Source organism: Podarcis pityusensis, assembly GCF_964106645.2.
Source record: "Podarcis pityusensis genome assembly, chromosome: 2".
In the NCBI taxonomy this organism is placed as follows: Eukaryota; Metazoa; Chordata; class Lepidosauria; order Squamata; family Lacertidae; genus Podarcis; species Podarcis pityusensis.
This window is the reverse complement of record NC_138029.1, coordinates 123,534,320-123,773,683: the sequence shown is the minus strand read 5'-3', so window position 1 is coordinate 123,773,683 and position 239,364 is coordinate 123,534,320. Positions and strand designations below refer to the sequence as shown.

Sequence of the window (239,364 nt, the reverse complement as noted above, 5' to 3'; positions counted from 1 at the left end):
TTTCATTAAATACTCAGGAACTCCCATAGTCAAAGCCAACAACAGGGACCTGTCCTACATCCTCCTTGTATCCCTCTTGCTCTCCTTTTTGTCCTCCTTGCTCTTCATTGGCCAGCCAAGAAAAGCCACCTGTCTTCTCCAACAAATGACATTTGTCCTCATCTTCTCAGTTGCTGTCTCTTCTTTGTTGGCCAAAACCATTACCGTTGTGCTGGCTTTCCTGGCCACAAAGCCAGGGAACAGGGTGAAGAAATGGCTGGGGAAGACTCTGGCCAACGCTGTTGTCCTTTCATGTTCCAGTGTCCAAGTTCTCATCTGCATCCCCTGGCTGGGGACCTGTCCCCCATTCCCAGACTCAGACATGCACTCCCAACCTGCAGAGATTATCCTGCAATGTAATGTAGGGTCTGCTGCCATGTTGTATGGTGCCCTGGGCTACATGGGCTTCCTGGCTGCCATCTGCTTCACAGTGGCTTTCCTGGCCAGGAAGCTGCCTGGGGCCTTCAATGAGGCCAAGCTGATCACCTTCAGCATGCTGGTCTTCTGCAGTGTTTGGGTGTCCTTTGTGCCCACCTACCTGAGCACCAAGGGGAAATACATGGTAGCTGTGCAGGTTTTCTCTATGTTGGCCTCCAGTGCTGGGCTTCTGGGCTGCATCTTCCTTCCCAAGTGCTACATTATATTACTCAGGCCTGATCTGAATACAAAGGAGCATCTGACAACAAAAAGTAAAGATGCCATCTGATTCTTTTTACATTCTTTTCCATTGTAGGGATCTGTGAACAGAAAGGCAATAACAAAATCCAGCCACTTGCTGTTCTAAAATGAAATATTCAAATGTCAAAAAACTTTGTCAGGAGAGGATATGAGGTGATGGGGAGAGATACAAATACTCTGAAATATAATATTCGACTGGCACAGGAGGCTTCAAGTGCATAAAAAAAGTCCATCAGGCAGCAGAGGTTCATCATATCAGGCCCCAAAATGTCCTGAAAAAATAGTTTGATTCTGGCTTATCTGGTGAACATAGAATCATAGAATTACGGAAGTGTAGAGTTGGAAGAGGGATCCCAAGGGGCATATATTTCAACCCTCTGCAATGCAGGAATCTCAACCAAGCATTCATGACAGATGGCCATCCCAACTCTGATTAAAAACCTCCAAGGAAGGAAAGTCCACAATCTCCCAAGGGGGACTATTCAAATGGCTCTTGTTGTCAGAAACTTTTTCCTGAAGTTTAGTCTCCTTTCTTTTAACTTGAAGCCATTGATTCAAGTCCTACCCTCTAGAGCATCAGAAAACAGATTGTGATGTTTTCTTCTAGCTCTGCAGCTGCTGCTCAAGCTCCACAATGATTCCATAGATGTATATTCCCTACATAATTATCATAATCATAGTGATTTATTCCTCAGCAAAACTCACAAATGTACCCACTTTTGACACGAAGAACAGATATTTCAGAAACAAAAGCTTGAAATGCCTGCTGCATTTTTAAAGACGTCTTATGCTATCGAGGGCCCTGACTTATCTTCCAGGCAGGCAGGGATTCCGCCAGTGTGAAAGTTCGTTTCTCCCTTTCCTCACATTTTCTCCAGGGCTTCGGTCTTGTTGGAGACTTTGGGCTTCATCTAATTCGCTTCTTGCTAAGTTGAGAGCAGTGACAACAGACGTAATGACAGGAGGCAGACCCAGAGTGAGGCTCTTATTGATGTTGTTGTTGCTGCTGCCGCTTCGCTGTGCAGCTTCTAGGATATGGAAAGCAAAATGCCCATTGAACTTGAGAAGGGATCATCCAGATGCAACGAATTATTACAAGCCAGGAGACCACCTCATAAGCGGGGTCATATCTACATTACAGACCGTTCATCCTGAACACGATTTCCTTATCCCCCCTTGCAATTACATTGTAAGGTAAGCTGTACTTTCCCCTTGCAATTTCAGCATAGCAGATAAGATTGTGATTAATGGGTAGGCATCTACATTGGACCTTGTTTAATAGTATTATGCTCAGCTGTGATTGCCCAGGCCTCTAATGCTTATATGCCAGGGACAAGTCCTGCTTTCTAGAGTTTGCCCACTGAAGACACAAAATGCATAGGCATTGCTTCCCTCCTTTCTTTTTTCCACTGGAAAAAAACCAAATTGATGGTGAATCATGAAGAGCCAGAGATCATCTGCGTCCCAACTTCTTGACTTGGGAAATGTGAAGATGGCCTGATCTGCACTCCTCTGAAAGGAGCAGGACTATAGCTATTAAACTGTCACAATGTATTTATAAAGTTAACATATAATCACGTTGAATTGAGTCTAGATATCAACTGGCAGCCAGTACAGTTCACCTGCCCTGGGACCTTAGGGTGAAAGTTTGGTACTAAATAGGATAGGAACAGCAATAACAATTAGATGCAGGAATTATATAACTTGTAAAGGTCTCTACTTTACATCTCCTCTACCTTTTTTAAAAATAAGGAAGCAAACTCTTATAACCTACCACTCCCCTTGAACTAGTGCCCTGTCCTTTTACAAACTTTTGCTCAGTATATTTGAGGGTGGTATTCACTCTCTGCTTCCAGCACTTAAGTGTTCAAATATGCTTCTATCTCTCCTTAACTGGCAAGCAGCCATTCACTTTCCAACAAACTCACAGATGGCTGATTATGTGATGTGGATGTTCTGTTTTGCTTCATTCTTGTGACTGCAATTTCTTCCAGGACTTAGAAAGCAGGGACTTGACACTTTTCACTGAACGGAGACTGACATTAGGCTTCATGTTTATTACAGAGAAAGAGGGACAAGAGCATACTGGAATCTCCTGTCCTTCATGATCGCCATCCATGAGATTAACCAGGACCCCAGGATCTTACCCAACATCACCCTGGGCTATGACATCCATGAGAATCATTTCAATGCAAGGATGACCTATGATGCCACGCTAGATCTGCTCTCTCCTGGAAGGGCCAATGTCCCAAACTACCACTGCGGAAAACAGAAGAAGCCCTTGGTTTTCATTGAAGGGGTCAACTCTGACACCTCACTCCAGATTTCAACTATGCTGGGAACCTACAAAATCCCCCAGGTATGAATACACTAGCATGGGCAACATGCAGAGAACAGCCATTTCTTTGAATAGGAAGCAAATTATGAAACTCACTCCCAGAGGAGGCAGTGAAGGTTCTAAGAGTGGATTAAACCAATTCATGAAGGCAAGGGCTATTGATGAATGCTAGGCATGATGACTGTGATCTACATCCCTAGTTGGAGGCACCAATGCTTCTGGGTGCTGAGTTGCTGGTTTCTTACAAGCATCTTGTTGGCCACTGTGAGAACACAATATCGGTCTAGATGGGCCACTGGCCTGATCCAGGAGCCTCTTCTTATGTTGAAGGATATGTACTGCTGGGTGAAGAATGCTTTCAAAAGAGAATCACCATCAGAGCCGACTAAGGGGGGAACATGCCTTTTGGAAAGAGAGATGCCTCTCAGAAGTTACAACAGGAAGCTCACAAGATGTGTACTGTGAGCTGCTAAGCACTTTATACTTACAAGGGGGAAACAGACTCTTTTTTTCAGTCGGCACTTTATAAGAGGACAAGGGTTCATGGTGAGTTCTGGCACCTCTTTTTCTAGGAAAATAGCAATTTACACAGGGCATGAATCATACTTTGGAGGGACAGAAATGCAGCCTCCAGAAGACATCTCTGGGATGGCTTCACAGAAGCCTATTTTGGTAACCTGCCAGGGGACTTTAAGATGGAGGAATAATAAATACTGGGCAGAAAAACAAATCTAAGGAACGAAACTCATGTGAAACTAACACTCAATTGAGCTAAAAATTGACCCCTTTCCCCGAACCAAATGTTAAAAGTAGAAAATGCAACACATCTTAACTCTACATAGCCTCAAACATCGGTGGGGGGGGGGCCATTCTGGGTTGAAATGATGTTGAAGACATGTTATATTGTTGCCTATAATGAATGAATTGATTTATTTCGGTCACTGACCAGAGTGTATTATTTCCTATAAGTGTCCTAAATCTCCTTTCCAGAGTAGCACCGGAGAATATTGCTCTCCCTGACCACAATTTCCAGTTGACCAATAAATCCGTCTATATCTTCCTTTTCTTCCTAGGTCAGTTATGCTTCTGTTCATCATGCGCTTGACAAAACACAATCTCATTTGTTCTACCGTTTGACCCCAGATGAAGCACCCCCAAGCTCAGGGATTGTCAGACTACTCCTGCATTTCAGGTGGACTTGGATCGGGCTCATAGCTGCTGACACTTACAATGGAAAAAGGTTTCTGAGCACCTTCGCACCTGTGCTTGCTAAGGGCGGTGTCTGTGTTGAATTCTCACAAACCATTTTACGAGGCTTCTTTTTTATAGCCAATGCATACAAAAAGCTCCGGCAGAAGATTTCACTTTCCATGGACAGGCGAATCAATGTGTTTCTTTACTATGGGGACTTTCAGTCCACCCTAGAAGCCGCACGTACGCTAGAAATAGTGGGTGAGACCCTGAAACCCTTTACTGGGAAAGTTTGGATCACAATAGCTTTCTCATATGTCAGCTGCGGCATGTCTCCGGAAATACTTGAGAACAAACACATTCATGGATATTTATCTTTATTTTTCCAGACCAAAAAAAGATCAAAACATGATGGTAATCTGCCAGTTTCTTTCCCCTATAGTAATTTCCATCCATGTTGGCCTGAAGGCTATAATTGCTTATATTCAAAGCATGTGTTATCTGTGAAAGGCCAGAGGCGATGCAGAGTGAAGGAGAACCTTTCAGGTTTCCCTCAAGAAGTCCTTGAAAGGAGCCTGTTTCAGGACACCTACAGCATTTACAACACTGTCCGAGCTCTGGCCCATGCCTTAAATGCTGCGTACTCCTCTAGACCCAAGAAGGTGGTGATGATGGGTCAGAACAGGTTGGAAGATGAAAAAGTCCAAGCATCACAGGTATTCATGTTTCTTCTCTAATGATCTGGATGGATATTGTTCCATTTTAAATAACGATTCGTTCAATGACAGATTTGTAGGTCCATTTCCTTTAATTAACAGAAATTAAGCAAGAATTAAGCTGGACCATAAAGAAGGCTGATCGCCGAAGAATGATGCTTTTGAATTATGGTGCTGGAGGAGACTCTTGAGAGTCCCATGGACTGCAAGAAGATCAAACCTATCCATTCTGAAGGAAATCAGCCCTGAGTGCTCACTGGAAGGACACATCGTGAAGCTGAGGCTCCAATACTTTGGCCACCTCATGAGAAGAGAAGACTCCCTGGAAGAGACCCTGATGTTGGGAAAGATGGAGGGCACAAGGAGAAGGGGACGACAGAGGACCAGATGGTTGGACAGTGTTCTTGAAGCTACAAACATGAGTCTGACCAAACTGCGGGAGGCAGTGGAAGACAGGAGGGCCTGGCGTGCTCTGGTCCATGGGGTTACGAAGAGTCCTAAATGACTAAATGACTAAACAACAACAAAGCAAGAATTAAAAAAGGAGATAAATAAGGTTATAAAATACTGTTGGTGAAAATTGATTCATATAGAACTGATAGACCCTTCTGTATCACATTCATTTTAAATCTCCATTCATATACTTTCCTAGGTATACCATCATAATTATTTTCATCAAAATAATCATCTCACTCTTTCCTAATTATCAAAGACAAACAAAGCATTCCAAAGTTAAAGCAAGATAGAATTCTACTGCATGTAAGAAGTTCAATGACTTTTATTTCCAAAGTTTCTCCACAAACCCTTTCCAAGGTCAAGAGGCTCCCTGGTCAAGGAGATGGTGTCCCTGTAGACAATAGCAACTCACCTGCCTTGACCCCCTAGTTTAGTCTTGGGCAGTATCAAAAATTCAGGTGGGCAGAGCTAGGTAAGTTCAGGCCACCCAGCTCCCTCACCCAAATCATAGAATCATGGAACTGGAGAGTTGGAAGGCAATCTACTGCATGCTACTCCATGCTACTGCAATGAATCTGCTCCATGCTACTGCAATGCAGGAATCTCAACTAAATCATCCTTTACAGATGTCCATCCAACCTCTCTTGGAAAACCTCCAATGAAGGAGTGTTCACAACCTACCGAGGGAGACTGTTCTGCAGATCCACCGTCAAGCGGCTATTAGGATCAAAAAACTCTTGGTAATGCAAGCCAAATCAGCCCACTCATGGGCAATCAAATCATGGAACAGCATGTTTTAAATATGGACTGATCTGACATTCAGTAGTAGCAGCACCAGACTAGAGGGCTCAGTAGATCTGCTACTAGTACCTCTGGTGGTGTGAGAGGGCTGGAACAAGGAACAGAAACCAAACACCTAGGTCTCCACCCCCGATGGTGGCCAGCCCACCCTCCACTCCAACCATGCTCTCCCCTACCCACCTAGCTACTTTCCCCCCACTGCCTCTCATTCAGAGAGGGAACTCCACCAAACCAAGTTCCCTTTCAACCAGCCTCTCACTCTGGTTAAGGGTCACCAGCCTGCCTCATGAAATGCCTGGTCTGCAAGTCTAAAGCCTGACTGGTAGCTGCCACAACTGCAGCCAGACCCACAGCTGCAGCCACCGCTTGGAGCAGGACTCTGAGAGGAGCTGCCATACCCTCTCCAACCCCAACTCACAGGATCTTGGATGGAACCTATTTCTTAGGCTACTCAGCTGAAGGAAGAGCTCATTTTGAAAGACCTCAAGTATATTGAGAACATTAAATAGAAAAATACTCCATGGCCACTAGGTGCCTAGATTATATGTGAACCAACTGGGCAGAAATAGCCAACTTTCTTAAATGCTGCCATATTCTCTGTCACTCCAGTTCCACCGTTTCCTGAGTGATTTTCAGTTCTACAATGCTTCTATGGGTGGAGTATATTTAGATGAGAATGGGGACCTGACAGCTGAATTTGACGTGGTGAACATTGTGATGCTTGCCAATGACTCCCTTCACGTAGGGAAAGTTGGGAGTATGGAGACACAGGGATCCGCAGACGTAAAAGTCACCATTGATCAGGATGCCATTGTGTGGCCCCTTTGGTTTAATAAGGTGGGTTAAATCATTCGGATACATTTGATTATGATCCAAAAAAGAAAAAGAAAACAGGATTTTCGATTGAAAGAGATTTCAGTTTTGTAGGAAGAGTCATCCCTACTTCAACTCCCATGAGCATATTTATGAAATTAATATTTTTTGCCTCAACTTGCATCTCTTCATACTTGTTTGCTTTGAATTACATTTCCCAATTTACTGCTCAGTCACTGAGGTTTGGAGAGGTTCTGCTGGAGGTCTTCACAATCTATTTTTGTTTAAAATTCCCTAAACAATTTAGTAAAGGTAAAGTTAAAGCCAGTTTAATCCAGTCGAATCCAACTATGGGGTGTGCCACTCATCTCTGCTTTCAAGCTGAGGGAGCCCGTATTTGTCTGTAGACAGCTTTTTTCGGGTCATGTGGCCAGCATGACTAAACTGCTTCTGGTGCAAGTGGACACTGTGACGAGTGCCAGAATGCATGGGAAAGCTGTTTACCTTCCTACACCTATTTATCTACTTGCACAAGTAAGCTTTAGACCTGCAAGGTTGGCAGGAGCTGGGACTATTGGCTCCACTATTATTGCATGGATAGAAAGACCGTTAACTCCTGACCATCTTTCTTTATGGGCAGACCGTTCCTCATTCCAGATGTGCTGAGAGCTGTCATATTGGGGATGTCAAGGTCATCCGGGAAGGAGAGCCACTTTGCTGCTATGATTGTGCTCCCTGTGTAAAAGGGACAGTCTCTACTGTGGAAGGCAAGTGAGAGAAGTACGGCTTTGAAGGAATAGGGAAACTTCAGTGTGTGTGTTTTAAAAATCTTTTTTTTTAATTTTCCAATAAAAACAGCCAATCAACATATCCGTATCATAATCCAATTAAAAACAAGAAACTAAAATAAAAAAGACCAAATTATAGTCCAAATTGTAATTATTAATTTTACCAGGTTCCCCATAGTCTGGACCTCTGAAGCATATCTCCAAATCTTCAGTCCTGCCTCTTCTCATTGTTTTCATATTTCTGCCTTCTGCTTTTAACACTTTAAAGTTCTCCGCCCCTGGCTATGCGATTCTCAGTCATGTCAAAAGTCATATGTCCTTTCAGTCATCAAATACAGCTTTATTTGTAAAAATATATTTTTTCCAACTGTCTATTTACCAGCGCAGCTTTTCCTGACTTCATTCCAATCTTCCAATCCGGGCTGTTGTCCAAGTTTATCATTTGAAGTTTAACGACGCAGCAACTCCCAAGTTGTTAAATCACTCCAATTCAGGCTGTTGTCCAAACCTTTCTTTTGAGATTTAGTGACGCAGTGTCTTCCACGTTGTTGAGTTGTTACTATAGATTGTTGGGGAGACTGTTTGCAATATTGCAATGTAAATGAATTGTGTTCCACAAATATAAGTCATTTGGTGATCGATCAGCCTTCTCAGAGACCACACAATCTCCCCCCTCTGGGCCCTAGAGGGAAGGGCTGCTAGACATCCATTCAGCCTTCTCTCTCTCATAGTGAAAAACTTCTGCAAACAGCTGCACTATATGTTATCCCAAATTGTTATTTCAAGATATTACAAAAAGTCAGCCAGCAAATATTTCCTACTCCCCTCGAAAAAGGGAGGAATTCTCATCTTTCCGTGCTGCATCATATTAACAAACGCCATCTTGTTTCTTCTTTTATGTTTATCAAGTCTTTCAAGTCTGAGTAAAGCTGTACATTTGAATACTTAATTATAAATAGAAGCCCATCTGTACTCTTTTTTAAAATAATAATAACAGGTTTCTTAATGAGGCTTGGCATAGAAAACCAAATGTAGATGTTAAGAAGAGAAAAAAGACATACCAAATACCTCCGTAATCCAAACACCATGATGAGAATCTCTTTGAAGCCCGAGCTTAAACACCAGGGACTGTACAGTTCTGCAGGTTTTTTCTTAATCTTCTTCGGTCCAGACTATGTCTGTTTATTGTCCAAATCCAATTATTTCATCAAACAGATATTTCTGGCTATGAGAGTGACATCGGAGAATGCCAGCCGTGTCGTGCTCCGGGACCCAGTGTCCTGTCACTTGCACCTTGATGCAAACTGACAATCTTGGACAATCTGTGGGTCTACGAGACAGTCCTCCCCCACCCTGGGGAGTCTGCCAGGGCTAATTACCCCCCTATCAGCCCTGAATTACCGGCATGGCTGGGATTCGATCGTATGGGAGTCAGCCATGGAAACAGGAAGCGAGGGACAACTTTTGTGATCCTGTCCAACACAATGCTATTTCTTCATTTTATCCCTGCCCCCCCCATAAAAAATGACCTCTACCCAAGGTTGGCATATCTGATGGGTAGGGTATAAATAAATCATCATCATCATCATCATGTGTAGTGATGACAGACTCCCTGTGGTTTGATTTTGAATTGGGTTTTCTCTTAGAATCGTTAGAAATAGGACATCTGGTTTCTCTGAAAGTTCTCTTCTGGTGACCCATGTGAGACCCATGCTTTCCTCCTAGGAAACAGTATGTGTTTTCGCCTGCTTGGTGCCCACCCCATTCCACCAGCCTTGCCAGCAGCTTTCCTGGAAAACTTCAGATGTGTCTGCTTCTGCTGATTGAAAGGCTGTAGTTCAGTAGCACAGGATTTGATTTGCATGCAAAAGATTGCCAATTCAAGTCATAGTAGCTGCGGGTCAGGGCTGGGAATGTCCCTTGCTTGAGACCCTGGGTACTGAAATCACTCATCTTACTTTCAGATGCAAACCATTGCACCAAATGTCTGGAAGATCAGTACTCAAACAAGGACCGAGATCAATGTGTTCCCAAGATTATCACTTTCTTGTCCTATGAAGACTATTTGGGGATTCTCTTGTCTTTCTTTACCTTGTTATTCTCCTTAATCACATGCTTGGTGTTAGGAATTTTCATTAAATATTCAGAAACTCCCATAGTCAAAGCCAACAACAGAGACCTGTCCTACATCCTCCTTGTATCCCTCTTGCTCTCCTTTTTGTCCTCCTTGCTCTTCATTGGCCAGCCAAGAAAAGCCACCTGTCTTCTCCAACAAATGACATTTGTCCTCATCTTCTCAGTTGTTGTCTCTTCTTTGTTGGCCAAAACAATTACTGTTGTGCTGGCTTTTCTGGCCACAAAGCCAGGGAACAGGGTGAAGAAATGGCTGGGGAAGAGTCTGGTCAACACTGTTGTCCTTTCATGTTCCAGTGTCCAAGTTGTCATCTGTATCACCTGGCTAGGGACCTCTCCCCCATTCCCAGACACTGATATGCACTCCCAACCTGCAGAGATTATCCTGCAATGTAATGTAGGGTCTTCTGCCATGTTTTATGGTGCCCTGGGCTACATGGGCTTCCTGGCTGCCCTCTGCTTCACGGTGGCTTTCCTAGCCAGGAAACTGCCTGGGGCCTTCAATGAAGCCAAGCTGATCACCTTCAGCATGCTGGTCTTCTGCAGTGTTTGGGTGTCCTTTGTGCCCACCTACCTGAGCACCAAGGGGAAATACATGGTAGCTGTGCAGATCTTCTCTATGTTGGCCTCCAGTGCTGGGCTTCTGGGCTGCATCTTCCTTCCCAAGTGCTACATTATTTTACTCAGGCCTGGTCTGAATACAAAGGAGCATCTGACGACAAAAAGCAAAGATGCCATCTGAATCTTTGTACATTCTTTTCCATTGTAGGGATCTGAGCAGAATGGCAATAATAAAATGCAGCTACTTGCAGGTATAAAATGAAATATTCAAATGTCAAAAAGCTGTGGAGTGATGATGCCCAACATATGAGTCAAGAGAGGATAGGAGGTGACGGGAGAGTTAGTTTAAATCAGTATTGATTTCAAAAGTTTAATACGTCCTGTACTGACCACCATAAGACACAGAAGTCAGTTTAGTGCTTAGAAGCTAACCTCCTCTTTCTCAAATGACATTTCATTTTGATAGTGCTATCACGGAACTCCAGCAGGGTTTGCTCGAACAACCACCATCACTTTCTTAACTATGGATCTTCCTCACTTCCCAAGGGCAAATGCAGGCAATTTTGCACAATTGGCAGGAAACCTGCACAGCTTAAGCCCCACCCAAGTGAATGAGCTGTTTTCTTAATAATTACTGATTCAGTGGAGCTAGAACAACAGAAATTCCTAATGGACTGGGCTGCTTGTAAGCAACCAGCTTTCAGGTGGAAGTGCTTATTTCTCAGGAACTCAAATCCAACAAGGTACTTCATAAATATTTATTCATCCAGTATAGCTAATGTAAATATGATTGCTTATATTGCACTAAAACTTAATATCCTAAAAGAGTAAAGAAATCAGGAGTTGAAAAACTACAGAGAAGTGTTCATTTTTTGACTAAACCCTTAAAAATGTGCCCCTTGGAGCTTATTCACAAATAATATCTGGCTCACAACTCCTTCCACAGTCCCATAATTTCAGGCCTTTCACCTGCGGAGCAGCAAAACATGTACAATGTACTAAAAGGTAAAAGGTGTTTTTTTAACACTATTGACTTTGTAGATTATATAAGGCAGTCTCCAAGGTAAGTCAACTCTATCCTTTGTTGTTGTTTAGTCGTTTAGTCGTGTCCGACTCTTCGTGACCCCATGGACCAGAGCAGGCCAGGCACTACTGTCTTCCACTGCCTCCCACAGTTTGGTCAAACTCATGTTAGTAGCTTCGAGAACACCGTCCCACCATCTCGTCCTCTGCCATCCCCTTCTCCTTGTGCCCTCCATCTTTCCCAACATCAGGGTCTTTTCCAGGGAGTCTTCTCTTCTCATGAGGTGGCCAAAGTATTGGAGCCTCAGCTTCAGGATCTGTCCTTCCAGTGAGCATTCAGGGCTAATTTCCTTAAGAATGGATGCGTTTGATCTTCTTGCAGTCCATGGGACTCTCAAGAGTCTCCTCCAGCACCATAATTCAAAAGCATCAATTCTTCGGCGATCAGCCTTCTTTATGGTCCAGCTTTCACTTCCATATTCTATCCTAAGACAAGTAAATAATAATCTCTTTCGGTACAAGCAGCTTTTCCACATTCACTACTTCCAAAGTTTGAGTAAGGAAGCCACTGATTAGGTTAAATTGGTTCCTTCACATCTTTCCAGCTTTCTTATTCACGTGAGCTTGAGCTCGAAGAATGTTAGAGGTTTCCTCCATAACTCTGACAAGCAAGTTGTCAATGTAGTCTTCCAGCTCGCACACCTGCTGATCTCGCTTTGCAATCACATCTTTCTGCTTCAAGACCAGCTGGATCAGCTCGCTGTGTGTCAGCTGACCATAAGCGCAGGCGGGATCTGAAGGATCATATTTCTTTAGGAAGGAAGAATGAACAGGTTAAAGTCATTTTGATATCAAGCACTGATGCAAGGATCAGAAGGAAGGTATAGAAACCTTTGGTTTCAGGGATTACTGGGGAATCCCAGGAATGATGTCAGAGCAAAGCATCTTAAAAGCTACTGAAGATTCACAAAAAACTAGAATTTCAGGATTTGCCAGTAAGTACTTTTATGGCATGCAGACAAATGTGCGTACAAGGTTTCTGTACACCTGCCTTCAACTATTTCTTCCCAGTAATAAACATGGAAAAGTGAAGATAATACCCTCCTCATAACATGCGAAAAGTACGAAATAAATACAAAGAAGCAGCAGTAGTGGTTGTTTCAGTTAAGTGATAATAATTCAGGTTTTGTACTCAAACACCAAACAGATCATTTGCAATATTAGTTGGAGGCACTAAATCACTAAACCTTGCTTATCTGAAAACAAAAATCCCTTTCAGGCCAAAGTCCTTTGGTGAAGATAGCAAGTTTTGAGCCTGGGGAATTCATACCCACTCACAGATCTAAACTTGTGTCAGTAAAAGGCGCAGAAAATTGCCCAGATGGGTAGGATAGCAGGGGCAGGGGGAATCGTACACCTAGAAAACGTGAACACATTTCTGTCTCCAAACGACTATACCCCTTTGCAGTTTGTCTAATCCCGCCAATAAATTTACAAGCTTCCTAACTCAAGGCACAGACGACCCAATTAGGTTTTAAAATATAGTATGTCTTAAATTACCTTTATATCGGCTTCATTTTGGTTATCCAAGATCTTTGATGTTATGCTCTGGTTTTTTGCAGATGATTTGCTTGTTGTAGTATGCATTGGTTTCACAGGATGAAGTCTGAAAGAAGCACACACAATTAGTTCAGGCAATCCTATAGTACTTTGTACCTGAACAATTTTGTGCAGTTCTCCTTTTGGTCTGAAGGGACGCGGGTGGCGCTGTGGGTTAAACCACAGAACCTAGGACTTGCCGATCAGAAGGTCGGCGGTTCGAATCCCCGCGACGGGGTGAGCTCCCGTTGCTCGGTCCCTGCTCCTGCCAACCTAGCAGTTTGAAAGCATACAGTGTAAGTAGATAAATAGGTACCGCTCCAGCGGGAAGGTAAACGGGGTTTCCGTGTGCTGTTCTGGTTTCGCCAGAAGCGGCTTAAGTCATGCTGGCCACATGACCTGGAAGCTGTACGCCGGCTCCCTTGGCCAATAAAGTGAGATGAGCGCAGCAACCCCTGAGTTGGCCACAACTGGACCTAACAGCCGGGGTCCCTTTACCTTTAGCTTTACTTTTGGTCTTGCATGAAGCACCGCATGCACACATGTTTCTGCTTTGGCTTCTAAAAAGAATAAAGTACATTTTCCGCTTCTATGTACCTCTATTAGTGCAAGTTTAGATTTTATATTTACTGTTAAAACAGAAGATTTATTCTGCCCTCCTCTCTACACTTCAAGACTGATTTAGAAGCTCTCAAATGAAAAGTTTTACTTACCTATCTATTTATATCCCTTCAAGGACCCTGAATACCCCCCCCCCCATTTTCCTCACTACCACCCTGTGAAGTAGGTTAGACATAGAGATAAGAGACTGGCCCATCACTGAGTGGAATCCTAGTCTGACACTCTTGATGGTTCAAAACATCTGTTCCTCCCCCCACCATAAAATAGGGTTGGTTGCTTGGACATTTGTGTAGTTACCCAGATGTTTAGCAAGTGTAAAAAATAGAGTTTTCAACAAAGTTTATTGCAAAAGTTTGCCTTGATTTCTTTTTTAGTTAAATTACACCCGTGGAACACTTCAGAAATCTAGGTAACACAAAACCTGTGCCGCAGTAAACTGCACTGCACTTATGATCACAACTAACACCGCTTTTTAAAAAAGTTACGCATTTATCCAACTGCTGCTTTCACTTATTTTGGCAGAACATGAAAAATATATTTAGTATTTTAACAGGACAGTGGGTTTAAAAAATAAAGTAAAATTAGAGGTAAAATATGAAGTGCTGGTTCCAGTTTATGATACCTTTATTGTCATGTCACAACAATGTGAAAATAGAGTCTGATTACTGCCTAAGCAAAACAAACCTTTGCTCAATTTTATTCCTTCATTGACATTGCTACAAGAAATAGATACAGATCAACAGGGAAAGATTTTCACCTGTCCATAGACACAAAATCCCTTACTGCATTAAAAAGGGGAGGGAAGAATCAAAGCCATGCACAGTATAGCACTTGAGTCTTTATCTTTAATCCCCCCACCCCCCGCAATTCCTCTCACCTGAGTTTAGCAGGATAAGTTCCGTCACTCTGCAGATTCTGATTGGGATGTGTTTCAGAGGGTGAAACCCAGCCCTGGAGCAGCTTCTTCTTGCCAGAGGGATCCACTTTGGTACCCAAGCCCTCTGCGGTAGCTTTTTTCGTAGGCTCTGCTCTATTACAGCCAGAAGCATCAGATTGGAAAGAACTAATAGAGTGAGAAGAACTGGGCAGAGGGGAAAGATGAACAGGCTTAACAGAGAACTCAGGACTATCACCCTGTCTATTTTCTTTTAAGCTGTCAGCATTCTTCTGCTCCAATCCCTTTACATCATGGCTTGCATTTTCAAGGGCTAGTGCTGAAGGTGCAACCAATGGTTTGTTTAGTTCAAATCCATCATCAGGAGCACTTGTTTTCATGAGAAGCGATACAGTCTGCCTCTCACCAGTCACCTTTTTTTTTTTTAATGATATTTATTAAAATTTCAAAAGAAAAAAATTACATTAATAAGAAAATTAACAATAAAAAGGAAAAATACAAAGTACAAAAAAGAGAAAACAGTTAAAAACAATTCCATCTTTTCCTCACTTCTCTTACATTTACTTGTTTCCCGGACCTCCTCATACCTCCCTCTTTTGTATTCCAATTCAATTTGTTAGTCCAGCAATTCCTTTCCCTCCTTTTTACTCCTGATCTTTAATCTTAATATATTATGACATTAAATTTTTACATATTAAAAACCAATTTTTCCATATTCTTTTATACCATTACAGCTAGAAACCACTTAACTTCAATCCGACATCATTCTAACATTCATTAATTTTACAATATTTCTGTAAGTAGTCTTTAAATTTCTTCCAATCTTCTTCCACCGACTCTTCTCCCTGGTCTCGGATTCTGCCAGTCATTTCCGCCAGTCACCAGTCACCTTTTTATTTGCTGTCAGCTCTCCCCCCTCAATGGAGGACCGTAACTCTGAGGAACCATCTCCACTCCTGCACAAATCTCCAGAAACCGCAATCTTTTCAGTACCCTGGGGATAATTACTCAACTGCTCATCATTCAATCCCACTTCTGGAATAACAGAAAGGGTGGTGGGTTTTACATTCAGATCTCCAGGGATCAAATTGCCAGGATCTATCTGATTAGTTAAACCTTCCTTTTGGGGCTTCTCTGAAGGCAAGACATGAACCTGCTTGGAATCATCAAGGTTTCCTGCTAAGGAGGAAGTAGAGAAAGATGCTGGAGGACTGTTAAAACTTTCAGAGTCCTCTCCCACTTTAGACACGGGAGGATTATCAATATCAAAAAGCTGAAAAGCAGAAGGATCCAACTCAAGAACAGAAGTTGCAGGAACAGGCAGGGGAGACTTAGCAGAGTTTGAAGAATCCTCTATCTGGGATTCTTGTTCCCTTTTAGGAGCAATTGGTTTATTTTCATTCCCAGAAGCAGAAGAAGTAGCTATAAAGCATTCAGTATCTTGCATGGATTTCTGTCCCCATTTTGTAGTGAACGGATTGTTGTCACTAGCAAACCTATCAGTGTCCCGAGGTTGCTCTTCTGGATCAAATTTAGAGATAAAAGGGCTGTTTTTATTAGAGTGATAGGAAGGAGAGAAAAGGGCAGCAGAAGGAGGTGCAGAAATAGCAGAAGTGGCTTTGGTTTCATTCTCTGAAGACACGCCCAGTCTGTAAAAAGGGACAAAATAAAACCTGCATGTCAGTTGCAGATGCAATGTAAGACAGGCAGAAACATTTTGAAGACAAGTTTAACAAGGTTGTTGCATGTTAAGTGAACAGGAAAGGTGTAGGGCTGTAGCAAATGTTACGGAAATTACAGGGGGGGCCCACATCTTTAAAGTTAAATATTACAAATATTATGCCTGAGTGTATCCTTTCAACTTGACAGCTCAGGGAAGTTACCTAGCTTTAAAAATAATATAAAATCATCTCCTTTCACAGTTTCCTCCATTCCAAAGCTATTTTCCCCTTGAAAAGGGACTGCAGGAAGTTCCCAGAGGTGACAATTGCTGGGCTCCTTGTTAGCCAAAGGAAGCCAAATCTCATCACCTGACTCGCCTCAGGCTCCAGACATGCAAAGGAACTTCTATTGTACTTTTGGGTGGTGGGTACTTAAGACATATTTGTCTATGCTAATCTTATACCTGAGTCTTGCCCTGCCATGTCTACTTATGCTAATCTTGTACCAAGGACTTGTCTGGACATGTTTGCCAAGGTTAACCTCTCCCCTTTTGTGACATGTCAGTGATGTAGCAATGATGCTGTACGAACTGTATTCTGGGATATGGTGGGAAAGTTTTAAAAGTCTTTGTCACCCCATCCTCGGGGTTCAAATTTGCTCTTTGAACCTATTGCGCAATAAACTTTGGTCTACAGCTATTTGCTCTGGTTGGCTGGACTCCTTCCTTTATTCCGCAGGGACCCGCAGGCTCTGCCCGACCAGCCGGGTGACTGAGCAGCCTCACACCTAGATTTTTCCATAACAGCAAACCACCCCCTTCATATTATAATTTACCTTTTAACAGCAGCAAATGCTTATAAAAGAAAACAACACGTTGTCTATCAGTAACATCTCTTTTCAATAGAACACCTTTTTAATCCCAATTACATTATAGTATTATCATATTATTAGTAGTACAGTGAAATATACAAAGCACCAAGCATACGGGAGTCAGGCAGGAAAAAGAGTGGGGCCTCTGTGACACACAGCTTCCATGCAAAAGCAACGTTTTATCCAAAGGTTGCATTCCACCAAGCCATAAAAATCGCATTTTAGATTGCGAACGTTTTTCGCCCCCCACAGCCAGAAAGATTCCTGCTCCAGTTTGTCTATCTCCTCTTTAAAATGCAGCAACTGGAACTGGACAAAGTACTGAACCCGGCTAATCCTACACTGACCACAACACTCTGGCGCATTTCCTCTCTCTCCTTCGAAGTTAAAGCATACCCTTATCCGCATTCCTTCAGAAGTCCTGCTATGACTCCCTAAATAAAGAAGGAGCGAAAATCAGATGCAACGGGTCATATTTAGGAGGCCTCTCTAGGCAGCGCCTGGCTCCAGCCCCCTCTCCCTCCCTCCCTCCCTCCGCGCACGTGCCCCACACCCCAGCAAGCAGACTGCCCCTGGCAGCGGGAGCTCCGCGGGAGGCCCCCGCTCGCTCGCCCTCCCCTCACCGTGTGCATGTAGGGACAAAAATTAACTAAGCAGCTCCATTAATCAGAGTGACTGACTCACCACCTATCTTGTGACACGGGTATGATGTTCAGGAACCACCATACCATGTTCTATAAAGAGATGCTTGCAAAGCCACAACTTTTTCTTCTGGATCTAGGTTTAAAGCCAGCATGTCTGAAACAACCTATAATTAGATTTTCACAGTTCTCTTCCACTCTCTCATGCCTAACTATGAGGACCATAAGTAGGCCAGACAAACATTCATTCAAGTCAAACGCCAACTCAAAGAGGTATTTGTTGCTCAGGCTGGCTGACTGCCTCCACCCAACCCTTCAAGAGTGGATACTACTTCTCACCCAGAGATACGCCAATCTTTACACCAAAAGTTGTCCTAAACAGCATGCAAACCACTGCAATGTGGCCACTTCCTATACCTCTTGTCAGAGTTGAAGGAAAATAATCAGACAACCTCGCCAACTGGTTACTAGTGGTCCCCACCAGTAACCAAAGTTATCCAGGCCACCCAAACCTGTCTTTAATTATTACCACAGTAGGGTGGAAGGAGCCATGCCTGAAGGATGCGGCAGATTCTTAGTGGGACAGGAGATCTGGGGGGGCGGGGGGCAGGAATTACATCTGGCAACCAAGGAATCCCTTTGCTTCAGACAGTACATAGGTAGACAAGTCTAAAAAGCCCAGGACACAAATTTTCACAATCCTCTAGTGGTTATGATGGCTCATTTACCAGAAGTAATGTATTTAGCATTAACTTTGGAAGTGTATACTCAGTTCTTACCAAACTAAGCCACCTAGAGCAAAATATGTATCAGAAGGCTATTGCTTGCAAGCCTGTGTGAATCACTTGCAGAGACTCTCCTCCTGAAGAGAGGGGAGTGGTTGTGGGCGGGAGCCCGAGCCCCCTGCTTCCCACTCACCTGGCTGGCGCCCACGCCCATCGGCAGGCACCCAACCAGGTGCCTCCGAGGGGCGTGTACAGCAGCCTTAATACTGCGGTGCCAGCCCCTCCTCAGCCTCACTCTTTGTCGACCCGTCGCGATTCACCCACCCTCCACTCCTTTTGAGCTCAGGGTCTTAGTTTTCCTTGGCCTTGCTATGGACCTTAGGTTGGTCGCCCTGGTTGTCCGGGGGGCCTGGTAGGAATTTTTCCATTTGGCATTAGGCTTTTTGGTATTTTCGCCTACCTCGTAGCAATCGTCACAACTTTCGTGGTACTGGTGGGTAGGTTAGGCATTGGAATAATGTGTCGTGGTGTCGAAGGGCTAGGTGTGGCCATCGCCTATGCCTTCAATTTTTGGGTATTCCGTTAAAGGAATCTGGCGGTCGTGTATTCTGTCCGATGCCTGCTTGGCGGGAGGCCATGGCACGACCCTCGGTGACATCAGGGGAGAGCCTATAGTTGGATTAGCATCAACAGGCTCCACCTACTGGTGAATAAACCCCCCTTGTTTCAGACTCACCCCTCTCTGAGGGGGTGGAGTCAGCTGACGTAATCCAATGCCTAAGCCAATACCTTTTCACCTGCTGTAATCAATAAAGTTGTGGCCTTTTCTTGCCCATTAACCTTATATCACGTGTCCTTGTGTATTCATTCCACTTTGGGGGGGATCGGGTCCTCGAACCACAACTTCGAGGTCATCGGCATGCTTGAGCCTTGCTAAACATCTCCTTTTCTTCTGGAGTCCTGATGTACTGCTCTATCTCACTGTCTAAAATGGGTTCATCCCCAGCGATAGCAGAATCTTCAAGGCTTAGCTCAGGAGTTCGTAGCCTCTTTGCGGGGTTCAAGACGCAGGGTGAGAGCAAAGGTTTCCGCTTGCTGAACTTCTGCTTCTCTCCTGAAAGGGAGGCCTCTTCTACTGTTGCAGCGCTCTCATCGATTAGCTGCAGTGGCGCAGCTGCTGAGTCTTCTAGGTCACGGTCTTCCGTAGTATCCACGATGCGGAAGGCAGGCTGTAGAAGCACACGGCGGTGCCGCAGAAGGTCACCGATGTACTTTGCCACGCTCCGACGGTCCACTTTCAGCACTCGCAACCAGCCCAGCTGAGAAGCCATTTGCAGGAGGATGTTATGCAGCTCCTTCAGTCTCTGGTGGGCTGGCCGGGGAGCATCCATACCAGCAAGCTTACAGAACTGAGAAAGGGTGCAAGTGAGGCGATCGACAGGCCGGAGAGACTGCCAAGCCAGGAAGGCTGCTGCTGTCACTATGGGGATGGGGTGCCGGCCGGTCACCAGCCACGTGTCGCTGGCAAGTTCCACCACCTGGATAGTCCTTGCCACCAGCTGCTCCTTTTCTTCCACAAACTTAGTCGGGACGCCGAGTGAATTCTGGAAAATCTGGAAAGATGAAACAAGCCATTTAGATAGACTGACTTGGGTTGGGAGATGTGGCAGGATGGAGAAGACAAATAGGTGGAAGAGGGACATGAGCTAAATAAAGCATTCTGTGAAAGGGCAAAGGGCAGAAGGCCCTGCATTTTCCAAGGACACCAAAAAGGCAAGCTGAGCAGCTTGAATCGAAAAGGCAAGCATCTTCCATTAACCAGCACTATATGGGCAGGGCTGAATTTACACTCTTCCTAACTTGTGCTCAACAGAATTCTGTTTGTTGGCTTCTTGCCCTTAATAATAATAGGAAGGATTTCCAAGCAATTATGGGATTGGTAGCAGGAGCAGAATTCACAATTCTGAGAATTATTTGTTTAAAAAAGGAAGTTTGCTGCCCCTGTGGCTAAAGAGAAAAGCCTGGAACTGCCTGAAGTGCCTCAGATGAAATCTCAGAAATCAGGGAGTTGGAGTATACATGCACATATGAAAATACCCATTTCTTCCATGATGGAAGCACACAGCACACACCGGGCTCCTACATCCAAGCACTGAGCACACCCATCCCTGCTGAACTTTAAGAAGCTTGCTGTTTCATCGGCCTTCCAATCAATATACCACACAGTCCGTATGATACTTGTAAATTCTGTCTCTGAATGATGGAAACTGTACACCAGCTTTGAGAAGTATTCTCAAGGAAAGGGCATAAGAACTTCAACATACCTGTTGAGGTGGGTTTTCACCATATCCATCAAGCTGAGAGTAGGCACATCCAGTGCCAGTTCCTTCAGGAAGCATAGATAGGTCTTTGCAAACAACTCCTTGTCTCCATAGAGTAGCAGGCAGACTGTGCCCATGGTCAGGGGCCAGTTGTGCTGGCGGCAGGTCACAAAGACGCAACAGCCCACAAGCTCCTCCTTCCTCCCCCCTGCTGACTAAACTGAAGCAGGGACGTTTGATTGCCTGCTGGTAATAGGACACGGCTGTATCTTCAAACAGAGAAGGAAGCCGCAGAACTTTGCAGAGTTCTCAAACACATTTGACTCATGTGGGGGGAAATATCACAGCAGTACTTAAGAAATGTTTCCACATACACATTTATCAGTGACAAATCTAACTGCAGGGTAGGTCTTTGCCTGAATGAAGCTGCCCATATACTAAGATAATCTGTGGAGGCTCTGTTTCACATGCTCCCACTTTCAGAGGTTAGATGGGTGGCAATCATGGGTAACATACCGTATTTTTCGCTCTATAAGACGCACCAGACCACAAGACGCATCTAGTTTTTGGAGGAGGAAAACAAGAAAAAAAATATTCTGAATCTCAGAAGCCAGAACAGCAAGAGGGATCGCTGCGCAGCGAAAGCAGTAATCCCTCTTGCTGTTCTGGCTTCTGGGATAGCTGCGCAGCCTGCATTCGCTCCATAAGACGCACACACATTTCCCCTTACTTTTTAGGACGGAAAAAGTGAGCCTTATAGAGCAAAAAATACGGTATTTTCAATTGTGGTGGTGTAACTGGAGTGTCCAAACCAAGCCTACTTTGGCTTTTTTTGGATATTACGGATAACGTTTTTTAAATGAAAGTCTTTGGGGGCTCTAATTGAGAATGGCTGTTAGTATTGCTGTTTCAACTTCATATTTGATTTTAATTTGGCTTTTAGTTATGTATTGATTTTTATTTTTTGCAGCTGTACACACAATTATAATGGCCATTTAATGATAATGGAAACAGACTGGTCCATGGTTAACCAGTCTGTCAATGATTCAGCTGAGATTTGATCAGGCAATCAAACTGAACTCTGGACTCTATGCACCTCTAAAACCCTAAAATGGGTTGTTTTGATGTTGGTCCCACAGCAAATGGGTAAGACTGTTTTAAAAATGCAAATTTCTCTTTGCTTTTAGAAAGTGAAACAATGCAGCTCTTGTGGATGACAGGCACATTAATTTCCACAAAGCATCAAAAGAGTAATGCGGAATACGTACCTCGCAGTACACAACGGCTCGTTTGCTCATTCTGACCAGTACTCCGTGAATATGTGACTTCTATGAGATAAAAACACAGACATCAGCCAAACTTTGGTCCAAGCTCTCAAACATGCACCCATTTTTAAACTGTTGAATGGTGTAGGGCCTGTCTATATTTGAGAACTGCTTGCAAGTCGTATCTCAAATCCCATGTATTTGTAAGATACAAAGAGTTTTCAGCTATTTTGCTATTCTTTGCCTCACCTTGTAAATGTTCTTCGTCAGCATATGTGGTTGTGAGAAGCCCTTCAGTCAGAATGAAGCCACAGTCTGCGCACACCAGCTGGTTCTGAGCATAATGAGAGTCCTCTACAATTTCCAAGGAGCCACAGTCTGGACACTTCTTTTGGCTCGACATCTTAGCAGCCTGAAAGCATAAATCAAGTCCACAGTTGGTCACTGATATTTTGGTATTATTTAATTACTTCCATGTATTACATTTACCATATATCCCACCTGTCCTTTGAAGAGCTCAAGGTGGTATAATGGTTCTCTCCCCACTCAATTTTTATTCTCACAACAATTCTGTGAAATTAGTTGGTTGTATTACTAGTACTGGGATGGCGCTGTGGGGTAAACCACATAGCCTAGGACTTGCCGATCAGAAGGTCGGCGGTTCAAATCCCCGCGCCGGGGTGAGCTCCCGTTGCTCAGTCCCTGCTCCTGCCCACCTAGCAGTTCGAAAGCACGTCAAAGTGCAAGTAGATAAATAGGTACCTCTCCGGCAGGAAGGTAAACGGCGTTTCTGTGCGCTGCTCTGGTTCGCCACATGACCCAGAAGCTGAACACCAGCTCCCTCGGCCAGTAAAGCGAGATGAGCACCGCAACCCCAGAGTCGGTCACGACTGGACCTAATGGCCAGGGGTCCCTTTACCTTTATTATTACTGCTACTACTACTATTATTAATTGAGTTTATATACCATCCTATACCCAGGGCTTTCAGGGCGGTTCAAAGAATAGTATCAACCTAACCAGTTGGAAATACCCACAGAATTGTTGATTTTTTTATCATTTACTAAGTATTAAAGTATATCAAATTCTATTCGAAAACCACAGTCACTGCCGGGATGTTAGAAGACATAATAGGACAAACAGTATGGAGAAGACAGAAAAACAAAGTCTTTTTATTTCCCTCAAAATCAAGGTGTCTCCTAGCTTGAAGGCCTACCATACTCTCACATTTGAAAAGTATCATCATAAAATCAGTCTGAGGATTCTACAATACAGAGTTACATTTCTGAAAAGAGCTACAAAGACTACCAGAGATTTGTCTTCAGTTCTGATATGCAGAATGCAGCTTTGATTAGGAGGGGAAGGAAACATTCTCAAAGTACTCAGCTCAAATTACATAGGGCCTGATCCTGTCTTGTCATTGGAAACTACTGTATTTAAAGACTATTGGTAGGGGTGGGGTGTCACAGCTTGTCCAAAATTGGAGGGAGCCAGGATGTGGGGCTTGCGGTTTTTCCTCTCGCATTTGAAGCATCCCCAGCATTTGCATTAGAGCGTGGTGGTAAGAAAACACCTAGCACCACTAACACTTTTCTGGTGGCCTGGCAAGACTTCCCCACAGCCATTCGCTAAACAAGTGCCTCGTAATCGTTCTCTTGCTTTATTATATAAGGGGCAGCACAAGATATAATGCATAAGGTCCTCTACCTTCAGGACATCCCCTAATGCAAATAAGTTCATTTATTGGTATGCCTCTGTGTCTCCCATTTCCATAAGCAGAGTTTATTGTATTTAATCGTAACTATGTAAAAGCTTTCCAAAGTTGTGCAAAAGTCAATTCATTAAAATAAGGTGTATGTTCATAGGCCTCTCTAAGTTTAAAATATAATGGGGCGCATGTAGATGTGTACATAGAGAATAGCTCGTTTTTAGTTGCCACTGCCCTTATGGTTCATTTAAAGATATTTTCCTGGGAATATAAGGGACAAACTCTAATGTTCATCTTTCACCTAATGAAATAAGCATCATGTGGTAGCAAGTTGTGGGGTGGGACAGTTTCTTTGGTTTGCAAAGAGGCCTATGAATTCAAAAGTGGTGGTAACGCCTATCCAAAAAGAATAGCTTGATCCCAGCTCATCAGACGGCCGTTCTCAAATAAAGGGTCACTTTTCAGGGTCACTTTCCCCCTCCCTGAACTTTGTCAGAAGATGCAGTGGCATCAGTGAGATCCTGCAAACATGTTTTCCTTCTGCACCTGTTCCTCCAGCCCCACCAAAAGAGTCCTTGACAGGGCAGAGGTGATGCTTCCCCTCGCAATTATCAGAATCACAGTGATTTATTCCTCTTTCCTCTGCAAATACCCAAAGGATCAACCAGCCAAACACCACCTTTGAGACCAATAACAGAAACCTCAGAGTGGAGAGCAGCATGAGGCAACTTCAAGCAACAAGTTTGTATTTAAGTCTCTCATGTGTCACTGGGGACTTTTGTGGCAGGCAGGGACTCTGCCAATGTGGAGGTCCCATATCGTCCCTCTGTTTTGAAATGTCACTGGGGTCTTGCTGGAGACTTTGGGCTTCTTCTCATTAGCTGCTTATGAAGTTAAGAGCAGTGACAATAGCGGCCACGACAGCCGTCAGACCCAGAGTGATGCTCTTTCTGCTGTTGCTGTTCCTTCAGCTGCTACCCAGTGCTGCCTCTGGGATGTTGAAGGCAGAATGCCCGTTGAACTTGAGGAGGGACTATCCAGATGCGCTGAACTATTACAAGCCAGGAGACCACATCATAAGTGGGCTCATATCTACAGTGCAATCTATGCTGTCAACGTACAATTTTAGCATGCCCCCACAAAATGTGGTTATACGGTAAGCACTTGAAAAGCAGTCAGAATAAGGCTGTTAAACTCAGCTATGATTTTATCCAATGCCCCATCATTCCACAAACATTTCCTTAACATGTTTGACTATTGCGTACTCCCTCTTTACAGTGCTCAGGTGCCCAAATGTATTGGCCATCTGTCATGGATGCTTTAGTTTAGATTTCTGCACTTTAGGGGGATGGAGTCCTTTCCATCTCTACAATTTGATGATTTTTGTCTGTCTCTGCTTCGGTGGCAAGCAGCTGTTTGCCTTGTATCAAGCACACTTATGGCAGATTATGTGATGGCGATTTGCTTCATGTTTAGATCTGTGCGAAAGCTGTGGTGTCATTCTTTGAGTAAAATCCAGAGGCTGAAGATTAAGAAAGCAGGGATTCAATATGATTTCAGTGAATGGAGAATGACATGAGAATAATACATTGTTTTATGGTAGGACTGATGTCTCCTACTGGTATCTCCTGTCCTTGCAGATTGCTATTCATGAGATAAATCAGGATCCTGGGATCTTGCCCAATGTCACCCTGGGCTACGACCTCTATGAGAACTATTTCAATTCAAGAATGACTTACGACACGATGATAGATCTGCTCTCTCCTGGCAGGGCAAATGTTCCAAACTACAATTGCGGAAGACAGAGCAAGCCCCTGGTTTTCATTGAAGGGCTTGATTCGGACACCTCTGCCCAAATTTCAAGTTCGCTGGGAATTTACAAAATCCCCCAGGTATGAAAACAACAGCATAGGCAGCCTGCAGGAAAGCACTGCTTTGTTGGAGAAAATGCCAGGAATTGTTCAGAGAAGTAAGGGCTGCCCTTTCCACCAGAGGAATCACACAGACCCTTGTTCCAGTTAATAGTAGGCATGTGGTTAGGGAAGCTCTCCCACCCTTAGTGGAGGGTTTGTCCAGCTGTGAGAAGAAAAGTCCCAGAAGGAGAGTTCACCAGAGCACCCAAGGGAAACAATCCTAGCGGTGCAGCAGCAACATTGCTAGCACATTTGCAAAGCTAAGCAGGGCTCGGTATGGTTTCAAATTGGATGGGAGACCATGGGTTGAGATTTCTGCATTGCATGAGGGTTGGACTAGATGACCCTTGGAGTCCCTAACAATTCTATGTTTCTATAAACAGAACACTCATGAGAACTACACTGCTTAGTAGCTTAGTGGGGAAGTACAAGGGGAAATGGGGCATGATAAAAAGACACCTTTTAGGGGTCTGCCTGGCACCAATAATTTTGGAGTAGATCTTCTGAGAAGAGTTCTTCAGATCCATTAAGGTTATATTTTTACTACCTTCTTCCAGCTGCATCTATTCCTTTCCTTTCCTTTCCTTTCCTTTCCTTTCCTTTCCTTTCCTTTCCTTTCCTTTCCTTTCCTTTCCTTTCCTTTCCTTTCCTTTTTCCTTTCCTTTCCTTTCCTTTTTCCTTTCCTTTCCTTCCTTTTCCTTTCCTTTTTCCTTCCTTTCCTTTCCGTTTTCCTTCTTTCCCTTTCCTTTTCCTTTCTTTCCTTTCCTTTCCTTTCCTTTCCTTTCCTTTCCTTTCCTCCTTTCCTTTCCTTTCCTTTCCTTTTTCCTTTCCTTTCCTTTCCTTTTCCTTTTTCCTTTCCTTTCCTTTCCTTCCTTTTTCTTTCCTTCCTTCCTTTTTCCTTTCCTTTCCTTTCTTTCCTTTCCTTTCCTTTCCTTTCCCTTTCTTTCTTTCCTTTCCTTCTCCTCTCCTCTCCTCTCCTCTCCTCCTCCTCTCCTCTCCTTTCCTCTCCTTCCTTCCTTCTTCCCTTCCTTCTTCCTTCCTTCCTTCCTTTTTGATTTGGCAGAAGTAGAGGGATGGCACATTTACACTTTCCCCTTGCAAAAATCCCCTATCAGTGTTTGCCATCCCTGCTTCAGAGCTGCTCCAAATACCCAGAAAAGTGTGGTGCTTTCTCTCCATTGCCAATGGAGCCCTTTTCCATTGTGAGTACCAATTGCTCTGTGAGATATCACCACAGTTCAAAATGGCATATATAAATGTAATGCACCAGGTAGTTTCTCCACAGTGCTCAGGTGAGAAGCAGAAAGTGAAATGAGTGCAGGCAGTAGGACCTTATGCTGAAGGCTGATAAATATAGGGCAGGAAAAGAAATCTATAGAACTGACCTCACACGGAAAATGTGAAATATCTATTAAAAAGCTGCTTAGGAGCACCCCGTGCACACAGAGAAATGAGCACGGGGTCACCCTTCCTGAGCAGAATTCCCAGTTAATTGATAATATCAGCGCTTGCCCTGAGAGCAACAGAAACCCTTCAGTCTCTCCTTTCCTTACCAGGTAAGTTACATTTCCGTAAACCATGCTCTTGGCAAAGCACAGTTCCCTTTCATCTACCGGATGATCCCAAATGAAGAACCCCCAAGCCAAGGGATTGTTCGTCTACTTCTGCATTTCAGGTGGACGTGGATCGGGCTCATTGCTCCTGACACGGACAATGGAGAAAGGTTTCTGAGCACCTTGACCCCCGTTCTCACTAGGAGCAGTGTCTGTGTTGCCTTCTCACAAAAAATCTCACGAGAGGATTTCATTGTGCCCGATTTACTTGACAAGATCCTGCACAAGATTTTGTTTTCCATGGACAGGAGAATCAATGTATTTCTGTACTATGGGGAGTCTCTGTCTTTGGTAGATGTATTAACAACAATTGACGTGGTGGGTGCAACCCTGACTCCAATTACAGGGAAAATTTGGATCACAATAGCTTTGTCATACTTCAACTCCAACCTATCTCCCACAATGCTTATGAACAAGCACATCTATGGTTATTTATCATTATTTATCCAGACCCCAAAAAAATCGAAGCATAACCTGCCAGTTATATATCATGGTAATATTGATATGAATACGATATGGGAAAATGGATATAATTGCTTATATTCAAAGCATGTGTTATCTGTGAAAGGCCAGAACCGATGCATTGCGAAGGAAAACCTGAAGAGCTACCCTCAAAATGTCCTGGAAAGAAGCCTTTTTCAAGACACTTACAGCATTTACAACACTGTCCGATCTCTGGCACGTGCCTTAAATGCTGCAGACTCATCCAGAGCCAAGTGGATGGTGATGGTGGGCAGAAAGAGATTGGAAGGTAAAAGAATCCAGTCATCACAGGTATTCCTTTTTAATCTAGTGATGTGGCTGTATATGGTTCCACTTGAACTGACAATCAGTTCCACTCTGCAACTGTTATTTTACTTATATAACAGGTCCAATCCTTGGGGTCTCCAAAAACAACGTTGTTGTTCAGCATCTTTATAATAAATAATAAATAATAAATTCTTATTTATACCAGTTCAGAAAACCAGGCTCAGGGCGGTTAACAACAAATTTAAAACACTTAATTGATGCAACAAAAAACAGCTTAAAATACAGTATAAAACATGAATAACAATAAATTCAGAATTCAAAAATCAATTTAGGGGGAAATCCATCCAATAATCATTAGATGATCACCAGGGCTAGCTGGCTAAATTAGTCCTATTTGGGCCAGCGGAGAGACCAGGGGAGAATTAGCAGTGGGATCCCAGAGCGGGTAATCTTCATAAAAAGGGGAAGGGGAGGGAAGGAAGGGGAATAAAAGATCAGGCTAAGTTCAAATTGAACTTTAGAAACGACTTGCATGAAGGAATTGAGGGGATGCTCATCAAATTTGCTGATGATACCAAACTGCGAGGGGTAGCTAATGCCACAGATGTCAGAATCAGAAATCAAAATGACCTTAACAGATTGTAGAACTGGGCCCAAGCTAACAAAATGAATTTCAATAGGGACAAATGTAAGGTTTTGCACTTAGGCACGAAGAACCAAATGAACAAATATAAGATTGGGGATACCGGGCTTACTAACAGTAGAGGAATGCTTGAAGAAACTGGGTATGTTTAGCCTGGAAAAGAGGAGACTGAGAGAAGATATGAGAGCCATCTTCAAATATCTTAAGGGCTGTCACATGGAAGAAGGAACAAGCTCGTTTTCTCCTGTTCTGAAGGGTAGGACTCAAACCAGAATTAGAACTTCCTAAACATTAGGAAGAACTTCCTGACAGTAAGAGCTGTTCGACAGTGGAATTTGCTGCCAAGGAGTGTGGTGGAGTCTCCTTCTTTGGAGGTCTTTAAGCAGAGGCTTGACAACCATATGTCAGGAGTGCTCTGATGGTGTTTCCTGCTTGGCAGGGGGTTGGACTCGATGGCCCTTGTGGTCTCTTCCAACTCTATGATTCTATGATTCTATGATTCAATGTCTACAAGTTTTAAGAAAAGAGGTTCCTTATGTATAAGGCAGCTTACTATCTTGGAGCCAGTCTCTGAGGTGCTTTCCGAATTAGAGGAGAACTGAGGCAACATTTTACCTATTCTGAGGTCACATTGACTCCTCTGACTCCTCCTCGGCTGCAACATGTGAGCTTCTACTGGTCCCTATTTATCATAGAAACATAGAATCATAGAATTGTAGTGCTAGAAGGGACCCCTGGGAGTCATCTTCCTACATTCCCCTGTAATGCAGGAATCTCAACTAAAGCATCTATGACAGATGGCTATCCAACCTCTGTTTAAAAACATCCAAGGAAGGAGTGTCCACCACCTTCCAAAGGAGTCTGTTCCACTAGGCTCCAAGGTTGCAGTTGGGGGAGTGGTGCAGGAAAAACAACTTACTCCTTACCTTAAAGAAAACAAAAGAGATTATTGTGGACTTTAGGAAATGTAAATTGAATATTCAGCCACTTATTATTGAGGGGAAGTGTGTGGAACAGGTCTCGGTGTTTCGATTTCTGGGAATGGAGCTGAGAGAGGACCTAGCCTGGGGAGAAAACAGCAAAGACCTGATGAAGAGAGCACAGCAGAGGTTATATTTTCTGAGAATCCTCTGGAAAAATAATCTCTCAAAGGACCTGTTGATGGCATTTTACCATTGTACTGTGGAGAGTGTATTAACTTATAGTCTCTGTGTGTGGTTTGGGAGCTGCATGGTCAGGGGAAAAACAATGCTGTCCAGGGTTGTAAAGACTATTGAGAGAATAATTGGGTGCACTCTTCCCACCTTGGATCAAATCTATGCTGTTGGGTGCCATAAGAAAGCTGAAGAGATAGCGCAGGATAGTGTGCACCCCGGAAATGATCTCTTTCAGCTTCTGCCTTCTGGAAGAAGGTACAGGGCTATAAAGACTAGGACTAGCCGCCTGAGAAACAGTTTTTATCCAAATGCGATTTTGGTTTTAAACGCAGTGTAAGGTAGTCTCTATGGGAGTGTATTGTATTCAATTATGGGGTATCAGAGTTTTTAGGGGCTAACCAGGCTGGGATAGTTGGGATAGCAGGCTTGTTGGTTTTTGAATGTTTGATGTAGATTTTTTCAATTCCGTTGTTCTGTATGGGACAATGACAATAAAGATTATTGTATTGTATCGTATCGTATCACTCCCCGTAAGGGACAGCTGCATATACCTGTATTTCAGAGGGCTGGTTCCAGATGATCTTCAGGGCCCTTCCAGCGCTATGATTCTATGACCCTAAGCCATGTGCAACAGCCATGAGTCTTAGAGCATGAGTCTATTTTAATCATTATTCTATCTATCCTACCTCTTTCTCTTTCTTTCTTTTTCTTTTTTTCCTCTCTCTCTCCTTTTTGTCTGGATCTGTGTTTTTAGCTACATTAACATTTTAGTTTGGATAAAGTGATATTTGATAATAATCTTTGTATCTCTCTTTAAAATTCTAATAAAGTTTATTCAAACAAAAAAGAAAGAAAAGAAAAAGAACCAACTTCAATAAATGCCAGGATTTTCTCTGTCCTTCTAGCTTCACCCTTTCCTGAGAAACGTCAGATTTTATAATGCTTCTGTGGACGGAGTTTATTTGGATGAGAACGGGCAACTGGCAGCTGACTTTGATATTGTGAACTTTGTGATTCTTCCCAATAACTCCCTTCATGAAGGGAAAGTTGGGTGTGTGGAGAAACAGGGATCCCAAGGCGTACAAGTCACCATCGACCAGGATGCCATTGTGTGGCCTCCTTGGTTTAAGAAGGTGGGTTGAGCCGTTCAATTAATGTTATTCTTTTGATCATATGTTGAGTTCTAACAGTTCTTCTGGTATTGTTGATTAGACCTCAAAAAAAGAGAGCTATCATTGCTTTGAAAATACTCAGGAAAGGTTCTTCCATATTCACTCATTCTCTAAAAAGCATGACAATTCCAAATCAGAGCTCCTCTGTTTTGAGCTACATGTTAAATCATGGGCAGGCAACCATTTTTTCTCCCAAGGGTCACATTCCCTCAGAGGGAAATGAAGGACAAATCTCTCAGGGAGCTGCAGGCAGGGCTGAGGGTGGAATCGGCATTGAAGGTGGGCAGAGCAAAAAATGAAAGAATTCTGGATCAACTAATCTGGAATAAAAATTGCCTGACTTCATTTTTTTACCATGGTTACATCAGAGTAGATTTCCCTATGCAGCTCTGCTCAGAAGTAAGCCCACTGGTTTTGATGGCAGCTCTGTACAGCATAGCTGTCAACTTTTCCCTGTTCTTGTGAGGAATCCTATTTGGAATAAGGGAATTTCCCTTAAAAGGGGGGGGGGGAGTTGACAGCTATGCTGTACAGTTACGAACTTAATTCGTTCCGGAAGTTCGTTCTTAACCTGAAACTGTTCTTAACTAGAGCCGTACTTTTGCTAATGGGGCCTCTAGCTGCAGCTGCGCCACCGGCACACGATTTCCGTTCTCATCCTGGGGTAAAGTTCTCAACTCGAAGTAACTCTTCCAGGTTGGCAGAGTTTGTAACCTGAAGCGTTTGTAACCTGATGCAGTTGTAAGTAGAGGTTCTACTGTATAGGGAAGTTTTTAATGTTTAGTGTTTTATTATGTTTTTACATATGCCGGAAGCTGCCTAGAGTGGCTGGGGCATCCCAGTCAGATGGGCAGGGTACAAATAATAAAATTATTCTTATTATTAAATAAGTATACAATAGACCAGTAAAGGTAATGCTCAAGAAGGAACCTGATCGTAAATTCTTTGACAGTTAATCTGCTTCAGTTTAGAACACAGGCTGGGTTTCTTTCCTGATTACAGGCTGGAGAGAAACAGGGTCTCACGGATACCCCTTTGAAGGTCACCCTTGAGCTTTGCAAAAGTGTGGTTTCCATATCAGCAACATGGATTTTTCAGATATCTTCTAATACCTTAAGTTTTACTTAAGGTTCCTAACAGACTTGAAGGAAATAACAACTACAGAGATGAGGCAGGAATCAAGTTAGATCCGCATTCATAGTGGATCCATGAGGTCAGGAGATTCAGAATACCATGGAGCAGGTTAGGTTGAGAACAGCAAACTGAATGAACCAGCCTCTTGCAGAGAAGTCATTAAACTGCATTTTTATACATATAATTAGCCAAAATCAAGGTCTAAAGTGCTTATGATATCACAGCCCTGATGAAAATACCTCCCATAATCCCCTTACTTTCCCTTCCTATTGCTTCCGGTGACTTTGCATAGATAGAAATAGCCCTCACTATTGATCCTTTGTCTATGAGTAGATGGCGCCTCATTCCAGATGTAGCAAGAACTGTCAGCCTGGGTATGTCAAGGTGATCCGGGAAGGAGAGCAGCTTTGCTGCTATGATTGCGCTCCCTGCAAGGAAGGGACAATCTCTACCCAAGAAGGTAAGTGTCTCCAGAGGAAAGGGCAGCCTTTAAGGAATGGGTAAATTATATTTAAATATTTTTGGCGAAATAGACCTTTCTGGAGTTGAAAGAAATGGCCTTATGTGTGGACTGGTGGGTGTTTAAGGATCCAGAAATCCATTTCATTTCCATTACCAATACCACAAGTGTTTTACATGTGATTGATTGCCATTTTGATGTATCCACTGTCAGGAGTTCAGCCTACACTCGAGTAGGACCCTGGCAGAGACACATGCCCGACTGGCATGTTCCCTCCCTCCTGGTCGATCATTCAGGAGCTTCATAAGCTTTCTTCTACCCGAACATCACAGCGACCGATGCCAACCGACACCGGCACACTTAGGGATCCGCAGAGTTTGCGCACCTTGCGTGACAGACCTCAGCAACTCAGCATTTTGGCTAATCTACTTTATTTACATATAAACACACATGGAGCACTGCAACATGGCTCCCTCTCTCTCTAGCATCAGACAGCAAAGAGAAAAAGAACAAAGGACAATAGTCCCACTTCACGGAACGCAGTAACACAAACATCCTGTCTCCGTCACTTCCCACTCTGTGTAGTGAAAACATATCACGTCATGTGAAAGACAACAATCCTATGACTGCAATCATGGAGCAGGAATTCTAACATCCACTAGCCCTTTGCAATTCAATTAGCATATCAATCTGCCTTACAGTGACTGGAACACTAGTCTATTTTTCAAATGTAGCTGGAATGTAAATTTTCACAACAAAACATGTATTTTGTGGAAAGTAACAGAGCAATTGTGCACATATGAATGATGCTGAAGTCATTGTTCTTCTTTTCAGATGCAAAACATTGCACCAAATGTCCAGAAGACCAGCATCCAAACAAGAATCAAGATAAATGTGTTCCCAAAATTATCAACTTCCTGGCCTATGAAAAACCCTTGGGAATAATCCTGACTTCCTCTGCCCTATTCTTGTGCTTAACCACCATCTTTGTATTAGGAGTTTTCATTAAATACAAGGAAACTCCCATAGTCAAAGCCAACAATCGGGACCTCTCCTACATCCTCCTTGTCTCTCTCCTTCTCTCCTATTTAACCTCCTTCCTCTTCATCGGCCGGCCAAGGAAAGAGACCTGCCTCTTTCAACAAATGGCCTTCAGCATCATCTTCTCTGTTGCCATCTCTTCTGTGCTGGCCAAAACCATCACTGTGGTGCTGGCCTTCCTGGCCACAAAGCCAGGGAACAGGGTGAGGAAATGGCTGGGGAAGAGTTTGGCCAACTCTATTGTCATTTCCTGTTCCAGTGTCCAAGTTCTCATCAGCACTATCTGGCTGGGGTTCTTTCCCCCATTCCCAGATTCTGACATGAACTCTCAGCCTGGAGAGATCACCTTGCAGTGCAATGTAGGGTCTGCTGCCATGTTTTATGGTGCCCTCTGCTACATGGGTTTCCTGGCTGCCATCTGCTTCACGGTGGCTTTCCTAGCCAGGAAACTTCCCGGAGCCTTCAATGAAGCCAAGCTGATCACCTTCAGCATGCTGGTCTTCTGCAACGTTTGGGTGTCCTTTGTTCCCACCTACCTGAGCACCAAGGGGAAGTACATGGTGGCTGTGCAGATCTTCTCTATGCTGGCCTCCAGTGCTGGGCTTCTGGGCTGCATCTTCATTCCTAAGTGCTACATTATTATACTCAGGCCTAACTTGAATATAAAGGAAAATCTGACAACAAAACTAAAGCTGGCATCTGATTCTTAGTAGATTTATTTCCCCATCTTACACACCTGTGTTCAGTAAAGAAGTAATAAAAAAAGCTATTTCACTTGTGAGTGGTCATTATGAACTGCTATTTTAAATATTTTCTCTTCCCATTACTAATGTCCCAAAGGCTATAGGTCATGGCCAATGAAGATGAGGTTATGGTGACCATGGAATGCCCACAGGTTCTATTGATTTAATATTTTGTAGGTATCAAATATGCAAAAAAACTGTGTGGTATGTTGCAGATCTCTCGCTTGCCTAAGCAGACATTCATAGTTGGCCTCTGATAAAGAAGTAAAATGTGAACGTAGAAACTATTTCACAAAATGCAATTCTTTCCAGAAATCAGGGCATGATGAGGATTGGTGTAAAGAGGGGTGGCCAACTCCCAGGAGACTGCAATCCAGTTACAGAATTAAAAACTGGCAGTGATCTACCCCCGTTTTTGGGGGGTTCAGGTCAAAGTTGTTGACCTTTTTTAGGGAGGAGGAAAGCCCTGTTTTTAAGGGTTTTGGGGGAGAAAGAGGAACAGCCCCTCACAAACAAATCACTGGCACTCCATCTTCTGTTCTGCATATCCATGGAGGGCGGGACAAGGGGGCAGATGGATTTGATTTTAGTGACACTAAGGAAAGGGACCCAGCGATCAAACGCAATCTACCAAAACCTCCCGGGGATCTACCAGTAGATCGCTATCGACCTGTTGGACATCCCTGGTGTTAAGGAAAAGAGTGTACTGTGTGCTACATGGCCGCTATTGGAAAACCAATGGTTTCTGTAAGATACATGTTTTATGACTTTGCATGTCAACAGTTGTGGCGTTCATACGGAGCCCCTGGCCATCTCACGGACCATTGACCCGTACACCACTAATCTGCTGCCACCAACAAGGTGCTCTCCGGTAAATCACTTAGTCACAGTTAGGTTCTTAAGTTAACAAAGAAGAAGCGAAGAAGAAGAGTTTGGATTTGATATCCCGCTTTATCACTACCCTAAGGAGTCTCAAAGCGGCTAACATTCTCCTTTCCCTTGTGTAGTTTATTGCAAACACAAATTTTGGGCCATTATAAAGAGATTTAGTGGTTCTTAGTTGATCGGTGATGTGGTAGTCTTATATTGTATTATTTATGCAAATTGATTTTCTCTGGAGTTAAAGATCTGACTGGGACAAAGCTTGTTATGCTGAGCTCGTATTTTGCACAATTTGTATACGGTGTTTGTTTGATAATGTGTGGTTTGCTATGCCTAATAAAGGATTGACTTTTTAAAGCAAACACAAATAAACTTTAACTGCATTCAAAACGTTGTTACCCTTTATATTCTTAGTCTTATTTTATCCTGTCTCTAACTCTTCTACCTCCCCTCACAAAAGAACCAACTGCACTAACTGTCTTTCTGTTTCTAACTGTCTGCCAACTGCTTTCCCAACTGCCTTTCCCAACCAACCAACTAACTCAACCTGGGGCTAAGCCCTTTTATAACCAGGTAGGCGCCGCCTCTGGCTTTTCTGTTGGTCTACCTATTAACCCTTTCTCTCCCCCTGTACAAACATTTCCAAAAGAACGGGCAAACGCTACAACAGTCAGTTGGCATTTAGATACCAAGTCATTGTTTTGGGGAAGCGTTTGCTGAGGCCCCCCAAAAAAAATTCAAGGAGGGGACCAGAACACCCTCAAAATCCACAGCGGATGTGTGCACATGCCATGAGACATGCTCACCTTAACTGAGCAGCCCATGTGGCATTCGGGTGACACGTCAGCAGGTTGGACGACATGTGCTCACAGCGAGACCAGATTGTGCAATGTAAGCTTGATCCTTGTGTATGTTGTGCGGCGACACCCCCGCTTAATTGTGGCGGCAAGGTGGCGCTCTTGAGACTGAGGGAGGCAGGCAGGTGGGAAGCCAGACGGGCGGCTGGGTGGGTGATGGGGAGAAAATATTGAGGGGACTGACCCCCCAGAAGAAACTTATTAGGGGCAAGGGACCATGGCCCCCCTACAGTTGGCACCTATGCTAAGTTCATCTGCTCTGCCTATATGGTCAAAGGCAGAGAGCAGGAGGCAAGGGTGGTCTTTGGCTCAGTCAGGTGTGGGAACAGAATACTCAACAATGGTGATGATGATAATAAATTTTATTTATTTATACCCCGCCCTCCCCGGCCAGAGCCGGGCTCAGGGCAGCTAACACCGGTAAAATTACAACAAAAACATAATGGGGGGGGGACAATTTAAAATACAGGTTAAAATCCAATTTAAAATGCAGCCTCGTTTTAAAAGTAGCCCATAGAGCAAGACCATAAAGGGGGGGGGAGGGCATAAGGGTCAGACTGAGTCCAAACCGAAGGCCAGGCAGAACAGCTCTGTCTCACAGGCCTTGCGGAAAGATGTCAAGTCCCGCAGGGCCCCAGTCTCTTGTGACAGAGTGTCCCACCAAGTCGGGGCCAGTACTGAAAAGGCCCTGGCCCTAGTTGAGACCAATCTAACCACCTTGCGACTTGGGACCTCCAAAATGTTGTCATTTGTGGACCTTAAGGTCCTCCGTGGGGCATACCAGGAGAGGCGGTCCCGTAGGTACGAGGGTCCTAGGTCAAAACCAGCACCTTAAACCTTAAGCTGCTGCTAGATCCAGCAGGCTCTTCTTGTGTTCTTACATCAGCCCGTATTCCCATCCCCATCAAATAACATACAAGATGGGTGACACCTGGCTTGAGAGCAGTACATGTGAAAAGGATCTAGGAGTCTTGGTTGACCACAAACTTGACATGAGCCAACAGTGTGATGCGGCAGCTAAAAAAGCCAATGCAATTCTGGGCTGCATCAATAGGAGTATAGCATCTAGATCAAGGGAAGTAATAGTGCCACTGTATTCTGCTCTGGTCAGACCTCACCTGGAGTACTGTGTCCAGTTCTGGGCACCACAGTTCAAGAAGGACACTGACAAACTGGAACGTGTCCAGAGGAGGGCAACCAAAATGGTCAAAGGCCTGGAAACGATGCCTTATGAGGAACGGCTAAGGGAGCTGGGCATGTTTAGCCTGGAGAAGAGGAGGTTAAGGGGTAATATGATAGCCATGTTCAAATATATAAAAGGATGTCATATAGAGGAGGGAGAAAGGTTGTTTTCTGCTGCTCCAGAGAAGCGGACACGGAGCAATGGATCCAAACTACAAGAAAGAAGATTCCACCTAAACATTAGGAAGAACTTCCTGACAGTAAGAGCTGTTTGACAGTGGAATTTGCTGCCAAGGAGTGTGGTGGAGTCTCCTTCTTTGGAGGTCTTTAAGCAGAGGCTTGACAACCATATGTCAGGAGTGCTCTGATGGTGTTTCCTGCTTGGCAGGGGGTTGGACTCGATGGCCCTTGTGGTCTCTTCCAACTCTATGATTCTATGATTCTATGAACATCTCACATCTCAGGTTACAGACGAAGCCGTCTCACCTCTGCAGCTACCCTATATTGCGATCTCAGCTGCAGATCTTGAGCCACCACTGCTTTCCTGAGGAGACGGATATTGTTCTTGGTGACTCAGTTTCGCATTTTAATGATGCTCAGCAGTAAATCAGCCCTGTTGTGTGATAGGTCACATATACACCCTGAATGAATAGATTGATCCTGGCATATCATACAATGAAGCTTTCTAATGTTTAATTTTTTATCAGGTTTTTGAATACAGCCGTACCTTGGATCTCAAACGCCTTGGCTCCCAAACAAACCGGCTCCCGAATGAGCGAAACCCGGAAGTGAGTGTTCCGGTTTTCGAACAATTTTCAGAAGCCGAACGTCCTGTGGGGAGGCGGATGCAGTGTGGGGACACACCCCCACCTCAGCATAACACACGCCACAGCATGTCTAACTGCCATGCTCACTCTCTGACCTTTGCTTCCCTCGCAGGAAGCTTTGCTTAAGTTCCACTTGGCTGGAGCATTACGAATGAAGCAGACTTTCGAGTATCAGGGGAACATTTGGGGGGAAACACCTGTCTGGCACGGGAATCGCTAACGCTAGAAATGTGCCTTGCTGGAAATACGTTAAGTTCAGGATGGTTTCGCTACTGTTTCCAATTGTTGACTTCTGCTAATAAAAGGAGCCACAGCAGAGCTAGCCGGCAGCTTGCTTGGAGCTTGCTAGCTTGCTTGATCCTGCACAACTCACATGCATCCAACTCCTGTGTCGTCCTCCATTATTTCTACAACATCCGATGGGGCTTCCGCAGCTTCTGGTTGGCTGTAGGAGTTTCCTGCAGCCAATCAGAAGCCGCGCTTTGGTTTATGAATGTTTTGGAAGTTGAACGGAATTCCGGAACGGATTCCGTTTGACTTCCAAGGTACGACTGTATTCTGGAAGCCGCCCAGAGTGGCTGGGGCAACCCAGTCAGATGGGTAGGGTACAAATAATAAAATCACCACCACAACCACCATTATTTTATGGTGGTTCTCCACTAAAGGTCAGACCAATCTCACCTTTCCCCTCCCTGACCCTTCTCAGAATCTTTGTTTCCACCAACATGTTTTCCTCCAACTTTGCAGCTGCTCCTAGAGCCACACAGAGAATCCGTGAAAGTACAGAGCTGTTAATTATAATTAAAGGTAAATAAATCACAGTTGTTTGTTACTCTTCTTCTGGTCAAAACTTCACTTGGAGACAAATAACAGTAATATCAAAAATGAGGCAGCGTGACGCAACTCCATTTCACATGCCTGAAATGCCAACTGCACATTGAGACCTTTGGATGTGATTTGGGGCAGGCAGGGACTCTGCCAGTGGGAAGGTTTCATTCCATTCCTTTCTTGTAATGTCACTGGGACATGGATAATAATTCATAGAAATAATGATGGAAGATGGATGATTTTAGAAGATTTCTTGGTTAAAGGTCCAGCCTGCCCCTCTGGGGGGCAGGATTCCTACCCCCCAAGCAGTTCCACAACTGAACCCACCCAGTAAGTCCAGGAGGCTGCAGAGGTGATGCATCCCATGCTAGTTATCAAAATTGTAGTGATTTATTTTCCATCACCTTGCCAATGCTCAAGGGCATTCCCAAAGATCACAATTTAGAGCAATAACAGAAACATCAGAATTGACAGCAAGGAGGTGAAACTTCTTGCAGCAACAACCCTGCGGCATAAATACCTCTTGCACCACCGAGAGCCTTGGGTGACAATTAGAAAGGGGTGGGGTGCAGGGGGCTGAGTCAGGTTGAGACATCCTATGTGGCGCTGTAGCCATGACTAGATTCCCTCTGTGATTCATTGCAGTCTCAGCCTTGCCTGAGGGTCTTGGCTGCTTTTCATGAGCATGGAGAGCAGCCCCAGAGGTGGCAGCTGTGGCAGGTATATCCAGATTGTGCTGATGGTGATACTCTTTTCCCGGACAACCTGTGAGATGCCGGTGGCAAAATGCCCCTTGAATTTCATAAACAACCAGACAGACCCCTTGAATTATTACAGAGCAGCAGACTACATCATTAGTGGGGTTGTATCTGCCACCAATGTCATTCTACTCCCGATCAAGTTTTCCAAGACTCCCTCTACGAGATATTACCCGTAAGTAATTAAGGGGCGTAAGTAATTGCAGGGACGCGGGTGGTGCTGTGGTCTAAACCACTGAACCTCTTAGGCTTGCTGATCAGAAGGTCTGCAGTTCGAATCCCTGTGATGGGGTGAGCTCCCGTTGCTCGGTCCCAGCTCCTGCCAACCTAGCAGTTCGAAAGCACGTCAAAGTGCAAGTAGATATATAGGTACCGCTCTGGCGGGAAGGTAAACGGCGTTTCCATGCGCTGCTCTGGCTCGCCAGAAGCGGCTTAGTCATGCTGGCCACATGACCCAGAAGCTGTCTGAGGACAAACGCCGGCTCCCTCGGCCTATAGAGCGAGATGAGCGTGCAAGCCCAGAGTCATCCGCGACTGGACCTAACGGTCAGGGGTCCCTTTACCTTTAATTACGAGGCAGTGGTGGATTTGTTGCAATTCCTGCTGATTCTGATTTCATATGTTCCAATTGTGCCCCAATCTCTCTCTTTTTCTAGTCCTAAAACTGAACAATATCCCCTCTTTTGGCAGAAAGTTGTTTATTATTATTATTATTATTATTATTATTATTAGGATTTATATACCACCCTACGCCTGCAGGTCTCAGGGCGGTTCACAGGTTAAAATCAGAATATACTAAAACCACAAAATACCTAAATTAAAATATCATCATCATCATCATTACTTTTACTTAAATTTGTATGCCCAGCCTTCACCTGAAGATTTCAGGATGGTTCACAGCTTTAAAAAACACAAAGCAAAAATTTAAAAATGTAAAAATTGTAAGCAAGGGGTTGGACTATATCATTTCCCAGAATGCCTTTATTACCTCACAAGACCCCCACATATGATAAAAGGTGCCTTCTTTTTCTTTACATTTCCAACAGATATTTGTACCTGTCTTACACAATTTTCCTAACCTACTGGGAGTCAAATATCATCTGTACATCATTTTCATATGGTTTTCTTTCAGTGTACAACATGCTGAGAATTTCAAATCAGTTTTCCATAACCTTTCCCAATCCGAAAGTTGGATATTGTGTCCCAAATCCCTTACTCAGTGTACCATTACAGATTTAACTTGTTCATCCTTTGTATGCCATTCCAAAAGCAATTCATACATTTTCAACAGTATTTCCCCCCCCCCAACAAATCTTTTTCAAATCTTGAGGTCTCATGACTGAAACCCCTCTTTTTATCTGTCTTGAAAATATCATTTAATTGATTAAATTGTCGCCAATCAGTTAATAAATCTCTTATCTCTTCAAAATCCTTCAAATTTTTTGGCAGTTTTTGAATTTGCTGGCATGCTCTGCATTTTGTATATATTTGTATTTTGATGTTTTGAATGTTGGCTGTAAGCAGCTTTGGGCACAGCTCATTGTGGGAAAATGACATATAAACATGGCATTTTTATCAGCCAGAACTTGCCGGAACTCAGTGGGTGCCATTGCCATTATAAGAGAATGAGGGAGGCGTTCATGGTGACTGATGACACCTCTTTTTCTAGAAAAATAGCAGTGCATAACTAAACTCAATCAAACTCATATGGCATACAATATATGTCGCTTCACTGACTGATGTTGTCATTGAATAATAATAATAATAATAATAATAATAATAATAATAATAAATATTATTTATACCCCTCCCATCTGGCTGGGTTTCCCATTAAAACTTTTGAAACCAATGAACTTTTGAAGTGCTTTCGCCTGTTGCACAGCTTAGCTGAGTATAGCAGAGTACTTGCAGCGTTTCTTAGGCAAGTCTTGAGATTTCCCAGGCAAGACGACGATAAGGAACAAAGTTGACGACTAGTAACTTGATTCTTGTCGTTTATTATATACATGTTATGTACTGAGTTGAATAGGATCCAAACTGTAGCAGTCTGATTGGTCCTAGAACAATAGGATCCAAAAGGCAGCAGTCTGATTGGTCCTAGAACAATAGGATTCAGAATGCAGCAGTCTGATTGGTCCTAGAACAATGCAGCAGTATGATTGGTTGGCAGGAACCACCCAATCCTGCTCCAGATAGAAGTGAATCCACAACCTGATTGGCTTACAGTAGAATTCCAGAATTAGCCAATCATGTGCAGCCCATTGTGTAAATAATGTATATAAAGCAGATACTGTGAGGGGACATTTATTCATTCCTCCTCACCACTATGAGCTGAATAAAGAGCATGAAATCACTTTGCGACTCTGAGTATATTTCAATACAGCAGCAAACATACAAGTCTATCTACAAGTTACTACTTACGACACAACTTCTTCACTCTCAGCAACTCCTCAACACTAACGAACTCAACGCTCACCAGCACTAACCACTCTAACAAGCAGTGTCATAGGTCATGCTGCCTATCTGAGGGACCTCAGCCAATCACAGAGCTGTTCCTGGGTCTCCTTATCTCTAGGCAGATTCCTTTCATGCTCTGTCTTCCCAGGCTGTGGAGACACTAATTGCGAACTTGCAGAGCTGCACATAAACCATGGATTCCAACATCCCCAGCCACTCTAGGCGGCTTCCAGCAAAATATTACAATACAATAATTAAATATTAAAATATTTAAAAGATTAAAAGATTCCCTAAATAGGGCTGCCTTCAGAAGTCTTCTAAAAGTCAGATAGTTGTTTATTTCCTTGACGTCTGATGGGAGGGTGTTCCACAGGGTGGGCGCCACCACCGAGAAGGCCCTCTGCCTGGTTCCCTGTAACTTGGCTTCTCGCAGTGAGGGAACTGCCAATTTATTATTTATACCCCGCCCATCTGACTGGGTCTCCCTAGCCACTCTGGGCAGCTTCCAACCAAATATCAAAAACAATACAAAGTCAGACATTAAAAAGTTCCCTAAAAGGGCCACCTTCAGGTGTCTTTTAAAAGTAAAATAGTTGTTTGTTGCTTTGACATCTGGTGGGAGGGCTTTCCACAGGGCAGGCGCTACTACCAAGAAGGCCCTCTGCCTGGTTCCCTGTAACCTCACTTCTCGCAGCGAGGGAACCCCCAGAAGGCCCTCGGAGCTGGATCTCAGTGTCCGCGCTGAACGATGGGGGTGGAGACGCTCCTTCAGGCATACTGGGCCAAGGCCATTTAGGGCTTTAAAGGTCAGCACCCACACTTTGAATTTTGCCCAGAAACGTACTGGGAACCAATGTAGGTCTTATGTGGTCTTGGCGGCCACTCCCAGTCACCAGTCTAGCTGCCGCATTCTGGATTAGTTGTAGTTGCCAGGTCACCTTCAAAGGTAGCTCCATGTAGAGTGCATTGCAGTAGTCCAAGTGGGAGATAACTAGAGCATGCACTACTCTGGCAAGACAGTCTTCAGGCAGGTAGGGTCTCAACCTGTGTGCCAGATCAGAATTGACCTGCGTCTCCATGGGTAACTGTGAGTCCAGAATGACTCCCAGGCTGCACATCTGGTCCTTCAGGGGCACCGTTATCCTGTTCAGGTCCAGGGAGTCCTCCATACCAGCCCACCTCCTGTCCCTCCAAAACAGGATTGTCAGGATTCAACCTCAACCCATTAGCCACCATCCATCCTCCAACAGCCTCCAGATACACAGGAAATTTACCGCCTTCACTGGTTCCGATTTAAAAGAGAGGTAGAGCTGTGTATCATCCGCACATTGGTGAACACTCAGCCCAACCCCCCTGATGATCTACATATTCTTCTTCATGCTCAGGCTATGAACTAAAACATTAAGTTTGCTGGAGAGCCAGGCTGCTGGTGACCTAGTTGCAGGAGTTTATTGGCCAGTGACATTCCCTGGATGTATGCAGATGTATCATTGTGACATCAGTGTATGATGTCACACACAGAATGAGCTTCAAACACCAGCAAAGTGAGAGACTGTTAACAGTCAGAGCCAGGCTTAATGTTGTGGGTATTCGCCTAGCTGGATGGTCGTTAAACGTGGGACACAAATTTTGTTGCAGGTTATCAAACGTGCAGTTCAGGCAGCTCCTGCCCTTCATATTTGCCACTCAGAGAGTCAGCAGGGATCCTGGGCTCTTGCTCAACGTCACTCTGGGCTACAACATCTACGAAAACTACTTTGATGCAAGGACGACTTATGATGCTACAATTGACCTTCTCTCTACTGGGCAAGCAAACATCCCAAACTACTGCTGCGGAAGGCGCAATAACCTCTTGGCTGTCCTCGAAGGGGCTGACTCTGAAATCTCTGGCCAGATTTCAAATATGTTGAGCATCTACAAAACCCCACAGGTAGGAAATGGGAAGTGTGGCTGGTACAGTGATACCTTGGTTCCTGAATGACTTAGTTGACGAACAAATCAGCTCCCAAACACAGCAAAACCGGAAGTAAGTGTTCCGGTTTGAGAACATTTTTCAGAAGCCGTACGTCCGTTTCGGCTGCTGCCATTGTTTCCAGGGCCAATCATCCAATCAGAACCTTGGTTTGCGAACATTTTGGAAGTCGAACGGACTTCCGGAATGGATTGAGCAGATCATGTACTGAAATCCTGTATTTCTTTGTATTTCTAAGGCTGCTTTTTTAAAAAGTATAACCACATGTGAAGCAGATAGGATTTTGATTGCAAAATCACACACACACAATAAATGACAACAGCCATTTCAATAGCTGGCTGTGATATTTCAGGTTTGCAAACACCTCGGCTTTATCCTGAGATTCAAAACCTTCCTTTTCTCCACAGGTCAGCTATGATTTTGTTTCTCCTGCTCTGAAAGACAAATCTCAGCTCCCTTTTGTCTACCGGATGGTCCCAAGCGCTGAGACCAAATACTTGGGCATTGCCAAACTCCTGCAGCATTTTGGATGGAGGTGGGTTGGCCTCGTCGTTCCAGAAAATGACAATGGAGAGAGGCTCACGAGGACTTTGACAGAAGTGCTGGCGAGGGAGGGGATCTGCGTTGCCTTCTCAGAAAAAATCCCAGCACTCGTTTTGTACAGAAACATTTCCCCCATGATTGCGTTCCTTGTGCAGAGGCAAGTCAACGTCGCCATTTTCTCTGGGGACTCTCAATCTGTTTTCGGTTTAGCTTACGTCATATTCCGGGCTGTGAGGAGCAAGCAGCCCACAGCAGGTAAAGTTTGGATCATGACGGCTTTGCAGGACATCAGCCTGAGTGCTCTTTACCGCATGTTTGAGATGCAAAACATCCACACTTCATTGGCCTTCCTAATGCAGTTCAAAAAGGGGACGAGGTATGAAAACGTCAAACCGCGGTTTGATAAGAAAGGGTTTCGTTGCTTTCATTTGAAGTATGCGTTGACGGCGAGAGGTCAAATGAGATGCGTCGAGAAGAAGGAGAGCATTTATCAGGAGGCTGATGGAGGCAGCTTGACCCTGGACAGCTACATGATTTACAGTTTGGTCCGGGCTCTGGTGCTTGCCTTAAGGGCTACATTTGCATCCAGATCCCGGCGGATGGTGAGGGGAGGTGGAAGCGACTTGGTCTTCCAAAGGGTACAGCCATGGCAGGTATTCTTTTCTCCTTCACTGCTAACATTATTGCCAGTTCTTTTAATGCCTTGAGTCTATGGGAGCCAATGTGGTGCAGTGGTTAAGAGCGGTAGTCTCGTAATCTGGTGAACCGGGTTCACATCTCCGCTCCTCCACATGCAGCTGCTGGGTGACCTTGGGCTAGTCACATTTCTCTGACGTCTCTCAGCCTCACTCACCTCACAGAGTGTTTGTTGTGGGGGAGGAAGGGAAAGGAGATTGTTAGCTGCTTTGAGACTCCTTAGGGTAGTGATAAAGCGGGATATCAAATCCAAACTCCTCCTCCTCCTCCTCCTCCTCCTCCTCCCCTCCTCCTCCTCCTCCTCCTCCTCCTCCCTCCTTCTTCTTCTTCTTCTTCTTCTTCCATTTGTGTTCCTCACAAGTTAGGTTGTCTGCCTTTCTTTAGCGACATTTAGCAGCCCTCTATAGGGAAGTTTTCAGTGTTTAATGTTTTATGTTTTTGCATATGCTGGAAACTGCACAGAGTGGCTGGGACAACTCAGACAGATGGGCAGGGTGCAGATAATAAAAATGTTGTTATTGTCAGTTTGCTTTTCTTAGCGCAGAAAGTACTGATCTGATGTGTAGTAATCTTTCCTATTCTAATTCATTCAAGAGGTTTCTGGAAGCTTCTGGAAGCTTCTCTGTACGAAAGAAGCTTCGTGGTTGTTTGGGTTATACCTTCAGAGAATCTGAGTACAGCTGGCTTGAACTGGTTTTCTTATCTCTTCCAGTTAAGGTCATATTGACTATAAATATGGGCCAGAAGGAGCCTGGGTCTTACTTTCCCTTTCTATCTCTCTTCCTCCTGGTGTGATGTTCTGTATATTGTATGCTTAGTTTATAAGTTTTTGTAAGTGCTTCAACTGGCTTTTTATGAACTGTGCCAGTCCTGAATGTACTTGATTTGTGACCATTATGCTCATTTGCCTTCAGTAGCAAGTAAAAGGTCTATTTTTTGGGAGTTCTGCTACGTGTTTAAGTTTTTTTTTCTTTCCCAGAAGAGGCTGGGCAACAGTTGTTGTTGTTGCTCATGAAACCTGATGAAAACATCATGAAAATTCTTCAGCAATTTAGTGTGAATTTCTTCTAATTAACACATTTTTTGTATGCGGTTTTGATTAATGTACACAAATCTGGAAGCAAGTGCTCCTAAAATAACATGTTGCGTGCTATTTTCATGGATATGGCACATTTCCCCCTAATATAAAAATGTTCATGAATGTTGTTTGGTTGGAGGAACTGTATTGCAAAATTGGGCTTAGTGCAGATTTGGAAGGCTGGCTCTGCTCCGGTTTTCTTATTGTTTTGGAACGTGCAAATTTGATAAATTCATCTTTGATCACAAACTGAAATTGAATTTCTCCTCCATCCCCAATATTTTTTTTTTTAAAAAAAATAATATTTATTAAAATTTTCAAAAATACAGAAAGTAAGAATTAAAATACATTCAGAACCTTATTTTCATACATCCACTTTCTGGGACTTCCCCCTTCCCCCACCCCTACCATATTCCTCTTTCATATTGTTGGCTCCACAAGCTCTCGGTTCTAATTAAAAACTTAATTTGTTTAGACCATTATTCGAATTTAAAATTTATACACTCCTCATCAATACCCTTAATAAAAGACCAAAAATTTCTCTCCCAGGGCCCACCCCATTTTCATTCCACAATTTCCCTTTTTTTTTAATAATAAAGACACCCCACACAATAGAAATATCAGAAATAAGAAATAAAAAGTATAATAGATGAAAAAGAGCCAGTTCAGAAAAAAAGAAGTTAACAAGCCTTTGGATTTTAGTTCTCCCCCCCTGTCCCCGGTTTAATTTCCCCCTGACCACCAAACCATGTTATCCGCCTGGAATTCTTAAAGTCCATAAATCACCTATTTCCCCCAACTCCTTGCTGGCTTTTTTTTTTTTTTTTCTTTTTATAATTATTTTTTAAAACACTTAACTTCAGATCTTTAATAAAGCTCCCCCCATTGTTCTTTCCAAATTGTAGTCCAGTTTCCTCTTGTTCCGCTGCTGAAACGTTCTAATTCAGAAGCTTAGTAACTCTGCAGGGATTATTGTTATTCAGGAACAAAAACTTGCGTTCAGTCCCTTCCTTTCTTCAATAGAAAATTCTATTGTCTCCTTTAGCTGAACACCCTGTAGACAAAATATTATTTCCGTTTTGCAGCTTTCCCAGAAGATAACCAGTCCTGTAAAATTCCAATGGTATTTTTCCACTTACGACCATCTTTGTAATGTCCCGAAACTCCTCTAGGGGGATTGTTGTAACTTTGTTTTCTCTAGTCCAAAAGTCCGATTGTTATCCATGTTTTCGCCATTTTGTATCCAAGTTTTAACAAGTTGTAGCAAATTGTAACAAATTTAGCCAGCAAAGTTCTCATAATAAAATCCTCTCTGCTTTCCGACTTTGACAGCTACTTTGACAGCTGTCAAAATCTCCGACTCTTTTCACCAGACTCTCTCTTCAATCACCCCGGTTCCCAGGGGGGGGGGGGTTGCGTTTCTTCTCCCTCAATTCTTCCTCCAGCACAGTTCTTATAGTTCCCCATCGTGGAATTCTTAGTTTTTATCAGCCATACAAATCTTTTTGGACCTTGGTTTCCCCGTCCTTGTTTTGGAAGGTTTACAGTAGGGGGGGGGACTGACTTCCTTTTTGGATCCCCCCCCGCTCGTGTCCAATTCGAAAAAAAAATTCTTTTTTTTTTCTCCTTTTAAACCCAGTTTCCAAATTACTCACGGGTTGTTGTTAAGAAGTCCGAATTTTCAATGGAAGAAGTCAGCGCTCTCCGCCGGATGGCATGCGGCTGCGCTCGGCAGGGATAGCAGAGGACTCAAAGCACCACGCTTCTCCCCGGCACCCGATCCGTAGCCTTTAAAAAGGCTCCTTCACGAGTCGGGAGGGCGCTAACGGTGCCAGCCGAGTCTCCATGTCCACGGCCCTCGTGGCCGTGGTTTTTAAGGGTCCCCGCATCGCCGGTGCGGTAGGACCCAGCCCCTGCCGAGCAGGCTCCCTCCGGAGCTCGGAGGGAGTCCGCCATTCGGCGATGGCGCCAACCCGGAAGTCCTGACTCCTCCATCCCCAATAGGCTGAGAGATAGTGAGGGTCCAAAGTTCTTCCAATGAGCATCATTTCCTCCTTAGCAGTGGTCACTGGCCCTCATAAGGCAGGAGGCAGAGGGGTAAATGGCAGGCAAAGTCAAATGAATGTTTTGTCCCCATCCTCTTCCTCGATGAGTTCTACGAATGCAACATTCCATAGAGGAGGAAGCTGAGAGGCAATGCCGGCCATCAGATTGGTTAAAAGTAAGAAGGCGGGAAAGATGGAGGGCACAAGGAGAAGGGGACGACAGAGGACGAGATGGTTGGACAGTGTTCTTGAAGCTACAAACATGAACCTGACCAAACTGGGAGGCAGTGGAAGACAGGAGTGCCTGGTGTGCTCTGGTCCATGGGGTCACGAAGAGTCGGACACGACTAAACGACTAAACAACAACAACAAGAAGGCGGGCAGGGAGCCTGGCTGAAGGTTGGTGGGCTGGAGCCCCATTTGCTCTAACTGACCAGCCCCCATTGCTGTCTGTGGCACTGCATTCCAAAGGCTGCCCCTTGGAAGCTTGGCTGGACCAAAGAGTTCTCGCCAGTTCATTCTGCCCTTCTCTGCATGATGGGAAGGGCCACGGGCCATGCTGGGAGAGTCAGGACAGACAAAAGAAAGCACTCCTTCATGCAACCAATAGTTTATCTATGGGACTCACTCCCACAGAAGGCAGTGATGGCCACCAATTGGAATGGCTTCAAAAGAAAAACAGACAAGTCCACAGAGAAGCCTATCAATGGCTACTAAGCCACGATGACCCTGTTCTGCTCCTAAATACCTGCTGCGGAGAGCATTGCAGGTGTGCTCCAGGCCTGTTTGTGAGGAAAATCAGAGCTTACAGGGTTAAACTGTTATGTACTGAAGTTCTCACCCCAGGCCAGCAGGGGGATACTGTAGATAGTTATGCAAATAAGCGATCGAAAGTGACGTTCAGTGATTGGATAGTTTTAGAAAGTTGTTACAATAACGTTGTACTGGAGCTCTATATAAGCAGGCTGACTGAACCCTTCAGTTCAGTTCTGTCCTGGCTTGTGAATAAACAAGAGCTGTTTGAAGAATCGCTGTGTTGTCTGATATGTTCGCCACGACTTAACATAAACAGCCCAGAGTAAGCGTCCTGCCCACTGGGGAGTGGTTTCCCTCATCTGGGAATCTGTTCTTTGTGTTCAGTCTCCTTTCGGTTTTGACTGAGATGGGAGACAAGATGCCGTCTCTGGAGTTTCTGATTTATTGCTGCTGTACATAATAAAGCTTCTTAGATTAGTGAAGAAGCTGCATACAGACTCTGTTTTCCTGCATGCTCAAACACAAAGCACATGGCGTGCCTACACTCTGCTACAGTCCGGAGAAGCTGAGCACTGGCAGTGGAAGCGTACCGGACCTCATTACTTCACAGTTTGTGGGTTTCCGACAGGCTTGGTTTGGCCAATGGGAGAACAGGATGCTGGGCTGTTCATATTCTAGGACAGTGTTTCCCAAACTTGGGTCTCCAGCTGTTGTTGGACTACAACACCCATCATCCCTAGCTAGCAGGACCAGTGGTCATGGATGATGGGCATTGTAGTCCAAAAACTGCTGGAGACCTAAGTTTGGGAAACGCTGTTCCAGAACATGCTTGCTTATCTATGCTCAGAAATTTTGGAGGTCCAACAAGGCAGGTTTGCAATATCCAACTTCCATTTCTAAATGCTGCTGTTTTCTTTGCCATAATAGCTTCACCCTTTCCTGAGAAACTTCCACTTTGACAATACTTCCGTAGACGGGCTGCACTTGGATGAGAACGGACACCTGGCAGCTGCCTTCGATGTTGTGAACGTGTTAGTGCTCCCCAATAAATCAATTGAGAAAGTGAAGGTTGGGAGTGCAGAGAGGCACAACCCCTCAACAATAACGTTTGCTATAGATCCAGATGCCATTGTGTGGCCTGGGTGGTGTAACCAGGTGAGACCTACTTAATTTTCTTTCTTTTTTTACTAGAAACTCAAAGCCAACAAGTGAAGGGGACAATGACAGACCCTCCAAGTGTCCCTATTTCCCAGGGACAGTCCTGGATTTACAGAAGCCATCCCGGTTTCTGATTTGATCTCGGAATGTCCCACTTTTCCTTAGGTAAAGGTAAAGGGACCCCTGACCATTAGGTCCAGTCGTGACCAACTCTGGGGTTGCAGCACTCATCTCGCTTTATTGGCCGAGGGAGCCGGCGTACAGCTTCCAGGTCATGTGGCCAGCATGACTAAGCTGCTTCTGGCGAACCAGAGCAGCGCTCGGAAACGCCGTTTACCTTCCCGCTGGAGCGGTACCTATTTATCTACTTGCAACTGACGTGCTTTCGAACTGCTATTTTGGCAGGAGCAAGGACCGAGCAACGGGAGCTCACTCCGTCGCAGGGATTCAAACCACCGACCTTCTGATCAACAAGTCCTAGGCTCTGTGGTTTAACCCATAGAGCCACCCACGTCCTTTCACTTTTCCTTAGGATGCCCCTATTTTCCTTAGGGAAATTTTGGAGGGTATGGAGTTATCCAACCCCAGAGCCAATGAGATAACTAGACAACCTTTAGAAGCCATCTGAAGGCAGCCCTATATAGGGAAGATCTTTAATGTTTGATGCTTTATTATGTCTTTATATATGTTGGGCAGCCCAGTCAGCTGGGTGGGGTATAAATAGTATTGTTAGTACTACCACCACCATTATTATCATCATCATGGAATAGAACATCCCTATTTTCATCAGAGAAATGTTGGAGGGTATGCAATGAACGTCCTTGCCTTGTGTTGTCCAATTTTATCTTTTTATAAGCTGCCTTCGAGTTCCTGTCGGGGCGAAAGGCAGGGTATAAACAAATATATAGTAGTACAGTAATGTTAGGATTCTTGCCACGTGTTGCAGTCATGGGATTGTTTTATCACATGACGGTGTATGTTTTCATTCCACATTGTGGGAAGTGACGGAGACAGGATGTTTATATTACTGTGTTCCGTGATGTGGGACTATTGTCCTTTGTCCTTTCGCTTTGTTGTCTGATGAGAAAGGGGAAGGAGCTAAGTCAGAATGCCCTGAGTGTATTATGTGTAAATAAAGTAGTTTAGCCAATATTGCTGTGCTGCTGAGTCTGTCACACGGACTGCTAACACTGCTGATCCTAAAGTGTGCTGATGCCTTTTGGTTGCTGTGATGTTCGGGCTGGAGAAAGCTTTTGAAGCTCCCGAACCACCGACCAGGAAGGAAAGAACACGCTAGCCGTGCATGTGTCTCTATCGGATTCCTACTCATGTGTAGGACATTCCTGACAAGTAATAGCAGTACAAACAGTACAAAGAGGCTCTCCTTTCAGCCTCTTGACTCATGTACAGAGAGATTGACTGGCCAACCTAGGCATTCCCATAGTCTTAGCTATACAGTGGTACCTTGGTTGTTGAACAGCTTGGCTCCCGAACAAGTCGGCTCCTGAACACCGCAAACCCAGAAGTGAGTGTTCTGGTTTGCGAACATTTTTCGGAAGCCAAACGTCTGGCACGGCTTCCACAGCTTCCGCTTTAGTGCAGGAAGCTCCTGCAGCCAATTGGAAGCCGCGCCTTGGTTTTCAAACCGTTCCAGGAGTCGAAGAGAGAATTCTTAATTTAGAATGGGGAACATTTCAGGACTATTTGAAGAACTATTGCAAACCACTTAAAACACTAGCAGGCTTGAATTAAAAACGAGCAGTGAAACAATTTGAGTATAAAGGATAAATAACAAATGTATTTAAATTGGATCTGCAGTGATAAGAGATATGACATAAGCAATCGCGGAAAGGGGGCGGAGGGGGTCAATATTAATATTTGGTGATTTAAATTGGATGTGTAAATTTGTACTGGTATAAGATTTTTAAATTATTTAAAATTTAAAATGATTTAAAATTTAAAATGATTTAAAATTTAAAATTATTTAAAATTTAAAATAATTTAAAATTTAAAATAATTTAAAATTTAAAATAATTTAAAATTTAAAATTTAAAATTGCCCAAGTTCTATTGTTATAAGAGAAAGATAAAAACTTTTCTCTGTTCGCTTTCTCCACCCACTTCCTTCCTTTTATGAACAGACCCCGCCTCATTCAAGGTGCAGCAAAAGCTGTCGCCAGGGATACACCAAGGTAATTCATGAAGGCCAACCCTTTTGCTGCTACAGTTGCTCACGGTGCATGAAAGGGACAATCTCTGCTCTGGAAGGTAAGAGGGGAGCCCCTGGAGAAGGCAAAGAGAAGGGATATATATGTCAGCACCAGCATTTCTGATTATGTACACACTGATGGTGTCGGGGTGCCTCCTTCTCCCCGTTGAAATGAGGTTGGACGGCTATCTGCCAGAGGTTCTTTAGCTGTGGTTCCTGCATTGCAGGGGTGTGACTCAATTGATACCTGGGTCCCTTCCAACTCTTCAGTTATATGAATCTATTATTCTAACTCCTACTGGACACTAAATGGCTCGTCACATCTTCTCACTCCTTCTCCTGTTGCATGTAGGACTTCTTAACATAACAGAATGTAATATAGAACAGAGATAATAGTGATATATGAATGATGCTGAACTCACTGTTTTTCTTTTCAGATGCAGACCACTGCACCAAATGTCCAGAAGATCAGCATCCAAACAAAGATCAAGATCAATGTGTCCCTAAGATTATCACCTTCCTGTCCTATGAAGAGTCTTTGGGGACCCTCCTGACCTCCTCCACCCTATTCTTGTCCTTAACCACAGGGATTGTGTTAGGAATCTTCATTAAATTCCTAGACACTCCCATAGTCAAAGCAAACAACCGGGACCTCACCTATATCCTTCTTGTCTCCCTCCTGTTTTCCTTTTTGTCCTCTTTCCTGTTCATTGGGCGGCCAAGGAAGATGACCTGCCTTCTCCGACAATCTGCCTTCAGTGTCATCTTCTCAGTTGCCGTCTCTTCCGTGTTGGCCAAAACCATCACAGTGGTCTTGGCTTTCCTAGCCACAATGCCAGGGAACAGGGTGAGGAGATGGCTGGGGAAGAGTTTGGCCAACTCCATTGTCATTTCCTGTTCCACTGTCCAAGTTCTCATCTGCACCATCTGGCTTGGAATGTTTCCACCATTCCCAGATTCCGACATGCACTCCCAGCCTGGAGAGATCACCCTGCAGTGCAATGAAGGGTCTGTTGCCATGTTTTATATTGCCCTTGGCTACATGGGCTTCCTGGCTGCCATCAGCTTCACAGTAGCTTTTTTTGCCAGGAAGCTGCCTGGGGCCTTCAATGAAGCCAAGCTGATCACCTTCAGCATGCTGGTCTTCTGCAGTGTTTGGGTGTCCTTTGTGCCCACCTACCTGAGCACCAAGGGGAAATACATGGTAGCCGTGCAGGTCTTCTCTATGTTGGCCTCCAGTGCTGGTCTCCTGGGCTGCATCTTCCTTCCCAAGTGCTACATTATTGTATTCAGACCTGAACTGAATACAAAAGAGCATTTAATGATGCAAACACCTGACAATAGGAACTAGAAGTGGAGACAAGTTCTGTCCCCACGGATATCTAGACCAGAACCATAGCTTCTGATAAGGCCCAAGACGTTATTCCTTTTGTGAAATTAACAAGGCTGTGGTCTAGGGTCTCCTCTGCAGTGGCTCCAGTGTTATGGAATTTCTTCTGCAAGGAGGTCCACTAGAACTCAATGTTCCAGTGAATCTTTTAAAACCTGCCTCACTCACACTGAAGCTCCTTCCACACTCCATGCATTTACATGGTTTCTCCCCTGTGTGGATCCTGCAATGACTATTTCATTCTGATGTGTCTAAATGTGTGTTTTTTAAAATATTTTTATTAAGAATTTAAACAAAACATACTATCTTAAAACATATCATCCTTGATTTCCCCCCACTTCCCCCTCCCCCCCATAAAATGACCCACCCTCCCCTCCCCCCCGACTTCCCTCAGCTCCAGTCTCTGATTTCTCTACAAATGCTGTTCTTTGCACGTTACAGAATTGTATGAATCCTTAATTTATCTGACAGGTTATTGTCAATAAAAAGTTTGTGAGTGTTTATTCAAAACCTGCCAAGGAGTCCGATTCACTTGTTGTTCCTTTAAGTACTTTGTAAAAGGTTCCCTTTCATCTTTAAAGTCACAGTTGTCCTTGTCCCGTAGTTTATGTGTCAATTTTGCCAATTCTGCGTAGTCCATCAGTTTCTCTTGCCATAGTTCTTTAGTCGGGGTTGTGTCTAAGTGTTTTAATATACAGTGGTACCTTGGGTTAAGTACTTAATTCATTCCGGAGGTCCGTTCTTAACCTGAAACTGTTCTTAACCTGAAGCACCACTTTAGCTAATGGGGCCTCCTGCTGCCGCCACATCGCCAGAGCACAATTTCTGTTCTCATCCTGAAGCAAAGTTCTTAACCTGAGGTACTATTTCTGGGTTAGCGGAGTCTGTAACCTGAAGCGTATGTCACCTGAAGCGTATGTAACCCGAGGTAGCACTATACACTGGCCTCATTTTTGTTCTGTTTCTGTCATCCGCACCCTGAGAAGTAGAGGATTTCTTCTTCCCATTCTTTGACTGTTTCCTCTCATGCCTGTCTGGTTTTCTTTAATTTCCAAACATCTTTCTTCCTGCTTCCTTCTTGCCTGTTTCTGACGACATCATCAGATGCTTCATATAATCCACATTGTTCTTCCCATCATCTCCAGGAGAAGAAAATCTATAATGCTCAGGTCCTGCTTGGGGGTTTCCTAGAGGACATCTGGTTGGCCACTGTGAGATCAGGATGCTGGACTATAAGGGCCATGGGCCTGATCCACCAGGACTCTTCTTATGTTCTTTCATCTGCTCCATCTGAAGCTACACACACACACAAACCGCATGCACCCTTCAGCAGCAACCTGCTTTATGAGTTTGCTGCTAAACTGGCTGCTCAACCCTAATGCTGTTTGATTTTGGCCAGTTGGAAAACTAAAATGCATCAGAGAATATAAAACACCAAAAATAAATGGTTGGATTCATACCACATCCCACCCCAGAAATGCCCACAGAGATAATGCTTGAGACATGACTGGAATCAAAAATATAGTTCTCTTTTATTTTATCCTGTAGAGGGAAATTGAAGCCATACAGAAGGATCTCAAAAGGAAAACAAAAAACAACAAAGGAGGTGCTAAGTTTGTAGCGATACCCTCTTCTTCCTTTTGATATTCCGGGTTTTGGCAGAGCAGGGCAGGCTGCAGTTCAGACCTTTGGGACTATCAAGGGGTGGAATAAGCACATTGGGCCACATACTTCCGCTTGTCCCATTTCTAGAAAAAATTTCCTTTACCCCACTACTTTCCCTTGGATAACCCTCTCTTGAGCGCTAAATCAGAGCAAACCTCAATATGGAGAAAACCCAATCAATGTTTGCTCCGACTCAGTGGTTAAAAAGTGGCTTCTTCCCAGGGGAAAGCAGAGATGTGGATGAGCCTTGCATTTGGAGAAATCCTTCTTCCCTCTTCACAGCCACTGCTCTGTCCCCCCTCCTTATCCGGTGGAAGGAAGATAATAATAATAATAATAATAATAATTTTTTATTTATACCCCGCCCTTCCTGGTTCAGAAAACTGGGCTCAGGGCAGCTAACAACAAATTTAAAACACTTAATTGATGCAACAAAAAACAGCATAAAATACAGTATAAAACGTAACAATAAATTCAGAATTAAAAAATCAATTTAGGGGGGAAATCCATCCAATAGACATTAGATGATCACCAGGGCTAGCTGGCTAAATTAGTCCTATTTGGATCAGCGAGGAGACCAGATGCCAGCAGAGTCCGCCTGGGAAGCGATGGGCTGCATTCTTCATCATGCATTCCCCTGTTTAGTTTCGGCTGCAGTGGAGGAAAGAGTATAAGAATCTCCTTTGGCCAAGCATTCACCCACAAGTGTCCCAATATGCTCTGGGGAAACAGAGGCAGGAGATCCAGATGGCAACCCCCCTCCAACCCCCCCATATGCCCAACTACTGCCATTTCATGCCCTTCCCCAAACCTGGCAGCCCAGGTGGGGCCCCTCAACCTGCCCAACAGGAGGCCTGGCCTCCATTCAAGTCGCTTTAATCCAGGACGCTAAATCAGTGGTTCCCAAAATGGGCAGTACCATGCCCTGGGGGGGCAGTGGGATGACTTGGGGTGGTGCTAAGAGGCAAGTGGGCAGCAAGGGGGGCGGTGCTGGAAGTGTAAATGACTATCAGGCTTTACAAATCTGGCAGCACTGCATCAAACTCATCCGTTTTGTTGAATCAATGAAAGAGTTGAATTGGGTTTTGAATAAACATGCAATTCATTGCCACTGTTTTGAATTTTATTGTGTTATTGCCTTCATTCGTGGGTCGTGAAAACTGCTGTTTTGAATAATGCTTTTTATAGGGTAGGGTAGGACATAGCTGTCAACCTTTCTTGCGGGGAATCCTATTCGGAATAAGGGAATTTTCCTTTTAAAAAGGGAAACATTGTCAACTATGAGGGGAGGATGATTTTTGGGGAACCAAGGGGGCAGAGGCCCTAAAAGGTTTGGAAACCACTCCCCTATATCATGTCCTGCCCCCGAAGAAAGCTGGATTATGGTCTGGGATGGCCTTTGGTAGTTTCGAGCCAGTTCAGATTTGCACAAGGCAATCTCTGTTCATACTCTACCTGTACTGCAGGGGGCGCTGTACTCTGCATCAGCACCATCATCTGGAAAGAGAGGGAAGCAACAGAGAAAGATAGTGAGGCCAGCCTCTGCGCCCCAGAGCTTTCTCCATCACCACTTTTAGACAAGTGGGTGGTTTTTAAGGGGTTGGTTGCAGAATGCTCATAAAAGCACCTATTGCATGACGGTTCTAAATTTTGCTTTGGGAGTTAACTAAGAAGTGGGATATGTGAACCTTAATGGTCTTCAATGTGGGGGGCCTTTCTCACCTGTTTCGTAGTAATCATAGACTCTTGCCACAGCCGGCTTTAAGTTCTGGACAGGCACGTCCTGCTCCACAGTGAAGGTGTAGCTCTGGGTCATGTTGGTCACCTGTGGACAAGCAGGTGGGATCATCACTTGAGATACAGGCTGAGACCCTCCTTGCCCACAGACTGACTCGCCAGAGTGGTGCATGCTCTGGTTATCTTCCACTTGGACTACTGCAATGCGCTCTATGTGGGGCTACCTTTTAGGTGATCCAGAAACTACAACTAATCCAGAACGTGGCAGCTAGACTGGTGACTGGGAGTGGCTGCAGAGACCATATAACACCAGTCCTGGAAGACCTTCCTTGGCTCCCAGTACGTTTCCGAGCACAATTCAAAGTGTTGGTGCTGACCTTTAAAGCTCTAAAGAGCCTCTGTCCAGTATACCTGAAGGAGCGTCTCCACCCCCATCGTTCAGCCTGGACACTGAGGTCCAGTTCCGAGGGCCTTCTGGCAGTTCCCTCACTCTGAAAAGTGAGGTTACAGGGAACAAGGCAGCCCTGTTTAGGGAAGTTTTTAATGTTTGATGTTTTATTGTGTTTTTAATATTCTATAATAATAATAATAATAATAATAATAATTTATACCCTGCACATCTGCCTGGGTGTCCCCAGCCACTCTGGGTAGCGTCCAACAAAATATTAAAATACTGTAATACATCAAACATTAAAAGCTTCCCTAAACAGGGCTGCCTTCAGGTTTCTTCTAAAAGTCTGGTAGCTGTTTTTCTCTTTGACATCTGGTGGGAGGGCGTTCCACAGGGCAGGTGCCACTACCGAGAAGGCCCTCTGCCTGGTTCCCTGTAACTTGGCTTCTTGCAGTGAGGGAACCGCCAGAAGGCCCTCGGTGCTGGACCTCAGAACGGTGGGGGTGGAGACGCTCCTTCAGGTATACTGGACCAAAGGAGAGATTCTCTTTTTTTAAAAAAAATAATATTTATTAAAATTTCACAAGAGGGGAAAAAAACCACATTAATGAAGAAAAAATTAACAATAGAAAGAAAAAATACAAAGGAAAAAAGGAAAAAACAATTAAAAACAATTTCATCTTTTCCTCACTTCTTTTACATTTACTTGTTTCTCGGACCTCCTCTTACCCCCCTCTTTTGTATTCTAATTAAATATGTTAATCCAACAATTCCTTTCCCTCCTTTTTAATCCTAATCTTTAATCTTGATATAATATAACTTAAAATTTTAGATTTTAAATAAAGGAAAGTGAAAAAAGATTGAGAATAAAACCAAAGTCTCAAGAGATTCTGAGAGAACTAAAGTTATATCAGGTGCAATATATGAAAATGATGAATCAGGAGATAGAATGGAAAATTAAACAAATGAGACAAAAGACATTTGAGTCGGCAAATAAATGTGGGAAAGTGTTGGCTTGGCAAATGAAAAAAAGACAAAAATTAAATACAGTTACAAATTTAGAAGTGGAAGGAAGGAATATACAGAACCCAGCTGAGATTAGGAATTGTTTCCAAAGGAGAGATTCTCCTGCCTCCTGTCTCTGCCCTCTTTTGTCAGGGACTGGACAGAAGAGGAGGGCTAGGGATCGCCTCCTCTTTCTCTTCTGCATCCATTGGAGGAGGGGGTGGGGGGATTGCCCCCCCTTTCTCCAGCAGTTTCAGGAGAAGAGAGAAACAGGATTGAATTGCAGCAGAACGCAGAGCTGCCAAGTTATGAGCTGTTAGGAGAAGGAGGGGGAGAACTGGCAACAGAGACAGAGCACAGAAGCACCACCATCCCCACGGACTCTCCGCTCACTTAGAATTCAAGAGCAAAGGGCTCAATGACATTTGTCTTCTGAGGCCCTCCATGTACTGTTGCTGGGGAAAGATGGGGAGGAGCTCAAAGTGAGCAACATCACTGTGGAGTTCAGGGCTGGGTTCTTTGTCTTGCAACACAATGACTGAATAAAACCATAAATACGAACTTTCTTGTTTCTTCCTTGATTCTCCCGGGGGAGGAGAGAATTGCCCAAGCCTGACATCGTTGCTCACCTTCTCCAGATACAGCAGGACATGACTGGTGCTCAATTCCGTGCGCTGGACCAGATTGTGGCTTTCCAGCTGGTGGGCGCAAAATGAAGATTGTTGTTGTTTCTTTATTTCATAAAATTCGTACACTTAATGACTGTAAAAAAGCAACCTCAAAGCAGTTCATGAAAAAGATAAAATCATAAATCTCTGAATAAGAAACATCAACAACAATAGTTTGAAACTTTCAAAAAGTTAATATAGCAGTAGACTGCTATAACAGATTAAAATAGATTAAAGCTAAAACAGATTAAAACTCGCATTAGCTTCCTAAGCACCTGGGTTGGCTTGTCAAAACAAGAATGTTTTTAACAGTTGCCTGGTGTCAAGAGGCAGGGAGTTCCACAGTGCAGGTGCTGCCACACTAGAAGATCGAGTTCTTACAAATGAAGAACGGGTATTATGCGGCAAATGTAACAATGCCAGTTCCACCAATCGAAGGGGTCGAGTGGGCATATATGGGGAAAGGCGATCTCTGAAGCCTCAGGGAGAGCAGCATAGTCTACCTTAAGGTGAGGGCAAGGAGAGACTTCTCTGTAGTCCTGGCAGAGGAGGTTGAGCTGTGTGGTGTCCTTGGCTTATATTCATTCATTCATTCGTTCGTTCGTTCGTTCGTTCGACTTATTAGTCACTTGTCACCAGAAGGTCTCCAAGTGACTTAACTAGTGGCTAGTGGACATTGCAAGCTAGTACAACATTCGCAGCCCCAAGATATGATTATTCCCGTTAGGTCAGCTGACTTTAAAACCAAGACGGGATTGGACAATCCCATGGCCAATTACTGTATCCATCAGCTGCGAAAGCTCACTGGTGCCTCTGTGAACAAAGGTTGCAGGCCTCAGAGTAGCAAAGTTTGGAGACAGACTAACAAACACAAGGAGAAGTCCCGCTTGTGAGACACCCAGAGGGATCCTCGTGGCTGTTTTTGGAGAGAAGATGCCTGGGGTAGGTAGGCAATATGGCAAAGGCAGCCATTTTCTTCTCAGGTCTCCTACAGCCAAGGAAGTAGGCTGCTGTTTGTGGCGGGGCCTTCACACACAAGAAGAAGAAGAAGAAGAGTTTGGATTTGATATCCCGCCTTTCACTCCCTTTAAGGAGTCTCAAAGCGGCTAACATTCTCCTTTCCCTTCCTCCCCCACAACAAACACTCTGTGAGGTGAGTGGGGCTGAGAGACTTCAAAGAAGTGTGACTGGCCCAAGGTCACCCAGCAGCTGCATGTGGAGGAGCGGAGACACGAACCCGGTTCCCCAGATTATGAGACTACCGCTCTTAACCACTACACCACACTGGCACACAAACGAAGCTCTTACCTGCTTTACGGATGGCTTCACTGGGACGAATCCTGAGAGCATCTTAACATCGACGATGGCCATGTTGGAGGCCAGTCGGTTGCCGGTGTAACTGAGAACCCAAAGAGAGAGGGGAAATAATCGCACCACTCTTCGCCCCTGACAGCCCACCCCGTAACCATCTATCCATCTTCTAATACAGCCTTTCTCAACCTGTGGGTCTCCAGATGTTGTTGAACTACAACTCCCATCACCCCTAGCTAGCAAGGCCAGAGCGCAGGGATGATGGGAGTTGTAGTCCAACAACATCTGGGGACCCACAGGTTGAGAACCTCTGTTCTAATACATCCTGATTGTGGAGTGGTCCAGATTCCCAAATAGCCTTGGCCAATGAAGGGGACTACCTGACATTGATGGCAACGTCAAATGTTTTGTGGGCTTTGGGTCCAGCGCAGGTCTCTGGAACTGTGCGCACCTCCAGCATGAATGGCGCCTCTTCCTGGTGTGGCTGCACGTTGTATTTCAAAGTGGTCTGGAAAAGAAACAGGACTCTAATAATAATTAGTACAGTGGTGCCCCACAAGACGAATGCCTCGCAAGACGAAAAACTCGCTAGACGAAAGGGTTTTGCGTTTTTTGAGTCGTTCCACAAGACGAATTTCCCTTTGGGCTTGCTTCGCAAGACGAAACGTCTTGCGAGTTCTTGCGAGTTTGTTTCCTTTTTCTTAAAGCCGCTAAGCCGTTAATAGCCGCTAAGCCGCTAATAGCCGCTAAGCCGCTAATAGCCGTGCTTCGCAAGACGAAGAAACCGCAAGACGAAGAGACTCGCGGAACAGATTAATTTCGTCTTGCGAGGCACCACTGTAATTTTATTATTTATACCCCAACCACCAGGCTGGGTTTCCCCATCCACTCTGGGTGGCTTCCAGCACACATAAAAACATAGTAAAACATCAAACATTAAAAAAATTCCCGATACAGGGCTGCCTTCAGATGTCTTCTAAAAGTTGTGTAGTTCTTTTATCTCCTTGACTTCTGATGGGCGGGTCTTTCTCTCTCTCTCTCTCTCTCTCTCTCTCTCTCTCTCTGCATCAGGCATGACCTAGGTTTCCAACAGTGACTTGGACACCAACTCAGAGGGTAAGAGGCCTCTGGAACCAGGAGGGCAGTAGCACAGCCAACCAAGGTGTCAGGTGTGCGTGCAAGAGCCAGGCCCTGTGACCAATAGGACTTTGCAGGACTTGTTCTGAAGAGGCAAGGTGCGGCCACACAGGTGAGGCCAATTGGTAACTCACAGCACCTGGTGGCAAGAGCTGGGAAGGGATATAAGGTCAACATTTCCCTTCGGCTCTTTGCCACAGTGACACGCTTCCTGCCTTGCTGTGTTTGGCTTTTTGCTTCCTGATCCTTGAACCTTGGCTTCTTGACTCCCTGCTTCTTGATCCTCGGACCCTTGACTTCATGACTCCTTGCTTCTTGACCCTCGGACCCTTGGCTTCTTGACTCCCAGCTCTCTGACCCTTGGACTCTTGGCTTCCTGACCCCCGTTCCTGCTCCCACCCGGTCATTTTGCCCCTGGTCCTGATGTCCCCTGCCAGGATTTCGATCACCTGTGAACCAGACTGTGGCACAAGGGGCTAATATGGATCTTGACATCACTGAGCCCATCAACCAATGCAGCCCCCTAGCCAATACCCCCAGATGGGCCAGAGTCCTCACACCTGAGGGCTGTATGAGAGTTAGCAGAGAGAGGACACAAGCCCCAGCTTCAGGCTGGAGGTCTGCCCCTTTAAGGGTAGAGGGTCTTAGAGACAATACAATGGTTCGGTTAGCATCTAGCCTTTGCTGGAACAACTTATCCCTTCATTGGCACATCTCTAGGATTCTGAATGACCTATTTCCATTCCCTGGCTTGCTAAGTTGCGATAAGCCCTTGCTTACTGGTCATAGAACCATAGTAGAGGTGGAAGGGATCCCAAGGATCATTTGTCCAACCCCATGAAATGCAGGAATCCTAGCTAAGGAATCCCTAATGGATGGCCATCCCAACTCCATTTAAAATCTCCAGTGAAGGACTGCCCACTACCCTCCAAACAGCTCTTACTGTCAGAAAGTTCTTCCCAATGGTTAGTTGGAATCTCTTTTATTGTATTTTGAACCCATTGGTCCTACCCACTGGAGCAGCAGAAAACAAGCTTGCTCCATCCTCCATGTGACAGCCCTTCAGTTTGTTTGAAGTTGACTATCATGTCACCCCTCAGTCTTCTCTTCTCCAGACCAAACATACCCAACTCCCTCAATTGTTCCTCATAAGGCTGGGTCTCCAGACCCTTGATCATCTTGGTTGCCCTCCTCTGCACACATTCCAGCTTTTCAATACCTTTCTTAAACTTTGGTGCCCATAATTGGACACAATACTCCAGGCAGTGGTACTATTACTTCTCTTGATCTGGACACAATACTTCCACTGATGCAGTCTAGAACTGCATTAGCTTCTTGGCTAACACAATGTTGACCCCTAGATCATTTCCAAACATACTGCTGCCAAGATCGGGGTCCCCCTACCCTTTTGTTCTTGCTACCTGCTCGGGGCAACTGCCCCAATTTGGTTTCTCCATACTCCACCAGAAGGAGCTGATCATTTCTAGGGCAGGGCAATGTCTTCCAAAGCAAAGCTGCCACCACCTTGTGCAACCTCAACAGTCTCGTGGGCCACCCGATCTTTGCGCCAGGCAGTGCTGGCCCAAGTAGTTGTGTTGCTGTGATCCAGAACACCACATGTCACACTTTCTCTTTCCCAGGCACCCATCCCGGGTGGGACACTCACTCACCTGGACGTGGACACAGCCTTCCCCCGTGGCCGTGCTGACGTAGTCCCCTGGCACTCTGGGCAGAGCCTGGCACTGGAGAAGCAGGCGGTTGGTGCTGTCCACATGGAACTGCCTCAGGACGCCCCCTGTGGAGCTCAGGGTCACTTCTGGGCCCGTGCTGCTCTTGGAGTAGGTAAGGGCACCGTAGAGGGAGAGGGCCTGGAGGGCAACCACAGTGTCCTGCAACACAGACCAAGGGGAAGGTGGGCATGGACCTTGTTGTAGAGAGGACAGTCCTCAGTTTGAAGTTGTCCCCTGGTTGAAGTCCAGTTATCATAGACTAGTAGAACTGCAGAGTTGGAAGGGTTCCCTAATTGTCATCCGTCTTGTCATGAATTCTATTCCTTTTGATCCAGAGCAGATTCCAATGTATAGTTAGCAACTTAAACACATTGCCACTTTTGCCATCTAGGCTGCGTCGCTGGGCAGGGCCCCGCCCAGGGGTAGCTCCACCGACCAATTAGTGTCAGCAGGAGGCGTGGCCATGGGAAATTTAAATCGTGGCATGGCCAGAGAACCCCCTCTCGCGACCTTCACACCAGCCATTTGGTATACACCTACCTTGTAGCAATCGTCACAACTTTGTGAGGTTAGGCGTTGAGTAAGCCTTTGTTTGGATGGAGGGAGGTTACTATCCACTAGGGAACTGCGGGTCACCGGGCCTTGGCACACAAGAGTTGCCCATCCGGACAGCATAGGCAGGCACAGAGGTCACAGTCCTCCTTGCTCTAGTCTTGCATTTCTATACATTACAGTAATCATTTCCACATTTCCATCTCTTTCTCTGCACAAGTCTGTTGTCCTCTTTTGTTGGGAATGCATTTCCACTTTGTGGAGTAATAATAATAATAATAATAATAATAATAATAATAATAATTTATTTATACCCCGCCCATCTGACTGGGTCTCCCCAGCCTTTCTGGGCGGCTTCCAACCAAATATCAAAAACAATACAGAGTCAGACATTAAAAACCTCCCTAAACAGGGCCGCCTTCGGGTGTCTTTTAAAAGTAAAATAGTTGTTTGTTGCTTTGACATCTGCTGGGAGGGCGTTCCACAGGGCAGGCGCCACTATCGAGAAGGCCCTCTGCCTGGTTCCCTGTAACCTCACTTCTCACAGCAAGGGAACTGCCAGAAGGCCTTCGGTGCTTGGACCTCAGTGTCCGGGCTGAACGATGGGGGTGGAGAGGCTCCTTCAGGTATACAGGACCGAGGCCATTTAGGACTTTAAAGGTCAGCACCAACACTTTGAATTGTGCTCGGAAACATACTGGGAGCCAATGAAGATCTTTCAGGACCGGTGTTATATGGTCTTGGCGGCCGCTCCCAGTCACCAGTCTAGCTGCCGCATTCTGGATTAATTGCAGTTTCCGAGTCACCTTCAAAGGTAGCCCCACATGGAGGATGTATAAGTGGCCCCAATGAGCAAGGGAGTTTACCCTAGGGATGTGGACATCATATAGAATTATAGAGTTGGAAGAGACCACAAGGGCCATCGAGTCCAACCCCCTGCCAAGCAGGAAACACCATCAGAGCACTCCTGACATATGGTTGTCAAGCCTCTGCTTAAAGACCTCCAAAGAAGGAGACTCCACCACACTCCTTGGCAGCAAATTCCACTGTCGAACAGCTCTTACTGTCAGGAAGTTCTTCCTAATGTTTAGGTGGAATCTTCTTTCTTGTAGTTTGGATCCATTGCTCCGTGTCCGCTTCTCTGGAGCAGCAGAAAACAACCTTTCTCCCTCCTCTATGTGACATCCTTTTATATATTTGAACATGGCTATCATATCACCCCTTAACCTCCTCTTCTCCAGGCTAAACATGCCCAGCTCCCTTAGCCGTTCCTCATATGGTATACCCCAGTCTGCCAGGGAAGAAGCTGACCGAGGGGGACATCAATGGTCACCTCAAAGTTATTGTGAGAATTTGGGTTCCTTGAGGTTTGCATTCTCAGCCAAGGCATCCAAACTTTGGCAACATCCTCAACGGGCCCTGGACTTTCCATTACCATACCCCAATTTCCTATGATTGAGAGATCTTTTTTTTTTATTGACTTAAAAAAAAAATTATACAGACAGCAAAACAAAGAAGTCTAAATTAACATTGCCTTCTACCGATAAGAAATAATAATAACTATTACAATAATGAAAAAACAAAAAGTACATTTACTTCCACTTTTAAACTTCTATTCTGGTTACAATATATTACTATTCTATAAGAATCTATTATATCCTTTGCTGTCCCATATATTATTTCATTTCCCAATTTCAACCTAACCCTCCCCTCCTCCCCACTGCTTCCCTTCACCTGTGTGAGATCTTCCCATCATAATATATTTTTTTCTAGTTGCTTTGATAAAATAGAGTAACTTGAAAACTGTTAAATTATAATTACTTCTTTTGTCCTTACTCGCTTAACAATTGCCTATTAAGAATCTCCCAGGACATTCTATACAAGATCTCAAAGTAGCTGTTTTACTACAAAGGAATTTCAGAAATAGACTGGAAAGAGAAGCTGCTGAATTACAACTCATTACCAAACTTAAAACAATGGAGAAACCTGGTCTGAATAGAGACATCGGATTCTTATCTCATTATACATGACTAAGCCATTTCTCACCTTCTCACCCCTTGCCTTTTCCTGTAAGACCTATTACAGTCGTTAAGAGTCGTCAACAGGCTCATCTCAGCTATCTGCCAATCTCCGATTCCCACCACCCTTCTAAGTAATACCCCTCCCCACCTTCTCAATATATAGAAGGATCTGGTAACTTCTGTTTCAGTGTATCTGAAGAAGTGTGCATGCACACGAAAGCTTATACCAAGAACTAACTTAGTTGGTCTTTAAGGTGCTACAGGAAGGAATTTTTTTATTTCGACTATGGCAGACCAACACGGCTACCCATCTGCCTATTAAGAGTTCTGCTTTAACACCATATTTCGTCGTGTGTTCTCCTATGCATTCCCATTCTGTATAGAATTTTTGATTGGAATTTTTTATTGGATTTCAAGGGCTTGCAGCAGCCCTGACAGCTTACTGTGCCTTCCCATCACTCCTTGCAGACTTTGGTCTGGATCCCTGGAAGGAGAGAATGGCAGGGAAGGAAGGAAGGAAGGAAGGAAGGAAGGAAGGAAGGAAGGAAGGAAGGAAGGAAGGAAGGAGGCTTACCTGAGTGGAGGAGAAGCCCCCAGTGGGGTTCTGTTGCCGGCTGAGCCACTTGACAACGCGGGTGGCTGTCCCCAGCTCTTGATGGGATGGCGCTGGCTGTTTGGTCAGGTAACTCAGGAGGACGTAGGCTGTCATCTCCACCTCCGCAGACGGAGCCCGGGGAGGACCAAAGAATGAAAGGTGCTTGTCCACCTCTTTCTTTCCAGGCCGCTGCCAGTGAAGGGAGCCATCCTCTTCAGGGAGGGAGGGAGTCGTTAATGTTTGGGTCGAGCAACAGGCACCACTAACAATGTCGGTGGAATGTGGGAAGAGGGCCAGCAAACTGTTTGGATCCTGAGAAGAAGGCGGATCTTTGGACTGGTGGTTTTGTCTGCATTGCCAACTATTCATTCCCACCAGGGAACGAGGAGCCAGATTTTCAAGGGGAGAATAATAATAATAATAATAATAATAATAATAATAATAATAATAATTTATTATTTATACCCCGCCCATCTGGCTGTTTCCCCAGCCACTCTGGGCAGCTCCCAATCGAGTGTTAAAAACAATACAGCATTAAATATTAAAAACTTCCCTAAACAGGGCTGCCTTCAGATGTCTTTTAAAGATAAGATAGCTGCTTATTTCCTTCACATCTGAAGGGAGGGCGTTCCACAGGGCGGGCGCCACCACTGAGAAGGCCCTCTGTCTGGTTCCCTGTAACCTCACTTCTCGCAATGAGGGAACCGCCAGAAGGCCCTCGGAGCTGAAGAAGAGTTGAGTACTACACCCTTCCCTTCCACCCAGAGATTCGTTCTCACCTTCTTGCACGGCTTCCTCGTGGAGTAACTGCAGCATTTTCTGCCTCTGCTCCTCCTTCCCTGCCAGGGCAAAGGAATAAGCCAGCAAGGCCAGGCTGTAAACGTGGATCTCTTTCGCCTGAGCCGCCGTCTCCAGGCAGAACAGGGCATTACGCACGGTGGGATGCTGTGGAGAGAAGGGAGGGCGGAGAGGCTTAGCCCAAGCCATTGTAGCTGTTTCAGAAGGCCTGGGGGCAACCCGTAGGTGGTGGCTGGAATAGCAGAGTCAGGCCCACCCGCTGCAGGAAGCTGGGCAGAGCAAAGACATAAGAACATCAGAAGAGCGCCTTAGATCACACAAAGGGCCCATCTAGTCTGGCACCCTGTTCTCACAACCAGGTGCCTCTGGAAAACCCCTTTCATTTTTATTCATTTATTAAATTTCTTTACCTTTTCTATGCTTTTCCAGCTGCACTGGCTCCCGGTGGAGTACAGGGTCAGATTTAAGGTGCTGGTTTTGACCTTTAAAGCCCTTCATGGCCTAGGACCCTCGTACCTACGGGACCGCCTCTCCCGTATGTCCCACGGAGGACCTTAAGGTCCATAAATAGCAACACCCTAGAGGTCCTGGGCCCTAAGAAAGTCAGATTAGCCTCAACCAGAGCCAGGGCCTTTTCAGCACTGGCTCCGGCCTGGTGGAACGCTCTGTCTCATGAGACCAGAGCCCTGCAGGATCTGATTTCTTTCCGCAGAGCCTGTAAGACAGAGTTGTTCCGCCTGGCCTTTGGCTTGGAATCAACTTCATCCCCTCCCTCTCTTTCTTTTTTCCTTTCTCCTTCTGTGATGGAACTCCTATTTGAGGACTTCCCTGGCTTTTTTCTGGCCCACATGGGACCAGTCTGGATAGTTGGCCTTGGTGAAGATGTGACATTTTCATCCCCCAAAAGTTTTTGATTTGAGTTTCCATTGAAAGGAGGCTGTATTTTAATGTTGTATTTTAATCTTGTTTTTAAGTTGTATTTCAATCAATTTGTTTTTATATCGGGTGTTAGCCGCCCTGATCCTGGTCTTGGCTGGGGAGGGTGGGGTATAAATAAAAATTATTATTATTATTATTATTATTATTATTATTACCACCTTTCATCCAAGGGATGTGTCCTGCATCTCCCCCACTGGAATGAAGAAAACCCATCTTAAGCAAATCAGGAAAATTCTCAGCTCTGCCAGGATAGTGAAACAAATTCCCGCCACAGAACGCATGAAGGCCACTTGCTAGACTTGAGTTAGAGAACATCTGTGGTTGACTACAGAGCCCGTCATTCCTGAGCATTAGCCATGTTGGCTGGGGCAGATGGAAGTTGTAGTCCGACAAGATCTGGAGGGTCCTGGGTTCTCCTGCCCTCTGCACAAGAAAGAAGGCTGGTTGCTTTGCTTGAGAAGGAAACATGCACCCCACTTGTTTGTTGATTTGGAATTTGCCGAGAGACATTCAGCTGTGATTGTGGGGGGCACCTCCTGCCTGCCCTGCATGACTGTTTGTTCTACAATGGGCTTCGGGAAGGAGAAGACAGATACTTACATCAAGAGGCAGATGGCTCTCCAGCAAAGCAGCAGTGATGTAGGCAGAGAGACTGATCTCATCATCCACCCCACCCTGTAGGAAAGAAAGTGGAAAAGGCAGCGCCATGGGGTATGTGAAGGTCCTTCTCCGTCTCCCAAGATCCACCTTCTTCAAAACCCACCCGATACTAGGATGTACTTCTTCTGGCTGTCCACCATACTTAGAGCTCCGGTCCACATGGGTCTCCTGTCATGGATGGTTTCCATGCAAATGGTCCCATTCCTACTCTCCACTCCAGTTCTGCACTGCTTCCCGCCCAGGTGCACTGGGTTCCACCCCACATTGGGGGTGCCTGTCATGTATGTATGATGTCACACATTGCCGGGCCTTCCAGAGAGTGTTATGGTCCTCCCACAGCTGTGATGAACCCCATTGGGCCTCGTCGAACCATGTGATGTCACATGTGCAATGCATTGGGTCACCCGGCCGGGCACCCACACTGTAATGTGCTCTACGTGGGGCTACCTTTAAAGCCCTAAATGGCCTTGGGCCAGTATACCTGAAGGAACATCTCCACCCCATCATCCAGCCCAGACACTGAAGTCCAGCGCAGAGGGTCTTCTGGCGGTTCCCTCACTGAAGGAAGTGCAGTTACAGGGAACCAGGCAGAGGGCCTTCTCAGTAGTGGCACCCACCCTGTGGAACGCCCTCCCATCAGATGTCAAGGAGATAAAGAACTATCCGACTTTTAGAAGACATCTGAAGGCAGCCCTGTTTAGGGAAGTTTTTAATGCTTGCTGTTTTGTTGTATTCTGTTGGGAGCCGCCCAGAGCGGCTGGGGAAACCCAACCAGATGGGCAGGGTATAAATAATATATTATTATTTTATTTTTATTATTATGGCACCCCAGAGATGGGATCTATGTTCCCACCTATCTTCTCTTCTCATGGTATCTTCCACACTACAACTTCCTCAGTCCAGAGGCCTCAGAAAGAGCTCAAGAGAACAGTGTAAGATAATCACACCATGACAATTTCCAACTTAATTCAGCCCAAAAGGCCAACACAAACCACACTGGTGAATTTTTGTTTCTGAGGTTGCCCCAGCATCTGGTTCTGACTGCATTCTCTCCCTCTCTCTGTACCTTCAGAGCGTTGTTCCACAGGGTCCCGATGCTTCTGAAGCAGCCATTCTCTCTCTGCCTAGCAGCCAGATACGCCTGAGCGTCTTGGATGTGTTTTTCTTCCACAAAGATGTAGGGTCTGGCTCGAGAAAAGGACTTGAGCGTAAATGCCGTCAGCCTGCAAGAAAGCCACCGAGCACAGCAGAGTCAGGCACCAGTGCCAATGCATTTGGGGAAATTTGAAAGGTAGAAGCCCAGAAATGTGCCCTTTGATAGGACCTCAGAATGAATAATATTGGATGCAACACCAGGAAAGCATTTTCACGTATGAGACAAAAAATCAACAGCTTAAGCTAAGGAATACAGAATTGTATTAAAATAGAATATATCCTGGGGTAGGGATTGTGGAAATTACAGGCTGGTTAGCTTAACATCTGTCCCAGGAAAGAATTGTCAAGGATAAAATTACCAAGCATATAGAAGAACAAGCCTTGCTGACGTAGAACCAGCATGGCTTCTGCAAGGACAAGTCCTGTCCCACAAACCTATAGAGCCCTATGAGAGTGTCAACAAGCATATAGATAAGGGTGAGGCAGCTGACATAGTGTATTTGGACTTTCAAGGCAATTCAACCAGGTAACCTCCCCCTGCTCAACATGTATGTATATGCCTTGCATAAATGAGGCCGCCTCTGTCAATCTCACCAGGTGTTCCCTGGGCTCCGGTTATCTTGTCCAAAGGTGCTATAGGAGCCATCAGAGTGCTTGTAGTTCAGTTGCCTCTGGTAGCCTGAAATGGAAGGAGAATCGGGGTGGGGTTTTTTGCCCTTTTTTAATCTTCTTGATAAAATTTGCAACTGACCCAAAACTCAACAGAGGCATCTTCTATGGAAAGAAGTGGTAAGAACTGTAATGCAACAAAAAAGTGCAAGGTTGAATATTTTCTTGAGACTTACAGTTCTGAAACCTGATAAACAAGGACTACTTTTCTATTTTGCACATATCATTGTGTGAATTATGTCTACTTCTGCAATAATAGGAGAGGAGTGTGCTACATTCAGTGTTTTCCTAAATGCTACCCAAAACTCATCAGATATGCCATTTTGTGTTGCGTTTGCAAAGTAAAGGAAGGATTGGACCCTGATTAAAAGCAAGACACGAGGCTTTGACCAGCAAGGCTATCGGAGAAAGTGCGTCAACCACACCCCTCACCAGGCCATTTTATTAGCAAAAGAATCTTTTACACAGTGCTCGTAAGAACCAATCATATTTCCTCTAAGCATTTCATCAAACCCCACGTGGGGAAAAAGTTACACTACAACACTAATTAATTTTGGGGTAAATATGTTGAGAACTACAAAGGGGTAGTAAATAAGTTGAGAACTACAAAGGGGTGCATCCGGCAACCCCAGAGCTGAGAAATAAACATGATAAGAAGGATGGCCAGAAAGACCAGATCACTACCACCTTCATGTGAGATCTGTTTCCTGGCTCCAAGATTAACATTTTAAGATTATATATTAGAAAACTACATCAAAGAACTTGCCCACTATCTTTATGGCCCAGGATGCCTGCCTGGCGGAGCAACTGCTGTGTACGCTGTGTACGTGACGTGAGGAGAGAGAAATGGGCAGTAGGGTCAAAAGGGCCAGAGATGCAGAGGTGTAGATTGATCAAAAATCATATCAAAATAGTTTAAACCCAGTCAACGCAATGCTTTCATTGCTGACACAGATGGCTTACTCTATATTTGTTATAATTCCTCATAGCAATCCCACCTGATCACTACATCTCTGGATATTTGCACTCCTACAATTTTGGGAAAAGGAAGTAGTAAGATCGCATATCATTTAACATTTATTTTTTATCCATTTTTTTAAAAAATTAAATCTGTATACCACCCTTCACCCAAAGATCCCAGGGCAGTTCACCGTAAAAAAACATACAAAATAAAGAAACAAAATACATGATAAAAACAAGAACAAAACCAATTCATAACCCCACTGATAAATGCTGCTATCCACTCACCCCACAGAGAGGCAGAAAGAAAGTGGGTACACAAACACACACCTAGTTCATTCAAGGGATCTGAGTAGAACCAGCAGAATTAATCCGAGCCTTGTAAAGCACATAGAGTTGAAGGAGGAAGTGAGAAAGAGCACCACTCTTCCAACTTCCTCCTTTGGCTCTATGTACTTTTCAGGGGGAGGGACGCGGGTGGCGCTGTGGGTTAAACCACAGAGCCTAGGACTTGCTGATCAGAAGGTTGGTGGTTCGAATCCCCGAGATGGGGTGAGCTCCCGTTGCTCAGTCCCTGCTCCTGCCAACCTAGCAGTCTGAAAGCACGTCAAAGTGCAAGTAGATAAATAGGTACCGCTCCAGCGGGAAGGTAAACGGCGTTTCCATGCGCTGCTCTGGTTCGCCAGAAGCGGCTTAGTCATGCTGGCCACATAACGTGGAAGCTGTACGCCGGCTCCCTCGGCCAATAAAGCGAGATGAGCGCCGCAACCCCAGAGTCGGCCACGACTGGATCTAACGGTCAGGGGTACCTTTACCTTTACCTTTACCTTTACCTTTACCTTTACCTTTACTTTTCAGGGGAGGAAAGGTTACTCAGCCACACAACCAAGGGGGATGGATGCTCAGAGGCTATGTGGGCATCAAGAGAAGACATGCCACCCTCAGTTTCTCAATAGTTTCAAAGTGTGTCCTGAACTCAAAGCCCCAGTGATTAAAATTGGTCCCTACTAGCAATCCAACAACTAGTGTGGTAGTTACCGTATTTTTTGCTCTATAAGACTCACTTTTTCCCTCCCAAAAAGTAAGGGGAAATGTGTGTGCGTCTTATGGAGCGAATGCAGGCTGCGCAGCTATCACAGAAGCCAGAACAGCAAGAGGGATCGCTGCTTTTGCTGAGCAGCGATCCCTCTTGGTGTTCTGGCTTCTGGGATTCAGAATATTTTTTTTCTTGTTTTCCTCCTCCAAAAACTAGGTGCGTCTTGTGGTCTGGTGCGTCTTATAGAGCGAAAAATATGGTAATTAATGTATTGATTTCAGTCCAGTAAAGCCGGCAGCCATGCTTATAAATATGTTCTGAGTGAATCCACATTGTTCCTCCCGCCCTGCAGGAAACAACAAATGTAGAATTCTCCCCGTACATCCTCTCCTCACAAGTTTTTCTCACCAGCCACTAAGTATCCCAGGGCCTTGGACTTCACCTCCTCAGTCAGCTGCTCAGTCTTATTCAGGTACTCCAGGATGTAGATGTTGGGGGCAAAGAGGGCCATGTTCTGCTCCCCACAGCCATAGGGCATCTGAAGAAGCTGGTGGAGGTTCTCTATAGCTGATCCGAGGTTGTCCCCTGGGATGTGGGAAGAGGAGGGGAGGGAAAAGATTGGTTGGAATATGAGGGGATGGTGCAGAGCCACCAAGTGAAACACATGACAAAAGAAAACATCAAAGCATTGCAAATTTCCATAAGGAATAATAATAATAATAATAATAATAATAATAGTAATTTATTTATACCCCGCCCATCTGGCTGGGTTTCCCCAGCCACTCTGGGCGGCTCCCAATTGAATGTTAAAAACAATACAGCATTAAATGTTAAAAACTTCCATAAACACAGATCAGGAAATCACAGATCAGGGAGTGGGAGGGGGAAATAGTTCAGGTGGAAATGTACGTAATGAAAATGCTGTGGAGGAGAGAATGGCCAGATGGAAGCAGATAAATATTAAGTGCTGATAAGATACAAATCTATGCAATGTGTATTAGCAACATAACACCTGCCTGCCTTGTATGTTTAATCTAACAAGTGCAAGTACAGCCGTACCTCAGAAGTCGAACAGAATCCATTCCGGAAGTCCGTTTGACTTCCCAAATGTTCGACTTCCAAAGCGCGGCTTCTGTTTAGCTGCAGTCAATCTGAAACCGCAGACGCCCCATTGGACATTCCGCTTCCAAAAGAACATTTGAAAACCGGACCACTTACTTCCGGTTTTCGATCATTTGGGAGCCAGAATGTTTGACTCCCAGGGCATTCGGGAGCCGAGGTACGACTGTACACTGATTAAAAGCTATTTGTTATTTAAACTTTAAAAAGAGAGTGTGTTTTGTGTAATTTTTATAGAACGGAAAAGGGAACTAGTTAAAGGGTTAAACAACCCGGTCTCCTCCCTTCACATAGTTCTGTAAATGGGAACTAGAGTCTAATTCCCACATATTATCAGTGCCAGATTACATGAGAAATGACTGGGCTCAGATGGAGGCATAATTAAGGAGGCAAGGAGAGGCCAGGCCAAGAAAGAATGTGCTAGAATAAGGGAAAAGACAAGAAGAAAATAAGCGCAAATATTTACAGCATGTAGCATTGAGTTCCAGAAAGATACATACTTTTCCAGCATACTCCATTTCATTACCCCTGCCACTTGATTTCCCTTCCCAAAAGTTTGCTAGCATCCCATGCCCATGGTGCATGCTCAGTCCTCATTGAGCTGTTCCATTCCACCCCAGCTCTAGCCCTTAGCTCTCCTTCCACAACTTTGTTTGCTACTTCTGCAAATCTTGGGTCTCCTCCAAGCCTGCTGACTGTTGGAGCCTCTGTACGACCCAGCTGTAAAGGCTACTCCTCCGGCTCTCCTCTGACGGTGATTAACGCAGGACAGAAAAGAATATGCATCTGCTCTCTGTGAGAGACAGAAAACAACAGGAACAAAGAAACAGGAAACCAGTAACTTCAACATCCGTCTCCCGTGAGACAGTCTGGAATGTCAACAGAGTCTTGTGACTCCAAGAACTACACAGTGGCATAACAGAAACCTAACACTGACATCTACCGTATTTTTCGCTCTATAAGACGCACCGGACCACAAGACGCACCTAGTTTTTGGAGGAGGAAAACAAGAAAAAAACTATTCTGAATCTCAGAAGCCAGAACAGCAAGAGGGATCGCTGCGCAGTGAAAGCAGCAATCCCGCTTGCTGTTCTGGCTTCTGGGATAGCTGCGCAGCCTGCATTCGCTCCATAAGACGCACACACATTTCCCCTTACTTTTTAGGAGGGAAAAAGTGAGTCTTATAGAGCAAAAAATACGGTATGTGGTCGGTGCTGTCTTGACTTCATAAGCAACTGCACTCAGCCCAGGACATTGGAACTGGAGAGAGCTATTCACATGTGGAAGGGTGAAGACTGGGCCAGTTGGTGTGGAATACAGAGCATTTACACAGGGTCTCCGTGAAGCCCGAGTCCCGGAAAGTTTTCATGACTTACCCAGCACACAGAAGGAGGCCCTGGCTGAGCCCTCCACCACGTTGCCTGGCAGCTTTAAAGAAACAGGTTGTGATGACTTTGGCTTCTCTGGAAGCAGAACAGAGGGAGTTTTGATCATTCCTGTTGCCTGATATTTCAGCCTCTCTTCCAGTTAGCGGGAACATTTGCAAGCCTACTCTTCGTTCCCTTCCAGGTTTGAGGAGCGATGGGCTGATAATTTATGGCCGGTTTCAAAGGAGTTTTGGAAGCAAGAAACAAGAAGACCCTCTCTTGGGCTCAAGGGAGAGGGATGCATTGTATTTGACTTGATATGCATAAATATTATTGCTTGTAATAGTTGCCATCCTGCAAGCAAAGAATCACTCTACATGACTCAGAAAAATAGCTAACAAAGGGTGTGTAATTACTACTATAAATAATAATAATAGTAATAATAATTGTCACTTTGCTTCACTCTGTGAGAAAAGCAACTAATTTGTTAACTTTTTTTTTAACCAATGAATGGAAATGGTTTATTGAATATTTACAGATAAATTATAAACAGATAAAAACATTGCCAGGATTATTGTAATAACCTGCAGTTTTATAAGAGTATATATTAAAAGAAGATGAATAAATGAGTAAATTAAGTGAATTTGGACATGCAGAAGTTATTAAAAACTAATTTAAGGAACTGCAGAAAGAGGGGGAAGGAAGTTGAGTTTTGAAATGTCAAAATGATTGTAAAATCAGTGAAATGTATAAACTGAAAAGTATAAATAAATAAATAAATAAATAAACAAGAGAAAAGCAACTGATGATGATGATGTCGATGATGATGTTTCTGTATGGTGCAGTTGTGCCCTTTCCAGTTATGTGAGATTCATGCAGAGAAATGGGTAGGGATACCTCCATTAGCCGTCACTTACCAACTGCACATAGCAGGTTGTTGAAGACCACGTCCCTCTCAACGCCTTCCGGCTTCATGAGAGGAGAGAAAAGAAAAGGAGAGGGGAGAATGAAATAAATTCTGCGTTCTAGCAGTGTGCAGAAAGAAATGCAGTCATACCTCGGGTTGAATGTGCTTCAAGTTGAGCTCTTTTGGGTTGTGATCCGCGGCAACCCAGAAGTAAACAAGCGCGTCACTTCCGGGTTTCACTGCTCGCGCATGCGCAGATGCTCAAAATGACGTCACGCGCATGCGCAGAAGCAGGAAAACATGACCCACGCACGTGCAGTCGCGTCTTATGTTCTATTAAGGATGCGAACAGGGCTCTGGAACTGATCCCATTCGCATCCCGAGGTACCACTGTAGTCTGGTTGGAAGGATAAAGAAAACTTAAGGTGTATTCCTCATGGCAAACAAAGCCATTCTAAATGTTATTTGGTTATTACAAACCCTAAGGTCCCTGTATATGAATTTTACATGCAGCCAAGATAGAGCCAATAAGTTAACACACTGGCACATGCTAGCTCACATTGACTGAAACTTGGAAAATAAGCAGGAAACAGACCCTGAAAGGAAAACGTTTGCTTTACTATTAAGAAATCAATATTTTAAACATCAAACAAAACAACTGTGAGCTTTTTTTTGAGGGAAGCTGACCAAAGTTATTGAGCTTTTTTGAGTTGCCTTATTTCAAGAGCCCAAGCCAAGTGTATAAAACGACCCCAAATTTTGGACTACATTTTTTTTAGCAAAATCACCGTCTTATACACAGGAGAATACAGTCATTGCTGAAAGAGAAGGAATCAGTAAGGAGGAAGTTCCGTTTCTCTCTTTATTCCCCAATGATTCAGGCAACTTATTGCAAACGTTGTTGCTTTGCCATGCCCTCCAGCATTCCTCCAGTGCCAATGGTGGGAGGAAGAAGCGGGACAATCCGGAATCGAATCAAAAACCAGGACGGCGTCTGTAAATCCGAGACTGTCCTTGGAAAATGGGGACACTTGGAGGGTCTGCTTTACTCCCCACAAAATCACACTTATGCAACCCCAAATCAAGATTAAAGCAGCCCTCGTACCCAGGGGCATAGGAAGAGGGGCAGGGCGGGCGGACTGCCCCGGGTGCCCTCACTGAGGGGGGTGGCATTCGGCGCGCCACCTGCCTGTGATTCCCAAGCCTACCCTCAGCCATCGGGGGGAGTTGCGCCGCTTTGTCGGTGGCGTTTCCCCCTTCCCCCTTCGTTTTGACAACTTGGGGGAGGCTTGGGAATCACGGGCAGGCGGCGCACCAAATGTCCACCATGGGCGGCTCGCTCTGCACCCGTGAGCGGATCACTTCGTCCCCAGCTGCAGGGCACACATGCTGCTCCGGGAACCCGAGCGGCGATCCTGTGCCTGGGAGGGCACCCTCCACGCCATGTCCCCCTCGGGAGCGTGCCCACCCTGGGCAATGCAGACATATGCTCTGCCGCCACTCGTACCTTGACCAAAAGGGATTTGATCACAGTGTCCTTCTGCCCTTTGTGGAGTGTCTCCACTATTTCGTTCCCACACAGCTGTTCAGAGTTCAGGGCTTCAGCGCTCGCTGTGAAGTTTATTTTTCCTAGAAGAGAAAAAAGGGCCGCCCTCATTCTATTTTGTTAATAGCATGGTTCACTTGCAATCCTTTCCATTCTTATTAGGTTATTTAAAGTTGGGAGAGAAATCAATGCATACCCAAAATGTAGGCAGTAGCCAAATTTGCCATGGACTCTAAAAATACAGCACAGTCATACCTCGAGTTGCGTTTGCTTCACGTCACGTTTCTTCTGGTTACGAACGCGGCAAACCCAGAAGTGTTTACTTCCAGGTTCACCACTTCGTACATGCGCAGGAGCGATCTGCACACTTCGCGCATGCGCACTCTATCGCATCACATGCACTGCTTACGGACTTTTCGCGGTGCAAATGGCACCCCGGAACGGATCACGTCTGCAAGTAGAGGTACCACTGTATTTGATCAAGTTGATGGATTATGCCGAAATGGCTAAAATGACTGAAAGAATCAGAAATCAGGAAGACCAAAAATTTAATAAGGAATGGGGAAAATTTATAGTTTATCTTAAAAACCGTTGTAAACAGTTAAAATCGTTAGTAGGATTGGAGTAACACTTGTAGTTTAATGGTGAATTTTGGACACAATGGAGATGTAAAAGATTTGGATTATCATAAAAGATGCAGGAGGAAATGATTAACAATAGGACCCACAAAGGGGAGGAGGGAAGTCCAGGAGTTCTTTGGAATCTTGTTTCTATGTTGTATGTATGTTGGATATCTGACTGTAAATTTTTAATCTGAAAAATTGTATTGTATTTTGTAAATTGTATATTGTATTTACATGCTGGAAGTGCGCGCACGACCACGCACGCACGCGCACGCACGCACACACACGCACACACAAACTTTCACTGCAATCTAAAGGTGGTAATTCTGTAGGAGGAATCAGGACTCCTTGCATTTATACGTATCCCTGATCTAAGGGTTTGGTAAAGGTAAAAGGTAAAGGACCCCTGGGTGGTTAACTCCAGTCAAAGGCGACTATGTGGTTACGGCGCTCATCTCGCTTTCAGACCGTGGTGGTTACCCAGTTCCTAGCATTGCTGCTTACCCAGAGATTTGGGAGTTACCGTCCAAGAGACCGTTTTCCTTTCGTTGGCACACAGGCAGTAAGATTCTTCCTCCTTCTCCACAGGGGAAGCCACAAACTCAGCAGAGGGAGCCAGCGAGATACTGACCTGTCCATGAACAGAAAGGCGTTAGCGGGGAGGGAACAAAAGTCTCTCGCCACTCAAGAGACTGGGGTGCCTGCAGCCATATGATTCCGTGCCTAGGCGATCCAAATTCTATGCCAAGGAAAAGAGGGCGAGGAGTTTTTGGGAATCGGGAGCCAAGCTAGGGCGTTCCTCACCCTGACGCAGCGCTGCATGTAAGTGAAGACAGTGGCCTTCAGGGTGAACGCTTCACCCCGCACCACAGAGTAGGGCAAGGTCATATCAAGGAAGAATGGCTGGAAGGCTTTGAGAGAGGCAGTCTGGGCCAGGCCAAAGCCCACATCCGGGGACAAGCAGAAAGCTCCTGCCTTCCACTCGGTGATGGTGTCCGGAATGGTCACGGGGATGTCAATCTCGCCTTGGGACTCGCCGCTGAGGGACAGAAAAGAACAGGAATCAAAGAATCATAGAGTTTGAAGGGGTCCCAAGGGTTTTATATATATGTATATGTATACGTATACATATCTTTTCAGATATACACATTCCATTGATTTTACAGTTATTTTGACATTTTAAAACTTGACTTCCTTCCCCCTCTTTCTGCGGTTCCTTAAGTTTGTTTTTAATATCTTCTGCATATCCAAATTAACTTAACATATTTATTTATCCTCTTTGAATATATACTCTTATGTAACTGCAGGTTATTACAATAATCCTGCCCGTCTTTTTATCTGTTTACAATTTGTCTGTAAATATTCAATAAACCATTTCCATTCTTTTATTAAAAGTTTGTTATCTTGATTTCTTATTCTTCTGGAAAGTTTTGCCATTTCTGCATATTCCATACGTTTTCATATCCATTCTTCCTTTGCTGGGACTTCTGCTTCTTTCCATTTGGTGGCAAGTAACATTCTTGCTGCTGTACATGAATAAATTTCTATACAATTTAAGTAGTTCTGTCCCTATAATTCCCAAGAGAAAGGCTTCTGGTGTTTTTTTTACAAACATTATTTTAAACATCCTTTTCATTTCATTGTATATCATTTCCCAGTAAGCCTTAACCTTACCACAAGGTAAGTAAGGTTACCACATGAGTTTGGATTTGATATCCCACTTTATCACTACCCTAAAGAGTCCCAAAGCAGCTAACATTCTCCTTTCTCTTCCTCCCCCACAACAAACACTCTGTGAGGTGAGTGGGGCTGAGAGACTTCAGAGAAGTGTGACTAGCTCAAGGTCACCCAGCAGCTGCATGTGGAGGAGCGGAGACGCGAACCCGGTTCACCAGATCACAAGTCTACCATTCTTAACCACTACATCACACTGGCACCACACATATGATAAAAATAACCTTCTTTCTCTTAACATTTCCAACATTTATTTGATTTAGTTTTGTACATTTTTGCCAATTTACTCGGTGTTTGATACCATCAATAGGACCCCAAGCCTCATCTAGTCCACTGAACAATTCCCAGCTAACAAATCGCTGACAGATGGCCATCCAAGCTCTGCTTAAAAGCCTCCAGGGAAGGAGAGTCCACCACCTTCTGAGGGAGTCCATACCAAACAGCTCTGACCACCATAATGTTTAGTCAGAATCTCCTTTAACTTGAATCCATTGATTTGGGCCCTGCCCTCTGGAGCAGCAGAAAACAAGTTTCATAGAATCATAGTTGGAAGGGACCCCAAGGGTCATCTAGTACAAGCCTGCTGAGAAATCCACTCCACCTTAAGGAACAGACATGTGGAATTGTTGCATGTCACATGTCTGTTTACATTCCAGCACAGTATGCTGGGAACTTCCGTTTGTGTATAGCTTTTGCTTTTTCCCGTTCTCTCTGAGACGGCATGAGAGACGACATGTTTCTTTGTCCTGATTTATGATTAATAAATCTGTAGTTTGTAGTATGACTTCACAAGCCTCAAGCCTATTCTGTGTGCGCAGTTCTATCTGCTGATAGCGTGCCCTGGTTCTGAAGCCCGGGTCGCTGATTTACATCAGAGCAGAGGTCGATGGAAGGAGTCGGCTGAGCTGGGGCTTGCCAGCTGGCCTCCCGATCCTGTTGACAAAGCCCCAGCAATGTTTGATCCATCTTCAATGTGACAGGCCTTTAGATTTCTGAAGATGGCCGTGCAGGGTGAAGAACATTTTCATAGCTCCCTCCTGCAAGCCGTATCTTCATTTCCCATCACCAGGGAAATCCTGTAAAATGCACATCACTTCCAAGTATTCGAGGTGCTATCAAGAGCCTTGTCCTTCATTAATTTGCCTAATTCTCCCTAGGGTTATGGCTCGTAATAGGGCAGAGATTTTGCGGGGTGGGGGCTGTGTGGCCTTCCCATTGTTGTTGGGCTCCAACTCCCATCAGCCCCGGGCTGGATGGCCTGTGAGCAGGTATGATGGAGGTTGTATGGCAGTAACACCTGGAGGGCCACAGGTTCTCAGCATTTCTTTCAAGGGATTTTCGCTACGGACTCCCCCAGCACCACCACTGCCCTATTGATTATAATGGTTTTAATTGACACCGAAATGGGAATGCTTATGTGTAATGGTGAAAGGGTTTAATGCTGGAAAATTCCACTGCCATACTCTAAGGGACTCTGAGCCTTAACTGAGTTGATAATGGAATGTTGTTTTTGTTGGGAAAAAGCACCAAGGCAAAAGCCAGCTCCAGATGGCTGGAATGCAAAACAGGATGTTATGTTTTGCAGATGTACTGTTGGAGAAAAGGTGGAGCCTATTCTCTGTACTGAGCACCGGATGTTAGCTCAGTGCGTCATCTGACCTGTGCTGGAAGTACAGGGGAGGAGTGTTGTGACTCTTCTAATGGAGACTGAAGGGTGCAGTCGCATTTCTATGTACTGCTGAGTGACAGGAATAAAACATGTAAAAAGGACTCCTGTCTGTCTCATTTCTCCTCCCTGGGAGAATGCAGGGAGGGAGAGAGAAGCAGAGAAGCAGAGGGTGTGTTTTCCTCACATCTAATGAGGGAAATCGCCGGTTTATGACCTAGCCTGCCGGGAGACGCAGCGGAGAGGTCATCAAGTATCTCACTCAGTTGCCCGGGGGAGGCCAGTTTACCTCTGACTGTGAGCTAAGATACTAACAGTTTTCTGCAATCTAACATATGAGTGTTTAACCTTAGATCACATGAGAGGTATTGAATTGAATTGCAACTTCGCCATCTTGGAAGGGTGATGGCTGGAGTCCTTTGTTCCTGGGCTCTGTGAGAGTGAGGATGTAGATGAAGCTTTCCAGATAAACAGCCCCAGGCAAGATGCAGGTTGTGGGGAGAGACAGACCTCTGTTTCTAGGTCTGTTGAAATTGTTTGACATTTTGTAAGATGCTGAGCCTATGCCTTGGACTGGCATGTGTCTTATGGAGTTGTTTGGATGCTTTTGTTTTGTTTTGAAGAAAGTTCTGTAAGCAAAGCTTTCGTTAAACTTATGGGCCTTGACAGTGCTTCATTTCCAAATTAGCCTGTTTTTATGCATCCACTCGCTTCAAACTGCATAATATTAATATCTGCAATATGCGCACCCCACAAAGTCTGAAAACCACTACTTACTTCACTATCCACGTGTTCCAGAGCCACGTCTCGGGAAAGTAGCTCCTGACAGTCTCCTGCTGTCTTTCTGTTCTTGCAGCTTCTCGTGCAGGAATGCCTGGAGCTCCTAGCCGTCTACTCAGATTTTGAACCTGTAGGTCAGCAGCTTGAAGGAAGACAGAGCATAGATGATAGCCATTGTTATTCGGACTCAATGAACAGAAAGCCCTCTTGATTTCAGTAGGTACACTCTGAGTGGGACTGTTGGATATTGCCCTGCATTATGTACTTTATTTCCACAGTGGTGACCAGAGGAGAAATGACCACTGGAAGGAGAGCAGAGATAAGTAACACCACAGTGCATCTGTAACAGCAAAACCGAGACCTTCCTCTGCTCCAGCTGCAATTAAACATGTCTCTCCCATACAGCCACAACAAGTCCTCTAACTCTCCAATGGTTTGACGTCACACTCCTACATTATCTCTTGAGGCAAACAGATGCCAACTAATTTATTTATTTAATTTCATTTTGTTTTTCGTTGTACTCTCTATCTCTCTCTCTTTGTGTATGTGCGTGTGTGTCATAAATTGTGTTTCATACACAGCTGTCTTGTGTGTATGTGTCTGTGTTTACAATCTAACCCCCAACCTGCATAGAAGCACCCAATTTCTATTTGGTTCCATTTAACTTTTAAGCCATTTCGCTTTTTAAAACAAAAGGTAGAATTCTGCAAATCACCATGTGTCCTCCAAGGCCTATACAGTGGTACCTCGGGTTAAGTACTTAATTCGTTCCGGAGGTCCGTTCTTAACCTGAAACTGTTCTTAACCTGAAGCACCACTATAGCTAATGGTGCCTCCTGCTGCCGCCGCGCTGCCAGAATCCGATTTCTGTTCTTATCCTGAAGCAAAGTTCTTAACATGAAGCACTATTTCTGGCTTAGTGGAGTGTGTAACCTGAAGCGTATGTAACCTGAGGTACCACTGTAACCATGTTCTATTGCTGCTGAGTGACTAATTAATCTATGCCATTTAAATAGCATGATATTTTACCATAATGATAACGGTGGCAAATTCATAAACGCCTATTAGAACAAAATACACGCTGAAGGACTTCCGGGGTGGCGCCACCGGCAATGGCGGACTCCCTCTGAACTGGAGGGACTTGCTCCGCGGTAAACAGGGTCTACTCCGCTACGGCGAAGCGGGGACCCCTTCAAAATCACAGGCGGATGAAGCCTGTGACCGTGGGACTCGGCGGGCACCTTTAGCGCCCCCCCAATCCGCTAAGGAACCCACTAACGGGCTCCGAAGTGAGGAGGGGGAAGCGGCGTGGTGCTGTGAGTCAATCGCTATTTCCGTGGAGCAAAGCTGCATAGCTGCTGCCGGAGAGCGCTGCCTTCTTTCCTGGGACAATTTGGACTTTAAAACAAACACCCGTGAGTACTTAGAATCTGAACAAATGGGATATTAAATAAAGATTTGTGAAAAGGACAGAATTGGACCTTAAAAAAATAATAATAATCTACTGAATTTGGTACGGAGCGGGAAGGGCTAAACAGGAAGTCACCCTTCCGTTCTTTTGTATATAGAACAAAGCAAAGGCAATTTACACTAGAGCTCAGAGAATCGTTTTTAAAAGAATGATTTCAACATTTTAAATTGGGAATATTTTTTTTTTGGACTATTTGAAGTAACTGCAAAAGGAAGTTATTTTCCTCCGACCTGATCCTGGAGCGGGGGTGTCAGGACTGACGTGAGTTTACCAAGATAATTGTTTTCTGACTGACAGCTAAAAGAAGAGAAATTAGGTGATTTTACTGTTCCCTTTCACACTCTAAAGGAATATATATGGGCAAAGTATCCTATGTATTTTGGGGGGGGGGGAGGGAAACTTTGTAGCAAAAACAAATATAAGTCTTCTCCCTAGGGGGAGCTTTTGAAACTGTAACTAACTCCAAGGAATTGACATCTGTTACAAAATAACCGTGGGAAAGTGTTTGATTGTGTAGAGCAATGTTTTCAGAAACTTTGGTGCGCGTTCTCTACAAAACAAATGCTCTACTGGAAGAATTACATGATAAGGTGAACTGGATGGTCATTTCGACTAGAAATCTTAAACAGGCAGTGGAATGTCTTGATCAGACTGTGGGAAAACATGTGGAGCCTACCCAGGATTCAAACCAGGAGTGTGTTTTGACAGAACAGGAGTTTGTGGCATTAAATCATCAGTGTGTTTTGACAGAACAGACCCAACAGGAGTATGATCCTTCGGATTGGACAAATGAACTTGGAAAAAGCCAGATTTGGAAAGGGAAAGTTCGGTGTGGCTTGGAAATGGGGGGCTGGATTGACCCCCCTATGCTGGGATGTCTGGACTTTTCAAATATGGTAATGGGCTGCGATATGATTGGGACTGTGGGGGCTCTCAACTTTGGAGGGCCCTTGAAACATGCTTTTAAATATTACATGGAATGCAGCGATGAATATGGAAAAGGGTCTGATCTGATGAGAAGGGTTAAAAACATTACTAAGCTGGAGTTACCACGAGCAAGAGACATTGTCAAGCTGGAGTTATCACGAGGAGACAAGGGAAATTACAAGCTGCGGAAGGGCCATGGAAGTGACTTGAGGGCCTTGGACATAAGGTTGCCGGGTTAATAAGGACTGACAAATCCTGGAACCAGGAGAAAGAGACATTGGATAAAGATTGGACTTGTTTATATCTTTCTTTTTCTTTTTTATTATTAGAATGTTTTACAAAGTTGATGAATGATAGAAAAATGTTGGAAGAAATTACCTGGCTTTAGTAAAGATGCATAAAGAATTATGAAAGAATATTATTAATATGATCACAAGAAGCTGGTAAGGTTAAGACTTAAGTTTTAAACTTTAAGGTTTACTTTATTATAGAAAGATAGGATTAAATTAGTCGAGGGTAAGGTAATGATAGAATTTTATGAAACATGGGGAAAGGATTTGCTGGGATAATTAATAACTAGAATACAAAGGAAGGGAGGAGGAGGAGGTCTAAGAAAGAAGGTAATGACAGTCAAGGGTCTGAAAATAATGAACTTGTTTTGTTTTTTCTTTATTTTTTTCCTGTATTTTTTATTTTTCTTTTTTTTTGTATTTTTATTTTTTGTATTTTTACTTTTTGTTCCTGTGTAATTTTGTATTCTTTGAAAATTTTAATAAATATCATTAAAAAAAAAAAATACACTCTGAATCTAGCTTTGGGCAAATACTGGTACACTGGAACCTCGGTTCCCGAACGCCTCTGTTCTTGTATGTTTTGGTTCCCGAATGCTAAAAGCCCAGAAGTAAATGCTTCCATTTTCAAATGTTTTTTGGAACTTGAACGTGTGACACAACTTCTGCGGAGTGCAAGAAGCTCTTGCAACCAATGGGAAGCCATGCCTTGGTTTTCGAACATTTCGCAAGCTTCCGGAACGGGCTTCCGGAATAGATTTCGTTCAGGAACCGAGGTTCCACTGTAAACTTTCTATTTACAGCATGCAAATGCCGGAAGGGATGAGGCAATTGAAACTCTTCCTGAAAACCCTTCTGCCAAGTATCTTAATATTTTTTTAAAAATATAGGGCCGTAGAACTAGGCACTCAGCAAAAGTTTTAGTCGTTGCCTCAAGGCCCTTAGGGACGTAGAGGGTAGCTGGATGTACATTTGCTGGTTTCCCACAAGCAACCCTTCAGCCAATGTGAGAACAGGATGCTAGAGAAGATTTACCATTGGCTCTTCTTAAGCTGTTATCGTTCCTCTTAAATTTGCAGAGCTTATAAATCTTGTGATTTTCAGGGCATTTTGAAGATGGAACGAAGGCTAACTGGAGGAAATCCCACCCCTACTCCCACAATTGCCACCAACATTGCCACCAGGTTCTTACTGGCATATACTGGTATCTCTTCTCTACAAAGGTTAGGCTTCTGTATCTTGGTCCTGGTAAAAACTTTCAAGCCAAAGTCCTGCAAAATGAGAAAACGAGCCAGTATGAACCCTTCTCTAGAGCGTTATGCCTTCCCAAACAGCATATATGTCTCTGTTCCCGAATACCTGACCAGGAGAGTCTCTACCTAGTCTGGATTAACCCTTCAGGAGCTGAACATCCTCCTCTGCCCACTGCCGGGTGGTCTGGAAGGATACAGGGGGATAGAGAAACATTTTTCTCCCTCTCTCATAGAATCAAAGAATTGCAGAGTTGCAAGGGTGTGCGGTTTGAATCCCTGCGACAGGGTGAGCTCCTGTTGCTCGGTCCCTGCTCCTGCCAGCCTAGCAGTTCGAAAGCACGTCAAAGTGCAAGTAGATAAATAGGTTCCGCTCCAGCAGGAAGGTAAACGGCGTTTCCGTGCGCTGCTTTGGTTCGCCAGAAGCGGCTTAGTCATACTGGCCACATGACCTGGAAGCTGTCTGCGGACAAATGCCAGCTCCCTTGGCCTAAAGAGCAAGATGAGCACTGCAACCCCAGTTGTCCATGGCTGGACCTAATGGTCAGGGGTCCCTTTACCTTTACCTAAGGGAACCCAAGGATAATCAAGTGGCCATCCAACCGCCTGCAACACAGGAATCTCAGCTAAAGCATCCAGGACAGGTGGCCACCCAAACTTTGCTTTAAAACCTCCAAGGAAGAAGAGTCCACCACCTCTCATGGGAGTCCGTTCCACTGCCAAACAACTCTTACTGTCAGAAAGTTCTTCCTAATGATTAGTCGGAATCTCCTTTCTTGTAACTTGAAGCCATTGTTCCAGTCCCTACGCTCCAGAGCAGGAGAAAACAAGCTTGTTCCCTCTTTCATGTGACAGCCCTTGAAATATTTGAAGGGCTCCTCAGCCTCTTTTCCAGGCTAAACATGCCCAGCTCCTTCAACCGTTCCTCATAAGGCTTGGCTTCCAGACCCTTGAAATATATTTTAAAAGTAAAATAAAAGGTCCAGTAGCACCTTAGAGACCAACTAAGTTTGTTCTTGGTATAAGCTTTCATGTGCATGCCCACTTCTTCAGATACACTGAAACAGAAGTCACCAGACCCTTATATATAGTGGGAGGGTGGGGAGGGGGTTTTCTCAGGAGGGTAGTAGGAGATGGGTGACTGACTCAATGGGTATGGTAAACCTGTTATGTGTGTGTATATATATTGACTGCTTTAGACCAACATGGCTACCTACCTGTTTCTAGACCCTTGATCATCTTGGTTGCCCTCCTCTGTACATGTTCCAGCTTGTTGACATCTTCTTAAATTGTGGTACTGGACACAGTACTCTCATGACATTAAAACTCAGGGGCATCCAGTGAAACTGAATGTTGAAAGATTCAGGGCGGATTCAAAAAGCAGTTATTCACATGGTGTCTAGTTCAACTGTAAGGATGCAGGTGGCGCTGTGGTCTAAACCACAGAGCCTCTTGGGCTTGCCGATCAGAAGGTCGGCGGTTTGAATCCCCGCGACGGGGTGAGCTCCCGTTGCTGTGTCCCAGCTCCTGCCCACCTAGCAGTTCGAAAGCATGCCAGTGCAAGCAGATAAATAGGTACCAGTCCGGTGGGAAGGAAAACGGCATTTCCATGTGATCTGGCCTCCATCTCATTGTGCCAGAAGTGGTTTAGTCCTGCTGGCCACATGACCTGGAAAGCTTTCTGTGGACAAACGCCGTCTCCCTCGGCCTGAAAGCGAGATGAGCGCCGCAACCCCATAATCACCTTTGACTGGACTTAACCATCCAGGGGTCCTTTACCTTTACCTTTTATCTAGTTCAACATTGAAACTTGCTTCCACAGGAGGGAGTGATGGCCACGAATGTGGATGGCTCAGAGGATCAGACAAATTAGGTGGAAAGGCTATCAGTGGCTACGAGCCATGATGGTGATGGTTTGCCTCCCCAGTTGGAGGCAGTGATGCTTCTGAATACCAGTCGCTGAAAACCACAGGAGGGGGAAAAGGGCTCTTGCGCTCGGATCCTGTTTGCAGGCTTCCCACAGGCATTTGGTTGAGCAATGTGAGAACACTGGACAGCAGGCTCTTCTTAAGGTTACATAATCTCTCTGCAGAGGACAATAGCTTTTGGTGGAAAACGAACTGCAGGGGAATGGAAACATTGCTGCGTGCGACGTATGCGGGGTGGAATGCAACACCGTGCTTCCTTACAGCCCTAGATTTTGGGTGGCTGAGCTGCCACTGTCACGCGGTGGGTCCCTACAATGTGCCCTCCTCTTCCTGGCAGACATTTCACTCCCCGACAAATCACAGAATCAAAGAATTGCAGAGTTGGAGTGGACCACAAGGATCACCTAGCCCAAACTCCTGCAATGAAGGACTCTCTCGCCCACATGGGGCTCATACCCATGACCCTGAGATTAAGGGTCTCATGCCAATGCAGCGGGTCCTTTGGCACTCACCTTGAGAATGTCATAGGCATCACCTTCACTCCGCTGAAAAGATTCATATCTGTAGCTGATGCCTTCCACAACAATATTTTTCCTAACCGTGCAGCGATCAGGGTACGGATTAAGCAGGTAGTGGTGCCTGTAGACGTAACCTCGGAGGTCCTTCACAGGGAGCAGATCATAAACCTGACCACAAAAGTAGCCACAATTAAGCATGTCCTAAAATGCCCCTGCTATTTTTTTTCTATATATTTTTACAAAGTAATAATCATAAATAAGTAAGAATAAAAATGTGCACCTCGCCACGGAGACCATTCCATTGTTACTATCCAACCACCCACAATTTCAACACCTCTTGCGATGGTTTGACCCCTTTCCGTTTTAACAGTACAAATTCTACAAACGCCTTCCATATCTCCTCTAAATCACCTCTCCTCTAAAATGTCCCTGCATGGCCACTGCAGAACAGCTCTGACCACCAGAAAGTTATTCCCAATATTTAGTTGGAATCTCTTTCCTTGTAATTTGAAGCCACTGACTCGGGTCCCACCCTCTGGCACAGCAGAAAACAAGCTTGCCCTGTCTTCAGCCTTGAAGGTAGCCATCAGATCACCTCTCAGCCTTCTCTTTCCCCAGGCTAAACATACTCAACTGTGCCTCACGAGACTTGGTTTCCAGGACACAGTTTGGACAGAAAGGAATGGGTCCATTCAACACTTTGCCAAACCGTTTCAAAAGTGGATACAGATGTTCTATGCATCCCCGGTCCTCAGTTTATCAGTCCGGCATATAACTGGAATGAAACTTAGTTTTTTTAAAATTGTTGTATGCACCCCAGTCTCTGAAAAACGAGAGACTCTAGAGGTTCTAGTGGTTATCCAGAGTCTGACTTCCTTGAGAAAGGAAGTGTTTTGGAGATATATGGCCTTGCCCCTGCGATTGAGGGAGCCAGGGCCATACAACGTCAGTGTTAAGATAGTCCGTTCCACCTTAAGAGGAACAGGCTGTTGTGTGTCACATGTCTGTTTACTTTCCAGCACAGCTTGCTGGGAACTTCCGTTTGTGTATAGCTTTTGCTTATGCTGTTTGCTTGGACACGAAGGGGAGCAGACATGTTTTTCCTTTTGTCCTGATGCTGAATAAAATGCCTGTAAATATGTTTTACACAGCCTCTAATCTGCCCTTCTGTTGCGAAGAGTTCTTATCTCTGCTGTGTTGCGTGCCCAGCTTCTGAAGCTTCTGAAGCTCTGGGTCGCAGATTCATGCTGCACCAAGGACCGGAGATCGCCCGGCTGCCGGCCAGTGGGCTGGAGCCAGCTGGGGGCCTGCCAATTGCCCCTGCTCCCTTGGATGCATCCCAACAGTCAGCACACCGGACATACATGCCACACGGCTCGTGTACATGACATCAGCACACCCCATGGCACGGAAGCGCAAAAGTGGCTCTAGGAATGTTACACTTGAAGACAGCTTCAAAAGCAGATTTGACTCACAGTCTTAGGGGACATCTCCGCTTCGGGCTTCAAGAGAAAGACACTCTTATCGACAGCATGGACAGCACAAAGGGAGCCTTTGGAGGCAGCAAGATGGAGGTGAGTTTTGCTGGTAGGGAGGCCTTCAGCATCAGAGAACCACAGATTCACCTGGAGGCATAAAGGGCATTTGAAAAAATTGTGAAAACAGGTTATTTATTGGGACGGAGTGATTTTTGAAGCTGTTGTTAAAGTTGCAAAACAACAAAGCACAGGACGGAGCAATGGATAATTTCTGAAACAACAAGGGGGTATCAACCAAGGCATGGTGGAGAACAGCAACAACTGGGAAAAGGCAGACATAACATTTTACAAGGACAGGAAGAAACACCACAAAATAATTGTCACACACAGGAAGAAAAAGGATATAGTTGGGGTGCCTCACTTGTAGATTTATAAATCATTTAATGTGTCACCACAAATGGAAGTTATTAATATTGCAGTTGATGGATAAGGGATTATTATTTTGACCAGAATGTAACTGAAATTAATAAGATTTTGGAACGCAGAAGTAAAGAAAATCATCAAACCATCAAATCTTGCATCCAGGGGGCCACCTAAATTATATAATTTGGTATATGAATGATTGGCTGGGGAAACCCAGCCACATGGGCAGGGTACAAATAATAAACTTATTATTATTATTATTATTATTATTGCTTTTAGAAATTGTATTGCAATTTGGTATTGTTATAATGAGGCTATTATTGGATTGTAATTGAAAAATTAATAAAAATTATTATAGAAAGAGCATTTGAAGAGTTCATTCTATTACATGACAGCACAGAGATAATCCCTTCTGGGATTTGTTTTCTCAGCTTGGGTTGCCCTCCTCAGCTGCCAACAAGTTAATATTCTGCTGGTCCAGCTGGAAAAAATGGTGCTCTATGGATTACCAAGTGAGAACTTTGGCAAAGGTTTATGCCGGAGAGGGAACAGAGAGCCTCATGGCCATGTCTGCCCTGGGCCTCAGAGAGTCCCCACAACCTTACCTTGTTTGTGAAGCAGTTCTCCACGGTGAAATCTGCTGAATGGGCCACTAGTTCTCTACTGGGCAAAATCGTGTAGAGAAGCAAACGGGCCAATGGAGCAGTGTCCATGTCAACAGAGAGGTCCAGAGAAAACACCCCTTTGGCTGGTAGATAACGAAATGTTAGTGTAAGTTTAAAAATAGACTTGAAATGATCCTTGCATAGTTTTGCCCCTAACAACAAATCTGCCCCTAGCAACAAGCTTTCTGCTAGCAACAGGTCTTCCCCAGCAACAGAGTTTCCTTAGCAACAGACTTCTTTATTAGACAGGCTCTGAAGGAGGAGGTGTGGTTGCTACTCTGCTCAGATGGCTGCAGAGCAGGGAGGAGGAATGATTCTCTGTACAATGCTACCTCAGGTTAAGTACTTAATTCATTCCGGAGGTCCGTACTTAACCTGAAACTGTTCTTAACCTGAAGACCACTTTAGCTAATGGGGCCTTCTGCTGCTGCCGCGCCGCCAGAGCACGATTTCTGTTCTCATCCTGAAGCAAAATTCTTAACCTGAAGCACTATTTCTGGGTTAGCGGAGTCTATAACCTGAAGCATATGTAACCTGAAGTGTATGTAACCCGAGGTACCACTGTACATAGTTTTACTTTATTTTCCTTAGGCCAGCAGTTGTATAAGTTGTAATGTTAATTCTTCCATCAATGCTTAAAGCAGAACTGGAATGTGTTTATTCCCACATGTGAGCTGAACTGAGGAAGTATATTCTGGGAGACTTTCTGAGTGACATTGCTGACTGAAAAGGGAACCCCAGATGATTGGCATAGCGCACTGACACAAAATTCCCAAGGAGGAAGAGAGGGAGGAAGAGAACGATTACAATTCATGAGTGTAAAATTATATTGTCTATGAGTATAAAATTGAGGAAACTCTGAAACATGTCATGCAAGAACCGCAAGGGCACATGGAAGCATATGTGGTGGCACTGTACTAAGGTGTGGGTTTACATCATGGGTAGGCAAACTAAGGCCCAGGGGCCGGATCCGGCCCAATCACCTTCTAAATCTGGCCCGTGGATGGTCCAGGAATCAGCGTGCTTTTACATGAGTAGAATGTGTCCTTTATAAAAGATTGGGACAGGAGTTTATCTCATCTGACAAAGTTAAAAAAAGAGGAGTTGTGATATATGCAAAGGAGAGACTATCACCGAAATTAATTTTTAAAGATGAACAAGGCAGATTTTTGGCAATTGAAATTCAAGTTCAAGGAGAGAAATTTTTGATCGTAGGAATTTATGCACCGAATGAGGGGAAATCTGAATTCTTTAAAAAGTTGCATGAGACTTTATTGGACTATTTGGATTACAATCTGATTCTGATGGGGGATATGAATGGAGCAGTATCTACAAACATGGACAAGGCACAAAGACAGGTAGTTACCAAGGATGGTAGACTACCGAAAACATTTTTTGAGATGACAGACAATATGGACTTAGTGGACATTTGGAGAGTAAAGAACCCCCTGGGAAGAGAGAGAACTTTCTTTTCTGAAGCCAAGATGACATGGACTAGAATTGATCAAATATGGGTAACTAGAGATAAAGATAAAGAAAGTGGAAATCTGCCCAAAAACCTGCTCCGACCATAACGCTGTAAGGATGGAGATGAAACAAATATCAACTGGCTCCTTCAGATGGAGGATGAATGACACCTTATTTAGAGATGAAGAAGTCTATAAAAAGGCCCAAAAAACTTTGAGAGATTATTTTGAAATAAATATGAACACCAATGTAGAAAAAAGAGTAATCTGGGACGCAAGTAAAGCTTTTATGAGAGGGTTTCTGATACAACAGAATGCAATAAAGAAGAGAAGTCAAAATGAGAAGAAAGATAAAATTTTGGAGAAAATAAAAGAAAGTGAGAAGAAACTGAGAGCAAAACCAAAGTCGCAGGAGATTTTGAGAGAAATAACATTATATCAAGTACAATATATGGAAATGATGAATCAGGAAATAGAATGGAAAATTAAACAAATGAGACAAAAAACATTTGAATCAGCTAATAAATGTGGGAAATTGCTGGCCTGGCAAATGAAAAAAAGACAAAAATTAAATACTATCACAAACTTAGAAGTGGAAGGAAAGAATATACATAACCCAATTGAGATTAGAAACTGTTTCCAGAGGTATTTTAAACAATTATACACACAAGGGCCACAGAAAGAAATGGACATAGACAAATTTTTGAAGACAAATGGACTACAAAAAATCTCCCAAGAAAGCAAATTAATGTTGAACTATAAAATATCTGAACAGGAAGTAGAAGGTGCCATTCAAAATATGCAGTTGGGCAAATCTCCAGGACCGGATGGGCTGACTTCTAGATATTATAGATCTTTGAAAGCGTGGCTATTACAACCTTTGAAGGAAGTCTGTAATGAAATATTGGAAGGGAAAAGGGCACCAGAGTCGTGGAAAGAGGCGTACATTACATTTATACCAAAAACAGAGACTGAAAAGACTCAGCTTTAGAACTACCGCCCTATATCGTTATTTAATGTGGATTACAAAATTTTTGCAGACATTTTGGCCAAGAGATTGAAAAAAGTATTGATGGAAGAGATCCATAAAGACCAAGCGGGCTTTCTCCCAGGAAGACACTTGTCTGATAATTTGAGAAATATAATTGATATTTTGGAAAAACTAGAAGTGAATATAAATACTAAAGCAGTTCTGATATTTGTGGACGCGGAGAAAGCCTTTGACAACATCTCTTGGAGCTTCATGAAGAAGAACCTACAGGGGATGGGGGTAGGCCAAGGTTCTGAAAATGGTATAGGTGCAATATACTCTGAACAAAAGGCTAAATTAATTGTAAATAATGTGGTGACGGAAGAATTTAAGATAGAAAAAGGGACACGACAGGGGTGCCCAATCTCCCCACTGCTTTTTATATCGGTCCTGGAGGTTCTGCTGAATATGATTAGAAGGGACCGGTTGGTTAAAGGTATACAGGTCGGAGCCAAACAGTACAAACTGAGAGCATTTGCAGATGACTTAGTATTGACGTTACAGGAGCCAGAATCTAGTACTAAAAGGGTTTTAGAACTAACTCAAGAATTTGGTCAACTGGCAGGATTTAAACTGAACAAGTTAAAAACTAAGGTTTTAGAGAAAAATTTAACACCGATTGAAAGAGAAAGGTTTCAGAATGAGACAGGATTGCTGTGGTAAAGAAAGTGAAATACCTGGGGATTAATATGACAGCCAAAAATGGGAACTTATTTAAAGATAATTATGAAAAATGTTGGACGGAAGTGAAAAAAGATTTAGAAATCTGGTCAAATTTGAAGCTTTCACTGTTGGGTCGTATTGCTGTGATAAAAATGAATGTATTGCCTAGAATGCTGTTTTTGTTTCAAACATTGCAAATTGTGGACAAGATGGACTGTTTCAAGAAGTGGCAGAGAGATATTTCTAGATTTGTCTGGCAGGGCAAGTAGCCCAGAATAAAATTTAAGATATTAACTGATGCAAAGGAAAGGGGTGGATTTGCCCTGCCAGACTTTAAACTTTACTATGAATCAGCAGCTTTTTGCTGGTTGAAAGAATGGCTACTTCTTGAAAACACAGACATTTTGGACTTAGAAGGTTTTAACAATGTATTTGGATGGCATGCATATCTGTGGTATGACAAGGTCAAAGCGCATAAAGCATTTAAAAACCATATTGTCAGGAAAGCACTGTTTAATGTTTGGATAAGATACAAGGATTTGTTGGAAAACAAAACCCCAAGGTGGCTGTCACCGATGGAAGCGAAAGCTCTGAAAAGGCTCAATATGGAGGCCAATTGGCCGAAATATTGGGAAATTTTGGAACAAGATGGAGATAGACTGAAACTGCAGAGTTTTGAGAAACTAAAAAATAAAGTGCGAGACTGGCTTCATTATTATCAGATAATGGAGGCATATAATTTGGACAAGAAAATTGGCTTCCAGGTGGAAAAATCAAAATTAGAAACAGAACTGTTAGAACCCAAAACTAAGAATTTGTCAAGAATGTATAACTTGCTGTTGAAATGGAATACTCAGGATGAAACGGTGAAATCTGCTATGATTAAATGGGCACAAGATGTTGGACATAATATTATGTTTGCTGACTGGGAACAGTTATGGACCACAGGTATGAAGTTTACGGCATGTAATGTCCTAAGAGAGAATATTATGAAAATGATATACAGGTGGTACATGACCCCAGTCAAGCTTGCAAAAATCTATCATTTGCCCGACAATAAATGCTGGAAATGTAAGGAAAATGAAGGTACTTTCTTTCACCTTTGGTGGACGTGCCCAAGGATTAAGGCTTTCTGGGAAATGATATATAATGAACTGAAAAAGGTATTTAAACATACCTTCTTGAAGAAACCAGAGGCCTTTCTCCTAGGCATAGTCGGCCAATTGGTGCCAAAGAAGGACAGAACTTTTTTTATGTATGCCACAACAGCAGCAAGAATACTCATTGCAAAGTATTGGAAGACACAAGATTTACCCACTGTGGAAGAATGGCAGATGAAGCTGATGGACTATATGGAACTGGCAGAAATGACTGGCAGAATCCAAGACCAGGGAGAAGAGTCGGTGGAAGAAGATTGGAAGAAATTCAAAGATTATCTACAGAAATATTGTAAAATTAATGAATGTTAGAATGATGTTGGATAGTAATTAAGTGGTTTCCAGCTGTAATGCTTTAAGGGAATATGAAAAAAGGGTTATAAATAGGTAAAAATTTAATATTATTACTTTTAAAGGATTTGCTGAACCAACAGATTGAAGTGGAATACAAAAAAGGGAGGTATGAGGAGGTCCGGGAAATAAGTCAAAAGAAAATAAGTAATGGAAAATCTGTGTGTTTTTAACTATTTTTATTTTGTATTTTTGTCTTTTTTTTCCATTTGTATTGTAATATTTTAAAAAATCTTAATAAATATCTTATAAAAAAAGGAAAAGAATGTGTCCTTTTATTTAAATTGCATCTCTGGGTTATTTGTGGGGCATAGGAATTCGTTCATTATTTTTTCCCAAAATATAGTCCGGCCCCCCACAAGATCTGAGGGACAGTGGACCGGCCCCCTGCTGAAAAGTTTTGCTGACCCCTGGTTTACGTAATCACCTGGGTTTATAAAAAATTGGAAAGGTCACCAAGAATGAAGGGAGGAAATGGGAATGGAGTGCCACTTACCGGTACCTTCTCTGTGCTCCACAGGCAGAACGTGGGTCCCTGATCGCACAATGACCCCCTTAGCCATCACCTGCATGGAAGGCGGAAAACGCCTGATAAAAGCATAAGAACACAACAGCCTGCTAGGTCCATCTGAACTAGGTCCATCTACTCTCACTGTGGCCACCCATTTGCCTATAAGCTGGAGGAGGATGGAGGAGGCAAAATATATGGTTACACTGATATGCCAGCAGTTCTTACACACAGGGAGTGTTCTGGCTTCCAGAAACAATCTCCCTCCTGGTAGTACAACATGAATTGCCATTACGCTTGAGCCTATCTTTGCAATTAGAAATCAAACATAGTTTGGCAGCTGAAAATGGATTTGAATGAGCACTATTCAAAGTCCTTTCCTTAAAAAAAACAAGAAACAGTCAGTTCACAAAGGCCTGTTAGAATAAAGCAGCTGGCAGACGGACGACAAGGGAGCCAGTCTAACTTCTCTATGAAGGGAGTAATAATAATAATAATAATAATAATAATAATAATAATAATTGTCAGGTGCAGGTGGTGGTTGCTCATGAGTAACCAGGCAGGACTCTGACCTGTCTTTTACAGGTTTTATTGTGCAAACTATTTACAGTGCAGAACCACAAAGTTCATGTCCGTCTTAGTCACTTGCAGAATCCGGGAGTGGCCCCTTCTGGCTTCTCCCCCAGCATAAGAACTTCGGCACCCCAAGCCTCCGCCTCCCCTCTTTGCGTTTCACCCCTCTGCGCAATCTGGGTGACGGAAGGGGCGTGCGTCTTTCCTGGCCAGCCTGGCTAGGTGAGGCGGTGGGGCTCTCAGCAGCATCCTCGAGCCCTTTCCTCACTTGGCTGGCCCCTTCCCCTTGTTCTCCACTGGAGGTGTGGCTTTTCCCACTGCTGAAGGAGGAACTGCTCCTCAGGAGTTTCTAAAGTTCTCTGTATCCCTGCGGCCTCCCGGCTTCCCTCCCCTGTTCCGATGGCAGTCCCCTGATAATAATAATAATAATAATAATAATAATAATAATAATAATATAATATTCATACCCTGCCCAACTGGCTGGGTTTCCCCAGCCACTCTGGGTGACTTCCAACAGAATATTAAAAATACGATAAAACATCAAACATTAAAAACGTCCCTAAATAGGGTTCCAAACGTTGGGAGCAGCCACTGAGAAGGCCCACTCCCAAGTCCCTACCAAAGAAAGGCCCCTCTGTCCAGGCTTACCAAATAGTAAAAGACCATCTCCTGCTCTTTTACGACAGCTGAATTCAGAATATAATGGACCCGGAGCGTCTGAGTCTGACCACAGCTTAAGGTCCCAGGAACACGCTCAATGTGGAGGTAGCTTTGGCTTGGTGAGTAGAAACGCCCCGCTGAATGAGATGCGCTCTGGTGTTGGGGACTGATCCAGCCTTGTTCACACGCAGAGTTCGATTTATAAGTTGCCTGGCAAACAGAAAGAAAGAGGAAAATGGCAGGTGCTCAGGGACTGGAGAAAATAAATCCTTGTTGTTCCTGTATTAGGGAATCATTGGTGCCTTGGGGACTATAAGATCAACTTTGTGATATTACACCAGCTCGAGACTCATCTCAGACCTATTTGCATGCCCAGAAACCAACACACACCTTTAGGAGAAAATAAGAGTCAGACCTATCAACCCAACAGCCATTTCTGCTATCACATACACAGTCCCAGCCCTTGGCGGGGGGTATTTTTCTAGTCCCAATACATTTCCTGGAGGCGTATTCAGGATTCAGAAATGGAAAAAGCAAGAATGAAATTAACGGGAAATGACAAACCCAGAAAAGGTGATGAAGGAGAAAGAGAAAAGAAAAAAGTAGGAGCCACAGGAAACTGAATCTCAAAGCATTTTTTTAAATTTCAACCAATCCAATTGATATTGGAGAGGTTGGGTGGCCACCTGTCATGGATGCTTTAGCTGAGATTCCTGAACTGCAGGGGGTTGGACTAGATGACCCCTGGGTCCCTTCCAACTTTAAGACTCTTACGATTCTATGATATTCCCGTGTTTTGTGCTTGCGAAGAATAAATCTGCCTTATTTAGTTCTCAATCCCCTTGAACACTCACCTGGATCCTGAGTTCAGGAGCTGTGAAGTTATCAGTGTCTATGGAAAAACGGGCTCGTCCCTGGTCATCAGTTACGTAGTTGGTGCGGGTTCCAGTTAGATGTACCCTAATCTGAATTGTTTCATTGGCAATTGGCACTTTGGCAGCATCCAAAAGCTTCACCTAGCAGGGCAAAAACAATACATATAGCAGTTTGGTCTGATGATGATGATGATGATGATTACAGTGGTACCTCTGGTCGCAACATGAGCAGAACGCAACCCACGTCTGCGCATGCATGGGTCGCGATTCACCACTTCTACGCATGCGTGTGATGTCATTTTGCGCGTCTGCGCATGTGCGAGCGGCGAAACCCAGAAGTAACCCTTTCCGGTACTTCCAGGTCGCCGTGGGGCATAACCTGAAAAGACATAACCTGAACTGACATAACCTGAACCGAATGTAAGAAGAGGTAATGTAAAGGTAAAGGGACCCCTGACCATTAGGTCCATTCGTGACCGACTCTGGGATTGCGGCGTTCGTCTTGCTTTATTGGCCGAGGGAGCCAGTGTACAACTTCCGTGTCATGTGGCCAGCATGACTAAGCCGCTTCTGGCGAACCAGAGCAGCACACGGAAATGCCATTTACCTTCCTGCTGGAGCGGAACCTATTTATCTACTTGCACTTTGATGTGCTTTCGAACTGCTAGGTGGGCAGGAGCAGGGACCGAGCAACGGGAGCTCACCCCGTCATGGGGATTTGAACCGCCAACCTTCTGATTGGCAAGTCCTAGGCTCTGTGGTTTAACCCACAGTGCCATCCGCGTCCCAAGAAGGGGTAAGACTGTATAAAATTTTATTTATACCCCGCCCTCCCTGGCCAGGGCCGGGCTCAGAGCGGCTAACACCAAATACAGTGGTGCCCCGCAAGACGAATGCCTCGCAAGACGAAAAACTCACTAGACAAAAGAGTTTTCCGTTTTTTGAGTCGTTCCGCAAGACAAATTTCCCTATGGGCTTGCTTCGCAAGACGAAACGTCTTGCAAGTTCTTGCGAGTTTGTTTCCTTTTTCTTAAAGCCGCTAAGCTGCTAATAGCCGTGCTTCGCAAGACGAAAAAACCGCAAGCCGAAGAGACTCGCGGAACGGATTAATTTCGTCTTGCGAGGCACCACTGTATGAATTACAATAAAACGTAACAGAAAAAAATACAACAACAAACAGTTAATTAAAATACGGCTTAAAATAGAGCTTAAAATGCAGCCTCATTTTAGCAGTAGCCCATATGAATTGGGAGGAAGATGAGTGGTGGAGCTAGCTGTTCCGGCGCCCGGAGTGGTGTGCACCTGGGGGTGGGGCTAGCCGCCCATGGGGGTGAGGTGAACGTCCCGGGGAGTGCGTGTCCCAGGGGTGTGCCGCCCGCGCTGAGCATCCCAGGGGGGTGGCACAGTGATGTCACACTCCCCCTCGGGAATGACACCCGGGGGGCCACACCCACCTTGCTCCGCCTCTGAGGGAGATGGCTGTCTGTAGGGGGAGTGCTATAAGTTCAGGTGGGTGAGGATGGAGATGAAGGTTGAGGACACACAAATTGCATCAGGATTCCAGAGGTGGCACCTCAGAGGTCAGGATGGGAGATGAGGGGTGGGGGCTGAATTGCTAACCACCCTGGCCCATCCTCCTGTTCCAGTGCATACGGGAAACATTTGTCTTTAAAACAAACATTCAGCTGTGGGGTCGTGCGCAGTGGGGATCTCTCAGCCTGCCTTACCTGCCCAGTAAAGGGGATCCCAGACTTGTAGTAAGAGTCCACATTCTCAAAGGTGATTGTGCTGAGAGTCGTAATGATCATGGTGGAAGCCGTGCCTGTCAATTCCACCCCTGCCAAATAGCCAAAAAGAGGTAGGTACATATAAGCACACATGGTGGGACTGCTCAGAGGTGGCTGAATTGTGGAATAAGGCATTTGCTGAGATCTCTTTGGTAAACAAACAAACAAACAAACAAACTGCTACTCTATCTTTCCACCTGGCAATTTTGAACCTATATGGAAACAGAATGGGATTTGAAAAGTAAATAACTTATTTCTCATCTCTTAAGAGCAGCTCAGGGCTGTGTTGCCAAATCCTAGAATATCCTTAATCTTAATATTTGGGATTTCTGGTATTTAAGGGTTTCACAAATTGCCCGTCTTGAAAAAGTACCCAAAGTGCAGAGCTTGAATGAATAATTTCTTTCCGAATTTCTTTTCAACGTGTGGCATGATTTTCTTATGCAAATATTCTTATACAAACATTGAGGCACATGGTCATTGCCGTTTGCATATGCAAATGCCTGGTCTATATGGAACCTTTATTCTCAATAAAGATGGAACTCACAGGTGGAGAATACTTTTATTTTTATAAATCTTTATTATTGTAAAGGGTATCCGTATAGGAGATAAAACTTTGTTGTCCTTTTTGGAGATGCGCTGTATCTTTGCACTTTCACCCTTCTAGGCTGTGACACTTCATGGTTTGCATTACCTGTTGGGATTTTGACTACATGCCATTCTGTGTGCCTTCCTAGAGAGGTGTATCAGTCTCCTTCATTAGTAACTTATAGTCAGTGCTTTTCTTCTTTAAAAAAATGTTTAGGGGTACTTTCATTTTGGCTGCTCCCCCTCGCCCCCTTCCTGCCCCCAACCCCTGCACGAGGGACTCGAGGCGGCAGCGGTGGCGCTGAGAGGACAGGAAGGCCCCCAGCAATGGCAGGGTTGCTTGAGCAAGGAGGGGTAAGCACTCCCCGGCTGGCGCTAGCCCGGCAAGAGGAGGAGGAGGAGGAGCAGTAGCGTCGCCTCCACCGCTGTGGTGGTCACGTGGGGTTGCTATAAGGAATTATGCAAAAATGAAGTAAGCCATTGTGTCAGCCATTGTTTTGACTGGGTTTGAGTCATTTGACATGATTTCTGATCAATCCAAGCCTCTACATCTCTGCCCCATTTTCTCTATGCCTGACAGTCACGTACACAGACTGGTTGCTTCACCAGGCATCCTGAGTACATAAAGATAGGAGGTAGCTTTGATGTTTGTTGTTGTTTAGTCGTTTAGTCGTGTCCGACTCTTCGTGACCCCCTGGACCAGAGCACGCCAGGCACTCCTGTCTTCCACTGCCTCCCGCAGTTTGGTCAAACTCATGCTGGTAGCTTCGAGAACACTATCCAACCATCTCGTCCTCTGTCGTCCCCTTCTCCTTGTGCCCTCCATCTTTCCCAACATCAGGGTCATTTCCAGGGAGTCTTCTCTTCTCCTGAGGTGCCCAAAGTCTTGGAGCCTCAGCTTCAGGATCTGTCCTTCCAGTGAGCACTCAGGACTGATTTCCTTCAGAACGGAGAGGTTTGATCTTCTTGCAGACCATGGGACTCTCAAGAGTCTCCTCCAGCACCATAATTCAAAAGCATCAATTCTTTGGCAATCAGCCTTCTTTATGGTCCATCACTACTGGGAAAACCATAGCTTTTACTATACGGACCTTTGTTGGCAACGTGATGTCTCTACTTTTTAAGATGCTGTCTAGGGTTGTCATTGCTTTTCTCCCAAGAAGCAAGCGTCTTTTAATTTCGTGGCTGCTGTCACCAGCTCTGATGTAGCTTTCGTTAATCTTAGGGCCAGGAAACAGAGTTCACATGCAAGTGATAAAAATGCCTGTCTTTCCTGTTTTCTGCCTGTTTATGACCTCTGGGTTTTGCTAAATGCATTCCTCCTTGGTTCCTGTTTTATTTAGCCTAAACATGTATGCATGCTCAAGTAGTTCTCTGTAGTTAAGAAGCTTCCTCTGACCTGTTTTTTTATGATTTAGTATTTTTATTTTCTTATTGTTATTATAAATTTTATTAGTATTTTCCACACAACAACACAAAACAGTATCAAAAAATAACAATACACAAAACACAAAAACTGACATTCAAAAAAAAAAATTCCATATCTTACAAGTTAATAATATAAACACTAAAAAGAAAAACAAACACTGACTTCCACCAATCCCACAGCACCTCCTTTACCTCTCATTGTGTCTTCCTGTTTTCCTTTTCAGCTTCCTCTGATCTGACTTTGTTCCCACGTGGGGATTTTTTGAAATGCTCAGAGGAAAGCTGATTGGTTCTTACAAACGCTGTGTTAAAGTTCTTTTGTTAATAAAAACGGCCTGGGCCAGGGAGTGGCTATCGCACTTGCTCCCAGAGTCTTGCTGTTCAAGTCTAGGATCTATTGAATTAATCAGGGTCCAGTTCTTCCTTTGCCTTCAGAACGCAACACACCACAGCCGCCCCAGACTCCCCTGCCTGGGCACCAGCAGGGAGAATGACAGAGCTCCAGTCCGAGCTACTACTGCTAAGACAGCTGGCATGTCGGTTGGTCCATCGGTCGGTCAGGGCAACACAAAATGTTTAGGGGTATGCGTCCCCCTGCATCCCCCCAGAAAAAAGCACTACTTATTAGAGACATTGCCAAACCAACCCTGTTTTTCCTAAGCATTTGATGGCTTAAAGACCTGCCCCTGAAATTGTTAGGTTTTCAGAGCGGGTGTGAAATATACTGGGAATCAAGACTGGATTTCATGCTCTTTATTCAGCTCATAGTGGTGAGGAGGAATGGGAGTTCCCCCAGAATGTCTGCTTTATATACATTGTTTACACAATGGGCCCCACGTGATTGGCTAATTCTGGGATTCACCTGTAGGCCAATCAGGTTGCGGATTCACTTCCACCTGGAGATGGATTGGATGGCTCCTGTGGACCAATCAGACTGCTGCATCCTGGACCCTATTGTTCTAGGACCAATCAGACTGCTGCATTGTGAATCCTATTGCTCTAGGGCCAATCAAACTGCTGCCTTTTGGATCCTATTCAACTCAGTACATAACAGGGTGATTGCTTTTAGGAGTTTTGAAACATTTCCAGAAGGTTTTTCTTACATGTTATAGCTGAATGGTTTTAAAACTAACATGCTGGGCTCCTTTGGAAGACTGGCGGGAGATAAATTTAATAAATAAAATGAAATACCTGTGCCTTCCTCTGTGATCTTGCCTTCCACCTTTAGGTTCATCTCATATCCCTCCCGCTTCAGATGAAAAATATTGGTTTTCACCACCTGAGAGAGGCAGCCGTGCCCATTTGCCTGAACCGGAAGACAGAGAGTTGTAGCAGCTACCAATGAGAATTGCTTCATTATATAAAACAAGGTGTTTGAGGTCAAGCCAGTCAGGTTCACACAATAGCCATTGATCTACGCACACTCATTCATTTATATCTGTCCGTTTATACAAGGCTGGCAATATTTCAAGAGGAAAAATCCGGACATTTGTTGAGCTTTCCTTGGGCAATCGCCAAAAAAGTTGACAATCACTCGCTCTCCCCCCAGTTATCCGCTATCACCAAGCAGCCCACAGCAGATCGAAAGCCAGAGCCAGAGATGCCGGTGCATGAATTAAAAAATAATAATAATAACCCCCACAAAACTAGGACATTTGCTTTAATTTTTTTAAAATCCCCCCCCCCAGATGGGCATGTAGGCCCCCCAGATACTTTCTGGACAAAGGGATCAAATGTTCTTCAGGTTTTTGAAGAGACTTCAGAGAGGGACAACAGGCACCAACAAAATGAGCAAATATATATTCCTGCAGCCATATCCACCATTTCAATCATTTTGGCTCATCTGAGGGGATGGCGTTTCCCTCTTCTCCTGCTGAATGCCATTCCGGGGTTTCTCCCAGAGCCTTGGGACTCCCCTTGAGTAAATCAGGATGAATGCCCAATTATAACAGGTCACCCGGGAAGGCCAACTCCCCAAAAGTATTTTAAACTTCATTTTCAGCGTCCGCTTTGGGTCTCACCTCTCCACTGAACTCTTCACATATTCCTTCCGACGCTTCTCTGTGACAGCCCCCTCCGGAACTGGAATAAACACGCCAGCCTCTGTGTTCATTATATTTCCGGCAAACACGGGCCTTCACCTGCCCAGCGACAGGCTTCCCGTACGTGTACCTGTAGTCAGGAAACAGCCACAGCATCACTTGAAAGATGACATCAATATACAGTGGTACCTTGGAAGTCAAACGGAATCTGTTCTGGAAGTCCATTTGACTTCCAAAATGTCTGGAAACCAAGGTTCTCTTATGGTGGCAATGGTGAGAGGTTCTGGAATGGAGTTCAAGGGAGTTCTGGGTGAAATAAGCCCAGCATAAGCGGCCCAGCATTGTGAGGAATTCAATACAACTATGGCAACCAAAAAAACGAAGATCATGGCCATTGGGCCCATCACCTCCTGGCAAATAGAAGGGGAAGAAATGGAGGCAGGGAGAGATTTTACTTTCTCGGGCTCTATGATCACTGCAGATGGTGACAGCAGTCACGAAATTAAAAGACGATTGCTCCTTGGGAGAAAGGCGATGGCAAACCTAGACAGCATCTTAAAAAGCAGAGACATCACCTTGCCAACAAAGGCCCGTATAGTTAAAGCCATGGTTTTCCCAGTAGTGATGTATGGAAGTGAGAGCTGGACCATAAAGAAGGCTTATCGCCGAAGAATTGATGCTTTTGAATTATGGTGCTGGAGGAGACTTCTGAGAGTCCCATGGACTGCAAGAAGATCAAACCTCTCCATTCTGAAGGAAATCAGCCCTGAGTGCTCACTGGAAGGACAGATCGTGAAGCTGAGGCTCCAATACTTTGGCCACCTCATGAGAAGACTCCCTGGAAAAGACCCTGATGTTGGGAAAGATGGAGGGCACAAGGAGAAGGGGACGACAGAGGACGAGATGGTTGGACAGTGTTCTCGAAGCTACAAACATGAGTCTGACCAAACTGCGGGAGGCAGTGGAAGACAGGAGTGCCTGGCGTGCTCTGGTCCATGGGGTCACGAAGAGTCGGACATGACTAAACAACTAAACAACAACAACAACATGGCAATCATTCCATCGGAGCTAGGGTGGTGCGGCCAAGGCTGGTGAAGGGGATTGGAGGAGAGGTTAGCTGGTGCTAGCAACATCACCCAAGTTCTCAATTCACGTGGTCCCACATCTCTGGGAGAGAAGCTCAGGCTGCTCTCACTTACAGGCCACAGACGGTCACTTCGAGTTCCTCAGCCACAAATGTTATCTCCTTGGGTGCCTTCACCAAAACTTTGAACTTGGGCAGCACTGTAAGAAGGAAAGGAACACGGGGATGAAAAACAACATAATCAGCCTGAGCACAGAAAGGAGGCAAATGCGTGCAGCGTTAACACCCCACAACAGATTTTTTTTCCCCATTAGGTTTCCAGGGAAGCCCCCAAACCAGAGGTGCCATCTTCTCAAGACAGGGGGGCCCGACGCGACATTCTGACATCAAGCGGGCGATCTCACAAGGAGCCAGGGGCAGAGCCAAACACCCTCTGAACACTGAGGGAGTTTGCCCCCCTCAGAAAACCCCACACATTTTTTGAGGGGGGGACGAAAGTGCCTCAGTCCCTAGGAGCTGGCGCATATGCCCCGAACTAAGTTTTGGATCCAGCACAGAGCAAGAGCTGTTCCTGTCTCCAGCCTCCAGGATCCGCCCTACTCACACAGCCAACTCTCCCATACCCAGCCACCCATGTGAACCAGGAAGTGACCTCTCCAGACAACGGAACAACTCTTCATGTTTTTGTGGCTGCGATCTCCTGGCTGTTAGGCAGTTGAATGTGCATGCATACTCCTTCCATTTCCCTCTGTGCGGCCCCGGGCACTGGCAACTCATGCTATGTCACTGTTTGTGGGGCATGGGGGGGCAGGGCGGAGGAAAGCCCTGATGCACTTGCTTCCAGTAGCAGGACCAGTTCGCTGAACCTGGCCATCGGGCCAGATATTTTGGGAAGCTATTCACTATGCATTTGCACGCCTCTCGAGTTATCTAAGAACCCAATTTTGCACAATCCTTTTGCAGGCTTCTGTCTATGTTTCAATCCAACTGGGCCCAATTTTAAATAAAGATGGCAGGCCAAATCTTTCCAAAGATTTCGTCCGCTGGTTTCGAAACTGCACTGATCTGTCAGTTTCTATCAGAATTCCTGAGCGGCGCTGCCAGTGTGCAAGAAAATACCCGCTTCCACATGCTGTCCTTGACACCACGTTCCCCAGACCAAGTGGTTCCTCTCCTTCCTTCCTCACCGTATTCCTTCACCTCAAAGAGACGTTCCACCTTGTTCCCAGAGGCTTTTTGCACCACCACTTTGTAGGTGCCTTGCGGGGGCTCAGAGGAAAGGGGGAAAGAGAGCTGGACCAAGCCCATTGTCTGCTCCACGTTGGTCCACTGCAGCAAGCGGTTCCTCTTGGGGTCCTGGGAGCCACAAGAGAAGAGGGGGTCACGGAAGAAGGCGCTTATCAGGGAATGGTCTGAAGCAGAGTATGGGGGGAGTGCATTCGCAGGCAGATCCGCTTTCCTCAGAAGAGGAGCTGGAGTGGGAAGATTCACGTGCCCCCCCCCCCCTTGTTTCCAGCGGGCTCAGAAGCAGGGAGAAGAAGAAGAAGAAGAAGAAGAAGAAGAAGAAGAAGAAGAAGAAGAAGAAGGATTTGATATCCCACTTTATCACTACCCTAAGGAGTCTCAAAGCAGCTGACATTCTCCTTTCCCTTCCTCCCCCACAACAAACACTCTGTGAGGTGAGTGGGGCTGAGAGACTTCAGAGAAGTGTGACTAATCCAAGGTCACCCAGCAGCTGCAGGTGGAGGAGCGGAGACACAAACCTGGTTCACCAGATTACGAGACTACCGCTCTTAACCACTACACCACACTGGCTCTCACTGGGAGAAATACAGAGCAGCTTTGGCAGGAGTTACCTAGCTACGAGATAACAGCCAGAGAAACAGAAGGGAGGGGACAGATAGCAGAGACGTCATTAGAGATTGTGGGGAACCCTCCCTCCCCACGAACTAGGAGATCCAAACGTATTTGAGAACAAAGGATGCAGAGAGGAGGATGAGGAACTTCCTGTTGGAGCCTATTTCGGGAGACAGAAGGGAGAAGATTTAGAGTAGCCAACTGCCCTTCTTGGGGAGGGATGTGGGTTTTTGCTTTCAACCTGATGCCTGAATAAAAAGGACTATAAAATATAAAGTGCTCATTAATTCTTATCTGTGAAGTTACCGAAGGGTGAGGCGGACTCTCCACGCATGACACCGCTCAGGTTGAAAGCAGGGACGAGGTCTAAGCTGCAGCTGGCCCAAAATGGGACCATGTTGAGCCATATCAGTGTTGATATTTTCACCCCTCCCACTGACAGAATCTCCTGATCTGATGTTTTGAGAAAGGAGGGGGCGGAAACTGCTCTTCTCCTCTTCCGCTCCTGACTGACTGCCTGACTCTGTGTGTGGAGAGAGTCTTATCTACGTAGTGACCAGATGGCTGAGTGGGAGCTGTAACACTCATGCAAGTCAGTAGTTCGTTAGTTTGTAGTAGCTATTAGAAATAAAGGGACGCAGGTGGCGCTGTGGGTTAACCCAGAGAGCCTAGGACTTGCCGATCAGAAGGTTGGCGGTTCAAATCCCCTCAACGGGGTGAGCTCCCGTTGCTCGGTCCCAGCTCCTGCCAACCTAGCAGTTCAAAAGCACGTCAAAGTGCAAGTAGATAAATAGGTACCCCTCCGGCGGGAAGGTAAACGGTGTTTCCGTGCGCTGCTCTGGTTCGCCAGAAGTGGCTTAGTCATGCTGGCCACATGACCCGGAAGCTGTACGCCAGCTCCCTCAGCCAATAAAGTGAGATGAGCGCCGCAACCCCAGAGTCGTCCGCGACTGGACCTAATGGTCAGGGGTCCCTTTACCTTTATTAGAAATAAAAGGAGTTATGCTTCACAGCTAGCTTCCGCGTTATTTATACTCTGCGTGAGTCTGGTCTCACAATGCACCGCTGGGACCTGTTTTCCAGGATTGGAAGGTCTCTGAAAGTGCTCCAGTACAGTTGGGCCAGAACCACTTATTGAGCCAAGTCGCTGACATCGGTTGAAAGGCGTACTGACAATCAGTGGTCAAGAAAACCTGTGGCTCCTGCAAAGGCTTCCTGGGCTATTGGTATCTGGATGGATGTTTAAACACTCTTAAGGGGGTGGGGGCATTGCTAACCAAGGATGGCAACAGACTGAGGTCTATTTGAGGAGCCATGAAAACTAATTAATTCCCCGGGAGAGGGGGAAATGGGCAGGAAAAGATACTCTTCTAATGTCTTCTAAGCAGTTTGCAAGTACAAAATCAATTTTAAAAGTATACAATCAATTCCAAAAGCCACACATAATTTAAAATACACGCTAAAGCAGTTCCATCAACAGCACTAACAATATCCATCAGGGTTACACCCCAGAGATTATAGTTCCATGTTTTAGTCTCATAAATCTGTTATGGGGTGTTAACGCATCTGCAGGAAACAGTAGCAGGAGACCCTTTCAGGTGGTTCGCAATCTAACGGAACCACCTTCACCATCAGAGCCTGGTAAGGACCCCAAGATCTCCTGCAATGATTTTGCAAAGTCGCTCAGATTCGGAAAGAGGTAGACTCCACCGTGGGAACAGGGCCTGGGCAGGAGAATGCTAGAGTCCTGTCTAGCCAAGATGCGTGGGTTCAGTTCCAATCTGTGACCTCCAAGGATGTCAACAGGCTGCTTGGATGAGTGAAATATTTAAAAAAACAATTGGTGATGATGATGTAGCACAGGAGAAGGTCCTAGCCATTTCCCTCATGGGCCAAATAGTCTTTTCAGCCACACTTTAGAAGAGTGACTAGTGGGGTGCCACAGGGTTCTGTCTTGGGCCCGGTCTTATTCAACATCTTTATCAACGACTTGGATGATGGACTCAAGGGCATCCTGATCAAATTTGCAGATGACACCAAACTGGGAGGGGTGGCTAACACCCCAGAGGACAGGATCACACTTCAAAATGACCTTGACAGATTAGAGAACTGGGCCAAAACAAACAAGATGAATTTTAACAGGGAGAAATGTAAAGTATTGCACTTGGGCAAAAAAAATGAGAGGCACAAATACAAGATGGGGGACACCTGGCTTGAGAGCAGTACATGTGAAAAGGATCTAGGAGTCTTGGTTGACCACAAACTTGACATGAGCCAACAGTGTGACGCAGCAGCTAAAAAAGCCAATGTAATTCTGGGCTGCATCAATAGGAGTATAGCATCTAGATCAAGGGAAGTAATAGTGCCACTGTATTCTGCTCTGGTCAGACCTCACCTGGAGTACTGTGTCCAGTTCTGGGCACCACAGTTCAAGAAGGACACTGACAAACTGGAACGTGTCCAGAGGAGGGCAACCAAAATGGTCAAAGGCCTGGAAACGATGCCTTATGAGGAACGGCTAAGGGAGCCTGGCATGTTTAGCCTGGAGAAGAGGAGGTTAAGGGGTGATTTGATAGCCATGTTCCAATATATAAAAGGATGTCACATAGAGGAGGGAGAAAGGTTGTTTTCTGCTGCTCCAGAGAAGCGGACACGGAGCAATGGATCCAAACTACAAGAAAGAAGATTCCACCTAAACATTAGGAAGAACTTCCTGACAGTAAGAGCTGTTCGACAGTGGAATTTGCTGCCAAGGAGTGTGGTGGAGTCTCCTTCTTTGGAGGTCTTTAAGCAGAGGCTTGACAACCATACGTCAGGAGTGCTCTGATGGTGTTTCCTGCTTGGCAGGGGGTTGGACTCGATGGCCCTTGTGGTCTCTTCCAACTCTATGATTCTATGATTCTATGATTCTAATGGTCCCTCCAAAACTGCTGCCTGGGTTTTTCTTTTGAAGAACCCCACAAAGGGGTTGCAGGAAGGGATGAACTTAGGCGCGTAACACTTGTTAAGGATGGCAAAATTAAAACCCTCAGGAGATCTGAGCGGCTTATGGGGAAGCTATGGAATGAAGCAGCCTCTGGATATTAGGAAAGGTGGTCTGAGTGGGGCAATGTAACAGCCACTCTGGTGTGATGATGAGAGGTGGTGGAGTAGAGGCGGGGAATTAGACACTTACCTGGATGTAAACCAATGGAAACTGTGGAGTAAAAAAAAGAGGGGGGGTCAGAGACAGCAGCGAATGGTGTTACCCCTTCCAGCACCACACAAACCTGCTCCCACCTAGATTTGTTTGTTTCCAATATCTCTAAGCTCCTTCACCATAATGGTCCCAGTTAATAATGCTGGATACCCAGCTGAAGTCTAATTTATGCACGAAGGGGTTAATGTCATAGAGTAAACTGTCCTGCCAGGCCTAGGTAAGTCACTCCACTTCACTTTGGGAGGAAGACTTTTTGTCCTCTTGTTTTCTTCATTCTACCATGTCAATCCCGGCCTGTAAAAAGGTCTGAGCTGGTTGCTCCAAGCTCACAGTGAATGACCTTTTTTAAAAAACAAAGCCATCCTTGTGTTCCTATATAAACATTTTAGGAATTTCATTTAGGAATTTTCATCACTTTGGAACTAGCCTGTAATAATAATAATAATTTTATTATTTGTACCCCGCCCATCTGACTGGGTTGCCCCAGGCACTCTGAGCGGCTTCCAACATATATAAAAACACAATAAAACATTGCACGTTAAAAGGTAAGTCCTACTGTCTATGTTTTCTGAAAGCTGTATGGAAAAACACATGAACCTGACCTTTGAAGAGTTTGTAAGTAAACCATTTTTAAAGTGTTGCCTTTTTCTACACTAGGAGAAGTGGAAAACTTTGGAAGGAACTTAGAAGGGCATATTTTAAAGCTCTAACAGCTTATATTTCCACGCCTTGAATTGTGTTGTGATTTTAAATCTCTGCAGGGGTTCCCTCATCTTGCTCCTAACCTGGATCTCTTGCTCCTAACCTGGATCTTTGCATAAAGGAATTCTCCTGTTTGTACTCATTCAAATAAAACAATTCATCAATAAAAATAGCATGGTGCTTACAAGAAACAAAGGCCACAGCTTAAAGCATATACATTCCAATCAGGTGGGCAAGTCCAGTAGAGAAGGTCTTGCTCTCCCCAACTGGGGCAGAGTAAAATGCCCCCCTGGGGTATGTTGTTGTTCTAGTCAAGCAATCTCTACCCTCCAGCCCTGATGCTGCCAGGCCTGGTTCTGGCAAGGACCCTACAGAAGGGGTGCGTGTGAGATGGGTGGAGAGGAGAGATGGAAATAAGCCCAAGCATCCTTGCATCACGAAAGTCCTTCCTCTGCAAACATGCCATGTTCCATAACAGCAGCCACTCCTCCTCGCAACCTTTGGATTCGGTTCTTGGAGATGTAATATACTTCTCCAAACCTTGAAGTTCCTCAGAAGCAGCTAGTCCCCACCCCCTCGTGCGCATGCATGTTGCTGTTTCGAGATTTATGAAGATCAGCACTTGCAGCCTGAACATCGGAAACAGAGAGGTGGATATGGGGGGGGGGTGCCATGTTTGTTTAACTAACTTAAGGGCAAAGTGTCCCATCATCCCTCTTTGTAGGCCCAAAAGTCTGCATGGATCGAAAGAGGTTTACCAAATGTTCCAGAGACCAGCATGGCGCACGTGATGACGAAACTCACCGTCTCGTTCAAGGGTCGGAAATCTTCGTCCACAGACATGATGCGGAACCGAACTATGAAAGGAAGAAGGAGGGGAAGGATTTACATGTGACTCTGCTACTCTGTGTGTCACAGGAGCAGAGCACATGGAGATGGTACTCAGTTCAAACCCCCTGAAACTCTCTGGTCAAAAGAGGAATGTTTGGCAGCTGATGCCCTGGCAACTGTGGGATGTATCATCGCTGAAGCAGTCAAACACAACATTTCCTGTTGTCTAGAGTAGACACACAGGGGAATGTTGCTTCAGACAGGGAGGACTTCCTGCCATACCTCCTCTGGAGCCTCCACCCCCTGTGTGTGAACAATTAGATGGGTGTGACCCTACCAGACCCTATAAAAGGGCCAGCCATGCAGCCATCTTTGGCTTTTTGGCTCTTTTGCCATCTTCCTCTCTGCTGGCTCTTAGCCAGCAGCACACGGCTCATCCTTACAAAGGATGGAAGCCACGAGGTAGAGAGTCTGAGGCCTAGCTCAGAGACTTCTTTTCTCTACAAATGTAACTGTAACCACAAGATAAAGCCTGCCTTCAGATTACTGCTGTGAACTGAATGTAAGTACAGTCATACCTCGGGCTGCAGACGCTTCAGGTTGCGCGTTTTCGGGTTTCGCACCATGCCGAACCCGGAAGTAGCGGAACGGGTTTCTTCCAGGTTTCAGTGCTCAAGCATGCACAGAAACACTAAATGGCACTTTGCGCATGTGCAGAAGTGCCAAATCATGACCCGCGCGTGCACAGCCTCGGTGCTGCGGCTTGCGAACGGGCCTCCCACACTGATCACGTTCGCAACCCGAGTGTCCACTGTAAACCTTACTCTTACTTTTAAAGAAGACTGCCGTGTTATTATTATTTTAAGAGGGGAAACTTACCAGGAGCAATTCAGACTGGATTGCTTAACTAACGAATCCATCAACTTGCTTCCAACAATCTGCAAGGGAATGTGCTTTGCTGCTTGCTCACTAGCGTGAGTCAGGACGGGTAATATTTAATCAATATATCCTCTCCTACTTTCTTCAACATTCCCACAGCAAGAAGGGTCCGCTTAATAAAAAGTATTTGGAAAAGGGAAGCGTGATCTGTAGGGGATTCTCCCACTGTCACTGCTGCGACTGCAGCCTCTCACTTACCTTCCTGTCCTGGCTTGTAGATGGGCTTGTCTGTCTGGACAAAGACCAAGCTCTCCGGGTTCCTGACCAGCACCTGTTTCTGTTCGTGGGCTATCAACAGCCCCACCTTCACCTTCACCGCCACCTCCACGGTGAGGGTGGCCTCAGAAGCATCGGGAGAGTTACTCAATCTGGGGACCTTGAAGAAGAGGGAGAAGGGGTAAGGCAACAGCATTAGAGAAGAAAAGTCACTCGATCCAGGGACAGTCCACATACATATTGGCCTATTCCGACCTCTTTTTACTGAATGGTGACACAGACCATTCAGAATGTACAAAGATTCTTCACAACTGTGAGCAGGGCAGTGGGGTAGGGCAGGGGTCAGCAACCTTTTTCAGCAGGGGGCCGGTCCACTGTCCCTCAGACCTTGTGGGGGGCCGGACTATATTTTGAAAAATAATAATGAACAAGTTCCTATGCCCCACAAATAACCCAGAGATGCATTTTAAACAAAAGCACACATTCTACTCATGTAAAAACATGCTGATTCCCAGACCGTCCATGGGCCGGATTTAGAAGGCGAATGGGCCAGATCCGGCCCCCGGGCCTTAGTTTGCCTACCCGTGGGTAACAGTAACATTGTTCACGCTCTTGCTCAGGCTGCACAGAAAAAGCATATTGGTTCCTGAAATTCATTCTGATTGTACAGATAAAATATAACGGATAGAATTCTACAGGATGTGTTGCTTGTGTGTGAAGTCAGCCACGATCCAAGGATCCCCATGTTGGTGCGTGAGCTCATGGGTTTTCTTTTCGTTCTGCAGCAGAGTTTCTTTTACAGAAAAACTTTCCTGCATCTTTTACTTAGTGGAATTCCCATTACAGGAATACAGGAATACAGTCATACCTCAGGTTAAAGACGCTTCGGGTTGCGCGATTTCAGGTTGTGCACTGCACCGAACCCAGAAGTATTGGTTACTTCCAGGTTTTGGGGCTTGCGCCTGCACAGAAGCACTAAATCGTGCTCTGCACATGCGCAGAAGCGCCAAATCGCGGGTTGCGAACGCTGCAGGTTGCAAACATGCTTCCCGCACGAATCACGTTCGCAACCCGAGCGTCCACCGTACACACCATTTGGTTCTGTTTCTCAGAGCCTTTATTATTTACAAAACTTCACACCGGTCAAAAACGAATAAAACAACATGATCCTTTTCTCTTTTACCCATCCGGCCAGAGACCTAATGCTGACCCATTAACATATCCATTTACACTGACCCAGACTTAGTTGATCACATGCCCTAATAAGGACACCTGTCGCTGGGGAAATTTTCTGTTGCCTAGCAACTTGTTCAAGACCATTTTCAAGTTTCCTCTAGGACATTCCAACACCCCAGGCAGGCACCTCCAGGCGATGGGGATGTCAGGCGCCATTGTGCCCCCCAGGCATCTTCATTTGGTCACGGGGGGCCAACAGCCAGGCTAACTTCCAACACCGGCCCAACTCCAATGGGAGTTGCAGTCCAAAGGCTGGTGGAAATCTGCTAAATTCCTATTCCCCACAAATAACCCAGAGATGCGTTTTAAATTAAAGGACACATTCTACTCATGTAAAAACCCTTAGATTCCTGGACCGTCTGCGGGCCGGATTTAGAAGGCGATTGGGCCAGATCCGGTCCCCGGGCCTTAGTTTGCCTACCCATGGCATAGATCAATGGGTTAGTGCATCCAGCTGTCAACCAGAAGGTTGGTTGTTCGAGCCCACCTTGGGGCGGCTGTGGGAGGAAGAAGAGGACTGCACCATCGATTTACAGCAGGGGGTTGAGGGAGGTCACAGTTCAGAGATAGATGAACGAGAGTTGGGAAGTATTAGAAGAAGGGGGAGAGGAGACAGAGGCAGAGGCAGAGCTGACACGTTGTCACTGGAGAGTATTTCTGACCCTCCCCCTTCTTCCAGAAAGCAGCATTCATTAAGAGCGCAGGAACGACAGAATCAGAGACATTTGGCCACATGCGGCCACCATAAAGGGAGGCGCTGTTGCTCAGAAGGAGGAGCCCAGTTGGAGCAACGCCATTGTCAGGGCTTGTTGCATTCTTTTGTCTCTCGCTATTATGAATGAATAAACTCATTTAGAAAGTCTATGCATTTGTTTTCTTTGGCAAGTCTTGTCCTACACTGCCTCTGGGCTGTTGTTTTTTTACAAATGTCAAATTTATTCATGTATGCCACAACAGCGGCAAGAGTCTTGATAGCACAAGGATGGAAGAATGAGGAAACCCCGACAAAGGAACAATGGCAAGAGAAATTGATGAACTATGCAGAACTGGCGAAGTTGATGTCCAAATTGCGAGACAAGGACAACTGTGACTTTAAAGAAGAATGGGAACTTTATGCAAAGTATTTAAAAAGACAACAAAACGAATTGGACTCCTTGGCAGGTTTTGAATAAACATACACAAATTTATTGATTGACAACATGGTAGATAGGTAATATAAGGACTGATATAATTTTATAATATGCAGAGAATAACATGTGCTGAGAAATCAGAGAGAGGAGCTGAGGGAAGTCTTGGGGGAGAGAGAGGGTTTGATGGGGAGTGGGGAAAAAGGGGGGAAATAATGAATATGATATGTTTTGATATATTGTTATGTTGAAATTGTTAATAATAATATATATATATATATATATATATATATATATATATATATATGACTCTGCCTTGTTTTCTCTGCTCTTGCTGCAGCTGCGGGAGGAATAGTTTTCCTGAAGCCTTGACACCCAGCTAGTTTGGGACTGAATTCAGGGAGGGACAGGTAATCCTTGGGTTGACCAAGAGCAGGGCAACCAGGTTGGAGGGGTTCGGATCAAAGGCCACAGGTGGGGATGGGCAGGTCCTCCTTAGGATGGAGTCCAAAATCCTGGAGAGCTGCTGCCGAGTCAGTTCCGAGCTGGACAGGCCAGTGTTCTGACTTGGGATAAGGCAGCTTCCTACGAGACCACAACCATCCTGCTTTTCCTTGGAAAAATGCCCAGACATCTTGATCAGTAACAGAAAACAAAATGGTTGCGCGTCGAGGTCCCCAAGCCACCCCTAAATAAATTCACACTTCACACCATAATTTTTGTTTAAGGTTTTTGGCATAATTTTAGCCACAACTTTCTTAAAATGCAAACAATGTGAGTGGTTGCTTAGGCATTGGTTACGACTACCTGTCCCTGCCCAGAGACAGAACTGACATCCGTGAGCCTGCGAAGTCAGTAAGGGAAAACATTTTATGGGGAGTAGACGGAGTTGGGTGCCAGACCCTCACCTCTCCCCAAATGCTCCCAGGGGCTCTTGCGTGGCCCTATCCCCCTTGACAGGGGTGCGGACAAAAGCATGGTGAGCCCCTGGATCCTTTAATGGAATACCCTTGCAGCAACAGGACTGGAGGGGCAGGCACAGCCAATCCATACCCCTTCACCAACCAACTTTTCCTAAAACCAATGCCTAACCGCAACCTTGCAAGTTGTGACAATTTGCTACGCAGTAGGCAAAAACCAAACGGCACCAGCCAATCAGCCAAATGGACAAAATTCCTACCAGACCCCTGCCCCAAAAGCAGACGACCCCATGACAGGCATAGCAAGGTCAAACGCAAAAAACACCCTAAAATTAAGGAGGGTGGGCAGATGATCCGATGCTCGCAGCGAAAGAGGAAGCAGTGAATATATTCAACCCAGGCTGTCACTCAAAGGCAACATCAAACTCTCCAAAGCAACCTGAGGAGTCCAATCACACTTTGGGCCGACCCAACCAACTTGCCCAGCAACAGGGGTGTCTGGTTAACCCCACCGCAACCCGTGCTCTCCATGAAAGAGAACATGCTTAAGTGAGAAAAACTCACCCGGAATGGGATGCACTGGAACAGATTTGTCTTGGACACCACATGGCTGGTGTGAGTCTCTGCTAGATTTTCCAGGGTGATGCTCACCGTCACTGACTCGTTCAGGTGCCTCACATGGACACAGATCTTCTCGGAGGTTTCTGCCTGGAGGACGAAGGGTACCAGCACCAAGTGATGCCTGGGGGGAAAGGGGAATGAGGACATAGAATCATAGAATCTTAGATATATTTTTAATCTTTGTTGGAAGCTGCCCAGAGTGGCTGGGGAAGCCCAGCCAGACGGGCGGGGTACAAATAATAAATTATTATTATAAATGGTTAATATTAGAGTTTGAAGGGACCCCGAGGGTCCTCTAGTCCAACCCCATGCATTATAGAATCTCATCTAAAGCCTCCATGACAGATGGCCATCCAATCTCTGCTTAAAAACCTCCAAGGAAGGACAGTTCCCCAGGGAGACCATTCCACTGCCCAACAGCTCTTGCTGTCAGAAAGTTCTTCCTAATGTTGAGTCGGAATCTCCTTCCTTGTAACTTGAAGCCATGGGTTCGAGTCCTACCCTCGAGAGCAGGAGAAAACAAGCCTGTTCCTTCTATCATGTAACAGCGCTAAAGATAGCTGAAGAGGGCTATGGCTCATTACAGGTGGCTACAACCCATGTTGTTTTGTTTAAGATGAGACTTTTATGTCCCTTCCAAAATAATAGAAATGCAATACTGCGCAGAGTAGCACCAAATACAGCAAGAGTATTATTAGCCCAGAAATGGAAGCAAGAAGAAATTCCGACGAAAGAAGAATGGCAGACGAAATTAATGGACTATGCAGAATTGGACAAAATGACAGGAAGAGTTTGAAACCTGCGGGACCAGAGATTTACAGAACATTGGAAGAAGTATATGAATTATTTGAAGAGCAACTGTAATCAACAAATTACGCTAGTAGGACTACAAGAAGTTTTGTAAGGAGAAATATACAAAGAGTTACAAAGTAGAAAAAGATAGAGATACTGGTTATAAGTTTGAAATGTAATAGGGAAAATAAGAAATGCACGCTAAGATTGGAAAATTTTCAGACAGGGCTGATGGAAGTCAAAAACATTGAATAAGATGTAAAAGTATGTTTAATTATTGTTGAAAATGGGATGTTAAAAAACTAATAAAAAGAGAGGGAGTAGTGCCAAATAGAAAAGAAATTTGGTCCCTTTCCAACTCTACAATTCCATGGTTCTAATTTATATAATTAAGCGAATTTTCTTTCGAGAAGTTTGTGGAAAGCACAGGGAGAGAAGGGGAAGGGGAAGATGTCCAGGCAAGCAGCTTACGGCATTGTGCTAGGTGCTGAGATGTCCCCCAGAAGAAGGAGCAGCAGGAAGAGAAAGGCGATGGGTCCTCCAAGGATCCGGCCCTTCCCCATCATTCAGCCGTGGGCAAGCGAGATGGTAGCGGCGGAGGCTGCTGCTGTTGTTGCTCCCACATCGACCTTCATACTGGCTCTCTTTGCAAGGCGGAGGAGATGAAAGAGGCCAGGGGGCTGGGACTGTGCTGGAGCAACGGGGAAGGGAAGCTGCAACACTCCACAGAAGGTGTCTTTGCCAAGCAAACAGAGTAAAGAGGTCACTGGCAGGGCCTCCTACGCAAGGCAATGGCCTGCATTTCAACCAGGGGCAGGGAAGCAATGCCAAGTGCCGGGAAGAAGATTCGTTTGGCCCCAGATTTATCTTTCTGCAGAGTCACGGAATTGTAGGGTTGGAAGAGACCGAAAGGCTCATCTGGTTCATTTATTACCACAGTGGAATCTCGGTTTTCAAGTGTCTTGGAAGCCGGACGTTTCGGAACCTGAACGCCGACAACCCGGAAGTAAATGCTTCTGTTTTCAAACGCGCCTCAGAAGTCAAACGGCTTCCAAGGCGAGTTTTTCAATTTTCTCAGTGAAAATTGCCAGCAGACCTTTGTGTCTTGGTTGTCGAACGTTTCGGAAGTCGAACGGTCTTCTAGAATGGATTATGTTTGACAACCAAGGTTCCACTGTATAATACTAATAATAATAATAATAATAATAATAATAATAATAATGAATTATTTATATCCCGTCCTCCTCAGCGGAAGCCGGGCTCATTATTGTTATTACCTTTTATTTTGACAAAGCAATAATAATAAATAAATAAAAATAAAAATGTGCACCCCACCACTGAGACCATTCCATTGTAACTATCCAACCTCCCAAAATTTCAGCACCTCTTTGCGATGGTTTGACCCCTTTCCATTTTAACAGTACAAATTCTACAAATACCTTCCTCAAAATAATTTATCCTGCATATTCCCCGTCTTACCTTAATAGCACATGTTAATTTCTCATGAATAGCCAAATCCCACACCTCTTTATACCATTCTTCCGTTTTATATTGACTTTCTGCTTCCTAGCTATAATAAGTCGTGCAGCTGTCAGTAAATTTGTGAGCAAGTCCTTCCTAGATTGCGAACCTTCCACTCCATGGTAAATTGATAATAATGCTACCTTTGGACTTTTGGTCAGCTTTAACCCAGTGCATCTAGCCCACTTTTATGTGTTTTATGAGAGCCAGTGTGGTGTAGTGGTTAAGAGCGGTAGTCTCGTAATCTGGGGAACTGGGTTCGCATCTCCGCTCCTCCACATGCAGCTGCTGGGTGACCTTGGGCCAGTCACACTTATAGAATCATAGAATCATAGAATCATAGAGTTGGAAGAAACCACAAGGGCCATCGAGTCCAACCCCCTGCCAAGCAGGAAACACCATCAGAGCACTCCTGACATATGGTTGTCAAGCCTCTGTTTAAAGACCTCCAAAGAAGGAGACTCCCCCACACTCCTTGGCAGCAAATTCTTTGAAGTCTCTCAGCCCCACTCACCTCACAGAGTGTTTGTTGTGGGGGAGGAAGGGAAAGGAGAATGTTAGCCGCTTTGAGACTCCTTAAAGGGAGTGAAAGGCGGGATATCAAATCCAAACTCTGTTTCAAGCGCTCTATTTCTCCAAATATCTGGCACAGTGGAACGAGGAAATTTATGCAGTACCAGACTCCCTCCATCATCAAACTCACCCTGAAATTGGGCTATTTGCAGTAAGGAACGTGGTGAGGAAATACACCGGGATATGTGGGGCAACCATTGCTTGACTCAACGCTGTATTGCCTTCTCACAAAGAAGTGAACGCTCAATAAACAGGTAGTACGGAAACAGCTCTCCTCTTAAGGTGTTCAGTGACTCTTTTGTAAGGGCCTTTTCACCCTCTTCCAGGATGGACAGGTGGGGCTGTTCACTGAAGCAAGGAAGCGGAAGCGTCAGAGTTTAGAAATATCTAAAAAAAATATATCTGCATGGTGCCTAGGGAACAACTTGCACCTTAATATCAGCAAGACAAAGGAGATGGTGTTGGACTTTTGGAGGAAGAGAGGAGAACTAGCCCCACTGTACATCGGGGAGGGCTGTGTGGAGAGAGTCTCTTCCTTTAAATTCCTAGGAGTTTACCTCAGTGAAGACCTTACTTGGAAAATAAATACAACCCAGGTGGTTAAGAAAGCCCAACAGAGACTCCATCTCCTCAGAGTATTGCGGAAGAAGGAGGTCAATCAACATCTGATGATCTCTTCTACAGGTCAACAATAGAAAGTGTCCTTTCATACTGCATCATGGTGTGGTACGCTGGTTTGACATCATCTGATAGGAAGTGCCTACAGAGAGTGGTGAATACAGCACAAGATATTATGGGCTGTCCCGTGAATCCGCTGGATGAAATAGCGGAAGAACGTTGCCTCAAGAGAGTTAGGAAAATTCTCAGGGATGATTCACACCCTGGCCGGCACTTTCTTGATCCCATGCCCTCAGGCAGAAGATATAGAAGCATGATTAGTTGCACCAACAGGGTAAAGAACAGCAGATGCCCCGCGCTCCTGAGCAGCTCTGGGGTAGCCCGTGAAGCCTCCGCAGGGCAGCGGGATGAAGGCTCCCCACTGCCCTGCGGAGGCTTTACGGTCTACCCCAGAATCCAGAACAGCTAGAGAGAGCGCTGCGCAGCGCTCCCTCTAGCTGTTCTGGATTCTGGGGTAGACCGCAAAGCCTCCGCAGGGCAGCGGGGAGACTTTTGCGGAAGGTGGAGGAAGGGACAGAGCGCGGCTTTCTCACTCCCCCCACCTCCTGCAAAAGCCCCCAAGAGTCGCACTCCCTTTAAAGAGCCGTGCGGAGTGTGTGTGTGTGTTAGTTTAAAGCAGAGTCCCGTGCCCAGCGGAAGGATGAGGAGTACGTGCTGCATACTCTATATTGCTTTATTTACAGTTCAAAGCTGGTATATTACAGAAAGACATCTTGCCTCTGCCGGAGCGGAAAATGCATCCTCTCTCCTCGACAGCTCGGAGAGAATCACACAGTGAAAAACAGGAAACCAGTGTACGTCACATCCAGTCTCCCTTTCCCGTGAGAAACTCCAACAGTACAGACTGTGGAATGTAAACACCTGTCTCGTGACAAGCCCTTTCGCTGCACAGTGAAGGAAAGCAGAAACCAACATCCTCCCCCTTTCTGTGAACATCACTGGGCAGCGTGTTCGTACAATATCAGTACAAACCCAACTTCTGCACATAGGTACAGTGTTGATCCCTTGATACAATCTTGGACAATACATCAGCAGGAATTTCATTACCTGGCATATAGGACACCGTTACGAGTCCCTTCTGAATACATTCCCTAGCATGCTGCAACTTTAATTGCAAGTGCTTCGTGCTTTGCTTACAACCTTCAGACTTCAGCAAAGCCAAACATGCTTTGTTGTCCTGGTAAACCTGGATTGGACATTTGACAGGAATTTTCATATCTTTGCACAATTGTACTAACCATTCACAATCCTTAAGTGAATAAGACAGTGCATTCAGTTCAGCTTCACAAGTACTTAAACTAACTGTTGTTTGCTTCTTGCATGACCAATCAAACAGACCTTGATTGTACATGTAGCAAACTCCAGACGTACTTTTCCTGTCTGTAGTGTCACTTCCAAAACTTGCATCTGCAAATATCTCAAGACCACCAGACTTCTGATTGTTAAATCTCAGTCTGTAATGCATAGTGCCTTTCAAATACCGCGCTATGCGTTTCAGAGCTTTCCAATCCTTGACACTAGGATTGTTGACTTGTCTGCTTAGCAAATTACAGCTAACAGCAATGTCTGGTCTTGAACATCTGGCAATGAAGTTTAGCTTGCCTAGCACACTTCTGTACAGTGTAGTGTCAGAAAATGCTTCTTCAGTGTCATCTACCTGATAACCTGTTGTCATCGGTGTGTCTATAGGGTTAGCATCCATCAGATTTAGTTTGCTTAACACATCAGCAATTTTCCATGACTGGTGTACTAGAATGTTACCATCTTGATCTCTCTCTATTTCCAGAGATAGGTAGTTGTTTACCTCACCAAGATCTTTCATGTCAAAGTGCTCTTTCAGTTGAGCTAGGGCGTTATTGTACATTGCGACATCTTTCCAAAAGAATAATAAATCATCAACATAAAACAAACAGTACAGTTTCTTTTGCCCCTCCTCTTTGACAAATACACATGGATCAGCTTTTCCTTGCTGAAAACCTAGAGAAAACAATACTTCAGTGAGTTTTGTGTGCCAACACCGTGCACTTTGTTTGAGACCATAAAGGGATTTCTTCAGAGCACAAACAAATCCCTGTTTTACCTGTACGCCATCAGGTGGAAGCATATAAAGTGATTCATCTAGAGATCCGTACAGAAAAGCTGTATTAATATCATGGTGACTAATGTGTAGATTTTCCTCTGCAGCTAGCTTGAGCATAAGCCTAATGCTTTCATATCTCACTGTGGGTGAATAGGTCTCGTGATAGTCTTCACCTGGTACCTGTGCAAAACCTCTGGCTACCAATCTGGCTTTGTGTCTGACTATCTTGCCATTTTGATCTGTCTTCGCTTTGAAGACCCATTTGCTTCCAAGCAGTTTCATTCCTGGAACTACTGGAACTAGCTCCCATGTTTTGTTCCTTTCTAAGGAATCAAGCTCAGCCTTCATGGCATTTAACCATGGCTCAGCTTCCTTTGAATCTAAACCCTGGATTTCTTGGAAACTTGAAGGTTCAAATACCTTCTTGGAGCTTTTAACAGCTGTTACTGCTATCGTAGCAAACTCATCAGCAAATCTCTTTGGAGGTCTGCCTTTTGTGGCTCTTTGTGACCTGCGAATTAGCCTTAAGTCTTCAACACTCTCCTCTTCCTTCTTAGGAGAAAAACGACCTACTGTGAACAATGGTTCCTCCAATTCTTGATCAGAGCTTTCAGAGGGTCGCATAGAGGCTTTCGCACTCTTGAAATCCTCTGAATCACCCGATTCAGTTTCAGATTCAGACTCAGAACCTTCATCAGTGGGTGTGGGTTGTTGTGGTTGCTTTTGACTATCCTCAGTCTCATCACCGTCATCAGGATAACATTGGAAAATTCCCACATTCTCCCCCCACTTTGTATTGTACTCAACACTTCTCGTGAGCTTAATTGTCTTAGAGTCAGTCATCATTATTCTGTAAGACCCTTTCTGATAACCTAGAAAGATACCATGCAATCCACGCTTGTCTAACTTGGAATTTTGTGGTGAGCGAACCCACATGTCAGAACCAAATATTTTCATGTGTTTGATGTATGGCTTCTTGCCAAACATCTTCTCATAGGGGGTACAACCAATCGCTGAAGATAACCTGCGATTGTAACTGTAAACAAAACACGAGAGAGATTCGGCCCAATAACTCTCTGGAAGATTGGCATCATGCAGCAAGGTTTTTAACCCTTGAAGCAATGTCTGATTTGCCCGTTCCGCAAGTCCATTCTGCCATGGCGAGCGAGGACTAGACAAATCGTGTTGAATTCCTTTCTCAGTCAGAAAAGCTTCAAACTGCTGAGAAGTGAATTCCCCCCCGCGATCACTGAAAAGAGTCTTTATCTTCTTACCGTGCACATTTTCCAACCAAGCACAGAATTCCTTGAACCTAGGAAAAGCCTCTGATTTCTGCTTGAGATTGTACACAAAAATATATCTGGAAAATGCATCAACGAGAACCATGAAGTACCTATTTCCACCCAAAGAGGGCGCTAGTGGTCCAACCAAATCTGCATGAACAACCTGGTATGGTTCCGTAGCTTGCCTACTAGACACCTTACCTTTCGCAGCCATTTTCACCTTGTTTGCTGCGCATGCTTTGCACTTCATGTGGTACCTGCAGGGTTTAATAGTCATACCTTCAACCAAGGCAGGCATTTTAGATACTGCCTCAAAATGCAAATGACCAAATTTTCGGTGAAAATCATGAATACATTCTGCATGCAAACTTTTGTTAGAACCTGCAATGCAACAAGTGTCATCCTGCACAACATCATCATAATACAAAACAAACAAACGATCAACATATTCAGCATGCAATACATAATCATTTTTCTTTGTGATGATGCACTTCCTGTTCTTGAAGGAAACGTCAATGTTCCGCTCATTCAGCTGTCCAACGCTGAGCAGATTATGTTTGGCGTCTGGCACGTAAAGCACATTCTGTATCGATAAGTCCAAACTGTGAAGAACAACAGTTCCGTAGCCTTTACTGGGAATAGTGTGGTCATCCGCCTGGTGAATCGCACCTTCCTGCGGTGTAAAAGACACAAACAGTCTCTTATCGTTGCACATGTGGTGGGTCGCCGCTGAATCAACAACGAAGAAAGATCTAGACGTCTTCTGGACCTCTGCAACCTTTGGAGTGAAGCGTGAAACCATAGCCTTGTGCTGCGATGTCCTAGACACCGGACCTTTGCCTTTGCCTCGGCCTTTTCCGCGCGATGAGCTATCGCTGCGCTGCTCTGTCTTGGCCCTGGGATATCTGCATTCCCTCTTCATATGGCCTAGACGTCCACACGAGTAGCATTTCACTGCCTTCAAAGCTTTGGCGCCATCTGGTGGTTCCACTGCACTATGGGATGACGTCTGTGAAGACTCCCCCTTGCCCATGCAGCTAGCACCCCGGCGATCTGCTTCATTTAATATCACGGCAGTAACAAAGTCCACTGTCAGCTGAGCGGTTGGTTGCACAGCAATCTGGGTTGCAACAGACTCCCAACCTGAACCCAAAGATTGTAGTATCATGAAAGAATACACAGCCTCTGGAAAGTTGAGTCCTCTCTGTTGCAGCTCATGTCTCAGATTTTGCATCTCCATCAGATGTAAACGCACATCTCCACCTTCAGCAAGAGCCATATTATGCAGCTTGTTAAAGTAAAACATAGTGGACCCAGCTTCTGTCCTTAAGTGAGCTTCTCTCAAAGCGTCCCAAATTTCTCTGGCTGAGGTCTTATCACGCAATAGACAGAGCTCTTCTGGGGATACTATCAATGTAAGAGTTCCCCTTGCTTTGGAATCCTTAGCTTCCCATGCATCTGTAACTGGAACTGGGGGGGTTTCTGTAATCACCTCAAACAAACCCTCTTTCCGCAGAATTGCCTCTGCATACAGAACCCAGTCGGCGTAATTTTTCTTGTTGAGCTTAGGAATCCCACAAGCATCCTGAAGGGCCATCATGACTCTGGCATTAGCCTTCAGCGTCATATATGCTGCTTTAAATCTTGCTGCGTCACTGCTGCAGCTGCCTTATTCCAAAAGCGCACTTAAAAGTTACTTTCGATTTCCCCAGCATAGTGACTTGTGCCTGGGAGCCTTTTGCCTATTCCCGGCAAAACCGGCTTTGAAAGTTCAAAGTCCAGCCATAAAGCCATAAAGCCATTAACTAGAAGCTGGCAGGCTGCCCGGAGCAGTAGCACATACCTCATCAATCACTTTTACGCGCAGAGCAGATTCCGTTCCGATCTGTCCCTCTGCATTCCGATCCTTTGCCGGCACTCCGATTCGACTTCTGGAGCCCATAACCACGTGTTAGTTTAAAGCAGAGTCCCGTGCCCAGCGGAAGGATGAGGAGTACGTGCTGCATACTCTATATTGCTTTATTTACAGTTCAAAGCTGGTATATTACAGAAAGACATCTTGCCTCTGCCGGAGCGGAAAATGCATCCTCTCTCCTCGACAGCTCGGAGAGAATCACACAGTGAAAAACAGGAAACCAGTGTACGTCACATCCAGTCTCCCTTTCCCGTGAGAAACTCCAACAGTACAGACTGTGGAATGTAAACACCTGTCTCGTGACAAGCCCTTTCGCTGCACAGTGAAGGAAAGCAGAAACCAACATCGTGGCCTTGGGGGCTTTTCCCCAAGGAGGGAGAAGGGCAGCTAGTCAGTGACGGGCTGCCCTTCTCCCTCCTCGAGAAAAGCCTGCAAGCGCCGCAAACACGCTCCATGCGGCTCGTGAAAGGGAGCGCTGAGCAGAGCCTGGGATGCATACAGGCTATGCTCAGCGCTGCCTTTAAATAATATTTTTTTCCTTGCATTCCCCCTCTTAAAACTAGGTGCCCCTTATGGTCAGGTTCGTCTTATGGAGCGAAAAATACGGTAATAAGTTGTTTATTTTAAAGTTATTGTGACTTTTTATATTGGATCAGATTGCTGCTATTAATGTTTGATGTTTTATCATTTTTATATGTGTTGGAAGCCGCCTAGATTGGCTGGAGCAAGCCAGCCAGATGTGCAGGGTATAAACAAACAAACAAACAAGCCATGGTGGCTCTGCTTTGCCTGCACGGTCATAAACGCTCCTGCATACCAGTTGCCGCGTGGGCCAGATCCAGCAAGGCTCTTCCTATGTATTTCCTTCTTTCACAATTCTCTTTTTTAAAATATTATTTTATTAATATTAAACAATACATATTCAAACATAGAAAAAAAACAATAGAGTTGACTTCCCCCATTCCCTTCCCTGTTTCCATTGTTTAGCATCATATCGCATGTCCATTTTAAATTATAAAATTATTAAAATTACTTATTGTCCAGTCATAATATCTCTACCAGTATTTTAAAAATCCTGCTAATGTATTAACCTGTGTACATTGCTTCTGTATATATGCAATAAAGTCCTTCCAATCTTCTTTAAATTCTCTGTCGTCTCTTCCTCTTAGTTTCATTGTCATTTTTGCCATTTCAGCATATTCCATTAATTTCACTTGCCAATCTTCTCTAGATGGGACACCTTTTTCTTTCCAATATTGTGCTAATAGTATTCATGCGGCTGTCGTTGCATACTTGAAAAAGTCTTTTTGCAGTCTTGGTATATCCACTACTGTAATACCTAGTAGGAAAGCTTCTGGTTTTTTAACAAAAGTGGTTTTAAACATCTTCTTCAATTCATTATAAATCATTTCCCAGTACTTCTTAACAATTTTGCAATCCCACCACATATGAGAAAATGTCACTTCTGCTGATTTACATTTCCAACACTTACTTTCTTTATTTTTATACATTTTTGCTAATTTTACTGGAGTTAGATATCTGTACATCATTTTCATATAATTTCCTTTAATCGCCATACATGCAGTGAATTTTATTTCAGTCTTCCACAATTTTTCCCAATCTTCCATCTGTATATTGTGTCCCACATCTTGTGTCCTTTGTTCACAATTCTCTCTTTTTTTAAATTAATATTTATTGCTTTTCCGATTTAAACACTACAAAAACAATACAATACAATACAATACAAAAACACTACGTAACATTGACACATTAAACCCATTAAACTAACAAAACAAAACAAAAACAGTTTAAAATAAATCAAACAATTTCAATATCTTATCATTCACTTATTTCCACGACCTCCTCACACCTCCCTTTTTGTATTCCACTTCTGTTAATTGTTTCAGCAATTCCTTTCCATCTTCCTCTGTTTTCTATCCTATAATTATCTTAACACATTCTAGCCTTATATTTCCTTTAATACTCTATTAATCTATTTATGCTTATTTCCTTATAACATTTCTACTAAAGCCATATAATTTCATTCCAACATTTTTCTAACATTCATTAATTTTACAGTATTTCTGTAAATAGTCTTTAAACTTTTTCCAGTCTTCTTCCACCAACTCTTCTCCCTGGTCTCGGATTCTGCCAGTCATTTCCGCCAGTTCCATATAGTCCATCAACTTCATCTGCCATTCTTCCCGGGTGGGTAAATCTTGTGTCTTCCAATACTTCGCGATGAGTATTCTTGCTGCTGTTGTTGCATACATTAAAAAAGTTCTATCCTTCTTTGGCACCAATTGGCCGACCATGCCCAGGAGAAAGGCCTCTGGTTTCTTCAGAAAGGTATATTTAAATAACTTTTTCATTTCATTATAAATCATCTCCCAGTATGTCTTAATCCTTGGGCATGTCCACCAAAGGTGAAAGAATGTACCTTCAGTCTCATTACATTTCCAACATTTATTGTCGGGCAAATGGTAAATTTTTGCAAGCTTGACTGGTGTCATGTACCACCTATAAATCATTTTCATTAAATTTTCTCTTAAGGCATTACATGCCGTGAATTTCACACCTGTGGTCCATAACTGTTCCCAGTCAGCCATCATTATATTATGTCCAACATCTTGTGCCCATTTAATCATAGCTGATTTCACCGTTTCATCCTCTTTGTTCACAATTCTCAATGATGCGTAGGTGGATTCCCACGAGGCAAGACACAGTGATAACAGCAAGAACCTTTATTGAACTACATAACTGGGAAACAGGGGCAAAGCAACTGCTTATACACAATCCTGGAAGCCTGGGCCACTCCCACTCCCAACGTGATTGGCTGTCTAAACTTCCAAGCTGCGAATCATGACTCAGAGTTCAAGGGCCAATGGCAGAGGCCCAAATCCTGAAATGTTCTGTGATTGGACATCATGTGTTGAATCAGAACACAGGAGCTCAGAATCCTTAGTCCAGACTTGAGCTCAGGCAAACACAGACCACTGAATACATAACGCTCAACACCTTCCCTCTCTTATCAAATAGAGAAAAGCCTGCAGAGATTGCCCGAGCTGCTGCGATTCCTACACTGCAGGGGGCTGGACTGGATGAACATTTAGGTCCCTTCCAGCTGGACAATTTTACGATTCCGCGGTGCCGTTTCTCAGTCAAGCAGGGCCTGCGCTTCACGCGAGGGCAGTGGCGATGGTCACAGAGGCTAGTGGGGAGCAATGCAGTGGCAAAAAGGGCTGAGTAATGTTTGCCAATGGAAGGAGGTATAATAATAATAATAATTTATTATTTATACACCGCCCATCTGGCTGGGTTTCTCCAGCGACTCTGGGTGGCTTCCAACGGAATATTAAAATACAATAACCTACTAAACATTAAAAGCTTCTCTAAACAGGGCTGCCTTCAGATGTCTTCTAAAAATCTGGTAGTTGTTTTTCTCTTTGACATCTGGTGGGAGGGTGTTCCACAGGGCAGGTGCCACTACCGAGAAGGCCCTCTGCCTGGTTCCCTGTAACTTGGCTTCTCGCAGTGAGGCAACCGCCAGAAGGCCCTCGGCGCTGGACCTCAGTGTCCGGGCAGAACGATGGGGGTGGAGACGCTCCTTCAGGTATACAGGACCGAGGCCGTTTAGGGCTTTAAAGGTCAGCACCAACACTTTGAATTGTGCTTGGAAACGTACTGGGAGCCAATGTAGGTCTTCCAGGACTGGTGTTATATGGTCTCGGCAGCCGCTCCCAGTTACCAGTCTAGCTGCCACATTCTGGATTAGTTGTAGTTTCCGGGTCACCTTCAAAGGTAGCCCCACATAGAGCGCATTGCAGTAGTCCAAGCGAGAGATAACTAGAGCATGCACCAGTCTGGGGAGACAGTCCGCGGCCAGGTAGGGTCTCAGCCTGCGTACCAGATGCAGCTGATACTGCAACAACATGTTAATGGATCATTAGTGCCTTGGCCCAAAGTTAGTAATTGCAAAAAGTCAAAAGGCAACCCCTCCCTTCTTTTTTGTTTTTGTTTCTGTGTAGATTCTGTTTGCTTCTTTCAACCGTGTTGGAAGAGATGGAACAATGAAACAAAAGGCAAGAAACGTACCATCTAGGTAAACTTTCTCCAGCGTCAACATCTCTAAACCCAGTTTGAAGTGGCATGCAGTGATGGAGCTTCCGGGGGGCGAAGGGCAGGCGGGGGCGGGCTCCCAGCGCGGGGGGGGGGGGCAGCCGCAATGGCACCCTACTGGGATCATGCTGCCGGGGGCGGTGCGCTCCCCCTGCACTCCTCTTCCTCCGCCAGTGGTGGCATGGATTTTTTTATTTCAAAAAATGTATAAAACGCCCACAGATAAACATGCCCTCTGTCCAACTTCCAGGGGCTGAGGAGCAGTTGGCAAGCCTCCCTTCAAAGATGAGACAGTTGGCATAGACCATGAGTAGGCAAACTAAGGCCTGGGGGCTGGATCTGGCCCAATCGCCTTCTAAATCCGGCCCACGGACGGTCCGGGAATCAGCGTGTTTATACATGAGTAGAATGTGTCCTTTTATTTAAAATGCACCTCTGGGTTATTTGTGGGGCCTGCCTGGTGTTTTTACAGGAGTCGAATGTGTGCTTTTATTTAAAATGCATCTCTGGGTTATTTGTGGGGCATAGGAATTTGTTCATTCCTCCCCTCAAATATAGTCTGGCCCCCCCAAAAGGTCTGAGGGACAGTGGACCAGCCACCTGCTGAAAAAGTGTGCTGACCCCTGGCACAGACCTACCTGCTTCCAGTAAAAAAGCAGCCAAATAAAAGAATTATTTGCGCAATTTTCTCTGGGAGGTAGCTCAGCCTTCACCCGTTGTCTGGAACAAAAGGGCAAGCAAATATGAATGGGGCACATTTTGATTCAGGTTCTCGTGAGGAAAGGGTGTAATCATTTACCCAGCCTGCCTTCCCTCTCTTTGCAAGGCCTTGCGGCTTTGTGTCTCAAACAAGTCACCGTGCTCAGTCACAGTGAAAATAGGGAAGTGGACTGTATATTATCCACCCTTCACCCTATGGGCATAGCTGGGGGGGGGGCAGCTGCTCCCCCCCAAAAAAAAATCAAGTCAATAAATAAAAATACTTAACTAAAAGTAGAAATAATCAGAATATTTGAAATTGAAATGTTCACTGAGATACCACGATCTCCCTCCCTGGCGAGAATTTCCCTAGAAAAAGGCAGTGCTTGCTTTTATTACACGTATAAAAGATGCCTGCTTCTTGGGAGAAAAGCAATGACAAACCTAGACAGCATCTAGGTTATAAAAAGTAGAGACATCACCTTGCCAACAAGGTCCGTATAGTTAAAGCTATGGTTTTCCCAGTAGTGATGTATGGAAGTGAGAGCTGGACCATAAAGAAGGCCGATCGCTGAAGAATTGATGCTTTTGAACTATGGTGCTGGAGGAGACTCTTGAGAGTCCCATGGACTGCAAGAAGATCAAACCGATCCATTCTGAAGGAAATCAGCCCTGAGTGCTCACTGGAAGGACAGATCGTGAAGCTGAGGCTCCAATACTTTGGCCACCTCATGAGAAGACTCCCTGGAAAAGACCCTGATGTTGGGAAAGATGGAGGGCACAAGGAGAAGGGGACGACAGAGGACGAGATGGTTGGACAGTGTCCTCGAAGCTACAAACATGAGTCTGACCAAACTGCGGGAGGCAGTGGAAGACAGGAGTGCCTGGCGTGCTCTGGTCCATGGGGTCAAGAAGAGTTGGACATGACTAAACAATTAAACAACAACAACAACATGGCAATCATTCCATCGGAGCTAGGGTGGTGCGGCCAAGGCTGGTGAAGGGGATTGGAGGAGAGGTTAGCTGGTGCTAGCAACATCACCCAAGTTCTCAATTCACGTAGTCCCACATCTCTGGGACAGAAGCTCAGGCTGCTCTCACTTACAGGCCACAGACGGTCACTTCGAGTTCCTCAGCCACAAATGTTATCTCCTTGGGTGCCTTCACCAAAACTTCGAACTTGGGCAGCACTGTAAGAAGGAAAGGAACACGGGGATGAAAAACAACATAATCAGCCTGAGCACAGAAAGGAGGCAAATGAGAGGAGAAGACTCCCTGGAAAAGACCCTGATGTTGGGAAAGATGGAGAAGGGGACGACAGAGGACGAGATGGTTGGATAGTGTTCTCGAAGCCACAAACATGAGTCTGACCAAACTGCGGGAGGCAGTGGAAGACAGGAGTGCCTGGCGTGCTCTGGTCCAGGGGGTCACGAAGAGTCGGACATGACTAAACAACTAAACAAATAATAATATAATTTATTATTTATACCCTGCCCATCTGGCTGAGTTTCCCCAGTCACTCTGGGCGGCTCCTAATCGAGTGTTAAAAACAATACAGCATTAAAGATTTAAAACTTCCCTAAACAGGGAATGCAAGTAGCATATCGTTTCATCCTTCGTTGAAATGTGTGGGGCGTTCTCTGCAGAACGCCAGAATTTAGGATACTACAGCAGTGGGTCTAATTGGCCATGTGCCAATTGTACTGCAGAGCAGTCATTCAGGACCTAGCAGAGTGTAAAGACCCGGCTAAGGTCAGCGATGACATGGGCTTTGCTTACTGAGCATGCACAGAAAAACTGCATTGGAAATTGAGAAGGAAGTGTTGAAAAAGTTTCTCTCTTTAAATTTAACTTCTTAGGTTAATGGATCATTAGTGCCTTGGCCCAAAGTTAGTAATTGCAAAAAGTCAAAAGGCAACCCCTCCCTTCTTTTTTGTTTTTGTTTCTGTGTAGATTCTGTTTGCTTCTTTCAACCGTGTTGGAAGAGATGGAACAATGAAACAAAAGGCAAGAAACGTACCATCTAGGTAAACTTTCTCCAGCGTCAACATCTCTAAACCCAGTTTGAAGTGGCATGCAGTGATGGAGCTTCCGGGGGGCGAAGGGCAGGCGGGGGCGGGCTCCCAGCGCGGGGGGGGGGGGGCAGCCGCAATGGCACCCTACTGGGATCATGCTGCCGGGGGCGGTGCGCTCCCCCTGCACTCCTCTTCCTCCGCCAGTGGTGGCATGGATTTTTTTATTTCAAAAAATGTATAAAACGCCCACAGATAAACATGCCCTCTGTCCAACTTCCAGGGGCTGAGGAGCAGTTGGCAAGCCTCCCTTCAAAGATGAGACAGTTGGCATAGACCATGAGTAGGCAAACTAAGGCCTGGGGGCTGGATCTGGCCCAATCGCCTTCTAAATCCGGCCCACGGACGGTCCGGGAATCAGCGTGTTTATACATGAGTAGAATGTGTCCTTTTATTTAAAATGCACCTCTGGGTTATTTGTGGGGCCTGCCTGGTGTTTTTACAGGAGTCGAATGTGTGCTTTTATTTAAAATGCATCTCTGGGTTATTTGTGGGGCATAGGAATTTGTTCATTCCTCCCCTCAAATATAGTCTGGCCCCCCCAAAAGGTCTGAGGGACAGTGGACCAGCCACCTGCTGAAAAAGTGTGCTGACCCCTGGCACAGACCTACCTGCTTCCAGTAAAAAAGCAGCCAAATAAAAGAATTATTTGCGCAATTTTCTCTGGGAGGTAGCTCAGCCTTCACCCGTTGTCTGGAACAAAAGGGCAAGCAAATATGAATGGGGCACATTTTGATTCAGGTTCTCGTGAGGAAAGGGTGTAATCATTTACCCAGCCTGCCTTCCCTCTCTTTGCAAGGCCTTGCGGCTTTGTGTCTCAAACAAGTCACCGTGCTCAGTCACAGTGAAAATAGGGAAGTGGACTGTATATTATCCACCCTTCACCCTATGGGCATAGCTGGGGGGGGGGCAGCTGCTCCCCCCCCAAAAAAAATCAAGTCAATAAATAAAAATACTTAACTAAAAGTAGAAATAATCAGAATATTTGAAATTGAAATGTTCACTGAGATACCACGATCTCCCTCCCTGGCGAGAATTTCCCTAGAAAAAGGCAGTGCTTGCTTTTATTACACGTATAAAAGATGCCTGCTTCTTGGGAGAAAAGCAATGACAAACCTAGACAGCATCTAGGTTATAAAAAGTAGAGACATCACCTTGCCAACAAGGTCCGTATAGTTAAAGCTATGGTTTTCCCAGTAGTGATGTATGGAAGTGAGAGCTGGACCATAAAGAAGGCCGATCGCTGAAGAATTGATGCTTTTGAACTATGGTGCTGGAGGAGACTCTTGAGAGTCCCATGGACTGCAAGAAGATCAAACCGATCCATTCTGAAGGAAATCAGCCCTGAGTGCTCACTGGAAGGACAGATCGTGAAGCTGAGGCTCCAATACTTTGGCCACCTCATGAGAAGACTCCCTGGAAAAGACCCTGATGTTGGGAAAGATGGAGGGCACAAGGAGAAGGGGACGACAGAGGACGAGATGGTTGGACAGTGTCCTCGAAGCTACAAACATGAGTCTGACCAAACTGCGGGAGGCAGTGGAAGACAGGAGTGCCTGGCGTGCTCTGGTCCATGGGGTCAAGAAGAGTTGGACATGACTAAACAATTAAACAACAACAACAACATGGCAATCATTCCATCGGAGCTAGGGTGGTGCGGCCAAGGCTGGTGAAGGGGATTGGAGGAGAGGTTAGCTGGTGCTAGCAACATCACCCAAGTTCTCAATTCACGTAGTCCCACATCTCTGGGACAGAAGCTCAGGCTGCTCTCACTTACAGGCCACAGACGGTCACTTCGAGTTCCTCAGCCACAAATGTTATCTCCTTGGGTGCCTTCACCAAAACTTCGAACTTGGGCAGCACTGTAAGAAGGAAAGGAACACGGGGATGAAAAACAACATAATCAGCCTGAGCACAGAAAGGAGGCAAATGAGAGGAGAAGACTCCCTGGAAAAGACCCTGATGTTGGGAAAGATGGAGAAGGGGACGACAGAGGACGAGATGGTTGGATAGTGTTCTCGAAGCCACAAACATGAGTCTGACCAAACTGCGGGAGGCAGTGGAAGACAGGAGTGCCTGGCGTGCTCTGGTCCAGGGGGTCACGAAGAGTCGGACATGACTAAACAACTAAACAAATAATAATATAATTTATTATTTATACCCTGCCCATCTGGCTGAGTTTCCCCAGTCACTCTGGGCGGCTCCTAATCGAGTGTTAAAAACAATACAGCATTAAAGATTTAAAACTTCCCTAAACAGGGAATGCAAGTAGCATATCGTTTCATCCTTCGTTGAAATGTGTGGGGCGTTCTCTGCAGAACGCCAGAATTTAGGATACTACAGCAGTGGGTCTAATTGGCCATGTGCCAATTGTACTGCAGAGCAGTCATTCAGGACCTAGCAGAGTGTAAAGACCCGGCTAAGGTCAGCGATGACATGGGCTTTGCTTACTGAGCATGCACAGAAAAACTGCATTGGAAATTGAGAAGGAAGTGTTGAAAAAGTTTCTCTCTTTAAATTTAACTTCTTAGGTTTCAAATGACTGAAAATTTTGACAGGGTTTTTTGTCTGAGCACTTGGGGTCAAAAGAAAGTACCGCATTTTTCCATGTATAAGACGCCCCCTATTTTGGGGGGACTCCAAATTAAGAAAGGATGCTGGTGGCGCTGTGGTCTAAACCACTGAGCCTCTTGGGCTTGCCGATCAGGAGGTCGGCGGTTCAAATCCCCGCGACGGGGTGAGCTCCCGTTGCTCGGTCCCTGCTCCTGCCAACCTAGCAGTTCGAAAGCACCCCAAAAAGTGCAAGTAGATAAATAGGTCCCGCTCCGGTGGGAAGGTAAATGGCGTTTCCATGTGCTGCTCTGGTTCGCCAGAAGAGGCTTAGTCCTGCTGGCCACATGACCCAGAAGCTGTACGCCGGCTCCCTCGGCCAATAAAGGGAGATGAGCGCCGCAACCCCAGAGTCGGTCATGACTGGACCTAATGGTCAGGTGTCCCTTTACCTTTATCTAAATTAAGAAAACACCCCTCAGCACTACCTGTTTATAAGACGAGCCTCAATTTCAAACCTATTTTTTTGGTTAAAAAACCTACTCTTATACACAGAAAAACACGGGAATTTAAAATAACTGTTGTTGAGAAAATAAATAACCCTGGCTGTGTCCATGCTTCACCCTAAGGTCCCAGGATGGGTTACAACATTGAAACACAATCTGAAAACAGTTTAAAACAACTTGCCATCGCAAACATAAGATGGGTCCTGGCTCTGTCAACTCTAGCAGATTCAGAATGAAATGTCACAACAACAGCTGTTCTAAATTACTTTCTTTTCACCCCATGCTCAGAAAAACTTGTCAAAAACTTTTTACAATTTCTACTTAAGTATTTTTATTTATTTACTTGGATTGGGGGGGGGAGAGAAGCTTCCCCCCTTGCTCGCCCCCCCCCAATGTCTGGATCAGAATAGAAAGTGAAGGGGGTCGATTCTCTCTACAAAGTTCAGTAACAGGCACTCAGCTAGAAAGAGGCAGTGTGGTGTAGTGGTTAGCCTGACGGTCTAAGACCTGGGAGACCAGGGTTCAAATCTCCACTCTGCCATGAAGTTCATTTGGTGATTCTGGGCCTGTCGCTATGGCTCTCTGCCTAATCCAGGGGTCAGCAAACTTTTTCAGCAGGGGGCCGGTCCACTGTCCCTCAGACCTTGTGGGGGGGCCAGACTATATTTTGGAGGGGGGAAATGAACGAATTCCTATGCCCCACAAATAACCCAGAGATGCATTTTAAATAAAAGGACACATTCTACTCATGTAAAAACACTTTGATTCCTGGACTGTCCGCAGGCCAGATTTAGAAGGCGATTGGGCCGGATCCAGCCCCCGGGCCTTAGTTTGCCTACCCATGGTAATCCACCTCGCAGTGTCGTTGTGGGGAATTGCACTTCTTAATACGCAACTTTTCCCTCAGGTCTAGCCCACACATTCGTGGACTGGAAAGTAGTCAATGTAGTAATAATAATAATAATAATAATAATTTATTTGTACCCCGCCCATCTGGCTGGGTTTCCCAGCCACTCTGGGCAGCTTCCACAGAGACCAAAAATACACTAAAATGTCACACATTAAAAACTTCCCTGAACAGGGCTGCCTTAAGATGTCTTCTGAATGTCAGGTAGTTGTTTATCTCTTTGACATCTGAAGTGAGGGCGTTCCATAGGGCGGGCGCCACTACCGAGAAGGCCCTCTGGCCTGGTTCCCTGTAACCTCACTTCTCGCAATGAGGAAACCGCCAGAAGACCCTCGGCGCTGCACCTCAGTGTCCAGGCTGAACGATGGGGGTGGAGACGCTCCTTCAGGTATACAGGACCGAGGCCGTTTAGGGCTTTAAAGGTCAGCACCAACACTTTGAATTGTGCTTGGAAACGTACTGGGAGCCAATGCAGATCTCTCAGGACTGGTGTTATGTGGTCTCGGCGGCCACTCCCAGTCACCAGTCTAGCTGCCGCATTCTGGACTAATTGAAGTTTCCGGGTCACCTTCAAAAGTAGCCCCATGTAGAGCGCATTGCAGTAGTCCAAGCGGGAGATAACTAGAGCACCAATTTTTATAAAAAGGGATCCAGGGAGTTGCAATGCTTTCTAAGGCCAATTGGTGGAAACCCCAGAAGAGTGTCTTGTGCGCCCCCCCCCCCGGACATTCAAAACCATAGCTGCTTCCTTCTATGTTGATCCATTTCAGCTAGCAGCCACCGGTAGCTCTCTCCCCCATGGATTTGTCGGACCCTCTTTTCAAAGCTATCCAAGCTGCTTCCTGTGGCAGTGAGTTCCACAGTTTAAGGTAAAAAAAGGTAAAAGGACCCCCGCTGTGCGGCATGAAGAAGTTTTAACTGTGTGCTGCGGAGTGAGGAGTGGGAAGGAAAGTGCATTTTTCTCCTCCAGGAATACCCCTCTAGAAATGCAAGTTATGGCTTTAACGCGTGGGAAATTGAGCTCTGCCTTTTTAAAGAATATATACAGTATTATATATTCTTAGCATCTCAGGGTTAAAGGGAGAAAGGCGGTTTTCCTAGACAGGCAGCAGCCGGGGCGAGCAGGGGTGGGGGGTGCGTACGCCTTGGAAAAAACACTTTCGCTTCCGGCCCGGCCCCCGCGTGGGAAAGGAGCGTCGGATTTTCCCACGCGTGGCTGCGCTAGCCCCGCCCCATTCCCCGAGAGCGCCCGGTGAGTGCAAAGGGCATTTGGGGGGCAGGGGAAGCCCCCCAGGACAAAGAAAGGGGGCTTGGGGAAAGGGGGGGAGCCGAGGAATGGAGGACAAAGGCTAGGGAAGGAAGGGGAATGATTTCCGGTACAAGGGCGGGGAGGGGGGGTGGCCGGAATTGGAAATTCCTACCGAGCACCCATATTTTTTTGGGGGGGTCTTTCTTTGCTCCTCGCTGCAGAGCAAAGGAGCCCCCACTCCTCTTCCCCCCTCCCCCACTCAGGATATTCCTCCCACTCCAGACCAGAAGCAGGATTGCATTGCAAAGCTGCTTCTATACCGAGTCGGAGCCTAGCCCAATACTGTCTGCACAGGCCGGCAGCGGTCCTCCCCAGGTGGCAGGCAGGCAGGCAGGGGGGGGGGTCTCTCTCCCTGGAGATGCCTGGGATTGACAGCGGGACTTCATGCAACTGCTCCGCCTTATATTGAATCAGGCAATTCGTCTGTCTAGTCCAGTGCTGCCCACACTGGCTGGCAGCGCCTCTCCAGGGTTTGCAGGCAGGGGGCCATCTCCAGGCCTGCCTGTTCCAGCTGTTGGCAATCGCAGGGGCTGTTTGGCATGTCCTCCCCCCTTGGCTTTTGCTAGGCTCTGCAGTTCAGCAGACACACTACTCGCAGGGATGAAAGAATACGGTCCTCTGGTGAGCAGAACCCTGCGCAGAAAGGTTGCGGCGTAATTGGGACGTTTCCGTTCAGAGAAAAAGGCAAGTAAGAGGTGGCAGGAAGCTTATGAAACCCCACAGGGCATGGAGAAAGCGGGGCAGAGGAAGGCTTTTCCTCTGTCTCTCCTAATGCAAGACCTCGTGGAATGTTGGAAGATTCGGGAGAGAGGAAAAAAACACAAAAGTCCTTCTCGGCTTTAAAAAAGATGAGAAAAATTCAGAGGACGAGAGGGCAGTCAATGGCTAGTGGCCAGGATTGCTGTTATCTTCCCTTATGGCCAGAGGCAGGGATGCCTCTGGGTACCAGTTGTCTGAAGCCACAGGAGCGGAGAGGGCTCTTATGCTTGGATCCTGTCCGTGGTTCTCCCACAGGCATCCACTGTGAGAACAGGATGTTGGACTAAATGGGCCATTGACATCATCCTGCAAACTCTTGCTATGTGCTTCTACCTACCACCTTGATATATTTTTACGAAACTGCAGATTATAACTCTGTAAATGAATAGTAGATAGATAGATGGATAGATAATTTATTATGGTCGGAGACCAGCTTATAAAACACACTTGGGGGGTACAGTGGTGCCTCGCAAGACGAAATTAATCCGTTCTGCGAGTCTCTTCGTCTTGCGGTTTTTTCGTCTTGCGAAGTGCGGCTATTAGCAGCTTAGCGGCTATTAGCGGCTTTAAGAAAAAGGAAACAAACTCGCAAGAACTCGCAAAACGTTTCGTCTTGCGAAGCAAGCCCATAGGGAAATTCGCCTTGCGGAACGACTCAAAAAACGCAAAACCCTTTCGTCTAGCGAGTTTTTCGTCTTGCGAGGCATTCGTCTTGCGGGGCACCACTGTACAATCCCAGAAGGAAAACAAACATTTAAAACAATGTACAACAATAAATCTAAAATTAAAAAAAAATAAAAATAAAAAATAAGCACATAGAAGCTTAAAACTTTAAGATAAGCTAGGGCAGAGAGATGGCTCAGGGAACCGAGTTTGGGGGTTTTCTTAACTAACTAGTTTGGGTCAGAGGATGGTCTGCACCTACAGATCTGTACACAGAATCTGGCGACCATCCAGGTCATCTTATGATCTTTGCCTAACAGGAAAAGGTCAATTTTTTGCTTTTGCAGGAGGTCAGCGAGCCTCAAAAATAGTAGTTTCCTTTAAAAATATATATGCCCACCCTTCAATAATGTGCCTTTCCCACACCAGGTGTAAACGTTTTGTTCAGATTCAACTAATGTTTACTTGGATGTAGACCCACTGAAATTAAGGGGTTGAAGTTGGTCATGATTAATCCATTCAGGGGATGCAAAAGTTAGTTGAATGCAAGACAGATTATACTACTGCTTCTTTATTAGTTTTTTTTTTTAAAAAAGTTTACATAAACTAGCCCAGGAAAATGGTGGAATGGCTGTATGAAAACATGGGTTTAATATTAAACAAATGTAAAGTTTAGATGCAACGCCAGGGAGTACTTTTTCAGAATGCAAAGATATGCAGGTGACAAATACTATTCCTGGCATCCCTTAAATGAAAAGAATGTTTTTAGCAGCACCCGAACTTCGGAACTACCTGCCTCTTGACACCAGGCGGGAGCCTTCACTGTACTTTTTTTGGCAGCTGCTGAAAATATTTTCGTTTAGGCCTTATCAGGCCCGCAGAGCGTGGATGTCTGTTTCTCAACCTGCTTCCAGCTTATCGCTGGTTTTAATCGTTACTTCCTGAACGTTTTAGATAGTTGCCTTTAAAAACAGTTGTTTTATTCTTTTCGTAAGCTGCTAAATTGTTTCGCCGTGATTCCTGCAAAACGGGGTTGGACTGGGTAACCCATCATGTGTCTCTTCCAGCTCTGCAGTTCTGTGATACGAACACGTCTGCCTGCCTGTTCTGCGTCTGCTGAGAACTGTGTGCTTTTTTCTTTCAGCTGCCTGTTTCCTTAAAGGAGGTGGCTGTTCAATTCACCAAAGAGGAGGAAAAGGAAGAAGCAGAGTGGACTCTGTCGAGTCCAGACCAAACAACTCTCTGTACAGGGGAGTCATGCTGAAGAATGATGGGGATGTGGAGTCTCTAGGTAAGAATCCCGTTTCCCCCTCTTCCGATAGATCAAAACAGCCTTCCTCCACGTTGGATGTTTTAGACTACAACTCCCATCATTCCTCTCCCCCCCCCTCTCTCTCTCTCTATATATATATTATTATTATTAAATTTATATCCCACCCTGCTTCCCAAAAGCAGCCCAGGACAGCAAACAGTTCTGTAATTACACTTACACACACACACACACACACACACACACATATATATATATATATATATATATATATATATACACACATGAAATAAAAGCATATTTTAAACACCTGAAAGCTATTTAAAACTTCTGAAAGCTATTGAAAACTTATTAAAACATCTAAATACAACACAGTGAAACATCTAATACAAATTTAGGAACAGATGCATCCGAATCACCTGTCTGGGTCTGCCAAAAGAAAAGTTTTCAGCAGGTGTCCAGAAGAATTACCGTAATGATTCCTGCCTAATAATCAAGGGGCGGGCAGTTCCAATGTACAGGAGCTGCTTCAATAGACTCCTTACAAACTTGCCAAATTCTGTTCTTTTCCCTGTTTCTTTTTTATTAAGTTATTTATTTATTTAAGATTTTCTTGATTTACAAAAGTGTGTGCAATGTCTCTCTCTCTCTCGTATATTTTTCCCCCATGTAACATTTTTACAAATCACTTTCATTTGTTGAGACATTGTGGAAACTGCCATCATTCCTGATCACCAGCCAGGCTGTCTTGGGCCAGGCAGATGGGAACTGTAGTCCACATCATCCAGACAGCACCCATGTTCGGGTACCCTGATTTAGAGAATTCCTGTTTTTATCTTGCATTTCTAGCAAACTTCCACACACACCCCACCCGAGGAAATGTGCATCATTCTCTCACTCCTCTTTTAATCTGCCAAGCAACCCTGCTAGGTTAGGCTGAGGAGCAGTGACAGGAAAAAAAGGAAAGCATTTCTTCACACATTGCATAGTTAAACTGTGGAACTTGAAAGAGGATGAGACAAATTCACGGGGCGGAGGGAAGGCTCTCAATGGCTGCTTAGCCAACAATGCTAGACTCCAGTCTGATACTAATAAACTGGAAGAATAAAGATATGATACCCTTTGATCAATGAATCAACAATGTGACAACACGTGCAACTTATGAAGAGACTGCTTAGAGACTTGGTTTGGATAAATGGGACAACAGATAGAATGGGTTTCTGCACAGTGTAAGGCTATTAACATCTGTGTATGTATTAGGATAGGGACGTGGGTGGCGCTGTGGGTTAAACCACAGAGCCTAGGACTTTCCGATCAGAAGGTCGGTGGTTCGAATCCCCGCAACGGGGTAAGCTCCCGTTGCTCGGTCCCTGCTCCTGCCAACCTAGCAGTTCAAAAGCACGTCAAAGTGCAAGTAGATAAATAGGTACCGCTCTGGCGGGAAGGTAAACGGTGTTTCCGTGTGCTGCTCTGGTTCGCCAGAAGCGGTTTAGTCATGCTGGCCACATGACCCGGAAGCTGTACGGCGGCTCCCTCAGCCAATAAAGTGAGATGAGCGCCGCAACCCCAGAGTCGTCCGCGACTGGACCTAATGGTCAGGGGTCCCTTTACCTTTATGTGTTAGGATAATAACACTATATCAGTCTATATAAGAATGTATGGGAATACATTTGTACCTCGGGTCCCGAACGCCTTGGGAGTCAAATGTTCTGGTTTCCAAACAATTGAAAACCGGGAGTGAGTGTTCCGGTTTTCGAACGTTCTTTTGGGAGCCGAAACGTCTGATGGGGCTTCCGTGGAGTCTGACTGGTTGCAGAAGCTTCCTGCAGCCAACCAGAAGCTGCGCTTTGGTTTCCAAATGTTTCAGAAGTCGAACAGACTTCCAGAACGGATTCCGTTCGACTTCCGAGGTACGACTGTATTGCATTTTTGTAGATATATTTTTATTATACGCATTTTTGTGTCTCCCCCTTTTTTCCCCCTCTGTTGGTCTTTATACAGTGGTACCTCGGGTTAAGTACTTAATTCGTTCCGGAGGTCCGTTCTTAACCTAAAACTGTTCTTAACCTGAAGCACCACTTTAGCTAATGGGGCCTCCTGCTGCTGACGCACCGCCAGAGCACAATTACTGTTCTCATCCTGAAGCAAAGTTCTTAACCTGAAGCACTATTTCTGGGTTAGCGGAGTGTGTAACCTGAAGTGTATGTAACCTGAAGCGTATGTAACCTGAGGTACCACTGTAATTGATTTTCCCCCGATAAAGTATTAATATTAAAAATCAATACTAGCCTCCACAGAAGCAGTGCTTCTGAATCCCAGTTGCTTGAAGCTGCAAGTGGGGTGAATGCAGTTGTGCACACATCTTGCTTATGGGCTTCCCACTGGGGAATAATAATAATAATAATAATAATAATAATAATAATAATAATTTATTTATACCCTGCCCATCTGGCTGGGTTTTCCCAGCCACTCTAGGCGGCTCCCAACAGAATATTAAAAAGATGTGAGAACGGGCTGCTGGACTAGATGGGCCTGATTCAGTAGCCTGTTCTCATGCTCTTATTTCTCTGGGGGTGGGTGTTGGGCATCCCAGAGAATCCGCAAAAACAGCATGGTTTATTTTTTTCTTTTAAAGAAGGACCTCAGATTCCACGGCCACACCTCATCTCCTGGTTGAAAGAAGTAGAGGAGCAATTTGTCCGGGACGGATCTGCAGGTAGGGGCTTTTGACTTGCTGTGGGACTATGTTCTTGTCTGGTTCCCTTGAGGTGCAATGGAGAGGGGCCAAGCTCATTCTGGGGGTTCATTAGGCAAGGAACTGAAAATCACACTGCCTTTAGACAAATCTATGGTGCGGCCAGATATGAAATACAGTGGTACCTCAGGTTAAGTACTTAATTCGTTGTGGAGGTCTGTTCTTAACCTGAAACTGTTCTTAACCTGAAGCACCACTTTAGCTAATGGGGCCTCCCGCCGCACCGCCAGAGCACAATTTCTGTTCTCACGCTGAAGCAAAGTTCTTAACCCGAGGTAATATTTTTGAGTTAGTGGAGTCTGTAACCTGAAGCATATGTAACCCAAGGTACCACTGTATATTGTGCAGATCTGGCCTCCTCCCCTCAAAATAATAATAATGAGGAGGAGGAGGAGGATGATAATAATAATAAAAATATGTCCTTCCAGTATAATGTCCTGCTTGGGGTTTGTGTGTGTGAAATATCAGAGGCAGCTCGGATAAAATGCTATATGGCGAAAGGAGCAGGTGGCTGTGCAATTATGTAGAGCCCAAGTGGTTAGCGGTTCTTCTTAATAAAAGTTAGCCCTTCAGTTGAAACGCTGAAGAAAATGGATATGCGACAACCATTGTTGGCATCCGATTGTCTCGAAAAATAATGGAGTGCGCCTCGGGGGGGGGGGGTTGAAGTCAAGATAGCAGCACTGAAGTGACCTCCTGGGGCACAACAACAACAACAACAATTGTTTATTGTTTATACCTTGCCCATCTGACTGGGTTTCCCCAGCCACTCTGGGCAGCTCCCAACAGAGTATTAATAATAATAATAAAACATCAAACATTAAAAACTTCCCTAAATAGGGCTGCCTTCAGGTGTCTTCTAAAAGTCAGATAGTTGTTTACTTCCTTGACATCTGATGGGAGGGCGTTCTACAGGATGGGCGCCGCTATCAAGAAGGCCCTCTGTCTGGTTACCCATAACCTCACTTCTCGCAAGGAGGGAACCGCCAGAAGGCCCTTGGAGCAGAACCTCAAAAGGACACTGCATAGTTCAGAAAGGTTTATTTATTTCATATTATTGAGAAAAGGGCAGCCAGAAAAGTTGCAGCATTTGGGACCTTTTAGCTCAGAGAAAAGGCAAGTAAGAGGTAATAGCTTTATTCAACTATCACAAGGGCTGTCACTTGGAAGATGGAGCAAGCTTGTTTTCTCCTGCTCTGGAAGTAGGATTCGAACCCATGGCTTCAAGTTACAAGAAAGGAGGTTCTGACTAAACATCAGGAAGACCTTTCTGACAGTAAGAGCTGTTCATTAGTGGAATGGTCTCCCTCCGGAAGTTGTGGTCTCTCCTTCCTTGGAGGTTTTTAAGCGGCGGTTGGATGGCCATCTGTCATGGATGGTTTAGTAGAGATTCCTGCATTGAAGCGGGTTTGTCAAGGTCCGGTTCACGGGCAATCGACGTCCCAGCAGGGGACGTCAGGACCGGGGGCAAGATGGTGGGGTGGGAGCAGGAACGGGGGCCCAGAAGCCAGGAGTCAGGAAGCCAAGAGTCTGAGGGTCAAGAAGGAGGGAGTCATGAAGTCAGGGGTCCGAGGATCAAGAAGCAGGGAGTCAAGAAGCCAAGGTTCAAAGATCAGGAAGCAAGAAGCCCAAGGCAGGAAGCGTGTTGCTGTGGCAAAGAGCTGAAGGGAAATGCTGACCTTCCCAGCTCTTGCTACCAATCGGCCTTACCTGTGCGGCCACCCCTTGCCTCTTCAGAACAAACTTAGGAAGGCCCCAGTCCTGCAAAGTCCTATTGGTCACAGGGCCTGGCTCCTGCACGCACACCTGACAGGGTTGGGCTAGATGACCCTCAGGGTCCCTTCCAATTCTGCTATTCTAAGATTATAAGATAAGGGACGCGGGTGGCGCTGTGGGTTAAACCACAGAGCCTAGGACTTGCCAATCAGAAGGTCGGCGGTTCGAATCCCCACGACAGGGTGAGCTCCCGTTGCTTGGTCCCTGCTCCTGCCAAAATAGCAGTTCGAAAGCACGTCAATTGCAAGTAGATAAATAGGTACCACTCCGGCGGGAAGGTAAATGGCGTTTCCGTGCGCTGCTCTGGTTCGCCAGAAGCGGCTTAGTCATGCTGGCCACATGACCCGGAAGCTGTACGCCGGCTCCCTCGACCAATAAAGCAAGATGAGCGCCGCAACCCCAGAGTCAGCCACGACTGGACCTAATGGTCAGGGGTCCCTTTACCTTTTAAGATTATAAGATGAAACATGGCATGGAGAGAGTAGGGGCAGAACCCGGCTTGCCGATCTCCCACAGGCGTCTGGTGGGGCACCGTGAAAACAGGGTGTCTAATTTTCATTCATGTATAAATGTTGTAAACCAGTCCGATATTTTTGAAATGAATAGCGTCATACAGTAGTACCTCGGGTTAAGAACTTAATTCGTTCCGGAGGTCTGTTCTTAACCTGAAACTGTTCTTAACCTGAGGCACTACTTTAGCTAATGGGGCCTCCCGCTGCCACCACGCGATTTCTGTTCTCATCCTGAAGCAAAGTTCTTAACCCGAGGTACTATTTCTGGGTTAGCGGAGTCTGTAACCTGAAGCGTCTGTAACCCGAGGTACCACTGTATAAATATTTATCTCAGCAAATATATAAATCAAACCAAATTCTGCAGCCTCTCCTCAGGGGAGTCGCGCCTTAAATTGTGTCCTGCAGCAAATAGGGCTTCTCAGGCAAGCGACGCTGAAAATATCTCTGCTGGTGTGCTTTTCTTCTTGTCACCCTGACAGGCAGGGGACAAACGTCACTGACGCGTTCCGGATCCTTTCCTCCTTGTGGCGAAGTGGAAAGAGCTGATTTGCACCCAGTGCAGGTAGGGGAAGGATCCACACTGAGTGGAGGTGGTCGTCCCGAGAGGGTTGCTCCTCCCACTTGCCTCACAGGCGGGGCTATGCAAATAGGTTCCTTCCCTCCTTCAGTGGGAGGAGCCTCCCCCAGTTGAGTCCTGCCTGCTTCAAGGCAATGGGGCTTCCTACAGCGCTCAGAATTTCAGGGTTTTGCGACTTGGCATGGTCAGTTTGAGATGTGTGCCGAGATGTGAGACTCGAGAGTATAACTGCAGCCCCGTGCATTGCGGCGCAAGTCACCTGGTGGGCGCTGAGAGTCAAAATGGCACCCCATGCGACGCATGAATAAAATTGCTTTAGAAAAAAACCTTGCAAAAAAACCAACAACTTGGGACTAGACATTCCGTAACCCAGGTTTAAGGCTCCTTTTGGCAAACAGCTTACATATCTGAGTTTCTAACATTGGGCTTATGGATGCACGGTGATGTGGGGTGAATAGGGAATCAGTGAAATTCACTTCTTCTCTCCCGTGAGTGGGAACCTGGAATGACCATTCCACGAGCAGAACTACACTCCAGAACCAACCCACAATTAGGACAGAGACACATGAAGTTGAAATTAAATTCCTAGTTTGCCACTTAGATGCCACCTAGATGTCAAAGGGTATGAGAGCATTATCTGGGCTAGATGATTAGGTTGATGCCACTTACATTAGCTATCCAGTTTCCTAAAACGTCATACATCCTCCAAGTATTGCCCTTTTGTGTTCCAACTACATTTTGCCCCACTTTTAATAAGAGCATTCCAAACTCACATTATGCCAGCTAGAAATAAGTGAATTATTTCCTCTGTTATTCACCAGAATATATATCCCTCTTGGGGGATCCTTCTGCAACAGAAGGATGCAAGATCATTGGCCCATCTTGCCCAGCATCCTGTTCTCACGGCGGGAAACCACATGCATTGTGGGAAACCAGCAAGAGAATCTGAGCGCAGCAACTCCTCACTGTGTGGAGTGCTTTGTTTTGCTTCTGTTGGGAACTCTCACGGGGCGCATGGTTCAAACTGTGGAATTTGCTCCCAGTCAGGGACTGGGCTGAGGAGGAGGAGTGGTCCCCATCCTGACCCTCCCAGGGAGGAGGAAGAGGAAGACAGCATAGATTTACAACAGGGGTTTGAGGGAGGTCACAGATGAGGGGGAAAGTTGGGAAATGATGGGATAGGCAGAGGAGCAGCTGGCTGACCAGTTGTCACTAGAAAGCATTCCAGACCCACCATCTCCCAGAACCCGGCGAGCCTTAAAAGTAGGAGAGCAAAGAGCTCAAAGACAGAGGGCACTTAGTGGCACCCGTAGAGGCGGTGATGATGACAACGAGTGAGGAAGTGGGAGAGACGGGCGGTGGCGATTCACTTGGCTCAATGCCGTTATCCGAGAGGCTGGGTTCTATGGCTTTGAAATAAAAAAGGACTGTAAGAACTGCCTCTCCTGGTATGCCCCGCGGAGGACCTTAAGGTCCACAAATGACAACATTTTGGAGGTCCCAAGTCGCAAGGTGGTTAGATTGGTCTCAGTTAGGGCCAGGGCCTTTTCAGTACTGGCCCTGACTTGGTGGAACGCTCTGCCACAAGAGATTAGGGCCCTGCGGGGCTTGACATCTTTCCGCAGGGCCTGCAAGACAGAGCTGTTATGCCTGGCCTTTGGTTTGGACTCAGTCTGACCCTCACGTTTCCCTTCCCTTATGTTTTTGATCTATGGGCCACTTTTAAAATGAGGCTGCATTTTAAATTGCATTTTAACCTGTATTTTAAATTGGTGTGTTTTTTCCCCCCTATTATGTTTTTACTGTAATTTTACTGGTGTTAGCTGCCCTGAGCCCGGCTCTGGCCGGGGAGGGCGGGGTATAAATAAAATTTATTATTATTATTATTATTATTATTATTATTATTATTATCCTCCAGCAAGCTGTTCTTTTCTTTTGTTTTGTTCTTTTGCTTTTCTGCTATTGCTTTGGTGAGGAGTTGTTGTTGTTGTTGTTGTTGTTGTTGTTGTTGTTCTGCCCATCTGACTAGGTTTCCCCAGCCACTCTGGGCAACTTCCAGCGCTATATAGAAATGCCATAAAACACCAGACTTTAAAAACGTAGAAAAAGCAAGAAACAACCTGGGATAATGGTATATATTGAGGTCATTCTTTCTTCTTCTTTTAGGGTCTGGTGTCCTTTGAGGAGGTGGCTGTGATTTTCACGGAGGAGGAGTGGTCTCTGCTGGATCCAGGCCAAAGAGCTCTGCACAAGGAAGTCATGCTGGAGAACTACCAGAACGTGGCCTCTCTGGGTAAGGACCCCATTTCCCCTTTTTGAATAGTCCTCCTGTGATTCTTATAACTTACTGGTTAAGATGTTTCCAGGGAGGAAGGATGCAGGCAGTGGTCCATTCTGACTAAGCTTCGGCCTCGGGTCTTTCTTGTGGGCTTCCTGGTGAGGCATCCCGTTGGCCCCAGGGAGAACAGGATACTGGACTAGACATCTCTATAGCCTGGTCCAGCTTCATTCCTGAGGTGATTCCTTCTGGCCTGGCCAATAAGCCAATGGCTTTTTAAAGTTGTGATGAGGAGTCAGTTGAGAAACCAGACGATGCTTCCTGGGTCTCCTTTGTGTGGGATGTATCATCGCTGAAGCAGTCAAACACAACATTTCCTGTTGCCTAGAGTGGACACGCAGGGGAATGTTGCTCCAGACAGGGAGGACTTCCTGCCATACCTGCTCTGGAGCATCCTCCACCTGTGTGTGACCAGGTAGATGGGCGTGACCCTACTAGACCCAATAAAAGGGCCAGCCACGCAGCCATCTTCCTCTCTTTGGCTCTTTTGCCATGTTCCTCTCTGCTGGCCCTTAGCCAGCAGCACATAGCTCATCCTTACAAAGGATGGAAGCCACGCGGTAAAAAGTCTGAGGCCTAGCTCAGAGACTTCTTTTCTCTACAAATGTAACTGTAACCACAAGATAAAGCCTGTCTTCAGAATACTACTGTGAACTGAATGTAAGTACAGTCGTACCTTGGAAGTTGAACGGAATCCATTCCGAAAGTCCTTCGACTTCCAAAACGTTCAGAAACCAAAGCACGGCTTCTGATTGGCTGCAGGAAACTCCTGCAGCCAATCGGAAGCTGTGGAAGCCCTGTCAGACATCCGGCTTCCAAAAGAACATTAGAGAAGCGGAACAGTCACTTCCGGGTTTCGATCTTTTGGGAGCCAAAATGTTTGAGAACTAGGCTGTTTGACTTCCAAGGTACGACTGTAAACTTTACTCTTACTTTTAAACAAGACTGCCATGTTGTTATTATTTTAAGAGGGAAATAAAAAGGGGAAACTTACCAGACTGGATTGCTTAACTTAAATGATTCTAACGAATCCATCAGCTTGCTTCCAGCAATCTGCAAGGGAATGTTCTCTGCTGCTTGCTCACTAGTGTGAGTGAGGATAGATTATATTAATAATAATAATAATAATAATAATAATAATAATAATAAAATTTTATTTATACCCCGCCCTTCCTGGTTCAAAAACTGGGCTCAGGGTGGCTAACAACACATTTAAAACACTTAATTATAAAAGCAGCATAAAATACAGTATAAAAACATGAAAAACAATAAAAATCAAAAATCAATTTAGGGGAAATAAGCATTAGATAATCCCCAGGGCTAGCTGGCTGAATTGGTCCTACTTGGGCCAGCAAGGAGGCCAGGGGAGAATTAGCTGTGAGGTCTCAGAGCAGGTGATCTTCATAAAAGGGAAGAGGGAGGGAAGAGAAGGGAAATAAAAGATCAGGCTGAATTCAAATTGAAAGCCAGGCGGAATAGCTCTGTCTTACAGGCCCAACGGAAGGAGGTTAAATCCTGAAGGGCCCTAGTCTCATGGGACAGAGCATTCCACCAGGTCAGAGCCATCACTGAAAAGGCCCTGGCCTTGGTGGAGGATAGTCTGACTTCCTTAGGGCCCTTAGGGATTTATTTAATCAATAAATCCTCTCCTACCTTCCTCAACATTCCCATACTTTGGAGGTGGTGGGCTGGTCCAAACAGGAAGTCTGCTCTTCTCTCTGCAAAGGGGAAAGAGAACTGTGAGGAGAACAGAGCCGACTTGTCTTCCTGGCTTCCTGCCTCGCACTGCCAGACGGAGAGCTTGAACTCCCAGCTGAGTTTAATGCCTAAATCAGGGCAGAACGAAAGCAAGGCAAGAGGAATAGATACCCGGCAAGGCGCAAGCTAAGGTGCCGACCCAACAAGCAACGCTCCCACCTCACCTTCCTTTTACTATTTATTTGCTTTTTATTGTTTCTGAATAATTTTGCAGCCACGAGTACCATAAGTAAGAACTTAACATTTCTTCATTGTCCCTCAAAGAAGGGCCTCTGGTGCCCAAATCTGATCTCGTCTCCTTGCTTGAAGAAAAAGAAGACCTGTGTGGCCAGGAGACCTTGACAGGTAGGTCTGTAGATATTTTTCAGTCTGTACATCGGCCAGAAATGATGGGATGCCCTCATATAGATATAGGCCTGGGGAAATCCATCTGATAACTGAGGGGTTTCAGAGCAAAGCCTGCCTTTTCAAGCCATGGTTTCTAAAAGCCTTGAGTTTTATAGGTGCAACATTTGAAAGCCTTTTTTTTTTTTTGGCGTTGCTTTTAGCAGGGTCTGCAAGAACAGCCAGCATCTTGTGCTTCATATTATGTATATTTTAATTTTATACAGTGGAATCTCAGTTGTCGATCCAGAAGACTGTTCAGCTTTCGAAACGTTTGACAACCGAGGCACAATTGCCAGTTGGCAAATGCAATGGAGAAAATGGAGAAACGCACCTTGGAAGCCATTCAACTTCTGAGGTGCGTTCGGAAACAGAAGCATTCACTTCCGGGTTGTCGGCATTCAAAAGCCAAAAAGTTCGACTTCCGAAGCGTTCGACGGTCGAGGTTCCACTGTACTGTAAATAAAGTCAGAGAGCACACACACACAAACATATTTACACACTTAATTATCTAGTGTAAACCGATTTGAGATCTTTCAGATAGCAAGCGATCTACACGTGGAATAGATAAATATGTGAGTTGAACATTCCCCCAGCCTTTGTGGTCATATCACAGCCCCCATCATCTCCCATTGGCCTGGGAGAGAATAAAGGACAGGCAAAAGAGCCAATCAGCTGTGCTGGGGGCTGGATCAAGGCCAGGGGAAAGACCCATTGGTTGGCATTACAAATATTAGCACTTCCTTTGGCTTCCATTTATTGTCAGGCGCAGCTCTCCTAGCAAGCAACTGTCCTGGCTGAACCATTTTCCAAATTAATTTTCTACGAACTTCAAATCAACCAGCAGGATCTAATTTGTGGCAGGATTGGCGCCCCCAGCAAGACTTGGAAAGCATGTCCAGTCAGAGCCATTTTTATTGTTAGTCTTTACATTATGGAATTGTCCGCCCTTCATTTTGTTTCCTCCTTTGCACTCATGTCCAGTTTCTCTCTTTGTCTTTCAGCTGGGGATGTTTGGGAGACGGACAGCGAAAGCAAAGCTCCTCCGGCATCCAAGGAAGGCAAGAATGGCCCAGAGACCGATGTTGGGCCTCAAGGGGCAGCGAAGGAGCAGGAAGGAAATAAAACCAAAGAGAAGAAGACGAAACCTGCTGCCCTCTTGGATAGCGACTGCTATGAAGTTCCGGTCCACCCCAAAACTCGTAGGAGGCAGAGGAAGAAAGAGTGCCCCGCCTGTGGGAAAAGATTCGCTCGTAATTCAACGCTCAACGGCTACACAAAAAGCCGAATAGGAGAGATACCATGTCTGGAGTGTGGGAGCAGGCTCAGGTGAGGTTTTCCTTCTAGTGATGCTCAAGTGAACTGTCTCCAGTGGTTATTTTATGTAGATTTGTGGATCAAGCTTTATCTTCTCTCAGGTGGAGCTGCTGAAGGTAACGGTGGATTCTATGCAGTTTATAATACAGTCATACCCCGGAAGTACTGGAAAGGCTTGCTTCCGGGTTTCGCCGCTTGCTCATGCGCAGAAGCGCTAAATCGCGCTTCGTGCATAAGCACCAAATAGCGCCGCGCACCTGCACAGATACGGTGCTTCAGGTTGCAGGCTTTTCATGTTGCGAATGGGCATCCAGAACAGATCCCATTCATAACCAGAGGTACCACTGTATAAGTCAATCTGTGGTTGGGTTTTTTAATACAACCTCCCCCCCACCTTAAAACACACACATCATATTGGGAGTATAGGCAAAAGCATGTATCATACAGATAAATATGCGCAAGGCTGTGGTCATGCACATCTTCCATAATATATGCATTACTACTACTACTACTACTACTACTACTACTACAATTAATGTATTCATGGCCTTCTGAACTGTCTCTTAGCAATGTACCCTACTCTCCAACATTTCTCTAATGAAAATAGAGATGTCCTATTCCATCATTATCATAATTTTATTATTTATACCCCATCCATCTTACTGGGTTGCCCCAGTCACTTTGGGCAGCTTCCAACAAATTAAGACACAGTAAGACATCATCATCATCAACAACAACGCTCATCTGACTGGGTTTCCCCAGCAACACTGGGCAGCTCCCAACAGAATATTGAAAACATGATAAAACATCAAACATTAAAAGCTTCCCTAAACAGGGCTGCCTTCAGATGTCTTCTAAAAGTCAGATAGTTGTTTATTTCCTTGACATCTGATGGGAGGGCATTCCACAGGGGGGGCACCACTACCAAGAAGGCCCTCTGCCTGGTTCCATGTAACCTCACATCTCGCAGTGAGGGAACCGCCCTCAGAGGAGGACCTCAGTGTCTGGGCTGAATGATGGGGGTGGAGATGCTCCTTCAAACATTAAAAACTTCCCTATACAGGGAAACAATGTTTTGCAAACAATATATAGCAATAACAGAACAGAACATCACATAAACCATATAGAATAGTTAACACATCATCAGTAAAAAAATTACAGTCTATAAAACTGTAATGGTTCTAGGAGTTGCTCATGCGTAAGCTGGCTGGATTGCCTGAGTGAACCTTTTCTGTCCGGACAGCCACTCACCCGTGGCTGTCTCAATCGCTGGCAGAATCCGTCAGTGGGCGTTTCTTAAACTTCTTCCAGCAAAGAAGCTCTTTGACGCCTAGTCTCCTCCTACTCTCTCTGCGCGAAATCCTTCTGCGCAAGGAGGGCGTAGGCAGCGGAGGACCCTTCCTCTCCCCGCTGGTCCCTGGCAAGGAGTCATGGGACCGCCTCGCCAATTCCCCCATCTGCCCCCCTTCTCCACTGGTGCTACGCTGATTCTCTTCCCCAGAAGATGGGCTGCCTCTCCCAATCCTGGGACGTTCTCTGGAATCCCTCTGGAGCTTGCTCTCTCCCTCCGGCACTGATGGCAGTTCCCTGACAAAAACACCACAGTCATACCTCGGGTTACAGATGCTTCGGGTTGCACAATTTCGGGTTGCGTACCGCGCCGAACCTGGAAGTACCGGAAGTGCTGAATCGCGACCCGCACGTGCGCAGATGTGCCGCGGCAGGTTGCGAACGCTGCGGGTTGCGAACATGCTTCCCGCACAGATCACATTCGCAACCCAAGCATCTACTGCATTAGCAAAACAACTTTAAAAACCAGCAAAGAGGAGGGAGAAAGGTTGTTTTCTGCTGCTCCAGAGAAGCGGACACGGAGCAATGGATCCAAACTACAAGAAAGAAGATTCCACCTAAACATTAGGAAGAACTTCCTGACAGTAAGAGCTGTTCGACAGTGGAATTTGCTGCCAAGGAGTGTGGTGGAGTCTCCTTCTTTGGAGGTCTTTAAGCAGAGGCTTGACAACCATATGTCAGGAGTGCTCTGATGGTGTTTCCTGCTTGGCAGGGGGTTGGACTCGATGGCCCTTGTGGTCTCTTCCAACTCTATGATTCTATGATTCAAAGCAGCACAATTACAACAAAATTTATATCATGGGATTCACAAAGCACTACAGTATTCATAAGCTGTAAAACAATCTTAACAATTATAACAAAAGAGTGACCAAAAAATAAACTAAGCACTGTTGAATTCATACACGACCTCTTTTCAGCCCTTGTGACTCAGCCATGTTGTTTAGTCGTTTAGTCGTGTCCGACTCTTCGTGACCCCATGGACCAGAGCACGCCAGGCACTCCTGTCTTCCACTGCCTCCCGCAGTTTGGTCAAACTCATGCTGGTAGCTTTGAGAACACCATCCAACCATCTCGTCCTCTGTCGTCCCCTTCTCCTTGTGCCCTCCATCTTTCCCAACATCAGGGTCTTTTCCAGGGAGTCTTCTCATGAGGTGGCCAAAGTATTGGAGTCTCAGCTTCAGGATCTGTCCTTCCAGTGAGCACTCAGGGCTGATTTCCTTCAGAATGGAGAGGTTTGATCTTCTTGCAGTCCATGGGACTCTCAAGAGTCTCCTCCAGCACCATAATTCAAAAGCATCAATTCTTCGGCGATCAGCTCTCACTTCCATACATCACTACTGGGAAAACCATAGCTTTAACTATACGGACCTTTGTTGGCAAGGTTGTCTTCGCTTCCTGCACAAAGGTGAACTGAGCAGGTGCCACAAACTAGCTAGCCTTGCAAGGGGGTTTATCGCGTTTGTTTATTGCATAACAACCACAGTTTCTCACTCTTGCCCATTGCCGTAGGTGGACGAGAGAGGAGACCCAGAAGATGCTCTGCATAATAGCGCACAGCCCCGGCATTAAGGTGTTCATGAGCAGCAGTTCGGCCACCAACGAAAGATACTGGAGAGCCTTGCAGATCGATATGCTTGCCGAAGGATACGTCCGGTCCACCTGCCAGCTGCGTGCCAAATGGAAGCGCCTGAAGATCGACTTCTTCAACCAGGGCTTAAAGGCGGCCGACGGGGACGTGCGGGTGAGGCACCCGCCTCCCTTCTATAAAGAAGTGACTTCCATCTGGCTTGCAGCTGGGAAGCCCCCATTCGGGGAACGGAAAAAGCCTGGTAAGTTTTTAAAAGGGGGAAACCTGATTTGCAGGGTTCCCCCCATTTTTGCCAAGTATTTTGTATTAATTTTCCATATATTTAACAAATTAATTCAAATTTAACACAAATTTAAAAGTTGACTATCCACCCCCCTTTCAAGATGTTTCCTTTCTGCCCCCCCCCTTTGCTGCTCATAATGAAGTACCGTATTTTTTGCTCTATAAGACTCACTTTTTCTCTCCTAAAAAGTAAGGGGAAATGCGCGTGCGTCTTATGGAGCGAATGCAGGCTGCGCAGCTGTCACAGAAGCCAGAACAGCAAGAGGGATTGCTGCTTTCACTGCGCAGCGATCCCTCTTGCTGTTCTGGCTTCTGAGATTCAGAATATTTTTTTTCTTGTTTTCCTCCTCCAAAAACTAGGTGCGTCTTGTGGTCTGGTGCGTCTTATAGAGCGAAAAATACGGTACTTTTTACTTCTAATACTTTCCCCTGCGTTCTATTTCCATTGACTGTGCTTGTTCGATTCCTGCTTAGACTTTTATCTATCTTCCCAGTTAATCAAGTAATCTTCTTTTATCCATCCATATAAATCATTAATCTTAGTTTTAAATCATATTTCCTCCAATGCAACATTCACCACGTCTTTATGCGTTCGCAACATTATAATTAATAATTCTAATTACAGTGGAACCTCGGTTGTTGAACGTAATCCGTTCCGGAAGACTGTTTGACTTCCGAAACCTTCGACAACCAAGGTGTTATGCAGTCCTCTAACCCAAACAGACCTTGATCACATCCATATTCCTCATCCCAGTATCTTACCTTTCTGTTCTCTGCTGGAATCTGTAAACGGTTGATTTGGCTTGTTCACTGATTTGACGTTCCACTCATGCTGGATTCTCTCTCGTTTTCAGTGGTGGATGTGTGGGAGACGGACAATGAAAGCAATTCCACAAATGGGGAGCCGCCGTTCAGAAGGCCCTGTCACTGGGCAGCGCCAGCCGGGCAGCAGACAGAAGCAGCCCCACCAGCAAGACCTCCCTTACCAACTGTAGGCTCTGAGATCAGTGATACCCAGAGAGTCGCTCCTTTGGGTACTTGTGTCCCAAAATACTTACTTGTTTTATTTAAGAATCTACAGGCCGAATAAAATGCCGAAACGGCAAAACTGACAGGAAAGCTCAGGAACAAAATCTTCAATAAAGAAAGGGGGAAATTTATTATTTATTTAGGGGGCCACTGTAAGCAGATGAAAACATTAGCAGGGTTTTGATAACACTTGTAATGTAGCAAATATCATGGACAATATGGAGAAGTATTATGAAATAATATGCAGTAGAAAAGGTTGACAGGGTGTTTAACTAGAAAACCCTCAGGGTCCTTTCCATCTCCACAATTCTATGGTTCTACATTGAAACTGAAATACTTTATTGTCACTTGTACAACATGTATACAGTGAGATTACACGAGCACCCCCCACTCAGCTCTCTTAGTCTTAATTCCCCTCGTTTACTTACTTACGCACACCCACCAAACCCGAAAGTCAGTTGCCCTGTTATCTTTTCATTCAGCAGCCTAACAGCCCATGGATAGAAGCTGTTCTTTACCCTGTTGGTGCGACTAATCCTGCTTCTATATCTTCTGCCTGAGGGCAGGAGATCAAGAAAGTGCAGGCCAGGGTGTGAATCATCCCTGAGAATTTTCCTCACTATCCTGAGGCAACGTTCTACCGCTATTTCATCCAGTGGATTCACGGGACAGCCCATAATATCTTGTGCTGTATTCACCACCCTCCGTAGGCACTTCCTATCAGTTGATGTCAAACCAGCGTACCACACCATGATGCAGTATGAAGGGACACTTTCTGTTGTTGACCGGTAGAAGGAGATCATCAGATGTTGATGGACATTGTTCTTTCACAATATTCTGAGGAGATGGAGTCTCTGTTGTTATCTCTATGATAATCATAAGAGTAATCTATCATTGAAATTCTACTCAATGATGATCCAAAGCAGATTCCAATGTATAGTTAGCAGAGTAAAAACTTGCAGGATTCCAAAAAATTATATTTCATCCAGCAGAGCTTTACTGCTACTGAAGGCAAACAAGCATAGTGGTCACAAATCCAATACATTTAGGATTGGCACGGTCCACAATAAACCCAGTTGCAGCAGAATTAACTTAAACTTACAATAACTTCTTATAAAACTAAACCTTAACACAAAGCATACTTAGCGTTCCACACCAGAAGGAAAAGAGAGAGAACGAGGAAATGTACAACCCAGGTTCTTTCTGGCCTTATCATTATAGCCAGCATGCCCTTTTCTGAAAGAAATAACAGACCCCAGTTTAAGCCAGCTTCTCTGAAGGAATAACCCAAACATCATGAAGTTTCTTTCACACAGAGAATCTTCCAGAACCTCCTTGTATGAATTAGAATAGAAAAGATCTCTACGCATCAGATCACTACTTTCTGCACCAAGAAATACAAACTGACATAATCTTCACATTTTCTCTTTGATTTCAGGAGGGGATGTCTGGGAGACAGACAACGAAACCAAAGCACACCCAGTGTTTGGGGAAGGCAATAAGTGTCCCGACACAGAGGACGACGCGCGGAATCAGGATGGATTGAAGAAGCAGGAGGGAAGTAAAAACAGTGAGAGGAGTCATGAGCCCCTTTCGTGCCCAGACGGCAACTTATGTGAAATTGCGGCGCAGTTACGAGCCCAAAGCAACCTTCGGAGAGATGGAAGGAAAGAGTGCCCTGCCTGTGGGAAAAGGTTTGCTTGTAAATCAGCACGTTGATACCCATATGGAAAACCTTTGACAGGGAGCCATCAAAGAGAACAGGCCATTTGCAGATTAGAGAACAAAACAACACAGAGAGACTTCTGAAGGTTGTTTCTGTCTAAATCAGCAGTTCCTCAACCTGTGGGTCCCCAGATGTTGTTTGACTACAACTCCCATCATCCCTGAGCTCTGGCCTTGCTAGCAAGGGGTGATGGGAGTTGCAGACCAACAACATCTGGGGACCCACAGGTTGAGAACTGCTGGTCTAGATGAAGCAGTTGGCTTGTAACTCCCCCTTCACTCGCCCTCTGTGTCAGTCCCCTCCTCCTGTCTACGGCGAGCTCCAAGGGACCCTCTCTGTTAGGGTTGCCATATGTCCTCTTTTTCCAGGACATGTCCTCTTTTTCAGATCTGGTTGCCCTTTTCCCTCTTTTTCCAGGATTAAAATTTCTTTCTGGGCAGATTTTTAAAAATTTGGCAAAATGTCCAAGGGGGGGGAGGGGAGTTGTTTGGTTTTTTTCTAACTCAAGAAAAATTGTCTAGCGCATCAGGCTCAGATCTAAGGCACCTGGCTAAGCTAATCTGCAGCAGAGAATCACAACAGAGCAACACCTTAAACTAACTATATCCTGTATAAATCCCTTCTTTTGTGGCTGAACTGAAAGGATGCTGGCTCAGCTACAAGATCTTTGAGAAGGAGTCTGGGAGGGCAAGAGTTAACATCCCCCTGCCCTTAAGGAGAGTCCATAAAGGTAAAGGGAACCCTGACCATTAGGTCCAGTCGTGGCCAACTCTGGGGTTGCGACGCTCATCTCGCTTTATTGGCTGAGGGAGCCGGCATACAGCTTCCGGGTCATGTGGCCAGCATGACTAAGCCGCTTCTGGCGAACCAGAGCAGCGCACGGAAACACCGTTTACCTTCCCGCCAGAGTAGTACCTATTTATCTACTTGCACTTGGACGTGTTTTCGAACTGCTAAGTTGGCAGGAGCAGGGACCGAGCAACGGGAGCTCACCCCGTCGCGGGGATTCGAACCTCTGACCTTCTGATCGGCAAGCCCTAGGCTCTGTGGTTTAACCCACAGCGCCACCCGCGAGAGTCCATATGTACATCTTAAACGGCTTAATAAATTGTTCTGTGCACAATTGGCTTCCTGCAGCCAATCAGAAGCTGCACTTTGGTTTTCGAACGTTTTGGAAGTCAAACACACTTCCGGAACGGATTCCGTTCGACTTCCAATGTACAACTGTATATATTATGTGGTTTTATATTTTGAATTTGTTCTCTGAACTGCCCTGAGACCTCCGGGTTTTGGGCGGTATATAAATTCAATTAACAACAACAACATCCAACTGGACTTCTCAAACCAGCTAGTTTTGTTAGGGAGAGAGAGAGCTTTTCCTGCTGCCTTGCTGTATACAATGCCTCACTCTTGCACATTGCCGTAGGTGGACCAGAGATGAAACCCAAAAGATGCTCTCCATAATAGCTCAGAGCGCCGGCACCAAGGTGTTTATGAGCAGTAGCACGGCTACCAACGAGAAGTACTGGAAGTCCTTGCAGGACAGCATGCATGCCCTGGGATACTCGAGATCCACCTGCCAGCTCCGTGCAAAGTGGAAGCGCCTGAAGATCGACTTTTTCAATCGGGGAATCAAGGCAGCGTGTGGACAGATTCGAGTCAAGCATCCTCCTGCCTTCTACAAAGAATTAACTGCGATCTGGATCGCGGCAGGGAAGCCGCCTTTCGGGGAACGCAGAAAGCCTGGTAGGTTTTTTTTTTTAAGGAAAATCCTTACTATTTGCAGGATATTCTGTTTCTGGGTGTCATTTCCCCCCCATATTTCTCTCTTTTTTATTATATTTTTATTGATTTCCAAAAATCATATAACATATTTTCTTATCTTATACAATGTATTGGACTTCCATCAACCACATCTGAAGATTTTTCAATCTTTATCACTTAATCTACATTTCATAAATTTCCTTATTACTTTTAATAATCCTTAACTAATAATTCTCTTCATAATCTTCTCTGCAATATTTCGCATAGTCCTACTTACAGGGCTTCTTGCAGTCCTACTAGCGTAATCTGTTTATCACAATTGCTTTTCAAATAGTTGAAGTATTTATTCCAGTCCTCTGAGAATCTCTGGTCCAGCAGGTTTCGAATCCTTCCTGTCATCTTGTCTAATTCTGCATAGTCCATTAATTTCATCTGCCATTCTTCTTTCGTCGGTAGTTCTTCATGTTTCCATTTCTGTGCCGATAATACTCTTGCTGCCATTGTTGCATATAAAAACAATTTACTGTCCTGTCTGTTAATATCCTCCCCTACAATGCCAAGTAACAATGCTTCTGGTTTTTTTATAAATGTATATTTCAACATCTTTTTCATCTCATTATATATCATTTCCCGGAAGCTTTTCACTTTCTTACATTCCCACCACATGTGATAAAATGATCCTTCTTTTTCTTTACATTTCCAACATTTATTACTTGTTTTGTACATTTTAGCTAATTTCACTGGTGTAATATACCATCTGTACATCGTTTTCATCACATTTTCTTTCAAGGCATTGCATGCTGTAAATTTTAATCCTTCTTTCCACAGTTTCCCCCAGTCTTTTAACTGTATGTTATACCCAAAATCCTTGGCCCAATGTAGTTTTCTCCCATATTTCTCATTCCAGCATTCCGCCTTTCCCTCCCCCCAAGCCTATAATCTCCTACAAGACTACAGAACTTTAGTTGTGGTTCATGCATTGCAGGGGGTTGGACTAGATGACCCTTGGGGTCCCTTCCAAGTCCAATTCTATGATTCTCATGACCCAGGTGGTTTATCTAGGGCAGACTTTGCCAATCTGGGGTCGATGGGAGTTGTAGTAGTTCAATAGATATAACAACACTGAAATACAAGATGCGATTGGAAAATTTGGTGAATGGTCACAGAAATCGGACCGCGAGAAATATTCGAACATACAATCGGCATCGGAAACCCATGAAATGCTCACAATTGTGTACAGAGATGAAACTGTAAGTCAAAAGCCAGCGTATGAGTGGTTTAAGCCTTTCCATGAAGGGCGGCAAACCATCGAAGATGACCCTCAGTCTGGCAGACCATCGACAAGCAGCAAATGTTGACAGAGTTTGAGCGTTATTGATGTGGGATTGGCATTTGTCCATCCAAATGATGGCGGAAGAATTGCATATTCCGTGTGAAACAGTTACTGAGGTTACTGGGTTCTCCCACCCTCCATATTCTCCCAATCTGGCCCCACCAGATTTCTTTCGTTTCCAAAACTGAAATCTGCACTGAAAGGGCACAGATTTTCCAACATTTCACACATCTAAGCTGCTGTGAAGAGGGAACTGAAAGCAGTATGAAAAGAGGACTTCGCCAGAAGTTTCCAACAGTTCTACAAACGTTGTCAACGGTGCATTGTATCTAAGGGGGTCTACTTTGAAGGCCTGTAAGCTATGTATGTTTGAACATTTCTCACTGTCCGATTTCTATAACAACATTGAGGAAAGCCAGATAGCAAAGGTGATGTAGAAAGAAGACCATCACCTGCTCCATGCGAAGATCTATCTATACCAGGCTTTAGCCCACAAGAGCACTTTCCCCAGTTTCCAGAAACCAGTATTCAGAAAGCCTTAAGGCCTCCAACCGTGTTTCCACTCATTTCGGTTTCTCTCTCAATTTCAGTGGTGGATGTGTGCGAGACGGACAACGAAAGCAATTCCACAAATGGGGAGCTACCCCCAATAAGGCCCTGCGACAGGCCAGCGACCACTAAGCAGCAGCCCAAAGAGGCACCAGCCACCAGGCTTCCCCTGCGGATCGTGGGACCCGAGGTGGTTGATGCCGGCGGAGTCGCTCCTTTAGGTACCCCAGTCCCAAGCCATATTTATTTGTGCGTTTTGCTTAAATGTTTGCAGGCTGCGCTTTTGTGTAAAATGCCATCCGGCGGAATGCAATCTAAAAAGACAGTGCTGTGGTAACAACAGTAAAAGCATCAAACACATCAGTAGAAGTGGTAGTCTGCAATTATTTTGGAATCCCCACTGTTCTGTTACAATACGATAATCTTTATTGTCATTGTCCCATACAGAACAACGTAATTGAAAAAATCTACATCAGACATTCAAAAACCAACAAGCCTGCTATCCCAGCTATCCCAGCCTGGTTAACCCCTAAAAACTCTGATACCCCATAATTAAATACAATATACTCCCACAGAGACTACCTTACACTGCGTTTAAAACCAAAATCGCATTTGGATAGAAACTGTTTCTCAGGCGGCTAGTCCTAGTCTTTATAACCCTGTACCTTCTTCCAGAAGGCAGAAGCTGAAAGAGATCATTTCCGGGGTGCGCACTATCCTGCGCTATCTCTGCAGCTTTCTTATGGTGCCTGGAAGCATAGATTTGATCCAAGGTGGGAAGAGTGCACCCAATTATTCTCTCTGCAGTCTTTACAACCCTGGACAGCATTGTTTTTTCCCCTGACCATGTTCTTACATTTCCTACTCACTTTTTTGGTCTTTCGTGGAATAACAAACTGGTTTGATATTGATGCTGCTGCTGCTGCTGCTGCTGCTGTTGTAAATTTTTATTGAATTTTCAAAAGTTTAACCTATGTACTTCCATACATAGAAGATTTGTATTTTCCCAACTTCCCATGGTATTTTAATCCCCTCCCCTTCTGCTGCACAGTACCTTCTATTTCTTTACAACCAGTGTGCCCTGGCACCCTGGGGTGCCTTGAAGGATGGTCAGGGGTGCCTTGGGCAACACCCGCCCCTTCCTTCCTTCCTTCCTTCCTTCCTTCCTTCCTTCCTTCCTTCCTTCCCTCTTCTGATGCCCTCTTGTGTTTCTGCCTCCCAAAGGCTTGCACAGCTGTTTGTGGCAGCAGCCCTGGCTACAAGCTCCGCAGGCAAATGATGCCTCTGGATCTGGCCAGGAGGTGCTAGGTGCCATGAGCTGAGGCAGCCTCAGAGTAAGCAAGCAAGTGAACAAGGGCACACAGCTCCCAGCCAGCCCTTGCTGTTGGGGATGGACAGAGAGGTGTGGGACCAGGCAGGCAGGCAGGTGCTTTGCTAGCCTTACTTGCGCTTGCTGTGTGTAATGCCTGCCTGGGAGCTGAGTGCCCAGTGCCAGAGGGGAGCCTTTCCACCACGCAGGCCTGGCGGTGCCCACTGTTGCTGCTACTACTGCTGCCTCCCAAGGTGAGTAAGGTGCTGGCCTCATACTCACCTTTGGCCAGTCTCCGTTGGGCCACTAAGGCTGGGGGCATCTTCTTCCCAGGCCGCGGGGGGGGTGACATGAGGAGACACCTCTCTTTGGAGCAGGGGGGCAGCCCAGAGACCAGGAGTGGTGGCAGCAGCTGCCCAGAGGACTCCCAAGGAGAGGGGAGAATAATAATAATAATAATAAAATTTTATTTATACCCCGCCCTTCCCGGTTCAAAAACCAGGCTCAGGGCGGCTAACGACAAATTTAAAACACCTTAAAACACTGAATTATAAAAGCAGCATAAAATACAGTATAAAAACATGAATAACAATAAAATTCAAAAATCAATTAGATAATCCCCAGGGTTAGCTGGCTGAATTGGTCCTACTTGGGCCAGCGAGGAGGCCAGGGGAGAATTAGCTGTGGGGTCTCCGAGCGGGTGGCTGAGGGAACAATACACAAGGGAGGGTGTTTGGAAAGGGGTGAGGGGCTGCCGGCAAGGGGGGACATAACTGGGTTTCTGAGCCCCACGGGGTGCCGCGGAAAGAAGGAAGTTGGCCGAGGGAGCCATGGACTCAAAAAGGTCGACAACCTCTGTCTTGCACCAATACATCAAAACTCTGTTCTCCAGTTCCTTCTGTTGCTCATGTTTCAAATCCTGCTCACGAGTTCATCAAACTATAACATTTCCTTAAATAGTCCTTTAATGTCCATCTGAATTTGTTAAACCAATGTTTACACTGTGACATTGCTTTGATATGCCCCGTAGGAAGCAGTAGATAAATAGATAATCTCAGCAGACACGTTTGCCTCCTCTCTCTTTCAGGAGGGGATGTTTGGGAGACGGACAACGAATGCCAAGCCCATCCGGTGTACGAGGACTGCGCTAGCTGCCCACACACGGAAGAGGACGACTGGGATCAAGATGAAACGAAGAAGCGGGAGGGAAACAGAAGCAACGAGAGTTCTGCTCATGTGTGTGGCAACTTCTCCGGAATCGCAGGCCGCTTGCGAGACCAAACACCGCAAAACGCGGAGGAAGGGGAGGAGTGTTCTGCCTGCTGGAAAAGGTGATTTGCAAGTACAACTGGTTGATATCTATACAGAAACCCAGCTATGGGGAGAAGGAAATGTGTCTGGAGTGTGGAAAGAGCTTCAGGTCAAGGCAACCCACTTTCTTCTAGGAATCTGTTTCCGAAAGGCTGTTATAGAAATTTTGGGGTTAGGATGTGCTCGAGCGTTGTCGTCTCTCAGATAAAGCTGCTCATTGTTGGGCAGGGGGTGGGGTTTACAAAACAATAATAATCGAGGAAGCATAGGCAAAAAAAATCCCCTCCATATTTAATAAATACACCCAAGACTAAAAAAACATGAATGTCCCCCTTTGCAGTGCGTGCACAAATCCGTCTGTGTCTCTGCATGTGGGATGCTATCGTCTGCATGACCCTCCTCTGCAATTCCATTTAGGAACTGCTTTGCATGAAGTACAGTGGTACCTCGGGTTAAGTACTTAATTCGTTCCGGAGGTCCGTTCTTAACCTGAAACTGTTCTTTTTTTTTTTTTTTGAAAAATATTTATTGGGGTTTACAATAAAAGTGAACATAATGAACAGTATAACAAATATCTTAACATAATTTCACATTTTCTTTGGACTTCCTCACATCTCTCGCTCCCACTTTCATCATTATAACTTTTTACCAGCAATTTATTATCTTATTTACATTCTTATATCTCATTTATGTATTTATAATCTTATAATTCTCAAAAAGATTTATATTTTCTCAATCTCACTTATTATCTTAAGTCATCTAGGTTAGTGGTGCTCAATTATTTATGATCTAACATCCTGCTTAACATTCACTCAGATTACAATGCTTTTGTAGATAATTCTTGAATTTCTTCCAATCCTCCTCCATCTTCTCTTCTCCCAGGTCACGAATTCTGCCGGTCATCTCGGCCAGTTCCATATAGTCTATCAGTTGCATCTGCCATTCTTCCAGTGTGGGTAGATCTTGAGTTTTCCAGTGCTTTGCGAGAAGTATCCTTGCTGCTGTTGTTGCATACATAAAAAGTGTCCGGTCCTTCTTTACCACCCCTTGGCCGACAATACCCAAAAGAAAGGCCTCTGGTTTCTTAGTGAAGGTATACTTAAATACCTTTTTCAGTTCATTATAAATCATTTCCCAGAACGCCTTCACTTTAGGGCAAGTCCACCAGAGGTGAAAAAATGTTCCTTCACACTCTTTACATTTCCAACACTTATTATCAGACAGGTGGTAAATTTTTGCAAGTTTGACTGGGGTCATATACCATCTATATATCATTTTCATTACATTTTCTTTCAAAGCATTGCATGCAGTAAATTTCAATCCGGTATTCCACAACCTTTCCCAGTCCTCAAACATAATATTATACCCAATGTCCTGTGCCCACCTTATCATAGCCGATTTAACCATTTCTTCTTGTGTATTCCATTTTAACAGCAAGTTATACATCCTTGAAAGCACCTTAGTCTTTGGTTCTAACAATTCTGTTTCTAGTTTCGATTTCTCCACCTGGAACCCTAATTTCTTATCATTTTTCCAAATCTGCAGTACTGACAGCTCAGTCTCTCAGAGCTCAGGCAGCTCCGGACCTTGGGTTTCACCTTTTAATTGTAATCCAATAAAAGAAGGAAAGTCAAATACAAATGGTAATTCCAAATCATAAACTTAAAGTCTTTACTTTAGATTGCAAGTTCAGTGGATGCTTAGATCAGTAAAGTTAAAAGTTCTTTTTTCAGCCTCCACTCCTCCAGCTCTTTGCTTTTTCAAGTTCAATGGCAGCGGAAGACGGACTTCCTGTTTCCACGTCTCTCCGCTCTCAGCCAAGTTCAAATCTTTTAGTTCAGCTTTTAGTCTCTAATTTAAAGTGATTCAGTCTTTACTCACGAATAGGTTGGTTTTAATTCCGGATCCAAATTTCACAGGAAAAGGGATCAGCGCTCACCGGCAGCAGCAGCGCGGCTTCGCTCCGCAGATTGCGAAACGGCTCACAGCGCCGCCACCCCCCTCCACGCTCCGGAGCCCCTTACGGGGTTCCTTTGACGTTTGGAGGGTCGCTTTTGGCGCCCACCGAGCCTCAAGGCCACAGGCTCTTGCCGCCTGCGGTTTTCCAGAGTGGGTCTCCGCTTCGCCGTAGCGGACGACCCGGTTTCTGCGGAGCCTCCTCTTCCCGGTTAGAAGAGGACCGCCATTGCCGTTCGCGCCGCCCCCGGAAGTCAACCTGAAACTGTTCTTAACCTGAAGCACCACTTTAGCTAATGGGGCCTCCTGCTGCTGACGCACCGCCAGAGCACAATTTCTGTTCTCATCCTGAAGCAAAGTTCTTAACCTGAAGCACTATTTCTGGGTTAGCGGAGTCTGTAACCTGAAGCGTATGTAACCTGAGGTACCACTGTATCTCAAAGGTAATTTCACAATGAAGGAACGTCAATATTAGCCCAGCGCTCTCACAAACACCCACTCACCCCCTTCATACCCTACGCTATGCAAGTCTTGGGATGAACAAATGCGTTTTTAACACAGGTCGCTCTCATAACTGCTGGTTGATCTTGGTACTGCGCACACCAGGGTGGGGGCCAGATATGTGGCCCTCCAGCTGTTGGACTGCAACTCCAAGTATTATGGAACTTATTGGCCATGGCAGGTGAGACTGAGGAGAACTGTTGTCCAACCTCAGTGGGAGGGAAATAGGTTAGCCATCCCTGCTCAACACTGACTGGCTGTAGCTCTCCAAAGTTTGAGAATGGGCGCCACCCTCCCATCGGATGTCAAGGAGATAAAGGACTACACAACTTTTAGAAGGCATCTGAAGGCAGCCCCGTACAGGGAGTTTTTTTTAATGTTTAGTGTTTTATTGTGTTTATTACGGCTGGGGCAACCCAGCCAGATGGGCAGGATATAAACAATACATATTAATAACAATCATCATCGTCATCATAATTCATTATGGGTTTCCCCAGCCACTCTGGGCGGCTCCCAACAGAATATTAAAAACACAATAAAACATTAAAAACTTCCCTAAACAAGGCTGCCTTCAGATCTCTTCTAAAAGTTAGATAGTTGTTTATTTCCTTGACATCTGATGGGAGGGCGTTCCACAGGGTGGGCGTATTAATATTAGTATTATTTGAAGTAGGGTCTCTCCCAGCCCTATTTAGTGAGCAGGGATATAGGTCAACAACAACAGCAACAAATACCCCGCCCATCTGGCTAGCAAAATAATAATAATAAAATGTAAAACATTCCTGATACAGGGCTGACTTCAGATGTCCTCTAAAAGTTGTTGTTGTTGTTGTTGATGATGAGAAGAAGAAGAAGAAGAAGAAGAAGAAGAAGAAGAAGAAGAAGAAGAAGTTGCAGTTATCATTTATATAACATATACTGTGTTGGTTTCTGAGGGGAAAGCAAAGGCATTATGTTGGAAGACGCAGGGTAGATAAAGTGCTCTTCACACAGCACATAAACTGTGGAACAGAAGAGGATTAGACAAATTCATGAAGGAGAGGGCTCTTAATGGCTGTTAGGCATGGTGACTCAACTCTGCCTCTGAATCACAGTTTCTGGAAGCCACAGGAGGACAGAGTGTTGTTATGCTCAAATGCTACCTGTGGGATTCCCAAAGATATTTGGATGACCACCATGAAACCAAAATGCTGAGCTAGGTGGGCCATTGGCCTGATCCAATAGGCTCTTCTTACGTTCTTACGTTAACCAGCCGAATTCCCCAAACCAGCTACTGCATTTTTCGCTCTATAAGATGCACCAGACCATAAGACGCACCTAGTTTTTGGAGGAGGGAAACAAGAAAAAAAATATTCTGGATCCCAGAGGATAGCTGCGCGAAGCCTCTTCAGGGCAGTGGGAGGAAGGCTCCCCCAAGAGCTGTGCTCCCTTTAAAGAGCTGCGCAGAGCTGCCCTTCTCCCTCCTCGGGGAAAAGCCCCCAAGGGCCACACACATGCTCCACGCGGCTCTTTAAAGGGAGTGCTGAGCAGAGCCTCCCACCTGCATTCGCTCCATAAGACGCACACACATTCCCCCTTACTTTTTAGGAGGGGAAAAGTGTGTCTTATGGAGCAAAAAATACGGTCGTTTTGCTAGAGGGAGAGAGAAGTCATCTTGATTTATTTCATAGTGCCAATACACTTCTTTGACTCTTGCATGTTGTCGTCCTAGATGGACCGGAGACGAAACCCAAAAGATGCTCTCTATAATCGCCCGTAGCCCCGGCATCAAGGCGTTTATGAGCAGCAGCCCGGCTGTGGACGAGAAGCACTGGAAAGCCCTGCAGGATGAAATGCTCTCTCTGGCATACTCCAGATCCAGCTGCCAGCTCCGCGACAAGTGGAAGCGCCTGAAGACTGACTTTTTCAATCAGGGCATTGAGGCGGCTTGCGGACAGGTCAGAGTCAAGAACCCTCCTCCCTTCTACAAGGAAGTGACTTCGATTTGGATTGCAGCTGGGAAACCACCTTTTGGGGAGCACAGAAAGCCCGGTATGTTTTAAAAGAAACCTTCTGATTTGCAGGTCTTCTGGGGGTTTTTTCAGATTTATAATTCCAGTATCTTGACTTTGCTGGGTTGAGTGCATAAAGCTAGAGAAGGCTGCTGCAAGGCATTTTTTATTAATTGGCTCTTCAAAATACAGTGGCACATCTGGTTAAGAAATTTTTTTTGTTTTGTTTTTTAAACTTTTTTTTATTTAAAATTAAAAAAAAAACATATTATCCAGAAACATATCATCCTTAGTCCCCCCCCCCCATTTTTCCTCCCTCCACCCCACCCTCCCACACAAAAACCACCCACCCCCACCCCCGGACTTCCCTCAGTTCCAGTCTTTGATTTCTCTAAGAATGTTGTTTTCTGCATGTTACACAGTTATATAGATCCTCAAACTATTTAGCTGATTATTATCAATAAAAAGTTTGTGAATGTTTATTCAAAGCCAGCCAAGGAGTCCAGTTCGCTTTGTTGTGTCTTCAGATACTTTGTAAAGAGTTCCCATTCATCTTTAAAGTCACAGTTATCCTTGTCCCATAGCTTATATGTCAGTTTTGCCAGTTCTGCGTAGTCCATCAATTTTTCTTGCCGTGATTCTTTAGTTGGGGTTTCTTCAGTCTTCCATCCTTGTGCTATTAAAACTCTCGCGGCCACATCTGGTTAAGAACTTAATTCGTTCCAGAGGTCCGTTCTTAACCTGAAACTGTTCTTAACCTGAGGTACCACTTTAGATAATGGGGGCTCCCGCTGCCTGTGCACCGCCCCCACACGATTTCTGTTCTCATCCTGAAGCAAAGTTCTTAACGTGAGGTACAGTGGTACCTCAGGTTACAGACGCTTCAGGTTACAGACATTCAGGTTACATACTCCACTAACCCAGAAGTAGTTCCTTGGGTTAAGAACTTTGCTTCAGGATGAGAACAGAAATTGCGTGCCGGCAGTGCAGCAGCAGCAGGAGGCCCCATTAGCTAAAGTGGTACCTCAGGTTAAGAACAGTTTCAGGTTAAGAACGGACCTCCAGAACGAATTAAGTACTTAACCCGAGGTACTATTTCTGGGTTAGTGGAGTTTGTAACCTGAAGCGTCTGTAACCCGAGGTACCACTGTAGATCCACCTTCGACAACCTGGTGGCTTTCCATGTACAGTGGTACCTCGAGTTACAGACGCTTCAGGTTACAGACACTTCAGGTTACAGACTCCGCTAACCAAGAAATAGTACCTCAGGTTAAGAACTTTGGCTCAGGATGAGAACAGAAATTTCGCCACAGCAGCAGCGCAAGGCCCGATTAGCTAAAGTGGTACCTCAGGTTAAGAACGGTTTCAGGTTAAGAACGGACCTCCAGAACGAATTAAGTTCTTAACCAGAGGTATCACTGTAGTGCTTTTCTCTGGGGTGGGGGAAAGGGTGCTGGTACTCAACATGAGGTACTCACCACAGGGGGGTACAGTCTCTCCCCCTTTCCCCAAAACACTTTGTCTGGAAAGCTTTGAGGTTAGCCACCCCTGCTCTATACTGATTGGACACTCCCTTCCTCTTCCCCCTGTGCCACTCATGTCGGTTTCTCTCTCCATTTCAGCAGTGGATGCATCAGAGACCGACAACGATTCCACAAATGGGGAGCCACCGCCGATAAGGCCCTGCCACAAACCAGCAGCCGCCGGGCAGCAGCCAGAAGGGGCACTGCCAACCGGGCCTCCCCTGCCAGTTATAGGGCCCAAGGTGGTCGATACTGGCGGAGTTGCTCCTTTAGGTACTCAGGAGCCAAGCCGTTTATTTATTTATTTATATTTTTTTAAAAAACAAAAACATTTTAATAATCTTTATTGGTTTCGATTAAAAACATATATACATAACAACATTTAGTACAAAAACAGAAAAGGAAAGAGAAGAAAGAAAAGGGACAAAGAGATATAAAGCATTATACACGTCTTCTACGTAAATGCAATAACATATTAACACTTAAATTCATACAAACTCACAAAAAGAACAGAAAAGGTTTCTATATATTTCTGTATATTTAAAATGTTTCATAGACTGAATTTTCATACAAAATATTCCAGCTTTGATCCGGACAGTGGTCAGAAAGCGGCCCCTTGACTGATAAGATAGTAGTGAGGAGTTTTTATGTGTGCGTTTTTAAATGGAAAGCATCTTTTATGACTAGGTACTTTATATCTTAAGGACAGAGGAAGGGTCTCCAGCCCCAGAAATGCCCACAAGTTGTAGTGTTAGGAGAGAGGGAGGAAAAAATACTGATCTTTTGTCATTTTAACAGCTTTTGCTTTTCCAATATTTTGTGTTCTTTTATTTCTGTTTTCTGAAATCCATTAAGGTTTTATTATAAGAACAGTGGTACAAGCAGTTAAAGGCAAAACAAATAGAGACACCTTCGAATAAACGTGGACCCCTTTCTTTAACCATGTTAATGACCAAAATCAAGACCTCCTTCTACCAACCGCTCAGTATTCTCAGTGGAGAGGTTACAATAAGTGATATGTCTGAATGTTGAATCTGTAAGTGCATGTCTAGAGACAATGGATAAAACAAACACCATTAGATGTACTGCTGGATAAGTGTTTAATGGTTATTGTATTTGTTTAAAAACCAATAACTAATTGTTTGTTGGATTTTAAAAAAGAACAGCGGTACAAAAGAAAATCTGGAACGGCCCTGTGCTGATTTATTTTCCAAGAAAATTAGATTTTCTCCTGCTGTTCACAGAACAAAACATTTGGTGAAGCTTACACGTCATATGAATTATAAATAATATAAAGATTATAATAATGTGTATATCATAACGGAAGTAGTGCACGTTCAAAGAAGCAGAACATTGGAACGTACAGGACACATAAAAGAAAGTCCGTTGTGCAGTACATAGTTAAACTATGGAACTCACGGCCACAAGAGGCAGGGGTGGCCACCAACCCTAGATGGCTTTAAAGGCAGATTAGCCAAATTCATGGAGAAGAGGGTTATCAATGGCTACTAGCCATAACAGCTGTGCTCTGCCTCCACAGTTGAAGCAATGCTTCTGAATCCCACTTTCTGGAAACTGCAGAAGGGGAAAGGGCTCCTGCGTTTGAATCCTGCTTGCAAGCTTCCCACAGGAAACTGGTTGGCCACTGTGAGACCAGGAAGCTAGACTAGATGGGCCATTGGCGTGATCCAGCAAGCTCTTTCTACATTTTTATGCGCTGTGTCTTAGATACCATTTTTATAACAATAATAATTTATTATTTATACCCCGCCCATCTGGCTGGGTTTCCCCAGCCACTGTGGGCAGCTTCCAACAGAACACTAAAATACAATAACATATTAAATGTTACAAACTTCCCTAAACAGGGCTGCCTTCAGATGTCTTCTAAAAGTCTGGTAGTTGTTTATCTCTTTGACATCTGGTGGGAGGGTGTTCCACAGGGCGGGTGCCACTACCCAGAAGGCCCTCTGCCTGGTTCCCTGTAACTTCACTTCTCGCAGTGAGGGAACCACCAGAAGGCCCTCAGAGCTGGACCTCAGTGTCGGGGTTGGACGATGGGGGTGGAGACACTCCTTCAGGTATACTGGACTGAGGCCGTTTAGGGCTTTAGAGGTCAGCACACTTTGTGCTCGGAAACGTACTGGAAGCCAGTGTAGGTCTTTCACCAGTCTAGCTGCAGGATTCTGGATTAGTTGTAGTTTTTAATTAACACCACCTCCGTATGTTCCTGTAGTTGAAGTTGCAAGGAGGGTGACCAGATGCAGAGAAGAGAACGAAGGATGGGAGCAGGACGAGCCTATGACCCCGACTTCTGAAGAGGAACCTCCAGGAACTCCGCCTTCTCCTCCCTTCCACCACCAGCAAGCCCCTTCTCTTCCAGAAGAGCAGATTGAGTCCAAAGAGATAAAGGAGGAGGTGGAAGATGCAGATGACTCTGTCTTGGGGTACCCTCCTCAAGAACTTGCGGAAGCAGCTCGTAGCAGTGGTGGTCTTCTCACGACAACTGCAAGTAGCAGATCGGCATCTGCCACAGAGAGGCATGTGAAGCAGTGGTATATCAGCCAACAATGTCCCACCTGTTCCTCAATGAGTAAGTCAAGTTATTGAACTAAGTTTTCCCATTCAAACCGTTGCGGGTGGCGCTGTGGTCTAAACCACTGAGGTATTTGGGCTTGCCAAAGGCAATAGAAGCTTTTGTGTTCCACATATGTACAAACGAAAGAACTTAAATGTGACAAGGATTCCCAGAATAATGCCTTGTTTCGCCCTGCCAGGGCTTTGTCAGCCGAGCATACTCATATTTTGTGTATCAGAGACATGGAACAAGTGACATGGCAGATACCGCATACAGTGGTACCTCGGGTTACAGATGCTTCAGGTTACAGACTCCGCTAACCCAGAAATAGTTAAGAACTTTTGCTTCAGGACAAGAACAGAAATTGTGCTCTGGAGGCGCGGCGGCAATGGGAGGCCCGATTAGCTAAAGTGGTGCTTCAGGTTAAGATCAGTTTCAGGTTAAGAACAGACCTCCAGAACGAATTAAGTTATTAACCCGAGGTACCACTGTATAATTCCAGGAATCCTTGTCATGTTTAAGTTCTTTCGTCTGACAGCGGCATACAACAACTATATTTTGCAAAGGCATGTGTTAAGATCTTTCGTATCCTTCGTCTGATACCTGCATATGGCAGCTGCATACAACAACCATACTTTGCAAAGGCAGATGTGGAACATTACAAAGAAAAGTTCATCTTTTGCAAGTACTGTTCCTTAAAGTTGTTACGTTTGACACTTGTATTCACTAAGTGAATTCACTAAGACATACATGGAACACAAAAAGCTTTTATTTGGACATTACGTTAAAAAAAAACCTGATTCATTTGTACGTATGTGGAACACAAAAGCTTTTATTTGGACATTACGTATATAAGAACTGATCTATTTGTATTTCCTGTTCTAAATGTTGGTCCTTAATTGCTTCTATTCAATTAGATAATGTGAAAAGAGTTATGTTTATATGATGTATAAAGAATTTACTTAGTTAAACACAGCCAGTTACGTTGTGGGTGTATTTGTTAGTTGAATTTACGTAACTATTGGTTTGACAGTGTTGTGTGTGGACAAACACCGGCTCCCTCGGCCTGAAAGCAAGTTGAGCGCCATACCCCATAGTCGCCTTTGACTGGACTTAACCGTCCAGGGGTCCTTTACCTTTACCATATAGATTATTAATTTGTGAATCACCTGAACCCTTTTGTCCCAGCTCGGTCGTTGAGATCATCTGCAGGAGCATCATCGGTCGTTCCCCGAGTTGTTGAGGGTCATCGCTCATAACACTGGAACTCGCAGACATCCAAGGAAGATGAATCCAGTCAAACTTCGGTTGTCGAACGTAATCCGTTCCGGAAGCGCACTCGGCTTCCGAAACGTTCGAAAACCGAGGCACGGCTTCCGATTGGTTGCAAGAGATACCTGTGTTCAAGCGGAAGCCATGTCGGACGTTTGGCTTTTGAAAAACATTTGAAAACTGAAGTGTTTACTTCCACCTTTTCGGCATTTGGGAGCCAAAACGTTCAAAAACGGAGCCGTTTGGGAGCCAAGGTTTGAGTGTATTGGGAGATTCAGGACAGATAAAGCGAAGTCCTTTTTCACACAGTTAAACTATTCTCAGCAGGCATGATGGCCAGCAACCCAGATCGCTGTAAGAGAGGATTAGACAAATTCATAGAGGGCCATTGATGGCTACCAGTCATGGCTCAAGGCAGCCATGCTTCTGAATGGCAGTTGATGGAAACCACAGGAGGGGAGAGATGTTCTTGGGCTCGAGTCCTGCTGGCCAATTTCCCATTCAGACATTTGGTCAGCCGCTGTGAGAACAGGATGCCGGACTAGACAGGCCATTGGCCTGATCCAGTAGACTCTTACTATGTTCTTGTGTACCAAATAACAACTAGAAATAGTTTTCAGAAATAGTTTTCTGAAGGAGTGTCTCCACCTCCATCATTCAGCCCGGACACTGAGGTCCAGCTCTGAGGGCCTTCTGGCGGTTCCCTCACTGCGAGAAGCCAAGTTACAGGGAACCAGGCAGAGGGCCTTCTCGGTAGTGGTGCCCACCCTGTGGAATGCCCTCCCATCAGATGTCAAGGGAATAAACAACTATCCGACTTTTAGAAGATATCTGAAAGCAGCCCTGTTTAGGGAAGTTTTTAATGTTTTGTTGTCTTTTTAATATTCTGCTGGGAGCTGCCCAGAGTGGCTGGGGCAACCCAGCCAAATAGGCGGGGTATAAATAAATTGTTATTGTTATTATTTAGTGTAATTAGTCCAGTACTGTATTGTGCAAAATTCTGCCAACAGATATCCACCAGGCACCTTCTTTTCCAACTTTTAAGCACCTGCAGGAACGGTTAATTGATGTCCTTTTAACACACTTTTTTAGCTTATAGTTTTATGTATTTTTTTCCGTAAACTTCTTTGATATCTTTTGGAGATAGCAGTCTATAAATAAAATAAAACAATGGCACATCTCAATGCTGATTTGCAGCATTATAACCGCTAAGGGAAGAGAAAAAAATAAAAAGAGCAATCCCTACCCCCAGCAGAGAGTGGTTTTTTGTTTTTGTTTTTTTAGCAGAGAGTGGTTTCAAAACAATGCAAAATGTGTATTTAAGGCAGAAAGAACTTTTCATCCAGCGGGAAAAGTTTGTTGAAACAAATTGGGTTCAGAAAGTATGCTACGGATATACCATCAGGCTGATCTGCAGCACGTAAGGAAATCTGTTTCAAAATTCAATCAATATTAGTGTATTTCCAGTTTTTCCTAGCATCCTACATTACTGCGGCAGACTCACCACGGCCTGGAATTAAATCTGTGTGCATACCTTACATTTAAAGCTGCGGCGCATGTATGCAGCCTTAAACTCCCATGCGCCACTGAGTCGTAACTTGGGTGGGACAGATCTCTCTTAAGTCCCACAAGGGGAGAACTGACTGCATTCCTCACAACATAGTTCCTCGTTGCAATAGCTCCCACCTTGGTAGCCTTGAGCAATAAAATGTCTTTCTATTCTCGTTTTTTATAATAATAAAAACAGGCGGAGAAATTGAGAAGCTGAAGAACGAGACAGAGGCGTTAAAGAACGAGACAGGAAAATGGAAGGACGAGATGTTGGAGGCGCTGCAACGGATTGAAAAAAAGATGGATGCTGTCCTGTCTGCTGTGGCCCCTGGACCGCCCACCCATGAGCACTGATAGTAGAGCACTTGATGAGCACAAATAGATTCCCTAGCAATGAGGCATAGTTCCCCCTGTATTTACTAGGTCTTGAGAGTGTAAATTGTCTTCTCATTCATGTTTGGAGTTCTGGGCTGGAGACTGGTGGGGAGGTTAGTAGCTGTGCATAGAGTGAGCATTTATGTTTGGAATTGTTATCTGTGTAAGGTGCCGATACCTTTCTGTGTTTTCTGTTGCTGCTTCCAATCACCTTGTTTCAAAATGCCTGTGCTAATAAAATACACATCATTCCAACAGTTCCACTCTCTGTTTGTGTGTGTGCACACGTCCGTGTGCATGTGCGCAAATCCCCAGGTTGCATATTATGAACGATCCCATCCTGAGCTGCTGTCTTCATCTTTGCAGGGATGAAGAGGAATAATAATACAGTCATACCTCGTGTTGCATTTGCTTCAGGTTGAGCGTTTTCAGGTTGCGTCCCGCGGTGACCTGGAAGTACCAGAAAGGGTTACTTCCGGGTTTTGCAGCTCGCGCATGCACAGACGCTCAAAATGACATCACACGCATGCGCAGAAGCAGGAAATCGCAACCTGCACGTGCGGGTTGCGTTCTGCTCATGTTGCGAACTGGGCTCCGGAACGGATCCAGTTCGCAACCAGAGGTACCACTGTAATAATAATAATAATAATAATACAGTTGTACCTTGGAAGTCGAACGGAATCTGTTCCGGAAGTCCTTTCCACTTCCAAAACGTTTGGAAACCTGCAGCCAATTGGAAGCCACATCGGACGTTGGGCTTCCAAAAAAACCATTAAAAAACCAGAACCATTCATTCAGGAGCCAAGGCATTCGGCTTCCAAGGTACAACTGTAATAATAATTTATTATTTGTACCCCCGCCCATCTGAATGGGTTTCCCCAGCCACTCTGAGCAGCTTCCAGCATATATAAAAACATATAATAGGATTACCTTTCTAACTTCCCTCCCAAAGGAGCCCAGGTAGGCAAACACTTCAGTGCTAAAACACAACAATTAAAACAGAAAAATTATGTAAAACTAAAAGCAATCACATACTCTCACAGCCAATAATCATCTCTCAGGGGATAGATGGCACACTCCCAAGTCTCAGATCACGTGTTCCTGCCCTGCTTCAGTCTACTTCCAGTTTTGTAGGTTATGGGTTGAGGAAAGACAGCCATTCAGACTCTTTTCTGCAATGACGGATGCCATCCTCGTCCCTTGTGATATTTGTGACATGGTTTTTGCAAGAACCGAACATCTGAATGCAATAAAAGGACAACAGCAGAGGATCTTGCCAATACTCGGAGGCAATGAATTCAGTTTTATTTACGCAAACACTGGTCAACACAGATTACAATGCAAACACGAAGACAATTACAACATAAACCTAGAAATCCTCTTAATACCTCTATGGGTCCCAATCACACACCTAGCTTGGCTGCAATTGCATACTCACTTTCCTGTAAATAAATGCCCCAGTGCGGCTTAGTGCAGAGGTGGTTTCATGGAAGTGCGACTTGTTCGGCCGCACTGGGCGCCAGCACTGCGACAGTGATGTAGAATGCATCCAAGAGGTGGAGGCACTGAATTTTAGCATTGGACTTAAATTTGAGAGCCCAAGTACACCACTGCTTAGTACCAAGGCAGCATGTCTATGACTGGCCATTTAAGCATGATTTAGTCCATTGTGGCAACCATGTAAACCAGTACTCCATGGCAGTCACTATCCCAGTTCACACTACTGAGCATCCCTCTTTATTTGCACCTCCTGCTTCTTGACCGGCAGTAATGCAGCCTTCAGAAAAGCAGTGATCAGAGGTCACTAGAGTAGGGCTATATATCGGCCAAAGCCGGATTGATGTCCATATAATGAAACCGGTTTCATGATTTCTGATCTGGCAATATAATGTGAATCATTAAGTGTGTTAGGACTGGGCGATATATCATCCAAAACGGGTTTGAAGTCCATGTTATGATATCAGTTTCATGATTTCTGATATGGCAATATATTGCGAATCATGAAGTGTGTGTGATGATGATGATGATTTATTTATACCCCACCCATTTGGCTGGGTATTCCCAGCCACTCTGGGCAGCTCCCAACAGAATATTAATAATAATCATAATCATAAAGAGATAAAACGTTAAAAACTTCCCTAAACAGGGCTGCCTTCAGGTGTCTTCTAAAAGTCAGATAGTTGTTTATTTCCTTGACATCTGATGGGAGGGCGTTCTACAGGGCGGGCGCCACTACCGAGGAGGTGTGTGTGTGTGTGTGTGTGTGCGCGCGTGCAATGCAAAAATCACAACATGGATAAAACTGGGAAGCCTGCCAATACCTCTACACATCTCCATTCTTATTTCAGACATAGTAATATATAAGTATATTGCAATGTTTAGCGATATCTCCCAGCCCTAGGGTGTCATCCAGAAGCTAACATCTATATTAATTGTTCTACCCACATTTGCTTCTGACTCCACCTCCAAATGGCATGTGGCCCTCACAAGGAGGGCAACGTTCTGGCAGAAAAGGGTTGCCCACCCCGACCAAAAACATCTGTTTGCTGTGCACCAAAAATAACCCATGGCCTGCCTGTCAATGGTAGGGCCGGCGAGAATGGCACCTTCGGAGGGGATAAAAGGGATCTACAAAAGAAACATGGAGCACACTGTTACTCAGCAAAAGAAAATGAAAATCTAAGGGGGGGATCTTATTCACACCTTCTTTAATGGAGGGGTTGCCAGACAGGAAAAAGCACCATCAGGCTACAGGAGATGGAGGGAGATGGTACTGCAAGTCTTCTCTGTTGCCTCTGCTGAAACACCAACTGCAGCCATTCCATCGGGATTTTGGAGAGGGGGCGTCTCCCATCAACTTTGCCAAAAGACCAGCCATGTTCGCTTCCTCCTCTCCGATTTTTTTCCATTCCATATGGTAGTTACAAAAACCTTGCACTCCCAGAAATTATTACCTAGCATCTGTCTGAATTCTTCAAAGTCGTACCTTAGAAGTCGAATGGAATCCGTTCTGGAAGTCCCGTCAACTTCCAAAACATTCAGAAACCAAAGTGCAGCTTCTGATTGGCTGCTGGAAGCTCCTGCAGCCAATCGGAAGCACCGGAAGCCCCACCGGATGTTCGGTTTTCAAAAATAGTTCGCAAACCGGAACAGTCACTTCCGGGTTTGCGGCGTTCGAGAACTAAGCTGTTCAAAAACCAAGGTGTGAATGTTGAGTTATTTCACTAGAAACTCGCTATTCCATACATGCTTATTGTTTCTAGGCAGTGTGAATCTTTTGAATACTTCTGAAGCAATTTCCACACTCCCTGCATTTAGAAGGTTTCTCTTGCATGCAAATCCTCTGGTGTGTTACTACAAACCATTCCTAAGGCTTCTCTTCCGTATGGATTCTCTGATGTAAAATAAGTTGCGTGCTATTGCTGAAACTCTTTCCACACTCCAAGCATTTGTATGGTTTCTGCACTGTAGCATCTCTGTGGACTTTCCGGTGAGAAGAGACACTTGAAACCTGACTGTAACTCTTTCCACATTCTGAGCATTTAAATGGCTTCTCCCCTGTGTGGGTTATCTGATGTCTCGTAAGGAGTGTGCTGTCACAAAAGCTCTTTCCACACTCCAAACACTTGTAATGTTTTTCTCCTGTGTGGGTTTTCCGATGCGATGCAAGTTGTGAGGTGGTACAGAAGCTTTTCTCGCACTCTGAGCACTTGTACGGTTTCTCTCCTGTATGGATTCTGTGATGAGAGGTAAGACTTGAATTCCAACTGAAGCTCTTTCCGCATTCCAAACATTTAAACGGTTTTGCTCCCGTGTGTATTCGCTGATGGGAAGTAAGGTGTGTTCTCTGATGGAAGCTCTTCCCACAATCCAAACACTTATATGGTTTCTCCCCTGTGTGGATTCTCTGATGTAAAGTGAGGTTTCGGCTCTGACGGAAGCTCTTACCACAGTCCAAGCATTTATATGGTTTCTCCTCTTTGTGAATTATTTGGTGCCTGTTAAGAAGTGTGCCGTCACTGAAGCTCTTTCCACACTCTAAGCATTTGTAAGGCTTCTCTCCTGTGTGGCTTCTCTGATGTAAAATAAGCTGTGTGCTGTTACTGAAGCACTTCCCACACTCCAAACATTTGTATGGCTTCTGTCTTACGGCATCTCTGTGTATTCTCCGATGTGAAGTAAGACTTGACCTCTGACTATAGCACTTTCCACATTCTAAGCATTTAAATGGTTTCTCCCCTGTGTGGATTATCTGATGTCTCGTAAGGAGAGTGCTATCTGAGAAGCTCTTTCCACACTCTGAACACTTAAAAGGTTTCTTTCCTGTGTGAGTCTTATGATGTGATGCAAGTTGTGTGGTGGTACAGAAGCTCTTCCCACACTCCACACACTTATGTGGTTTCTCTCCTGTGTGGATCCTGTAATGTGAAGTAAAATTTGAATTCCAGCTGAAGCTCATTCCACATTCCAAGCATTTAAATGGCTTCTCCCCTGTATGGATTCGTTGGTGGGAAGTAAGGTGTGTTCTCCGATGGAAGTTCTTCCCACAATCCAAGCACTTGTATGGCCTCTCCCCTGTGTGTATTCTCTGATGTAAAGTAAGGTTCCTGCTCTGGCGGAAGCTCTTCCCACATTCCAAGCATGTAAATGGCTTCTCCCCTGTGTGGATTATCTGATGTCTAGTAAGGAGTGTGCTATCACAGAAGTTCTTTCCACATTCCAAGCACTTGTACAGCTTCTCCCCTGTGTGGATCCTCTGGTGTGAAGTAAGATTTGAATTCCAACTGAAGCTCTTTCCACATTCCAAGCACTTGTATGGCTTCTCCCCTGTGTGGATCCGTTGATGGGAAGTAAGGTTTCTGCTCTGGCGGAAGCTCTTTCCACACTCTGAACATTTATACGGTTTCTCTCCGGTGTGCGTTCTGCAATGGACAGCAAGGAGAGACTTAGAAATGAAAGCTTTCCCACAAAAAGGGCACTCATACCTCTTTTTCCCCTTGTGGTGTTTATATTGTACTGGGGTTTCATGAAGGTCATCAGCATGACACACAATGGATTTCTCTCTCCATTTCTCTGTATGGTTTTCTTCCTGCCTCCTTGATTCATCTTGAGGATTGAAGGTTTTGTCCCCCAATTCAGGAACAGCTGCTTCTGGTGGCACTTGATGTGGTTCTCTACAGTTCTCCTGTCCATCACCTGCTAGAATAAAGAGGGAATCAAGGTAAGAAGAGCAATAAGAATCCATTGGCTGTTCTTTTGGTATTTATTTCATATACGTGTGTGTGTGTGTGTCACATAAAACTAAGAAAGTCTGTGTGGTTTACAAAACAACAAATACAATCTCAGGACCGTAATACCTCAAGGACTGCCTCTTTTCATATGTACCTACTCGGACCCTGAGATCATCTTCTGAGGCCCTCCTTCGTGTGCCTCCTCCTCGAGAGGTCCGGAGGGTGGCAATATGAGAATAGGGCCTTCTCTGCAGTGGCTCCCCATCTGTGGAATGCTCTCCCCACGGAAGTTTGCCTGGCGCCTTCATTATACACCTTTAGGCGCCAGGCAAAAACGTTCCGTTTTAACCAGGCCTTTGGTTGATCTGCTTTACATCCTATGCCCTTTTAAAATGTGGGGTTTTTTGTGGAGGGGCTATTAGGTTGTTGCTTTTATTTTTATTATGTATTTTGTGCTTTTATATATTGATTTTATTCTGTGAACCACCCTGTGACCCCCGGGTATAAAACGGTATATAAATTCAATTAATAATAACAACTACTATTACTACTACTACTACTAAATGACTCCAAAATGTGTTATGATATTATAATGTAATATAACAGAGTAAAATCCCGCCCCAAAGCAAAAACATTGCCAATTGTTCCAATTGTGCCAATTACTCTCTCTCTCAGTCACCAAACTGATTCCGCTCTACTAACGAAGTACTGCAACAACATCAGGACACAATGAAACTGCTCAATGACCGAACCGTGTAAAATAATATATTGCAATGAATGGCCACTCGTCAATCACACAGATGTGCCGTCCCCAACAGTAATCTGCCTGTCACCCAAGCTACTATCTCCCACCCGAGGGTGGGTGGAGCTGCAGAACACCCTCCCTGGGACTCATCCTGCCACCGTGGGGTGCCCTCAGACATTTCTGTCAGTTTGCATTTCCTGGTACAGAAAGTACTGATCTGATGTGTAGAGATCTTTCCCATTCTAACTAATTCAAGAGGGAAGAAGCAAACAGAAGGTTATTCCTTCAGAGAAGCTGAATACAGGTGGTTCAAACTGGTTCTCTTATCCCTTTCTGCCAAGGTCATGCTGACTATGATAAGAGGCCAGAAGGAGCCTGGGTTTCACATTTGCTCTTTCTATCTCTTTTCCGTCTAGTGTGGTGTTCTGTGCATAGTATACTTGGTGTTGAGGTTTAGACGTATTATAAGTTATTGTAAGTTTAAGTTAAGTCTACTGCTACTGGATTTCTTATGGACAGAGTCAATCCTGAATGTATTGGATTTGTGACCATTATACTCATTTGCCTTCAGTAGCAGTAAAGCTCTGCTGGATGAAATATAATTGCCTCTGGTCTATTTTGGGGGAATCCTGCAACATGTTTAAGATTTTACTCTGCTAACTATACAGTGGACGTTTGGGTTGCAAACGTGATCTGTGTGGGATGCACGTTCACAACCCGCAGCGTTCACAACCTGCAGTGGCGCATCTGCACACACGCGGGTTGTGATCCAGCACTTCTGCGCATGCGCAAAGCGTAATTTAGCGCTTCTGCGCATGCGCAAAGCGTGATTTAGCGCTTCTGCGCATGCGCGGCCACCGAAATCCGGAAGTAACCCATTCCGGTACTTCCAGCTTTTGGCGCCTCTGTAACCCAAAAAAACACAACCTGAAGCGTCTGTAAGCCGAGGTATGACTGTACATTGGAATCTACTCTGGAGTAGAATTTCAACGGCAATTTCAACCCACCCAAGAAGCATTCTGAAAGCAACACAACTAATACAGATATGGTTCTTTCCTCATCCTGTTCAACCTGATCATGAATTCATCTGGAGAATGGACAAGTTGACTGCTTCTACAGCAATATCAAATAAAGACATAAGTATACTTACCCAGAGAGGTCTCATTCCCACAGTTCTCCGGCATGACTTCCTCGCACGCATCCATCTCCTCAGAGGATGGAGGAACCTGGAGAAAGACAGCGTAACATAAAAAGAAGAAGAAGAAGAGGAGGAGGAGGAGTTTGGATTTGCTATCCCGCTTTATCACTACCCGAAGGGGTCTCAAAGCGGCTAACATTCTCCTTTCCCTTCCTCCCCCACAACAAACACTCTGTGAGGTGAGTGGGGCTGAGAGACTTCAGAGAAGTGTGACTAGCCCAAGGTCACCCAGCAGCTGCATGTGGAGGAGTGGAGATGCGAACCCGGTTCACCAGATTATGAGTCCACCACTCTTAAGCACTACACCACACTGGTGATGGATCAGGCCAAAGGGCTATGTGTTACTACAGAATCCTGTTCTCACAGTGACCAGCCAGATGCCCAAAATCAGAACGTGAGGCTAAGCTGAGCCAGAATGGCTGAAGCAGGCCTAGGACTGGCCAGATTATTCCTCTTTGGAAACAACTCTCTCCCTATCTAGGATTGCCAGCAACTTGTATTTACAGAGGTACAAAATTAAATATTTTTTGGCTGGTGGTCTTAATGTTTTCATAGCAACATACTCCTTTCCTCTTTTTTTGCATCCTTCATTGTCAGACTTCCTGCGTATAAAAAAGGGGTCTCTACGCTGAGTGGCAACCCTTCCCAGATTTCGTAGATTCATAGAATCGTAGAGTTTGAAGAGACCCTGAAGACCATCTAGTCCAACCCCCTGCAATGCAGGAATATGCAGCTGTTCCAAATTTTGAAATACATTTATAAGGAAGAGTGCAACACATAGGTAAAATAGTGAGAAAATGGGAGTGCGGACTGACTCCAGCTACAAAAGCTGAAGCTGTCGAACAGATTCTTGGGCTGGAGTATTGTTTATGGGGGGTTGAGAGAGCTGTTGCTGTTATTGATATTACTGTTGTATCTTTAGTTTTAGATCTTATGATTTACGTGGAAATTGTTTCCATTTGGTTGTGTACTTTATGATGTGTTTTATTTATTGTTTATGACTTTTGTTATGCTGGTAATTATGTAAATCTTGTCATGTTGTAAGCTGCCTTGTGCATAGTTTCAACTATGGAAAGGCGCAATACAAATAAAATGATGATGAAAATAGTGACACAATGCCTTCATAAAAGGAATATACTATAAAGTAAATAAATTAAAATATAAGGAAAAGGCTGTGTGTGTGTGTGTGTGTGTGTGTACATATATGTATGTGTGTGGTAATTGTTCAGATGTCTGGAAGCCGTGGCTGAATGGCTACGTGGGAGCCGGTTGAAGTTAAATCCTTCAAAGACAGAAGTCCTTTGGCTGGGTTGAGACAATATGTGGTTGGGGGGCCAACTCCCATCCCTTGCAGGGGTGCAACTAGTGCCAGTGCCTTCTGTCAAGAGTTTGAGTGTAATCTTTAACGTCTCCCTTTCTATGGAGGTGCAGGCTACAGCAATACCAAAGGCGGCATTTCTTTCATCTCCACCAAGCTAAGCAGTTGGTCCCTTACCTCTCTTTCCCTGACCTCGCCACTGTGATCCATGTGAGGTCACCTCCAGGCTTGATTATTGTAACTCACTGTATATGGGGCTGCCCTCAAGACTGACCCAGAAACTCCAGCGGGTGCAGAATGCTGCAGCGAGACTCCTTACGGGGTCTTCGCCCCAGGATCACATTCACCCAGTGCTATACCAGCTGCAGTGGCTCCGGGTGGAGTACAGGGTCAGGTTTAAGGTGCTGGTTTTAACCTTTAAAGCCCTATACGGCTTAGGACCCTCATACCTATGGGACTGCCTCTCCTGGTATGTCCCACAGAGGACCTTACGTTCTGCAAATAACAACACCCTGAAGATCCCGGGCCCCAGGGAGATTAGACTGGCCTCGACCAGAGCCAGGGCCTTTTTGGCAGTGGCCCTGGCCTGGTGGAACGCTCTCTCACAAGAGACCAGGGCCGTGCGAAATTTGACGTCCTTCCGCAGGGCCTGCAAGATGGCGCTGTTCCGCCAGGCCTTAGGTCATTGTTGAGTCTGACTCATTTTCTCTTTGTATAAGAACAAGCACGAAGGAGGTTTCCCAGCCTGCTCACAAGTCCTTATAATATCAGTGGAAACAGTTGGTCCTGGTGAGTATTAACTGCTTTCAGTTTTAACCTGAGGATTGTCATTTGTCCAGTTTTAATTTTAATTTATTTGAATTAATTTTGGGATGCATTTTAATCAATTGATTGCTTGTTTTTATGTATATTGTATTATTTATATGATGTTAGCCGCTCTGAGCCCAGCTCCAGCCAGCGAGGGCAGAGTATAAATGAAAAAATATTATTATTATTATTATTATTAAATAAATGCATGCAATAAATAAGCAATAAATCTATGCAGGGCATCTGGGCCTGCGTCCCTGTATCCTGCTATCCCTCTAATGACTCCTCTGTCTAGCAGAGCATCTCTTCCAGGGCATAGCTGTCAACTTTTCCCTTTTCTTGCGAGGAATCCTACTCGGAATAAGGGAATTTCTCTTTAAAAAAGGAAAACGTTGACAGCTATGTTCCAGGGGTCCCAGAAGGGTTGCCACCTGTCCTGTACAATACAGGATTGTCCTGTATTTCAGTGTAAAATGCTACATCCTGTATTGATAAGCCGCCCAGAGTGGCTGGGGAAACCCAGCCAGATGGGTGGGGTATAAATAATAACTTTTTCTTCTTATTATTATACAGTTTTGACCTGTATTTCAGGTCTTTCTCTCTCTCCCCCCCCCCCCCCCAAATTAGGGATCCTCTCCAAATGCCTGTGCTTGGTAGGGTGAGTGAAAGGTCATGGAATTGCAGACTTGGAAGGGACAACTAAGGGTCATCAAGCCCAACCCTCTGCAGGTCATACATTTAAGCTCTGGGTAGCCAAGCACAGACTTACAATGCATGTTTGTGTGCGGCAAATTCCGGAGGGACCCATCCTGTTAGGCTGCTAGATTGCAATTTCGGTTGCTTTGGAGTCACCAGATGAAAACAAAAAAACCAAACATGCCCTGCAACCAGCCCACCCCATATTTTGCCAGAACAAAGGTAGCAACCCTAGGTCCTGGGCAATGAAGGGCCTTACCCAGCTTCAAAGAAGACCCCACCCCAGTTTAGCAAGAGATGTTGAGCTGGGAGGGTTGGGGTCGGGGATTGAACCTGCAACCCTACGCATTGTGGAAAAGCGCCCAGCCCTCTTCCCCCCCCCAACCCCTACACCCCCTCCTCCTTTTCATTGGGGTGGGGAGGGGGTTCTCCCTCCAGAACAGAGCTATCCCTTCTCTAACCCCCCCCCCCACTATCCCCTTTCCACTCACCTTTCCAGCTTTCCCCCCCAAAAAATGGCGGTGGGGGGCAGAGTAGAGGAAGGGTGGGAAGAAAGGACACCCACCCCACCCCAGCTGACAGCCTGTGGCCTCTCTAGGAATGCAAGAACCCCTCCCACTCCTCCTCAATAAAGAAAAATGATTGATGGAGGAGGCAGGGATGGCCGGAAACGGAGAGCGAGCGCTGCTTCCTAGAGAGACAGCACTTCCGCCCCCTCCCCGTGGGAAAGGAGCAGGGTATTGTCCCACGCGCTGGGCTGCGCGACGCGCCTCTGCTTCTGCCTTCTTGGCAAGGGAGCGTGTGGGTGCAAAGCGCCTTTTGGGGGTGCAAGGAAACTGGGGAGGGAGGGAGGAAAGGAGCCCTGCTCCAGGCAGGGGGTGAAGGCAACCAGAGAGGCAGGGAGGCCGCTTCTGGAGGAGGTGGGGACATAGGATGCTGCTGCCTGATGCCCCGTCGGGCAACTGGGGCATCCAGCTCACTCCGGGGTTGCCACCTGTCCTCCGTAATACAGGATTGGCCCGTATTTCAGTGTGAAATGCCACATCCTGCATTGATACAGTTTTATCAAGTGTTTCACCCCTCTCCCCTCTCTGCCAAGTTAGGGATCCTCTCCAAATGCCTGTGTTTGAAAGGGTATGTGAAAGGTCATGAATTTAAGATCTGGGTAGCGAAACAGAGGCAGATTTGCAAATACAGTGGTACCTCAGGTTAAGAACTTAATTCGTTTTGGACGTCCGTTCTTAACCTGAAACTGTTCTTAGCCTTAGGTACCACTTTAACTAATGGGGCTTCCCGCTGCTGCTGCACGATTTCTGTTCTTATCCTGAATCAAAGTTCTTATCCTACGGTACTATTTCTACGTTAGCGTAGTTTGTAACCTGAAGCATCTGTAACCTGAAGCGTCTGTAACCCGAGGTACCACTGTATGTGTGTGTGACAAATTCCAGAGGCACCATCCTGCAATAGCTTGTAATGGATTGCTTTGAAGTCACTTCCGCATCAGATTGGGGGGGGGAAACATGTTTACCCACCGCGTCAACCTGTCCTGCATTTTGCCAGAACAAAGGTGGCAGCCCTACTGTACTCTGCAGGGACAGGCAATGGTGTAGTGTGGTGTAGTGTAGTGGTTAAGAGTGGTAGAACAGATTCATGTCTCCGCTGCTCCACATGCAGCTGCTGGGTGACCTTGGGCTAGTCGCACTTCTGTGAAGTCTCTCAGCCCCACTGACCTCACAGAGTGTTTGCTGTGGGGGAGGAAGGGAAAGGAGAATGTTAGCCGCTTTGAGACTCTTTCGGGTAGTGATAAAGCAGAATATCAAATCCAAACTCTTCTTCCTCTTCTTCTCTTCTGCACTCAAAGATTCTGTGCTGTGGCCCTTCCAACAGGGCTCAGCATCAGGGCATCTGTCTTGCATACAGGAGGCACCAGGCTAATACATATAACCATAGAATTGTAGCGCTGGAAGGTACCCGAGGGTCATCTAGACCAACCCCTGCAAAGCAAGAATCTCGTCTAAAGCACGCATGCCAGGTTGCCATCCAAGCTCTGCTTAGAAACCTCAAAGGAAGGCGAGTGCAGCACCTTGTGAGGGAAGCCCATTTCGCTATCTACAGTGGTGCCTCACAAGACGAAATTAATCCGTTCCGTGAGTCTCTTCGACTAGTGGTTTTTTCGTCTTGCAAAGCAACCCTATTAGCGGATTAGCGCTATTAGCGGTTTAGCGGCTATTAAAGGCTTAGCGGCTATTAAAGGCTTAGCGGATTAGTGGCTAAAAGGCTATTAGCGGCTTAGCGGCTTAGAAAAAGGGGGGGAAGCGGGGGGAAAATCGGAACACTCGCAAGACGTTTTCGTCTTGCAAAGCAAGCCCATAGGGAAAATTGTCTTGCGAAGCAGCTCAAAAACGGAAAACCCTTTCGTCTAGCGGGTTTTCCGTCTTGCAAGGCATTCGTCTTGCGGGGCACCACTGTACCAGCTGCTGTTGTTGTTAAAAATCCGAGGGCTCCCTTGGACAAAAAGTAAAGACACCAAACTGAGTAAATTGGAGCAAATCAGCAGCCTGTAGGCTTGGCCTTTATTGAACTGTTGCAACAGGGTGTTCCCCTCACTTGCAGGAGAGGAAAAGACACAGAAAATGGTGTGCAAGACCTTATAAAAACTTTTGAAATTCCCATCCTCTAGGTCAAGCCCACCCCCAGAAACATCATGCATACATTACAGAAAGGAGGGGTTGAGGGAGGAGTTGTGGTGGTAACCTGAGTGTCCTGTCACCTGGCTGGTTCCCTTCTCCCCCTCCCCATGAGTCATTTTCTGAAGACAAAAGGTAGTCGCACCCTTTTGTCTTCATCTGGGTTTGTTATTTCTAGAATGGCTACCTGTCTGGCACTCAGGTATCAGGATGCCGGGAATTATCCCTCAGGCAGAGGAGCTGCTGAGTAGCTGAGCTCACTTGTCTATATGAATTTCTGAAGTTTCCCCAGTGAGCCAGTACATAGGTACATTTATCAGTGAATTCTTACATTTGGTATTGTGCAGCAGAGGCCCTTTGAATAGACAGGAAGAAACTGCGACGAAGTGTTTTGTGGGGACAAATCACAAAAGTCACAAAAGTGATTGTGCTGGTTTTGGTAATGGGCTGCATGTGCATGATATCTGATGGAGGGGCAACCACCACCCCCCTCCCCAACCTATACATAAATTCCTGCAACAGTGTCAGATCTTCAGTTTGCCAGTGGGGGCGCGCATGCCTAAAACTCCCAAGGCTTGCAAAGTGGGGGCCGGTCCTGCCACTCAAGTCTTCCGATTTGGGGCAAAGGAACCCAGCCCTGCTTCCTAGAGAGGCAGGAAGTATGATTCTAAAAGCGAGGGAGGCGGAGGAAGGAGAGAGAGATTGAGATTGCTGAAGGGGCGGGACGCCATCCCTAACTCGGCCTGGATGGAGAGAAAGGAGCTTGGAGCAGGCAAAGGAGAAAGGGGTGCGCAAGGGGGGAGGGGGGAGGGAGGGTTTGCTTTTGGAGGAGGGTTCAAAGGAGCCCCACCCCCAGCTTCCCTGTTTAGGAACCCCCTGATAGAGCAGCGTGGGAAGAGGCGCATCCGCGCAGCCCCCTTGCAACGCGCGCAGTAAAAGCGCGCCGCGGTTCCCAGCGCAAGATCCACCGCGATCCAGTATCAACGCTGTAGTTCTAGGCTATGGAGAAGGGAGTGGGGGGTTGGGGCGGGGAAGACGCCCTTTCTTGGGGGAGAGGGAGAAACGCGAGGAAAAGAACTCCCTTTCTCCGCCCATTTGGTGTGCAGGCAGTTTGCAGACTTCTTCTGAAATATCTCATGGGCTGTCACATGGAAGAGGGAACCAGCCTGTTTTCGCCTGCACTGGGAGGGTAGGACCAGAACCAATGGCTTCAGGTTACATGAAAGGAGAATCCCACTAAACATTTGGGGGGGGGGGAACTTTCCGACAGTAAGAGCTGTTTGACAGTACAGTGGGTGCTCGGGTTGCGAACATGATCCGTGCGGGAGGCATGTCTGCGCACACGCGGGTTGCGATTCGGCGCTTCTGTGCATGCACAGCGCGATTTAGTGCTTCTGCGCATGTGTGAGTGCCGAAACCCAGAAGTAACCGGTTCTGGTACTGCCGGGTTTGGTTTGGTGCGCAACCCGAAAATGCACAACCTGAAGCACCGGTAACCCCAGGTATGACTATAGAACCTCCTTCCTTGGAGGTTTTTAAGCAGAGGTTGGATGGCCATTTGTCATGCATGCTTTAGCAGAGATTCTTGAATTGCAGCAGGTTGGACTAGATGACCCTTAGGTCCCTTCCAACTCTAAGATTCTATGATTCTCCAGCTGCAAAGTGGTCACCCGACTGCCTTGTTTTCAGCGCAGGGTCTTCCGACCCACCCCATTTGGCTCAGGGGACATAGCCTTGGAGGGGAAGTTATATGGCGAGAGGTGGGGCTGGGATTTGCCGTACTGTTTTTTACAAGGCCGACTCAGAATCCAAAACCCAGTCACTTGCTCATTCATTGAATTCATTTCCTACCTTTTTCTCCAAGGAACTGAAGGTGATGTAAGTGGTTCTCCTTCCCAGTGCAGGTGACAGGCTATTTTGCGCCCTGGGCAATGCTAACTATCAAAGCAGTTTACCTATGGGACCACCTCTCCTAGTATGCCCTGCAGAGGACCGTAAGGTCCACAAATGACAACATTTTGGAGGTCGCAAGGTGGTTAGATTGGTCTCAACTAGGACCAGGGCCTTTTCAGTACTGGCCCCGACTTGGTGGAACGCACTGACACAAGAGACTAGGACCCTGCGGGAGTTGACATCTTTCCGCAGGGCCTGCAAGACAGAGCTGTTCCGCCTGGCCTTTGGTTTGGACTCAGTCTGACCCTCACGTTTCCCTCCCCTTATGGTTTTGATCTATGGGCTACTTTTAAAATGAGGCTGCATTTTAAATTGCATTTTAACCTGTATTTTAAATTTGTTCCCCCCCCCCCTATGTTTTTACTGTAATTTTACTGGTGTTAGCCACCCTGAGCCCGGCTCCCGTCGGGTAGGGCGGGGTATAAATAAAATTTATTATTATTATCAGTTATAATACAACAAACAAACATATAAACAAACAAATGAAAAGAAACCACCAGCTGAGTACTGATGGAACTCGTCATTCACAGATCATACGTTGATCAGCGTTTCCCAGACTTTGGTCTCCAGCTGGGACTACAATTCCCATCATCCCTAACCACTGGTCTTCCTAGCTAGGGATGGTGGGAGTTGTAGTCCAAAAAAAACAGCTGGAGACCCAAGTTTGGGAAACACTGACGTAGAGGGGGGAAACAAAAGTATGAAGGATGGAATCCTCCTCACTCCCTGTCTCTCCTTTGCAGGCATTTGCAAGCTACACCCTATTTTAAAGGACATCTTTGCAGCAGCTCCAGGTGTCCCAGGAGTGGTCCAGTTTAGGCCTCTTCTTTCATCTCCTCCTGGCAGCACAATGGCTTCTGAGACACCGTCTGTAGAAGGAGCAGAAAGAACTGCCAGGCAACCATCGCAGGTAAGGAAAGGATTGTTTTGGGAGAGGCAAGTGTGGATTGAGTCTCTGTGGGCTGAGTGGGGAGCGGCTCTGAAAGAATATGTCTTTTTAAAATAATAATAAAAAAATCTTTATTGAAAGTTCATAAAGTACATAATTATATGTGCACTGAACATGTTGAGACATAAACAAAAAGAGAAATAGAACCGGTGCAGAAGGATAAATAAAGGGGGGAGGGGGGGGAACCCAAAACTGCATACTTTGCAAGGTAGGTATTGTACTTCACCAGATCATTTGCAAGAATGGATTCCAAATATCATCGAACTTGTCCATGGCAAGTCTGCATTTATTGTATGCAAGTTGTTTGTATGTTGCGAATTTGTATAAGCCTTCAATCCAGTCGTAGAAGGGAGCCGCATTTTTATTTTTCGAATTCATCAGTACAGTGGTACCTCGAGTTAAGAACTTAATTCGTTCTGGAGGTCCGTTCTTAACCTGAAACTGTTCTTAAACTGAGGTACCACTTTAGCTAATGGGGCCTCCCGCTGCCGCTGTGTCGCCAGAGCACGATTTCTGTTCTCATCCTGAAGCAAAGTTCTTAACCCAAGGTACTATTTCTGGGTTAGAGGAGTCTGTAACCTGAAGCATCTGTAACCTGAAGCATCTGTAACCCGAGGTACCACTGTATCAGTCTTTTTGCTGTGGTAAGGGCATGGAGAGTCCACTCGTATTGTCCTTTTGTAAGGTTCCATGTGCTGGGTATATAATTATATATAATATAATACACGCACACACTATAATAATGCCTTGTTGTCTCCATGGGAGCCAGTGTGGTGTAGTGGTGAAGAACGGTAGACTCGTGATCTGGTGAACCGGGTTCGCTTCCCCGCTCCTCCACATGCAGCTGCTGGGCGACCTTGGGCTAGTCACACTTCTCTGAAGTCTCTCAGCCCCACTCACCTCACAGAGTGTTTGTTGTGGGGGAGGAAGGGAAAGGAGAATGTTAGCCACTATCACTATCCTTCAAGTAGTTATAAAGCGGGATATCACATCCAAACTCCTCCTCCTCCTCCTCCTCCTCCTCCTCCTCCTCCTCTTCCTCCTCTTCTTCTTCTTCTTCTTCTTCTTCCTCCTCCTCCTCCTCCTCCACGTTTGGCCTTATATCAGAACATCCTGCCAGATGGGGCCAAGGGCCCCTCTGGTCCTGCACCCTGTTCTCACAGATGCCACCCAGATTCCCGGGGGAAGCCCTCCAAGTGAGACCTGAGTCCAATAGCCCTCTCCCCTCTTGTGGTTCCCAGCAGGTATAACTGCTTCGAATTTTGGAAGCCGACGATAGCTGTCCTGGCTAGTAGCCACTGATAGCTTTTTCCTCACCGTGAATTTCAAGTCCTCTTTTTGAGCCACCCATCTTGGTGGCCATCACTGAAAGATCTCAAAGGGACAGCATCCAACCACTGTGTTGCCCTTGCCTATCAGGAGAATGGTGCATGGTGAACCTGTTACCGTATTTTTTCTACTTCCAGGGCCTGATGACCTTCCAGGCTCTCTTGACCTTCGAGGAGGTGGCTGTGTTTTTCACGGAGGAGGAATGGGCCCTCCTGAATCCCAGCCAAAGGGCTTTGCACAGGGAAGTCATGGAGGACAATTATGAGACGGTGGCCTCGCTTGGTAAGGACACTTTTCTTTCTTATAACAATAACAATAATTTATTGGCTGGTTTCCAATAATAGGGAACCAGGCGGAGGGCCTTCTCGGTAGTGGCGCCCGCCCTGTGGAACGCCCTCCCACCAGATGTCAAAGAGAAAAATAACTACCAACCTTTTAGAAGACATCTGAAGGCAGCCCTGTTTAGGGAAGCTTTTAATGTTTAATAGGTTATTGTATTTTAGTGTTCTGTTGGAAGCTGCCCAGAGTGGCTGGGGAAACCCAGCCAGATGGGCGGGGTATAAATAATAAATTATTATTATTATTATTATTATTATTATTATTATTCCACAGCATCATTCCAAAGTGATCTTGCTGGGACACAGGACACAGACGTGTTCTATTCACTTCATGCAGGAGTCACAAAATCAAAATAATACCTTTTGTTAGCTTTTAAAAGGCTCGACTTTGAATTGTTGGGTATTATGTGACCAAACCTAAGCCAACTTCTCTGATTCCTTGACAGAGTCAGACCTCAATTCCTGTTGGAAAGGAGAAGATCTGTTGGGAAGAAAAAGAGAGACATCATCAGGTAGGAATTAACTTTGTTTGGGAGCCATCTTCATAATTTACTCACCTGTCTGCTGCTTTGAAAGCAGTTTCTAAACCATTTCAGGGCCCTGGCGACATGTTTTGCATGTATGTAGATGGTCTTAGGTTTAATCCCTGGAATTTTGTGACTGCAACTAAAGTCATTGGAATCACAGAGCAGGTAGTGATCTTCCCAGTTTGGCCTCTTTCCCAGCTTTCCTAGACTTCTGTTCTCCTCCTTATTCTTGTAGAAATGTATATACCACTGTTGTTACAAAGGAGAAGATATCATGCACATCTAATTTTAATGACATCATGTGCTATATGGACCAGAAAGGAATAAGAGTTTGTGTGGGATTCTGGAATGTTCAAAAGGTGACCTTGATTTCAGCAGTTCAGTCAGAGGGGGCAATCACAGAGATGCAAAAAATCTGAGAAACACCTAATTGGGCTCAGTCTGTGATTGTTTCTGCCTTGAAATTAAATGTGATTCTTCTTAAAAGCAAGGTGCAATAAAATAAAAACATTGTTTTACAAATACTAATAGTATTAAAACAAATTGAAGGCAGCAATGGGCTATTATCAATAAACTTATTATTCCAGGGCATTACAAAGAATACCCATATTTCAGTGTCTTACCAGGTTGAATTATGTGTACCCGTCTATAATAAGCTAATATAATCATTGTTATTATTGACCAGATCTTATCAAACTATTCATATACAATAGGAGATGTACTTTTCCCCTAGTTCTTGGGAATAATTTTTCCGTTTTGGTGATTTAAATAAAAGCATTACATTTTTACAGGATGAAAAAGAATAGAGATAAAGCATGCTTTCCCCTTTCCTTCCACACTCTGCAGATGATGTACAAAACAACAAGCTACGTAGGGAACCACATATGGAGTCGTCGGAAGCAGCCAAGCCTGAGATGCTTGGAAATCACAAGGGACCCAGAATGCCTGAAAGAAGAACATACACTGTGATGAAATCATTTACCTGTCTGGAGTGTGGAAAGAGCTTCAGTCTGAGCTGTAACCTTATTACACATCAGAAAACCCACGCAAAGGAGAAACCGTTTAAATGCAGGGAGTGTGGAAAGTGCTTTAATAGGAGAAGCAGCCTTTGCAGACATTTGAGAACCCACACAGGAGAGAAACCATTTGAATGCATGGAGTGCGGAATGAAATTTAGAGCAAACAGTAACCTTACTGAACATCAAACGATCCACACAGGGGAGAAACGGTATCAGTGCATGGAATGTGGAATGAGATTTAGAGTGAGCAGTAATCTTACTACACATCAGAGGACGCACACTGGGGAGAAGCCGTTTAAATGCATGGAGTGTGGAAAGAGCTTTACACAGAGCAGTAAACTTACTGTACACCAAAGAAAACACTCAGGGGAGAAGCCATTTAAATGCGTGGAGTGCGGAAAGAGCTTTACACAGAGCGGTAGCCTTAGTAAACATCAAAGAACCCACACACGGGAGAAAACATTTGAATGCATGGAGTGTTGAGCGCACCTGAGTCTTGAGTAGTCACCGTACTCGTCATAAAAGAACTCGCAGAGGGGAGAAACCATTTCAATGCAGGGAGTGTGGAAAGAGGCTTAGAGTGAGCAGTAAGCTTATGTCACATCGAAGTACACCCACACAGGGGTGAAGCCATATAAATGCAGAGAGTGCAGAAAGACCTTTGGCAGAGTAGTCACCTCATTCATCATCAGAGAATCTACACCGGGGAGAAACCATTTAAATGCATGGAATGTGGAATCTGTTGGAGTAGTCAGCTTACTTATCAGAGAATCTACATGGACGGGCCTCTGGGGAAAGCTGTAGCACTGGAGAAAATCTCTGATTAAGACCTTGAGGGATTCACTGCCTGTTGTGGTACACAGTCCTGAGATTCCTATGGAATTCTGTTATTCCAAGTAAAAGCAACAAGACGTTGGTTTGAAGAAATCCTGCTTATGGCTGCTTTGCATAGGCACACACCCAACACTCATTAAAGCCTCTTTAACAGCCTAGTCCCCTACACAACCCAGGAATCCTCCATAATCTATAACCGTGGTTCTCAAGCTCCTGTCTTCAAGGGCTGTCCTCAGTGACTGAGAAACTGCTGAGCCTATTTCTGGACCACTTAAGGATTGTTCTGAAGTTTAGCAATCATAAGGTACTGTTCTAGATGCTGTACAGTGGGACCTCGGGTTAAGAACTTAATTCGTTCTGGAGGTCCGTTCTTAACCTGAAACTGTTCTTAACCTGAGGTACCATTTTAGCTAATGGGGCCTGCCGCCACGCCGCCGCTGCGCGATTTCTGTTCTCATCCTGAAGCAAAGTTCTTAACCCGAGGTACTATTTCTGGGTTAGCAGAGTCTGTAACCTGAAGTGACTGTAACCTGAAGCATCTGTAACCCAAGGTACCACTGTATAAGGAATTCAAATTTCCAACCAACAAAATTCAGTGACAAATAAAGCAATAAAGGTCCTCTTAAAAAATCAGTGTCGAGAATATGAAAAATATAATCAAAACACAATAGAAGTCTTTAATGCGATAGTTCCGCCGCACATTCTGTGGTCCACAATCCTCAGTTTGGGAACCCCTGATCTATTCCTAGTCTTCACCTCAACTTACTATTGGACCCCATATTTCAGCACAGGAGCTTATAAGATTTGGAAGGCTGGAAACAAGTTTCCAAGGATGAACTTTTTGAATGAACTTGGACTAGTTCATTCTTGATAAGGATGAACTGGAACTAGTTCTTGTTCCTTTTTTAAATGGGCTTTCCAAGCACTGGTCCCATAAATCCCACAGAAGCAGCTTCCCTTAGCATAGTGGCTTGGAACAGGGAGGGGAAGTTCTGCTAGATATCAAGGCCTGCCCCTCTCCTCCCTTTTTTCTGGATTTCCTGCTCAAGATCCGTATGTCCTCTTTTTCCTTGTTTATTGTGTGTGCCTTTTTTTTAATGCTGTGTGCTTTCATACTACCTTAAGCTGGGGATAAGTAGGATGCTATCGAAGCACCTCAGTCTGTCCCCATTTGCCTTTAAAGAGGGAAGCTCCAAGTCAGAATTCAATGGAAGTTGAACTGTGTACAAGGGGTGGACCCTTTTATGTTCACCTACTGGGCAAAACATTGGGTCCTGATCCACAGGCTGCCTGCTTCATCAGATCCTTTCCACTTGGTGACATGACCTTATTTTCAATGATTTGGTTCACATTCCATCTCGTTTCTTACCATTTTGGGAGACCTAGTTCCCCATTCTTGCAGATTGCAGGGTGGCATTTTTATGTGTTAGTTGTAGCTTGCCTCTGGGGTTTTTTTTGGGGGGGTAGGTGGGGGGCAGCCACATGTTATGTAAAACAAGGCGTACCATGTTACATAAGGGAGAGCCATTGCTCATCAATGGAAAAGAAAGCAGTAGTTTTCTTTGGCTTGAACCTCTGTAGGGGGAAAACCCAATAGCTTTGCCACGGTGAATTCTAGGGCTGGGCCACAGTGGGGCAAAATGTCAAGGGGGTACAAAAATGGCTGCTTGGGATGTGACAAGACGGGCTTCCTCCTGAAGTGGTATTTCCTGATTCGGAACTTTGGTAGCAAGTGAAATATAAGTGGATGCCTGGGGGAATTGAAGGAATGAGCCTGCAAGCTGGCAAAGCTTGCCACAAGTCAACAATATGATGCAGCAAAAGAAGAAAGAAAGAAAAGAAAGAAAAAAAGAAGCTAATATTCTTGGCTGTACTCTCAGAAGTATAGTGTCCAGATCAAGGGAAGCGATAGTACTGCTCTTCTGCTTGGTCATGCCTGAAGTTCTGTGTCCAGTTCTGGGCACCAGGGTTTAAGGATATTGGCAAGCTGCGACATACACTGAGAAGGTTTTTCAAGATCATGAAGGTTCTGGAAATCTTTAAAGAGAAGAAGGGTGAGGAGAAATCTTGCAGCTCCTTTCATTTAGTCCTCCAACTGGGCAAATGAAGCGAGCTCTGGTTCCTAGAGGGGCAGGAAGTTAAAATCGGGTTCCTAGAGAGGCAGGAAGTTAAAATCTGGTTCCTAGAGAGGCAGGAAGTTAAAATCGGACACGACTAAACAACAACAAATACATGAGAAAAGCAAATTCTATTTTACACAAATGAAAACGCAAGTCTTCTTCAGGCCTGTGCTCAGCTAACTCAGCTAAAATATGGTGGGCTGTCATAAAACAGGTACATGTGATCGCTCCTTTGCTATGCAAGATAAAAGTAGAGTTGGAAGGGACCTCCAAGGGTCATCTAGCCCAACCCCCTGCAATGCGGGGCATATTATGACACTTTTCCTGCTTGGGAGACTGCTGGCTACCGCTTTTTGGTTTATGTTTTTCCCTCCTACGTGTTGTTTAAAAAACCTCCCTAAGAGCGTGTTAAAAGCTCGCCTTTCTTTGTGCATGAATGCGCGCACGCACCTTAAGTCCTGCGAAGGGTTAATGCACAGAGCTCTGCTTCCTAGAGGGGCAGGAAGTTGGCCTCGGAAGGAAGGGGCGGGGCTTCACCCTTATTGCTTCCTCCGGGTTCCGGACGGCGGAAGGGAGCTGCTGGATCGGGCGCTACAGGTGAGAAGAGGTGTCAGGTAGGATGGAGGGAGGGAAGGGGCGGATTTGGAGCCGGGGGCGGGGGAGCTGGAAGGAAGAGAAGGGACCCCACCCCACTTCCTTCCCATTCCTCCTCGGATCCTTCCTAAGGGGGTCTAGCCCAGTTGGGAAGTCAGAAATCGCTCCCAATTTGGAGGATGCTCTGAGTTGGGCAGGGACGGAACTCTTTTCGGAGCCAGGAGCGGAGACGAGGTTGGAGGAGGACCGAGATGGCCAGGCTGACCTTAGATAGTGCAGTCTTTCCCCCCAAAACTTGGGTCTCCAGCTGTTTCTGGACTACAACTCCCAACATCCCTAGCTAGTAGGACCGGTGGCCAGGGATGATGGGAATTGTAGTCCAGAAACAGCTGGAGACCCAGGCTTGGGAATCACTCATCTACATATGCATGATCTGTGAATGACAGTAGTAGTAGTGTATGATCTGTGAATGACAAGTACTACCAGCAGTAGTAGTAGTAAATATAACATTTAAATATTTATTTAATATAAATATTTAAATAAAATTTAAATATTTAGAGAGAGAGAGAGAGAAAACAGCTCCTATCTGTGGGCTGTTAGGCTGCTGAATGAAAAGATAACAACAGGGCAACTGACTTTAGGGTTTGGTGGGTGTGCGTCAGTAAACGAGGGGAATTAAGACTAAGAGAGCTGAGTGGGGGGGTGCTTGTGTAATCTCACTGTATACAAGTTGTACAAGTGACAATAAAGTATTTCATATATATGATCTGTGGATGACTGTAGTAGTAGTATATGATCTGTGAATGACAAGTCCTACCAGTAGTAGTAGTAATAATAATAATAATAATAATAATAATAATAATTTATTATTTATACGCTGCCCATCTGGCTGGGTTTCCTCAGCCACTCTGGGCGGCTCCCAACAGAATATTAAAAACACAATAAAACATGAAAAACTTCCCTAAACAGGGCTGCCTTCTATAAGATGTCTTCTATAAGTCAGGTGGTTGTTTATTTCCTTGACATCTGATGGGAGGGCATTCCACAAGGTGGGCACCACCACCAAGAAGGCCCTCTGCCTGGTTCCCTGTAACTTCACTTCTCGCAGTGAGGGAACCGCCAGAAGGCCCCCGGCACTGGACCTCAGTGAGCTCAGTTGTCTGTTTTCATTTGCTTGTGTGTTTGTTTACTGTATTATAGCAGAGGCTGGAGATGGCTGACGTCCCTCCGATCTCCTGTTTCTCCCCTGCAGGCACTGGGGTGACCCCGCTTGACGGCTGCAACATGCTTTAAAGTGCATCGGGGGAGCAGCTGTGACTGCCGCGGGGGTGGCCCCGTTCATCCTTCACGCCCTGAAGGCAGGGCTATGGCCTCAGGTTCACAGCCGGGTCTGTCTCTTCCTTGGGGTGAAGTTGAAAGAGCTTCCTGGCAGCCACCTCAGGTAAGGGGAGGAGAATCCAAGAGAGTGATGCGAGTTTCCTGGGTGCCTCTCTGTGTGTGGAGATGCAAAGGAGACTGAAAAAATATGCCTCTTTTTTCCTTTCCCTTCCCTTCCTTCCTTCCTTCCCTCCCTTCCCTTTCCCTTTCCTTTTTTTTACTTTTGGCCCAGCAAAAGTGGCCGTGATGAGAACTGATAGATAAATGAAAGCACACATGCATCTATCACGACTCCTTACACGCTTGGGAAATGGTGGAATGAATTCTACTCCTTTGTCCAGGGCCTGGTGACCTTTGAGGACGTAACTGTGTTTTTTGAGGCAGAGGAATGGGCTCTTCTGGATCCGCGCCAAAAAGCTTTGCATAGGGAAGTCATGGAAGAGAATTACGAGACTGTGGCCTCTCTAGGTAAGGCTGCTTAGTTTTTCATTCAATAATAGATGTCTGAGGAATGAATTTAGTAGCCCCGCTCCATACGTCCTTGTAATTGAGCCTTTTCTGATGTTATTGAGCAGTTAAACACAATTGCACTTTCTATTCCATTTGCTGCTTCAAAGGTTGGAGCCCGTATACTGCTCCGGATTTAGTGAATGCATGTCCACTAGTAAAGGTAAAGGGACCCCTGACCATTAGGTCCAGTCATGGCCAACTCTGGGGTTGCAGCACTCATCTCGCTTTATTGGCCGAGGGAGCCGGCATACATCTTCCAAGTCATGTGGCCAGCATGACTAAGCCGCTTCTGGCGAACCAGACCAGCACACGGAAACGCCGTTTACCTTCCTTCTGGAGCTGTACCTATTTATCTACTTGCACTTTGACATGCTTTTGAACTGCTAGGTGGGCAGGAGCAGGGACTGAGCAACGGGAACTCACCCCGTCGCGGAGATTCGAACCGCCAACCTTCTGATCAGCAAGTCCTAGGCTCTGTGGTTTAACCCACAGCGCCACCCACGTCCCACATGTCCCCTAACTTCCTGTTAAAATCCTGCAGTTTTTTATTCTGCAAATGTTCTGGGCTTTTTGCTTACTCTCACTTTTGTTGTGCTGTAGGTGTAAAAGCATCTAAGCAAATGGACCCACTTCATTAACTAGCAGGGAGTTTGAGCTTTTGGGCCACTCCGGCAGACTTCTGTGGATGCCACATGACAAATTTCTTCATTTTCCACACGGAATCCAACATCCCTGTGGTTTTTCTCCTGCGAATCAGCAAGCACAGCATGAGCACAACAACTTAAACACTCAGCAATTGTTTTAGCAGTTTTTAATTTGTGTGGGTTTCATTTGTTTTCATTGGGGGTGGGGAGATGTGGCTGGGATACTAATAATAATTTTATTATTTGTACCCCGACCTTGACTGGGCTGCTTCCAGCATATACAGAAACATAAGAAAACATTAAAAACTTCCCAATACAGGGTGGCCTTCAGATATTTTCTAAAAGTTGTATAGTTCTTTATCTCAGCATCTGATGGGGGGGGGGTGTTCCACACTGTGGGTGTGACTACCAAAACGACCCTCTGCCTGGTTCCCTGTAACCTCACTTCTTGCAGTGAGGGAACTGCCAGAAGGCCCTCAGTGCTCCATCTCAGTGTCTGGGCTGAATGATGGGGGTAGAGATGCTCCTTCAGGGATATAGGGGCGCAAAGGTACAATGCTGACCCTTAGAGCATACTCCTGTTCGTTCCTTTGCAAGCACAGCTCATGTTCACTGTATTTTTAAAATGTGGAAACAGCTAAAACAGCTGTGGAACTTCTCCAACTTTTTCTTGGAAATGGAAGCATGTTTCAGCAAAGACATCCTTTTTTGAACCTGGGGAGAGCAGTGGTTCAGGGTAGGGGGAGGGATGATGTGGGAGGCAGGGCAAGCTGGGAAAGGGGCATATGGCACAGACAGTGACTGTATGGTGTGCCAGCAAAACATGGGGTGTTTCGATTGTCTTGTCAGCCCGCCCTCAGGTCTGTGGCTCCTGTTGCTGAATACCAGGTCGGTTCTGAATATGACCTCCTTCATCCCTGATCTGATTGTGGATGAGGAGGCCGATCTGGTCTACATCACGGAGACCTGAGTGGGTGAGCACGGTGTCCACTTGTTGCGGCATCCGGGCAGACATGAGGGTTGGGTAGGGGTAGTTGCTGTGGCCTATAGAAATTCCATCTCACTCTCCAGGCTCTCTGTCTGGTTGGCTGGCTTTGGAATAGCTGGATATTTTGTGGTGAGTAAGTAGAATCGGACGTAATTGGTCCTGTGTGTTTCCTTCAAAGTATCAGACCTCAATTCCTGTTGGGAAGAAGGAGAAGATCCACTTATCCGGCATCCTAGAGAAGAGGAGATATCAATCGGTAAGTGCTTAGCTGTCTAGAGCCAGTGTGGTGTAGTGGTTAAGAGCGGTAGACTCGTAATCTGGGGAACCGGGTTCGTGTCTCCGCTCCTCCACATGCAGCTGCTGGGTGACCTTGGGCTAGTCACACTTCTCTGAAGACTCAGCCTCACTCACCTCACAGAGTGTTTGTTTTGGGGGAGGAAGGGAAAGGAGAATGCTAGCTGCTTTGAGACTCCTTTGGGTAGTGATAAAGCGGGATATCAAATCCAAACTCCTCCACTTCTTCTTCTTCTTCTTCTTCTTCTTCTTCTTCTTCTTCTGGGGCTCCTTTTGGTCTCTGTATTGAAAGACTTTTGTTCAGTGACTTTCAAAGAAGGTTAAGTAAATTCAGGGAAAGTAAAGCTGTCCATGGCTTTTAGCCAAGACAGCTATACAGTGGTACCTCGGGATACATACGTTTCAGGTTACATACACTTCAGGTTACAGACTCTGCTAACCCAGAAATAGTGCTTCAGGTTAAGAACTTTGCTTCAGGATGAGAACAGAAACCGTGCTCCGGCGGCGCGGCAGCAGCGGGAGGCCCCATTAGCTAAAGTGGAGCTTCAGGTTAAGAACAGTTTCAGGTTAAGAACGGACCTCAGGAACGAATTAAGTTCTTAATCTAAGGTACCACTGTATATCAGACATCTCTGAATTTTATGTCCTAGTGGGATCCCCATAAGGATCAAGTTGGCCTATGTGGGGATATGGGACAAGACAAGCCTTTTGGCTTCATCCAGCAAAGTTCCACTTATACAGAGAAAAGATGGCCTCCTGGTTGAGGTTTCGCTTCCACCTTCCCTCGCATTAAAACAGCTGCTTTGGCTTCTAGAATGCCGCTCAGCTGAGCTAAATGGGCAGTGAGTGGCGGCTCCCAAGCACCAGTTTGATTCCTCTGGGTCCACACAACCATGTTCTGACTGATCTTCTTGGTTTTGGGAAGGGGAACATAGCAGTTAGCAAACTTGGAACGGCTCCGTCTTTTGTACTCAGAAGTAACTAGCCTGTTTCTGTTTCTATGGCAGACGTTCTGAAACCAGACCTCGTCTCTATGCCCGGAGAAAACCCAACAGGACAGGCCTCCGAGGAAGGGAAGAAATTGGCAGGTACTGATATTAACAATTTCAATGAAAGAGATTATAATGAGAACAAAACTATGGTGCAATATCTATGCTATTTAGGCTAAAATCAAAGTTTGCCAGTGAAATACACCCCATCTCTCTGTGTTAAATAAAGCTGTGCACCAGATCCAGCCCAAACGCTGATCCTGAATGAAATTGCATCAATTCAGGGAAATCTGGGCTTGAACCAGATTGGCTGGAGACAGACAGAGATTGTCCTGAATCACTTTGGCCCACCTGAGAGATCTGGTACTGATAAATGGCAAGACAGTTAGGTGACAGGACACAGTAGATGCAACAGAGAATGAAAGACATGAAGTCTTAGTAGAAAATAAATCCTCTTAATTCTCTCGGAATTCCTTTGCAGTAAACATATGTCTTCTTCTTCTTTGGCAATCACTTGTAGCCGAGTAAGATTGTCTTCCATAAACACAAGTTTTAACAGTGAGTCCATAAGTGACCGTGGAGGCCAGTTCTGGATCTACATGTCCTTCCACATGTGGGGACATAGGTTTCCAGGCAGGAATTGATCATGGTGAGGGTTTGCCAAATGTGCCTTCCTCTTAGCACCTTTCTCCCTTTCGTCCTGAGTTTGTTGCTTCTTCAAAGTCCATGAGACCTTTGGCAAAGGCTGTTCTCCAACTGGGGTGCTGGCAGGCCAGTGTTTCCCAGTTGTCAGTGTTTATCCTACTTTTTTTTATATTTGCCCTGAGAGAGTCGTTAAAACACTTTTGTTGACCACCAGCATTACACTTTCCATTTTTAAGTTTGAAATAGAGTAGTTGCTTTGGAAGACGATAATCAGGCATCCACACAACATGACCAGTTCAACAAAGTTGATGTTGAAGAATCATCACTTCGACACTGGTAATCTTTGCTTCTTCCAGTACACTGGCATTAGTTCGCCTGTCTTCCCAAGTGATGTGTAAAAATGTTTGGAGACATTGTTGATGGAATCTTTTGAAGAGTTGGAGATGACGCTTATAAGTGGTCCATGTTTCACAAGCTTACTGGCAAACAACGGCAGATCTCTCCACATGTGCAAACAAATCCTTCTGCAGAAGCAGTTCCCATTAGGTCACAAACAGCTTTAGAGAGCAGTACTGGTTGGGAGAAGCTTCTTCTCTGCTCAAGGAAGGTGCGCTGCTTCTACCCATCAATTGATAGGTAGCTGTGAGTGTAACTTGCTCTAGCAGAGGAAGAATCAGAAGTTTGCTTTAAGCTCACAGTATCACCCTTACCTGCCCCACACATGTTCTCATGTATGATGTCAGGTGCAGGGTGACTGGGGAAGAGGTCCTTAAACTGATCTGCTGGACCAAAAGGGGCCAAGTTTGGTCTGTGGGCTGGAGGTTCCCCACCCCTGTCTTGCACTATAGGGTGTTCAGAAGTTAGGTAAAGGTAAAGGGACCCCTGACCATTAGGTCCAGTCGTGGCCAACTCGGGTTCCGGCACTCATCTGGCTTTATTGGCCGAGGGAGGCGGCGTACAGCTTCCGGGTCATATGGCCAGCATGGCTAAGCCGCTTCTGGCGAACCAGAGCAGCGCACGGAAATGCCATTTACCTTCCCGCCGGAGTGGTACCTATTTATCTACTTGCACTTTGACGTGCTTTCAAACTGCTAGGTTGGCAGGAGCAGGGACCGTGCAACGGGAGCTCACCCCATCGCGGGGATTCGAACCGCCGATCTTCTGATCGACAAGTCCTAGGCTCTGTGGTTTAACCCACAGCGCCACCCGCATCCCTTGGTTCAGAAGTTAACCACATTTAAATTTGGCATATAGTGGGGAAATGGTCTGTGATTAGATCCTTTGTTTTTCTCTTGAGATTCAAACATGCTTCTCCTCTCTCCCCACCATCAGATGATGTGCAGAATAATGGGAATTCTAGGGAGCGATGGTCGCCAGAGATCATCAAGAGCGAAGTGACAGAAGAGATGACAGAAGAGACGCAGAACAATGGGAGTTACAGGCAGCAATGGATTTTGCCATCGGGGATTGTCAAAACTGAAGGCGCAGAAGAGATGCAAAATAATGAGAATTATAAGCAGCAATGGATTTTGCCATCGGGGATTGTCAAAACTGAAGCAACGGAAGAGATGACGGAAGAGATGCGGCAGAATGGGAATTATTGGGAGCAATGGACTTTGTCATCCGAGATCGTCAAGAGCGAAGCAATAGAAGAGATGACTGAGAATCTGATGGGAATAGAATGGCAAGAACAAAATAATTCCAAGTGTGGGAAGTTGAAAGCGTTTGATGCTCAGAATCCTAACATCCAACCGACTCCAGTATGTGTGATAGTGTTTACATATAAATTAGAATTACAGTGGTGCCCCCAAGACAAATGCCTCGCAAGATGGAAAACTCGCTAGACGAAAGAGTTTTCTGTTTTGGAGGTGCTTCGCAAAACGGATCTCCTATGGGCTTGCTTCGCAAGACGAAAATGTCTTGTGAGTTCCTGCGGGGTTTTTTCCCTCCCCCCCTTTTTCTAAGCCACTAAGCCGCTTATCCGCTAAGACGATAAGCCGCTAAAAGCCGCTAATAGCGCTAATCCGCTAATCCGTCAATGGGCTTGCTTCACAAGACGAAAAAACCGCTAGACGAAGAGAATCACAGAACGGATTCTTTTCGTCTTGCGAGGCACCACTGTAAAAAGGAATTGCAAAATGCAGAGGGGAGGAACCTTGAATGCAGGGAGTGTGGAAAGAGCTTCAGACAGAATAACCACCTTAATTAATCATCAAAGAACCCACACCAGAGAGAAGCCGTTTAAATGCACTGAGTGTGGAATGAGCTTCAGCCTTTGCACACACTCTGCATATAAAGGGAGTAGAAATAAATGGAGGGACCAGAGTATTTTCGCATTGAATGAGTTTACGACTTCTATTGTTTGGAAGGTGAATCAATCAGCGTAGAGAAAAACGTAAGCAGTGAGTTTTGATGGAAACAGTCTCAATGTATGCAAGATGACCGATGGCCATTCATAGCTGCCATAATTGATGACAATGCAAACTTTAATAGCTGTATTGGAATGAAAAAACGTTCCCACAATTCAAGCTAGATAGCAAGTGACCTCCTCTGTGAGTTCTTATCAGGGTCAGACCCAGGCATTCTGCACCTGGGCCAGCCAGTCGGAATAGGACTTCGGACAGGTAGTGTAGCAAGATAGGGAAATGTCTGGAGAGATCAGGTGGAACATGGGCATTGCACACTTTCTAGTAATTGTCTGCAGCCTAATTTGGACGGAAGGCAAGCTTAGGGGAGACGAACATGATTTTATTTTTTTTAAATTTTATTTATATCCCGTCCTCCCCAGCCGAAGCCAGGCTCAGGGCGGCTAACAACAATCAATAATCAAACAATCAAATAATCCAACATTCTAAAAACATTTCATTATAAAAATTAATTAAAATCAAATTAATGGCAACCATTGAGCAAAATTCTGTGCAGGTTGCCAGAGGAGGGAGTCAGGCTGGGCCCTGACCAAAGGCCTGGTGGAACAACTCTGTCTTGCAGGCCCTGCGGAAAGATGTCAGGTCCCGCAGGGCCCTAGTCTCTTGTGACGGAGCATTCCACCAGATTGGAGCCGCAGCCGAAAAAGCCCTGGCTCTAGTTGAGGCCAGCCTAACCTCTCTGTGGCCTGGGACCTTCAGGATGTTTTTATTTGCAGACCGTAGGTTCCTCTGTGGGACATACCAGGAGAGGCGGTCCCGTAGGTACGTGGGTCCTAGGCCGTATAGGGCTTTAAAGGTTAAAACCAGCACCTTAAACCTGATCCTGTACTCCACCGGGAGCCAGTGCAGCTGGTATAGCACCGGGTGAATGTGATCTCGCAGCGAGGACCCCGTAAGGAGTCTCGCCGCGGCATTCTGCACCCGCTGGAGTTTCTGGGTCAGTCTCAAGGGCAGCCCCACGTAGAGCGAGTTACAATAATCCAGTCTGGAGGTGACCGTCGCGTGGATCACAGTGGCTAGGTCAGGGCGAGAGAGATAAGGGGCCAACTGCTTAGCTTGGCGGAGATGAAAAAATGCCGCCTTTGTTATAGCTGTAATCTGCGCCTCCATAGAGAGGGAGGTATCGAAGATCTTATTGAATGAAGTCTTATTGAGAAGTTTGGGGCACTTAAGTTTGTGAATGAATGGGTTCTGCAGTGATTTGAGGAGAGCAGGTTTAAGGTGTGAAGGCATGCAAAGGTATGGGAGATACCATAAAACCTAGCTGACCTTGCAGGCGGGAAAGCAAATACTGTATTGGCTTTTCGCTTTTGCAAGCTCATTTTTGGGTGAAGACCAGGGTGGATTTTATTTAAATCAAATTGAATCAATTTAAATCACTAGTCAGTAAAATTTCATTTAAATCGTTTTTTTACAGACTGTCTCCTTGCTGATATCATCTTAATATTGACAACCAGAGGAAGGTTTCATTTTTGGAATAATAAATTTTCATAGTTTTTTTACAGTTATATCAAAAATTAGTGATTTGGTTATACTATTAGAAATACATAGATAATTATGAAATAATGATGAGGTTTAATAAGTTAACTGTTTATATTTGGGCAATGCCAGATTTGTTAGGAAAATCCAGCAATAAGGGGAAAGAGTCTAGCTGCTCTAATACTTGTATTATTAAATCTCAGAGGAAAAAAGTGAGGCCATCAACTTTTTCGAAGTGGAAGCTAGAAAATCCGTGGCTGGAAATGTTTGCTGATGTTATGATCTGCCTCATCTGCAAAGAATTTGCACGGGCCGAGGATACGAGTTTCGTGAAAGGCTGCGCAACATTCAAGATTGAAACGGTGAGTTTATATTTATATTCTGCAGATACAATTTGCCAAATTTGTTAAATGTGACAGTTGTTTGGTTTTTTTTAGTTAAATGGTCTGGGGAAACCAGCCATTAACAGCGACAGATTTTAATAGGGCATCATGAGAAACAGCTGCCAATTTTCCCTTGTTATTATTAGGCTGCAAGTTACTTTTGCAGCTGAAACAAGACACAGATATAAACATCTCCTAGCTTTCATATATCTTGTTTTGCTGCTCTGAGTAGGGTTGCCACTGCTGCAACAAAAATGATGGAAACCTATAAAGAATTCTAGCCCGTGGTGGGTGCTACATCTGCACAGCTCCTCTGTTTTGTTGTTGTTTGTTTTTTCCTGTGTGACATCATCTTTGCCAGACTCCGTGCCTTCAGGCAAACAGCCTCCTGCTTATTCGATGCACACCTCGGAAATGATCTCTTTCAGCTTTTGCCTTCTGGAAGAAGGTACAGGGTTATAAAGACTAGGACTAGCCGCCTGAGAAAGAGTTTCTATCCAAATGTGATTTTGGTTTTAAACGCAGTGTAAGGAGTCTCTATGGGAGTATATTGTTTTAAAAATGGGGTATCAGAGTTTTTAGGAGGCTAACCAGGTTGGGATGGCTGGGATAGCAGGCCTGTTGGGTTTTGAATGTCTGATGTAGATTTTTCAATTTCGTTGTTCTGTATGGGACAATGACAATAGAGATTATCATATCGTATAGTATGAAACACAACAGATGAATGGCATTGTGTGTTTTTGTTCATTAGTTCTTTGTCCTTATAATCATGTCTGTTCTGGTTTTTAAAACGGCAAAACGTTCCAGTCTGCAATTAAATAATGCCCTAAATTATTCCTTGAGCTCAGAGCTGGCAGAGGAGGAACTGGCTATCATGCCACCACCGGGCTCCCGTAGACCCCAAGGCTGGTTGCCTGAATCCTGCAGAATCACAAATGCTGTAGATCAAGCCTTGCTTGCTGTTGGAATCGAGTGCTTGTACTACCATTCCTTCCACTACCATGAGCAGAAATAGGCTGCAGAAAGGCAATATTTCCCCCCCAGATATATTTTATTAAATTTCCAGAAATATCACATATGCAGTCCAATACATAATAGATTTTTCTTTTGTTTCGTCGACTTCCCATCCCGTTTTCCGTGGTGTACAGTGGTGCCCCGCAAGACGAATGCCTCGCAAGACGAAAAACTCGCTAGGCGAAAGGGTTTTGCGTTTTTTGAGTCGTTCCGCAAGACGAATTTCCCTATGGGCTTGCTTCGCAAGACGAAACGTCTTGCGAGTTCTTGCGAGTTTGTTTCCTTTTTCTTAAAGCCGCTAAGCCGCTAATAGCCGTGCTTTGCAAGACGAAAAAACCACAAGACGAAGAGACTCGCGGAACGGATTAATTTCGTCTTGTGAGGCACCACTGTATTTATTTCTCCCCTTGCTGATCTTTGTCTTCTTTCTCCTATACTAAGGATGCAGGTGGCACTGTGGTCTAAACCACTGAGCCCCTTGGGCTTGCCCATCGGAAGGTCGGCTGTTCGAATCCCTGTGACAGGGTGAGCTCCCATTGCTCTGTCCCAGCTTCTGTCAACCTAGCAGTTCGAAAACATGCCAGTGCAAGCAGATAAATAGATACCGCTGTGGCAGGAAGGTAAACAGCATTTCCATGCGCTCTGGTTTCCGTCACAGTGTTCCACTGTGCCAGAAACGGTTTAGTCATGCTGGCCACATGACCCAGAAATCTGTCTGTGGACAAACGCTGGCTCCCTCGGCCTGAAAGATGAGTGCCACACCTCATAGTCACCTTTGACTGGACTACCACTACCAATAATAATTTATTTATTTATTTATACCCCGCCCATCTGGCTGGGTTTCCCCAACCACTCTGGGCGGTTCCCAACAGAATATTAAAAACACGATAAAACATTAAACATTAAAAACTTCCCTAAACAGATGTCTTCTAAAAGTCAGATATTTGTTTATTACTTAACTGCCCAGGGGTCCTTTACCTTTACCTTTTACCTACAATAATCTCTTATTCCTTCTGTTGCTCATAGTTCAAATATTATACTATAATATTCCTTTAAATAGTCCAAAAAAGGCTTCCAATCTTCCATAAAACAACCATCCTTAAGCTGTCTTATTTTAGCTGTTAACTTTGCCAGTTCAGCATAGTCCATCAGTTTGCTTTTCCATTCTTCTTTGGTGGGAATTTCTTCCTCTCATTTTTGTGCAGAAAATATCCCGGCTGCTGTCATTCCATACATAAATAAATGCTCTTCAGCACTGATTCTGGATTGTTTTATTCGATGTTTTAATGTGCTGCAAACTGCTTTGATTTTTTTTAATATATGAAAGCGGAATAATAATAATAATAATAATAATAATAATAATGTGATGCAGCAGCAAAAAAAGCTAATGCTCTTGTAGGCTGCATCAATAGAAGTCTAGTGTCCAGATCAAGGGAAGTAATAGTACGACTATTGTGCCTTATTTATTAATTTTATTTATTGAATTTATGTATCTCCCTATACCTGGTGGTCTCAGACAACTCTTGGAATACTGCGCCCAGTTCTGGGTGCTACAATTTAAGAAGGATGTTGACAAGCTGGAACGTGTGCAGAAGAGGTTCAACTGGGATGATTAAGGGTCTGGATACCAAGCCTTATGAGGAACAGTTGAAGGAGCTGGGTATGTTTAGCCTGGAAAAGTGGGGACTGAAAGGAGATATGATAGTCATCTTCAAATATCTGAAGGGCTGTCCCATGGAGGAGGGAGCATGCTTGTTTTCTCCTGCTCTGGAGGGCAGGACTCGAATCAACGTCTTCAAGTTGCAAGAAATGAGATCCCAACTAAACATTTACAGTAAGAGCTGTTCAGTTGTGGAACAAACTTCCACAAGATGTGGTAGACTCTACTTCCTTGGAGGTTTTTAAGCAGAGGTTGAATGGCCATCTGCCATGGAAGTTTTAGTTGAGATTCCTGCATCGCAGGGGGTTGGACTAGATGACCGCTGGGTCCCTTCCAACTCTTAAGATTCTGTGATTCTATAATAACAAATTTTATTTTTGTTACCTTTTCAGATAAAAAAACACGGTGCATCTGCTACTCACCAAAAAGCTTGCCGTGCTCAATTAGCCAGGTTGAATCCAATGTCCGCACCCCTGTCAGTCCCGACGGTGCAGGAATTAAGAACGATGGACAGCAATTTGCACAGTAACTTGGAGAAGCTGTTCAATACGGCATACTTCATCGTCAAGGAGAACTATTCGTTTGACGACTTCCCGGCGTTATGTGCACTGCAGAAGAAAAACGGCTTGATAGTGGGCGAGACGTACAGGAACGACAAAGCGGCCAAGCAGTTTGCTCATTACATTGCGGAAAGCCTTCGGCTGGAGCTCAAGTACAAACTGAGCAAAGCAAATTTCTTTGGGATTTTGGCCGACGGCTCGACGGATAGGTCGAACGCGGCTTCCGAGATTGTTTACTTTTATTATATAAATGAAGCGGAAGTGAAATGTAGTTACGGAGCCCTTAAGGAATGTCCTAGTGAGGATGCAGGGGAAGTGAAGTCGACCATCGAGTCGGTTCTCGACGGATACATACCCGATTGGAAAAGCAAGCTGACGGCCATAAGTTTCAACGGGGCTAGCGTTGATACGGGCAACGCGTCTGGGGTTGCGAAATTGTTCCAGGACAGCTGTCCAGGTCTGGTGGCTGTGCACTGCGTCGCTCACCAACTGGAGCTTGCGATAGGGGATGCCTTAAAGTCCGTCAAATTCGCCGGGCTTGCCGAAGACGTCGTGAAGGGTATATACACGTTTTACCACAGTAGTCCTAAAAGGGCAAAGGAGTTGAAAGAGATCGGCGAAGTCCTGAACGAGAAAGTGCTTCGCCACATGGGTATCACCGGAATCAGGTGGCTGCAGTCGAAGAACTCTGCCGTGAAAGCCCTGGCCAACAATCTGCCCATAGTTGTGGTGCACTTGCAGCAGATTGTGAGTGGCTCCAGCACAAAGCCAGATAGGAAGGTGGAGGCCAAGCTGAAGGGGTACTTGAAGCGTTTGAAGTCAGAGCGGTTTGTCAGGTTTTTGTTTTTCATGGACGACGTTACGCACACACTTACGAGGCTATCCGAGGTGTTTCGGAGGAAGTGTGTGTCCGTCAGCGATGTGAAAACCAGCTTGACGGCAACGAAAGAGAGGTTGCAGAGGATGGTGAAAGACAGCGGGCCTCAGCTGCAAAAGTTTGAAAGTGCCGCGCAGCTGGAAGGCGGCGTGTTAGTGTACAAAGACGTGGAAATTGTTAGTAGCGCAAGCGAAGTAGGCTGCTTTGAGGAAGATCGGCGGGTCTTGCTGAGTTCAATCGTGGAAGCGATCGACAAATGGTTTGACCGCATCGGAAACGACAGAGTTCTGCGAAACGTGGAGATATTTGACCCGTGCAACATACCCAAACCGGTCGGTGGAAGGGACATGTCCGCAAGTAGCCACGGAGAAAAAGAACTGAGTGAACTGTTGCAAGCCTTGCCCAGCAACGTGAGAGTCGACAAGGAAGCCATCTTGGAGGAGTATCAAGAGTTCAAAGTGTGGGCTGGCAACAAGACAAGCATCACGTGTGAAGAAGCTTGGCAGCGCCTTCAAGCAGAGTCAACGGCTTGTGCTTCGTATATTAATATATGCAAAGTTTTGAACTTCTTACGAGTCCTCCCGCTTAGCACTGCCGAATGCGAGAGGGGGGTTAGCCAACTAAACCTGGTTAAAACGGACAGTCGGAAACGTCTGCTTGCGACGACCATTGATGATTTACTGATGATCAAGATGAATGGTCCGGACCTAGAGGTTTTCAATGCTGCAAATGCAGTTAATTTGTGGTGGAACGATGTTGCCAGGGGCCGCATTAGAAGACCCCACTTTAAAAACAAAGACTAGGGTGTTTTAAAAACCGAAGTATAGTCCCAATATTTTTATTGTATAAACAAAATGAAACAGGTAAGTGTGATTTATTCATTCACCTTTTGTAGCAAGCTTTGCAGTTTTTTTAGTCCTTGTCACAGAACTCATAACAAATTTATAGTAATCTTGGCAAATAAAGTAGTCTTACAGATTACTGTAATGATAGTGCCACCTTCTTATAATTGGTTTATGGCTTTAGCATAATTCAGGGCTGAATCTAGGTTTTTTGTCACCTGGGTCAAAGACCCAGTTTGGCCGCCCGCCTGTTTGCATACATACACATACAAACAAACAAACAAACACACACACACACACAAACACATCAACACATTTATTCTTAAAGGGCATAAAAAGTAGGCAGTATATCATTTGAATACAAAGAAATCCTAAGAAGCATTATGACTGTATGGCCAAAGGGGCAATGAGCATCCCTTTCAGTAAAAGCAAATTGCTTGTCAAAAGTAGAACTTCCATGTGCAGCAATTGTCTATCTGAGGTCAGGTTTTGAATTGGATTTACCGTAATTGGTCACAGGATCATTAAAAGTCTGCAGTTCCATAAGATCAGCCAAGACCCTCTGGTTTCCTTTTAAAATACTTCCCCCCCCCCCTCTGAGGCTTTTTGCCACCCACCCTTCTTATTGGTTCTGTGCAAACCCTTTCAAGGAGTTTTGACGTGTGAATTTACTCCTGAGTAAGCTTCAACAAGATTCCTTTCAATTATTATTTTTTTGATTGCTCATTTTAGGAAATGATGGTTTTGTGGTCGTTTTAGGTTCCATGTAAGGGGAAAAAAATGCTTTTTGCTAGTCTAAAGTAGAAAGTGCCCTTCCGTTACAATCCTAATGCAACCAGACAAGAGCTTGCCAGGGAACTGCCTCTGGCAGGAAAAATGCTTACACACCCCTTACTTTCCTGTGTGTAGATCATGCATACAGTGGTGCCTCGCAAGACGAAATTAATTCGTTCCGCGAGTTTTGTCGTCTTACGATTTTTTTTGTCTTGCAAAGCACGGTGTCGGGAAAGTTTTGGAAAAGCTTCAAAAATCGCCAAAGTCTTTAAAAACCTCAAAAAAGGCTACCACACCGCGTTCTATGAGTTGCTCCTCGAAGTCAAGTCGCAACTGTATTAACGGTGTTAAGAAAAAGGAAACAAACTTGCAAGACGTTTCCGTCTTGCGAAGCAAGCCCATAGGGAAAATCATCTTGCGAAGCAGCTCAAAAAACCCTTTCGTCTAGCGAGTTTTTTGTCTTGCGAGGCATTCGTCTTGCGAGGTACCACTGTAGTCTGTAAAACGACTCAACCTTCGCTGTTTAAACACATTCAAAGTTCTGAAGGAGTCATAGAATTGTAGAATTGGAAGGGACCCCAAGGATCATGGGTAAGCAAACTAAGGCCCAATTGCCTTCTAAATCCGGCCTGCGGATGGTCCAGGAATCAGCATGTTTTTCCATAAGTAGAACGTGCCCTTTTATTTAAAATGCATCTCTGGGTTATTTGTGGGGCATAGGAATTCATTCATTCCCCCCCCAAAAAAAATATAGTCCGGCCCACCACATGGTCTGACGGACACTGGACCGGCCCCCTGCTGAAAAAGTTTGCTGACCCCTGATCTAGTTCAAGTGATTCTCTTCCTCAGATTCTCAACCCTCCATCCCTCCATTTCTTTTTCACACAGTAGCAAAAACCCACAGGGGATCCGATCTTCTGCTTGACTGGGGAGAGCCACGCTGCCCCTTCAGATTTTCCAACTCTTCCTCTCCCTGTAATTGAGCCTGCTTCAGCTTCATGGGGAAAGGGGAAGGATGGATCTCGTGGTTGCTATTCACTTTTCCATCTTTCTCTCTGGCTGAAGCCCAGACATGCTAGGAGCCTCAGTGATGATAATAATAATTTATTATTTATATCCCGCCTAATGGCTGGGTTTCCCCAGCCACTCTGGGCATCTCCCAACAGAATATTAAAAGCATGATAAAACATCAAACATTAAAAACTTCCCTAAACAGGGAATGCCAACCAAGTACAGTGGTACTTCAGGTTACATACGCTTCAGGTTACAGACTCCGCTAACCCAGAAATAGTGCTTCAGGTTAAGAACTTTGCTTCAGGATGAGAACAGAAATCGTGCTCCGGCAGTGCGTCAGCAGCAGGAGGCCCCATTAACTATAGTGGTGCTTCAGGTTAAGAACAGTTTCAGGTTAAGTACGGACCTCCGGAATGAATTAAGTACTTAACCCGAGGTACCACTGTACTGGAATAAAACTTCACTGTCGTAACAGAATAATTTACACACTGTCAGAATGGAAGAATGCATTTGCCCATAAGAAATTCAAAATCTAACAGTGATGCTACGGCTCTGCACAAGTAATAAATAAAATACTGTTGTCAAATAAAGCAGTGCCACGTGCAAATCTAGCACAATAATTTATTTTATACCTGTACATATACACATACATGCTGGTATTTATAAATATTACTTATGCAAATTGCTTGCGGTTGGCTACTGTTGCTGAGGCTGAGCCCCATTTATGTTTGCGGTGTCCAATTCGCAATTGCTATTAAAAATGTGGTATTAAAAATGTGTCCCTGGTGTGAATTGTGTTTCATTTGTTAAGAAAGAAAGAGATGACTGTAATTGGTAAAATGTGCAACTGAATTGTTAAATGCATTTTAACGTTGATGATATACACAATTCATTTTTTGTTTTGTAATCTCGTAAAAAAATGGCAGCTAGGCATTCGTTGTGGCGACCGTTGTCTATGTTTAAGGTGCCATTTGGCAACTAGCTTATATACTTGGGAGATGTTTCTATCTAACAGTAATGACTTCCAAGTGCAATATAAGTACATCCTGATACATTTTATAAAGCTTTGAACAGCTCAGGGTCCGTGAGAGCTTTTCCCTGCTTCTCCTTGACACAAGTAGCTAGACGTGTGCCATGCCAGTTCTGATTTCAAAAGGAGCTTTGAGAAAAGTTATTGCTACCTCTGGAATTCATGGGACGCGGGTGGCGCTATGGGTTAAACCACAGAGCCTAGGACTTGCCGATCAGAAGGTCGGCGGTTTGAATCCCCGCGACGGGGTGAGCTCCCGTTGTTCGGTCCCTGCTCCTGCCAAGTAGATAAATACCGTAGGTACCGCTCCGAGGGGAAGGTAAACAGCATTTCCGTGCGTTGCTCTGGTTCACCAGAAGTGGCTTAGTCATGCTGGCAGCATGACCCGGAAGCTGTACGCTGGCTCCCTCAGGGGTCCCTTTACCTTTACCTAAAGGTAAAGGAACCCCTGACCGTTAGGTCCAGTTGCGGATGACTCTGAGGTTGTGGCACTCATCTCGCTTTACTGGCCAAGGGAGCCGGCGTACAGCTTCCGGGTCACGTGGCCAGCATGACTAAGCCGCTTCTGGCGAACCAGAGCAGTGCACGAAAACGCCGTTTACCTTCCTGCCAGAGCGGTATTTATCTACTTGCACTTTTATGTGCTTTCAAACTGCTAGGTTGGCAGGAGCAAGGACCGAGCAACAGCATTCATAACCTGTAAAACAATCTTAACAGTGATAACAAAAGAGTCACCAAGAAATAAACTAAGCACTGTCGAATTCATACACAAACTCTTTTCAGCCCTTGTGACTCAGCCATGTTGTTGTTGTTGATGTTGTTGTTGTTTAGTCATGTCCGACTCTTCGTGACCCCCTGGACCAGAGCACGCCAGGCACTCCTATTTCCACTGCCTCCCGCAGTTTGGTCAAACTCATGCTGGTAGCTTCGAGAACACTGTCCAGCCATCTCATCCTCTGTCGTCCCCTTCTCCTTGCGCCCTCAATCTTTCCCAACATCAGGGTCTTTTCCAGGGAGTCTTCTCTTCTCATGAGGTGGCCAAAGTATTGGAGCCGCAGCTTCACGATCTGTCCTTCCAGTGAGCACTCAGGGCTGATTTCCTTCAGAATGGATAGGTTTGATCTCATAGGAGATATGATAGCCATCTTCAAATGTCTAAAGGGCTGTCACATCAAAGAGGGAACAAGCTTGCTTTCTCCTCTGGAAGGTAGGACTCGAACCAATGGCTTCAGTTTACAAGGAAGGAGATTCCAGCTAAACATCAGGAAGAACTTTCTGACAGTAAGAGCTGTTCAGCAGTGAAACGGCCTCCCTTGGGAGGTTGTGGGCTCGCAATTGAAGCACTTGCGGTTCGGTGGAAGGCTGCTCATCTCCCTCAGCAGTTTCAGGTGCTTCTCCTTCATGCTTCCAGTTGGCGCTCGCGGAGGAAGAGGCCACTCCCCGTGCTCGCTCATGCTGCCCGGGGAATGAGGAGGGAAGCCGGGACCCATCCTGCTCAGAGACCATGAGGGAAGCGCGAGGGGGACGAGGCTTGGGCCTGTGCCCCTGACACACGCACGCAACCCCAACTGATGGACCAACAGAAGGGAGTGGGGAAAGGGGAGGGGAGCTTTGTCGGCCCTTGGTGAGGAGGAAGGGGCAGATGAATGACGAGCCAAAGCGGAACCCGTGTGGCACCTTTTCTCTGCAGAGAGGAGAACGAGGAGGAGAGCAGCTCGGGGATAAGCCTGCACCCTGAAGGCACCTGACGCCGAGCACGGGATTCTTTCCACGAGCACTTCCTTCCCCGTTCTATCTCATTCTTCCTCGCTGGCAGAGCCCGCAGCAGAAGAGCCCGTCCAAGTGCCATGGACTCTCTCCTCCCCGGACACTCAGGCTGGCGCCCTTAAAACCATGGCGCCCTGGCGCACCACCTGCACCACTGAGTAGAGACGGGCCTGCATGGACTTGCTTTCCTTGGAGGTTTTTAAGCAGAGGCTGGATGGCCATCTGTCAGGGATGCTTTAGCTGAGATTCTTGCATTGCAGGGGGTTGGACTAGATGACCCTTGGGGTTCCCTTCCAACTCTTAAAATTCTATGGTTCTATGAAATCTCTGGCCAGATGTGACCCCCACCACCCACCCCATTCCTCAAAGCAGCCCTAGCAGAGCAGCAGGGCCAAAGATGGGGGAGGTCATGGGTGTAGCCAGGATTTTTGGGGGGCGGGGGGAGGCAGCTTTGAGCTTTTTTTAAAGGAAACCCAAGCTTTTGATCCTTTTTTAGGAAATCAACAGAAACTCAGATAATTGAGGATTTTCAATCCTTTTCGTTTCACGGGGGGGGGGCAGTAGGCACAGTCTAGGCCTGAAAAGGCGCGCGGGGGGGGGGCGTCCTGCCCCGCAGTCCTCCGGAGGTTAAGGAACCGAGTTCTGGTTCCTAGAGAGGCCGGAAGCTGCAATGCAACAGACGGGGTGGGGGCTAGAGGGGCTCCTTCCTTCTTCCGGCAGGAGAAATGGTCCAGCGAAGGTGGTGGTTGCGGAAGAGGTGCGGCTTATGGGCGGCGAATGGGGTGAAATCTAAGGGGTGCCCTATTTTGGGGGGTCGGGGGTGTACGAGGTTGGGGAGGGGGCGCAGGAGGAGGGTTTGCCTGGGGAGGCGAAGGGGGGGGTAAATAGCAGAGAAAGTTAATAGAATATGTGGAAATGGCAAGACTGACAAACAGAACAAGAGATCAGGATCAAAAAGAAGAAGGGGGAAAAACCTCATGTTTTTTGTGGAATATTTAGAGGCACATTGTAAACCAGGCATGTCCAAAGTCCGTTTTGGGCGCCTAATACGGCCCGCCGGTCGATTTAATCCGGCCCCCGTGGCAGTATATGTCCTGGGGTAAAACCCTATTTTAAACTGTATTCTAACTTATATTTTAATCAACTTTTTAAAAAAATGCTTTTACTGTATTTATATTTAGTGTTAGTCGCCCTGAGGGCGGGGTATAAATAAAAAAATATTATTATTAAAAAAGCTCAGCAACTTTAATCCTAACAAAAGCTCAACAACTTCGGTCGGCCCTCATGCATGTTCACTCTTTGAAAAAAAGTTTGGGCACCCCCTGTTGTAAACCGATTTAGAAGTGAGCAGAATAAATGAAACAATTGAGATATGAAGATGAGGAATACAGGGAGACATGTAGTGGGAAAGGCAGTAATAAAATGCACCACCAGGGAAGAAGAGCCAATGCCGGTTGTGTGTTTCTTTTATTTGAAATGTTCTTATTGTTTCAAGTGTAAAATGGAAATTTAAGGGGGGGGGGAGCAAGAACCTCTGGGAAGCTGCCCTCTCCCCTCTGAAGGGATCAAGCCACTTTTCTCCCCTATTATCATTTTATATATGTTGGAAGCTGCCCCGGATGGCTGGGGCAACCTAGTAAGATGTGTGGGGTGTAAATAGTAAAATTATCATTATGGAATGGGACGTCCCTATTTTCACTGGAGAAATGTTGAAAGGTATGTGGAGGAGAGACACCTTTAGGAGAAAAATTGAGACATTCCACACTCCCTCCTCTCATGTTTACCAAATTCCTCCGATGTTCTTACCCATCCATTTAGTGACTCTTTGTGCATATGGCTTGTGTTTCCTTCTTATTCTAGGCTCTCTTGACTTTTACGGAAGCAGCTCTGGATTTTACGGAGGACAGGTGGCACCTGCAGGATCCCAGCTGAAGATCTTTGCGCTGGGAAGTCATGGAGGAGAATTATAAGACGGTGGCCTCTCTAGGTAAGGATGCTTTTCTCCTCAATTGTTTGTTCAGCATGTTTTTGTTCTTTCTGCCATTCCCCCACCAACCCATCGAATTTGCCCCTTTTGTTCTGCACCTCCCTCAATACTTTTCTTTGTGCTAGAAGACATCTGAAGGCAGCCGTGTTTAGGGAAGTTTTTAATGTTCAATGTTTTATCGTGTTTTTAATATTCTGTTGGGAACCGCTCAGAGTGATTGGGGAGGCCCGGCCAGATGGGCAGGGTATAAGTAATAAATTATTATTTTTTATTGTTGTTGTTGTTATTTAGCTGTGTCCGACTCTTCGTGACCCCATGAACCAGAGCATGCCAGGCACTCCTGTCTTCCACTGCCTCCCGCAGTTTGGTCAAACTCATGCTAGTAGCTTCGAGAACACTGTCCAACCATCTCATCCTCTGTCGTCCCCTTCTCCTTGTGCCCTCCATCTTTCCCAACATCAGGGTCTTTTCCAGAGAGTCTTCTCTTCTCATGAGGTGGCCAAAGTATTGGAGCCTCAGCTTCAGGATCTGTCCTTCCAGTGAGCACTCAGGGCTGATTTCCTTCAGAATGGATAGGTTTGATCTTCTTGCAGTCCATGGGACTCTCAAGAGTCTCCTCCAGCACCATAGATCAAAAGTATCTATTCTTCGGCGATCAGCCATCTTTATGGTTCAGTTCTCACTTCCATACATCACTACTGGGAAAACCATAGCTTTAACTATACGGGCCTTTGTTGGCAAGGTGATGTCTCTGCTTTTTATTATTATGCGTTCTCACAACACTCGAGCTGGATACATTCCGGTGCCTTGAAGCTTAATGTCTATAAAACGTATTTCCTCCAGAGAAGGGCAGCCAAAATCCTCAAGGGGATATAGTAACTCCCTTATGAGAAAAGGTGCAGCATGTGGGACCTTTCAGTTTAAAGGAAAGGCTAGTAGGAACTAACAAGATAGAAAATGCACTCAAGTTTCCCACAGGCATTGGCCACTGTGAGAACAGGATGCTGGACTAGATGGGCCATTGGCCTGATCCAGCATGCTGATAATATGTTCTACACAGACGTAAGGCGTAAGCTGTTCTTACATTCTTACCAATCTTTACTGCAACCACATGTGAAATACTGTGCACAGTTTTGATCACTCTTTTTATGTTCCTGTTAATCTTAATGTCAGGATATACCTCTGGCTCTCTTTTGGATGATGATGAGGAGGAGGAGGAACAGTGCCAAGTCCAAATTAGAAGAACTGGCTTTGCCAAGTTCCACCATGCCATCCCCAACAGGCATTTTAAGCCGAGCCGGTTTCTAATTTGTGTAATAAAATGGCACCCTAGCATAAAGATCAAAACTGGCTTTGATAAGTTTGAACAGGAGTTCAAGCTCAGCTTCATATCCAGTGAGTGCATGTTCATTGCTGATCCTGCTGGGATTTCAGCCTTCACGTGGTATTCATGTGTTGTAGGAGTTACAAAGTCGGAACCATCCCCCTTCTTAGCCTTAGATGTGTCATAGAGTTGGCTCAGTTTGGAATCTGATTTTTTTTAAAAGCTAGCCTTGTTTCCTTCCTTGAAAGAATGGAACTTCAGTTCCTTTGGGGGGGGAGAGAAGATCCATTTATCCTGGATCCCAAAGAGGAGGCATCAACAGGTGTTTTGAAGGACTTTTTTCCCCGTTCCTATGTGATTTCATCCGGGGCAGATAGACCCATCATAACTTAAAGGAAATCAGAGAAATTCATGGAAGAGAAGGCTTCTCAAGGCTATGTGCTACCTCCAGAATCAGGAGAACAACAGCAGGAGGGGACAGTTAGCTTCCTGTTCTACTTCTGGGCTTCACATGTGCATCTCGTTGGCCCTTGTGAGAATGCTAGACTGGATAGGCCGTAGGGTGGATCCATTGGGGCTGTTCTTTGGCATCCAGGTTGAGGTTTGCCTTCTACATGCTCTGATATGCCCCAGGTTTTGGGGTTGTTTTTTTTAAGTGGCTTGTCTTCCGCTGTACCTGTTCACAGGTGCCAGGTGGCTCATACCAGATCCACATTTCCCATCCAGTGTGCTGGCAGGATACCTAAGATCCTGCATTTCCCTGCTCTTGGCTTTGAGCAGCTGTCCGGAGAGCAGTTGGGTGGACTTGGAGTGCTGAGTGGTTTCTCCTCGGAAGTAACCACCCTGCCTGTTTCATTGGAAGAAATCCCCAAACAGGACTTGATCCCTTTCCCAGAAGGAGAAGAATCAGTTGGCCGTTGCTCTCGAAGAAGGGAAGAAATTGGCAGGTATCTGCTCTCAAAATGTCTCTGCGAAAAATGGGAACAAGAGAACACTGCATACCTGTGGAGTTCTAGTCTTGGCCCATCCCTGCCTTTGGAGAAAACCCAGAACTCGGTGTCAGAGCACAATCTTTGCGTTCAGAAAGTCCTACGTTTAATCCCCACCTTCTCCAGAGACCCCATCTGGAACCAGGAAGTGAGTGTAGACCCCAGTGCTCTGATTCTTGTCTAAGGCATCTTCTTGGGTTCTTATATCAGACCTTCCAAATGCATAGGAACCACAGAACAGTGAGTTGTTCCCAGTTTGTTCAATTCCCCCACTTGCTGCACTTCTATTCCTTTAAATATATTTTTATTAAGCTTTACATAAGAAATTTAAATTCAAACACATCATTCACCTCTTCAATTAGGATTCTCTGAATCCCTTGACTTCCCTCCAGCCTTCCATGGTTACCATTGTCAGTCTTTTTTTCTTCTGCTGCTTATCTTATTTTCTCTAATCTGTTAAAAAAGTAGTAAATGGGTAAATGGGTTCAATCTGTGATGAGAACCTTTGATTTCCCCTTGAAATTCACCCATGATTTTCTTTCTCACCTCTCCCTCAGATGATGGCCAAAGCAACGGGAACTATAGAGAAGCACCAGAAACACCTGCAGCTGAAGCAGGAAAAGGGATGTTTGACAATCAAAGGGATCCCCCAAACCATGAACAAAACCAGTCAGAGAATGGGAGGAAGAAATCATTGACTATGCAGGGTTTTGATGACCAAGAACCCCTGATGCTACAAGAAGATCAAAGCAGGAAGGCATGTCCAGTATGTGGAAAAATACTTAGAGATAAATCGGATTTCAGTAGACATTACAGAATCCACACAGGGGGGAAACCACATAAATGCACAGAGTGTGGAAAAAGCTTCCGTTTGCTCAGTAACCTTCGTAAACATCAGAGAACTCACACGGGAGAGAAGCCATATAAATGCAAGGAGTGTGGAAAGTGCTTCAGTGACAGCAGCAGTCTTATTCCGCATGAAAGATCCCACACAGGGGAGAAGCCATTTAAATGCACGGTGTGTGGAAAGAGATTTAGTGTGAGTAGTCACCTTACCGTACATCAGAGAACCCACACAGGAGAGAAACCATTCAAGTGCAAGGAGTGCGGAAAGAGTTTCAGTGACAGCAGCAGCCTTACTCCACATCAACGCACCCACACAGGCGAGAAGCCTTTTCAGTGTGTGGTGTGTGGAAAGAGCTTCAGAGTGAATAGTCACCTTACTGTACATCAGAGAACCCACACAGGGGAGAAGCCATTTAAATGCAAGAAGTGTGGAAAGTGCTTCAGCGACAGCAGCAGCCTTGCTCCACATGAAAGAACACACACAGGGGAGAAGCCATTTCAGTGCATGGTGTGCGGAAAGAGCTTTAGCGTGAGTAGTCGTCTTACCGCACATCAAAGAATACATACGGGAGAAGCCATTTACGTGCAAGGAGTGTGGAAGGAGCTTCAGGCGCAATAGTAGCCTTAATGTACATCAAAGAATCCACACACCGGAGAAACAATTTAAGTTCGTGGAGTGTGGAAAGAGCTTTAATGAGCAATACGTTTCAAAGAACACAGCAGCAGAGAAATTAAATGTGGAAAGGTTTTTAATGTGAGTCGCAGCTGGGAGGAAGACGTATGATAAATACAGGAGGAACTGCATGTGAAAAAAATGTGATAATTAAAGGAAACATGCATCATACGATATCTTGTAAGGATATGCAGTCTAACGTGGAAGCTTTGGGCATAGGAAAGCAAGTGAGATCTTACTAGGGTGTTTTGGCATGAGGGGTTTGTAGATGGCAAAGAAGCACAGAGATAAGGTAAAGGAACCCCTAACCATTAGGTCCAGTTGCGGACGACTCGGGTTGTGGCGCTCATCTCGTTTTATTGTCCGAGGGAGCCGGCGTACAGCTTCCGGGTCATGTGGCCAGCATGACTAAGACGCTTCTGGCGAACCAGAGCAGCGCACAGAAACACCGTTTACTTTCCCTATTTATCTACTTGCACTTTGATGTGCTTTCGAACTGCTAATTTGGCAGGAGCAGGGACCGAGCAACAGGAGCTCACCCCGTCGCAGGGATTCGAACTGCCGACCTTCTGATCAGCAAATAGCAAAGTTGGGTGGCCATCTGTCGCAGATGCTTTAGTTGAGATTCCTGCATTGCTGGGGGGTTGGATTAGATGACCCTTGGGTTCCCTTTCAAATCTACAATTCTATGAAAGTTTCCTTCAATACCCTCCAGCTAGGCCTTTGGCCTGATCCAGTTTCATGGCTTTTATACTCTTAAGCAATTCCTGATCTAAGCTTACTAAGGAGGTTTTGAAACGCTTTTGAAAAGTCCTAAGTACACAAAATCTAGTAGATTCTCTCATCTGCATGACCCTAAGATATTTAACGGGGACTCCATGAAAAGCTAACCTTTCAATGGTATAGAGATTTTGTTCATAAATAAATAAATGAATTGCTTCACTTTATTTCGCTGTGTAATCATCGCATCCCGAGAGTTTTTTATCTTAGAGTGTGTTTTCTGTATTTTTGTTTGTGGGGTTTCCTAATCCAAAAGCGCAATGCGTTCGCTGGACTTCTGCCGATTTATTTTAAATAACATATTTCAAACTGATTTCACTCTCCGGTTGTATATTAGATACGGCCTTCACTTTCATTGGGTACCAGGAGCAAGGCAAGAGAGGAGTGAGAGTTGTGTTTTAGCAACAATATCAGAGCTGAACTGGCTTCGCCAGGCAGTTTGAGAAGCTTTTAGAAAGGCAGCAGTTCTGGGGGAAACCTGAAGAGCTTGGAGGAGTAAACTGTCCAAATACAGTCATACCTTGGTTTCCAAACAGCTTAGTTCTTGAAAGTCTTGGCTCCCGAACGCTGAAAAGCTGGAAGTGACCGTTACAGTTTGTGCACTATTTTTGGAAGCCAAATGTCCGATGGGGCTTCCATGGCTTCTGATTGGCTCGGAAGGAGTTGCAGGAGCCAATCGGAAGCTGTGCTTTGGTTTCCAGACGTTTTGGAAGTCGAACGGGCTTCTGGAACGGATTCCTTTCAACTTCCAAGGCATAACTGTATATAGATCTGGGCCAGAGATCTCAAGGGCCTGATCCACTAGAATTATTCCCTGCTATTGACATCAGGCAAGCACATTCCCTGTACAGTGGTACCTCGGGTTACAGACGCTTCAGGTTACAGATTCCGCTAACCCAGAAATAGTACCTTGAGTTAAGAACGTTGCTTCAGGATGAGAACAGAAATTGTGTGGCAGCGGGAGGCCCCATTAGCTGAAGTGGTACCTCAGGTTAAGAACAGTTTCAGGTTAAGAACGGACCTCCAGAACGAATTAAGTTCTTAACCCGAGGTACCACTGTACTCTTTTGTCAGTGCCTTCTTAAAACATACTTGTTTCAGCATGCCTATCCAAACACGTAGATACTGAAGTGTTTTAATCATTCTTATTACTCACGTTGATTATTTTTAATCCTCCAAACCTTTTGCATCTCAGAAAGGATTTTTTTATTTTGATGCTGGGTGTCATCCACTCTCATACCAGGATCACTTTCAAATTACTTACCCCAACCCCCCCCCCCCCGCTCCTCCAAACTGGCTTTGTGGGGCGAGCCCCTCTGCAATCCTCCCCCCCATAGCCTTTACATCTTGCCTTTCCTGTTCTGTTTGTTCTTAAAAAAACCCTAGGAAGTTCTATAATATATAAGCTTCTGCCACTTTGCACTCTGGGATACGCTTTTGTTGGAAGTAGCAATGAAAGCATATGGACAGAGAGGGTGGAAAGTAGGGTAGACGCATAATCTTTGAGGAAAGGGTTTTGGGCGTACCTCCAAGAGGAAGAAGCTGGCATAAGTTTTATGCTGCAAGTCGCCCAGGGTGGCGGGGAAATCAAGCCAGATGGGCAGGGTATAATAGTAATATTAATGCAACACTGTAACACCAGTGCTACAGTGCTACATAGAGCCAGTGTGGTGTAGTGGTTAAGAGCGGTAGTCTCATAATCTGGGGAACCGGGTTCGCATCTCCGCTCCTCCACATGCAGCTGCTGGGTGACCTTGGGCCAGTCACACTTCTCTGAAGTCTCTCAGCCCCACTCACCTCACAGAGTGTTTGTTGTGGGGGAGGAAGGGAAAGGAGAATGTTAGCCACTTTGAGACTCCTTAAAGGGAGTGAAAGGCGGGATATCAAATCCAAACTCTTCTTCTTCTTCTTCTGCTACAGAAGCCCAACAAGAAAAAGATTTTAGAGAGCCAACAGCCCTCTACAAGCCTCCGAAGGTTTCTAGTCTTGAGAGGTCCATGTTACAGGGCTGGCATCTGCAAGGAACAGAATCTGTGCGGAAGAGATGGTCACCCTCTCAGCTGTTGGGAATGGAGGAATCCTCTAGATTTCCTTTCCAAAACTTCTCAGAGTACAAAAGACTGGCGTTAGGGTTTCTGCTTCCTGGTTGGTGTTCCATAATAAGAACAATTTATTATTTATACCCTGCCCATCTGGCTGGGTTTCCCCAGCCACTCTGGGTGGCTTCCAAGAGAATATTAAAATACAATAACCCATTAAACATTAAAAGCTTCCCTAAAGAGGGCTGCCTACAGATGTATTCTAAAAGTCTGGTAGCTGTTTTTCTCTTTGACAGCTGGTGGGAGGGCGTTCCACAGGGCGGGTGCCACTACCAAGAAGGCCCTCTGCCTGGTTCCCTGTAACTTGGCGTCTCGCAGCGAGGGAACTGCCAGAAGGCCCTCAGCGTTGGACCTCAGTGTCCGGGCTGAATGATGGAGGTGGAGACGCTCCTTCAGGTATACTTCACCGAGGCCGTTTAGGGCTTTAAACGTCAGCCCCAACGCTTTGAATTGTGCTTGGAAACGTACTGGGAGCCAATGTGGGTCTTTCAAGGCATACTATTGCCTCCCTCCAGTGCCTGTCTTATGAGACCAGCTTTACCTGCCCTTCCACCACCAAGAACCTGATCACTGGGTGGGTTGTTTGAGTTCTCCAAGACTAACCTAAAAATGAGTTTGGAAAGTGGGTAGGGGCAGCAGGGTAGCCTTCAGTTTCGGTGAGGCGAGGGCAACACTTGACTTTGAATGTGGGCAATTTATTATGATTCTAGACGATGTCCAGAATGAGCTTGCATCTCCCAATAAATGAATATTGTCTGCTATCTAACAACTTAATCCAATCCAGTCCAGTCCATTTCAGGGGGAACGAGTCACCTCCTGGTATGCCCCGCAGAGGACCTTAAGGTCCATGAATAATCATAGTTTAGAGGTCCCAGGCCCTAAGGAAGTCAGATTATCCTCCGCCAGGGCCAGGGCCTTCTCAGTGATGGCTCCAACCTGGTAGAATGCTCTGTCCCATGAGACCAAGGCCCTGCAGGATTTAACTTCCTTCCGCAGGGCCTGTAAGACAGAGCTATTCTGCCTGGCTTTCAACTTGAACTTAGCCTGATCTTTTATTCCCCTTCCTTCCCTCCCCCTCCCCTTTTTATGAAGATTACTTGCTCTGGGATCCCACAGCTAATTCTCCCCTGGTCTCCTCGCTGGCCCAAATGGGACTAATTTAGCCAGCTAGCCTTGGTGATCTAATGTTTATTGGATGGATTTCCCCCATAAATCCATCTTTGAATTCTGAACTTGTTCACGTTTTATACTGTATTTTATGCTGTTTTTTGTTGCATCAATTAAGTGATTTAAATTTGTTGTTAGCTGCCCCGAGCCCAGTTTTCTGAACCGGGAAGTGCAGGGTATAAATAAAAATTTATTCTTATTTATTATTATTCCCAGCCCCCCACCTTTGCCCCGAAAACATCTCACACCACCAAGGAAGACTATGTGCAAGTCTTTTCAGATACAGCAGATGCGTCCCCTTTGGCCTGACCTAGCAGGGTTTTCTGCTGAATTCACACAAAAAGGGCACTTCTATTGTCCTCCTCTGCCTCCCTTGCAACCCTTAGCCAAGAGATCTCCCTCCCTCCCCAATAATCAGAGCGCCTTTCTCAATGCCACCCACGGGCATCGCTGAGACACTTCGGGTTCCCATTCGCAGGCGGCCAGCGCAAAGGAAACAGCTGCTGCTGCTCCTCGTTTGAATGGGAGCCGGAGGTGAAGGCGGCGCGGCGTCCTTCCCTGTCCCTATGGTCCATTGTGAAGGCACTCAGGAAGGTGGCCTCCTCGCGAGTTTTCCTCCCGAAGAGGAGCTGGGCCAGCGGAGAGAGAAGAGCACAGGGTGCAATGCAAGAAAGGTCGGGGAGAGCATGCCAGATCTTGCCTTCTTTGCATTGCACGACGCTCCTGCAAGGCAGGCCAGCGGGGATGTTCTGGGGAGGCGCGGCTCCGGGTGCAAAGCGGTTGATGGGGGTGAAGGAGCGCAGCTTTACACGCACCAGAGTTTTTTTGGGGGGGGCGTGGGGCGCGTGGGAAGAGAGAAATCGGGGAATCTCCTTTTCCTGTCTCCTAGGCATGGTGGGAAATCCCAGGGATTGCTTTAATTAATTCAAAGATTTGTTGCGTTTGTTGTTGTTGTTGTTTAGTCGTGTCCACCTCTTGGTGACCCCATGGACCAGGGCACGCTTGTCTTCCACTGCCTCCCGCAGTTTGGTCAAACTCATGTTTGTAGCTTCGAGAACACTGCCCGACCATCGCGTTGTCTGTCGTCCCCTTCTCCTTGTGCCCTCCATCTTCCCCAACATCAGGGTCTTTTCCAGGGAGTCTTCTCTTCTCATGAGGTGGCCAAAGTATTGGAGCCTCAGTTTCACAATCTGTCCTTCCAGTGAGCACTCAGGGCTGATTTCCCTAAGAATGGATGGGTTTGATCTTCTAGCAGTCCGTGGGACTCTCAAGAGTCTCCTCCAGCACCATAATTCAAAAGCATCAATTCTTTGGCGATCAGCCTTCTTTATGGTCCAGCTCTCACTTCCATACATCACTACTGGGAAAACCATGGCTTTTACTATACGGACCTTTGTTGGCAAGGTGATGTCTCTGCTTTTTAAGATGCTGTCTAGGTTTGCCATCACCTTTCTCCCAAGGAGCAGGCGTCTTTTAATTTCGTGACTGCTGTCACCATCTGCAGCGATCATGGAGCCCAATAAAGTAAAATCTCTCACTGCCTCCTTTTTCCCCCTTCTATTTGCCAGGAGGTGATGGGCCCAGTGTCCACGATCTTAGGTTTTTTTGATGTTGAGCTTCAGACCATATTTTGCGCTCTCCTCTTTCACCCTCATTAAAAGGTTCTTTAATTCCTCCTCACTTTCTGCCATCAAGGCTGTGTCATCTGCATATCTGAGGCTGTTGCATTTATACCCCATCTTTTCCTCCAGGGAGTCTACGTGGTCCTCGTTTAATTCTCCTGCACAACAACCCTGAGAAGTAGGCTAAGGCTGAGCCCTGGTTCACCCACTGAGCTTCATCATGGCTGGACGGAGATTCGAACCCAGGTCTCTCGGTCCTAGTCTGATACTTTAAGCACGACACCACATTGAAATACATTTTAAAGTATTTTTAATCTGTGCTGGAAGCCGCCCAGAGTGGCTGGGGAAACCCAGCCAGATGGGGGGGATACAAATAAATTATTATTATTATTATTATTAGTGGAGTCGTAGAGTTGGAAGGGACCCCCAAGGGTGATCTAGTCTGACCCTCTGCAACGCAGGAATATATGTGATTGTTCCCAAACGGGGGTCCAACCTGCAATCTTGGCGTTATTCGCTCTCTTCCAGGACTTGGTGACGTTTGAGGAGGTGGCTGTGCAATTCACCCAGGAGGAATGGGCTCTGCTGGATCCAGGCCAAAGAGCTCTGCACAAGGAAGTCATGGAGGAGAATTATGAGACAGTGACTTCTCTGGGTAAGGATGCTCCCATCCCTCCCCCGCCTCCAGACACGTCCACGGTATGGATTTCCCTCTCCCCCAAAATCAAGGTTCTCTCTCCCCCACTCTATATATATATATATATATATATATATATATATATATATATCTGAATCGTAAACTGGAATGTAGGGACGCGTGTGGCGCTGTGGGTTAAACCACAGAGCCTAGGACTTGCCGATCAGAAGGTTGGTGGTTCAAATCCCCGTGACGGGGTGAGCTCCCGTTGTTCGGTCCCAGCTTCTGCCAACGTAGCAGTTTGAAAGCACATCAAAGTGCAAGTAGATAAATAGGTACCGCTCTGGCGGGAAGGTAAACGGCATTTCTGTGCGCTGCTCTGGTTCGCCAGAGTGGCTGGGGAAACCCTGCCAGGTGGGTGGGGTACAAATAATAGCTTACTATTACTATTACTATTTTGTGATCAGAAGCATCTGGTTTTGTCTCCTCGAAAGAATCAGATGTTAGCTCCTGCTGGGAAGAAGGAGAGGATCCGTTTCCCCAGGATCCGAAAGAAGAAGAGACATCAGCAGGTAGGTGCTCAGCTTTTGGGAATAGAATAAATTGCCATTTCCAGTGTGTTATCATTTCTGACAGATTAACCCAGTGGTTCCCAAACGTTTGGCGGGCTCTTGCTCCCTTGGGTTACATCAAACTCGTCCCCAGTGCCTCCTACCCTATGAAAAGCATTATTCAGAATAGCAGCTTGCAATGCATGGTTTTGAATTTTATTGTGTTATTGGCTTCCTTCACATTTATTCAAAATCCAATGAAAACTACAGTCATACCTCATGTTACATCCGCTTCAAGTTACGTTCTTTCAGGTTGCGACCGGAAGTACTGGAAAGGGTTTCGCTACTCGTGCATGCGCGGGCGTGCAAAAATGATGTCACGCGCATGCGCAGAAGCAACGAATCGCAACCCACGCCTGCGCATACGTGCCGCTGCAAGTTGCGTTCTTTTCATGTTGTGAATGGGCCTCCGGAATGGATCCCGTTCGCAACCAGAGGTACCACTGTACGGTATTTAGCTTAACTAATTCAACAAGATTGATGAGTACCGACTTTTCGAAGCCTGATAGGCATTTACACTTCCATTGTCCACCTCATCCCACCCCTCCGCCCGCCTCTTTGCGCCTCTCCAGGTAACCCTACTGCTGCAGGGGGCAGTAGTATCGCCCTCTTTGGGAACCGCTGGGTTAATCTCTCAGGCTATGAGTTCTTCCGGTGGGCAGAAGGGCAGGGTTAAGCAAATTGATGGAAGGTAAAGCTCTCGCTACTAATCATGATGACTAATCATGAGCACCAGCAGCTGAAGGGAGCCACTGCCTTTACCTCCCCCTTGTGGGATTCCCATGTAGATCCAGTTGGTGTTTGTAGGGATGTTGCAAAAGCAGAACAGATGGATTTATGAAAGAGAAAGCTCTCAGTGATTGCAAGAGGACAGCGCTTGAGGGCTGTTGCCTTATGTCTTTTGGGCTTCCTGGGGGATGCTGGACGAGACAGGCTTTTGGTGTGATCCAAAGGACTCTCCTCACAAAGAAAATCTCTTCTGATGGGAGACCACGTGGTCAAATGTACCAAACACCAGCTTTCCTGTAACTTTAGGCTGTGGGTTCCCAAACTGCTCCTCCCACCTGCCAAATTTTATCTCCTCTCCCCCCACACCACTGCCTCTGTCGCTGGGAGGCAAAGAGCCCTGTAAACGTTCCCCTTTAACAAGGCATTTGGCTGCTTAACATCCTGTATCCTTGTAAATTTGTTTGTGTGTGGGAGGGTATTGTTTTGTTTTGTTTTTTATTTTTTCACCTTGTATTTTTATGCTGTGAACCGCCCTGAGATCTTCAGATGAAGGGTGGTATACAAATTATTATTATTATTATTATTAGCCAGGTGACTCCTGCTGGATCCTATCATTCAGCTGGAGACCAATGCATTTTCCTTTGGGCTTCCTTTGGGAGGAGGCTATAGCAATGGGTGAACATGGAATATATTTTGTCCTCGGAAGCAACTAGCCTGTTTGTTTCTTTGAAAGAAATCCCCAAACCGGACTTGATGTCTTGGCTGAAAGAAGAGGACCCGATTAGGTGGGGCTCGGAGGAAGTGACGAGATGGGCAGGTACCAATTTTATTTTATTTTTAGAAAATCTTTATTAATTTTCACATAGACAAATATACACGAGTTATATAACATATAAAACAGAAAATGATACAAATGAATAGAAACGATGAACTAAGAAAACAAACATAAACAAATACAATATATTACACTTACATGACAGATTAAAATATATAACTTCCAATAATTCTCATTATACTACTTATATTATCTGTATTCCTTGCACAGATTCATATTGTTTTGTGTATGTATTCCACTATTATATTTTATGTAATTCTTGGTTACCAGTATCACTCTATTTCTGCAAGTATCTTATTGTTTGTACAGTACGTTTTAAAGTATTCTTTAAATATTTTCCATCCCCTATATACCTCCTGGTTTGACACTCCTCTATTTTTTTCAGTCAGTTTTGCTAGTTGCAGGTATTCTATCATAAGAATTTGCTACTCTGTAATCGTTGGTAAGATTTCATTCTTCCAATTTCTTGCCGCTATTATTCTGTCTACCATAATTGCGTACATAAACAATGGTCTTCTATATTTTTTTATTTCCATTGGTAATAGACCTAATAGAAAAATTTCTGGTCTTTTTAGAAATGTGAGCTTGAATAGTTTTTTAAAATTCACTATAAATGTTATTCCAAAATTCACGGATAACTTCGCAGTTCCACCACATATGGTGGCAGGTACCGATTTTAAGAGACGTCTTGGGAAAGGTTATGATGTTAACAAAAACTGTGGTACGATATCTGGGCTTGTTAGAGTAAATCCGAATATTGGCGGTGGCAAAGGCTGCCTACACCCCATAACTTGATTGAACCACCTCCCAGCAAGAGTCCCTGTCTGTCTTGTGTTTACTGAGGTCCGGGTGGTGTTACTATGGCTTCAGTGGGGTGAAGTTGCTCAGCCAATACCAGGACACAAATATCAACAGTCATCGATACTGGGAATCCTAACAGAATCCCTTGATCACTTTCTCCGGTCAGGGAAAGGTAGAGGAAGAAGAAGGTTTGTCTCAATAGAGATTATTCTTGCTCCGCTTACAGAGACCCAGAAAGGCCAGAATATCGACTGCAAGGTTGTCGGGGAAGAGGGCACTGCCCAAGACGCGCTGCTGGCGAGACCGTCGACCTCCGCCAAACCGCTGCCGTGGCTCGGCTTTGAGTGCGCCTTTTGTTTTGTGTCGCAGAAGGGCAAAAATGTGACGGTGCAGTGCAAGTTCTGCTTGCCGAAAGTGAAAACGGTGAGCGCCGCCACAACCTCCACGTCCAACTTGAAACGGCATCTGCAGGTAGGTGCCCATTGGAGACACCCGAGGCTGAGCCTTAAAAAGCCTTAAAAGATTGTTTATGTATGCGACAACAGCCACACAGATGCTACTAGCCCAGAGATGGAAGAAAGAAACAACCCCGACCAGAGAAGAATGGCAAATCAAGATGATGGACTATGCTGAAGTGGCAAAATTAACTGGGAAGCTCAGAAATCAAGAGGACAAGAACTTAAAAAAAAAAAAAGGGAAAAGTTCATAATTTATTTATGAGACCACTGCAAGCAGGTCAAAACGTTGACAGGATTTTAACCACACTTGTAAAGTAACGGAAAGCATAGATAATTTTGAAGGAAAAAAATTGGATAAATATTGATATGCAGTTGTAAATATTATCATTAGGACCCATGGAAGGGATGGGGGGGAGTCAGGCGATTCAGAGCAATCTCGATATTCAGATTTTGAATTGCTGTTTGTTGTACGTTTATATATTTTTTTAATCAAATAAAAAAAAAATATAAAAATGAAGTAACACTCTTTTCTTTTCCAGAAGCAGCACCCAGAGCAGCTCAGAGTCCTCGAGGCTGCGAAACGGAAGAATACAAAGAAGCACGACTTCTCCGAGGCGGAAGACGCGAGCGGCTTGAGACCTCCCAAGATGCCGGCCACCCTGGAGAGATGGGGGTCCAGCAGGGAGCCTGTCAGCCAGAAACTGCTGGATAAGAAACTGCTGGATTTCATTGTGGAGGAGACGGTGCCCCTGCAGCTGGTGGACAAGCCGTCGTTCATCGAGTTTGCTCGCCTGGGCCTCGGGAAGGAGCTGTCCATCATGTCCTCCAAGACTCTGAAAGAGAGGCTGGAAAAGAAGGCCTACCACATGCGGGAGGAGGCGGCCATGAAAATGACACGGGTACAGCATGTGGCTACCACTGCGGACTGCTGGACGCATGGAAGGAAGACCTACCTCGGGGTTACGGCCCATTGGATCAACCCGGAGAGCCTAACCCGGGAGTGTTGCGCCCTGGCCTGCCGACGCCTGAAAGGACACCACGCCTATGACCTCGCCACGACTCTGCACAACATCCACGTGGAGTACAAAATCCACCACAAAGTGGTATGCACCACCACGGACAACGGCTGTAACCTGGTCAAAGCCTTCAGAGCTTTCTACACAGACAAGGAGGCGGTGGATGTCATGGACCAAGCAGACGAAGGGGACAACGACCAGCAGGAAGTGGAGTTTGTGGATGTCTGTAACATTCTGGACACGGGTGAATACAGGGCCGCTGAAGAAGAAATGTGCTTGCCCCCACACCAAAGGTGCGCAAGCTACACGCTGAACTTGGTGGCCACCCAAGACATCGAGAGAGTCCTCAACTCTAAGAATTCTCCTCTGGGCGGTTTCAAGAAACACTTTTGCTCCTTGCTGGGGAAGTGTTCTAAGCTGTGGTCCAAACAAAAGCAATCGGCGATTACCGCAGAGTACATCAAAGACCAGTGCGGTGTCTTGCTCAGGGTCCCCAGTAAGACCAGGTGGAGTACCACCTACGATGCTCTGAAGCAGCTAAGGGATCTACTGTCCACTGCACCGCAGAAGATGGATTCCATCCTGGACTTCTGCTCCTTGCAGAGGATCACAGCTCCCGAGGCCCAGGTGGTCCAAGAATATTGCGAGATCCTCGCTCCTGTGGCCCAGGCCCTCGATATCCTTCAAAAGGAAAACGGCATGTTTATGGGTTACCTGCTCCCCACTCTCTACGCTCTGGACCATAAGTTGGAGGTGCTGGAGAAGAAGCCTGCAAATTGCACCTACTGCCGTCCTCTGGTGAAGATTGTGCGGGAAGGGATAAGGAAAAGGTTTGAGCCGATTTGGAAGGAGAGGAAGCTCTTGGTGGCTGCCTGCTTGCACCCGCGGTTCAAGGTGGACTGGTTAGATCTGTGCAACACTGACATTGGCAAAAGTACCATGGAAGCTTTGCTGAGAGCCGAGATCCAGAGGGTGGTCACCGAGCAGGTCAAGAGCTCTTCGGAGAGGGAGTGCGCCGTCGACTGCGACGACGAGTTTTTCGGGATACAGTCCCGAAGCAAGAAGTCCGCATCGGACTCTGCCGAAGAGGAGGTCTCGAGGTACCTAAAGTTCCCCAACAGCGAGCTGTCTTCACTCCATGCCTTCCCGCAGATTTTGAAAAGTTTCCTTGCATACAACACCGGCCTGCCTTCCAGCGCCGCTGCTGAGCGCCTCTTTGGCGCAGGGGGGAACGTAATGACCGTGAAAAGACATTCTCTGGCGGACGACATGTTTGAGCACCTGGTGCTTCTAAAGCAGAACAAAGGCGTGGTTTGAGGATCTCGCTCGTGCCCACGGAGATGGCACCGGATACCAGCTGAATTTCCTTATGCTGCCAAGGGGGACTCGCCGTTGTGCTGGAGGGGGTGTGGTGAAAGAGGATTGGTGTTTCATCTGGGGTGGGGTTGCCCCAGGGCTTTTTTCCCTGCTGGGAAAACTCAATTCCAGCACCTCTCAGGTGGGCACCATTGTTATTACAGCTGTACCTTGGAAGTCGAACAGAATTCGTTCTGGAAGTCCATTCAACTTCCAAAATGTTTGAAAACTAAAGTGCAGTTTCTGATTGGCTGCAGGAAGCTCCTGCAGCCAATTGGAAGCCGCAGAAGCCCCGTCAGACATTAGCTTCCAAAAATAGTTTGCAAACTGGAACACTCACTTCCGGGTTTGCAGAATTCAGGAGCCAAAACATTCAGGAACTAAGCTGTTTGAAAACCAAGGCACGATTGTATAAGGCAATTCTAGCCCTGTTCTCAGTCGGAACAGGTAGCGATCCCAGAGTCCAGTGCAAAGACCTGTTAGCAATGTTACCAGCTGCCAGCGATGGCACCAGAAGCGGGTCTCTTTGCCCACAAAGGGTGGGTGGTGCAGTAAAATTTGGGGCACAGTTTTATGTGAACATTTGACCCAGCACAAAAGAGTTGTTGAAGGTAAAGCAAAACGAGATAAATTTCTTCTGTTCATTAGGAAGGACGCCAGTCGAACTCAACTTTTTAAAAATTCTGTCACTTTCTACTCCTCAGCAGACTTGTTTTCCTTCTCTCCGTTCTTTGTTGCTGTTGTAGTTATGTCAGTAATTGTTCTCTAGTGCTCAGCTTCTGTTTTCTCCATATAATTGTGAATATCAACATTTTTTTAAAAAATACAGATGTGCCATTTACAATGAATATTTGAATACTTTTTCTTAGTTTTCTTAGCTTCATAGGTCACTTGACTGTACAAGTTACTTTTCAAGCCCGTGCGTCGTAAGCCTGGCACACAGCTAGTATGTAGAACTCAGAGTCTGGGGCTTGTGAGTTTGGGGGGGGGGGATGAACAATCCATATCCCGCTAGAATGTAGATTTTGAGGTTTTCTTTCTTCTCTTAACAGTATTTTTTACACTTGAGAATGTTGGGGTGGGGATGAAAGGCTGAGGATGAGCTTTTTGTTTTGCTTTTGTTCCCTAGCATGGAATTTGCCTTTTCCACAGCTGCCTCATACTGGGTCACCATCACGGTCTTCTTCCTGGTCAGTTATCATCAGTTCAGACCCCATGAGCTTATATGTGAAATTAATATCCCCACCCCACCACTATACCCAAAACTTTATTTTTTTTTTCCACATTGAATTGCATTTGCCATTTTACTGCCACTCACTCCTGTTGAAGAGGTCCTGAACGATTCAGTATTGTCAGCAAACTTGGCCACTGCGTTCATTGGTATTCTGACGATGTATTTCATATACAGTGGTACCTTGGTTCTCAAACTTGATCCGTTCCGGAAGTCCGTTCCAAAACCAAGGCGTGCTTTCCCATAGAAAGTAATGCAAAATGGATTAATCCGTCCCAGACCTTTTAAAAACAACCCCTAAAACAGCAATTTAACATGAACTTTACTATCTAACGAGACCATTGATCCATAAAATGAAAGCAGTAAACAATGTACAGTGGTACCTCGGGTTACATACGCTTCAGGTTACAGACGCTTCAGGTTACAGACTCAGCTAACCCAGAAATAGTACCTTGGGTTCAGAACTTTGCTTCAGGATGAGAACAGAAATCACGTGGCAGCAGCAGAAGGTCCCATTAGCTAAAGTGGTACCTCAGGTTAAGAACAGTTTCAGGTTAGGAAGGGACCTCCAGAATGAATTAAGTTCTTAACCCGAGGTACCACTGTACTGCAGTCACACAATCAATCAGTCAGTAGCTGAACTGGGTTCCACACAGTCACAAAAACAAAACAAAAAAGAGCCGCAAAAACACAAAATAAATAGCAAAGATAGACAGACCTCAGCATAACACTCAAAACGGAAGTGAGGTACTCAAAACGGAGCACATTTGGCTTCCCAAAAAAAGTTTGCAAACCGGAACACTTACTTCTGGGTTTGCAGTGTATGGGTTCCAAGGCGTTTGAGAACCAAGGTGTCTGAGAACCAAGGTACCACTGTAGATCTTCCCATACAGATTTGGGCATCTTGGGCCCTGTTTGCTCTCAACAATTTTGTGGGTACGTTCCTAGGGCATTCCATCAGCTCAGCCCAGCCAAAGGCTAAGTAAGGCGCCAGCCAAACATTACCCGTTTCATTTAATCTATACTTGTAACCATTGACAATGTAGATTTATTACAGTTCCATCTGAGGAACCGGGGAGTGAGGTGGAAGCACGGCAAGCGAAACGCTATAGATAAAGGCAACGCCAATGGTATAGATAGGCAGCGTAAGACATAAACATTTGTACCTTTTAGCTGCAAATATTTGGCGCGCTTCTGAGCCATATCAGGACCACATCAGCGAGGCCAATAATAATAATAATAATAATAATAATAATAATAATTTATTATTTGTACCCCGCCCATCTGGCTGGGTTTCCCCAGCCACTCTGGGCGGCTTCCATAGAAACCAAAAATACAGTAAAATATCACAGATTAAAAACTTCCCTGAACAGGGCTGCCTTAAGATGTCTTCTAAATGTCAGGTAGTTATTTATCTGCTGGAAGGGCGTTCCACAGGGCGGGCGCCACTACCGAGAAGGCCCTCTGCCTGGTTCCCTGTAGCTTTGCTTCTCGGGCAGAACGATGGGGGTGGAGACGCTTCTTCAGGTATACTGGGCCGAGGCCGTTTAGGGCTTTAAAGGTCAACACCAGCACTTTGAATTGTGCTCAGAAACCTACTGGGAGCCAATGTAGGTCTTTCAAGACCGGTGTTATGTGGTCTCGGCAGCCACCCCCAGTCACCAGTCTCGCTGCCGCATTCTGGATTAGTTGTAGTTTCCGAGTCACCTTCAAAGGTAGCCCCACGTAGAGCGCATTGCAGTAGTCCAAGCGGGAGATAACTAGAGCATGCACCACTCTGGCGAGACAGTCCGCGGGCAGG

At 45.4% G+C, this 239,364-nt stretch overlaps 12 protein-coding genes, 2 long non-coding RNA genes and 1 pseudogene across 30 annotated transcripts; 11 read left to right on the top strand and 4 right to left on the bottom strand.

Annotated features, from left to right (window-relative positions):
- The first annotated feature begins 1,358 nt into the window (after positions 1-1,358).
- On the top strand, positions 1,359-9,716 carry LOC308469609 (extracellular calcium-sensing receptor-like). Of its 2 annotated transcripts, XM_080992314.1 has the most exons (4): positions 1,359-1,911; positions 2,782-3,076; positions 4,129-4,962; positions 6,829-9,716. In XM_080992314.1, the coding sequence occupies exons 1-4, from the start codon at positions 1,505-1,507 to the stop codon at positions 7,063-7,065; spliced, it is 1,773 nt and encodes a 590-aa protein (XP_080848440.1). In that variant the 5' UTR covers positions 1,359-1,504; the 3' UTR covers positions 7,066-9,716. The 2 variants fall into 2 exon arrangements, with proteins under 2 accessions (XP_080848440.1, XP_080848441.1); XM_080992315.1 differs by lacking the exon at positions 1,359-1,911 and having other exon boundaries at positions 2,607-3,076.
- LOC308465513 (vomeronasal type-2 receptor 26-like) lies at positions 9,067-10,773 on the top strand (the record flags this gene model as incomplete). The annotated part of the gene is made up of 2 exons (XM_080985476.1): positions 9,067-9,144; positions 9,715-10,773. 2 exons carry the CDS (start codon positions 9,067-9,069, stop codon positions 10,693-10,695), a joined length of 1,059 nt encoding a protein of 352 aa, XP_080841602.1. The 3' UTR covers positions 10,696-10,773.
- A 1,217-nt stretch (positions 10,774-11,990) lies between these two features.
- Positions 11,991-19,322, bottom strand: LOC308469698 (uncharacterized protein). Its single transcript, XM_080992539.1, has 5 exons — positions 19,011-19,322; positions 15,542-16,301; positions 14,635-15,065; positions 13,098-13,203; positions 11,991-12,347 (listed from the first exon to the last, which is right to left on the bottom strand). Exons 1-5 carry the CDS (start codon positions 19,100-19,102, stop codon positions 12,129-12,131), a joined length of 1,608 nt encoding a protein of 535 aa, XP_080848665.1. The 5' UTR covers positions 19,103-19,322; the 3' UTR covers positions 11,991-12,128.
- Positions 19,323-19,349: 27 nt separating this feature from the next.
- LOC308470153 (transcription factor IIIB 50 kDa subunit-like) lies at positions 19,350-27,163 on the bottom strand (annotated as a pseudogene). The gene is made up of 5 exons (XR_013991604.1): positions 27,141-27,163; positions 22,386-22,548; positions 22,140-22,199; positions 20,875-21,179; positions 19,350-20,194 (listed from the first exon to the last, which is right to left on the bottom strand). The product of XR_013991604.1 is annotated as a transcription factor IIIB 50 kDa subunit-like (transcript).
- LOC308465509 (vomeronasal type-2 receptor 26-like) lies at positions 25,588-34,499 on the top strand (the record flags this gene model as incomplete). The annotated part of the gene is made up of 6 exons (XM_080985467.1): positions 25,588-25,734; positions 27,175-27,311; positions 27,431-28,142; positions 30,824-31,051; positions 32,558-32,684; positions 33,519-34,499. 6 exons carry the CDS (start codon positions 25,588-25,590, stop codon positions 34,433-34,435), a joined length of 2,268 nt encoding a protein of 755 aa, XP_080841593.1. The 3' UTR covers positions 34,436-34,499.
- An 8,629-nt stretch (positions 34,500-43,128) lies between these two features.
- LOC308469395 (vomeronasal type-2 receptor 26-like) lies at positions 43,129-54,462 on the top strand. Its single transcript, XM_080991776.1, has 5 exons — positions 43,129-44,189; positions 44,639-45,427; positions 50,277-50,504; positions 52,648-52,774; positions 53,153-54,462. Exons 1-5 carry the CDS (start codon positions 43,782-43,784, stop codon positions 54,064-54,066), a joined length of 2,466 nt encoding a protein of 821 aa, XP_080847902.1. The 5' UTR covers positions 43,129-43,781; the 3' UTR covers positions 54,067-54,462.
- A 1,151-nt stretch (positions 54,463-55,613) lies between these two features.
- Positions 55,614-119,129, bottom strand: LOC308469318 (alpha-2-macroglobulin-like). Of its 3 annotated transcripts, XM_080991563.1 has the most exons (36): positions 118,950-119,121; positions 117,630-117,807; positions 113,765-113,942; positions 112,601-112,653; positions 111,071-111,091; positions 107,226-107,394; positions 106,154-106,238; positions 104,934-105,084; positions 104,104-104,218; positions 100,837-100,946; positions 99,089-99,250; positions 98,223-98,444; positions 96,990-97,059; positions 91,767-91,909; positions 90,736-90,885; positions 89,255-89,428; positions 86,757-86,835; positions 82,874-83,018; positions 79,501-79,735; positions 79,201-79,327; positions 78,035-78,156; positions 76,538-76,589; positions 75,630-75,716; positions 73,543-73,719; positions 71,064-71,148; positions 70,381-70,537; positions 69,255-69,329; positions 67,697-67,862; positions 66,897-67,129; positions 63,690-63,908; positions 61,263-61,390; positions 60,880-60,970; positions 59,533-59,601; positions 57,493-57,595; positions 57,226-57,267; positions 55,614-56,421 (listed from the first exon to the last, which is right to left on the bottom strand). In XM_080991563.1, the coding sequence occupies exons 1-36, from the start codon at positions 119,042-119,044 to the stop codon at positions 56,396-56,398; spliced, it is 4,494 nt and encodes a 1,497-aa protein (XP_080847689.1). In that variant the 5' UTR covers positions 119,045-119,121; the 3' UTR covers positions 55,614-56,395. The 3 variants fall into 3 exon arrangements, with proteins under 3 accessions (XP_080847689.1, XP_080847690.1, XP_080847691.1); XM_080991564.1 differs by lacking the exons at positions 55,614-56,421; positions 57,226-57,267; positions 57,493-57,595; positions 59,533-59,601 and adding an exon at positions 60,545-60,597 and having other exon boundaries at positions 60,855-60,970; positions 118,950-119,124; XM_080991565.1 differs by lacking the exons at positions 55,614-56,421; positions 57,226-57,267; positions 57,493-57,595; ... (3 more) ...; positions 63,690-63,908; positions 66,897-67,129 and adding an exon at positions 67,142-67,278 and having other exon boundaries at positions 118,950-119,129.
- On the top strand, positions 112,669-115,880 carry LOC308470268. Its single transcript, XR_013982321.1, has 2 exons — positions 112,669-113,189; positions 115,698-115,880. It is a non-coding gene; the product is annotated as an uncharacterized lncRNA (long non-coding RNA).
- Positions 119,130-133,705: 14,576 nt separating the features above from the next.
- On the top strand, positions 133,706-216,384 carry LOC308470283. Its single transcript, XR_013982337.1, has 2 exons — positions 133,706-133,766; positions 215,236-216,384. It is a non-coding gene; the product is annotated as an uncharacterized lncRNA (long non-coding RNA).
- On the top strand, positions 138,497-177,041 carry LOC308469335 (uncharacterized protein). Its single transcript, XM_080991622.1, has 17 exons — positions 138,497-138,633; positions 141,257-141,403; positions 144,018-144,098; positions 146,905-146,987; positions 149,169-149,295; positions 151,363-151,443; positions 152,487-152,811; positions 155,659-155,978; positions 156,874-157,053; positions 158,487-158,742; positions 160,201-160,520; positions 162,462-162,641; positions 164,817-165,060; positions 169,209-169,528; positions 171,111-171,284; positions 173,245-173,601; positions 176,606-177,041. The coding sequence occupies exons 2-17, from the start codon at positions 141,370-141,372 to the stop codon at positions 176,761-176,763; spliced, it is 3,240 nt and encodes a 1,079-aa protein (XP_080847748.1). The 5' UTR covers positions 138,497-138,633; positions 141,257-141,369; the 3' UTR covers positions 176,764-177,041.
- LOC308469540 (uncharacterized protein) lies at positions 178,058-187,435 on the bottom strand. 6 transcript variants are annotated; one of them, XM_080992144.1, is made up of 4 exons: positions 187,271-187,435; positions 183,911-183,986; positions 181,802-181,983; positions 178,058-181,706 (listed from the first exon to the last, which is right to left on the bottom strand). In XM_080992144.1, exons 2-4 carry the CDS (start codon positions 183,959-183,961, stop codon positions 180,152-180,154), a joined length of 1,788 nt encoding a protein of 595 aa, XP_080848270.1. In that variant the 5' UTR covers positions 183,962-183,986; positions 187,271-187,435; the 3' UTR covers positions 178,058-180,151. The 6 variants fall into 6 exon arrangements, with proteins under 6 accessions (XP_080848270.1, XP_080848271.1, XP_080848268.1 ...); XM_080992145.1 differs by having other exon boundaries at positions 181,802-181,980; XM_080992142.1 differs by having other exon boundaries at positions 178,058-181,983.
- On the top strand, positions 190,115-197,045 carry LOC308469952 (uncharacterized protein). Its single transcript, XM_080993095.1, has 5 exons — positions 190,115-190,253; positions 192,163-192,329; positions 193,835-193,979; positions 194,482-194,547; positions 195,409-197,045. The coding sequence occupies exons 1-5, from the start codon at positions 190,214-190,216 to the stop codon at positions 196,062-196,064; spliced, it is 1,074 nt and encodes a 357-aa protein (XP_080849221.1). The 5' UTR covers positions 190,115-190,213; the 3' UTR covers positions 196,065-197,045.
- Positions 198,615-214,730, top strand: LOC308469356 (zinc finger protein 862-like). 5 transcript variants are annotated; one of them, XM_080991681.1, is made up of 8 exons: positions 198,615-198,749; positions 200,382-200,570; positions 200,848-200,974; positions 202,827-202,904; positions 203,950-204,030; positions 205,909-206,336; positions 208,685-208,843; positions 211,931-214,730. In XM_080991681.1, exons 2-8 carry the CDS (start codon positions 200,496-200,498, stop codon positions 213,776-213,778), a joined length of 2,796 nt encoding a protein of 931 aa, XP_080847807.1. In that variant the 5' UTR covers positions 198,615-198,749; positions 200,382-200,495; the 3' UTR covers positions 213,779-214,730. The 5 variants fall into 5 exon arrangements, with proteins under 5 accessions (XP_080847807.1, XP_080847806.1, XP_080847810.1 ...); XM_080991680.1 differs by lacking the exon at positions 198,615-198,749 and adding an exon at positions 198,994-199,132; XM_080991682.1 differs by lacking the exon at positions 198,615-198,749 and adding an exon at positions 199,061-199,132 and having other exon boundaries at positions 200,330-200,570.
- Positions 216,385-219,084: 2,700 nt separating the features above from the next.
- Positions 219,085-225,168, top strand: LOC308469983 (uncharacterized protein). Of its 4 annotated transcripts, none has more exons than XM_080993160.1 (3): positions 219,085-219,159; positions 220,263-220,389; positions 223,260-225,168. In XM_080993160.1, the coding sequence occupies exons 2-3, from the start codon at positions 220,356-220,358 to the stop codon at positions 224,165-224,167; spliced, it is 942 nt and encodes a 313-aa protein (XP_080849286.1). In that variant the 5' UTR covers positions 219,085-219,159; positions 220,263-220,355; the 3' UTR covers positions 224,168-225,168. The 4 variants fall into 4 exon arrangements, with proteins under 4 accessions (XP_080849286.1, XP_080849287.1, XP_080849285.1 ...); XM_080993161.1 differs by having other exon boundaries at positions 219,117-219,198; XM_080993159.1 differs by lacking the exons at positions 219,085-219,159; positions 220,263-220,389 and adding an exon at positions 221,948-222,035.
- Positions 225,169-228,765: 3,597 nt separating this feature from the next.
- LOC308469394 (uncharacterized protein) lies at positions 228,766-236,974 on the top strand. Its single transcript, XM_080991775.1, has 6 exons — positions 228,766-228,941; positions 230,418-230,544; positions 231,021-231,098; positions 232,600-232,683; positions 233,729-233,973; positions 234,500-236,974. Exons 1-6 carry the CDS (start codon positions 228,789-228,791, stop codon positions 236,291-236,293), a joined length of 2,481 nt encoding a protein of 826 aa, XP_080847901.1. The 5' UTR covers positions 228,766-228,788; the 3' UTR covers positions 236,294-236,974.
- The last annotated feature ends 2,390 nt before the right edge of the window (positions 236,975-239,364 follow it).

Excerpts from the sequence above, each read along its gene's own strand:
- LOC308469609 (XM_080992314.1), top strand. The coding sequence starts at position 1,505 with ATGCTATCGAGGGCCCTGACTTATCTTCCAGGCAGGCAGGGATTCCGC. Across the intron at positions 3,077-4,128 it reads GAACCTACAAAATCCCCCAG|GTCAGTTATGCTTCTGTTCA; the intron begins GTATGAATACAC and ends TTTTCTTCCTAG. Across the intron at positions 4,963-6,828 it reads AAAAAGTCCAAGCATCACAG|TTCCACCGTTTCCTGAGTGA; the intron begins GTATTCATGTTT and ends CTGTCACTCCAG.
- LOC308469698 (XM_080992539.1), bottom strand. The coding sequence starts at position 19,102 with ATGGCCACACCTAGCCCTTCGACACCACGACACATTATTCCAATGCCT. Across the intron at positions 13,204-14,634 it reads ACTTATCCTGCTAAACTCAG|ACTTCATCCTGTGAAACCAA; the intron begins GTGAGAGGAATT and ends TGCTTCTTTCAG. Across the intron at positions 12,348-13,097 it reads AAAATGAAGCCGATATAAAG|AAATATGATCCTTCAGATCC; the intron begins GTAATTTAAGAC and ends TCCTTCCTAAAG.
- LOC308469395 (XM_080991776.1), top strand. The coding sequence starts at position 43,782 with ATGAGCTTCAAACACCAGCAAAGTGAGAGACTGTTAACAGTCAGAGCC. Across the intron at positions 45,428-50,276 it reads AAAGGGTACAGCCATGGCAG|CTTCACCCTTTCCTGAGAAA; the intron begins GTATTCTTTTCT and ends TTGCCATAATAG. Across the intron at positions 52,775-53,152 it reads GACAATCTCTGCTCTGGAAG|ATGCAGACCACTGCACCAAA; the intron begins GTAAGAGGGGAG and ends TTTTCTTTTCAG.
- LOC308469318 (XM_080991563.1), bottom strand. The coding sequence starts at position 119,044 with ATGATGGGGAAGGGCCGGATCCTTGGAGGACCCATCGCCTTTCTCTTC. Across the intron at positions 71,149-73,542 it reads CCTGGGATACTTAGTGGCTG|GCTACCAGAGGCAACTGAAC; the intron begins GTGAGAAAAACT and ends CTTCCATTTCAG. Across the intron at positions 59,602-60,879 it reads TGAAGCCATCCGTAAAGCAG|CTGGAAAGCCACAATCTGGT; the intron begins GTAAGAGCTTCG and ends TGCGCCCACCAG.
- LOC308469335 (XM_080991622.1), top strand. The coding sequence starts at position 141,370 with ATGCTGAAGAATGATGGGGATGTGGAGTCTCTAG. Across the intron at positions 141,404-144,017 it reads TGGGGATGTGGAGTCTCTAG|AAGGACCTCAGATTCCACGG; the intron begins GTAAGAATCCCG and ends TTTCTTTTAAAG. Across the intron at positions 152,812-155,658 it reads GAGTGTGGGAGCAGGCTCAG|GTGGACGAGAGAGGAGACCC; the intron begins GTGAGGTTTTCC and ends CCATTGCCGTAG.
- LOC308469540 (XM_080992140.1), bottom strand. The coding sequence starts at position 186,891 with ATGGGTCCCTCCGGAATTTGCCGCACACAAACATGCATT. Across the intron at positions 183,987-186,852 it reads GCCGCACACAAACATGCATT|GTTCCTCCATCCTCTGAGGA; the intron begins GTAAGTCTGTGC and ends GTCTTTCTCCAG. Across the intron at positions 181,984-183,910 it reads TGGGAATGAGACCTCTCTGG|CAGGTGATGGACAGGAGAAC; the intron begins GTAAGTATACTT and ends TCTTTATTCTAG.
- LOC308469952 (XM_080993095.1), top strand. The coding sequence starts at position 190,214 with ATGGAGAGAAAGGAGCTTGGAGCAGGCAAAGGAGAAAGGG. Across the intron at positions 190,254-192,162 it reads AGCAGGCAAAGGAGAAAGGG|GCATTTGCAAGCTACACCCT; the intron begins GTGCGCAAGGGG and ends TCTCCTTTGCAG. Across the intron at positions 194,548-195,408 it reads AAAAAGAGAGACATCATCAG|ATGATGTACAAAACAACAAG; the intron begins GTAGGAATTAAC and ends CACACTCTGCAG.
- LOC308469356 (XM_080991681.1), top strand. The coding sequence starts at position 200,496 with ATGGCCTCAGGTTCACAGCCGGGTCTGTCTCTTCCTTGGGGTGAAGTT. Across the intron at positions 200,571-200,847 it reads CTTCCTGGCAGCCACCTCAG|GGCCTGGTGACCTTTGAGGA; the intron begins GTAAGGGGAGGA and ends TCCTTTGTCCAG. Across the intron at positions 202,905-203,949 it reads AGAAGAGGAGATATCAATCG|ACGTTCTGAAACCAGACCTC; the intron begins GTAAGTGCTTAG and ends TTTCTATGGCAG.
- LOC308469983 (XM_080993159.1), top strand. The coding sequence starts at position 221,963 with ATGGAACTTCAGTTCCTTTGGGGGGGGAGAGAAGATCCATTTATCCTG. Across the intron at positions 222,036-223,259 it reads CAAAGAGGAGGCATCAACAG|ATGATGGCCAAAGCAACGGG; the intron begins GTGTTTTGAAGG and ends CCTCTCCCTCAG.
- LOC308469394 (XM_080991775.1), top strand. The coding sequence starts at position 228,789 with ATGGGAGCCGGAGGTGAAGGCGGCGCGGCGTCCTTCCCTGTCCCTATG. Across the intron at positions 230,545-231,020 it reads TGAGACAGTGACTTCTCTGG|AATCAGATGTTAGCTCCTGC; the intron begins GTAAGGATGCTC and ends TCTCCTCGAAAG. Across the intron at positions 232,684-233,728 it reads GGAAGTGACGAGATGGGCAG|AGACCCAGAAAGGCCAGAAT; the intron begins GTACCAATTTTA and ends CTCCGCTTACAG.